Source organism: Letharia columbiana (genome assembly GCF_014066305.1).
Source record: "Letharia columbiana isolate WasteWater2 chromosome Unknown Sc0000037_s0, whole genome shotgun sequence".
In the NCBI taxonomy this organism is placed as follows: Eukaryota; Fungi; Ascomycota; class Lecanoromycetes; order Lecanorales; family Parmeliaceae; genus Letharia; species Letharia columbiana.
Window position 1 is genome coordinate 29,258 of NW_023501081.1, and position 260,327 is coordinate 289,584.

General features: G+C 44.3%; 70 protein-coding genes across 70 annotated transcripts; 31 read left to right on the top strand and 39 right to left on the bottom strand.

The window, feature by feature from the left end:
• Positions 1-33,499: 33,499 nt before the first annotated feature.
• HO173_009072 (uncharacterized protein) lies at positions 33,500-33,874 on the bottom strand (the record flags this gene model as incomplete). The annotated part of the gene is made up of 1 exon (XM_037310965.1): positions 33,500-33,874. One exon carries the CDS (start codon positions 33,872-33,874, stop codon positions 33,500-33,502), a length of 375 nt encoding a protein of 124 aa, XP_037162059.1.
• A 2,778-nt stretch (positions 33,875-36,652) lies between these two features.
• On the bottom strand, positions 36,653-37,377 carry HO173_009073 (uncharacterized protein; the record flags this gene model as incomplete). Its single annotated transcript, XM_037310966.1, has 2 exons — positions 36,653-37,271; positions 37,328-37,377. The coding sequence occupies 2 exons, from the start codon at positions 37,375-37,377 to the stop codon at positions 36,653-36,655; spliced, it is 669 nt and encodes a 222-aa protein (XP_037162060.1).
• A 459-nt stretch (positions 37,378-37,836) lies between these two features.
• HO173_009074 (uncharacterized protein) lies at positions 37,837-39,837 on the bottom strand (the record flags this gene model as incomplete). Its single annotated transcript, XM_037310967.1, has 1 exon — positions 37,837-39,837. One exon carries the CDS (start codon positions 39,835-39,837, stop codon positions 37,837-37,839), a length of 2,001 nt encoding a protein of 666 aa, XP_037162061.1.
• A 1,404-nt stretch (positions 39,838-41,241) lies between these two features.
• HO173_009075 (uncharacterized protein) lies at positions 41,242-41,714 on the bottom strand (the record flags this gene model as incomplete). The annotated part of the gene is made up of 2 exons (XM_037310968.1): positions 41,242-41,590; positions 41,647-41,714. The coding sequence occupies 2 exons, from the start codon at positions 41,712-41,714 to the stop codon at positions 41,242-41,244; spliced, it is 417 nt and encodes a 138-aa protein (XP_037162062.1).
• Positions 41,715-43,546: 1,832 nt separating this feature from the next.
• HO173_009076 (uncharacterized protein) lies at positions 43,547-44,450 on the top strand (the record flags this gene model as incomplete). Its single annotated transcript, XM_037310969.1, has 2 exons — positions 43,547-43,831; positions 43,896-44,450. 2 exons carry the CDS (start codon positions 43,547-43,549, stop codon positions 44,448-44,450), a joined length of 840 nt encoding a protein of 279 aa, XP_037162063.1.
• A 33-nt stretch (positions 44,451-44,483) lies between these two features.
• On the top strand, positions 44,484-45,041 carry HO173_009077 (uncharacterized protein; the record flags this gene model as incomplete). Its single annotated transcript, XM_037310970.1, has 2 exons — positions 44,484-44,525; positions 44,613-45,041. The coding sequence occupies 2 exons, from the start codon at positions 44,484-44,486 to the stop codon at positions 45,039-45,041; spliced, it is 471 nt and encodes a 156-aa protein (XP_037162064.1).
• Positions 45,042-45,515: 474 nt separating this feature from the next.
• HO173_009078 (uncharacterized protein) lies at positions 45,516-47,684 on the bottom strand (the record flags this gene model as incomplete). Its single annotated transcript, XM_037310971.1, has 3 exons — positions 45,516-45,884; positions 45,946-47,131; positions 47,263-47,684. 3 exons carry the CDS (start codon positions 47,682-47,684, stop codon positions 45,516-45,518), a joined length of 1,977 nt encoding a protein of 658 aa, XP_037162065.1.
• A 2,561-nt stretch (positions 47,685-50,245) lies between these two features.
• HO173_009079 (uncharacterized protein) lies at positions 50,246-51,608 on the bottom strand (the record flags this gene model as incomplete). Its single annotated transcript, XM_037310972.1, has 5 exons — positions 50,246-50,729; positions 50,785-51,161; positions 51,231-51,301; positions 51,348-51,384; positions 51,435-51,608. 5 exons carry the CDS (start codon positions 51,606-51,608, stop codon positions 50,246-50,248), a joined length of 1,143 nt encoding a protein of 380 aa, XP_037162066.1.
• Positions 51,609-54,195: 2,587 nt separating this feature from the next.
• Positions 54,196-54,828, top strand: HO173_009080 (uncharacterized protein; the record flags this gene model as incomplete). Its single annotated transcript, XM_037310973.1, has 2 exons — positions 54,196-54,390; positions 54,574-54,828. 2 exons carry the CDS (start codon positions 54,196-54,198, stop codon positions 54,826-54,828), a joined length of 450 nt encoding a protein of 149 aa, XP_037162067.1.
• Positions 54,829-56,240: 1,412 nt separating this feature from the next.
• On the bottom strand, positions 56,241-57,606 carry HO173_009081 (uncharacterized protein; the record flags this gene model as incomplete). The annotated part of the gene is made up of 4 exons (XM_037310974.1): positions 56,241-56,559; positions 56,613-56,643; positions 56,698-56,762; positions 56,837-57,606. The coding sequence occupies 4 exons, from the start codon at positions 57,604-57,606 to the stop codon at positions 56,241-56,243; spliced, it is 1,185 nt and encodes a 394-aa protein (XP_037162068.1).
• Positions 57,607-60,460: 2,854 nt separating this feature from the next.
• Positions 60,461-62,823, bottom strand: HO173_009082 (uncharacterized protein; the record flags this gene model as incomplete). The annotated part of the gene is made up of 4 exons (XM_037310975.1): positions 60,461-60,473; positions 60,548-61,029; positions 61,086-62,201; positions 62,632-62,823. The coding sequence occupies 4 exons, from the start codon at positions 62,821-62,823 to the stop codon at positions 60,461-60,463; spliced, it is 1,803 nt and encodes a 600-aa protein (XP_037162069.1).
• A 3,554-nt stretch (positions 62,824-66,377) lies between these two features.
• HO173_009083 (uncharacterized protein) lies at positions 66,378-68,963 on the top strand (the record flags this gene model as incomplete). The annotated part of the gene is made up of 10 exons (XM_037310976.1): positions 66,378-66,732; positions 66,799-67,034; positions 67,081-67,204; positions 67,257-67,435; positions 67,482-67,583; positions 67,638-67,744; positions 67,801-68,034; positions 68,092-68,274; positions 68,336-68,649; positions 68,788-68,963. The coding sequence occupies 10 exons, from the start codon at positions 66,378-66,380 to the stop codon at positions 68,961-68,963; spliced, it is 2,010 nt and encodes a 669-aa protein (XP_037162070.1).
• Positions 68,964-73,835: 4,872 nt separating this feature from the next.
• On the top strand, positions 73,836-75,358 carry HO173_009084 (uncharacterized protein; the record flags this gene model as incomplete). The annotated part of the gene is made up of 6 exons (XM_037310977.1): positions 73,836-73,849; positions 73,912-74,052; positions 74,107-74,211; positions 74,262-74,456; positions 74,577-74,929; positions 75,054-75,358. 6 exons carry the CDS (start codon positions 73,836-73,838, stop codon positions 75,356-75,358), a joined length of 1,113 nt encoding a protein of 370 aa, XP_037162071.1.
• A 7,114-nt stretch (positions 75,359-82,472) lies between these two features.
• On the bottom strand, positions 82,473-84,192 carry HO173_009085 (uncharacterized protein; the record flags this gene model as incomplete). Its single annotated transcript, XM_037310978.1, has 5 exons — positions 82,473-83,230; positions 83,286-83,344; positions 83,417-83,534; positions 83,590-83,971; positions 84,028-84,192. 5 exons carry the CDS (start codon positions 84,190-84,192, stop codon positions 82,473-82,475), a joined length of 1,482 nt encoding a protein of 493 aa, XP_037162072.1.
• Positions 84,193-94,462: 10,270 nt separating this feature from the next.
• Positions 94,463-95,362, top strand: HO173_009086 (uncharacterized protein; the record flags this gene model as incomplete). The annotated part of the gene is made up of 2 exons (XM_037310979.1): positions 94,463-94,628; positions 94,776-95,362. 2 exons carry the CDS (start codon positions 94,463-94,465, stop codon positions 95,360-95,362), a joined length of 753 nt encoding a protein of 250 aa, XP_037162073.1.
• Positions 95,363-97,964: 2,602 nt separating this feature from the next.
• On the bottom strand, positions 97,965-98,588 carry HO173_009087 (uncharacterized protein; the record flags this gene model as incomplete). Its single annotated transcript, XM_037310980.1, has 1 exon — positions 97,965-98,588. One exon carries the CDS (start codon positions 98,586-98,588, stop codon positions 97,965-97,967), a length of 624 nt encoding a protein of 207 aa, XP_037162074.1.
• A 1,901-nt stretch (positions 98,589-100,489) lies between these two features.
• Positions 100,490-101,965, top strand: HO173_009088 (uncharacterized protein; the record flags this gene model as incomplete). The annotated part of the gene is made up of 1 exon (XM_037310981.1): positions 100,490-101,965. One exon carries the CDS (start codon positions 100,490-100,492, stop codon positions 101,963-101,965), a length of 1,476 nt encoding a protein of 491 aa, XP_037162075.1.
• A 1,656-nt stretch (positions 101,966-103,621) lies between these two features.
• On the bottom strand, positions 103,622-104,351 carry HO173_009089 (uncharacterized protein; the record flags this gene model as incomplete). Its single annotated transcript, XM_037310982.1, has 3 exons — positions 103,622-103,915; positions 103,975-104,229; positions 104,277-104,351. The coding sequence occupies 3 exons, from the start codon at positions 104,349-104,351 to the stop codon at positions 103,622-103,624; spliced, it is 624 nt and encodes a 207-aa protein (XP_037162076.1).
• Positions 104,352-106,213: 1,862 nt separating this feature from the next.
• Positions 106,214-108,104, bottom strand: HO173_009090 (uncharacterized protein; the record flags this gene model as incomplete). Its single annotated transcript, XM_037310983.1, has 5 exons — positions 106,214-106,290; positions 106,351-106,513; positions 106,597-107,269; positions 107,354-107,426; positions 107,480-108,104. 5 exons carry the CDS (start codon positions 108,102-108,104, stop codon positions 106,214-106,216), a joined length of 1,611 nt encoding a protein of 536 aa, XP_037162077.1.
• Positions 108,105-108,687: 583 nt separating this feature from the next.
• On the bottom strand, positions 108,688-111,169 carry HO173_009091 (uncharacterized protein; the record flags this gene model as incomplete). The annotated part of the gene is made up of 3 exons (XM_037310984.1): positions 108,688-108,855; positions 109,869-111,096; positions 111,153-111,169. The coding sequence occupies 3 exons, from the start codon at positions 111,167-111,169 to the stop codon at positions 108,688-108,690; spliced, it is 1,413 nt and encodes a 470-aa protein (XP_037162078.1).
• Positions 111,170-111,460: 291 nt separating this feature from the next.
• Positions 111,461-112,174, top strand: HO173_009092 (uncharacterized protein; the record flags this gene model as incomplete). Its single annotated transcript, XM_037310985.1, has 1 exon — positions 111,461-112,174. One exon carries the CDS (start codon positions 111,461-111,463, stop codon positions 112,172-112,174), a length of 714 nt encoding a protein of 237 aa, XP_037162079.1.
• A 189-nt stretch (positions 112,175-112,363) lies between these two features.
• HO173_009093 (uncharacterized protein) lies at positions 112,364-113,704 on the bottom strand (the record flags this gene model as incomplete). The annotated part of the gene is made up of 1 exon (XM_037310986.1): positions 112,364-113,704. The coding sequence occupies one exon, from the start codon at positions 113,702-113,704 to the stop codon at positions 112,364-112,366; it is 1,341 nt and encodes a 446-aa protein (XP_037162080.1).
• A 484-nt stretch (positions 113,705-114,188) lies between these two features.
• HO173_009094 (uncharacterized protein) lies at positions 114,189-115,429 on the bottom strand (the record flags this gene model as incomplete). The annotated part of the gene is made up of 4 exons (XM_037310987.1): positions 114,189-114,860; positions 114,945-115,125; positions 115,204-115,308; positions 115,392-115,429. 4 exons carry the CDS (start codon positions 115,427-115,429, stop codon positions 114,189-114,191), a joined length of 996 nt encoding a protein of 331 aa, XP_037162081.1.
• Positions 115,430-116,239: 810 nt separating this feature from the next.
• On the top strand, positions 116,240-116,606 carry HO173_009095 (uncharacterized protein; the record flags this gene model as incomplete). The annotated part of the gene is made up of 2 exons (XM_037310988.1): positions 116,240-116,441; positions 116,494-116,606. 2 exons carry the CDS (start codon positions 116,240-116,242, stop codon positions 116,604-116,606), a joined length of 315 nt encoding a protein of 104 aa, XP_037162082.1.
• A 917-nt stretch (positions 116,607-117,523) lies between these two features.
• Positions 117,524-117,790, top strand: HO173_009096 (uncharacterized protein; the record flags this gene model as incomplete). The annotated part of the gene is made up of 1 exon (XM_037310989.1): positions 117,524-117,790. One exon carries the CDS (start codon positions 117,524-117,526, stop codon positions 117,788-117,790), a length of 267 nt encoding a protein of 88 aa, XP_037162083.1.
• A 1,066-nt stretch (positions 117,791-118,856) lies between these two features.
• On the top strand, positions 118,857-120,141 carry HO173_009097 (uncharacterized protein; the record flags this gene model as incomplete). The annotated part of the gene is made up of 2 exons (XM_037310990.1): positions 118,857-119,442; positions 119,540-120,141. 2 exons carry the CDS (start codon positions 118,857-118,859, stop codon positions 120,139-120,141), a joined length of 1,188 nt encoding a protein of 395 aa, XP_037162084.1.
• A 536-nt stretch (positions 120,142-120,677) lies between these two features.
• On the top strand, positions 120,678-122,051 carry HO173_009098 (uncharacterized protein; the record flags this gene model as incomplete). Its single annotated transcript, XM_037310991.1, has 3 exons — positions 120,678-120,938; positions 121,010-121,428; positions 122,021-122,051. The coding sequence occupies 3 exons, from the start codon at positions 120,678-120,680 to the stop codon at positions 122,049-122,051; spliced, it is 711 nt and encodes a 236-aa protein (XP_037162085.1).
• A 97-nt stretch (positions 122,052-122,148) lies between these two features.
• Positions 122,149-122,697, bottom strand: HO173_009099 (uncharacterized protein; the record flags this gene model as incomplete). The annotated part of the gene is made up of 1 exon (XM_037310992.1): positions 122,149-122,697. One exon carries the CDS (start codon positions 122,695-122,697, stop codon positions 122,149-122,151), a length of 549 nt encoding a protein of 182 aa, XP_037162086.1.
• A 747-nt stretch (positions 122,698-123,444) lies between these two features.
• HO173_009100 (uncharacterized protein) lies at positions 123,445-124,529 on the top strand (the record flags this gene model as incomplete). The annotated part of the gene is made up of 2 exons (XM_037310993.1): positions 123,445-123,591; positions 123,645-124,529. 2 exons carry the CDS (start codon positions 123,445-123,447, stop codon positions 124,527-124,529), a joined length of 1,032 nt encoding a protein of 343 aa, XP_037162087.1.
• Positions 124,530-132,067: 7,538 nt separating this feature from the next.
• HO173_009101 (uncharacterized protein) lies at positions 132,068-133,444 on the top strand (the record flags this gene model as incomplete). Its single annotated transcript, XM_037310994.1, has 4 exons — positions 132,068-132,386; positions 132,440-132,643; positions 132,690-132,761; positions 132,819-133,444. The coding sequence occupies 4 exons, from the start codon at positions 132,068-132,070 to the stop codon at positions 133,442-133,444; spliced, it is 1,221 nt and encodes a 406-aa protein (XP_037162088.1).
• Positions 133,445-133,748: 304 nt separating this feature from the next.
• HO173_009102 (uncharacterized protein) lies at positions 133,749-134,174 on the top strand (the record flags this gene model as incomplete). Its single annotated transcript, XM_037310995.1, has 1 exon — positions 133,749-134,174. One exon carries the CDS (start codon positions 133,749-133,751, stop codon positions 134,172-134,174), a length of 426 nt encoding a protein of 141 aa, XP_037162089.1.
• A 437-nt stretch (positions 134,175-134,611) lies between these two features.
• Positions 134,612-135,343, bottom strand: HO173_009103 (uncharacterized protein; the record flags this gene model as incomplete). The annotated part of the gene is made up of 1 exon (XM_037310996.1): positions 134,612-135,343. The coding sequence occupies one exon, from the start codon at positions 135,341-135,343 to the stop codon at positions 134,612-134,614; it is 732 nt and encodes a 243-aa protein (XP_037162090.1).
• A 1,912-nt stretch (positions 135,344-137,255) lies between these two features.
• Positions 137,256-137,707, bottom strand: HO173_009104 (uncharacterized protein; the record flags this gene model as incomplete). Its single annotated transcript, XM_037310997.1, has 2 exons — positions 137,256-137,566; positions 137,608-137,707. The coding sequence occupies 2 exons, from the start codon at positions 137,705-137,707 to the stop codon at positions 137,256-137,258; spliced, it is 411 nt and encodes a 136-aa protein (XP_037162091.1).
• A 101-nt stretch (positions 137,708-137,808) lies between these two features.
• Positions 137,809-138,646, bottom strand: HO173_009105 (uncharacterized protein; the record flags this gene model as incomplete). Its single annotated transcript, XM_037310998.1, has 2 exons — positions 137,809-138,104; positions 138,331-138,646. 2 exons carry the CDS (start codon positions 138,644-138,646, stop codon positions 137,809-137,811), a joined length of 612 nt encoding a protein of 203 aa, XP_037162092.1.
• Positions 138,647-139,057: 411 nt separating this feature from the next.
• On the bottom strand, positions 139,058-139,743 carry HO173_009106 (uncharacterized protein; the record flags this gene model as incomplete). Its single annotated transcript, XM_037310999.1, has 2 exons — positions 139,058-139,321; positions 139,492-139,743. The coding sequence occupies 2 exons, from the start codon at positions 139,741-139,743 to the stop codon at positions 139,058-139,060; spliced, it is 516 nt and encodes a 171-aa protein (XP_037162093.1).
• A 1,008-nt stretch (positions 139,744-140,751) lies between these two features.
• HO173_009107 (uncharacterized protein) lies at positions 140,752-142,403 on the top strand (the record flags this gene model as incomplete). Its single annotated transcript, XM_037311000.1, has 2 exons — positions 140,752-140,760; positions 141,315-142,403. The coding sequence occupies 2 exons, from the start codon at positions 140,752-140,754 to the stop codon at positions 142,401-142,403; spliced, it is 1,098 nt and encodes a 365-aa protein (XP_037162094.1).
• A 2,788-nt stretch (positions 142,404-145,191) lies between these two features.
• HO173_009108 (uncharacterized protein) lies at positions 145,192-147,948 on the bottom strand (the record flags this gene model as incomplete). Its single annotated transcript, XM_037311001.1, has 4 exons — positions 145,192-146,182; positions 146,232-146,600; positions 146,647-147,680; positions 147,751-147,948. 4 exons carry the CDS (start codon positions 147,946-147,948, stop codon positions 145,192-145,194), a joined length of 2,592 nt encoding a protein of 863 aa, XP_037162095.1.
• Positions 147,949-148,740: 792 nt separating this feature from the next.
• HO173_009109 (uncharacterized protein) lies at positions 148,741-152,602 on the top strand (the record flags this gene model as incomplete). The annotated part of the gene is made up of 4 exons (XM_037311002.1): positions 148,741-148,929; positions 148,993-151,567; positions 151,617-151,890; positions 151,942-152,602. 4 exons carry the CDS (start codon positions 148,741-148,743, stop codon positions 152,600-152,602), a joined length of 3,699 nt encoding a protein of 1,232 aa, XP_037162096.1.
• A 528-nt stretch (positions 152,603-153,130) lies between these two features.
• On the top strand, positions 153,131-153,874 carry HO173_009110 (uncharacterized protein; the record flags this gene model as incomplete). The annotated part of the gene is made up of 1 exon (XM_037311003.1): positions 153,131-153,874. One exon carries the CDS (start codon positions 153,131-153,133, stop codon positions 153,872-153,874), a length of 744 nt encoding a protein of 247 aa, XP_037162097.1.
• A 732-nt stretch (positions 153,875-154,606) lies between these two features.
• HO173_009111 (uncharacterized protein) lies at positions 154,607-158,254 on the top strand (the record flags this gene model as incomplete). The annotated part of the gene is made up of 3 exons (XM_037311004.1): positions 154,607-155,539; positions 155,598-155,670; positions 155,736-158,254. 3 exons carry the CDS (start codon positions 154,607-154,609, stop codon positions 158,252-158,254), a joined length of 3,525 nt encoding a protein of 1,174 aa, XP_037162098.1.
• A 1,417-nt stretch (positions 158,255-159,671) lies between these two features.
• HO173_009112 (uncharacterized protein) lies at positions 159,672-161,023 on the bottom strand (the record flags this gene model as incomplete). The annotated part of the gene is made up of 4 exons (XM_037311005.1): positions 159,672-159,913; positions 159,996-160,862; positions 160,916-160,924; positions 160,996-161,023. The coding sequence occupies 4 exons, from the start codon at positions 161,021-161,023 to the stop codon at positions 159,672-159,674; spliced, it is 1,146 nt and encodes a 381-aa protein (XP_037162099.1).
• A 917-nt stretch (positions 161,024-161,940) lies between these two features.
• On the top strand, positions 161,941-163,904 carry HO173_009113 (uncharacterized protein; the record flags this gene model as incomplete). Its single annotated transcript, XM_037311006.1, has 3 exons — positions 161,941-162,074; positions 162,369-163,539; positions 163,602-163,904. 3 exons carry the CDS (start codon positions 161,941-161,943, stop codon positions 163,902-163,904), a joined length of 1,608 nt encoding a protein of 535 aa, XP_037162100.1.
• Positions 163,905-165,159: 1,255 nt separating this feature from the next.
• Positions 165,160-166,386, bottom strand: HO173_009114 (uncharacterized protein; the record flags this gene model as incomplete). The annotated part of the gene is made up of 3 exons (XM_037311007.1): positions 165,160-165,230; positions 165,302-166,286; positions 166,348-166,386. The coding sequence occupies 3 exons, from the start codon at positions 166,384-166,386 to the stop codon at positions 165,160-165,162; spliced, it is 1,095 nt and encodes a 364-aa protein (XP_037162101.1).
• Positions 166,387-169,719: 3,333 nt separating this feature from the next.
• HO173_009115 (uncharacterized protein) lies at positions 169,720-170,502 on the bottom strand (the record flags this gene model as incomplete). The annotated part of the gene is made up of 1 exon (XM_037311008.1): positions 169,720-170,502. One exon carries the CDS (start codon positions 170,500-170,502, stop codon positions 169,720-169,722), a length of 783 nt encoding a protein of 260 aa, XP_037162102.1.
• A 1,063-nt stretch (positions 170,503-171,565) lies between these two features.
• HO173_009116 (uncharacterized protein) lies at positions 171,566-175,180 on the bottom strand (the record flags this gene model as incomplete). Its single annotated transcript, XM_037311009.1, has 1 exon — positions 171,566-175,180. One exon carries the CDS (start codon positions 175,178-175,180, stop codon positions 171,566-171,568), a length of 3,615 nt encoding a protein of 1,204 aa, XP_037162103.1.
• A 1,451-nt stretch (positions 175,181-176,631) lies between these two features.
• Positions 176,632-177,711, top strand: HO173_009117 (uncharacterized protein; the record flags this gene model as incomplete). Its single annotated transcript, XM_037311010.1, has 5 exons — positions 176,632-176,751; positions 176,831-176,938; positions 177,007-177,075; positions 177,138-177,368; positions 177,427-177,711. 5 exons carry the CDS (start codon positions 176,632-176,634, stop codon positions 177,709-177,711), a joined length of 813 nt encoding a protein of 270 aa, XP_037162104.1.
• A 923-nt stretch (positions 177,712-178,634) lies between these two features.
• On the bottom strand, positions 178,635-180,712 carry HO173_009118 (uncharacterized protein; the record flags this gene model as incomplete). Its single annotated transcript, XM_037311011.1, has 6 exons — positions 178,635-178,677; positions 178,728-178,781; positions 178,833-179,502; positions 179,562-179,815; positions 179,867-180,629; positions 180,709-180,712. The coding sequence occupies 6 exons, from the start codon at positions 180,710-180,712 to the stop codon at positions 178,635-178,637; spliced, it is 1,788 nt and encodes a 595-aa protein (XP_037162105.1).
• Positions 180,713-185,323: 4,611 nt separating this feature from the next.
• Positions 185,324-190,876, top strand: HO173_009119 (uncharacterized protein; the record flags this gene model as incomplete). The annotated part of the gene is made up of 1 exon (XM_037311012.1): positions 185,324-190,876. One exon carries the CDS (start codon positions 185,324-185,326, stop codon positions 190,874-190,876), a length of 5,553 nt encoding a protein of 1,850 aa, XP_037162106.1.
• Positions 190,877-192,934: 2,058 nt separating this feature from the next.
• On the top strand, positions 192,935-195,048 carry HO173_009120 (uncharacterized protein; the record flags this gene model as incomplete). Its single annotated transcript, XM_037311013.1, has 2 exons — positions 192,935-194,926; positions 194,986-195,048. The coding sequence occupies 2 exons, from the start codon at positions 192,935-192,937 to the stop codon at positions 195,046-195,048; spliced, it is 2,055 nt and encodes a 684-aa protein (XP_037162107.1).
• An 83-nt stretch (positions 195,049-195,131) lies between these two features.
• Positions 195,132-197,484, top strand: HO173_009121 (uncharacterized protein; the record flags this gene model as incomplete). Its single annotated transcript, XM_037311014.1, has 8 exons — positions 195,132-195,210; positions 195,263-195,383; positions 195,428-195,446; positions 195,497-195,626; positions 195,686-195,694; positions 195,745-196,135; positions 196,185-196,230; positions 196,282-197,484. The coding sequence occupies 8 exons, from the start codon at positions 195,132-195,134 to the stop codon at positions 197,482-197,484; spliced, it is 1,998 nt and encodes a 665-aa protein (XP_037162108.1).
• Positions 197,485-198,231: 747 nt separating this feature from the next.
• Positions 198,232-199,730, bottom strand: HO173_009122 (uncharacterized protein; the record flags this gene model as incomplete). Its single annotated transcript, XM_037311015.1, has 2 exons — positions 198,232-198,897; positions 198,951-199,730. The coding sequence occupies 2 exons, from the start codon at positions 199,728-199,730 to the stop codon at positions 198,232-198,234; spliced, it is 1,446 nt and encodes a 481-aa protein (XP_037162109.1).
• A 320-nt stretch (positions 199,731-200,050) lies between these two features.
• Positions 200,051-203,137, top strand: HO173_009123 (uncharacterized protein; the record flags this gene model as incomplete). Its single annotated transcript, XM_037311016.1, has 4 exons — positions 200,051-200,358; positions 200,405-201,745; positions 201,800-202,964; positions 203,021-203,137. The coding sequence occupies 4 exons, from the start codon at positions 200,051-200,053 to the stop codon at positions 203,135-203,137; spliced, it is 2,931 nt and encodes a 976-aa protein (XP_037162110.1).
• A 1,010-nt stretch (positions 203,138-204,147) lies between these two features.
• On the bottom strand, positions 204,148-204,414 carry HO173_009124 (uncharacterized protein; the record flags this gene model as incomplete). Its single annotated transcript, XM_037311017.1, has 1 exon — positions 204,148-204,414. The coding sequence occupies one exon, from the start codon at positions 204,412-204,414 to the stop codon at positions 204,148-204,150; it is 267 nt and encodes an 88-aa protein (XP_037162111.1).
• Positions 204,415-204,443: 29 nt separating this feature from the next.
• Positions 204,444-204,869, bottom strand: HO173_009125 (uncharacterized protein; the record flags this gene model as incomplete). The annotated part of the gene is made up of 1 exon (XM_037311018.1): positions 204,444-204,869. The coding sequence occupies one exon, from the start codon at positions 204,867-204,869 to the stop codon at positions 204,444-204,446; it is 426 nt and encodes a 141-aa protein (XP_037162112.1).
• Positions 204,870-205,305: 436 nt separating this feature from the next.
• Positions 205,306-208,162, bottom strand: HO173_009126 (uncharacterized protein; the record flags this gene model as incomplete). Its single annotated transcript, XM_037311019.1, has 4 exons — positions 205,306-206,111; positions 206,163-207,811; positions 207,874-208,046; positions 208,115-208,162. The coding sequence occupies 4 exons, from the start codon at positions 208,160-208,162 to the stop codon at positions 205,306-205,308; spliced, it is 2,676 nt and encodes an 891-aa protein (XP_037162113.1).
• Positions 208,163-210,860: 2,698 nt separating this feature from the next.
• Positions 210,861-212,099, top strand: HO173_009127 (uncharacterized protein; the record flags this gene model as incomplete). The annotated part of the gene is made up of 5 exons (XM_037311020.1): positions 210,861-210,926; positions 210,998-211,240; positions 211,293-211,350; positions 211,418-211,902; positions 211,965-212,099. 5 exons carry the CDS (start codon positions 210,861-210,863, stop codon positions 212,097-212,099), a joined length of 987 nt encoding a protein of 328 aa, XP_037162114.1.
• Positions 212,100-212,538: 439 nt separating this feature from the next.
• Positions 212,539-215,555, bottom strand: HO173_009128 (uncharacterized protein; the record flags this gene model as incomplete). Its single annotated transcript, XM_037311021.1, has 2 exons — positions 212,539-213,302; positions 213,614-215,555. 2 exons carry the CDS (start codon positions 215,553-215,555, stop codon positions 212,539-212,541), a joined length of 2,706 nt encoding a protein of 901 aa, XP_037162115.1.
• A 464-nt stretch (positions 215,556-216,019) lies between these two features.
• HO173_009129 (uncharacterized protein) lies at positions 216,020-216,936 on the bottom strand (the record flags this gene model as incomplete). Its single annotated transcript, XM_037311022.1, has 2 exons — positions 216,020-216,285; positions 216,351-216,936. 2 exons carry the CDS (start codon positions 216,934-216,936, stop codon positions 216,020-216,022), a joined length of 852 nt encoding a protein of 283 aa, XP_037162116.1.
• A 1,172-nt stretch (positions 216,937-218,108) lies between these two features.
• On the bottom strand, positions 218,109-218,701 carry HO173_009130 (uncharacterized protein; the record flags this gene model as incomplete). Its single annotated transcript, XM_037311023.1, has 2 exons — positions 218,109-218,224; positions 218,278-218,701. 2 exons carry the CDS (start codon positions 218,699-218,701, stop codon positions 218,109-218,111), a joined length of 540 nt encoding a protein of 179 aa, XP_037162117.1.
• Positions 218,702-219,449: 748 nt separating this feature from the next.
• HO173_009131 (uncharacterized protein) lies at positions 219,450-221,732 on the bottom strand (the record flags this gene model as incomplete). The annotated part of the gene is made up of 1 exon (XM_037311024.1): positions 219,450-221,732. One exon carries the CDS (start codon positions 221,730-221,732, stop codon positions 219,450-219,452), a length of 2,283 nt encoding a protein of 760 aa, XP_037162118.1.
• A 713-nt stretch (positions 221,733-222,445) lies between these two features.
• HO173_009132 (uncharacterized protein) lies at positions 222,446-223,660 on the bottom strand (the record flags this gene model as incomplete). Its single annotated transcript, XM_037311025.1, has 2 exons — positions 222,446-223,239; positions 223,300-223,660. The coding sequence occupies 2 exons, from the start codon at positions 223,658-223,660 to the stop codon at positions 222,446-222,448; spliced, it is 1,155 nt and encodes a 384-aa protein (XP_037162119.1).
• Positions 223,661-225,943: 2,283 nt separating this feature from the next.
• On the top strand, positions 225,944-226,518 carry HO173_009133 (uncharacterized protein; the record flags this gene model as incomplete). Its single annotated transcript, XM_037311026.1, has 2 exons — positions 225,944-226,155; positions 226,203-226,518. 2 exons carry the CDS (start codon positions 225,944-225,946, stop codon positions 226,516-226,518), a joined length of 528 nt encoding a protein of 175 aa, XP_037162120.1.
• A 194-nt stretch (positions 226,519-226,712) lies between these two features.
• On the top strand, positions 226,713-229,640 carry HO173_009134 (uncharacterized protein; the record flags this gene model as incomplete). Its single annotated transcript, XM_037311027.1, has 6 exons — positions 226,713-227,105; positions 227,153-227,366; positions 227,422-227,514; positions 227,564-228,136; positions 228,289-228,380; positions 228,435-229,640. 6 exons carry the CDS (start codon positions 226,713-226,715, stop codon positions 229,638-229,640), a joined length of 2,571 nt encoding a protein of 856 aa, XP_037162121.1.
• Positions 229,641-229,950: 310 nt separating this feature from the next.
• On the bottom strand, positions 229,951-231,087 carry HO173_009135 (uncharacterized protein; the record flags this gene model as incomplete). Its single annotated transcript, XM_037311028.1, has 1 exon — positions 229,951-231,087. The coding sequence occupies one exon, from the start codon at positions 231,085-231,087 to the stop codon at positions 229,951-229,953; it is 1,137 nt and encodes a 378-aa protein (XP_037162122.1).
• A 2,132-nt stretch (positions 231,088-233,219) lies between these two features.
• HO173_009136 (uncharacterized protein) lies at positions 233,220-234,239 on the top strand (the record flags this gene model as incomplete). The annotated part of the gene is made up of 1 exon (XM_037311029.1): positions 233,220-234,239. The coding sequence occupies one exon, from the start codon at positions 233,220-233,222 to the stop codon at positions 234,237-234,239; it is 1,020 nt and encodes a 339-aa protein (XP_037162123.1).
• An 895-nt stretch (positions 234,240-235,134) lies between these two features.
• HO173_009137 (uncharacterized protein) lies at positions 235,135-238,155 on the top strand (the record flags this gene model as incomplete). The annotated part of the gene is made up of 4 exons (XM_037311030.1): positions 235,135-235,164; positions 235,228-235,452; positions 235,529-236,502; positions 236,562-238,155. 4 exons carry the CDS (start codon positions 235,135-235,137, stop codon positions 238,153-238,155), a joined length of 2,823 nt encoding a protein of 940 aa, XP_037162124.1.
• An 888-nt stretch (positions 238,156-239,043) lies between these two features.
• Positions 239,044-239,880, bottom strand: HO173_009138 (uncharacterized protein; the record flags this gene model as incomplete). Its single annotated transcript, XM_037311031.1, has 4 exons — positions 239,044-239,186; positions 239,240-239,329; positions 239,383-239,597; positions 239,657-239,880. The coding sequence occupies 4 exons, from the start codon at positions 239,878-239,880 to the stop codon at positions 239,044-239,046; spliced, it is 672 nt and encodes a 223-aa protein (XP_037162125.1).
• Positions 239,881-243,600: 3,720 nt separating this feature from the next.
• Positions 243,601-244,197, top strand: HO173_009139 (uncharacterized protein; the record flags this gene model as incomplete). Its single annotated transcript, XM_037311032.1, has 1 exon — positions 243,601-244,197. One exon carries the CDS (start codon positions 243,601-243,603, stop codon positions 244,195-244,197), a length of 597 nt encoding a protein of 198 aa, XP_037162126.1.
• Positions 244,198-244,327: 130 nt separating this feature from the next.
• HO173_009140 (uncharacterized protein) lies at positions 244,328-245,659 on the bottom strand (the record flags this gene model as incomplete). Its single annotated transcript, XM_037311033.1, has 1 exon — positions 244,328-245,659. One exon carries the CDS (start codon positions 245,657-245,659, stop codon positions 244,328-244,330), a length of 1,332 nt encoding a protein of 443 aa, XP_037162127.1.
• A 1,559-nt stretch (positions 245,660-247,218) lies between these two features.
• On the bottom strand, positions 247,219-247,788 carry HO173_009141 (uncharacterized protein; the record flags this gene model as incomplete). The annotated part of the gene is made up of 1 exon (XM_037311034.1): positions 247,219-247,788. The coding sequence occupies one exon, from the start codon at positions 247,786-247,788 to the stop codon at positions 247,219-247,221; it is 570 nt and encodes a 189-aa protein (XP_037162128.1).
• Positions 247,789-260,327: the final 12,539 nt, after the last annotated feature.

The following is a 260,327-nucleotide window of genomic DNA, read 5'->3' on the forward strand; positions in this document are numbered from 1 at the left end:
AGACCTATCATAACAAGACCTATTATAACACACCCCTCATAATCAAAATCCGCTTAACTTTCATTATACTATACACTATCTAGTATCGACAGCGTCGTAAGGCGCTTCTTATTGCAAAGTACCGCGAGATATACGAGAATACGCTTTTTACATTAACGAATTCCGATTAACGAAACCAACTCTTTTACATATACCCAGGTTACTAAAACAAAGAAGAAAACCGCCTTGCGGATGATAGGAGCTTCGATACACGTTTAAAGTCTTCTTACTAAAATCCTACCAGCGACGGTACATCAGCCTTCTCCCCCTTCGACGACTCCCCTCCCCCTTCCTCCGCCGGCTCCTCTCCCCCTCTCTTATCCCGCTCCGCTCCCGTAGTCATTAAGCGTCAAAATCGCACCGCAGCTCTCTACTCTCGACTCTTCAGACTTCTTCCCTTCGGCTTCGCCTACTCCCTCGAGAGTAGAGATAAATAATCTATCCGCTAGCGGTAAGGCGATTAACTCTATATAAGAGATATGCACCGCTAATAAATGGTAGATAAGACCCTTCCTCCGCCGACTCCTCTCTCTCTCTCTTATCCCACTCCGCTCCCGCAGTTACTAAGCGTCGAAATCACACCGCAGCTCCCCACTCTCAACTCTTTAGACTTTCTCTCTTTAACTTCGCCTACTCTCTTAAGAGTAGAGATAAATAATCTATCCGCTAGCGGTAAGGCGATCAACTTATATAAGAGGTATGCATCGCTAATAAATGAGTAGATGAGACGAAAGACGGCGAATACCACTTCTATATTAAGAAGATAATTAACGATAAGAGGCCGTATATAATAATCCACTGTTTTGCGTGCAAGAAGCCTAGAGTGTTTTTTATATATCGAAAGATACTTGACTATAAGAGCTAATATCTCTTATCTATTCTATCATCTAGCGTGTATTAGAGTAGAGAAGATATAGGCTCTAGAAGAAGTTTAAGAGGTTAACGTTCTAGGATAAGTGATAGCACTATTATTAAGAGCCTAAGGTATCGGAGAAGGGACGGAGGAACGGAAGAAAGAAGGGATAAGAGATCTGAGATCCGAACGGAATCTAAGGGTAAGGCGGAATCACGCTTATACGCGGGCCCTAGATATAGGCATAAAACTTCGGCTTACTGAAGACAGACTATAAGTATAGACTACGTTTAAAATAATAGCTTAATAATTAGCGAGCTATTTCGCTTCCTATATATAGAGTGAGGCTAATTAAAACGTAATAATATGATATAACTAAGTATACTACTCCGCCTACTCCCTCGGGAGTAATGCAAAATATTCGATTTAAGTCTTTATATATATAATTAGTAAGGTTAGCTCTTAATTAATCAAGATCTAATTAAGATATATCGTTCTAGAAAGCTAACTATCGAGCTTTGAGAAATCTTCACCTACAAGATTTTAACGTATATAAAAGATTATAACGCTTAATAATATCTTATAATTAGGTTTGTAGGTATAGAGGCGCTAGCTTTCCTGATAATCGGGATTAGAAAACAGGTCTCGATAAATCAAGACCTGATTTTACCACAATTTAAAGAGAAGGGATTATCATAGTTGAAAGAGATAGGAGATCGTAAGACTACGATAGAAGGAAGCTTAAAGAAGAATAGTGGCTATAATCATACTATATATAGCTTCAGCGCGGAGAGCCTCGCGCTTTAACTAGCTCGCTCGAGTAGGGCTAATAATCATTATTTTTATCGTCGCGTCTTAACGCTTATTCTTTTCTTCCCAATAGACCCATCATAATAGACTCATTATATACCTCACACCCTCGCTGTCGCTTGCAATATACATCTTATAATCATTTTCGAATTATAAGACGATGCTTAAGTATTAAAGATAACGACTTAGACTACCAATATACCTCGAAAGCTAACTCTATTATAATAATTATTGTTATGGCTAAATAATAATCGAGTTATTACAGACCTTAATAAGAAGATAACTACGTGTTCTATTAGCTCGATAAGTCACAACTCGAGTATTATACGTGTTATCAGAAAATCTCTAACTATATAATCGTTATTCAAGGTTAGACCCTTACGAAGTTATATATCTATTATTACTCGCGGTAAGATGATATAGAAAGCTATAGACCCACCATAACACACCTATTATAATACACTTGTTATATACCTCTACTCGTAAAGCCAATATCAAAATCCGCTAAAATTCTATTATGTTATATACTATCCAATATCGACAGCGCTATAAAGACGCTTCTTAATACAAAGAGCCGCGAGATATATAAGAATACGCTTCTTATATTAACGAATTCAGATTAATAAAACCAACTCTTTTATATATACTCAGATTACTAAGATAAAGAAGGAAACCGCCTGGCGGATAGTAGGAGCTTCGATATATATTTGAAGTCTTCTTACTGAAATCCTATCAGTAACGATAGATCAGCCTTCTCCCTCTTCGACGACTCCCCTCCCCCTTCCTCCGCCGGCTCCTCTCCCCCTCTCTTATCCCACTCCCTCGAGAGCGGAGCTTTCTTCGCCCTAGCTATCAAGCGTCAAAACCGAACCGTAACTCCCCACTCTCGACTCTGCAGACGCCCTCCCTTCGACTTCGCTTACTCTCTCGAGAGTAGAGGTAAATAGTCTACCCGCTAGCGGTAAGGCGATTAACCTATATAAGAGATATATACCGCTAATAAATGATAGATAAGACGAAAGACGGCGAATACCACTTCTACGTTGAAAAGATAATCGACGATAAGAGATCGTATATAATAATTCACTGTTTTACGTATAAGAAGCCTAGGTGTTTTTCTTATATCGAAAGATACTTAAGTATAAAAGCCAACATCTCTTACCCGTTTTATCGTTTAGCGTATATTAGAGTAGAGAAGCTATAGGCTTAAAAGAAATTGAAGAGATTAAGGTTTCTAGAATAAGTGCTAATACTATCGCTAAGAGTCTTAGATACCGAAGAACGAACCGAAGAACGGACGGGAGGAGGGATAAGAGATCTGGGATTCTAACGAAATCTAGGGGTAGAGGTAGAATCACGAACCTAGGTTATTAAGACAAAGAAGAAAACCGCTTGGCGGATAATAGGAGCTTCGATATATGTTTAAAGTCTTCTTACTAAAATTCTATCAGTGACGATAGATCAGCCTTCTCCCTCTTCGACGACTCCCCTCCCCCTTCCTCCGCCGACTCCTCTTCCTCACTCTCATCTCGCTCTCTCAAGAGCGGAGCTTTCTTCGCCTTAGTCACTAAGCGTCAAAACCGAACCGTAGCTCCTCACGCTAGACTCTCTAGACGCCCTTTTTTTGACTTCATCTACTCCCTCGGGAGTAGAGATAAACGATCTACCCGCTAGCGATAAGGCGATTAACTCTATATAAGAGATATATATCGCTAATAAATGATAGATAAGATAGAAGACGGCGAATATTACTACTACGTCGAAAAGATAATCGATAATAAAAGATCATATATAATAGATTCACTGTTTTGCTTGCAAGAAGTCTAGGTATTTTTTTTATATCGAAAGATACTTAAGTATAAAAGCCAATATCTCTTATCTATTCTATCGTATATGCGTGTATTAGAGTAGAGAAGCCATAGGCTTAAAAGAATAAATTATCTCCGCTTCGCTCTCCGCTCTACTCTTCGCAAGTTTGATCGCTTATTTATTTATATGTATCGCCGCGGCGATACTCTACTTACTTGCTTGCTTATACGTATCGCCGCGACGACTTTTATAAGCCTAGTCGTCTAAAAAATAAGAGAAGACTACGACGTTTAATCGAAGTAATAAACTAACTAGCGAGGCTACGGCATTTTCCCTAATACGTTATATCGTTAATCCGGCGAGTACTATAGCGATTACCTCGAGGATTATATACTATAAGAGAATTCCTATATGGTGCTACGCGTCTATTAAGACGTATGATATTTTTAAGTATTAATACCGCTGCTATAACTAACTTAGCTAAATTTTTTAGTGAAATAGAATTAAAAGTCTACTTTTTAACTACTGTACTATAGCTTCTAATTTGACGAAGGTCTATTTAACTATTTATTCGACTTTTATTAAGAATTTCAAAAAGGCTATATCACGTAGATACGTATTTTTATTAAGGATTATATATACGCAGGGTATAAATATTACATATCGGGCGATATACCAAAAAATTAAGTATTGATAGGGTTTTCTACTTAGACTTACCTTAAGGCCGATAAGAGCTAAGCTGAGACTATATATAAAAGACTATAACGCTTAATAATATCATATACTAAATTAATACGACGCTGAGATTTAGTATATATGACTAGTAAATATAGAAGAAAGTATATTATAGCTTATATAAAGAAGGATAGATTTTAATATTAGTAATGTAAGATTCATATAACGCTAAATTTCGGCGTATACAAACGAACATATAACGCTAAATTTCGGCGTATACAAACGAACATATAACGCTAAATTCCGGCGTATATAAACGAATATGTAACGCTAAATTTCGGCGTATATAAACGAATATGTAACGCTAAATTCCGGCGTATATAAACGAATATATAACGCTAAATTCCGGCGTATATAAACGAGCATATAACGCTAAATTCTGGCGTATACAAACGAATATATAACGCTAAATTCCGGCGTATATAAACGAATATATAACGCTAAATTCCGGCGTATATAAACGAACATATAACGCTAAATTCTAGCGTATACAAACGAATATATAACGCTAAATTCTGGCGTATACAAACGAATATATAACGCTAAATTCCGGCGTATACAAACGAACATATAACGCTAAATTCTGGCGTATATAAACGAATATATAACGCTAAATTCTGGCGTATATAAACGAATATGTAACGCTAAATTCCGGCGTATATAAACGAACATATAACGCTAAATTCTGGCGTATACAAACGAACATGTAACGCTAAATTCTAGCGTATACAAACGAACATATAACGCTAAATTTCGGCGTATACAAACGAACATATAACGCTAAATTCCGGCGTATATAAACGAAAATATAGCGTTAGAGTAACCTTATTTTTTTTAGCGAAGACGAACCTCGAATTCGATTTCGAAGACCTCTAAATCTATATTTTATCTACTATTAAATATTTATATTAATAATTATACTATATAAGATATTTAAATAATATAAAATAGTTTAAATAATAGAAATTAAGTTAGATTTTATAAATTTTACAGAGAAAATTTAAACCAAAACTAGGTTTGGGGGGAAAAAAAATTTTTTAAAAATTTTTAAAAAAAATTAAACAAAAAAAAAATCTATTATATAAAGAATTATAAATCGCGATATATATTTTTATAGCGATAGAGAATTCTAATTATCTTTATAATTATCGTTATTTAAAGATAATTATAATAGCGAAAAATACTCGTATTCTTATCTCTAGTCTAGAATTAGAATTACGTAACTAGCTTATTAAGATTTTAGATCTAAATAATCTATACTCTTATAAAAGCGCTTAGATCGCTTAAGTATATTAGCGATATTCTTATATATTAATTTAATATTAATAAGCTTAAAAGCCTCTTATATCTCTTTACTCGTCTTATTAAATATAAATTTATATCTTACTATATTATAATTCTTAAGCTATTATCTAGCCGATTCTAATAGCGATATTTATTCTTTTTTATTCTTAAGCGTCTATACTATATAGTTTCTAAGAACTACGTATTTTATTCTAGTAAAAAATATATACGAAAGGGGAAAATAGTAAACTTTTTTAGACTTTATAATCGAAGGTAATTAATAAGTAAGTTCGATACGAATAAAACTAGTATATAAATAACGAGTTTATTTAAATATAAATTAGAATATTAAAATTAAAATTAATATAAAGAAAAACTTATATTAATAAATATTATTTTAGCGATTCTTTTTTAAGAAAATTTTTATAAATTATATAAGACTTCCACGCAATAAGAATAGATATTCTTTTAAGAGTTTACTATATCTTTAAAAATTCCTAGATATTTAATCTTCTTTCTAATAGATTTAATTATAGTTTACTATACTCGTTATTATAGTAAGAAGATATCGATAAATACTTTAATCTTTTATACTTATATTTTTTCTATTAACGTTATTTAAAAATTTATATTCTTTAAAAGAAGTTAAGAATTTTTAAATCGCTTAATCTTTTAATTAATAATATTTAACTATATATCGATAATTATATCTTTATCTTCTTTCTTTATATCGAGTTACTTATCGCGCTTTATATTAATATTCTTAGTAAAATCTAGAATTAAAATTATATCTAACGAATTTAATCGTTTATAAAATTTATTATCTTCGATATAATATACGAAATATTACGCGTAAATATTAGCTATAATATTAGAAAGATATTAGAATAATTATAATAATAATTAGAATTTATAGTAAGTATATCGATTATATATAATACGTTCGATAATTCTCTCTTTTATTTTCTTCTTTTTCTTAAAAGTAGCTTTTTAATATTTCGAGAAAATTAGAAGTCTTTTCTTAGCTATTTATTTCGCTATCGCATTCATATTATTTCATTTTCTTAAAGTTACTCTTAATAATTTATATATATTTAGACTTATTAAATACTAACGCGATTTTATTATATTCTTATTTTTAAAATATTTATCTACTATTTTTCGTATCTTACTATTACTTAAGTTTTTAAGATATTCTTATTTCTTTAGAGATAATATAATAGAGCGAATTAAAGTTATTATCTTTATTAATAATATTAGCTTTTATAATATTAAGAGATAATAAAAAGTACGTAAATTTACTTACTTAATTAAATTCTTATTTAAAATAATTATAACGATAATTTTCGTATAAGAAGCTTATTATAAGATATTAAAGAATATATTATAAAGAGTATATTAATATTATAATAGAAATAATAAGAAAATTTAAGTAGAATTATATTACTATAGAAGATAATATAATTAGAAAAAGTATTAGAAAAGGCTAGAATATAAGAAAATTTAAGAACGCGCTATTAAAAAAATAGGCTAGTTTACTAGCGCGTTTTCGCGTTTTTTCGAAATCTCATTTATATAAATATTCGATACTGATTTTTAATATTATAAAGTCGAATTTTAATCGAATTTTTTTAAATTTAATAATCTAATTAAAGTCTTTAAGAATTATTATCGATAATAGACTTTTCTTAGCTTTTATATAATAATAAATATCTATTTTAAGCTTCTAAGAATTTAGATCTAAGAATCTTATAAGGTAAGTTTATCTTTTTTTAGATTTTATTTTACACCTTCGATTTATTATACGCGTTTTCTCTTTTAAAGAATAATTAGAAAGATAATTAGAATATTAATTAGATCGCTTACTTTTAGAATACTATTTATTTTATACTTATATTTAAAAAGATATAGTAATAAATATAAATACTTCTATTTATAAATCTTTATTAATAAACTTTTAACTAGCTATTTAGTTTCTTAATTTTAAAAAAATATTAAACTAGCTAGAAGAATCTAAAAGCGATAAATTAGAAAGTTCTAGAGATAATTAATTAGAAAATTCTAGAGATAATTAGTTAGAAAGTTTTTAAAGTAGTTAATTAAAAAGTTCTAGAGATAATTAATTAAAAAGTTCTAGAAGTAATTAATTAGAAAGTTTTTAAAATAGTTAATTAGAAAGTTCTAGAAGTAATTAATTATAAAGTTTTAGAAGTAATTAAATAATAAATTTAAAGAGTAATTCGCTAGTAAATTTAATTATATTAGAAAAAGAAGAGGTAGACTTTATTATAAAAGAAGCTCGAGATTAAAAACTTCTAATATATAATAAGAATAATAATATTATAACTTAGCGATAAGTTTTATAACGAATCTATATAAGTTTATTAATTTTAATATATAAATAATTAGTACGACTAGAAGAAGAAGAAATAACTCTTATAATTTTAATTATTATAATAAAGAAGAGTTTAGATATAATCTTCTCTTTTCTAATTATTATTCTAATTATCTAACTTTCTAAATTAGATGAGTTTAAGAATATATTAATAAGAATAAAGAGTTAATATATATATTCGATAACGATATACTTAGCGATAATAACGTAATTTTATTTTAAAATTAAACTATCTCTTAAAATCGAGATATTATCTATAAAAATAGAAATTTTAGTAATATATATAGTAAAAATATAAAAATCGTAGTAGCTAAAGAACGTCTATCTATATATAAATTATTAAAAAAGAATAAATATAATAAGAAACTTAGAAAGAGAAGATTTAGTATACTTTTAGCGGCGGCCGCGATAGATAAAAGAGTATCTCGAGTATTATTAATAGTAAAAGTAGCTAGAAAGTCGAATAATAAGACTTCTAGAAAATCTACTATAAGTGGAAAGAGTATAAATAAAAGAAAAAGCGCCGCTAATTATATATTTAAAGTAAGAAAAATATAAAGATATTACTTAGATAGTAAATTTAGCTTTATATATACTTCTAATTATCTTTCTAATTATAATTTATTAATTATTACTCTTCGCGAAATTAAACGCTTTTAGAAGTTGACTAAGCTATTAATTTCAAAAGCTTTATTTTTAAAACTCGTTTAAGAAATTTTATTAGATATAATAGATGAAATTAAGAATAATATTAAGTATTATTAATAAAGTTCTACTATTAAAGCGATATAGAAGATAATAAAATCTTTTCTATCTAATAATTTTTCAAGTAAGACTTTTTATTATTTTTATATATAAATCGCTAATAATAGAATATAGATTCTTAACTTTTAATAATTTATAATAAACGCGTAATATTATAAATTAAGAATATATAGCTTTTATATAAACTTCTAAAATCGTTTAATATTAAGTTATATATAAGTATAATAATAAATTAAAAGCTTATAATTTAATTTAGATAGACTTTTAAACTACTATAAGTAATAGAATAAAAAACTTTATAATTAAATTATCGACTTTCTTAACTTATAATATAATCTTTAATTATTATATTACTTATAAAAGTATATTTTACTTCGAATTAATATTATATAATATATTTAATTTATAATTTAAAAAAATTATATTATATTAAAAAATTAATAGTTTTTATTATTATATAATTATTTATATTATAATTATAGTTTTAATATAAATATATATTATATTTTCTTATCTAATTATTAATAATTATATATTTTTATAAATTCTTATTATTATATTAAAAAATAAAAGATTTTATTAAAGTCTATATATATTTAATTATTATATTAATCCTCGACTTAGAATTCTAATTATCTTTATAATTAATATTATATAAAATCATTAAATTATAATTCTAAAAAATTATATTATATTAAAAAATTAAAATAAGTTATTATTATAAAATTATCTATATTATAATAATAGTTTTAATATAGAAGTATATTTATTATACTTACTTATTTAATTAATAAATACTATATTTATATAATAGATTCTTATTATTATCTTAGAAAATAAAAGATTTTAATTAAAATCTATTAGATATTTATTTATTATATTAATCTTAGATTCGTATTCGACTTAGAATTCTAATTATCTTTATAATTAATACTATATAAAGTATTTAATTTATACTTTTAGAAAATTATATTATATTAAAAATTATATTCTATTAAATTATAAAAAAAATCTATTATTATGAAATTATAAGTATTATAAGTATAATTTAAATATCTTATTTTCTTATTTAATTAATAAGTATTATATTTAATAATAGATTTCTATTATTATCTTAAAAAATAAAAGATTCTATTAAAATCTATAAGATATTATATTTTTTACGAGTAAAGGTCTACGAATTAAATTTATAATTATTTTTTTAATTAAGGCTATCGAGTAAATAAGTAAGTAATCTTTAATAAGCGAACTTTGATAAGCGGGCTGTTCGGCTATCGAGCGAACTTTAATAAGCGATATTTAAATTCAATGCCTTTAAAAAATTATTAGATTAAATTTAGAAATTCTTTTTTATTTAAAAGTTCTTATTTCGTTCTATAATTTTAGAAAGAAATCTTAAAATCTTAATAGAAAATAAAAAAGTTATTTTAAAATTAAATAATATATATCTATTTTTTAATTAGGACTATTCGGCTATATTTTTTTAATAATTATAAATACTAATTTATTTATTCGCGATAAGTTAGTCGATCTAATTAAAGAGCGTAATAAATTTAAATTTATAATTAATTATATATATAAATTTAAGATTTTTAAGCTTAGCTCTATCTTATTCTATTATATATATTAATAGAATTAATTACTAATTACTAATTAACTTATTAGCGTATAATTAAACTCGCGAACTTTTTTTTAAATTTAAACTTTAATTCTTCTTTAAATTTTTTATTATATCTATTTTATTCTTCTTTATCTAAAAATCTTATAATTTTATAATATTAATTATTATCTTAAGTTTTACGCGAGCGCTATAAATTAAAATAAGAATAATAAGCTTTTTATATACTACTTCTTTCTTTTTTTTTTTTTTTTTTATTTATTATAATATTATAATGATTAGAAAGATAATTAGAAAGATACTTAGAAGTTATATTTCATTTTCTTCTCGTAGAGTATCTTTTAAATATTATCGTTTATAGATCTAGTAAATATATATACTATAAAACTAACGTAATAATAATTTCATATAGCGAGAAGATAAATAATAATAGAATTATAAATAATCTATTATTAAAAGTAAAAGATAAAATTCTCTATTATTATAAAGTGAAATTAAATTTATAATTTTAATTATATATATAGAAGTGAACGATATAGATAATCTTTAGCGAATACTTCGCGATAATAGTCTTTTAATAGAATTCTTCTTATTTTCACCGCTATTAAGATCTCGTAATTATCTAATTAATATTAAAAATCGTAAGTATAAAGCGATAGAAGAGCTCTTATAGAATTCTTATATTATTAAATCTCGTCGATATACGATAGCTCTCGAAGTATATAATCTACTTAGAGCTCGCTTATAAAAGTTATCTATTATCGATCTTAATGTAATATTAATCGCGAGAGATAAAATTAAAAATATAGATAGATTTAAAAGTGTAAGTTTAGAGAAGTAGAAAAAGATATTATAAGAGGTTAAAGATATATACTTCTATAAATAATAAGATTAACTATATCGTAGTATTCTTAAATATTAATATATATAATTTTTTTATTTAATATTCTAAAGAAAAAGTATATATCTATATTAGCTATATAATTAAGTCTAAATAATTAAGAATAAAAAAGTATTATTAATAACGATAAGAGTATAAATTTATAATAAGAAGATTTAATAGAGAAGAAAATATTAAATAATCTTATCTATCTCGTAACTCTAAGATAAATAAAAAAAGAGAAAGAATAAGAGATAAGTATATTATTAGATAATAACTTAAAGCTATTAGTTAGATTATTTAATATAATTAAATAATCTTATAAGTAGAGATTACTTCTTATTTTTATAATAATTTAAAAGTTTTAATAAAAGACTTATTAGTCTCTATAAGCGAAAATAACGTATATCGACTCTTATAACTACGAACTTTATTATATAATTAAGAAATATAAGTATAGAGATTTTACGATATAGAACTATTCTTCTAAGATCGATTATAAGATATATTATTATTATTTCTCGCGTATATAAAATTATTAATTTATAATTTTTAGATTGGAAAAATATATAATTATATATAGACGGATTCTATAGTAAGTGCTTTTTTTATTTATTACTCTCTCTTTAATAAAAGTATACTAAAAATTATCTAGATTAATTAATTAAAATTCGATTTATTATCTTTATATATTTATTTTAATAAAGTCGAGCGCGTAGTATAAAGAAATTTGATAGTATAATAATTTAATATAAATAATAATAATTTTCTAGATTTATTAAGCTCGGCTAAATAATAATTAAAGAATTATAATTATACGCTAAATAAATAAAAGCTAGATAAAAATAACGATAAAGTAGAAGAGGCTTTTCAAATAATAGTTAATAATTATAATAATAAAATTTCGAATCGCTTTTTATTTTTATTATCGAGATATAAATACTTAAGTATAAGAGCTTAAAAGAAGAGATTATAATAGATTTCGCTATTTATTAATTAAAAAGATATTTAGAATTCTATATTATAAATTCTTTTCTCTTATATCGAACGCTAATTCTTAGAGTTTATAAATTTTTTTTAAGATAATTAAGAGGTAGTAGACTTATTAATATATTATCTAATAACTCTTTATCGTCGATCTCTTAATTCTTTATAAAAGTTATTTCTTATACTTAATAATAGCGAAGCGATAACTTTATATTATTAAGTTTTCAGCCGTTTACGCTATCTACCTTATAAGCCTTTTTAATATTTCTATTAAGAGTTATAGTCGATTTTAAGATATAATTCTTTTTAATTACGATATCTTTTTTACGCGGTAAGTACTTTCTATTTATAGATATATCTAGAAATAAATAATATTTCTCGATTAAGGTTTATATCTTAAATATTTATATTCATTAAATATACGTTTTTCTTCGAATCTTTCTTCTTATTAGCTTTAATATTTCTATTAGATTTACTCTTATCTTTCTTTTTTAACTTTTTAACTTTTTCTTTTTCGATCTTACGAATAATATCTTAAATTCTCGTTATTATATTAAATTCTTACTTCTAATTTAATTTATACTAAGTTTATTTACGATTATTATTTAACTTACGATACTTTAGAATTCGAGAATTTAAGATCTTATTTTATACTTTTAATATATATACGCAATTAGTATTATCGCTTAAAACTCTCTCTTAAAGTAATTATTATTACGCCTTAAGTATTTCTTTACTTACTTATCGCTAATATTTCTCTTTTATTTTATATATATAATAAATATAATTAATTCTATAATCTAAATCTTAAATCTTAGACTTCGCGTAGAGCTAAAATAATACTTTATAGTAATCAAATACGAATTTCTAATTTTCGATATTTAATTAGATTTTAAGCGTACTTTTACGAGTTAAAAAGAAATATTTATCGATCGAGTCTTTAATCGAATTCGATATTTTTATTTTATTAAATACTCTTATAGATAAAGCTATCGACGATATAAGAATATAGAGATAATAAAGATTTTATACTCTCGTAGATTATCTTAATAAGCTTTTATAGAAAAAATTCATATTTATAAATTATTTAAATTCTTATTCGATCTATAAGCGCGTTTTATAATTCGATTATATTTTATTTATATAGATCGACACTAAGTACTATCTCTTTTTTAGTAATCTTCTTATTAATAATAAAGATTATATTTAGATTCTTACTTCTAATCTAGTTTATATTAAAATTATTTATAACTATTATTTAACTTACGATACTTTAAAATTCGAGAATTCGAGATTTTATTTTCTATATTGAAATTATTAGCTACGCGTCTCTTCGAATAAGAAGTTCTTATTAATAAAGAAGATATAAAGAGATCGTTATTAAAATAATAAATTTATATATTTTTCGATAATTAGAAAGATAATTAGAATTCTATTTTATATTAAATATCTTAACCCTCTTCTATCTAAGTAAAGTACTTTTAATTATCTTATTCTTATTTTTTACGCACTCCCTTTTATTATATATTAATATATTATTTATATAAGCTTTATATCTTTAATTATTAATATAACTCTTTTATTATAAATAGCGTAGAGATTATTAATTATATAATTTATTAATAGAATAATAACTTAATAGAAAGCTAATATATAATAAAATTTCGATATTAGAGTCGCTTTAATAGCTTCTTATAACGTATTTAATATAAAAGCCTAAATTTATATAGTATAATGAGATAGCAATATCGTATTAATAATCTTCTATATTATATAAGCGAAAGATCTTTTTAAAAGAAGTAAATTAATTAATTTCTAATATCTTTTAATCTCTTATAAAGTAATAGCTAAATTATTATTAATTATATATATATATTACTTAATAAAATATTATATTACTATACTTACTTTCTTATTTCTAATATCGATTTTTAATCTTTATAAGTAAAGACTTTAGAATACTCTTTTTGACGGTCTTTATATCGAGAGCGCGAATAACTAAAGACTTATCTTATTCGATTTTTTTCGCGATTATCTTTTTGCGATTAGAAGACTTTAAGATTTTTTTTTAATTTAAAGCTTTAATATAAAGATTAAACGGGCGATTATTTGACTAATTATTTATATTATTAAGAAGATTATTAAGATTTATATTATCTTTTAAATAGATCGACGAAGTATATAAATCGATATTGCTATTCTTATATAATAATAGTATAATAGAATCGCTATCGAGATTAATAATTATCGATAATATATTATTATTAAATTAGATTAAGGCGAATGAGATAAAATAATTACAATATAAAATATTAATAAGAGAAAATATTTAAGATATTAAGAAAGAAAAAAAGAGAGAATTTTTACTTATAGCTTTAATATCTTAAAATTTATCTAGCGTTATACTAGCGAAGTCTATCGAATTTAATTTATTAAAATACGCTATATAATATAATAATTATACTTTTAATTATTATTATAATTATACTAGTTAACTCTAAAGAAATTAATCTTTTAACTAGAAGATTTATATCTAGATATTTAATAATTATATATTAGAATATACTTACTTCAAATTCTAGATATAAATATTTTTACTCTTAGATGAGATAAAGAAGCTATAGATTTAAGATCGAATATTACTAAGAATCGCCTACTATTTTCTATCGTATTTCAGCTATTTACGATTATTAATATACTCGCCAATAAGAAAGATATACTATTACTATATAAATTTAATCGCGATATTAATAATAACTATAAAAACTAAAGTTATTAAATATAAAAATACCCGCCAATAAGAAAGGCGTATTATTACTATACGAATTTGATTACGATATTAATAATAACTATAGAAACTAAAGCTATCGAATATAGAAATACTCATTAATAAGAAAGGCGTGCTATTACTATACGAATTTAATCGCGATATTAATAGTAACTATAGAAATTAAAGCTATCGAACGTAGGGATATAATCTTTAATTTAATATAGATTTTAGAATAAGAAGTCTCTTTTATTAAAGTAGTAATATTTTTATAAGCGTATATCTATATTTAAATTAATTTAAGAAGTTTTATTCTATAAATATAAAATATATAAAGTTATTAGATTAAGTATAATAGTTAAATATTATTAATTAAGCGTAATAAGTAGAATAATAATTAGAATATCTTATCCTCAACTTAGAATAGTTTTTCTTTTATTTATTATATATTTTCTTTTTATAAAAACTACGTCTAGACTTTAATAATACTATATTATTATTTATAAATTTATATCTTATCGTAATTATTTAAAAAGCTATATATCTTTTAATTATAAAGTAATTCTTTTTATATAAAATATATATAATTAAGTCGCTAGATATTAATTAGTAATTTTTTTTATTTATAATTATTAGAGAGTAAGTTATATTATTAAAATCGCTCGCTAATTTTATCTTTATAGCTTCTTAAAGTGCGTTTAATATAGAGAATTAAATTTAAAGTAAATTAATCGAATTTAAAGCTATATAAATTAAGATCTCCTTTATTACTCGAGCGAATACGATTTAAAAAATAATTAAGTTCGTTAATTTTTATAATTCGCGAATTTTCTTTAACGTATAAGCTTTAAAGTTTAATTAGTAATAATATAATTAGTATATATAATTAATTTATTATCTAATTTAAATATATATAATTAATATAACTACGTATTTTTCTTATTTATAATTATACTTCTTAAACTTCGCGTATAATCTTCTAATTTTTACCTTCGCGAAGTCTTATTTTTACTTCGCTTCGATAATTTAAATAAGTCTAAATTAGTAGTTAATAAATTATTAAGAATTTTCTAAACTTTCGCGATTATCGAGTTAATGACTTTAATAGATAATAATATTATATATTAATGAATTATATTTAATATTATAATTAATTATTATATTAAGAGATATAGCGCTATTAAGCGTATATTTACTTTATAAAAATAATATCATTAATTTAGTTTAATTATAGAGTATAAGGAAAATAATTTTATTTTTTTTAGATATAAATAGTATTATAATAAATGAGTATACTATAATATAAATACTATAATAATAAAAAGAATTTTTAAGAAAGAAGAGGGTGGATTAGAAAAGAATAATATTAAGTATTTATTATTAAGTTAATTAATATTATATAATTAAAATCTTATTAGAATAAAATACTATTTAAAGATAAATTAAGTTTAAATATTAATTAGAAAGCTAATTAGAAAAAGAAGTTAATTTTTTTTTATTAATATATATCGTAGAGCTATATATAAGCGCTTTTTTCTACATTTCAAATATACTTTAGATATTTATAACTATATATATACGCCCCCTCTTATATTTCGTATATATTTCGTATATTTCGATATTCTTTATATACGCGATATATCTATTAAAGATAATCTTATTAATCTAATTAATTTCTATTTAATCTTATATTTATTAATTATAAGAAAAGCTCTTTATTTTAATATTATAACTTTATTAATTCGTTATTCTTAGATATTAAATTATTTATAACTTACGATTAATTTATTTACTCTCTTCTCTTCTTCTATTCTAAAAATAAAAGAAGATATTATTTCTTTTTCGCCTTCGCCTATAATAAACTAATTATTATTTTTATAAAATTAAAGATATCGACTTAAAAACGAGGTCGTTTAATTAAAAGTAAAGAATACGATATTCTAATATTTTAACATCTAAGTAAAAGATATTATAATATTACTCGAATAAAAGAGAGTTATATTAATAAGAAAGATATTAATATTTAAGAATAGTTTTAACACGACGAAAGGTTTAATTTTTATATATAGAAGATTTAGATAATAATTAGTCTAGCTAATTAAATTATTAAAGTATCTAAATTAGATTTTAATTCTATATTAATATCTAATAAAATTTATTTAATAGTTTTAAAATATTAATATACGCTTTTATTAATATAGCTAGTAATTAGAATATTAATTAAAAAAATATAATCTTTAATTCTAATATTTAAAATAATATAGCGACGAATAAGTAGTATTAAAGCGAATTAAATATATATTATATTAAGTAGAAAAGCGTTAATAGCTAGGCTAATTAGAGTTTTAAATTAATTAAATTAAATATTAATTTTATATTAGCGTTATTATATACTTTTAAATATATAATTATTAATTATAATATTAATTAAAAAGAATTAATCTTTAATTTAAAATGTTAGAAATAATATAGCGATATATTATTAAAGCGATATAAGTTATTAAAGCGATATAAGTTTCTATTATAGTAAGAAGATAGAATTTATATATTAAATATTAATCTTATTTTATTTCTAATATTTTATTTATTTATATATCTCTTTTAATTTCTCTTTAAACGTCTTAATTTTATAATATTAACTAGATCTTTATCTAGCGTAAGCTCGATTTTCTTAATTAACGATACTTAGTATAAGATATTAATAAGTATATTTCGATATAAAGATAGTAATAAATCTTACTTTCTTTTTAATATTAATAATAAGAAATAATGAATATAGTAGTAAATAAAGATAGTATAGGCTATATAGAATTAGTTTAAATCTAGTAATAACTATTAATCTATTTATTAGAGCTTAGAAATTAGAAAATTCTAAAAGTAAATATAATTTAACAAATATACGCTTATCGATTTCGGAAAGCCATATATTATTTATCGTTACTGCGATGAGATTCTAGTTTATTTATTTATAGATTACGAAATAAGCGATATAATAGTATATATTAAGTTTAAAAGATATATTAAGAAATCTAATTTAAATAGTTTATAATAAACGAATCTAATTAATAATTATAAAAATTAGATATATTTCTAAATTAGATAATATAAATTATTAATAAATAAAACGATAAATAGAATACCTAGCTTACTATTTACTCTAGAAAAGATAATATTAAAATTCTCTTATAATATTAGAAGATCGAAAGCTTATACGCGAAGACTTCTTGAAATAATTTCGTCGCTAGATCGTAAATATTAATATTTTATTTATAGTCGCTAATAATTCTAAGATACTACGACTCTTATACTATCTTAACTTTAATATATAATTAAAATTAATATCTACTATAAAGAATTAACTAATAAGAAAAATTATAGAGCTAGAAATAAGATTATTAAAGAATTTATTAGTTAATAATATTAAAGTCTCTCTAACTCTAAATTATTAATTATTTTATAACTATTAATTATTTATAATAATTCTAATCTTTTTTATTAATATTAATTAATAATAGTATAAGATTTTTATAGACTTTAAGTATATCGAAGGTAAATATACTAGCTAGAAACTTATAAGTATTATTAATCTAATTCTTATAAAATATAAGATTTAAAATTATATATTTAAATTTATAACTAATAACGCTAGTAATAATAATATACTCTTCGAAGATTTAATTACTTATCTTTCTATTTCCGTAATAAAAAACCCGCTTAATATTAAAGAATTTAAGTTCTTAAATTATTTATAATATATTCTTTATATAGTATATATTATTTAATTAATCTTAAAAGAACTTCTAGATAATATTAGAATTATTTCGATAAATAAGAAATTTTAGAGAAGCTAAGATAATAAAGAAGATAAGAATTAAGTTTAAGTAAATATAATTAATTTATCGATAACCTTAATAAAGATATAATATTTCTTATTATTATTCTAATTATTATATTATTAATTATATTAAGATTTAAAAAATCGCTATATATATTAATACTAGCGACTAGCGTAAAGAGATCTTTTTTATATTATAAGCTAAACGACTTTAAGATAAAAACGTTTTAATATTAGATAAATATTAATCTTCTAAAAAGAAGTAATATTATTAAAAACGCTCTCTTAAGCTCTTTTAGAATATTAAGACTTATTAAAATTTAATTTATTAGATATTAATTCGCGTTTTACTTCTTTATATTAATATTATATACTTTTTAAAGAATAGATTAACTATCTACTTAAGATTAAGTAATAAAAAATAATTATAAATAGAAACTATAGTTTAGATATTTAAATAATTTTCGATTAATTTCTAATAGATTTAATATTTAATTTAGCTTATTAGATTTTTTTATAAATTTATAAAATTAATAAGTAGAGAAAAGAAGATTATAATTTACTACATCTTTAATATTTATAATTATCTATTTAATTATATAGATAAAAAGCTTAGAAAATTAAGAAGAAAGAGAATTTCTTAAAAAAAAGAACTTCTTAAAGCTTTTAAGGCGGCTCGCGAGAAATTAACTATCTATTATAATCGAACTTAATTAGATTTAAACTATCTATATAAATAAGCTATACTTTTATATTTAAGTTATAATAATATAAAGTTAAAGAAATTAAATTAAAAGATTAATACTAGAAAGAAATTATAAATGAAGATCTATTAAAAAGCGCTTAAAAAGATATTTTAAAATTATTAAAATATTAATATAAGTAGTTAATTATAAAGAGCTAAGCGAATAAGTTAATTAAATAAAAATACGCTTAATTAAGCGATAAAATTCGAGATTAAGAATTTAGATAATAAGAATAAATATAATTAGCTTTAGTAATATAAATGAAATAATAAGTCTTCTAATTATTATTCTAGTTATAATCTTATCTTTAATCTTTATAAAGCTTCTTTTAATAATTTAGCGAATCTTTTAATTCTAAAGTAATAAAAGAAATTAAAGTTTAAATACGCTATAGTCGCTCGAATAGCTTATAATATTCTTTATTTTTTTACGAGGGCTATTACGTATAAGCGATACTTTTTAATAACTAAAAGATATTATAATACTTAGAAGTATTATTTATTAGCGATATTTTATATTCTAATAATAATTCTTTATATAAAGTATTAAAAAAACGAGCTTAAATAGAACTAAACTTAATTTTAAAGAAGATCTTAGTATATTAAATTAGATTAAAAGAGCTAATAGTACTTTATATAAAAATTTAATTAATAATTATAATAATTATATTAGCGAAGATAATAAGCTTATAAAAAGTATTTCGATAAGTCTAATATTTATAAGTTTATTAAGATATATTATTAATACTTTATAATATATAGAGAAATAATTAATAGATTTATAATTAGAGAAGATTAGTAATAATAGATTTAGTCTTAACGAAGAGATTTAAAATAATTTGAAAAGCGAATTTATTTATAAATAGTTAATAAGTTTAATTAGATAAAGATAAACTTAGAATATTTAATAGAATTAAGATAAAGTAGAATAGAAGAGTAAGTTAGAGTTCGAGAGAAGAATAAATATAAAGTTTATTAAGCTTATTTAACGCGTTAAGACGAATATATAAATAGAGATAATTATAGAATTTTATTCTTATAATATTTAAAGATTTAAAATTTAGAATATTCTTTTATATTATAATTTTAAGAAGAAGAATAGAGACGCTTATAGTTCTAATTATTATTCTAATTATTACTATTAATAAGAAGATAAATAGCTATATTAGATTACTCTTTATATTCCCTCTCTCTTAATAAAGAAGAATAAATATATTCTATATATCTTAGTCGGATTATTCTATAAATATAGAAATCTTAGTAGAAATATTTTATATATATATTATTTCATAATATAATCTCATAGATATATTATATCGTGAAATATCCCGCTAAGATCTCGAATTCATATTAGAAAAATAAAATAATATTCGACTCTATTTATATTATACTCGGGTACGATATAATATTACTTAATATGAAATATTTTATAAGATATATTATATCTTTTCGGCTAGTATATTTAGAATTTAATACGCGTAAAGAGACTTTAAAATAAAATAATAAAGAATAAATAAAGAAGAAAGACGCGTTTTAGAAGATAGTATCGCTAAGTTAAAAGATATTATTACTAATTTAAAAGAAGTATATAAAGAAAAATATATTTATTCGAACTTTTTTTAAGAGTTTTTTAACGCGTTTATAAGTAGTAGTAGATAGCTATTAAGCTCGCTTATAATCTCGATTATTAATAATAATAAATTCGTTAAAAGATAGTTTAAGAATATTAATAAGAAATTTAAAAGATAGATAAAAAAAATATATATCTTAAATACTTAGTAGTATTTAGATAAGAGATATTAAGAATATATTTATAATTAATAGATTAATAGAATTATAAAAGAAATATAGTTATATTAATATATATAAAAGAATAAAATATAGCTAAGCTTGAAAATCTTAAATTTATATATATAGCTAATTATTAATTTAGAGTTACTACGCTCTTTAATTAAATCGACTAAGTTAATTTAATAATTCTTTCGCGTCTTCTTATTAAAAATTTATATATAGAAGTCTTATACTTTAACATCTGCAAATCTAAAAAGTTTCTATAAAATTTGAAATTGCTAATCGCGCGTATATCGCGGAAATTATAAAATTCGTCGAATTAGTAAATCTAATTAGAATTCGTCTAAATTCCATCGATTTAGTAAATCTAATTAGAATTCGCTTAAATTCTATCGAATTAGTAAATCTAATTAGAATTCGTCTAAATTCCGCCGATTTAGTAATTATCTTAATCTTTTCTACTAGTTCTATTAGTTTAATAGTAATACGTATAAAAAAGAAAAGTTCTAATAATCGACATTACGATAATAAGATTCTACGGCGATAAGTATTAACGCTAACTTAAATTTAGCTACGGAATTAGACGATTTAATAAAATTAATCGCGTAAATAATACTCTAATATAGTATATAATAATATATATATTAATAATAATATATATATAGAATAATACTTAGAGTATATTAGAGTATATTACGTAAAAATTTTAAAGTTACTAAAAATTTTTAAAGTTACTAAATTAATAGAATTAACGAAAAGAGTTAAAATAGTTATTAAACTAATAAAAAGAATTAAATATAGATAAAGTCTACTTAATAGACTAAATCGTATTAAATCGTACTTATAATACGAATCTAACGAAAATCGTATAAAAAGAAACTTTTTAGATTTGTAGATAAAGATATTCGACTTACGATATATATAGTTACTTTATAATTTCTTAAATTATAAAGCTCGCTTTACGCTTTCTAACGCTATAAAAATAATAAAGTTTAGTCTACTATTAATAGATTAAATTAATATTTAAATATTATAGTTATATTAAATATATCCGAGATCGAATAATAATTCTTCTATTTATTTACTATATTTCTTCTATAATTCTATTAATCTATTAATTATAAATATATTCGCTCTCGATACCCCTTATCTAAATATTACTAAGTATCTAAAATATATATCTCTTTTATTCGTCTTTTAAATCTCTTACTAACGCTTTTACTACTAGTAATTAAGACCGTAAGCGAGCTTAATAGCTATCTACTACTACTTATAAACGCGTTAAAAGATCTTTAAAAAGAGTCCGAATAAATTTATAGCTATCGTTCTCTTCTATATATTACTTAATTAGTCGCTTAGTTAATACTATCTACTCTATTAGCTTAATAATTTACTTAATTAAATCGTTAATTAATTACTTAGTTATTTACTTAATCTAATATTCTATAAGAGAAGAAGTAAGAGAAGAAACTATAATAGATAAATATAAAGAATATTACGAAGAAATTAAGTGATAATAAGACTCTTAGTACTAAGAATACGACTTAACTCTTTAAGATTTCACGTTATATACTCTCTACGATTCTATATTAAATTATTACTTAATAAGCGAAGAATACTACTATAACTTAGTCTATTATCTCTACTATATTAAGAAGTAAGAGAAGAAACTATAATAGATAAATATGAAGAATATTACGGAGAAATTAAGCGATAATAAGACTATTATCGTTAAGAATACGATTTAGCTCTTTAAGATCTTACGTTATATTAGTTATTTACTTAGTTAACTACTTAGCTAGTTACTTAATCTAATATTCTATAAGAGAAGAAGTAAGAGAAGAAACTATAATAGATAAATACGAAGAATATTATAAAGAAATTAAGCGATAATAAGGCTATTATCGTTAAGAATACGACTTAACTCTTTAAGATTCTACGTTATATTAATTATTTACTTAGTTAGTTATTTAACTAATTACTTAATTTAATACTCTATAAGAGAAGAAGTAAGAGAAGAAATTATAATAGATAAATACGAAGAATACTACGAAGAAATTAAGCGGTAATAAGACTCTTAATATTAAGAATACGACTTAGCTCTTTAAGATTCCACGTTATATACTCTCTATAATTTTATATTAAATTATTACTTAGTAAGCGAAGAATATTACTATAACTTAATCTATTATCTCTATTATATTAAGAAGTAAGAGAAGAAACTATAATAGATAAATACGAAGAATATTACGGAGAATACTATAAAGAATACTACGAAGAAATTAAGTAGTAATAAGATCTCTAGTATTAAGAATACGACTTAGCTCTCTAAGATCTCACGTTAAATTATTACTTAGTAAGTAAAGAATACTACTATAACTTAATCTATTATCTTTACTATATTAAGAAGTAAGAGAAGAAACTATAATAGATAAATACGAAGAATATTACGAAGAATACTATAAAGAATACTACGAAGAAACTAAGCGATAATAAGATTATTATCGTTAAGAATACGACTTAACTCTTTAAGATTTCACGTTATATACTCTCTACGATTTTATATTAAATTATTACTTAATAAGCGAAGAATACTATTATAACTTAATTTATTATTCTTATTATATTAATATAATATAAGTAAAGGCCTATGAATTAAATTCATAGAGTTGGATTTTTCATTTTTCTAAGTTAAATGGAATTTTAGCCCTAGCCCTAAGTTAAATCGAACTCTAATCGCTTGCTATGCGTTTTTAACCTACTTTCACTACTATAAAATTAATTTAATCTATATGATATATAGGCATATATATGCGGAGAGAGGCGCGCTAAGGCCTAATTAGGAAGGTGTATTAAGTGTGAAGGATTAATCCGTAATAATTACCCACAAAAAATAGAGAAAGGCCATGTTCTTATGGCAAGAAGTATCGAAATACCGGAAAGAAATGGAGACAGCGTGCTAATTAGTGGTGTGAATCTCACAATATCTCCTGCCGCAGTGAAATTTTTCGAATAATGAAATAGCTGTAGACATCGGATGGTTTTAATTCATTCAAATATGCATTGGAGAGCATATGACGTGGGATCTTGGAGAGCTGAGCCGTGTTCTTGGTGCTGGGGGCCTTGTTGCCGCTTGGTTTCTCCGCAGTGTTCTCCGCATTTGCCTGTTGTAGTTCCTTCTCTTGCTCCTTCTCTTGTAGAGTATCAGACTGAGTGGCTAGCTGAGTGGCTGACTGAGTGAATGACTGATATGACGTGGGATCTTGGAGAGCTGAGCCGTGTTCTTGACGATGATGGCCTTGTTGCCGCTTGGTTTCTCCGCAGTGTTCTCCGCATTTGCCTGTTGTAGTTCCTCCTCTTACTCCTTAATGCAGTGGGGATAACAGGCTAAGTTGCAGTGGTGTTCTCCGCTTGCTGAGTGATGATTTGATGTGGAACCGTGGAGAGCATATGATGTGGGATCTTGGAGAGCTGAGCCGTGTTCTTGGTGCTGGGGGCCTTGTTGCCGCTTGGTTTCTCCGCAGTATTCTCCGCATTTGCCTGTTATAGTTCCTCCTCTTACTCCTTAATGCAGTGGGGATAACAGGCTAAGTTGCAGTGGTGTTCTCCGCTTGCTGAGTGATGATTTGATATGGAACCGTGGAGAGCATATGATGTGGGATCTTGGAGAGCTGAGCCGTGTTCTTGGTGCTGGGGGCCTTGTTGCCGCTTGGTTTCTCCGCAGTGTTCTCCGCATTTGCCTGTTGTAGTTCCTCCTCTTACTCCCTTAATGCAGTGGGGATAACAGGCTAAGTTGCAGTGGTCTTCTCCGCTTGCTGAGTGATAATTTGATATGGAACCGTGGAGAGCATATGATGTGGGATCTTGGAGAGCTGAGCCGTGTTCTTGGTGCTGGGGGCCTTGTTGCCGCTTGGTTTCTCCGCAGTGTTCTCCGCATTTGCCTGTTGTAGTTCCTCCTCTTACTTCTTAATGCAGTGGGGATAACAGACTAAGTTGTAGTGGTGTTCTCCGCTTACTGAGTGATGATTTGATGTGGAACCGTGGAGAGCATATGACGTGGGATCTTGGAGAGCTGAGCCGTGTTCTTGACGATGGTGGCCTTGTTGCCGCTTGGTTTCTCCGCAGTGTTCTCCGTATTTGCCTATTCTAGTTCCTCCTCTTACTCCTCAATACAGTGGGGATGACAGGCCAAGTTACAATGGTGTTCTCCGCTTGCTGAGTGATGATTTGATGTGGAATCGTGGAGAGCATATGACGTGGGATCTTGGAGAGCTGAGCCTGTTCTTGGTGTTGGGGGCCTTGTTGTCGCTTGGTTTCTCCGTAGTGTTCTCCGTATTCGCCTGCTGTAGTAACTTCTCTTACACTGGCTGAGTGGATTGATGTAAGACCGTGGAGAGTAGGCCTATTGTGTCACTGCTGCTGATGATTGTCTCCGCAATGTTCTCCGCAGTGTTCTCCGCATTCGCCTGTTATAGATCCTCCTCTTATTCAACTGAGTGCGAGGGTACCGAGGGTAAATATATTCATATTAATAGAATTAATAGAATTAATAGAATTGATAGAATAATGGAAGAAGAATGGTTACACAAATAGGTGAAAGGATTATTATTCGATCCCAGACGCGTTTAATGTGACTACAATATTTAAATGTCAGTTTAACCCACCTATCGCTAGCTTAAGAGGAGTATATAGGGGAGGACGTATCCGTTCGGGCTCTTTTTAAGGGCCTTTCAACGCGTTTATAAGCAGTAGTAGATAGCTGTTAAGCTCGCTTACGGCCTCGATTGCCAGCAGTAGCGGATTCGCCGAGGGGTGGCCTGGGGGCGTCAGTAAGGGGCTCTAATTGGGCGAGGGGTACCGAAGACGATTGTATTCATATTGGTGGAATTGGTAGAATTGGTAGAATTGATAGAATGGTGGAAGAATAACAAACAGGTGGAAGGATTATTATCCGATCCCGGACGCGTCTGGTGTGACTACCATGACTATCATATTTGAATGTCCATTTAATCCACTAATAGTAGGCTAAACTTCATAATTTTTACAGCGTTAGAAAGCGCAAAGCGAGCTCTACAATTTGAGGAATTATAAAGTAACTATATATATCGCAAGCTGAGTACTTCAAAGTGTAAAACTTCTACATACAAATTTTTAATAAGGGAGGCGCGGAAGGGCTACCGGGCTGACTCAGCCGGTCTAACTAAAAAGCGTACAGGATCCGAATTTATAATTGGCTGCACATATAAATTCAAGGTTTCCAAGCTCAGCCCTATCTTATTCTTTTATATATACTAATAATATATTACTATAAGTAAAAATCTATAAATTAAATTCATAAAGTTAAATTTTTCATTTTTCTAAGTTAAATAAAGTTAAAATTTTAGCTCTAGTTCTAAGTTAAATCGAACTCTAATCGCTTACTATACGTTTTTAATCTACTTTTATTATTATAAAATTAAATTAATTTATATAATATATAGATATATATATATAAAGAGAGACGCGCTAAGATTTAATTAGAAAGGTATATTAAGTATAAAGAATTAATTCGTAATAATTATTTATAAAAAATAGAGAAAGATTATATTCTTATAATAAGAAGTATTAAAATATTAAAAAGAAATGAAGATAATATATTAATTAGTAGTATAAATTTCATATTATCTCTTATCGTAGTAAAATCACTCTTCTCTTATTCGTAATAATTATTTATAAAAAATAGAGAAAGACTATATTCTTATAATAAGAAGTATCGAAATATCGAAAAGAAATGGAGATAATATATTAATTAGTAGTATAAATCTCATATTATCTTCTATCGTAGTAAAATTATTCTCCTCTTATTCGTAATAACTATCTATAAAAAAAATAGAAAGACTATATTCTTATAGTAAGAAGTATTAAAATATCGAAAAGAAATAGAGATAATATGCTAATTAGTAGTGTATATTTTATATTATCTTCTATCGTAGTAAAATTATTCTTCTCTTATTTATAATAATTATCTATAAAAAATAGAGAAAGGCTATATTCTTATAATAAGAAGTATTAAAATATCGAAAAGAAATAGAGATAATATATTAATTAGTAATGTAAATCTCACATTATCTTCTATCGTAGTAAAATCTTTCGAATAATAAAATAGCTATTAGAGTAAGATATTAAACGATTTTAATTCGTTTAAATATATATTATCTAATATTTCTTCTATAGAGATTTAATTAACTATAATCGTTATAGTAAATTCTTCTCTTATAATATTATTATAGTAATATATTATATTAATATAATAGAGATAATAGATTAAGTTATAATAATATTCTCCGCTTACTAAGTAATAATTTAATATGAAATCGTAGAGAGTATATTATCTAATATTTCTTCTATAGAGATTTAATTAACTATAATCGTCGTAGTAAATTCTTCTCTTATAACGTTATTATAGTAATATATTATATTAATATAATAAAAATAATAGATTAAGTTATAGTAGTATTCTTCGCTTATTAAGTAATAATTTAATATGAAATTATAGAGAGTATATAACGTGAAATCTTAAAGAGCTAAGTCGTATTCTTAACGATAGTAATCTTATTACTACTTAATTTCTCCGTAATATTCTTCGTATTTACTTATTATAGTTTCTTCTCTTACTTTTTCTTTTATAAAGTATTAGATTAAGTAATTAGCTAAGTAATTAATTAAGTAGATAATTAATATAACGTAGAATCTTAAAGAGCTAAGTCGTATTCTTAATAATAATAATCTTATTACTACTTAATTTCTCTATAGTATTCTTTATAGTATTCTTCATAGTATTCTTTATATTTACCTATTATAGTTTCTTCTCTTACTTCTTAATAGAGTAAAGATAATAGATTAAGTTATAGTAATATTCTTTACTTACTAAGTAATAATTTAATATAAAATTATAAAAAGTATATAACGTGGAATCTTAAAGAGCTAAGCTATATTCTTAGTGCTAAGAGCTTTATTACCGCTTAATTTCTTCGTAGTATTCTTTATAGTATTCTCCGTAATATTCTTCGTATTTATTTATTATAGTTTCTTCTCTTACTTCTTAATATAATAGAAATAATAGATTAAATTATAATAATATTCTTCGCTTACTAAGTAATAATTTAATATAGAACTATAAAGAGTATATAACGTAGAATCTTAAAGAGCTAAGTCGTATTCTTAACGATAGTAGTTTTATTACTACTTAATTTCTTCGTAATATTCTCCGTAATATTCTTTATAATACTCTTCGCATTTATCTATTATATTTCTTCTCTTACTTCTTTTCTTATAGAGTATTAGACTAAGTAATTAGCTAAGTAGCTAATTAAGTAAATAACTAAGTAACTAACTAATAATTTAATTAAGTAAATTATTAAGCTAATAAAGTAGATAGTATTAATTAAGCGACTAATTAAGTAGTATATAGAGAAGAACGATAGCTATAAATTCGTTTAAACTCTTTTTAAGGATCTTCTAACGCGTTTATAAGTAGTAGTAGATAGTTATTAAGCTCGCTTATAGCCTTAATTACTAGTAGTAGCAAATTCGCGTTCATAGAGGCTCTAAGAGACGGGTAAAAGAGATATATATATTTAAAGCGTTTAATAACGTTTCCGCGAGAGATATCGAAGATAATTATATTTATATTAATGAAATTAATAGAATTAATAGAATAGTAAAAGAATAATAATTATATAAATAGATGAAAGGATTATTATTCGATTCCGAACGCGTTTCGTATATATTATATTTAAATGCTACTTCGCTTTATTAATAGTAGACTAAACTTTATAATTTTTATAGCATTAGAAAGCGTAAAGCGAGCTTTATAATTTAAGAAATTATAAAGTAACTATATATATCGTAAGCTAAGTACTTTAAAGTATAAGACTTCTATATATAAATTTTTAATAAGAGAGCTCGAAAGGGCTAGCGAGCTAACTTAGTCGATTTAATTAAAGAGCGTAGTAATCTTAAATTAATAATTAGTTATATATATAAATTCAAGATTTTCAAGCTTAGTCTTATCTTATTCTTTTATATATACTAATAATAATATTATAAGAGAAGAATCTACTACGACGCTTATAGTTAATTAGGCCTCTATAAGAGAAATATCGAATAATATATATTTAGATAAATTAAAATCGTTCGATATCTTACTCTAATAGCTATTTTATTATTCGAATAATTTTACTACGATAGAAGATAATATAAGATTTACATTACTAAATAGCATATTATCTTTATTTCTTTTCGATATTTTAATACTTCTTATTATAAGAATATAGTCTTTCTCTATTTTTTATAGATAATTATTACGAATTAATTCTTTATACTTAATATATCTTTCTAATTAAATCTTAATACGTCTCTTTTTATATATATATATATATATATTTTATAGATTAAATTAATTTTATAGTAATAGAAGTAGATTAAAAACGTATAATAAGCGATTAGAGTTTAATTTAACTTAGGGCTAAGACTAAAATTTTATTTAACTTAGAAAAATTTAACTTTATTTAACTTAGAAAAATGAAAAATTTAACTCTATAAATTTAATTTATAGACCTTTACTTATAAATAGATAAAAGAATTATTATTCGATTCTAAATACGTCTAATATAATTACTATAACTACTATATTTAAATATTAATTTAACTTATTAATAGTAAATTAAATTTTATAAATTTTATAACGTTAGAAAATATAAAGCGAGCTTTATAATTTAAAGAATTATAAAATAACTATATATATCGTAAACTAAGTACTTTAAAGTATAAAACTTTTATATATAAATTTTTAATAAGAGAGCTTAAAAGGATTATTAGGCTAATTTAATCGATTTAATTAAAAAGCGTAGCGAACTTAAATTTATAATTAATTATATATATAAATTTAAAATTTTTAAACTTAACTTTATCTTATTCTTTTATATATATTAATTATTACTATATAAGCTAAGACGATTAATTATAATAATATATATATATTAAAAGATATTATTATAAGATAAATTTAGATTTATAAATTAAATTTATAAAAAGTAATTAACTTTTAAATATAACTTCGAGATTAGATTCGACTCTCGAATATTAATTAAAAAGATATAATATAATATATTATATTAATCTATTATATTATACTCTAATAAGATATAAGATATTAATATTTATATAATCTTATATTTAATTAATATATATAAAAGAATAAGATAGAATTAAGCTTAAAAATTTTAAATTTATATATATAGCTAATTATTAATTCGAGTTCTCTACGCTTTTTAGCTAGACTATCTAAGTTAGCCCGCTAGCCCTCTCGCGCTTTCTTATTAAAAATTTATATATAAAAGGTTTATACTCTAAAATAACTATCTTTCTAAGAATATTATTATTTTATAATTTCGTAAATTATAGAGTTTAATATACGCTTTCTAACGCTATAAAAATAATAAAGTTTAATTTACTATTAATAAATTAAATTAATATTTAAATATCGTAGTTATATTAAACGCGTTCGAAATCGAATAATAATTCTTTTATCTATTTATATAATTATTATTCTTTTACTACTCTATTAATTCTATTAATTTTATTAATATAAATACAATTATTTTCGATATCTCTTATTTAAAGATTATTTAATATTTAAAATATATATATCTCTTTTATTCGTCTTTTAAAGTCTTTATTAATACTCTTAGATTATCTCTTAACGAATTTATTATTATTAATAATCGAGGCCGCAGTTTAATAGCTATTTATTATTACTTATAAACGCGTTAAAAGACTTTTAAAAAGAGCTTAAACGAATTTATAGCTATCGTTCTCTTCTATATACTTCTTTTAAATTAGCGATACTCGACTAGTCGCTTAATTAATACTATTTATTTTATTAGCTTAATAATTTACTTAGTTAAATCGTTAATTAATTACTTACTTATTTACTTAATTAATTACTTAACTAGCTACTTAGTCTAATACTCTATAAGAAAAGAAGTAAGAGAAGAAATTATAAAAGATAAATATGGAGAGTACTATAAAGAATACTATAAAGAATACTACGGAGAAATTAAGCGATAATAAGACTATTATTATTAAGAATACGACTTAGCTCTTTAAGATTCTACGTTATATACTCTCTACGATTTTATATTAAATTATTACTTAGTAAGCGAAGAATACTATTATAACTTAGTTTATTATCTTTATTATATTAAGAAGTAAGAGAAGAAATTATAATAGATAAATACGAAGAATATTACGAAGAAATTAAGCGATAATAAGATTATTATCGTTAAGAATATAACTTAGCTCTTTAAAATCTTACGTTATATACTCTTTACGATTTTATATTAAATTATTATTTAATAAGCGAAGAATACTACTATAATTTAACTTATTATCTCGATTATATTAATATAATATATTATTATAATAACGTTATAAGAGAAGAATCTATTACGACGCTTATAGTTAATTAAGTCTCTATAGAAGAAATATTAAATAATATATATTTAAACGAATTAAAGCTATTTTATTATTTAAAAGATTTTACTATAATAGAAGATATTATAAAATTTACATTACTAATTAATACGTTATCTTTATTTCTTTTCGATATTTTAATACTTCTTACTATAAGAATATAGTCTTTCTTTATTTTTTATAAATAATTATTACGAATTAATTCTTTATACTCGATATATCTTTCTAATTAAGTCTTAGCGCGTCTCTCTTTATATATATATATCTATAGATTATATAAATTAATAAAATAACTTTATACTATATTAATATTATATAATATTAAGAACTATTTCTTAATAAAAATTTTAATTAAAAAAATAGATTATAAATTTAATTTATAGATTTAAACTTATAAGATATAAAATCTTAGCGATATATATTATAAGATAATATATTTATAATATTATATTATAAATAATTAGAATTTCTATATTTAAAAGTATAAAGTAGTTATTCTAATTATTATTCTAATTAAAGATTAATCGTATTTATTCTTATTTAATAAATTCGATATAATAGCTATTACTATTATAGCTATTACTATTATAATTATTATAATTATTATTATTACTATTATAGCTTAGAATTAGAGTTAGAGTTAGTTTATTCTTCGTTAAACTCTAAAGTTAATTATATACTAATCTTTACTCTACGTTACTTATATATCGATATACGAGTTTAGAATATATAGATAAGTTATAGTTCTATGAAAATATGGTTAAGACATAAAAACTTCGGCTGGCACTCTTTTTCCCACCTGGTTTCTTTGTATTATAAGTGCGTCCTGGGAATATACGTGTAAGGACGTGGAAACTGGACGTTATATGGTAGAGAACTCAATAGGCTAAGGAAGTATAGTTACCCAGGCTCACTCTCGCTACTAATCCGGACGGTGGTCATGCTTCATTGGCCGTAAGCAAGAGCCAAGGACATACGTGGTGGCAACTATTCCTCCAGATCTTCCAGGTTCGGGCAACCGAGGTCCAAGTGCCCACGACGGCTCGTAAGCCTCCGGTAAAATCAGCGGCGAGATACAGGTGCTTCACCTATCGGAGACGGCCATTAGTAGTTAAGCACCTTCGCAAAAGCGGTTCGATATCAAAGTCTTCTAATCCCCATTCCTCGGCGACGTGAAGGGTGACCGCTTGATACGGTATAGGAATGGTGCAGTTTTAGATGTTCTTGGAGACTTCGCAGAGCCTTTTGAGGTCTCTGCTATCACGAATCTACTTTGCATAAAACGCAGAACTTATAATTATTCAAGGAAGTACACGTTCGAGAATCAGCTGGACAATCTCGGGCGGCAATTTATCCAGCATCTTTATCAAGTACGCAGCCGACCATCACGCACCCACAAACCACGTTCTCGAGCTTCCTCCAAAGCGTGTTGGTCTACAAGATTATCCGTTTCTTTCGGGTTGCCCTTCCTGTCTAATGTCGCGTCCGGGTCTAGCAATATCGATGGTGTAATTTCATACTGTATTTTAGTCTACAATAGCACTGTTTTCTTATCGACTCAGAAGCCCCAAATATCCATTTTGTTCTTGCCATTCACCTCCTTCAGATCGCCTCAACCCTTCCACTGTGTTAGTCATGAACAACAGTTGAAGTGCTTGACTCACAAGATCATCAGCCAGCCAACCAGGTTCCCATGGCACCAACAATGCAACCACCAATGATATGTGGCCAAGCTTCTTTCAGCCGCCCGTTATAACTCCAGACTGCCCAGGCATCCATGACTGGACCCCCAAGCGCCATCAAAGTCACCAAGCCCGCACTCTCCTGGTCCCCTCTGTACATGAACATGCCAATGGTGAGACCGAGAGAGAGATCTCTAGCACCCATAGGCTTGATGTAGGCCAGCGTGGCTCTATCGCCAGGACGAGCGGTGACACCGAAGTTTTTGGAGCGGAGGATGGGGTTTAGTATGGTGGTGAGACCGGCGGTGGTGAGGAAGGTGGCAACGAGGTAGCCAATGGCAGGCTTGAGCGCATTGATGTCCATGTTTCTTTGATGTTATTCTCTGTTTCAGATCCTAACGCTTTCCTAAAGCTTCAGCCAAGGCCGGGCTTGGCGTTGGAGGACCTACTCTAGACCTACTGACAGAAACGAGAGCTAGTCTAGGGAAGAGACGTAAGTCTAGGGCTTGTGCTTCGTCTCTGTGGTACTGATGTAGTAATTTTCTCGCTTCTTTGTGGGTTGAAGAAGGATGAAGGAAGAGTATCCGTAAGAGAATGAGAGGCGTGTCCGGGAATTCGGTGAAGTGCGCCCGGCCCGAGACCAAGGGAGCTAGCGTGCCAAGAGAATGGTATGTTCAATATCCCTCTCGCTGTGTTCGGGGTGTTACACGCTAGTAGGGGCCAGATGTAGGGGTTATCATTTGTCCAATCACTGCGGCTTAAGATTTTTTTTACTCATGGGCGCGGCAAGCCTGAGTTGATCAATCAAGATCCCTATATCTGACCCCTGCTAGCGTGTACACCCCGAACAAAGGGGAAGGGATACCTTACTGGGATCAAATTCTACTAATACTTTGTATACCCTATAGTCTTTCCCCCAGGAGTTGAAGAAGCGTTTCTCATACGTCGATGGTCAGCTCAATCTTTTCCTAAGCCGACGACCGTGCCTGGGCTCTTCGAGAGCCCACTGCGCGCTCCGCGGCAACATCCTGCACTGAAGCCAAGTCTTTTCAGACCCCTTAGGATCACACTTGCATTACACCCTCGGCAATATGTCACAGAGGCAGTAGAAAGTCGCACTTTGATATTTCCAGCGCCTCTTCAACACCAATTTCCATGGTATTTTGTGGTACTAGCCACATCTCGTCCATCTCGGTACGCCTAAGCGAGGTCTCAACATGCGAGATTGATTATGAGCGGCTCGAATTGACATAGTGATTCTGGTTCGCCGATCTTACATTTAACGTTGGCGCTACCACATAGTGATGCTGGTGCGCAAGATGCAGCCTTGAGCAGGTATAGCGCCTGCCAAGATAACAGTGGTTCAGCTTTTGTCCTTCAGAAGTAATCATACATTAATGGACTCCGCCGCATAGACACGGATGGCCGCTCTTTACGCATACTCATTAGCAAAGACAGCTGTACAACCCGCACAATTTCAGTCTCGTTCGATTCTTCACTTCGTCCGAGTCGCTGAACAAGAATCGCTATTATTCGATTGCGGGTCTGTTTTCGCCGCTAAATACAGCCTTTTAGCATTCCAGGGCATTAAAGGATACCTCATACTTTAGGAATGAACATTTGTAGTACTCAGCAACGCCACGAGAAGACCAATCATCGATACGTTAGGCCGTTTGGCTCTCGACGGTGGGGAGCACCTAATATATATCACTGCCAGCACACAAGCCATCAAGGCCACAGGGTCAACGTAAGCAAAGTCGCAAACAGACTCCTCGCAGAAGCCGGTACTACCACTCTACCCAGCGGCGACTACCCATCTTGCGAGCATGGTATCCTTGCTTCGTGGGATCAGTGCCCATCGCGCTCCAAGGCTTCGCAGCCGGAGTCGCCTGCGGGCTCTGGAAGAGAATCAGGCTGCGTAGTTGACAGCAAGGCCAACGGTCGCTAACAATCACAAGCAGAGAGGGCGACGACTATCTGGTCGATGCGAATACGAGCGACAAGGCGCGTCTGCTTTGGATTTGGATGAAGCTCGCAACTGAGACAGAACGGCGCAGATTTAATGAACGATGGTCTTGCGTTGTACTATTCCGCTCGGCGCTCTCACGGCCTCTGATACAAAGTTTTCGGCCACTACACATGGACATTTGTGAGCTGGTGTCTGGCAGGTCGTGGCCGGGTCGCATCCGAGGGTCCTGGGCGGGTAACGAAATTCTGGTAAACACTTGCCGAGATTGACAGCCAGCATTGCGGAAGTAATTTAGAAGGTTACTTACTGCTGTCTGCTAGACGTCGTTCGCGATGGGGCATACTTGCGACTACTTGCTTCTAGAACCGTGCCCGCTCTGGGATTTGAAAAGGGTTCGCTGCATTCCAGCCACTGTCTCAAAACATCTTGGTCATTGTGGAAGTACCTGGCTCGCAGCCTGGTCCCGGTCATGATTTGGTCGAGATCTGAAATTGAACGAAAGCGAAGTTGGATCTGACGACATAGAGTAATTAGTTGTACCATTTGTGAAAAACACGCGTTACAAGCACACATAAGGGCCCACACCGAGTGTAGATTGCTTGGGCCGTCTCACGCGGGGATAGCAGCCTAATAGAGGCTTGAACAGGCATATTTCTCGTACCCCAGCGCAATAGAACTCCTATGCCTATGGCATAGACCTGGAGTGAAATGATAGCTAGATATGTACAGGTGTGGGTGGGTGGGACAAAAGGTATGCAATGGCTCTGAAAGAGACAGAATCGAATGAAGAGCCATTGACAGGTGCAAAACAGGTGGCTATATAGCTCGTACTGGACACCTGTCTCCTACCCCTTGCAAGGGTACGGACAAGGCCATGAAACAGGAGCATATCAAATATCCCACTAACCCCCAGTCCCACGGTGGCGATCTCTATGTGGAGATAGGTGATCCAATGCCAATTGTCAATAGAGGCAACGCTCTTAAGCAAGCTGATAGGAGATTCAAATCAATCTGGCTCGTGGAAAAACATCTGTCTGGCATCTACAGACCGTCAAGAAGCACCAAGATTCAAAAACTCCATTCATTGCTCCGTTCCAAGGGAAACGACAAAACCTCTTTGTCGCCCGCTATTGGCCCTTCTTTTCCATTCCAATATCCTATCCATTGACCCACTCACTCTTTGTACGCCTCGGGCATCTCACCCTTGAATGGGTTTTTTATGCCCTCCCTCGAAGTGTGCCGAGCAAAACTCAAGATGATGTCGGTTGCGAATTCGGGGTACTTCTGAAGCAACGGCTTGGCTATTGGCGACTTGTACCAGTCAAAGTTGATGTTGCAGGCGTAAAGATCTGCCAACAATCTTCGGATGCCTGAAGTCTGGGGAACATTTTGGTATGCATAGGCGATTGTTTCAATGCTGGGTCCCGTCACGTTGCCGGGCTTCAAGGTCTTGAAGATGATATTGGCAATGCAACCCTTCAAGCTGGTCATGCCGTACTTGTCGGCAAGAACGTACAATCGCATAGGTTCCATAAACCTTGTTTCGTCCCTGATTTTATCCCCAGTTGGTTGCAGAATATCGTAGCGGTGACTATAAAGCCATTCAACCATGAGGTTGAAGATATCAGGGTCATCTTCCGGGAGGTTCATCTTGCGCTCCGAGCTTTCTCTAAAGTCCGAATTGAAAGCGGCCTTGAAGACTGGTGAAGCCTCAAATAGCTCTGCCTCATGGACCTGGAATGTAGTTTCGGCTTCGCCGACGACCAGAGTCACGGTGGCAATGTCACCCCAGCTAGCGACTGTCAGCAGACTACTCTTACCAGTCTCAGTAGGAAGGTGCTGACATACTGACGCTTCTTTGGCGTTGCAACGGGCGTAGAAGGAGTCGTGGTTGCCATTATCAGACTTGAGGGATTGATGTAACAGCGTGAGGTAGGAATAGTCGAAGAGAATGGAGGTAATCACTTCTCGAAAGTGATAACAGGTTGTGTTGAGCCGCTTCAACACATGCCGGCTCACCATCGCAGTATGGTTAGCTTCCCGAGGGTGCTGGCAGCTGAAGAATGCCAACACTTCGCCTGTCTTTTTTCCAAGTCGCTCGTCATTAATCGCCACAGTTGCTGTGATTTCACAGAAGAAGAAAACCACTTTAGACTTTGGCGCTGAAGGCAGAGCTCGCACTTGACAGGGTACACCGGCGTCTGCCCGCACCTAGGCTAGGCGATGAGATTCATTTCCGTCAAGGCATTAAAATGCGAGAATTCTCTCACCCTTATCAAAGGACACGCAGGCAGCAAGCGGAAAGCACAGATACGCGCCAGCTTTACACACGGAGCTAAAGGTGGCCAGCGGATCCCTCATTTGATCGAGATCCATTCTGGTGTCATCCGAGAGTATTCAGAACCACCTGGCATCATATCATCATTGCCAGCGTAACATTCCCCAACGAGTCGAAACTCGTTCCCATCTGGACGGAGTACCAGCGGTACTTCAAACCCTGGGAGAACGCATAGTTTGTCGTACATATGCGTGCTGTGAGGTGCAAGTCCCATACGACCGCCTTGGGTCACGAAGAAGGTTCGGCCAGGAATGTTCTGAATGGCTTGGAGATAATCCCAGGGTTGTAATTTGCGCTTCATCGTGCTGGCGAATCTTGGATGTTTAGCAAAACGTAGTGTTTTCAAGAGCTCTGGTCTCTGAATTTCTGGAGCTTGAAGCATTGATTCGTCAAAGAGAAGAGCTCGTCTGAAGAGTTCGGCGTCTGCACCTCCACCGTAGGAAGCTTCTATTCCGAGATCGGCCATGTCATCAGCTTCGAGAAGCCATTCCATCAGTGCCTTTTGTTGCTCTTCGTGTTCCAGTGGCTTCCCAATATCGACTTTTGCGAAACCACGCCTGCTGATTACATCACAGATGAGGCCTTTTATCTGGATAGTACCTGGCAAAGTTGCAGACCCTATCAATGTTCCACCCTCCGCTGACCATTGCATTTCAGCCAAGTTGGAACTGACGATGGTCGACCGCTCCAAGGTAAGGTTTGTTGGACGAGCACCGGGCCAATCAAAGGTATTGGCAGATGCTGGGATCCTATGACAGGTTTTCCGCGTCCATATTGGCGCAGGGAATGAATCAAAGGTCCAGTCTGGCACCCAAGAAGGCAAGGAAATTTGCTGATTAGCAATTCCTGCTGCACAAATCAATGCAACCATTCTCAGATGAGGCCCTTGTAAAATATCTGGATATGGGTGCCATTGCTGCTGTGACAGCTCTTCCGGGCGTCTGGCAATCTCTTGATAGACTTTATTGATAGTCTGGTGTGCCATCTCGTGAAAAGTAGTCTCTGCAGACTTCTCATAGTCTGCGGTCTGCGATGAATTGGAAATATTGAGCAATGCGTAGAGCTTGTCCTGCGGTTTTGCTGCGCCATAGGCCTTGTATGTCAGTGCCAGATTGAAGAGATCATGATGAGTGCCATCTTCTAGCGTCCGCATAGTTGCAGCAATGCGGTAGACTGAGTCTGCTGGCAATCCCCGGAAAAAGATGTCCGATCCTAGCAAGGTCCTCGGTAAGTGCTCGCGAACTAAGACCATGATGGATAACATTCCTTGCCAGGAGAGTGAATACTCCTTTCCCCACAGAATGTCCGTTTTAGTAGCAACTGCAGCTTCTTGTACGGTCCAGATTCGGGAGAACCATGGTCGCGAGAGCAAAGATCGTAACTCCAGCCAACCTGTGTCCTTAGGGCCAGGCAATCCGTGAGACTTAAGTTGGTCTAAGCCTATGCTACCTCTCGTCTGCTGGGACACATCATCGTTGCTGTATTTGTTACCAAGGCCCGCAATCTGGTCCAGCTTCAACAGACGGTCAATTATCTTATTGGCCTTGCGGGAGTCATCTTCGTCGTCGCCCAACCAAATTAGCAGCCTGCTCGAACGCCGATAAATACCAGCCATCAACCCCAGTTGCTGCTCCTTCTCTCGGAGGTTGTCTTGGTCTATGCACAGCTGATCAATCCAGAAATTTCGAGCTATATCCGGTGCTCGGAGACGTTTCAGCGCACACTCCAGATTCGGAGTAACGCTAAACGGTGCGTTATCACAAACAATAGGTCGAGTGCGATCCTTTGAGCCCCAGCAATAAGACAAGGCATCATATCTGCCTGCAGCCTCCGCCAAACTGATGACACTGGTAGTGCAAACAACAGGATCTGAAGCGCGGCCGGGGAGAATGCACAGAATACGGCAGTCTTTCTGTGGCTGCGGGAGAGGCTTATTTGATGGCGGAGAAGAGGCTTTGTCCTGTTCTTTCAGCGGTAGCTGGGATCCACGACGAATAAGCCGAGGGAGCTTCATTCTCATACGTGAGTGTTAGACCGTAGATGGCCGTAGGGAGTTGAGAAGCATAAACATCAGAGCTTTGGCGCCATCGAACGGTGAACTGGAAACTCCGATTCAAAGCTAATTGGTATCCTGGAAGAATTGGTAGACAGCCTGGAAGTTTTCAATGGAGCATTGCGGTCAAAGGCTTGTAGGAAATCGAGGATCCTTCTGGGTCAAGGCCGCGCCATCAGAGATTCAGTGACACGTCTATTTGCTATCTCCGCATCTTCCAGGGCCCTCAAGCGGGTTTTATGGATCAATTGATGGTCAAGAAGAGATTGAATCACTCATTGATGGGAAGGTGAGAAGGCGCAAGTGGTGAGATAGATAAAAGGAAGTGAAAAAGAAAAGGTCTGAGGCTGAGAAAGGATGGAAATTTTCACACATTTAAAGTTTAAGTCTTGGCGTTCTTGGCACTTCTGGCACTTCTCCTTTTGGACGTGGGGGGGAACCTCAAAATGTTCCTGAGGCAAGTTTGCCGGCCGAATTGTTGGGAGTAAGAAATTTACGATACTCCTCGTAGGAAGAGAAGGAATCTGTATGTTGAAAGCCTTTCCCCATCAAGTTCTTTCTCTGCGCTTCGAAATGGGAAAGTGGGCCGAGCCCGTACTCTACACACAATCCGGGTGAACTGGCGCCTCTCCCCTTAGTTTTCTCGTTCTCACAGTCCTACAAGTCTTTTTTACAGTCACACGCGTAAAGGAGGTTTAGTTGAGTGAAGGTCCAACAATCCGAATGTCAATCTTCTCCCTAGCCCCTACACACTGTCGATCTGACGGTATCCAATCTTGAATGGCGTGCGTGTGATGGAATTAAACCGTCAGAAACGCCTGGCTATCTCAGCTGGATGTTCTCCATCAAAGGTACGTCCAGAATATTTCAATCTGTCCTTCAAACAGTGAGGTTGATGAGAAATAATCAACAAAGCAATGACCGACGAAGAGACTGCACAGGTTCAAAATTGGCAAAAGAGTTTCGTCATCCTTACTGGTTGCGGGTATGCTCTGAATTCCCAGGTCGCACTCTATTTTCGTACCTGCTGAGTCGTGGCACCGAAGAACAAGCGAAACAAATTCGCCCTTAGATCAACGTTCTGCTCAAATCGGCTTCGTTGTTTAGAGCTAACCCCGGTTTGATTTCAAGAATTTCATGTCTCCTCCACATTCTATAGCTCAAGTCCCTCAGGATTCTTATATGTTGTGAAGCATGAAAAAGATGGGCTATCCCAAAGTGTAGGCCGCAAAATGTGATTGAGGGACTACTCCAGCCACGGAGTCACGCCTCTTTTCTTAACGCCGTACGGCGCGAACATCTTGATTTCGATGCCATCAGGGCGAGCAATCTTTTCGCTTGGCGGATCTTGTCAGGATTGACAGTTGCGTCCTAGTCACCGCAGCTTTGACTATTCGAGGGACGTTGAAGCATGGCGACATCTCTACCCTTGATTGAAAAATCTACGAGACGAGCGAAGACTCCGAGAATCCGCACTGCTTTTTCATTCCTGTTCGATGCGCCTTCTGCCAGCGTCAATCTGAACATCGCAGCGGCGGCTACTCTTGCCTTCGCGGTCGCTGTGGAAAGCTTGCCCAGTAACATCTCTACAATTTCACAGTCGGCCCTTATGCCCGCCAAGGCAAACACTTCAGCGCGAATCCATTCTGCTCCAACCTCAATCAGTGCCGACACACTTGCTCGGCTATTGCAAGCGATCTCGAAGTGTACCCATAGCAACCTGACAGCTTCAGTAATCGGCGTTTGGGCGGACCAAATCCATTGTCGGCTACATACACCCCTTGCGCTTTCTCTGCAAGCTTGGAAACAATCTCGTCTTTGCGGGCCTGGTTGCGAAGGGCCATGTTACCCGACAATAGACTCGATGCAATGGCATGGGTATGTAAGACCGAAATGATATATGTAATCCATGCGATACGTCTGAAGAATAGAAAAGGAAGAGCCTTCCGCTTGCCAAATAACGGTGGCAGGCTAGGGAAGATTGCTCGCAGAAGAACCTTTGGTCTCTCACGTACGATCTCAAGTCAGAAGGGGTCTTTTGAACATTACATACCTGCTGCTCATCGGTCGATTCCTCAACGAAGCGGCTCCGTTCTCGTTCCAAGCGTCTGCAGAGAAGAGGTTCTGAGCCGTCTCCGAGAAGTATGATCACACGAAAGTGGACAATGGGCTTCCGCTCGAGAGCTAGCCAAGTAGGAGGATAGTATTATGTAGCCTTACGGGGTCACATAACCTCAAGACCCCGATTCCTACTGCTGTATGCAGCATGAATCGTAACCTGTATCAAGGAGGAAGAGTGGTGATCGACGCGCCGATTATGCCTATTCAGCGCTTAGTATATCTGTATGTGATACAATGAATGGGCAGATGAAAGAACAAGGTTGAATTCAAGGAAGAGTAAGCGCTAAACTCAGTATAATCTAGACCAGCCTTGAAGCTACTACTCATCCGGCCTATTGTCCTGACTACTCAGTTCGACTCGCCGAAGTTCAGCTCTCATTTTCATCAATCATGGAAACCAATTTACACTCTGTCAGTCGCTATTAATCTTTGTGACCCTAGGATTGTGTAGGCGAGCTCGATAATCGACAGGTTTAGAGAAAGCATCGGCGCAATGGCCAGAATGAGAGGAACAATCCTGAATTCAATAGTCACGATGTCACTCACAAAAAAATAATGTGACAAGTTCGAAAAATGGCATTGTGTCATCATGCTGTCCGCGTCCTATCTTTCCAATGTGATCATGGTTGGATGAGAGGAAGATCCGCTGACTTCCGCATGCCTGGATAAAGCTTAAGAGATTATACCTAATCACAAGACATACCCCCGCAGATGAGGTACCGGTCTGCAGCGCAAATGTCATGATGAACAGAGCCTCGATCTTAGGGTCTTCAAGATGACACAGGCATCATTTCGCAACGGGTGTCGCTCTGCCAGTCTGTAAAGTATCGGATTCTGTCCGCAATACGAATGGTGTCGTAGCTGCTAAAGAACGCCGGTTCGCTTCGCTACTTCGAATCCCGAAGTTATATTGGAACTGTACCACGAGACCTTTTATTGAACTGGACCGGTACTCATTCGCCCTGCCAAAATATTCATCAAACCCCGCGGGCATCCGAAGGTTCCGAGACAAAGGCTCCACAATCAGTAATCAATCATGATGGTCATATGCTGCAGGGGCTGTTCGATCGCTAGATGTCTTCAGGTGCCGTATCCGGCGCTATCTCTGCAGGATTTGGGGCAAGCCTCGCTCATTTCGGCAGGCTATTACGCACCGAAGTACTTACTGGAGCATCGCTCATATCATTAGACCCCATGTACTCTATGAGCCGCTGCAGTTTACCATATATCAAGGGATTTCGTGCTGAGCTGTTAGAGCCGACTTTCAAGCTACGGGTGGCATTGGTATACTTGTCGGAGATAACTCGTCCACAGCGTGAACCAAAGCAGCCAAAAAATTGCTCAACAAGTATTCCAGTTGTGTGTTCTCGCAGTGAACTGCTGGGTATAAATACTCTGCCTTCGCCGTGGATATTCTTATTATTATTCAAGGTTCGCAACATCCCTGCCAGCAATTGCTTCGCAGGAAACACTCTTCAGACATTTATAGTCTACTCTCCTCCCCATTCTCTCTACTCTTACCTAGGTAGAAGTCTTGCACTCACTTCCTAACGACATGTCATCTACGACCACATCCCTCAAGCCTTTCAGTGTCGCGATCATCGGCGGAGGCATCGGTGGCCTCTGCACTGCCATCGCCTTGCTCAAATACCCTCACATCGACGTCCAAGTCTATGAAGCTGCTCCAAATTCTGGGGAAATCGGCGCTGGTGTCGGCATCGCACCTAATGCTCAACAAGCTTTGGAGCTCATAGCGCCAGAGGCTAGAGCTGCTTACGACAAACATGCGACCGGCAACATTTGGCCGAAGCATGCTAAGACGATGGCGAACTATGTTGTGGTTAGTCTATCACCTCCTCTTGAGTTGTTGGACACCCGACTAATTGGTGGACTTTCCTCTACAGGGCGAAGGCGAACATGAAGGTGAGCTCATCCACGCTCAACTCAATGCTTCCGGCCAGCAAAGCGTGCATCGTGCGCACTTCCTCAACGAGCTTGTCAAAATCGTTCCTTCCCAACGTGCGCACTTCAACAAACGCGTTGGTTTTCTCGAGGATAAGCAAAGCGGTCCCGTTATCTTTCATTTCAAAGATGGTACAACGGCTACCGCGAACGCGGTCATTGGTGCCGATGGTGTTCATAGCGCTGTCCGTGCACACTTGCTGGGCAAGGAAGCTGCGAAGCCTGTCTTCGCAGGGTCGGTTGCATACAGGGCTCTAGTACCAATGGACAAAGCGGTGGAAAAGCTAGGGGACGAGTTTGCGGGGAATGCCTTTTTTCTGTGCGGAAGAGGTAGGGTTCCGATCTTTCTTTCAATCTCAAGTTTCAGCGTGTTTGGAAGAGCAGTAGCCCATGAGAGTAAAGGCAAGGCTTCACTCAGCTATCCCATTGACGGCGGCTCCCTCCTGAACGTCGTTATCTTTGATTTTGAACAAGAAGCCTGGGAATACGAGAAGTGAGTTCTACACGCAGATCCGGAAGCCTTGAGAAGAATGTTCAGTGATTGGGGCGCTTCGTCTCGGGCTCTCGTCGAAGTAAGTGTTCCTCGAACCAAACCCACTGCTTTCTCATTTTTCCCACTGATGGCCGCATATTTTCTTCCAATGCTGACCTCTATACAGCTCCTTCTAGCCACCCACGAACTATCTGTCTGGGCTATGTGGGATCATGGCCCAGCATCGACCTACACGAAAGGCCGCATCGCAATAATGGGCGATGCAGCCCACGCGACCACGCCTTACCAAGGCCAAGGTGCGGGTCAAGCGATTGAAGATGCCCTCGTTCTAGCAACTTTGCTCGCCGAAGTCTCCGACCCAAACATGACTCAGAGCGCGTTTTTGGTTTACGATCAAGTGAAGAGGGTGAGAACGCAACGGGTAGTATCGACCAGCCGAGACTCGGGGCAGTTAGTCGGCATGAAGGCAGAGGGCGTTGGTAGTGACTTGGAGAAGATGAGGGAACTATTAAGCTTCAGGATGCACTGGATCTGGAATAGAGACATTCTGGCGCAGAATCGGGAGGCGCTGCAACTGTTCAAGGAGATTTTGTGAAAGTAGGTGAGGGGGGGGCCTTTTGGATGTTTATGTATTTGGTTAATTATTCTCATCCCCAGCCAGTGCGAAGGCTTGCACCAGTAGTCCTGGGCTCGAAGTTCTGTCCCCTTTACGACAGGGTGGGCATCAGCCCCGAATCATTTCTTATTCATGATCGAGCCCGTACCCGTTTCAACTGCCACTTTTCCTGATACCCAGACGCCGGTGTCTTCACCATTTTTTGGTATCTTCACCATCGTCCGATGTTCACATAAACAGGTCCTCATTCGGGACTGAAGATGAGTGGTGCTATAGATGCTCGATCACAGACATTTGCTTACAACACCGAAAGGAAGTGTACAATCTCTATGGTCGTCCATTTGAATATCCCTCAATTTCACCCCCACCTGATACACTGTCTCGTCTTTTTCGTCACCCAACATAAAATGAGCCCACTGGATGCCTCCAAACCGTAGGTGCCATGATGCAGCCTTAAAAGTGTCGGCTTTCCCTGTCCATTTCACCCTCCATTTCACCCTCCATTTCACCCTCCATTTCACCCTCCATTTCGCCCCCAATTTCCCTCAACCCAAGAGAGTTTCTCATCTCGATCGGCGCACTGCTTTGAAGGCTCCCGCTGCTCGCTGAAGCATCCTTATCAACCTCTTTCGTATCTTGATGATCTATCATTGATATAAGAACGGTCTTCTCCAAGACTGCGAGTTCGGGAAGGTTTGCTAGGAAGAGCCTTGTTAACTCCAACATCCTTTCATCCGATATTCCCGGTAGACGAAACAGACGACTGAGGACTGTGTCTCCGTTGTGGTCCTTTGCAAGAAGATCAATGTGTTCGAGCAGAAGCTGCAGAATCCTTTTGGTCAGTTGACTCGTCACGCGGAGCATTGGTATCGGATGCTAAGACGAGACTATGAAGACCAGTGACCCCATCACACCCGCAGCAGTTCGCATCTATTCCGCGCCTCAGCAGAGTTTCAACCGACAATGGTGACCCATGTATAATCGCTGTGTCAAGATCCGAACCACCTGCAAGAGCTCCCAGAGATAAAAGAGCTATGAGATTTCCAATGAGATCTTCTCTGCAAGCAAGGCGTACTGGCGTGATTTTATTCTGATGGGTACGTCCATTGACATTAGCTCCAGCCTCTGCAAGGTACTCTATAACATGAGGTAGATCTTGACATTCTGATATGTAATGGAGCGGCTGGCGTCCAAATTTATCCGCGCAATTAACATCAGCGCCTGCGGCAACTAAAGCTGCGAGAACAGCCATAGAGCCATTACTTGCAGCCAAATGAATTGCTTGTCGTCTGTACGCCCATCTCTCATTGACAGAAGCGCCATTTTCTAACAAAACCTGCACCATAGGAAGATCTCCCTTCATTACTGCCAGGTGAAGCGGTGGCCCTCTTACGCAGTACAGTGCGCGTCCCGGAACCCGGGCAACGTTAATTTTGGAGCCAGGTTGTTGAAGTATTGTCTCCATGACCTCGACATGTCCACCGGAGACTGTGGCATGAACTGGGCAGGGATGTAGCGAGTCACATCTGTGGGGGCTAGGTAGGGAACTGTGTTCCTCAGGATCCATTGTCATCAGGATTTTTACTCTATCCTTGTCACCTCTGTAGCAAGCTTCAATGAACTCCGTGTAATGGGCTGATGAGCTTGTTGATACGTGGAAAGTTCTGGTTACCAGGATACCATCATCTCTCGGCAAGGCACTGGCCAAGACTCTGGAAGGTGGCAGAGCCATCAGAGCATCTTTAAGCTTCGTACTCTGACGGTCTTCCTTTCGAGGAGTGACAGTTCCATGGTCAAGGTCGGGCTCTTTTTTCCGCAGGCGTAGCCAACGTGGATTTCTGTAATTTCTTTTGTAGACTCTGGCAGTGAATAATTCGTCTTCGAAACTCAGCCGGTGATAAACAATGCTCTCATAGCTCCTGAGACTGTCGTGGTCACCGCTTTCATTAGTGGACAGAGAAAGTCTTGAAGACAGTTCCGAAGGTACGATGGAAAATGCGCTCTCGTCTGACTTCATGAACTGCTTCTTCGATTGCTGAAGTAGGTCGGTTCTGTCTTGCGTGTTAGGACTTCGTCATGTTAGCGGTTCATACTCAGTTGTGGTCGCTGCATTCAAGAAGAGGCACTTCCAAACTTTGATCATAGGCTCTGGACAGCTCGAAGATATGCGGTCTCAATGCCGACAAAATTGAGAACTCACAGTTGAATTGCCTGTAGAAGAAGACTCATTGACTGTGCTTGATCTCTAATCCGATTTTGATGGCCCTGCAAGGTACCTTCGTTCCACACTAGCCGCGATCGCTGGGCAAAAGTCGTATGCGCTGCATCGTACGACTGCAAGTCTTGCTGCAGTGCGTCGAGAACCATGGATCCTGTGCCAAGGAAATTTTCTAGGCGATGTGTAAACCCACTGTTGTCTGTGGGCGTAAAGTCTTTAGACCACGCTCCAATTCGATCCCACGCGAGTTGCATAATGTCCAAGTTCTGCACCATGGTCGAGATGGTAAGCTTAGCATACTTGTATTGTCCGGCGAGGCTGTTCAGGCTTTTAGCAACACTGCCGCATTGCACAGCCAAACTGATGGAGCCCTCAACAAGTCCCACAACTGATACCGGATCCATGGCCGAAGAACGACAAATGTAAGTTATGATAACTCAAGTAGAAGATAACCCTGCATCTATGCAGGGAGTGACTTTCACTGCAATCGGGAATAGCAAAAGATATGTGCTAGAAGATTGGGCGTAAGGCGATCCCGGCCACAAGTCCAGGCTGTGCTGGGCCTTTCTATAGCTTCACTTCCTTCAAACCTCGCGTTTGACAGCTCGTCCAAAGGCTACGGACAGATGAGAGACTTTTCGGTATTCGGCGTTCGAGTCTATATAGATGTGAGACGTTGGCAGAGTTGATAAGAAAGTGGTCGAAGGAGTCGCAGCAGCGGGGCTGAGACAGACGAGGCTACAAGGCTGCATCAGACCTCTCGGTTGACAGGTCAAAATCGCCGTCATTTCTAGAACATTGGCTGTGACGCACAATGACATCAGATTTTCTTTCCGTTTCCTAGAATTCGCGAGACGCAAGATGAATGTAAGATCGCTGAAAATCGACAGGTGTTGAGACTACAGGCGCTGCTAACATAGTTTTCCCTGGTAAGGGCATGAAAATGTTTACTTTCTTCTTCTCTCCTCCTGTCTCTCTCTGTCTGCGTATCTCTCTTTCTTGGCACTACTGGGTGAGGGACTGTACTAAGATGATAAAATATGATTGATTGAAGCTGTACAAGCTCATCACTGATCTACCCCCTTGACAGTGTTGCCAACCCTGAAAAAGCTACTTTCCCACTCGGAGACGTTTCCAACACGCCACGCGGCAGTGGCTGCTCTTTGAGCTGATAAAGACGATGGGAAGCGTAGTGAGGATAAAGTCGCAGCTCCGAGGTCGTAGGAAGCGTGAACACCATAGACGATCTTCCCGCCAAAAGTCTGAAGCAGTCGATTTTACTGGAACCGCTTACCAAACCAACAAGACTGGATCCTGCAATTGGAGTGCTATCAATACGCATGCCTTCATACTTGTTGTCGAGTTTCAACCCTTTGACGTCGAAGTCTTATCTAACAAATGCTTAACAGCTACTAACCAAGTATGACTGAAGTACTGAGCACGACTTCGTTCGCTCCGTGATCACCAGCGTGGAGAGATCTCCGCCGCAGTCTCATGTACGCCCGTTCAGTACAACCTGGATGCTCATGGTGGCAACTCTAAAGATAACAATGTAACGAACGAGGCGGGCAACTACATTATCATCGCTGTCTCCTACTCATGTTCCCTATCGCGCGGAAGCTCTCAGGCTCGCTAGCTGATAAACCAACCACCGATCCACCCTACCTCGGCCATCCACTAGATTTAGAGACCCACGTTCGACTCGTTCGTTCTGTCGAGACCATAGTAGCAACAGAGCCGATAGCCGGGGTTCTGAAGTTCAAAAGCTAACGGAGCCTAGATCTCGGATTCAAGGATCGGATCTGGAAGCGACGAAGAAACGTCTCTGCCGAATTGTGATCTCTTGGTGGTTTCTTGTATATACATGCGTGATGACCTATGTACGAGTACCATACTAAGAGCACTACACAGACGGCTCCAAGCGGCAGCGTCGCTTCGAATTGTTCTAGCCTGGAAGCATGACACGGAGTGTGTCACCGGCTGTAATACTACCCAAACAGTGGGCAAGACGGCCTGCCTGGTATTGCTCGCTACAGTTCCCCAAAGGAGTGACAGATGTATGAACTGAGATGGGAGTCCGACGGATTCCGAATGCCTCGGCTTCCTTCAGAATGTTCAATCTACCAGATATGCGGGCAGGATCGTGTGGAAGAGTCCCGCTGCACGCAGTATATGCAGATCTCTAGACTGAAAGCACATACGGTACGAAAAACCCTCAGGTTCGTACAGACATGCGTCGTCGGTAGGCAAAAGGCGGCATTGGCTTCTTTCTGCAGGAGTTGCACGCAAACCCACGGAGCCGGGAATGTGCATGTGATTGTGGGGGTACAGCAGGCTAACCGGCCCAATGGGCTGATGACCAGACTGGCCTTACCCCATTTTCCAGGTACGCTTTGGACGCTTTCTTCATCACGATGTGCGGTGACGGTACACTTTGGTGTCGACAGCCTCCCGCTTGAAAGCTTAGCTTGCGCATGGTTATGTAGCAACCAATCCGTCCCAAAATGTGCGTCGCTTGGTGCAGAATAGTTTCGTATACCAACCCATTCACTCTGCCCACTACACCCGCAAAACTCGATTCTTCAGCTGTAGGGAGGTATGACAATGTTCGTTGATGGCAACGAAGCCGCTGCAGCGTCCTCAGCCATAGTTCTAGATAGACGCAATATTTGTACGAAGGTTGTTCAATACCTCGTGTCTTGCCTTCATATAGTAGTACACCATATATCATCACGAGAGCGGCAAGGCTGACAGGAGAACCTTGTCTGCTGGTGCTGATAGCACGATCGGATTTGCAAAAGAAAAGAAGAGTTCAGGATGCAGGTGGAGCGTAATAGAAGGCTCGGAGATATCTATGTGAAGTCTACGAGATCCGACGGGCTGAAAACTTGACCGTCTCGAACTTTCAAGAGATAGCCATCAACACGTGCCAGTCCTTCGGTCACTGGAGTGGCTTCAGAGTGCGTTATGTTGAGGTGCGCAGTTTTCCATCGAGATTTTTCGCCTCATCTGATCGAACCTCCCATTCCTGTTTCATGTGGATCGAAGAATGTGGCGGCGGAACTTCAACCGCAGCAAATGGACTGCGACCATCGACCAAAGAGTCCGGCTTACTGGTTGCATCACTTGCATCAATCTGAGTCTTGTTGTGTTCAAGGTCCGAGAGCAGGGAGGAGTCTTTGAACCTTTGAAAAGCTGAGTTTCTCGATCTCTTCAAGCGCAGCCGGGCCATGCTGCTCGAAAGGACATTGCGTGTTTCCGAGTTGGTCTCCTTACTATAGCCAGTAATCTTTTTGACGGTGGGCGGAAAAAGTGGCAAGCAAGCAATGATGATACCCAGCAGAGGTTCCAAAATCGTCACAATGGCAATCTTTGTAATACCATAGGTGAAATCGTCGAGGTTCATGTGAATAGATAGGATGAGACGGACAATGGTAACAATACATACGCTGTGAACATAGCGGTTAGCTCCACTGAGCAAGGAAGCACACGTCGGGCACATACAGGAAGCCAAGAGCGAATGTGATTGTGAGTTCAATCTTTCTCCGTGTGGTCATCTGTAGCCCCCAAACCATCGGCATTGGTAGGAGAACGATGGTCAAATCCATGGCTACGTTGCAACCGCTGAGAGCAATAAGAGATCCGAGGGGGCTTTCGCAAATTCCTGATTGAAGAGGGTCCCAGTATTTGGAAAGCGGGCGGCAAGTCAAGAAGTCACTGACGACTATCCCGATACCGAAGGCTACCACGAGAACCATTACTGCGTACGTGGCTATAAGAAATGCTCTGTTCGAGCGGAAGATGGTGATGTAGAAATGCACTATGGAGATCCTAATGGACGTGTTTGCTGCAGCCCACGCGACATCTGAGGCTAGATACGCCTTAGTGAGGATATATCAGCATTGTGAGGACCACAGGCGAAGAATGTCTCTCATTCGTTCTTAACATACCTTCAGAATGTCCGGTATTCTTGTTGGGTCTACGTATTGTATATGCTTATCACTTCCGTCGTGGATAATCACTTCTTCTGGTCAGAGAAGCAACCCATGACGAGAAGGAAAGCCAACCTGTGTTTGAGGTTATGACTAGGCTAGCTGCGAAAGACTGCAAAGTCAGCCTGGGGTCAAAGAAGGTTACTTGGCTTATGTTCATACCCATGAGAGCACCGATGCATAGTCATTCAAGAATAGACCATGGCGCTGAATCTTCCTAGACCATAACCGCATGCCAACAGCGACAGCGGCAAGACCAAGGAATACACTGTTTATGACAATCACTGTGATCCCCATGGCATCTCCATGGCTGGGACTGGCGCTTCTTTGATACATTGTTCGACAGCGCAATCCAGAACAACAGTCAATACACTCACTTTGCGGCCTGCAATGCGAGGAACGAGGTGTAGAGTACAGGAAAAGAAGCTGAGGGGCAAGATGACTCGGGGAAACGAGACCCTAAATGTATGCTTAGCGCTTTCGATCAATCTGATAGGCAAAGTAAAGCCGTCGCAATGTCAGCACTCGCTACCAAGGTGAGGCACATGATACATTGATACATTGATTAGAATACTACCTTTCAGCCGCTGAGGTGGGCACATAGTGGCAACAATGGATTATGTGGTGCGCTTCGGATCTCTCAACGGTACGGAATCTAGGCACTACCGTTTCGTAGGACTGACCTCCGGCGGTTCGCTGAATCCCGAGATGTTCAAACGCGGTCACACGGACAAAAGCGGCAGGTCCCAGTCCTGAAGTCCTACTCCTGATTCATTCGAGAGAAGTACATCAATGGTGCACAGTGAGTAAGGTTGGTACCATTTCGAGAACTAAGGAAACCGAAAGAAGAGGCAGAAAGTGTTTGCTCGAAGAGCAAAATTGAGGTGGTCATGCATGTAAGCGGGTTTCGATTTCAGTGGACCCGATGTGTACATTGTAGATGTAGATCTCATATCCTTCAATTGTTGCTGGTCGGTGCATGGTATGTGCAATGATGAGGATGACCGCATGGCTCAAGCAGTCTCCCAGAGCCGCGCCAATGGTCAGCAAAGCAGATCAGGATTGACAAAAGCTTCCCACGTGTCAGCCTCGCCCTTTTAATACTTCTTCAGGCTGTCAGAGTCTGGACCCGCACAGGCTTCTTAAAGATCGCGCTGAGCTTCCGGAAGTCTAGGGGATCCTGCAGGACCTAATGCACAACGACGACATACATTAGCGTCTTTGTCAAAGTCCTATTCCGCCATCCCTTGTTGCTGGAGTAAGTATGACTCTTTCGAGCAGCGTGCAACGGCGGACGAATATAATGGGACCTTTGAGGCACACAGGCCTCTGTTAGCAACGAATAATCTCCCAACCTCGACTGCGTATCCTCTTGCTCTCATTCGTTTCATGTCTTGTATGCGAAGAGAGAGCAATGACCTTTTATAGCCTTGCAGCCTTGGTGGCACAGCACAGCATCGCCTCGTGCTGGCGTGCTACTTTTCCGGATGGAATCAGTATAAAAGACCCTGCTTTGTTAATTGGTGTGGTCGTACTCATCGATATACGCCAGAAGCGTACGCGTCGAGATTTTGAAATTCGTTGGGGTTTAAAATATCTCCAAAGCAAGGGGATGAAAGAAAACCAGTGTATAGAGGCAATCTCAAGCTGGGTGTACAGCCAGAAAAAAGCGACAATTGCACCGGATTGAACTCTATGAAATCGCCTTCTTGAGTGAATGTAAAGTATTCTGTTTGAATCGACTTCTCTTGGCTATGGATTTGACGAGGTAGAAGGCCAACTTCTTTTGGTTGATACGCACAATCAGGCTATGCTGCGGTAAGTCATACGGCCAATCGGCAGAACCTCTGGGTTCAGGATTTGTTCAACTATCAAAGTTGTCTTGAAGAAGCAAAATTTAGTCCTCATGTTGTATGTTGCATTGAATGCTACCACAGTGGCAACAATCAACAGGCTGAAAGTATGTGGAGAGTCTTCTCAGACACATAGGTGTAGCCCCATTTCGTTCCGACGGATCTTGGCGTGATTGCCTATTGTGTTGCGGTACCCTTTTCTCCTTGACTCAAGCTCTTCGTATTGGCAACGTTCGGGTTCTCCTGAGGCTTTGGCAGTGAGGACTGTCTGTAGAAAGGACGAGTGCACGTCTATGATCGTGTTAGTCTGCACAATCAAAGCTCGTCTTTCTGAGGAGAGCCAGTGCAAGCGACCGTACCATTGTTACGACGTCTCCCCAGTCGGTACCCTCGCTGGTTTCCCGACTCCCATTTTACACGCAGCTTTTGCCCCAGGATCCCGGCTCGCCAGCCTCAATGCTCTTTCAGTGTTTCCCTCGCTCTTTATTCTGCTCTCCTTCCTTGTCCATGGGAGACCTCTCTGGCTTAATCCCAGGAATGGAGTCACTACTCCTTATAGCTTGAATCTCATAGGCATGCGATTTTACACATGTGAGGCCCATTCCTGAGGGCGAACGCGTGTCGGCAACAGTTCCAAAGTTGCACAAGATGATAAGGTGTGTAGGATACGGGACAGGGCGGCCTGAGGAACAGGTAGTCAGTCAACATGGATATCCTGCAACGACCACTTTTTGACACCCGTCTGCATCAATAGGGACGTTGTAGTAGAGAAGAATCGGAAGAGTTGGTGGAGTGACTGGTGATCCTGGGAAGAAAAGGTAGAGAAGCCGACGGAAGGTTTGCCGGAAGTCGCCGAAGTAGTTCCAACACTAGCGTGTTGCTCACCTGCTTACGTAATCGAATCTCTTTGCACTAGCTCAAAAACCCGGGGGTTTCTGTACCTATTCTAACATCTGGCAAGAGAAACAAATCCGTTGTTGCTTTTTCTCCATCTTCGGTCCTATCCTACACATTCAAGGAGTTCTATCATCAACACTCTTCTCCTGCCCAACAATTGACCAGAGCTCAGTATGGCACTCCTTCCAACCACATTCCTTACGCCTCTCCTGGCACTCTTGTCCCTCTACGCAGCCCAAAAGTCATACATTGCCATCACCAATCTCCAACAGTACGAAGAGCGCACGGAAAGGGCTGCAAAGCACCTTGACAAGGCAGCGCACGATCTGTACAAGACTCGAGTCACCCAAGCAAGTGGGGCCGCCGCAGTATGTATCCCAACGTCTCTTCCGCAGGTCCTACACGACCTTTATTCTTTCCTCTCTTTGGCTGAAAAGACTTGTGCTTGCCCATTGCCGAGACGTTTGTCCTTGTTGTCGTAATCGCAAGGCCGATCACGGTCTCAAATTTCTATGACTAGCACTAACGCCGAGATTGATAATCTTGTGTAGATAGCGCTCTCCCTCATAAGCTCCGTTGTGCTATTTTTCAATCCCAATGTCTCGCCAATCGTAGCGTTAGCCAACATCGCTACCACGGCGGCTGCGTACATGCACATCACGGGGTTCTGGAAGGCGAAGGCTCAGGTACCCTTTGTCACTGGCTTCAATGAGGGAATTAGGAAGAGCAATGATCTGAGGCGTTTACTTGTGTCATTGGGTGTCGGGTGGACATTTACCGGGGCGGTAGGGTATCTATGGGCATGAGCAGGGGTGACTGTCTCAGGGAATATAAGGTCTTTAAGTGAGAACCCAGAATATCAACATACTCTGGTTATCTCACCGCACTGCCCAGGGGTTACAACTGATCATGCTTGTATAGGGTTTGGAATGTTCCATGATATATCTTAGAGCTTATTGACACAGCCGGAATAGCCAGGACCGGCAATAGGCTGTTAAGCTACAAAACGCAAGAAAATCGAGCGGACAAATAGAGCAGCTAGCAATGAAGGATCCCCTCTTCGTCGATAGCGTGGTCATCTTCGTCACTATAGCCGTTCTCATCTTTCCTCACTTACATACACTTCTGCTTCCAAATCCTGATTCGCAGCTTGTTGAATCTCCGCCCGCTCGATCGCAGCTCCCTCCACCAGAACCTCCTCTGCGTTGCTCCAGAACTCGGCAGTAGAATTCCGTACATCGTGAAACGGTACAAATGCCTTGCCAAGCGGTAGGCATATCACGTGAGATCGAGACTAGCAGACGCTGTCGAAAGTCTCTTGAGCTCCAGCTACTCCTTCGCTCTAAGGTCAGAATAAATCTTCATCTCGTCTTCACTATTAGCATTCAGCCAGTATCATATTCCCCTTTACGGTTTGTAAAATACCGGCGAACATGACCAGGTTCTAATCTGATTACCGGTGACCTTTAATACCCTTCCTGGCTGAATATCAGTCATGATGTTGCCAGTATCCCAATCATAATATGTCAGGCAATAGGACTCGAAATCCAAATTAGTGTAACGCTTCCACCTGGTCTGCCGTTAACACAAGCGAGTCCATGACACTCTACCGTCCGGTCAAACGCGGGAAGAGATGCTTTCGGCGACCAATATGATACAGGGATATTCGATCCGAACTTTCATTGGACGAATCATCCGGTGGTTCCCAGTCGGCAGCCAAGGTCCTGATCTTCAAAAATAAGTTCCCCCACAAGGCATTTGCCCACGTATCTCCAACAGGAAAGTTTTGCTCCTCCTCCATAGACATGTTCTCTGCTCGTGAGTAAGGTCAAGATAGGCGTGAGCTTTCGATTCCGGGTTATGTTCTAGGATCCTACGCTGTACAACAAAGAGTTGTCCAAAAGGTCTATGGCTCGTAAAGTCATGGACTACGACATCTGATTGAAGCACCACAGCGTGCTTGATTACATCGTAGTATCTTGACATCATGACATGGTGGTCTCATGCTTCAACAGGGCACCCTCAATCCTTACGACCATCAGTCTGTTAGAAGATAGCCCTAAAGTACAGCGCATTGTACATTATAGATTTCAATACCAAGGCTACTTACTCACCGCATATCGCCCAGCTACCCTACGCCTCCTAGGAATCTGATCGCCGGGAAACATTTTCCCTCATGCGAATCAAGGTGAGATCCTTCGCAAAGACCACCCTCCTCTCAGACGCTCTCACTCGGAGCTTCTTCCTTTGATGGCTCTTGATATTCCCGCATGATATCAACATTTGCCCCTGACGGTCCTTCACACTTTCTCAATTGATCAACGTTTGTCGCTTGGGTAATACGCATAGGGCTCAGTGCGATGCTTTTCGGGATCCCACCAGCCCCTGGAACGTTCGAGTACCCCAAAAAGGGCCGATCGGAGGCATATGGCCCTGGGACCGTCTCGGAAGAAACTTGGACAATTGGTCCTAGATTCGCAAACAACGGTCGTACGGTAGCAATCGAGGCAGCGATGATTCCGAGATTCTGTTCGAGCCTGTCTTTCTTTCAGCCCCATGAGATTTCGTAGATAATCTTGCTAGGACTCACACGGCGAACACCATGTTGACTGCGTCTGCATCTGGAGTGACTGTCAGAGCTTGTGTGGGGGCTCTCGAGGTATGAAAGAACTTACGAGTGACATCCGCGGACGAATTCGTATGCAAAAAGGCAATGCGGAGGATCGAGAAAGATGCAGTACTTGAGTCGCGCTGATCAGCATCACAGACGCCGCCTGAGCACGCAAAGTCTTAGATGGAGTGCCATAGGCTTACACGACCCCGAGTCCCATGACTACTGAAAGTCCTATCTTTAACGATCTGTTTATCTGGAGTCTTCGTATAATCAAGGCAGGTAGGCCGGCGCACGTAAAGTCCGTGAATATATTGATAGCTGGAATAACGTCAGAAATATCACAAAGGGGCAGGGGGGAGTATTCACCGGCCTGCACGTATGCGATAGAGGTCGAGACGTTTTCCGAATAGCATTTTCCTTTGATGTCGAGGTCGTAAAGTGCCCTTAACGGTCTGCACTGAGCCAGCAAGGCAACGACCAGACCGAGGGTCGAGATGATCAAAAACCCCATAATGACATAGATGAAGTAGCGCACAAGATGTCGAGTTTTGCTGATGAAGCGTAGAATAGAGATACACACGGAGATCTTGACAAAGCAAGTGCCGATCACAAATTCGATTCCTTGAACAAAGGTCCACTTGATGAACTCAGACAATTGTACGGGCGTCAAGGTATCGATATGCCGGCCAGCGCCATTGGCAACTTGGTAAACGTTGGCGACCGTGCCTAAAAGAGATAGGGTCTGGGTCCAGTGAGCAAGACCGAGCTTCGTATTGTGTGAATCAGAGGGAAGAATCACCAAAGCAACGCAGATGGTATAGTCATCCCAGCCGGTGATACGGCGTTTCATGCGAACGTACATGCGAAGGAAGACAAGGTTTGCACCGGTAGCAAAGGTCACCAAGGAGATCGAGGACACAGTCATTCCTCGAAGATTACTGTCCTGCACCGGAGGCGATGGGGTTGCCATCCTTTACAGCGTGAATGATCAATCTCGAAGAGCAGCAATTTCACGATGCTACAATTTGAAGGGTCTGTTCGAGATCGAGGAACTCAACAATGTTTGACGACAACAGATATTTGCATTAGACGGCGCTTTTGATCTGAAAGCCGAGGGAGCCGACCATTTCAGCATCAAACGCCGCATTACGACATAGCTGGGAGTCTTCGACGGAACATTTCACAGTTTCAGCTCGAGATGACAGCCTCATCTGCAAAGTATCGACCATGGCCATCTGACCGCCCCATACGAATGCTCTGTCAGATCAGCAGTCGAATCCTCCGAGGGGGAACATTTCGGTTAGAGCTGCAGTTGGTAATACGCAATATCTTATCGTTGCCGTATCTGGAAAAAAGCCGACAGGGTCTAGAGCTTCAAGGAGTAGTGGGAAGCGTGCAGAAAGACAAAAACGTCCAACCGGCACGGCGCGGATTTTGCGATTGGTCACGTGGCGGCGCGCATACTTCATGTACTTTGTACTCTACTCTGATTCGTTATATTTCATAGATCGCGGCAGGTGCCGGTGGATTCCACCCTCCATTGTCCATGCCATCAGAAGTTCAAACGCACGCATCACTTATCTACCCTGCGGAAAGTGCCTCGGCATAAGCAAGTGAGTGGTCTGCCTTGCAAATGCAGCAGCAGCAACCGATACGGTGTATCATCGACAAGTGTCTTTGAAGTAAATGGTTTCCCCAGTCTGTCGAAATTATTGGCTTCGTTCTTTCCTGCCTGTTGGATGAACAGGAGCCTACTTTGTAGCATTTAATGGATCTAGATCATCGTATTACTTCCTTACTAGGAAAGGAAATTATCTCATTGATTCGAGTCCAACCAAAGCCTGCATTCCCTCCTTATGTCGCGTTCATCTTACATCATTTTATCTGCTGTCATCTTACAAAGTGCTTTTAGACGACCTTCCAGCCTTATAGGCGAAGCGAGAGCCGAAATGTCTATCCCGGATTGCGCCAGTACCGCTGTCATAAGCGTCAGACTGCTTCCCGGTTCCCGAAACACCGCCAATCAGCACACAGCCATCATTTGAGACGATACCAGCTTGAGCGTAGGGGGATGGAAGGTCAGCGCTAGTACTGGCGCCCAGGGGAGTCGCCGGTCTCGCAGAAGAGCCCAGCACGTTGTTTCGGTCATACCGTAAATGACTCTCACGACACTATAACGGCCGCAGAGAATCTTGACAGCGACGGGCGTCTGCCTGGAGACAATCTGCGACCCTGTATGGATCGCCTTGACGGGATGCAGGCGTTGGCTCGTCGAAGGTAAAGGTAGCATATATGCGAACCGTCGAGCGCTTGCTCGGTAGCGCAGACGACGTCGCTGCGACGCTTGGTTATACAGCCGAGCCTAGTTTGTAGGAGCGAGACGGGAAAATTAGTGGATCGTCATTTTGAGGTGCGCGCGTGAAGGGTATTCAGGAGCCAGAAGTGAGCGCCAATCAGCACGGTACTGAAGTCGTGGAAGGAGCGCTCCCGTCGGGTTTGAGAGGCTATGGAGGCAGAGGGGACGTCAGCTGTGCCTGCGTGGAGGAAGTTCTTGTGAGTCACTTCGACGTCTTTGGGGGAGGATTGGGCTGTCGAAGGGTAAGACCGGTGAATTCAAAGATGATGAAAGTATTTCGGTGAAAATATCTCAAGATGTAATCGATTGTGAGTGTGATATTCATATCTTCTTTCATTCCGTGCTCATTCCACTATGATCCAATCCTGGTCGCTCGTCCATCAACTCCGTCAAAGAAGCTGACTTGGAGCCAGACCGCATACCACCCTATTTCAGATCTTCACCGAAGTCGTCGACTTTCGCCTCCTCCATTCCAGACAACGTCGCCGCCGGAACCCCAATCTCTCCGAGGCCTTCATAAAACAGCATGGCTTTTTGCTCGGCTGCGAAGTACGGTGCTCTTCCAACCAACATCGCCCTCGCAGCTATTGTTCCATGCCGGATAATAGGTGCATGGATGTGTTGGGGCGAATTCACCAACACACGGTCTCTTGGATAAACCCCAAACGGTCGAAGTCCGTATGCGAATGCTTTGACAAGGCGCTTGACGTCAGCGTAGGTGTAAAAGTCGACTTCGAATGAAAAGGCGGAAACGATGCAGGGGATCGAGGTGGAAAACCAGTGCAGATTGGGGGAACGGGGAAATGAGATGATGTGGGCGAGGGCAGGCCGAGTAGAAAGGTTAGGAGGTTGATGGGTTGGGAAGGGACTGGAGATGAAGATGAATACATGTCGGCCTCTAATTAAGAAAGACGACAAGTGAGTATGTCCGGGGTAAATACAAAGTCAAGACGCATCTGAACACGGGGGGGAAGGAAAGAGAAAGGCAAAAAAGGTCGCGGGGGAGAGATTGGCCATGATACATATTGGCTTAATTGACGGAGCCGCGTTTTGACCATCGACATCCCGGGGTTTGTCACCCAGGCCGGCGGACTGCGCTTCGAATCTCACCTCTCTACCGGCCAAAGCCTCAGAACGGGTATCTTCATAGCTAATAAAGCATTTCATCGCATTATCTACTGCGAGGCCAGCAGCGTAACCCTCTTGATGAAAACATGCGTCCGTCTCGCATGACCTTCCTTGAATCGTCAGACATTTTTCGAGAGCCGACATGCGTCCATGAGCCCAGGTATTTTTTGCGCGAATAATAAGCACACTGTCAACTTTCTCCACATGGATTTCCCCACAAACGAAATCCGTTCCCACCGCCTCCACAATGAAACACACCTTCCGTGCAGGCTCAAATCTCTCCTTCGTACCCCTTTCGTCACTTGGATGCCCACGTGTCTCCCAAGCCTCCTCTTCACGCTCAAGCGTGTTTCCTGAGGCTTAGATTAGCGGACACAGATCTTTTTGGCAATATCTAGATCGAGCTCCAAAGGACATGATAACTTACGCAAAAAGAGGCGCCAAACCCTTCCCAGACCTCGAAAACAGCTTCATCTGCCCTCCAGCGCCGCTCGCGCCCAGGTTGTTCTCCGTCCTGACCGCGGATGAACCGGCTTTGAAATACATTTCATACCCATCACTGTTCTCGATTCCTGCTTTCTTGAACCAAATCTTCGCCTCCCCCATCTCCGCTTCCAGCAATACCCCCAATTCATTCACTTGGCCGTCTTCGCCAAGTCGGAATTCGGCTTTGGAGAGGCCATCGGTCGTAATTTCGTGATCGCCTGGCTCGATTCGTGTCTCAGTGCTGAAAGAGCGGATGTAGATCGCGAAGTACTCGCCGCTGACGTGCTGGAAAGACATGGAGATTGGGTATTGTTCATATTGGATCAAGCAATGGAGGGTTTCTTGGGGTTGAGAGGCTCTGTGGGAGGGGTTGGTGCCGTTGATGGTGAGGGTGAGGGCGGGATAGCCTTCGTTTATGTAGGTCTGTTCGCGCGTCAGCGGGTATTGAGTACGGAACGGGAGTCCAGATGGAGTCATACGCCTGCGTAGGAATGTAGAGGTAAAGAGAGAGGTATGGAGTCTTTGCCTTTAGGCGCACTCGGAAACAAGAGGTTTTTCGCGTTCTTCAATGTTTCCAACTCAAGTGACTCATTGAGTTCCAACAAGGGGGCCCAATCAAATCTTTCTCGCTCCGGAATTTCCAACATATCGTCGATCAACTTGAAGACCAAGTTCTGAATCGCACCGCCCGTTCCGCCATTGGCCATCATCGTAACACCCCATTGTAGGCGTGGGAAGTACATCATTACGCTGCTGAAGCCCGGTAAGCCTCCTGTATGCCACATCAACACTTCACCACGGTAGTTGCTGACATCCCAACCTAAGGCGTAAGCTTCGGACCCTCTAAAGCCAGTCGGTTCCTCTGCTACTGGACCGCTGATGATCCGAGGCGAGCGAAGGGCGCGATGTCCAGCCGGTGATAGCGGAGCGGACATCGTCATCATGCAGCGTATCCACTTGGTGTAGTCGAGTACGTTGGAAATGGTTGCGCCGCATCCAGACTCCTGTGGGGCATCGAGCCAAGGGATACTGTGATAGATTTTGGTCTTGTTGGTCCAGTAGTGTGGAGTGGCTAGGGACGGTCCACCAGAAGCTGCCGATTTTTGGGCGTCTGAAAGTGAGAAGAAAGTGCTGGACATGCGCAATGGCTCATAGATTCGTGTTCTGAGGAAATCGCCAAGCCACATGCCAGTCCATGTCTCAATGAAATGTGAGATTGCGATATACATCATATTGCAATACTGGAACCTCGTCCGAATTTCTGCAGTCATCGGTAACTGGCGAAGATTCCGAACGACGTCCCGCACTGTGACGTTAAGTCCGCCGTAGCTTAGATCATGGCGGGGCATCCCAGTGCGGTGGGAGAGAGCGTCTTCGATCGTGACGTGAGAGGTGGCATAATCGTCGGGTAGTACGAAGTCCTCGCGCACCACCTTTTCGAGTGGTACCTGCCAAAACAGGCTTTCGCTGGTGTTGACGGAGTCGTCAATGAGTAGGGAGACGGCGGCTGCAGTGAAAGACTTTGTAGTAGAGGCGGTATAGAAGAGGGTTTCTGGCGTGATAGGCTTGTCTGGGAATGTTGCAATGCCGTAGCCCTGTGATGGTCAGCTTGTCCACGTTTCTGTAGGCATAGGTTAAGTTCGCTGAAGTCCAAAAACACATGCAAGACTATGTACAAAGGAGGACTAGACAGATTGCAATATTGCGAAAGCGCCGCTAGATATCGGTCAAAGTCAAACGCGTAGAAGCATGAAATATGCCGGCAAGCGTGCGGGTGTTCGCTTCGAGCGCTCGAAGATCGATACTATACTTGCATGGACAAGGAGTAAAACCGCTCCAGATTGCACGTGAGATTATTTTGGGAGGACTGGTCTTGTGCTTAATACATTATGAGTTGTTCGAAATTTCAACTCCAAACCCGCCCAGACAAGTACTACGTGCTGCTAGGGATCCAGCTTCGAGGCACATTCATTCCTGTCTGGCTCGCATTGAGCCGCCAACAGCTTTTCACAGAGAAACTCATACTTTGCTGAAAGTGTCATCGCCCTGTATGACAGCCATGGCTAGTCCTGGAGTATGCCAACGGTCCAAATTCTCGCTAACCAGCTTATCGAAGCTTGCTGTGAATGGAGAAGATGTCGAGTCGGTCAAAGGGACTTGCCGAGCACCAAGTCCGATTGCGGGTAGAAGAGCGAGGCAGACCAAGTAGAAGAGCATCTTTGTTATGGCTTCTGATTGATCGTTTTGTACTACGAGCAGTATGAGGAGTCTAAGACGACTGACAATGCGAGAGCTGCCGCCTAAATCGACAATTCAACTTTGATAAGTTTGTTGGCATCTGATTCGATCCCTCCAATATGATATGTTTATACACTCACGCGAAGAGGACTGCACTGCGGTCTTTGCAGTGTGAGCATCATATGTCAAAGAGAAAAAGGCGGAGACAAATGTGAGACGGCGGGACATCGGACCGACGGAGGCGGCATAATTTCCTTGGCGCCAAGATCTCTTGTATACTTGTATGTTGATGTATTTCGAATCTATCTCCATGGAAAATGTGAGGTATTCAAAAGTTGGCTGTAAGCGAACCTACGATTAGTTTCCTCGAATTTCTGATGCTTGAGAGCTTTTGTCGAATGAAGTGGACTTGTAAAGTAGAGTAGAGTAGTATTTGAGGTTTGGCAGACGAAGATTTCGCCACACATACGTTAACCATTCGAGGTCTAGCTGATCTTTGCGACGACGCTAACTCAGGCAACATATCCGCACAGTCATTCATGCATCTTCCTCCTCTTTCTAGCTCTCTCTAACACAAAGACACAAGGACCCTCCATGACTATCGGCCTGCTGCAAGGACTACCTTACCATATGATTACCGCCGCTTTCGACTCGCGGACCCTTGCCAATATGCGAAATGATGCCATTGAAGGTCCCTGAGCAGAGGAGATAGATTAGCTGCACACCCTCAGATCATTGATATGACTTAGCCCGAGTTGGCGCTCCGATGACCTCGAACAACAAAGTACGGTATGTTACATTTATGTCTCAGCGGGTAAGATGATACCTCGCTCTCTTTTTTCGTCTCGTGCATCATATAGTGGCGACTCAACTCCCGGAGACAGCGGGGTAACTAATGGAGCCCTTCACTTTCGAGCTTGCAATGGTCGAGGAATTCGGGATTCCGAAGATGCCACACGCGAGCTAGCAATTCGCAATTCTGAACCTCGACAGCAATACCAGCCAGCCGCAAGATCCTTCGTTCCGGATTATAGTCCATCTATCACTGGCTACCAACGAAATCGTGGACAGATGGCTTGATTGGTGGAAATATCCGGAGCTACAACATAGAAAGAGGGTCAAAAGTACTTTTCCGGACTGTGATCGGGCACAGCTCATCATCTTCCCCCTCCGTTTGGTCATGGCCGTCTCGTACACATTAACTCCTCTTTGCCAATCAAATCTGCTCTACAGGATATCTTGGCGCTGACAAGTACTAGTACAAGGCAAGCACACAAAACAGATCTGATGCAAACACTGAGGCTATTGCTAGGGCAAATAAGCTAGCCGCCGTACGCTACGCAAATGCGAGACACTAGCGCCATCTTTTGCTACGTCATGGGAGCAAAAAGTGTCTAAGCGTTTGAATCAGTCTCTTCTAAGGTCGTGGTCATAATTTAGCCATCTGAATACAAGGACAACAATTTCGAAGAGGCGTTACCGAGACCTCAATCAATCTAATGAACGCATCAAAGACAGGGGATCTTTCAAGGGGATCCTTTCCAATTCCTACCTAGGAGCATATATAGGGAACGGTCAGAGCAGAATGTCCAGGAGACTCTTCATAATCGAGTAGAAGGACCAGTATCGAGAAGTCTCAGCACAGTCGCTTCCGAGACTGCGGCCATGTGGTCTAGGTTCGCTTTGAATACCGGGTACGGATGCTTAGCTGATCGCAACTGAGTCCGCATGCGCCATCTTTTTGCGGCACATGTGGCAGTTTCAGATCAAGTCCATACACTATGGGACTACCTTAACCTTACCGAACCTATCAATCTAACTCTACTCCAACCCCACCGTCAGTCCCTGACTGCATCTCCTTTTCCCTCCATGACTATGATTCGTCGCTTCTGCACCACGTGTGTAATCGGCCCCAGGCGAGGGTTATCCCATCGTCTGGCGCCTGGGGGTAAAATGTCTTGGCAGAACATCAAATATCTGTATGTTCATCACACAACGACTTTTGAACGACAAGAATCACAGACTTATTTTCTATTATAGAATCTTAGATCTACTTATAAAGATTAATCGCGACACTAAGTATTTTGTTGTGAAAGCAGGCGTTATTGAATTACACTAACATGCTATGGGGGTATTTTTTGATGTTCGGTCGGAACCCCTGAATTTTACCCCCTGCCAGACGATGGGATACTCCCTTACCAGCCAACCCGCCCAGCTTCCCCTGCGTATCAAGGGGTGACCTAAGCACGACCAACTCGCCACCTCAGATATCACATGCCGGTAATCGTCCCACGCACTGGGTTTTAGCAGATACCATTAAGGGGGGTGGGGTCGTCCCACGCACTGGGTTTTAGCAGATCAGTCACTTAATCGGACATTGCGCCGTGGGTTTGCCATCTGTAACGGTTGCAGCGAGGCCCAACTACCGTTCCTTAGCAGTCCAGAACAGTATTCATCCCACAGAGTTCGAGTCTGATGGACCTCAAGTCTGGTAGCGAAATTCACTGCCTTCATAAACTGTAAACGTGCCTTGCCCAGAGCATTCGTCTACAATACTAGAGTCTATTTTTTCTCATTCGCTTCATATCCTAACTTTTCCCGGCATTCCCCCACCTCGGTCACGACTAAGTACCGTGGTACAGCTTTCGCATGACTGCATCAGCCCCTCATCCTATAGGCTACGAATTAACCCAACTGTGGCATAGTGTGCCAGAATGACTACCTGATACCTCGTCGTTGGTCGTGCCACTTCGTGGCCGCCTTTATCTCCGTACGCCGCAAGGGTCCATCGGCTTCAATTACGACATCGCTGGCAGGATGGCTTCAGACCCGCTCCCTGGGCTCAAACGCCAGCACTTCTGCGTCACTTCTTGCAGTGCCTCTTTGTAAAAGTCAACACATCCTCCAATCGTCCATGTCGAGCCAGCATCGGGTTGCATTTGAAACCCATGACCTCTTTGCCTTGACTAACAGCACATGAAGCAAGCGTACATCAGGACCTTCTTGCACGTTTCATACACGAGTTAACGATACGCCGGTCTAGGAGCCTCAGTTTTAGCTGTTCAAATCTCGCTGTAATAGGATCTCGACTTCTCTTACTGATGCCAAAAGATGGCGACGAAATCGCTAGGCTCCGAATCTTCACAGATCCTGGCTGTAAAAGTAATGAATTGTAAACACCAACGGTTTCCGAATCCAATGGTAATGGAGAACCCCACCGGTACTGCTATGTTGACTGTTGCATTTTCTACCGAGATGACTCCAACGTGAGAGACTATATCACCCACAAGTTCCTCTGCTGGAACAAACACGTCCTCTCATCAAACTCCATTCCGCCTCCGGTCTTTCACCAGTATCTTGAAGAACGTGCCGCCGAACCCTCCAGACATCCTCATTCTGGCTACAACAAACGGTCCGGAGCTTCTTGCTTACTGAATCAGTTCGCCGCAATCTACTACTCTAGGCTGCGAAAAGAACCATAGCCTTCAATAGAAAGACGTTTGCAGAACCCTACGCACACGAGACCTAACGACATGAGGACTCCGTCACCTCAAACACTCGGCGGCTTCCTCCTCGTCCTCCGAGGTTACGCCGAAGCCCAAATAACACTCGCACCAATACCCACCAGTGCCTGCGTTGGCCAGGGTCTATCTGGTTCGGCAACATTCGCCAGCTCCATCAGCCTTGCCACAGGCGCACAGCGGATACCGGCCGGAGATTTCTGGAATCAGGTTGGGGCTGAATGGGTATTCGACACAGATACAAGTGGTGTTCTCTTCAGTGACCTAGCAGCAAACGATGGTCCAGACACACCTGCTATAGACTCAAAAGCTGTGAGTCTCGATGACAGCAGCACCAAATGGACATTCTCTGCTGCCAGTGGTGTTTGTAAGTACTCAGCATGACTACCACTGACCTAGTCTTTCTCAAGTCATCGAGCTGACAATGCTGTAGCCGAGGTTGACATCGTTTTCAACGCTGGACCCACCAGTGCCGCAAAATTCAGACGAGCTGCCTCATCCTTTGAATTGATCATCACCGCTAGCGTTCCCTGTTCCGACGACGCTGGGCAACCATCCCCAACTCCTACTGCAACTAACAGTCAGAATGCCGCGAACCCATCGCAAGCCTCTCTATGCAGCAACGCGGCCATCGAAACTACAGACACGGATGAATGGTCCAATTATGGGGTCAGCGGTGCAGTGTCCTCGCGATGAACAGAGCTGACAATCCTAGGTTGACACCTATGTCTCAAGCGTATTGGCGGCTGCTGCCACAAATTCTCTCTCACCTCAAGTCGACGCGGCGAAGGTTCTCCAAGAAGACGTCGGTGCGGCAGATGAATGCCAATATACCACACGTGACGCTCCATCTCGCCTATCACGCCTTTGCTTACGCTGACGGTTTGATAGCTTGTGATGATTATGCTTGTAAAGATATCAAAGACTCGGCCTCCGGATCCAACCTTGTGATACAACGCTACTTGGCATACAATGCCTTTGTCAACCTTAACAATTTCTTCGAGGTCATGATAAGCCAACTGCTTACCGCGTCGAACAACGGCTTGGGCATATCGACAGCAATCTCAACCGTAGGCGAATGTGTTTCTGGATAAGACTAGATCTAATTGCGAGCAGACTTTCTACACGGACCCGCCACCTGCAACCACGTGGAGCCAGATTATGGGGGCCATGACGCCCTTCCTCGGAATACTCAGTGCTGTCCTCGGACCTATCGGTGTAAGTAGAACTCCTGACCATGTGCGATAACAGTCGGTGTAACTCTCCATGCAGGCCGCTACCGAAAGTGCGGTTGTCGCATCCGTCCAGAGTATAATGGGCGCGGCGACTGGGATCCAAGCTACCAAAACATCCCCTGTCATTGATCAAAGATTCACAGAGTATGTGCTTGTCACGTCTCCAACAATAGCATTGGGCCAACTGACTGTGTCAAAAGGGCAGGTGATATTGATCAATGGACTCAAAACTACCTCCAAGCGACATATCCGTCGCTAGAAGCCGCGTACGAATTGACAATCGGCAACGCCTCTGCTGCCTCCTGGACGTCTACCGAGGGCGGTAACAAACCAGTAATGGCCGGTGGAGAATGGCTTACTAAACCCTATTCTTCAACCTTTGTCAATACCATGCTAGACAATTTCGACAAGATCGTGACGTATAAGATGATCAAGTAATGTTCAACCTACACTTCTACCATGACCATATCATCATGCTGACGTGGGGATAGCTACATATGGAACGCGTCCGACACATTCGTCGTCTACGTTCCGTACGGACCCGTGATGCTAAACAGCGACAAGATGGGTACCGTCAGCGCCTCGGACTGCAACGGCTGGAAGGGATCCGATCCCTTCCTCAATTGCAACGCCCCAGGGCCGGGAATGGCTCGGGTTTTCAATCCCAACAATGCGTAATCTCGTCCATCGCATCCACAGCTTTGAGCAGCACGTCGCTAATCTTGTACCCCGTAGAAAAATCCTGGACACCACCAATCCAATGGGCGCAACGAGCGGTTTCAAAGTCGGCATCGCGACCCCAGTCCCCATCGACATCACCCTCGTCACCGCCGGCGCCGTCAACTCCTGGCTCGCCGGCAATTACAACTACGACCTCTCAGATGCCTACCCGGACGTCAGCCAGGGCGAATTATCCGGCACCGACGCCGCTAGCCTCGCGAAGCTGTCCGTGACGCAGGATACGGCTGGCTTCTTCAACCTGCCCGTGTGCAAGGTGTTGGATCTGAGGAGTTTTCCGAACGCGGCGGCGGGGACGGGCTACGCGAACAGTAAGTGGGCGATTCCGAATCCGTTCCTTCTTTCGACCATCCCCATCGATGGACCTCTACCCGACGCCCTTAATTTCTCACCGTGATCGTGAATTCAACTCTTGGGAACACACAAGCTGACGCCATTTTTTTTAACAGCGCTCTGCGGCTGCGCTTCGGGCTCCGCGGTCGGCGGCGCCAGCAATGGCGGCAACATCAAGTTCTATGATAGCGTCTCCAGCAAAATCCAAAAATATGTGCTGCCCGCGCCCGTCAAGGGCCAGAACGGTAACTGCCCTGGTGACCTCAATCCGGCGTTGAACCAGATCGCTTGATCGAAGTTGGTATGCGGAATGCGGGAAGAGATTAGACTGGGTGGGGGGGAGGATAGTGGAGGGACAAAATCATCGTCAGCTGGCTGAGTGCTCGGGAGGATGTTTGTGGCTTGAAGTTTGTCGGGCTTGCTGGCGTGCGTTATTGCATCCTGTGTTTCCCCTTCGGAACCGGCCGTCGCCGCGGCAGCCGGTTCGTTCCAAATCTCAGCATCGTTTTTGCTTTGGCATCTCCGCTGCGAAGGATACGTATTGTACATACACCATGCATCTATCACTCGTTTCCTATACTCTTAGGTCTCGCGAGAACATCATCACGTTTCCGCGCTCGCGTCCATTCGATCAATGCAGACGCTCGAAGCTATGAAGCTTGAACCACTCGCGCTTTTTGGGGGTTTAAATTTGAGAAGCCCTGTGATGGTACTGATTATACAATACACTGTTTAAGCGTATTTATCTTTAGACGGCTCCCCAGCGCCTTTGGCTGCATCGCCCAGTCCCACTGTGGCGACTAAACTCCCACAGATCAAGAAATCTTCATGGCGGGGCATTCGGTCATCCAAAGAGGTCGCTGTTTGATGTGACTTGCTTGGAGCTAACCATGAGATACTTGAGGATCTCGAAGTTGACTTTGTTAATTGGGATTTAGTGGAAGGCGCTTGGAAAGACGAACTTCGGGTTGTAGGCAGCAACCTGTTTGCGAGATAGCTCTTACCTCGCACTCTATTCGGGCGTGCCTACAAACCTTTGCCAGCTCTTACACGCCTGTCTGTTTCCGCCGCTTACTTCCCTCTGGTCTTGAATGACATGAGCTGAACCGATGATGATATGGGCTTGCTTAACCATATCGAAAGACCTTCTAACTTTCTGGGTGCTTGTCCTGAAAATATTATCGTGTTCACGCAGAACAGTGAGTGAGATTGGCCTGGATGATACGTGGTTTCGGGAGGTAATCCCTAGAATGTCTGACGCCGCAAGGGCCTCTACTCACATGGGGACGTCGACTCTACATAGCTTGCCCATTGTTTGGGGGCCCTAAACTCAACGTAGTGGCTGAATACAGCGCTCAAATTTTACGGCTAACGATAGAGCGGAACAAGTCTTGGTTCTTAGCCTTGCAACTTTCTGACTTGGTGACGTGACCTTTGCCTCGTCACGACCTTATCAACAACCATCATGACGGTGAAGGAAGACATCAGGTTTCAATTATCGCATCCACCAGAATTCGCCCTACATGGAGCATCAGATGTCCACTACAACGGCGGAGGCTGCATCTTGAGCAACCCTGCCGCCTTCTCACAGCTTGGTTTCTGGACATTGGCGAGATTGCTCCTAGTGCCTCTGTGGGTTCAATCCTAAGAAAACACAGCTGCCCTATCCATGTCTAGATTCGCCCTTCTGCAGCAGACGCTGCACAAGAGCCATTAACAGGTGCATTATAGCTCGTAATGGGCACCTGTCCTACCCCTTGCAGGGGTCCTTGACAAGGGCCTGAAACAGAGGGATGTCAAGTGACCCACTAACCTCCAGTCCCAGTGTGATGACTACAGGCAGGATATGGGAACGCTCATGAGTCGACGCAAGATGCATCTGTACGGTGCAGGTTTCTTGGTCCGAATATTTCATGTTCATGATTTCGTTACAACGGCAAGGCCCAGAACATCAAGCAGAGCAAATGGTGGGATTGGGATTGATGGATCTTATCCGATAAGATAAGCTTGATTGAGCCTAGCGCCGTTAGATCGTGTTCTCGACCGAGTTTCTGACCCAGAAGTCTCCGGTACTAGTACAGTGTTTCGTTGACTCCCGGTTGACTCCCGGGATCACCTTGTTCCCCTTCCTTCCCTTTCAGCCGCCCGTCAAGCTCGCTAACAGCAGATCTTGAAAGTTGAGAAACAAACCAGCGAAACCAACTACCAGAGTCCCAGCTTCTGCTCTCTCAAACTGAATACCGACTGTGCTGTGTGTCTGCGATGGCCTTGAAAGCATGGTGTAGCTAATACATCTATCGTCTTAGACACCAACGCGAAGCCTTCCACGTCCGCTGGTGGAAGTGTGTGCTGCCATAATTCGTGCTGCTATGTCCTGAATTCCACCAGTACAGCATGGAATTAGCCAATGAAGAAGACAGAGCAAGTGACACGATGCTGGTCTCCGAAGCAGAGCGGTGCTGACTGCTAATTAGACGGGCCCAACTTTCCAAGGGCAAAAAGTCGCCGCTACCTTACTACAAGTGCGATAAAAGCGCCCATCCCAAACAATGTCTCATGACATTAATCCTCCAAGCAGCCTCTACAGTAAAAGGCCATAGCGAATACACAGGCAGCCTTCGCAGGCTCGAGGTCTTGACAAAGCTTGAAGCCGTATAATGCTCACCCGATCGACCGCATCTGGATGTAGGCTTGCCAGTAAGTTGCCAGCATCGATCAGGAGGTCTATTTACGCCATGAATATTACAGTCACTTCTTTCCTCACATACTCTCTGCCACTCATGATACCTTAGAGGACGAAGAATTCCATTTGCCTGACTGCAAAGAGCTTCATTTTCAAGCCCACAACTAGAGCGGCTCCGAGTCTTGTTCCCTGACGGAACAAAACATAGACGAGGATCCTCAATTGGACCCTGGAGTGAAGCTAGCAACCGACATGTGGGTAGCCGCCCTGTGGCCCTGGTGAAAAGATTCCTTCGGAAAAAGACATAATCTTGTCGCAGGCAGGGCGAAGGAAATCTGTACATCCGGACAGGAGCAGCGTGCAGTGAAGAATACTTGACGATCCCAGCATGGAAACACAGGCCTGCGACGCGATGTTGCAGTCCGAATCCTGATGACCACCACGCTCAATGTGAGGCTGCGAGGTACACCTCCTAATGCTCAGGAGCTACTTCACCCCCTGAGAACCCTGCTCTTCTGCTCTTTTGCCCCTCTGTCCCTCTGCCTCGAGGCCAAGGAGTTCAAGGCTTCCTCCCACGGTCTTTCTGTACCAAGCAATCCACAGCGCACTTCCGTCCCCATTGGCACTACTTCCTTAAACAAACTTGGAGTGGCATCATACCTTTCGGGTCGCAGGCGTACGACGTATATACAATCGTCGCAACTTGCATTCTTTTGTAGTGCGTCATGTCGACGTTCGCCCGAGTCAGCGGCGACTAAGTTGACCGAGATTCGAGAGAAGGTGATGCTTTGGGCGCTCATTTTGCTGTAGTCCATTTGGGGGGAGCGCGAGAGCTTTTATCGGAGCTGTGGATCCGCGGGATGCAGCATGTGGTGGCAATTGAGGCGCAAACAAGATGCATGCACCCAGATACAGTTTTCGGGATAATCCCGAGTCCTAGGTCAGGGGCTTCTGCAATTACGGGTTAACAGATCGGAGAGACCGTCGGCGTCTTCTGTGCACAAGCTGTAGATATCTGCTTTCAATGTCACGTGCAGGCGCATCTCCAGGCTTGACAACTTGGCGATTTGAAGGTCACGCTTGGTTGGTCTGCAAACGTCTTCAAATCTTGAACCGGCTACTTTTTCTTACACTTGCTCTCCATTCTCATTCATCACTTGAATCGTTAATGCGATCATCATTTGTGGTTGTACGTCCGACCCGATGAATTGCGGGCTTACCGGTCACACCACCAAACACACCTCACCCACAAGGTTCAAGATCGCCAACATCTCAAGGCATAAATTCAACGCGCGTTTGTTACCGTCACTGCGCGTTCGCTAGGTGACACCGAAAGCAACGTCGATATGATCGATGCATGACCAGACAACTCTGGTGGGAGGAACGAAGTAGTCCGAAGGTTTAGGGAAAAGGACTGGTGAATTCTCTGCATAGCACAGCCACGGCTCCACGAGGCGTTCTAGAATTCGAAGGAATACGCAGGGGTTGAGGGGAGTCGGCGGCTATTGCTGCCCTATAGCGACAGCCGCAACCCTTGGACCTACCCTTTACAGTTACCCCCGATCGTTAAACCTTTCCGATTGAGCCACACTTTCTGCAAAAGAAAACAAAGAATGAGGCTGTGCCTACCGCTATTCCCCTTTACAGTATTTTTATTCTCATTCGGAAGGAGGACATGTCTGGATTGTGTACGCGTCAGAAGCTTTTCCCAAAAGTTGGTTTCTTCAGCTGTGCGAAGACTGCAGAGAGATGTGAGCTGGGGAACGACCCGATTTAATAAGTCTCTCACACAATCGCTCGGCGCCTCAAATTACAAGATTTCATCGGCTTCCAGACCCAGAGAAGTCAATTGTGGAGCATGTGGAGTACAAGATTCACGACTAGCCAAATGGAGTGACATGCATCTGTCATCGTTTCAACGATATTGTGACTTGAAAGCTCGTTGCGGCCCTGCGCCACATGTGATGTGTCTCTTCATATGTGATGTGGCTCCTCTGGCTGCTCTTCTACACGCACTAACCGCTGGAAGAGGGTGTCGACGTTTCAACGGACCAAACTATCGCTAACCAACTTACTCGGATAGGTGTTTCCGTGGAGATTGACACGGTCTACTGTGACGATTGTCCGGGGTGCAAGTACTTGACGGAGCTGGATGGACCTGATTGTCTGCTTTCGCTTCCAACTTGTAGGATTTCTTCACTCAAAAGAGCAAGTCTATAGTGGATGCCGTGAGATCGGTACCGTAGATCCCAGCAGCAACCGGGGAAAGCAATGCCATGAGGTTCTACCATCACGGTCTCATCACAACTTGTGTACGTGTAATATCGTTTCTCATACGACATAGTAGTCCTCTGCAGATTGCTTGTTTTACTTAGGCTTCGAGAGCCTGCATCCGAAGCGATGTCAATGGATTATATGTCTCCGTTTGCAACGTTAAATAGTCCCGTCAACCGCATCACTTGCAAGACTCCAAAAGTCAAAATGTCTCAACGTCGGTAAGAGATTTCATATCATCCTCACAACCATCGCTGCTTCCATATCGGCTGACTCTTTCCAGTGCCAACGAAGGGACATCTGCAAGCGAAGTCCCTCAGCAACCCACCGCCAATCCCTGGAACAATCAACCTGTACCGATGTGGATGGGACCTCTCGCCTATTATAATGAGGACATGGAGGGTCAATTCCGAACAGGCTTATCGTAAACGTTCCAACAGATGAACTCAAGATCTTCTTATGCTGACCTATCTATAAGTCTTACTGGTGGTCCTGGTTTCGGTAACCAACCTCTGCATCAAGAGTCGACAGCCATGGAGGACACCTTGTTTGAGATAAATCAGACCGGCCTGTCGCCAATGTGGTATGATAATCATCATAAAACTTTGGCGGACAAATCTCATGCTGCTTTAGGAGAGACCCATCGCCGGCATACGTGGACCCAAGGGTGGGACGTTCTGTCATGCAAGCCAGAGCGCCGCTTCCTTTCCAATATGTATCACAGCCACCGTCCGCACCTACGCCTACTGACCCAAGTACGGCCCCGTGGGAGACCTCACCGGTCGAAATTCACTTACGAGGTCGAGGACCGGCTTCATCTACAGCGAGGTGCGTATACCAATGCAACAAGCCCCGCGACGTGCTCTTTTACAATTGATTGGGCTCAAATAAAACTTTCTACATATATCCTGCCCCGGGATCTCGAGCGGGATGCTGATATTTTCCAAGGCAAACGGCTCTCTACCAATCGCTCATGGGGCAACCAGCTCCGGGAGAGGTAGTCGGGACCGCAACCCCGGTTCCAGTCTCCCAAGGCTATCCCGCACCGCAGTATGCCCCATACCCACCTTACCCGGGTCCCTTGGCCCTCCCACCAGGACAATTGCCCGGCCCCACCGGCTATGAAATGATGCAGCAAGACCAAACCCCCCTCCATCCCGGCAGCCCAACCCCGATGCTCGTCCAGCTAGGCGCCTCGCAGAACTTCCTGGTCAACAACAGGCCTGCGCGATGGATCCAGGTCCTCGACGTCGACCCTTCCTACCAGCGCGCTCGAACGCCGTCTCCCAACAGGGCGCCGGGTAAGAAAGCCACCACTATCCTTGCCCCTTCCCCCCCCCCACCCCAGCACCGACCCCACCCCACCTCCCTTTTAAACAAGAATTCCACGTCGCTAACCCGCTCCGTGTTTTCCCCAACCCACAGCCCTGAGCGTCTACGTGCGCGCGCCCGAAACCGAAGTCCACTACTGGGCCGTCTTCCTGCGCGAGCTGACGGTGCAGGAGCTCATCAAGCGCGTGGTGCAGAAGTACGGCTTCAGCACCGACGAGCGGGACCGGGTCCGGATGGCGGTGCGGGTCACGGACGAGCACGACGGCGGCGGCGGCGGCCGCGTGCAGCACCTGACCGACGAGGACGTGAAGCACATGGAGAGCGAGGTCCCCATCGACGTCAAGGTCACCAGTTTGGACCCCGAGAGCGAGGACTGGCAGCTCGAGTTGAGGTACTAGGGTCCTTGTGGGCGCGGACGGTGGAAAAATGAGGTCCCTGGTCGTAACTTCGAGGTTCAGGCCACGACTTTGCAACCTTCGAGGGCGAGGACTACCAGTTGGAGTTGTGCTGGTCGCTAGATTGGAACGGAGTCTTGTCGAACATTCCTTACTTTTCTTTTCTCTTTCCTTTGGTCGGGCGAACCGTCTTTGGAACTGCGGTGATAGAGTGGAAACGGTATCTTGCCGAACATTCTTTTGTTTCCTTAGTGGGCGACTGGCAAATGAAAATTGTGGTAATAGAGCGGACAGGAGTCTTGTCGGGTATTCTCTCTCTCTCTCTCTTTCCTTCCCTTTTCCCATTCCTTGGCGGGCGTTTGATGGGGCCTTTCTTTCAACAAAAATTCGCTGTTATCGACGCTCGCTGCCATTCTTCACTAATACCCTTGTTCGTAACCGGTCCAGCGACGGACACTATTACTTAGATCTCCTGTATGGTTCTATGTCGTAGAAATCAAATCATGTTTTCCTACATCCTTTTTCGCCATCCGCAAGTGCATCTCACGCGTGTGGGATTTGATCCGCGGTCTCTTCCGGAGCTCCAGCACAGAAACCGCGCGAGTCGCGGTGTCCGCAGCCACGCATCAACGACAGACCCAGCTTTCGATGCTGCTTCGGACGACGACTACATCCCCCGTAAGTCCCCGCAGCGATAGCTCCTCCCGCGATGTGTGTGAAATGCACACCCCTCGATTGGCTCTGCGACACCAATCTCGAAGATCTGTTGGAGAACTCTCGAGCGAGGTTCGGGAGCGAAACTTTGTTGTCGACATGTGCGTTCGTTTCGTACGCTCTCGAATGCCAGTCGGTGAACAGGGGGCGAAGAGATCTAGCTTCATGAAAGGATCAAGAGGACATTGATAGGGTGCGGATAGAACGGTGTCCCGCTGAGCTCTGACAGAATCATTGCAATTTGGACCGAATTCATAAAGAAGGAAGGAGGTGATACATTTTAGATTTTGCCATGGACCCTTGCCATCGCCGGCGACCACTGAAGAAGAGCAAGACGACGGAGTCGGAGAGATTCTGCATTGATGAGAGAGTCAACCAATACATTCCACATCCCCTTCCGTCCAGAGCGAAGACTTCACGGTCGTGCTTCCGGTCCACACTCTTTCCGTCGCCTGTTGCGCGCGCGCATGCGGACCAGAATTTCTTCGACAGCTAGCCCCTCGCGTACGTACGGTTCCCGATGTCAACGTTCATAGTGTCCGAAATCTCCACCTCGACAGCGATCCCACAGCTGTCCACACCGCTGGCTTCTTTGACAAAATGCCGACGAAAGCCGGCCTGTTACTTGAAAGTCAAGGCTGTGTATGGAAATTTCCCAGTGATGTATATGAAACTATGAGGCATTGCTCCGCACTGCACCTCCACTACATCGGAACCTTGCGAAAAGCTCGCTGTGCGATCATCTCGTTCCTATCTACCACAGTCTCCTTACCGCAGACAAATAGCAGTGGTAGCGCACCCGTCCAGTCCGCCGCGACTGTATGGCTCCAAAAAAAAAGGAGAGAAAAGAATAAAAGGGGCCACAGGCTGAACAAATCACAGAAAAGGGTCACCCCGAGGCAGATCCGTAGGCTCAGCCGCACAAGTGGGAAGCCGGGCTGCACAGAACCATTCCAATGCCTAGCAGGGAATTTTTCGGCTGTCGGCCGAGCTCCAAGAGAATCCGAAGAAGAGAAACACAGACGTTGACGCCCGCGCCAACGCCGACGAATATGATGAAAAACTGGCGAACGCGAGTGTCAAACGCTCCGGCCAGAAGGACCATGTAGACGACTCGAAGATCGAGCAGAGCGCCCGGGAACGGAATTTAGGGTGGCGAGCTGAGCCAGCATGTCGGCGGCAGGTGGTGGTGAAACGGTTGGACTGTCGCGGCTGCAGATAGCGGGTTGATCGGGCAGTGTTTCTGGCAATGTGGGTGGATCCCTAGACAAGACGAGCAATACCGACATGAAAGCTCCTCGCGTACTCTACGTATAGCAATGCCACCTCGCTGGAAGTATCCTTCTTCATCAGACACCCATATCTCTTCACCTCCGAAACGCTAACGCTCACTGACTCCAGCGCTTGGCGAATGTCCTACCCACTCTACCCTTACCGCGACTACATCCACAGGATCAAGCGCTTCGTGCCCTTCTCCCCAAGCCGTGATGAGTCTGAAGAGACTTCGGTGAATATCTAGTCTCTCCGGCATGTGCAGCTCGGCACTGACCACCCAGGATAGTTCCACCAGCATGGATTCATCCTACGTCGCTCGCTGCTGCGTCGAAAGGGTAGCAGCCACCATTGAGTCGGCGGCGGAGAGTCGCGACCATCTTCCATACTTTGGCCGCTTTCCTCTAAGCTCAATGCAAGATTTTATGTCGAGTGTGACTGGCATCGGTAGCGAACACGAACGGATTCTCGGCGACCGTGCATGTAGGGTCAGACATGGATGTACGGTATTACCGCTTCTGAATAACTTCTCTATACAGGACAGATGCAGAGCTGTGGCATTGATTGGCAAGCACACACACACTCAGAGTGAACCATTCGCAAGTTCCAGTACACAACCTGCATCAATCATGCGTGGAACAACCTCGCTTTTCCCGAAGCAGTCTCCAGGAACGACACGAGACATTGACTACTGGAGCTTGAAGATTGGGCGGATACGGGATTCGCCTCGATAACGGTAGAGATATCGACCGAACGGGCGGAAGAAGTGTTCAGGCGACACCCTTTTTACTCCACAGCCCATGCCGCAAAGACACAATTATTGCAGATGAAAGACACGCCGTATCGACATGAATCGGACAGCTCCGGCAATTTCCCACATTCGCTGCTACCCGGACCCCCCTTTCTCGGTCTTTCTCGAGAATTACCAGGCACGTCCGAAATAATGACCACAACGAGCGCGGCAGTACGCGAGCTCGCCGGCTTCGATCTCAGCAGTGTTTTTTTTTTCTCACCGCAGCTTGCCATTGCCGCTCGTCAGTGTGCTGTTAGAGGAGCGTTCGGATCCATCCGATGCTGTGGGCAGTATAAATTCCCTTGGCATTGATGCAATGACTTATGGGATAGGTACGCGCCGTGTAGGGCTAGCCACCACTACTACATACGTAGTAGGCTCCACAGCCGTTCTACTTCATAGGAACAGAAGCACTTGCGGCCTCCTGTTACACCAAAGAATGTTGACGCAGCCCGTATGGGCTTCCCGTGATAATATGAGGTTGGGTTTTTTACTGATGTAGTAATGGGTAGCCCTACAACAAGGCTGGGGACATATTTCCACACTTTCCGGAAGATTTCAGGCGTGATAATGACCGGTTGCCAGGTATAGCGACGGAATTCCAGGCATTGGCCGCTGCTAAATGATTCCCAATGCAAGGCCACAATATTGTGCATTGGCAAAACCTTCTGTGAGATGATCTTAGACCATGAAATTTACTCTTGATCCTGGTTGTTTCCACAATGGACCACTTCAAGAAAATTTTCGCTTCTTACACCGCCCGCTATGCGCGGGCACACACGTCCCATCGCTTGGCGAGTCTCATATCTTCGAAGCTGAGAGTGTCGCCGTGTCGTCGAGATGGCGCAAGAGTGCCGGATTCTCGTCGCGAGCTATCATGTCACATCGTGACAACTTGGGTATTTGCTTCTGTCAGTACGTCTCGGATCTTGGACCCAAACCGTGAGGGGTAGGAAGGATAGTCATAGAAGAGGGCATTCCGCATCGGGGATGTAATGAGTGTCCTTGTCGCACCAGAGCGCAGCCAACACGCCGAAGATCTAACCTTGTTTCTTCCTCAACGCTTCAACTTGCTACAACAAAGGCCTCATTAGCCAGGAAATCATTCTGACCACAGACTTTCTTCGACGAACGGGGGTGGTAACAACCAACGAGACGCGTGCGACCCAAATACGCACATTCGGGCGCTAGTTCTTCTTATTTGGCAATGAAATTGAGTCGCAAGACATGTTTCGGGAGCAAAAATACCCTTCTATTCCCCAGACCTGGATTTCCTACCTCGAAACAGCAATTCTGACTCCGAAGTCTGCGTGGGTATCTTTCATCGGCAACAGAGACAACGACATTGCAGTAGTGACGGGCACAGCCTGATGTGTCCGCACTTCGCCGCCATGTTCAACGTTCCTTCTCATCTTATCATCCATGTAGCTGGAACATGTCTGTCTTCCTACCATAGTGCGCATGTCTACCAGCCTCACCTCTAAAACCAAGTGCTCCAGCAGGATAGGGAAAACAGGAGCTCCCGCCGTCGTCAGTAGCACCGCCTGTCCGATGAATAGGGCCCAGTATACACATTCTCGTTAGGACTCTATCCAGGCTCACTGCCGGTCTGATGACCAGGTTGGATTCTATCGGCACTAGACACCTTTGGGTGCAACCAATAGGTGCCCTCTTGATCGGCAAGATTTGGGTGCAATTCTGGACATGCGAGATGTAACGCCAAATTTTCCGAAAGAAGACTCGCAGATTGGATTTGCACAGCGGTGCGCGAGTTTTAAGAACTAATCGTATGGGAACACGCTACACTTAAAGCGTGTTCCCATACGACTAAAGTCTCCATGAAGTATGGGCAGGACTCGCAGCTCGCTCAGCCGCGTTGAATTTCACATAGGTAACAACATCTGCGAATATTAGTGCGACCATTACACTGCCCAGCGCAATTTATTATTCAGAGAGGAAGGCATCCATGATCATAAATAAGCAGATGACGAAGCACCAACAATTTAACAAACAACAAGTACATGCCGCCGGTCTCTTTAATTAATATGAATTGTTTTAGTCGTGAACTCAGTATACGCAAAGGACTAGTACCCATACAGCCACAATCGCGAGCAAAGAACTTTACCATTTAGGAAAATCCTCTTCCTCGGCTCCTCTTGTTCTTGTTCCATCGCCCCCAATTCCAAAACGACCTCTTCTCCTCTTCAGACTTGGCCCCCACAGCTAGAGGATCTTATTATCACCCTAGGCATGACTATACTATGGTGATCATTGGGGGCGAAATTGGCAAATGAAATGAAACAATCTCCTCTTCCATTTCATCGGATCTCGTCAATAAAAGATCAAGTACGGTACCTATCCGTCTCCAACCTCCTTCACCATGCCCGACAATCTCTCATCAGCGACAGGAAGAGGAAGATATAAAGTGCGCAGGACCACATTCACCTGTCCACATCGAGGTACCCTCCCCCCTTCTCCCAATAGGTCGCTCCGTCCCCCCCCCGTGATACATCTCTGCGTCCCTTGGACGCCGAACATTCCATCCATCCCACAACAGCCTCTTCCCAAACTGGATAGAATAAAGGTCAAGCCTCCCGAACAACACCCTCTCAATCCAGAGCTCGCCGCAAGCACCCATGAAACCCTGCCCTTCCAATCCCAAACCGCAACGCATCGCACAAGGCATTTCGATTCCGCAAACGCTGCGTAGTTATCCGTCTCCTTTTCAATCGACGTAAAGCAGATGGCTCAATCCTACGGATCTCACCTCTCCAGCGAAGCTCGTAGGCGGAAAGGTCGACAGACACGGTGGATGCATTCTGCAGGGCATCGCGGCGCAGCGATGGCATGCACAGATGCTGTGGACGGATAGATAGATTAGATCTCATACACACACACATACACACACACGGATATGCAAGCAACAGCTAGACATCGTCGTCATTATCGCAATGCGTACCTATAGATATACAAACACATACACATAGGTACAAAACTACGTGCACAATCTCCGAAATACGTCCGAATGTCCGCACGCACGCACCCACACACCCATCCCTCACACTCCCGACCGCATCCGCATGCGAAAAGCGCAGCTTGAGACCTCAGAAAACGGACGGCCAAAAACGTACCTCCACACGCGCACCATCTCCCATCCCTCGCGTAGAAACTTTCCCCCCGATTCCGAGAGCCCATCCCTTAAATCAAATCAAATCAAATCAAATCAAATCAAATCAAATCAAATCAAATCCAGAAAGGAAAAGGAAAAGAAGAAAAGGAAAACAAAAAAAAAAATCAAATCAAATCAAATCAAAACTGCAGCGCGGCCCCTGAAGCAATATCACCCCCCCCCATCTCCCCCCCTCGTCTGAAACACCAACGCCCCCTCAGCAGGAGAAGGGGATGTCGGGGGGAAGACCGGCGTTTGGGACTTTCGAAGAACTACCTCACAAACATACCTACGCTACGGGGACGAGGACGAGCACGACTACAAAAAGGGGGTCTCGAGCCGCGTATCCACCCGGCCTAATCTTACGTTCTGCTCTCCTTTGTCTCCGTCGCGGATGAAAATGTGGATGGTGGTCGGTTGGCGGGATTGGGATGGATGATTCAGGGTCGCGACGGGGTTGGCGTCGCTATTTCATTGAGCCTTGGGAGTGAGTGGGTGAGTGAGTGAGTGAGTGAGTGAGTGAGTGAGTGAGTGAGTGAGTGAGTGAGTGAGTGAGTGAGTGAGTGAGTGAGTGAGTTAATAGATAGGAGGAAGGAGAGGAGAGGAGAGAGGAGGGAGGAGGGAGGAGAGGAGAGGAGAGAGACAGAAGCGCGTTCGACGATGATGTTAGAATGGGTACGTCCGGAATCTGAAGGTATGTGAGTTGCGTCTAGTTACAAGATATGTATCTGCGTGAGCTCTGCTTTCCTTCCTTCCTTTCTTCCTTCCTTCCTTCCTTCCTTCCTCCAAAGCGAGCGGTATAGTCTCACGACTCTATGTACTCCTTGTCTCCGTACGCCGTATCGATTCCGGGTATCGAAGAGGATAAAACGAGTGTGAGGTGCGGCTTCCCCGACTCCGATGGCCATCTCGGCCGTGCGGTCAAGGCTGGCAGAGCACACCCATGCTTTTTCGCATCCCAGATCCTTTGCGCGGAATCCTTCCGGCTACCTCCATCATGGTGCCCCGGCACATGCGCAACCTCGATGTTAGCTCCTCGCGAGCATTCGCCGTAGCGATGAACATCTTCGCATGCCCTCCCATATGTGTATCTACCTTCTGCCATTCCTCCTTCATCAAGCGCAGTCTATTGTTTTCCCATTGTAAATATCCCAAAGTCATATCATTCGTCAAGGTCCATCACCCTCGTCATACCCCGGGTCATCGCCTGCCCTCCAGCTCCATCTTATCCACGAGGATGTCCGGGATATCCGGCTCCGAAAGCTTCTCCTGTCCGAACTCCCGGGCGATCTGTCGACGCTGGGCCCGCGAGAGTACATTCGGGAATTGGTTTTGCTGGACCTGGCAGTATTGGATTTGGGAGGAGTGGAAATCGGAGTGGTGGATTTGGGAGGAGTGGAAGTCGGCGTGGTTGATTCCGGGGAATTGCTTTTGGGGAAGGGCGATTTAGGAGGAGTTTCCTTCGAGGTGGTCGAGTGTTGTTTCTTGGGGTTCGGACTGCTCGATCGGCTACCCCACCGAGAGGTAGGTCTGCTGCCCCAACGAGAGCGAGTCTTGCTAGATTGTCGCGAGCTCCGCTTGCTTGGACAATACGCTTTCTGCGGTCGAGCGCACGCATCGAAGCTCAACCCTCCCATCTGTGAGTCCACGGCGTGCCAGAAGTTGGCATCCTCACTTGCCGCGTCACATTCAGGGTCAAATTGCCCGTCTGGGAAGCTGGGAACATTTTGCAGGTGAATGTCATCGCTTTGCGAATCCCCCCAGCAGGAGGGAAGCGGTGGGTTCGGCCAGAGATACCTGCCCAGGAAAGAAGTGCGGGTGTGATCTAGAAAGATGAGAAACGGATCGCCCAAGGTCGGTATTGAGGTAATGACGGTGCCGATGTTCTGTTCGACGCTCAAGCAAATCTCAACGCAAGCCAAACCCCCTAGGATTTTTAGATTAGCTTGATTATGTCACGAGACCCTAGCAAGATGACCTACAGCTTGGATCGTTACCGCCTGTCTCACAATACACTCTGCAAATAGAAGCGCCGGCAGTGCTACAAATTTGTCAGCGGCAAATTCAGATTTCTGGTCATTCAACCCCCCCCCCAGTGAATGGTTCCGCTTACCCATAGGCTAAAAAGGCGATCGTCAGGACTCCCCACTTCTCCCTCAAACGAGTTTGGAGGTTGAGTAAGAAGATCAAGGGGAGACTGGCAGTCAGGAAATTGATGACGATATCGAAGACTGTGTTTGGTGAGCAAAAACCCCGTAAAAGTATTTTCGACTCCCCATGACTTACTACCGAAGACTTTTTGAATCATGCCCCGTGTTTCCTTCGGGATGCAGCGAGCATGAAGAGATTCATCCCACAGACCCTGAATTGGCATGCACTGGAAGCACAAGACGAAAAATGAAGCGGTCGAGATGATAAGGAAGAAGGCCATGAGCATATAGATTGCTCGAGCGTGCGGCTGTTTCGTGTGTCCAACCGGTGGCATTCGGAGAACCAGGAGACACGAAGAAAGTCGAACAAGCAGTGTCCCGAGAATCTGAAGCATTCCGTTGATCGTCGTCCACATGATGGTTGCTGAGATTTGATGAGGAGTCAGAGTCGCTGCATGATGCCCAAACCGATTGTCAACTTGGATGACGCTGATGATGGCCTGTGCAACTCCAAAGACCTGGAATCGACATCAGTAAACACCTTTCCTTTACCCCATTTCTTGATGGGACCTACCGTGGCCGCCAGTATCGTATGGTCGTCCCACCCCGGAATATTCAGCGAGATACATCGGCCATGAAGTCTCAAGCCGACGGCAATAAGCGCCAAAGCCAGGGTAAGCCATTCAGCAATGAGTAAGCTGGGCCCACGGTTCTCATCTGTTGGCGATCCGGGAAACATTGCTTACTTCTTCGTATCCTCGGGGGAGGAGGGAATTGATATACGAAGAGAATTTATTAGATGGTGGACTGCGGTCGAATACGTAGATTGAATTGTATAGATTGTGGGGGCCGCTTGGGCAAATTTCTCAAGTGAGGCGAAGTCCCCGGTCCATGGCTTGCGCGGGTAACCTACGTATCTCCAGACGTTGGTTGATGGATGATTGGTGATTGATAGCTAGCCACTTCCGTCCTTGCACTCACAGTCACATATAAAGTCTTATGAAGCGGAGTCGGAGAGGAGAGAAGCAGGTGACGTTGAAGATTTAGACGCCTGGATGTGCTGTCAGGGATACTTTGCACGGAGTAGGAGCTGCCCACATGCTCAATGGGTCACTAACCACAATCGGACCAGGCTGTGTCCCTTTGGCCACTAGTCATACTTTTGGAAAGCAAGTGAGCCGCCCGTGTTGCCGCTAAATTCTGCGTTTGATTTGGGATGGACGGTAATAATGTTATAGGTTGTGTTTGTGCCACATTCGTGGACACTGCTGCGGTATTTGGGAGCTGACGATCGAGGTTAAAAGAAGCAAGTGAAGCGAGAAGTGTACATTTGAGTCATTGTTTGGGGCGGGGGGGGGGAAGAGAAATGAGAGTGCGAGGATGGCACAGTTGGCAAAAAACAAAGATGGGCAAAATAATAATCATGATGGGTGGGAGGTTTAGTGCGCGTTGAACCTTAAGGCCAACCCTTAAATTGAGAGGCGGCAGGCCTAGCTTCAGTCATTACAGGGGTTGCACAGACCACTCCCGGGCACGATGGTTGAAGAGGCCACGAGGTTCCTAGGGATCATGAGCCAAACAAATATGAGCCATGAGCCTTAAAAATGAGGGTGCATTAGCCGCAGCCCCCGGGTCTCCGGGGCTGCGAAACGTCCGTTTCGCCGATCGCCAGTGGGGTTGATCAATGTGCTTTTGGCTGTCCCCGGGGTGTCCTTCAAAAGGTTTAGGGGTTCACCGGACCCCCCGGCCTGGTCGCAATGCCCGAACGGACTTGACTCCCACATAGAATCATGACATACCGAACGCAAGTCCAGGATTTTCCCTCCTCCAAAGAAAGGAGAAGGATGGAATTCCTACCTATCGAATTGTGGCAAATTGGAAAAGAGCAAGTAAAGGCGACACAATGTAGCAACGGTGATGAAATAACAGAAGTAACGAACCTTAAAGATTGACATTGGTACTGTTGTATGGAGATCTACAGTCCAGTCGCAACTCAGAGACTCAGTCACAAACTTTAGCAAGTATCACGCAAACCCCTAATAACTATGGACTAAGTAGGTTAATATGGACCCCACTACTCCAACGCCTCTATCGATGACTGCATATATGTTTCGATTAACGATGATAGGGACCGTCCATTGTTGAACCTCGGCAGTACTCGGTGAGCCTCGTGAGGCTGAAACAGGCACCGTGAAACAAAACCTTTGAACCCAGAACATGATTTCTCGCTTAGTCTGACACGCTAGCATCGACCAGCTACGGCACAGCCAGAGGGGCATTCCTCTAGCCACCCGATTCCTCTCATCTGCGGCCTGAACACGAGATTGTGCGAACCTTCCGTCCCACTCCCAAGGGACAAGATTGCATTGGCCGCGTGTGCGGGTCTGTTGCAACGTTGATGAGTAGTGCGAACCAATCGATCTGGAGATACCGTCACATTCGCAAACACATCCATGCCACATCGCTGGCTTTCAGCCTATGATTGACGCTGGAGCAACCGTGAGACTTGAACCGCCGATCCCTCCGTGGGTAGACGCCTTCACATGACTCTGATTGAGTCTAGGAAATTTATGAAAATACTCGTGGATTCCAGAAGTGAGTCCTTTGATAGAGCGAGGACACCAATAGATCAAGCGACATGCCGCTAAGTGGAAATATCTATTGGTGTCCTCGCTCTATCAAATAACTCACTTCTGGATCCACGAGTACATGCTTTGGAATCATGAATCTTTCTCTCTCGTTCAATTCGCCACACTTTTGCACGGTATTGCGCGAGTTGACGTGCCCTGTATATTTTCGCTACAGTCGCTACAGCGATACGGAACAGCTGGCGTTGCCTGTCCCCGGGCACGGATTCCGCCCCCAAGATCACGGTAATGGTAGGAGGCTGTGGCCTCTATTCGCGAAGTAAAATACTCACTACACCTCTCCCTCAGCTCCGAAAGCCCGTGTGCTTTGGTGTAATAACATAGAAGTAATTTGCCTATTCCGTAAGGTGGTGGTGGCTTGTGCTGTGGAATCTTCGTGTTGCTTCTGTTTTGCCATTCCTTATTTTCTATTTTCTGCTTTATACTCAGGAAACTTGTGCCGATTTCCAAGCATCGCGTCGACCGAGTATGGAGTCGGGCGGACTTTCGCGGATTCGACACACCTCCACTGGTAGCGAAAGTGCCGTGCTAGACTTCAGCTTAACATGCAGGGCACGGTTAAGGTGCACGGCTACCGAGGGGAAATCCCTCAAGGCATCGTCATTTTCGCTTCTTTGCCACATGGTTGACCCCCCATCACGAGTATCTTATGGTCAAGGCCGCATGGAGGTCCTATCAGGGCTCTTTGTACAGTTGCCTGGGCCCGGAGGGTGCACGCCTTTTGCCAACTGGTAACGTTATTAGGCGGGCTCAAGTCTGCTGCTGCCTAAATGCCAGTCATTCCAACCAATGTGAGCAGCTTCTGCTGCCATTCACGAATGTGGCGATGCAATGCTATTCTGTCCTAGCCGAATGCTGAACAAATTGAAGGCCAATCTTCGGCCACTGCGACCTTCATCCAAGACATGGGTCGCCCTCTGTTTTACGTGACGGCCGAAAGTTTTGGCAATTGTGTGTCGTTGATAACGGAGGATCCGTAGAATGTCTTCCTTCTACTCGCTTCTTGCTCATCAGCTACGGACGGAAATTGCCGATGTTTCCCACCAATGTTGTAATCTAAAGATACAGCAAGAAACGGTCTCTCCGCTGCCCAGAACCATCTTAATGCTCGTCGAAAGTGACTCACCCTACTTCGGAATGAAGTCCACTTCCTCCGGGAACGTCTCTGCCTATTTCCAAACCCGTGTGAGCTGGTAAAATCCCAGAAAATCCAACAGGCACCGGGGTCAGACTCTACTTGTTTCCGAGAAGGAACCACCTGTCGATGACGGGTTCAAGCCCACCTTGACCGCAGCCTCTGTACGAAGAATTGCAAGGGATCCTGCCTCCATCTAACAATCGCATAGAATCGACCAAAGCATCACCCTCTTCGCCGAAGTTCTGGCTAGATTGCATTGGTTTATGCATCAACTATTCTTTATTGTAGCTGTAACACTAATACGCATACTCTTCCCTCCTCAATGTGTAGTTTAGCGAAATTGAGGACCATGAACGCCTTCAGATGTGCACAGCTGTCAAGACCACTTCTTGATCGACGAAGAAGCCCACCCTGAGGCAACGCACGATGCAGAATTTGGCGTCATGAAACCGCCACAGGCTGTCGTTGACTATTCACATCAATTATCTCTGATCCAGGGAAGTGACCTCTCAAGGCATGCAGCCGAACCTACCACGGCGTGTCCTTGACCTTCACGTCAAATGTCTCTCATCCAGAGAAGCAATGTCGCACGGCGTACCGCCGAATCAAGTTCGAGAAAGTGCATCTGTATCTCAGATAACCTGAAATCTGCTGCCATCTTGCAGAGTCGGACGGGACTTGGTGCATGTCCTGTATTGTATGTCATGCCTGTTAAAGCTGTCGTGCCAGTCACTGACCCGGTGCTTATCAACAGGGCAAGACTCCTCATCACCCACGTCGAGCACGACGGACGGATGACTTCGGCCTGCTGCCCTTCCACCCGTGGCAATTCGGCCACCACCAGAGACATCTATCTTCAAATACTTTGCCCTGTTGAGCGGCAATTGGACTGTCGGGCACTGAGGTAGCACAATATGTTGTACCCTGCATATTACACGGTCCTGTTGACACGCAATCCCTTGCCCCGCGATCTGAATTGAACCATGAGCATTCCGTGAGACTGTGGGTAAGATGAATACATCCTTGCCGGCAAGGTAGAGACACGCTTAGACTGCAAGTCAGAGCTGGGATAGCTTCTACTACAACTGAAGACGATCAAGGGGAACTCAATGGTGTGTTGATTGGATGACAGCCAGTGGTGCATCAGATACCAATCGACTCATCAGCTCCTTTATCTATATCTACAAGAAACAATGCTGGCCTGGCCGAACAGACCTCCCAGATTTTGGACATACATATTCATACGATTCCAATACATCCCTTTCCCCAAATTGCTCTCCACATCACAACTCTCTTCCGGATGCTCTATATCACTCCAAAGATTTAGCTTCCAGTAAAGCATTCACGTTGAAATAAATGCTTGCATCAGATCTCCTCTTTCGAATCCCTACCACAGTCAGACAGACCCTCCCGTACGTATTTATCCGCTACCTGGTATATAGAGACCCGCAACGCCAGCAACAGCGATAGACATGATTCGGAGCAGCCTCCCCGCGATGGCGCTTCGATGAGGCCTGCGACTGGTGGGTGTCAGATGGGGAGACGGACCGAGAGTGCCCTCATACTCTTTGGTAGCAGCTCCTCGACTGCGGATATCCCCGCCTGTCCCGCGCATTTCAGACACGCAAACATCCCCAGCCCCCTCCGTTCGCGTTGAAATATCAGCGAGTATCATCTCCGATGCAGTCTCTGCTGTGATGCTACAAGATGTTCTCCTTCGCAGGCAGCCATCCATCGCGGACTCGACGAGTGCAACAGCCAGCAAGGGTCGTTGCGCAAGCCGAGTACTAGCACAAAGCCAGTAATCCCCCCAGCCTGGTCGGGACTCCAGAACGCACTTCGAGTCGCCCGCAACCATCCAAGAAGACACATGCGGCAGACCAACCCCAGCGGCGCCTTCGCTCTCTCGCCGTACGTTGAGAACCCTCCAATCCGCTCCCGTGCGCCGTTGCCTGTGGATGAAACTGCCTCGAGAACCCGTACCACCGCGCTGAAGCTCAGACTTCAGTCCGCTGGACGGGTGCGATTTGCTTCGCTTGTTTCTCGTCGGTGCTAATTCCCAATCAACAACAATCCTGAAAGAAATACAGGTACAATACGATGCATTGCTAACCCCATTGTTGATAACACATATCTATCGAATCAATAAAGACGAGTCTTTCAAGATCAACACGAGTCTCATGCCAGCCTGAGGTCTCAGTAGTCGCCACGACTCTAAAAAAGCCAACCATCAGTACTCGATCTCGCAGGCCGGATCTCCACTATGTGTGAAAACGTCGACGTCAAAGTCGCAAGCGATTCCCGCCAGAGAAACTGGGCGCGATGAAAAGCGCATCGGAGCGACGATAGGAACAACCATGCTAGAGCAAACAACAGCAAACAGACGGCTTTAGAGCCATCGCATCAACCCACTCGTTCTGTACATGCAGTCTCCATTACCGACAGCGGGCCAGTGAAACTTCGTAGGCGCGGATAGGTCCACGGGTATCGCGAATAAATCTATTCGTCTTTATTGGGCCTACCCACTTCAAATACCTTATTTGTTTATCTGTGCCTGTTGGCATTTGCTCACGTGCCAACTCTCCTCCATGCTGAGACGTTGATTTTGCTTCTCAAACACTCGGATCGCTCAATCTGAACGAGACCCAAGGCACATCCAGCCGTAGTCCCATCCATGCCAGCGACATCTATAGGCTGATACGTGCCGCCGATGAAAGCGCACGGGCGAGATAGGAAACTGTACAGCAGTGCAGCAAACAGATTCTGAGTATCAGACTCGGAATCAAGGCATTCTTACAGGTCCCGGGAGTAGGCGAAAACGACGCGAATCGGAGTGCTCAATGACTGCTCATCACAGTGGGAACTGTGGGTCTGACGGTGATGCCGAATGGTCATGCCGTACGTGTCTTCAGCACGAGACACGTGTCTACTATCGCGAGCTATACAGCCTCTGCACCGTCTTCCGATCTCATCTCTTCCAGCGCCACAGCACTCTTTCGTCCCACCCTCCTCCCAATCACACCCGTACGCAGCCATCGTTCTCACTCGGTCCACGTCTAGAATACGCCGCGGAGGCATGGGAAAGTTTCTCAGCGCTGGGGTACGAGGATACGCCTGTTCAGGCCTCCGTGTGGCTGCTATCCGCGGCGTTAAGACGGGCCAATCGTTGTCTACATCCTCTATACGCACTACATGTGCGTTGATATACAATGTGCGTTTCTCGGATGGGAATGAGACAACTGACAGGTAAATTTTTCCGACACTTCGTTCACTGTTTTCCAACGCTAGACGCCAGACACGCGAAATAGCTGTAGGGGGGTTGCGATTGAGATCCCCACACGAGTTGGATTGTCGCTACGCAGTGTCCGATCCGAAGGAGTATCTCCAACCTTTCCTGAGACCCTTGATCGTATTTGAATGCTTCCACTGAGAGAGCACTCGCTTGCTTCTGTGTGAAAAAAAACACATCAAACCGGGAGCCAACCAATCCGTACTCGACCACCGATCCATTCCCAACGATGATTCCGTGCAAACCAGCCTTCGTCTCCAAAGACCACCCGCAGGCCCAACGTTCTCTTCACCACACAAATTCCCCCTATGTACGGCCGCTACTCTCTCGCAAAGCCCAAGTCGTCAGAGGCGGGCTTAGAGAAGGTCACCACCGAAATCACCGGATATCGAGGCAATGGTGTGCGAAGCCTTGCAGGACAAGCGACTGACCAAGATGAAAGGCTGGTTCCGTACAGCGCACGTCAACGTCAACCCACGCCACGCCTCCCGACGAGTCCGCTCCTCCACATCCGCAATCGGGCTGCCCGCCTGCACCTGACGAAGCACCAACATCCCGTAGCGCAAACAAACAGACCGAAGAGCGCATCTCCATCGCCGATCGAGCCCGCGAATGCCATCGACCTCGGCGCACGCACGCTGGTAGGACACGGTCGGCCGAATGCGACGACACAACCGCGAGCCATCTTCGACCCCGTCACCGCGTTCCCGTGCACCAGAACCCATGTTTCCACAAGGGAGAGGTTCCACGGTAGTTCCGGACGCCGCGGAGGCTTGGATCGATGGCAGAGGAGGAGGAGGAGGAGGAGGGAATTGGGGATTCGGATGAGCATCAACAAGTACCCGCGATTCCGTTACATGCAATCCCACGCAAGCTTCTGTGTTTGACAGGTCATTCGCCGGCCGAGGTCGAACGACTGTAAGATCAAGCTGGCCGACGGGCGTTCCACAACGCGGCGCTGCGTAGCTGGCGTTTCGAAAGCTCCTCTATTGCCAAGCACAGGTGCGTCGCGCCGGACTCACGTCAATGCTGTTATCAGAGAGAGAGAGAGAGAGAGAGAGAGAGAGAGAGATCCATGCATCTAGTGTGGCGAATGCTGCCATGGTCTTTGTCGATTCAAGACATTGACCACTCAAACATGGATTTATCCACTTCGCCATCTGCCCATCCGATCATAGCACCGATTCCCTCAGCGGCGACATGCAATATCATCTCCCAAAGCAAACATCTCCCTCGCTTCAAGGCACTGGCCGGCGGTACGCGGTCTCGGGTCGATGTCGGCAACTGTGCAAACAACATGGCGCATATCGGTACCTTTTATGCGAGCTGGATGGATAGTAAACGTCGCGCATATGGGCACACCGACGGGAGAGCAAGCGAGTTGGGGGACAGTGCAAGGGAAAGTACCGGATCGGGTGTTTGGTAGGCTTGCTGCAGCATGGATTGGGTAATTCAGGAATGATGCCCTATCCATTTCGACGTGCACGTTGAGAAACTTTCATGCACATGTCTTAGCTCGTCCGGTCTGGAAGGAAGCCCAGAGCGTGAAAATGCAGTGGGAAAGACTTATACCCCCGCTAAAGATTCCGGTCGATCCTTCATTTAAGACTACTTGCTAGTATCTGTATAAGCAAGCGACACACTCCGCGCGTCGTGGTTTCCTCCATCATCCTTTGAATCAAAGCATAGCGCAAGTCCCGATAGTGTGCCAAGCCCAGAAAGAAAAACGATCCCCACTGGTGCGCGCCCAGTTCAGGCTACTGATAGGCCATTCATGCTCAGGTAAAACTGTCTTTCGATTGAGTTCTCCTCGATTGAGTTCTCCTCGATTGAGTTCTCTGCGATAAGAATGGATCGATCGATCCTCCGCCCCAACGTAACAAGGCGTAATCAAGATGATCTTGCGGGCGCAAAACCTGGGAGATAACGCTGATCAATGCCCCGAGCGATGCAGCTGCGTGTACAACAGTAAAACGGCCCGTTCGCCAATATCTCCATGGTGCATATGCGGCAGCCAACGATGCGGGGTGCGTCATGCAGGCACGTTGTCTGAAAATCTGACACTTTTAAGCGCTGGCGCTATTTAGACCTCATACGTGCTCGGTACAAGTGTGGGTATCGAGCCGGAAGAAGTTGGGGTTGAATCGTAAAGGCAGTTCAGTCAGAGTACTCTGTGTCGCAGATTTCCGGTTTCTCTGACTTTCGTTGCCGAGCTTCGGAGGACTTCGAATCGCAACTGCCAGAACATTGGCGGCGCGCCTGCATGGTTGTCTCACCGAGCCACACATGCCAGCGAGACAGCAGCGAAACTGTATCTTTGTACACTTTACTGATGCGCATCCCTGGCCACCCAATGATGATCAGTAGGAGAGCACTAAATGCCTCAGAGTAAGGTAGACGTGCGTGTTCCTGTAGTCGCTGTCGCTCCACAGATTCGATGACAGAGCAGGGCGGCTATGTTGTGCGAGTCTAAGTGATGTCGTCGACAGAGTGGGGGGCCTCCCTGAGCGTTTGATGATATCAGCCGGGTACGTATGATGCTATTGGCCCTGTCTTTCCCTGAGAGTCTCAGATATTGGGTGCATAAAGCTGTATTAGGCATCTCGATCACACTTTTTCTGCTCACTTCTTCACTGACAAGTTTGGTTTGATTATTCGTTCCTTACGAAGCCAAGCTCCGTAATCAAACGGACATTTTAGTAAATGGAAAGCCTCTTTTCCGTTTCGCCCTCTTCACGAGAAGATAAACACCCATGTCTCGTAGCCCTGATCCTGGGTTACGTCATGGAGCACGAAAGCCGTGTCGATCTTGAAGGCTATCTATAGGAGCAAGTAGTATTGTGCACTCAAGGAGGGAGATGTACTTCACGAATTCAACAGTCTTCGGCATCCGAGACCCGCTACCATTTGAGGGGATACCCAACGCTCGGCGTCAGATGCCGGAGGCCCGATGCCATCCAATTGTGTTTGTCTCGGACTCGAATGAGACGGGGAGGGGAAGCCGAAAATGCAGCTTATGGAGTCGCCTGAGCCGAGTTTTCGGGAAACGCTTGAGCCACCCTGGAGGACATGAGATCTCCCTTGACCTGGGCATGTGCTGTAATAAACCTGTAAGGTGGCCATAATGATTCACGAGGCTGCGGCGCACACTGAATTGTGAGTTTGAAACCGCGCAGAGACTTGTACTCATCACGTAAGGCTGTTTGGGATCTTGGTATTGTCGCTCGATCAGTGCACTGAGCTGGATCAGACACACCCGTAACATGGTTCCTTCGGGCTTGTTAGCAATAAGTTGGGATGGTTCAAGGTTCAAATTCCCGTGCCAATATCCTTCCCACGCATTGAAATGCCCGATGAAGGATCAATTGTCCGTCATTCAAACTCTCCGTCTGCAAGCCACATAGCTTTGATCTCCATGCGGGCAAATGTTAGGGCAAGTCAGCCGAGAATTTGATTCCAAACCTGTACAACTTTGAGGCTAGATCCTCTACGCGCTTCCGATAATTGCGACACCATTGCAGCGGGTCGCATTTCGGGTGTTCCTAGATGCCTCATTTTCCTCCCATTCGGGATTTCCTCTCCACCAATGAATTCTCAGCAACGGTCAGACTCTTCCTCGAATTGACTGGTCCATGGTACTTGAAGCACACGGACCTGGGCGCTGAAGGCGATGCAATCTAGTGTCTGGAGTCGGGAATGACGCCTATATACTCTAGCCACTCAGCACAGCTAATGCAGCCAAGGCTCATGCTCGGCACATTTTCCAGGTCATCGAAAAATGAAGACGAATGCCATTCTAGGGATCGGAAGTAAGGCTGCAAGGTAGCAGCCCCTAATTCATGCCATTCAAACGTTTTCCCGGGTTTCTGACAGTCAGTGCGCTGCTCTATAAGGAAAAAGCACATGCGATGTGCATGACGGTACGATGCGAAAAATGTCTTCGCAAATATATGGCTCTGTTATGGACTCCTTCCAAAACCTGTTGATGAACAGGGCTGTGCTTGAAAGGAGGCTTGCTCATGTTGTCCTTCAAGTATCCACCGCAATCTTCATGGAACACAGTATCTTATATGAGACGGATTTTTTCAAATATCCGGATCGTTATTTCCATCTCGACAAAGACTGAAGTTGGTATGACGACCTTCCTATAAGCGTTAGTTGATCTTCTTATGATAAAGAGACGATGGACATTTTTCACAATACCTTAGCCCTCTTCTTATATTCACTCATTTGCCTTCTTCCCTTAGTCACACTCTCAACGGCAAGGCCAAAGGCCGAGCCACCCAGTGGATACTTTTCAATCCCTAAACCACCACAATTGCAAGACGTACGGGACCCTCGCAACCATGGACGGGATACACGAGCGCTCTTCTCAAGAGCCAGAGCAAGCCTATTCGAGAAGCGCACACCTCCTAGTTTCACCACTCCATTCAATATTAAGATGAGACTGATGACCTTCACAACCGTTGGTCTTATAACGCCAGTCGCCAGCGCCGCCAGAGCCCTCGAGGACTTTTACAGCTCCATCGCTATCAAAGCTGCCGGAGCTTGGCAAGCAGAACCTCGAACGGACAATTTCGCCATCCAAGAAGGAAATTTTTACTTGGGGTTCTCCTCCATTGGCGACTCAATCCCCTGGAGTTTCGTCCACAGCTTCGCGGAGAGGCTGTGGGAGTGCGCTTGCTTGGGAATGGCAGATTTGTTCGATGTGATTTACATGGATGATTCCAGACAGATTGCAGTGGTCATTTCATTGAGACTCGTAGACGGCGGTTCATCAAGTTCCAGCACAGATTTCAGAGAGGGTAGCGTGCCGAGCGTGACATCGCCGTAAGACTATGTTTGACTTGGGGCGCGGAGGTGTGACGGATGTCTTTCAGTGTGGCAGCTGTTTAGGCTAAAAAAGTGTATGAGAATCGAAGCTTTGCTTGAGGGTATCTCGGCGTTGCCTCCGCGATGACTGCGAAAGTTCTGTAATGAGGCGGGTTCTATTCTTCGTTCGCATTCATAGGAACTCTAATGATTGGACCTCAAGGTCTTGGGCTTTATCGTAGACGTTCGTGATGTGTAGTGAGAAAAATGACATCGATCTGCCAGCCAAGCCAAGCCTATCAGCTTATCGCAGTTCTCCGTTCCTGCATGCAGCGCTTTGACCACCTGCATGCCACAACGAAGCGGGAAAATTAGCCTGCCGAGGGTTTGAGCGGCCGTTTGTGATAATCTTCTTGCCTTCATCGGCCACCACTGAAACCGGGACCAAAAGTAGAACACGTAACTCTTAGCCGGTGAGTGGTGGGGCACGGCAAAAGAGCTGCATGGCCTGCATGTTTCAGTGGTCAGGGTCACGCCTCGCATGCTGCTAGCGCTGCAGGACCCGTGCCAGTGATTCTGCGATCTCCTCTTGTGAGACCTTGTAGATATGCCCAACAATCATCCACTGTCCCGCAAGACGCCAGCAAATGTTCCAGGACCACCTCTTACTCTTCATCATGACGCCCACACATTTGGTCCTATGGGTTCACATGTACTCCACAGTCTCCGTATCCCACCAGCCCTCTGTCAGTTTCATGAACGAGCTCGGATTGCATGTGAAAAGCAGTGTATAATCCGAAGGGAGGGTTGGATCTGAAAGTTCCGCGTCACCCCACGCGGTAACGATATCGGGATAGATGGTGGTGTCGAACTGATTGGTCAGCTGGAAAGTCCCCGATTTACTTCATTAATGGTCAGCGTCACTATTGGGGTCGAGTGATAAACGGAGGGCAACACTGACGGTGCGTTCAAAACCAAAGATCAGAATTGCGTGGGAGTAGTGGAGAAAGCACGAACGGATCAGAGCAGTCACTGCTTCGGTGTCCTCGCCACCTTCAGATAGAATCCCAGGGAATAGAATTGGAAGCAGGCCAAACCAACTTACCGTTCGACCATTTTGGCGGGACAAAGAGCGACGAGAACACCCGGCTGTTGGAATTATCGGAGTTAGCATTGGATCTGGATCGTGAGCCTAGAGACAGGAGACCACGTGCTCACTGTGAGACAAGACTTAGAGCATGCCTAACAGCATAGATGGCGTCTCCCAATGCCACGCTGATATCTTCCTCATATGGATCACAGGCGGGACTTAAGACGAACGCATAAAAGCAGCGTATCAGAGTCGTCATGGCCGCAACAATGATTGTCCATTGCCCTGGATACTTCATCATGGTAGTATAAATGTTGAGATATATGATTAAGACCTAGCTCAGAGGAAGATCAAGATTCAAGACCCACGAAGCCTTTTTTGTTGTTCTCTGACGTAGCTCTGGGTGTACCCGGTTGGCTTTTCCCACGCCAACAAATTCTCCAATTATCTCCTATACATGGAACATGGTGGAACTCTGAAACCTACTTTGAGGCTCCGCTTCACTGCCAAATGGTAAAGCAGAAGCAGCCGGTAGATAAACCAGAATAGGCGGTGTCGAATAGAATCGGTTCTTTTCACGTGCTAAGGGTACTGAAGAATATTGTCCAACGGCTATTGCTGTGATCATGGATTCCATTGGTGCACCAAATCTGTCTGTCCCTCTATCCTTCCCTAGTAGTGTACGTCTTTGGATGTAATATATTCCAGCCCCACAGAGCCATGTCATGCTCCAATTAATACCTTCCTGCTTGAGTGCAAGGACCTTTGCTCTCATTTGACCATAAGGTCAAGTATCTTAACGTCCAACACTGCTGTCTTTAGAGGGCATGACAGTAGGGGCATGCGTTCAATCTTGCTTCAATTCATCTGTGGTCTTGGGCCCGACGGAGGAGGAATAGGTGTCGAGATTATGGAAGCCCCGACACCGAAACCGCCCAAAGGGTCGTCGGAAGGTGAACCGGACCAGGATCAACACCCGAGTAACACAGCCTCAACCCCATCAAATCCGAATTGCCTTTCCGAATCTACAACCACTCACTCTCCATCGCGGACCTCCACTCTCTCATCGTCTCCGCAACAATGTCCGGCGCTTGTTGCACAAGTTCAACCGTCATCAAGATACCATCAATCGGAGCCAGCACAGTCTGCAACATGGTTCTCAATACTCTCGTTGACGAAATGAAGGCAATTGGGACCAGCTTCCCTACCCCACCACCCTCCGCAAGCCAGTTATCATTTCCCAAAAACCCACCACAATGGCAAACGCGTCTAGAGACAGCTTTTTCTCATCCGTCGCTACCCAGATATTCTCATATATCGACAACGTGCATCTTGCGGCTTCGTCCATGACTAGTCGGCCTAAACCGTCCGCTCCAATGAACTCGACGTGTGTCTTGACGAGGTAAGCTGCCGCCATTAGTGAAACGAGTACCATATAACCAAAGACCTCCACAGCTACAGCACCGAAATACTGCACCTGCGGCACACTGATAGCGGGTTTTTCAACGACCATACTCGCCCCAGGCACCACAAGCTACTGGTGTCCAACATTCGCAGCACCAATCACCCCCATTACCCCGGTCGTCGCCTCGCCAGCACATTCAACACCAACCAGCTCCTTATCAGCAACATCCACGCCATCCCCACCCTCCTGTACCCAAGTTTCTTCTCCGCCACCGACCCCAACTCCTTCGTCTGCTAATGTTCCGACAAAACCTGGAACCACCGCAAAGCTCAGAAATCCTACTCGGACTGCCCCAACCAGGTAGCCTCCACAACCCTCACCACCCTTCCCCCAAAAGCAACAGCACCCACAACCGACATAAAATGCACCCTCATCATCTTCACCCCGGGCTCCCCAACCTGGGGCCCACCATTCTGCGAATGCTCCCACAACCTGCTCTTCCTCGGCTCCTGCCCGGCGTCGCTGTCTGCAACCGCGACGGCAACCCTCACCCTCTCCGAGCCCGTCACCGTCGGAACCGCGACCCTTCCGACCTTCACCGCCGATCTCACCGCACCCATATACACCGAAGCGCCGAGTCTGAGCATCAAGTGCGTTGCGCCACCCGCGCCTCCAGTCCCGTCTCCCACAACGAGTGCATGCGTGCCTCAACGTATCCAGCTCCCCGGCGAGCTGTTGCCACAGATTGAGCATGGACCTCCACAATGCTACTGCAATCTAGCTTGTGGGGGAGATATACGCCCGGCTTCGAACAGTGATGGGATGTGCCCGAATCAAGTAGCTGTAACCTAGACTGTTGCCGGTATCGCTTGAGCGATAGATTACATTGACTACAGATTGACTTCAGCTGAAGCGCCCTGTCCTCTACCACCGCCTTTTTCTTCTCAAAGACGACAAAAGAAAAGGCTTTGAACTTTAAATTTCATTTGGCTATTATCTCGAGCGCGTTACATGTTCGCTCTTCATGTTCAGATTCTGTTAATCTTGAAATCTGCAACTATTCCGTGCTCTGAGAGAACAGGGAAGTATGAAAGTTCAACGATCAGGAAGACAGTGATGAGGACGTCGGCTGTTGCTGTCCCAGCGGATACAAACAGAGCCCGGGCCCGAGTACGCTTTTGAATCAAGCTTGATGACCCGCGTCTCTGTAGCTCCTGCTTCTCTTACTTATTGATGTCCCGGAACATCTGTTAGTTGCATGTCACGGGTAGCTATCTGACGTGGGAATTCAAACCAATCAAGTCTGCCTGTCTCACCCTCCCGTAGCAGTCTCGATTGCACCAATTTTCCTCCAACTTGAGACTGTTAATTCTTTACATATCTCTAAGAATGAATCAGATCAATATCGCCGTTGTATTAGCTCTCCCCCTCCTTGCGGTAATATCGATCAGCCGTGTTCCTATCCTGCTGCGTCCACAAAGAAAGTTCATTACCTACGCAACCATAGGGGCCACCGCAAAGGACTGCGGAGCCGTGATGAATAATTGTGAGGCGGCTCGACGCTTCGAAGAGCCTGCAATGCTTACACGGAGCCTTACAGTGTTCAACACCTCCTGGTTCGACCTTGTTCTTTTGAGCACGACCGGCACAGATGATATAGTCGGGGTGAGCCGAATGCAGTTCAGAGGAAGATGTGCGCTAGTGCTGAGTTGGTTGCCTTGATCATGAAGAGTACCGTGAGGTTTTAAGTCCTGTAATCCGATCTCGATTTCACTGATGCATTTATGAATATTTCTCGATTCGCCACGATGGGACTGGGGGTTAGTGGGTCACATGATATGCCCCTGTTTCAGGGCAATGGGTCGGAGACAGGTGTCCAGTACGAGCTAGGTAGCCACCTGTTTTGCACCTGTCAATTGCTCTTCATTCGATATCGTCTCTTTCAGAGCCATTACATATGTTTTGTCCCAACCGCCCACACCTGTACATAGCTAGCTATTCTTTCACTCCAGGTCTATGCCATAGATATGGGAGTTTTCTTGCGCTGGGGTATGAGAAATATGCCTGTTCGGGCCTCTATTTAGGCCTATTCAGGCTTACTATCCCCGGCGTGAAACGGCCCAACCACTATCTACACTCTATGTGGGCCCCTATGTGTGCATGTGATGCGTGTTTTTCATGAATGGGACAACTAACGAAGGAATAGAAGCGATGTTATGTAAAGTGAGACAACTGGTAGCCTAATGTGTCACCTCGTGAGGTAGTAATTCACACTTGCCCCCGGACTGCCCCGATAATGCACCCAGAGGGTATGTTTCAGGAAGGGGTATGAATTACTACCTCACGAGGTGATATCCGAGTTTTTAACGACCCTTGTAGGCTGAATTCATGATATATCTTGATACTTCTAGACAAAATGCAAGTTCCTAAGACTTCTGGGGTGTATAGTCTCGTGAAAACGACATCTCGAGAGTTAAAGAGTGTCTCATAGAGTGATTGGCTGTAATACGGAGATGTCAACAAAGCTGACTAAGCCAGCCGGGTAAAAGTCAGGTGTTAAACGCGATCCGCTAGCCGTACTGAGTGTTATTGAATTGATCTACTGTCCCACGTTCAAACTTTCATCGGTCTGAGTCAACCTTCGTTAAAACACCATGGAGTTCCAGGCATCAGGACATTTGGGCCCGTTCAATGAACCAGTCGGACACACTACCAGCCTCCTTTCACACACACGTACTATGAACGACCTTCCAATAGAGGTCAAGTGTATGATCGCGTTCAACCTCCGCAATTGCGACGCAAACCCTCATGGACCTCGCGACATCAAGCAGCTGCGTCTCATCAACAAAGCCTTTTCTGATGCAGGAGCCGAGCATCTCCTGCCAGAGATCCACCTCACGTTCCAGAGTCAAAGCTTCAAGCGACTGCGGACCATTTCCGAACACCCTATCTACAGCCAACACGTCAAGAGTCTCCAATATGATCCCAATACCTTTGGGGAGTACCATGAGAGCTACGAGGGATGCTACGAGGGATGGGTGAAAGGTACTGACGAGATGTCTTTCATAGGGGATTGCAGGCCATTTGGTGAAGTAGGGAAAGAAGATGAAGGCGACTGTCCACAGCTCGTCGGCGGCAGTGAGCTGGAGGGAATCAAAGCGGAAACGTTAGAGAGGTACAAATCCTACCAGGCAGTCTGTTCGGATCAAATGTCGATTCGTTCGCAGGAAGATAGGTACAACTTCGGCCTGGTGGTGCAAGCTGTGGCTCGGCTGCCGAAGCTGGCAGAAGTCACGTTGAACTTCGAACACGGAGCAGGCACGCGATCAAATGCCTTCAAGCGCGCGTATGCAGAGACTCTTTATATACCAAGAGGAGATGACGGCCACAGATGTCCTTATGGCTTGATGCAGCTTTGCTCAGTACTTGTCGGTGTCGCCTCCGCAGGAACCAAGCTCAAGTCCCTCGATTGTGGCAAGATAAGCTGGGAGTTCTTGGAACTACTAGAGGGGATATACATGAGGAGAATAGAACCCGCATTCAAGCACCTCGACTCCTTCCGCATCACACTCCACACGGGTCAGGGGTATCTCGATTACCGCGCTTTCCTATTTCAAGTTTATGACTGCTACCAAGTCTCACGAAAGCATCAGATGTGTGAGCTGCTCTCGGCTGCGAAGGATCTCAAGACCTTGAGTTTCTGTACGGAAGAAACCGACAGTATAGACCTTGACTTCATAGTTGGGACCACTACCTGGGCATCTCTGAGGATAGTTGAACTTGACACAATCACTACTGGCGAGGATCAATTGATCGAGTTCTTGAAGAGACATGGAGGGACACTGAAGGAGCTTGGACTGAACAACATTAAGCTCGCACCTGGCGACTGGACTTTGGCGCTGCCTCGGATACGGGACGCTGCGAAACTCGATGAGTTCCGCGCCGTTGGCTCTTGGTGGGCTGGCTCTTTCTTTTCAGCCCTTATTTATCAATGCTGGGCTGTCGACACGTCCTGGGATTCAGCGAGATCCAATGAAACGACATTGTCGCAAGCTCACAAACTGGGCATAGCCGTCAACAGATATGTACTCAAAGGAGGGGATTGCCCACTGCCGGACACTACCACCTAGCCATGACGTAACTTACCGTCGGGCGCGCTTCTCGGCCGGTCTTGTGATTGCGGTGCACAGAGAGCAATGCGAAAGGGATCGTTGGCGGGGAAGGCATCTGTGAACATCGGAGGCGCTTGAAATGCGACCACGTAAAGACCACACAGACAAGGACACATAAGATGCAGATGCACCGCCACTAAAGATATCTGGTCCTCCCTTTCGAATCTCAGCATCTACCATTGAGAAGCATTGCAACTTTGAAGCTGCGAGCGGCAGCTACACATAATGACCGAATGCTCTTTTTTTCTTGCTGAGGATAGCTCAATAGAAAGGGAGAAGACCAACCACCTGGGCCACAATGTGACCATACCAACCCCCCTGCCACCGCCACCCCGCCCACCGAGACACTTTTAAGCACCCGCACAACGATCCCCTCTTTCCCTCGCCACATGATACTCCTTTCCTGACTAACCTCAAGCTCCCAGTAGAACCAAAAGCTCTACCAATTCCTGACTTCGTCGATCCCTATGTACGCGTGCGGTCCCTCCAGCCCATCCTGTTCCCCATTGCCGCTCGACTAGCCCGCCTGGAGTTCCAAGCCGCCTTGCGCAACCACTCTCTTGCCGTCAGCGAACCGGTTCCTCACTGATCTAGCCATACCTTTCATGCTGAATGTCATAAGACTCACATCATCCACCCTGACCTTATCATCCTAATCGTCATGCCGTGTCTGATCGATTCACTTCAGGAGTGGAGAATGCGCATGCGCAGCATCCTTTGCTCGGAAAAAGGTGCAGAATGCGTCTAACATTAAAAGTCGCGACGTCGAAAGTGTTATTCTGACTCTTGAAATCTTGTTAGCAACTGGAATTCTCATAGGACCTATTCCGCGTACGTTGCGGTAATGGTAACAAAAAACCAATGATTTGGGCAGCAGTCGCATCGCAGTCCCCTGATTTATCATGTTTATTCAAACCTTGATCATTGTTACGTTCCTTCTAGCTCCCAATAAAGGATCGAGGAGTCCATAACAGCCATGTTTACAATCTTTCCCACTAATCGTATTGATTGCCAGGTCCTAATCTTCACAGACAACATCGGCATTGTTCTTTTCTTCGCGCCGAGTTCCCTTGTATACTGCGGGAACCTGGTTCTCCACGCGTGGTTCAATTGTAACGAGCGTCTCGGGGCTCAAAGGTCGCGACCTTGACGATGCAACTGATGATCGCCTTTGGTCTTTGAAAACGCCACATTTTTACAGCTTGTTATCGAGCTCAGGGTTCGAGGATGAGCGCAGGCTTCAGGATGAAAGTAATATATGGGGTTATTGCCTTGACAATGCTGGCGATTCTTGGCTTGTATCGCTGGATCATGCGAAATCTATTAATCTCGGGCTCTTCCCAAGTAAGAAGTGCAGGGTCATGAGTTTGAGACTCGTAATGGCATCAACTATGGGCTCTCGATTGAAAACCTGACCCTTCATGGGGGCAGCATTACTGTTACGGGTGGTTGTCGGTCAGGACTGGGGCCGAATCCTATGCATTTGATTGAGTGAGCCACATCAGTCTCCCATGATCGCGCACTTTATGAACAATCTCCCAACAAGTACCGCAGCACAGGGTCATGCATCCCCCAGCGATATTGCCGCGTTCCCGTACCACGAATCACACTGACCTACAAAAACCCACACGGAGCAACGCAGTCTTCGCACCAGTGGCTCGATCCGGGCGCAACATGCCAGGTTCGCTCGACGTTCAGCCGGAACCCAAGAAGCTTCTTCTGCTCGCCCCAGCTCGATACCAACACGACGGCCCAGACAGAAGGGCGGCTGAGCGTGTATTCATACTGTCGATAGGCGCTTTCGCCCAGTTCGTTGTCCGGAATCTGCATCTCAAACGTGGTTTCGGCTTCACGGTAGGTGAAAGCGAGCTCCATGATAGTCCCCCTTCTGTTTTCTCGAATTCCGTACTAAGTTGCACTTTCTTTAGCTCTGGTCAATACTCCGCTGCTGGGTGATAAACACTTACGACTAGGCATTGCGAGAGTTCTGGTTGTCCTGAGAAGGTGCTTACGGTGACTCCGTAGCAGTGGTTGAACCTGGCAGCGTATGGCATATCGTCAATGAGGCTGGCTCCTTCGATTATTGTGAGCCTCCCTGTGGAGCTAACGCCTGAAATTCTGCACGGTGAGCCCTCTAGGCATATGATGTCGCCTTTGAGAACTTCAGATAGGTCTTTGGAGCCGTTGGGGGCTGGGTTGGTGGCGCGGATGTACTCCTCGAGCTGGGCTCCGTCAGCGTTGACTTCCGTAAGATTTCTAACGAGAGTACTTTTGTGTACTTTGCCAACAGAGCAGGCGTCAAGCCTGGAAAGGCTGACGTTACGCTGACAGAGGGAACTCTCATTTTGAAGCTTTCGGCCGACAGCGTGGATCAGAGGGGGAGCAAGGGGACAGAGAGTAGAATAAGCCTTCAGGTTATAACTCGTGTAAAGACGAAAATGGCAAGGGGACGCTTGCCGGAGGTGATTGGATGCGACGATATTGTACGAAAAAGTATCCTTGTCTTTCCAATTTTAGCTCACCTGCGAGCGTTGCGAGCATCGGAATCATTTTGCTAAAAGACCCTGCCATTCGACAGATACAGAAATTCACCACACACAGCCGAGGCGTTCAGTACCGGAGTTCCATCCATGTGAGTCTTTCACACAAGCCCGCGCCTGCGTGTGAAGCTACAGCTATCGGTTCCAGAACTACATTTTGACACCTTTGAGGACTTGGAAGGAACCTGTCGAGAACCATTTAGAGACTTTGTAAAGATGGCACAGACCACCCTCCACATCGCCTCTCCACTCTCCATAATCGCAGTCCTCGCATCAGACCCTAACCAGCAAATCGAGAGTTCTGCCTAATGCCCAGTCAAAACGCGGTAAGCTTCTTCTCGACCCTTCAGCTTCATACCATTTACTTCTGTCACCTGACACCATCAGTCTCCTCAAACCCGCGAAATCAAAAACAGTCAGCGACCCACCAGCCGGATTCACCTCAGCGTTGAAATCCCACGCTTGAAGGTCCCCCTCACCATTTGTCTGGAATCCTCGTGTCGAAAGAATGGTTCCCCGCGACCCCGAGGTTGGCGCTCCTGACCTTCCGGGTTTTCGCCGCTTCTGGATGTAAGACACTGCTTAGCGTGAGTTCATGAATGGTTATGTTGAAGGGAGGGAGAGGAAGGACGAAAAACTTGCTACGAAAGATATATCACACTTCTGTACTCCCGTTGAAATCTTTGATCGATGTCTCATCTATGTGCGAAGAAGCTCTAACCACGGAGGACCTTGTCAGTAGTGCTTGTTTCCTTCACTCGAGTGAAGGGGCAAGAATCCCGAACCCTCTGGTATCGGGTGATTCATTCGGATATGTGACGTTACCGATAATCGTTGTGTTGAAATCATTCTGCGTCAGTGTAGATAGCCAAGACCTCTAGCGTTAAAGCTGAAATGACTGGAGGCGTTGTGCTGGTTTATGAAGCTGTCCTCATTTGTTCTCAATCAATAACAACGCAAGAGGCAGCTCCGATTTTGACGTCTAGTTATTGGAGGTATAATCACCAATCGCTTTTCCTAGCTCGTTACCATTCCGGGATCTTCGTGCTTTGCCAATGTATCCCCCAAGAAAGGCACATTGGCCACTACCCATCCCCGAAGCGTGTTATGGGGTATACGTTCAACAAGGGAATAAGACTAGGATGTCAATCAGCTTTATTTGAAGGTGTTGGATTAGTATTAAGACGGATTCGATGGTCCGAGATCCGTTCCTTGTCTTGCTAAAAGGCCACACATGCTTGCAGAACGCCGGGTCGAAGGACACCGGGGGGTTGAATCAGCAAGTACTGCCCCATACTTGCCAATGTCTGATACTGGTTCGATCCAGATGCTTTGCATATCGGCATTTGGACCATGATCTCAATCCTGATTTCTCGGCGGCGTTGCCGACTACGGATCTGGAATGGGGGACATTGGGGACGAAGATCTAGTTAAGGGGAGTGAATGGGCGGAGGGCGTGGTTTCTAGTATCTCTCGAGGCTGTGAGTGAACGAGATTGGAGGTTTCGAGTGTAGCTAGAGCAGAAAATAGACTCTGAATTGTTGAGCTGTCCTGATTCAACCCCACAGATTCAAAGACGTCCCACGAGTTAAATCCAAAACCAACAAAGCCACACGGCTGCTTCCGCCGGCCAGCGACGCTTGGTCAGGGAGAGGACCTGCCCCAGCTATGCCAACCGCTCCCAATCACCAATCCCGAACCCAATGACCTGAAACTTCCCCACAGCCTCCAGAATCAGCAGGGCTTCACCGCCCGTCAGCCATGTAGTTTGAAGTTGGACGAAGCAATAGATTCTCGACTTACTGATACCGATTCCAAGCCTGCCCTCATCGTCGTCGCACTGGGCGAAGAAAGCAGCCAGGTCCTCGCCGATTTTGCCTCCGGAGATATGGAACTCGGCCACGGTTCTCCGCGCGGGGCTGAGGTGCTGTTTCTGCAACGTCATAACCTCTCCGTCGAGACCGATCTGCGATTGATTGTCGAGAGGGTCAGTGAAGATGTCCTTCCCACCACGGCCCAGAGTCATCGGGGTTGAAAGAGGATGCCTACCACGGTATATCTCACGCGGGCGATGGGCACGAGCTTGAGCTTCTCGGTAGCTTTGACGACTAGCGGGTCCAATGCTCCTTTGTCGAACAACTCGATCATCTCGAGTGCGATTTTGTGTCGCGAGGCTAGGGGACCGGCTTGGGCCAAGCTGTCGGTTCTGCCTACGATCTCGCAGGGTTGGCCTCGGAAGAGGATGGCTTGGCCTACTGAGAGGTCCCTTGCGGCAGTCTCTGTTGGTGTGGTGGTGGGAGGTTGATTGTCCACGCGGGTCAAGTAGCCTCCTAGTTCCAATGGTTTGTCCATCTCTTCTTCCTCCGTATCTTCTTCCTCCGTAGCTTGTTCGCCCATATCGTGTTTGTCCCTTTCGAGAGAGACCGAGTGCTGAGACATCTGGGTGTGGGTTTCGAAGTGTGTTGTACAACCGCGGTTCTGAGCAACACCTGTTGATGTGAAGAGGTCGGAGAACGATGCAGGGTTTTGGGGGATGCGAAGGAGCAGAAAGAGAAGCCTAGGGTTATGGAAGTTCTTGCAGTCACACAGCGTTCCCTGGTCTACATATCGTGAAGCAGCAACGAAAAGCAGCGCCGGCGACAATAGCAAATGGAGGACGGGCACGCGGAACAGTGACGATGACAGCTGAATATTTAACCAGGAATCACCCGATTGGCCGCATCTCTATCATGCCACCAAGTAAGCTGAGAGGCAAAAGCTTGACCTATTCCTCCCTAGCACAGCATCTTCCCATCCCCCAACCTACCCAAGCGATTCCCAGTCCCCAACACCGAACGCAACGAGTTTAAATCTGCCCATGACCTCATATATCAACAGAGCTGTGACTCCCATTAGCTGAAAGGCATACGCTCTGCCACTTTGCAAAACCTACTAATGGGCATACGGCACAATTTTGCAGCGTTGAAGAAGTAAAGAAGCGAAGGGCCCAATCTGCCCCCAGGAAGCTTGAATACCCTCTCCGGATTGTCTCCGACCCAACCTTCCTGCTTCTGCAGGACCAGAGTGCCAGAGATGACCTCGGCGGGCGGAACATTTCGCTGCGGGGCCAGCTCGTTAGCATCAGACCAGCAGCCTTCCACGGCAGTCCACGCTGAGAGCGAAAATCGTACCACGGAGTATCTAGTTTGCCAGGTCGCGACTATCGTAATCTCTTCGGTGTCGTCTGTAATGCAATCGGTCACCTCATCGGCGAAGATATCATAGGCATGTATTGAAATCTCGCCGTCAGCATCTGGTAGACCCGGAGCGTTCAAGACTCTGTAGGGATTGCCATCATTGAGGATGACATCGCCCTCCTTGATGTCCTTTGCCCGTTTGGTCTTCGGCTCGAAGCAGAGTATGGCGGTCCGAGGAGGGCCATCTCCTTGGTAGAGAGTAAGCCAGGATCCGATGTCCAGTGGCTCTTCCTCCTCTTCGGCGAAGGACGGCTCAGCCTTGGTGAGAAAAATGGTCGAGGAGCAAGGATCCATACGTCCGATGACGAAGCGCTCGGACATGGTGAAGGTGCGGTCTACAGTGCAGATAATGGGTACTCAAACGGGCTAAGGGGTAGGCGCGATGGTACATCAGCGAGGCAGATCTCTCAACAGCTCAGCAGTGATGATAGGAGGCATAGTGATCTATGGAGGGCACCATGAAATATATAACTCCAAGCTAAACAAATGCCTAGACTCAAAACGGGTGTTTGCATAGGAAGAGAGCGAGAGAGAATGAGGTAGGATGGGTCAGGAAAAGCTGTCTCTCGGAGGAGCGAAGTTGCCTCGAAGCTTACCGACCTCCGCAGAACGCAGTACGAAAACGGTGCGGGCGGCGAAGGGATGCAACCGTCAATGGAAAACATGCGAAGATAGGGCTATCAGATCATGCAAGTGATGGCGCCTTCATATGCAACTTGTCAAATGATATTCAAACGGGAAAGTGCTGCGAGCGGTCATAACATGGCGTCCATTTCAATGCGAATATCACCAGTCGCCGACGGAGCAACCTACGATTTGATATTTACCCAGAGCCTCGAATATCTTTAGAACTAAAACTCATTTTCAGCGTTGATCTTAACCGCATTGGCACGTAGTCGTGGGGTCAAACAGGAGTACTTCGCCGGGCTAAGTACGTACTGATTGGGTACCCCTGTCTTTCCGCAAGTCCAAAGAATGGGCCGAGTGTAACGCCCATCCCGACTCCAATAACCTTGAACCTCACCTCCATACCGTCACTGGTAGTGCCTGAGGCGGTTCTATTTGTTTCGCGCTGCAGAACGCCGTGCTCAATATTAGCATGCAATCGATACCTAGTAGAACAGTTGACGAATTGAAGCGTACCACAAGATACTCCCAGTGCCTGGTCCCTACAAGGTCCACTATTTGTGCGGGCTCGAGGATCTTAAACTGTACAGTGGCGTTGCGCGAGATATCACGAGCGGTGACAGTGACCATGGGACTAGAGATATTGGTGCATCAGAATTCTAAAACCTTGTGAGGCCGCAATTCGTATACAATGACTTCGTCTTTTTCGATGCACAGTGCTAGTTTTCCACTTCGTGGATTTCTTGCCGTGCGTGGCGGACAGATTTCGTTGTCGAGTTCGATGAACCCTCCAAGTTCGAGGACCATAACGGAGTCCGAGATGGTGGTTAGATGGACAAGCAGGTAAAATATGGAGAAATGTACCAGGGAGTGTCAAGAGGCACCCAAACGAAGTAAAAAAAGATAGTCCAGGAATCAGTAACCGTCCCAGCTCTGGCCAATGAAGCAACAAAAAGGACTTGAGCGTGTGATGGTCTATGAAAAGGAACTTCTGGAGAATCATCCTTGGGATCTTGCATCGCTTGATTCCGCCCTTGATTGCTCCATTTCGGGCAAGTACCGGACAACAGCATCGACGAAAATCGCAACTGGTAATAGTGGTAGAACAAGGTAAACACGGAGAACGCGAATGAGACGAAAAGCAATTACCAGGAGCAATCTCAACCATGGCGTCTCAGTTGTGCACCTGAAATGATGCGGAGCTATGCCAACTCTTTGGTAATGCAATATCTAGCACTTCATAAGCCTACGGCCTTGGTAAAAGGTCATGCCATGTATCACAATCAGGCGCCTGCTTTGCATGAAGACGCGCGTCAAATGGGTATCTCAAGGCTTCAACAGGGAACCTGCTCAACTACGAATGTCGCCGGAGAAATATTTGTGTCAGCATGAGTGCGCTACGAATCTCACTGGAGGAAGGTCAGCAAGTGCGCAAGGCGACTGAGCCAAAGTACGCACCAGGAAGTAGTCAGCCACCGGCTTTTTTGCCGGCATTCCCCTTGGATCCTGCGGAGCAGCTTCGAAGACTCTATACCTTCTTCCAGGACCTGACCTAGGTGCTAGATTGGGCATGAACGCCTGAGCACTCCTTCCGGCGTCACCATTACTCCTCGCAATGACTCCGCCGTTGCTGGTATCCTCGCCCAGCTCCAGGATTGCCGCAACATTGCCACAACGATAGCAGTAATTTGGTGCTGACCAGACTGTAACTATACTTGAATCAAACATCTCTTTGAATCCTTCCATTACGAGTTGATGTGCTCTTGCTATCAAGGAGAGGTCGTTTAGATGGTTGAAGCGCTTGACGATTTCTGGTCCGAAGAGAAAGCCTGCCCCTCGTGGCGAGAGGCCCCAACTATCGATCTCATCCGGATCACTCCATAAAAGATCGCACATGGCACCTTCATGGGGGACTTCTTGCTTTCGATCCAAAAGCCTTATCTTGTCGACGCTATCGATCAATGGGCTGAGCCCCCCGTGCACGCAAAGCACTGCTCCTCCACTATGATGCGAGCCTCCACTGTCACTTGTAGCTCCAGTACCTGAAGGGCCAGTCTTCGAAGGCGTTCCAGGAGGAGAGGAGTTGAGACCGTCACTTTCGAACAAGCGTCGTCTGCTCCTGGGGAATCTTGCCGTCACCTCGTTCCTGGAGTTCATGATCTCAATCTCCACATCATCGTCCACCGGCTCAATTGCTTGTGACTTGTCCGTAAATGATGGCTCCAGTGTTGAACTCGTACCTAGTACCAGCGCCCCTAAAGCCAGATAATCGAACACCTCACAGCAATATCTCCATACATTCGCACTCCCATACTTCCGTAGACATTCATCATAGAATCCATATACAGTCGTGATCTGCCGTGATTCGTGATTCCCTCTTATCAGCGTTATCCGATCCGGATATCTGACCTTGAGACATAGTAATAGCAGAAAACTCTCGAGCGAGTAGAAGCCCCGGTCCACGAAGTCCCCCATGAAAAGGTAGTTGGTGTCTGGCACATCTCCTCCTACCCTGAACAGTTCCATCAGGTCATGAAACTGTCCGTGTATATCTCCGCATATCGTGACAGGTGCGTCGACCTGGACAACGTTGGCTTCTTCGATCAGCAGCTCGCGTGCTTTGTGGCAAATCTCGCGGACTTGGGGTTCGGGGATGATTTTGCAGGCGCGGAGTTCCGAAATGGCCCTGTATGCATCTATCAATAAGAGCGCCTGTGGACTAGTAGGATGGGTGATCAGTACTTGTCTAGGTCACTCATCGTCGCCCTTCTTGCCCGTGGCTAGTCGGGACTGCGAGGTCTCTCTCTCGTCAGCTGCTTAGATGGATGGAGGCGCTTTGCTGACAAATACTAAGACTGCTCCTCGGTTTGTATGACTAGTACACGGGATCCAGTCCAGACTCGCAAGGCGTTCGAGGTAGGGTAAGAGTGAGGAAATATCGACGGGGAAGAGTGGAGGGGGCTGGCACGCGGTGAGAGAGCTTGTTGATTCCGGCCGACCTTATCCAACTGTCAATTGGACATGATCGAAACAAAATAGATGTATAGGCAATGTTAGACCAGTCAAGAGGTCATTGGTGCAGGAAGCACAATAGATGGAGCAGAGGTCCGCTAGCGCAATATATTGCCACATCCCTGTCGGTCTTGGCTCCAACGGAAGTCAAGGAAGCTTTCATTCCCTCAATCTCCATCAACACCTCCAAACCTGTGACAACTGGATCACAGACAGAGCCTATGCAAATTTATCACTTCCTCCTTTGTAAAGATCTAGTGGCCGGCTTCTCACAATGGCAACAGCATGAGCTCTCAGTCTCCGCTTTGAAACCCTTTTCCACTCCCTTAGCCATGACACCCCACCTCCACCCTCGATCCCGCCTCACAACTTCCCTCTTCGGCACTACCCTCCTCATTTCCTTCCTAGTTGTCGGCATGCCACACATTATACCATGCCCGGCGCCCCGCGTCAAGTTTGCAGATTCGGAATTCGAGGTTATGGAAGATGGGAGGCGGAGAAGGCGGCGGCGGACTACAGATGCTCCAATCGACGGGAGCGCTGGGGCAGACAGAGAAAAGCAGATGCCTCTATACATTTCAGAAGAGGAGAAGGCCATAATGAGGAAGAAGGCACATGAATGTCCTGTTCCAAAGCCCCCTGGGATCATTGGAAGGGTTTTTGGCTATAACGGTGAAGATAGCGGAGAAGAACAGTCTAGGCCGCGAGTAGTGACGCAAAAGACATCTGAAGTGCGAGAGGACGAACCGTGAAACACTTCCAGAACAATCAAGCCGAGGGTACGCCAACGGCGATGGTCTGGGGGGTATGGACTAGGGTGTGCATTACGAATTCGCAAGGACCAGAAGTTCAAGTAAGGACTTTATGTTCTACAAGCCTGGGGACACCGTGTCCTTAGCTTATTCAATGCTACAATTACCCTCGCCGGCCCTATATCAGGGTCACCAGGTCCACGTCCATAAGCCTTTGCCTGAGAGTCCTTGCAGCAGACTCACCGGCACCGGATGATAGTGCCAGTAACCCAGCTCCCGGAATGGGACAGCCATAAGCGGTAGAGTCAGACACAGCCATGCAGCCGTCCAGGCTATCACTAGCGCCCTCGTCATTGACCAGTCCAATGCTTGCGGGATGAAGCGAGCAACGAGCTTCGACACCGCGAGCTCCAAGCCAAAGGCTGGTATCTGAGCCCAAAAGAAGCCCGCAATATGCAATCTCATCCAGCGCGGAGACACCAGACTCGTTTCCGGCTCTGGTGGAATCAGCCCCATATGCATGACACCGGAAAAGAAAAACGCCGATATCATTAACAGCGCAAACCCCGTTATCGACTTCGTTGGGATACCCAATGCCTGAGCCAACGATCGTCCTGGAGGCGCAGTAAACTGCCGATTTACACCATGCCACCAGTCACCCCATAAACCGCGAAGTCCCCTTTCCGGTATAGCTGAAAATCGGCCGAAGGGCAGTGGCCATGTGTGCGGACTCCACTCGTATGGCAGAATACCAACAGCATTCAGTCCTACCATTGGGATTAGGGGGACATAGAACATGCCGGTCACCATGGCATAGATTTGTCCTGCAAGAACACAGGATCTGAGAAACCGTGGAGGCAGCAGTCTTAACGTGACGAGCCAGGTTGCCATTTGCGCGTTTGGGGGAGGAAACGGCTGGTCGACTTCCATGCCAGACGTGGTGAAGTAAGGATCCGTCCAAGCGTAGAAAGCTGCGGCGTCTAGGATGAGATAGCTCTGGACAACGGTTTTTACTGCGTGCCTCAGAAAGGCTGATCTGCTGAGTCTTGCTGGTGGCTGGGTTTTATCATGAGAAGGATCACCAATCTTCCATCCCGTTAGTCGCAGAGATACTAGCAGTGTGAAGACCCAAGGAATCCGCTGTGCCATTTTTTCGGGATACGCTTCTTCGACAACGATATCTTCTACCGTTTCGCTCGGGCGTTTCTCATCGGAAACCGAAGGTGTGGAAATCCATATGCGCCGGTGTGTCTTGCGCGGATCTCGACATACCAGGAGGACGAAGCTCCAGAGGGCCAGGTCCACGGAGATGACATCGATGCCGGCGGCGTACCAGGAATGGATTTGGCAGGCAAATATGGCAGGCAGAAACAGGAAAGCCAGTTGACTCCGGGACAACACAGATGGCGGTGTGAGTAAAGCGAGTGGGAGAAGCAGGAAGGGAACGAAGTAGCTGTAGCTGTTGGGCCCTGGGACGATATGATGGGTTAGGTGCTCATAGAACTCGGCGACCTCCACGAAGGATTTCATGCTGGAACTCGAAGCAGGTGCCGCTGTTGGACAGGAAAATGCAAACCGAATCCCACGAACCCAACGATCCTCCAAGTATCTAGCTGATGGTCGAAGGAATAGATAAATGAATAAACAAATGAATAGACGGTGTCAGATGAGATCTCAAGAAACTATCCTGAGGCGTTCATTCATGCATAGTGATGTCATGATGTCAAAAGAACGTACAGTAGGATCGGTCAACCACGGTTCTTGCGCATGGCAGCATGCAGGCGTGACCTCCGGAGCATAAAGTAAAGTAAAGTAAAGTAGCCATGATAATGAGTCCTCCAGATTCTTCCTCGAGCGGGATGGTTTCGACGATTGTATTGTACGCCATCTAAGTTACTGCAATTCCTGTGCACAGATAGATCATGCCATGAGCGAAATATCATTCTAATGGTACTATAAGGTACCTAGGTCATTGCTCATCTCCTATCAACATCCTCAGCCGTGTTCTTCCGCCTCACTGGCCCCCCAACCCCGTCATCCCTCCCAACGCACCACCGGCGCTCTTCGCCCCGCTCCCCAGCGCCCCGACGCCCCCTTTGACCGTGTCGGTCCCCCCGCTCGCGACCCCCTTGGCCCCCTCCCCTACACTCCCTACGGTCCCCGTCACTCCATCCTTCACCCCCCCCGCCGCATCTGTCGCCCCCTCCGTATTCGCCTTTCCCACTCCTCCGACGACCTTGCCGCCGGTCTCGGACGCCGCGTCTTCCACCCCCCTCGCCGTCCCCTTCGTAGCGCCCACTGTGTCTTCAAGCCCTTTATTCGCATCTTCCGTTGCGTCCGTCGTGCCGGTGGCGTTTCGGACTTGGCCCACCGCGTCCTTGGCGCCGGATTCGACATTGTCTTCCACGCCTCTATGTCCTTCTTTGACCTTGTCGGTGGTATCTGAAGCGGTTTGGCCCAGGGATCCGGCGGTCTCCTTGGCGGTGGCCGCGGTGCCGTCGGCTGTTTCCGATGCTTTATCGGCGGTCTCCTGCGTCGCGCCCTCGGCTTTGTTCTTGGCGATGACTTCCTGGTCTTTTTGCCGGGCTTCGCCTTTGGCTGTGGGGTCGCCTTCTTCCCCCTCGGCTTTGGCGGCGTTTTCGGAGCCGTGCAGGTAGGTGCCGGCCTTCTCTTCCACGGTTCCAATCTGTGCGCCCAGAAATCAATCAACCTGTTTTGTTGAAAACCAAAGGGGGTGGGGGTGAGGGGGGTTGAGGACTGAAATGCGTACCACATTGCCTGCAGCATCATACACTGTCCTCAGCGCACTCCCCGCATAGTCATATGCCGAGCCCAAATATCCCTTTTCTTCTTCCTTCCCTCCTATTTTCTGAGCGACGGGTGTGTTGCCGACGCCTTCGACAACGCTGCCCACAACTGGGACGTAGCCGGTGACGTCTTTGGTTGCCGAGCTATCAGAGAATCAGGCATCAGCTTTTTTTATGAAGAGAGAGTTTGACGTGGTAGGAGGGTGGAGGATGGAGGCGTACCCTGCGGCACCAAGGCCTTCTTGGGCTTTCCCTGCCCCACCGGATGCAGCGTCGGAGACTTGGCCCATGCCGGGGATGTAGGATTTAGCGGATGCGAGATAGCCTCTGCGGGAAAGATGTTAGGAACTCGTGGTGAGCTTTGTCTGTAGAGCATAGAGGATGAGGGGGAAGTAAACAGAAATGCCTACCCCGCGGAGCTTGCTCCTTCTTGTTCTTTGTCGGCCATGTCTTGTGCTCTGTCTTGTAGAATGATCCCTTATACTATTTTCTGGCCGCTAAGGAGGAAGTGTTGATAGTAGGACGGCAAGTCGTTGATGGATGTGGTCGTTAAGAGTAGAGAATTCAGTAGGGTTGTTTACGAAAAACTTGATCCTATCTTCAGCGTTGGTGGGGTTGCTCGATGACGCTGTGCTGCAGGCGCCTAGACCTAAAGTAAGGAGCCGTTCCAGGGCGCTTTTCTAGGGGGCAGATCTCCCGCGCCGTTGCCCGTGGCGTCACCGGCGTTGTTTGGCTCTACTCTAAAGTACGTATTATTTTCATCATCTGCTTCTTTTTGTCAAAAGACAACATCACCCGGAGTTGGCCCATAAAATCACACGCGTACCAATGTCTTCTTTATTATCTATACGATATTGAGTACTGTGTTCGGCTACGATGGCCGATACTCCGTGCAGAGGACAGTTGACTACAACATACTAGAGCCCCGACCGCCATTCTGTAATTGATCGTGTCGGCGGTTCTTCGTCCAAAATGACATCATCTTACGATGTTGGCGATGTGTACCTGATTATTGAGCTGATTCTTGAGCGACACCCCTCGGGTGTATTTCATGAAAGACCGTTTCTGATCGTATACAGTATGATAGAAGGTTGCAGCAGGATATATTCGCCAGCAAATCCGTCCGAGAAGAACACATAATCGTGCAGGCGAAAACATAAGAGATTCCACATCGCTTTCCGCATCTTCTTGCCTTCTCAATTTTCACTTCTCCTTTGTACTAGCCCCACATCAGCTTAGGGCTTCTTCTACTCTCAACATGAAAAGCTCCATATTGATTGGCGTTGCTATAACAGGCTGGATGAGAGCCTTACCCTCCGTAGCGGCCCAATGTTCCACCATCGAGGACGTTAGCCTCACGTTCTACAGCTGGCCAGATAATGGTCCCCCTCCCGGACCGGACAATACGTTCGATTGCGGCCGCGGGAAAGGACTAGAAGATGGCAAACCTATCGCGGGAGGTAAGTCCGCTGTCATGTTAACCACATCTTCTGAACTCTAATCCATAATCAGTGGATTGGCACGTACGCAGATCCTATTACTTTCGCAACGGCCACCGACAACAAGAACCTCCTACAATGTGGCATTGTCTACGTTCCGCTTCTACGCAAGTACTTCCGCAATGAAGACGAGTGCGCAGATTGCAGTAAGTAATAATCATCCATCAATGGAACCCCCCAATCCTTTATCACTTACAGCCTCTGCGGCCATGGTACTTCTATAGAGTGCTGGTTACTATGTGGTACTTAGAGACGGATTGGGACAATCACAAACTCTATCATATAGATCTATGAACTAGCTTGAACCCAAAGTCCGGAGGAAATCATCAAATCAACTGTGAGAACAACCTTCCTGGAGGATCGCAGACCATCATCAAGAATCCTCCAGGCAACCTAGCCGTTGATAGTATGCTCTCGCCACCCGCGGAATACTCCATGCTCACTTACGCTGATCCGCTTCACTAGCAGCGACACCTGTGTACGATGTATCGTCTCATATTTGTCATACGACAGCATACTCCATGCGGATGCGTCCGATTTGTGTTCAGGAGGCGGTGGTGGTGGTGGTGGAGGGTCCCCACCTTCCTGCACATGGCCCGGGAATTGTCTTAGTATTCGTTCTACTCTTGAGTGCCTTGAGTACAAAGTGACTAATCTTGCTGTGTACGTGACCCCTGCCAGACGTTCAATGACTGCGACAGAACTAATATCTGTGGTATGAACGGCGTTTGCGTTCCGTCGTCATCAGCCGAAACGTTGGTGCGCTTTTTGCAGCAAGACTCAGCCCTATGATTGTCCTACTACAGACAAGACATCGATAAGGCGATGAGATGCACGGAGATGGCTTCCAAATCAGCGCCACGCCGTCATCGTGGTGTTCCGATCAAGGTATAGTCCGAAAAGATGAATATACCGGCGGTACAAAGCCCTGATGTGGATGGCAATGCTCATCTTGGGCTTGAAAGCCTTGACCGGCCTTAGCATTGTCATCTTTTAGCATTGCCGTTCGTCCGAGATGTGTGGGTGATCTAAGCATCTAGAACATGCAAGCTGACGAGATCCTGTCGCACTGGGAAACGGTCGTAGAGTCAAGTTCGAGTCCATCTGGCCTGAGGCGAACTGTCAATCTTGCAAGACCTTACGAGCCTTATGGCTATACCGTACAGCTAGCTGAGCTGTCGCTGGTGGGATTTCTGATTTTGTCCAAGCACGAGGTAAGGGTGAACGGCCGTTCTGCCAAAGCTATGATGTTGTGGCGATGCCAAACACCTATCCTCCGTGCGGGGAACTACACAGATAATCAGGGTTAGCGTGGTGATGACCTGCCAGGGGCGACCTGCTACTTCGCATGTCAAATCTAACGAATGCCATGATCCCTGCACCCAAAGTAGGTAATGTTGTACATATGTGGAAAAGGTAAATTTCGCAAAGATAAGGTAAAGGGGGGGCCGCCCTCCCGGGGTTTCACGAGAAGCAGGAACGCGATGCGGGCACACCCATCCAAAACAGAGTGGCAAAAAATCTCCGCAGACCGATAAAGATAGTTGACAGGCAGCCGTAACCCAATATGGAAGATCGGAGCGACTTTACTAAGAGGATGGGGCCCTTTTGGCGTTCCTTAGGCCATTCGCCTTATCTAAATAGGAAGGTCGCCGGCTCAATTGATCAAAAGTGGGAAGCGAAAACCCATCGCCGTTTGATATGGAGAGTGTGTGTGGGGGTGGGAAATGCAGCGGAGATGAATGCCGAACCTATCACGAACACGGGATTGGCAAAGGTACCGCGGCGCCTCCATGTTGCGATCGCCCCGATCCGAAGTTGATATTTGAACCTTCTCGAATGAGCCTTGGTGGTGAAAAATTAGCTGACTCCTTGAGGCATAGTGATCTATGCACATTCAGCGGTAGATGAGTCCTTACTCGGAATTAGTCTGTGTAGCGTGTTCGATATCAGTGCCGGCGACACCAGCCTATCTTTCACCCAGGATATCGATCGTATCAGACATGGAGGACTTGATATCCATCCGTCATTTCTCCTCGGGGTTGCAGCAAATGTCTTAAAGTTTTTTGAAGGAGGGATATTTTTATGTTCTCGGTTAGTAGTCAGAATATGTTGCGTTATCGCCTCGAGACCGTCAGCAAAAGAAAGAATGTCACAGGGAAAGGCATCAAGTCAGGAGCGATCCCTTCCAATTTGGTGCCTTCGATTTCTTCCAGCCATTCATGCGGGCCTCCTTCGTTGCTACGTCGGGATTTGCTTGGGCTGCCTATATAAGACGGTCGGTCTATCCCCAAGAATCCGTCCGTACGAAGGCCTCGCTTCATCGAAACACAAGTGGAGCTACCGACAATCAAAACCCATCCTGCTGCAGTCAGAATGTCTCCCTTCTATTCCATTCTGTCCGTCTGGAAGCCTCTCACCACCACCACCCTCCTCATCCTCTCTACCCTCCTCACTGCACCTCTTGTCACTGCAAACCCAACCTGCACCAACCTCCGCATTCCCCTCACCGCTACCGCCTCCAACGAAGTCTTCCCCATTCCCGTAGGCCTCAACTACAGCAACCCCGCCGCCGTCTCGGCCTTTGTTCAAACCGTCCTTGGCGACGCAGGCACAGCATACCCTCTCATCCCAACAACCTTCACCGGCATCGTTGCAGCGCGCTATTGCGAGCCCGAGGTCACGATTGCGAATCGCAGTGATGTGGTTCAGCTTTTCATGTCTGGCGTTACGGAAAACAATCTTTATTGGTTTGGATTAGGGTATCCGAACGGATACGATGGTAATGAGTACTCGACAGTGGATTATGCGTCGAAGCAGGGCTATCCGACGCTAGCGATTGATAGAATCGGGGTGGGAAACTCGACACATCCGGACCCGATTCTGCAGCAGCAGGTTAATCTCGAAGAAGCGGTCTCACACCAGCTCGTCACCATGCTGAAAGCCGGCACAGCGGTACCTGGTATGTGCCATCATCCTCTACTCCCTCATCCTACCTCTCAAATGCTACAAAATATCTTGTGGACGCGAATCGGACTGACTTCCAAACCTGTCACCAGGCAAGACATTCAACCGCATCATCTTCGTCGGCCACTCCTACGGCTCCATCCTCGGCAACGCCCAAGCCACCAACCACCCAGGCGACATCTCCGCCTTCATCCTCACGGGCTACGGCGTCTCCATCATCCCCGTCGCCGCCGACCTCCCGCAAACGGTCCCCTTCCCCGCCACCCTCTACGCCCCCCGCTTCGCCGGCTTCGCGCCCGGCTACCTCGTCACCTCGTCCGAAGCCGGCCGCCGCGCCTACCTGTGGGGCAAACCGGGCTCGTACGACGAGGGCATCTTCGAAATGGACTACGACGACGAAGACGTCGTGGGGCTGGGCGAGCTGCTGAGCATCGACGGCGGGCTGAAAGAAGCGCCCGCGTCGACGGCGCCGGTGTACATCATCACGGGCGACAGCGACGACGTCTTCTGCCTGGCCGCGACCTGCGGTGACGGGCCGAGCAGTCCGCAGGCGCAGGCTTGTGCTTTGTTCCCCAAGGCGGAGACCTGTGAGTATTTCATCCCCGTGGGCACGGGGCACATGATCAGTTTGCATTATTCGGCGCAAACGAGCTTTCAGAAGTATCATGCCTTTTTGGCGTCGGTGGGGTTTTGAGGTGAGACATTGGGGACGGGACAGGGGGATGATTCTACTGGTATAGCGGGTTGATGTGTTGGAAAGTTGTAAGATTTGATGTCAGTCAATTATGTAGTCATAGGGTTGGAGGCGAATAATATCGGTGGAATGCGTTTTGCATCATTACTTTCTGACATGGTTCAAGTCGTCATCATCGTCGAGCATGGAGTTGTAAAGTTACTTTACTTTGCTTTTCTGCTCGCGTGATCAATGATAACAGCAAGAGTCATAAGAGCGAATACGGCGAAAATGTGTAATCATACATTATACCTCGAAAGGGGATAGCGGCAAGTTGGCAGAGTTGGAGTTGGAGATGGAGAACCCTGTCGATCTGATGACGATGACGTGCATCGCATCATCGCATTTGCCTCGGCGATAAATTCCATCAGCTGATCTATGAATAGATTTCATCAGATTCGAGTCTGAAGACTATATAATATAAACCAGCGTTCATCCATCAGCTACATTATACATCTTTTCTCAATACTATAATCCTACCACTACAAATCTCCAACATGGCAGCAAACGACTACTACGCCGGAGCGCAGAACTTCCCACCCCACCCTCAAGGCAACCAAGCCCCACCACCTCCATACAATGCCAACTACGGGCAAGCTCAACAACCTCCGCCACGACCTTCCCCCCAGCCAGAGAGTAAGAGGGATTACTATCCACCAGTACCACCACAGCCCGGGGCGCCATGGCAGCAGGCGTACAACAGCCATCATCATCCAAGCCAGCATTACTATGGCAGTTCGCATTCGTACCCACCTCAGGTTTGTCTCCCGCTCCACTGCAAAGCCTACGAGTACGTACGCAAAGCTGACATGTGTCGCCTGACTGCCAGCAACAACAACAACCCCATTCCCAAAACTACCCCTACTCCCAACCACCTCCCCCACAATCCAACGGTTACCACCCTCAACAATCGAACGGCTACCCCCCACCACAAAACGGCTACCCACCCCAACAGCAACCACAAAGTTCCTACTCCGACGACCACCCCCACAAACACCACCACCACCACCGTCAACACGGGAAGAAAGCATCGCACGAGTCCCGCGACAGCTTCCTCGGCGCCGGCGCCGGCGGCATCATCGGCGACGTGTTGCTAGGGCCCGGCGTCGGGACGCTGGGCGGCGCGGTCATTGGCGCGCTGAGCGGGAATGCGCATGCGAAGAAGCAGAAGCAGAAGAGTCGGAGTCGGAGTCGGGATAGCAGGACGAGGAGGAGGAGGAGGAGTCGAAGCGGCAGTCGGGATGATGGGTACTGAGGGAGATTTCTGTATGGGTATGTGAGTTTGTCGGGAAGGGAGGGAGATTGGTGGGGAGGCGATGGGAGGAATTGACTCCTTGTGGCGCTGGTCGTGAGGGGAGGTGGTCTACGTGTGTACGACTGGTGTTGAGAGATCCTTTACGTGCGTGTTGGCTCATGCTCTCATGATCATGATCTTGTTCTTGCGTAACCAGTCTCGATACCCATTCATTCTCCTCTTCCCACGTACCAATTCATACAACGCATACACCAACTCCCCCCCCCTAATCCCACTCTCATCTACATCACCTACAACACACACACCACACACTCGCTTCAAACACCCCCACCTCAATACATTCCGCCAACCATCCATCCATCCATCCAACAATCCCTCCCCTTCCCAACTCCCGCCCTGGGCCACCCCATACAACCCCTCCCCGCTTCCCCCTTCCCACTCCCCACTCCCCCACTGATGGGAGGGGGGGGGGGTGTGGGAGGGAGGAGCGCTTGAAAAGAAAAAGGGGGGGGGGGGGGCCGCTTATTGGGGACCCACTCGTGGAAAGGGCCGCTCGTGGCACGATGACCCGTGCTTTGCTCCTAGTCTTGCCCTTCGTCACGAATTGGTCTCCTGATGCATCGCCACCGGTGCCTCCACCAGGACCCGCTACTGGATTCGGTATCCCTGGCCCCTCCACCAGCGGCTTCTTTATTATTATTATTATTTATTTCTCACCTGAAGATATCACTACCCGCCGGCATGGACCCCGACGACAGGTCCGATTTCATAATCCGTTGTCCGCAGTGTTTGCGAAGGCGGCGTCCGCCGCGCCGGCCGCTGGTGCCGAACAATGGGGCGGAGCCACCTGCCGCTCGCTGTGCCGCTCCTGCTCGCCCAGATCCGGAGGTGCTGTGTCGCTCGGCAAAGGTCCGTTTGGGATCATCTGCGGTAATGGCCAGCTGGTTACCTGCAGTGGTTGAAGGGTTCCAACTCCCTGCACCTGCCGCTGGGGCCGAACGAAGACGAGGGGGTCGGTACCGGCGACGAACTGCGCGCTTGTCGTTGTTCTGCTCTTGGGCGTCCTGGTTTGATGGTGGTGAGCCGGTTGGGGGAGGATGGTTCGGGTTATCCGTTGTGTTGATATCTCCTTCATTGTTTGACGCAGTTGATTCGGTGAAGCAACCATCTGCTGCCAGTTTAGCGCTTGTTGTTGACTGCTCTTGAGCAGCCTGATGCGATGGTGGTGAATCGGGTTGGCAAAGAGCGTTCGTTTGGATCATCGTGGAAGGCCCGACGCATCGACTGCTGCTCCTCCAGCATTCCCAATGGCTCTTTCGTCTCGGGAGAGGATACGGGTTATTAGAAGAGTGAAGACCATGAAGGCTACAATGCGGCACTTTAAATCTGAAGTCATTGCTGCTGTGGAGAAGCGTCAAGAGCTCTGGTGACTTCACGCTGGAGAGTGTAACATGGACTGCAGAGAAATGAGAGGTGGTTATGATTTTGAGCCATACGTAGTTCGCATCTTTTTTGGGTCCATAATGTAGTCTCGCCAGAATCCTGGAATGAACTGATGGCGTGGGTCTCGTAGTGACGCGTTATATGACAAGTTGACTCTGTGTGCGACATGATGATAGAACACCGTCTCGGTATGTTGAAAAGTGAGATATGAGACTTGGGATTTTTTTTCCAGGCCATCACTCATCCATAAAACCGGGTGCGGTTCTGTCACATAGCTATGACAGATATCGACTTCAACAATGGACTACGTAAACATCAACATTGGATCGGTAATCTCAATATTGTTGAAAGGCATGCTCGTCATTAACTGTTACCGCTGCCTACTTGAGGGGCCCCACCCCCATCCCAAACCCCCTTAAAATTTTCCAAATCATTTTGGGGACCAGTAGCACCAGCCTGTGTCGTCCATTTCTTGAATTATTCTCTCCTTTACTTTCAACTCCTTTTCTCCTTAGGCCACCTCGCGCCTCTCTTGATTCCTGGCTACACTAACCTTAACGATAATCATGGATGATCCCAAGGTTTCCCCATCGGAAATGATGGACAAAGTCGATGAGGCTGCGGCTGCCATGTCTTCTGCCGAAGGGGAGAAGTGTTCTCTTGGTGGTGAGGTTTTCGAGGGCGTCGATGCTGCCGGCAACTCCGGGCTTGTGGTATGGCTCCAACCTATCAATTTTCAGTCCGGCTGCATTGACGCGTCTGTTAGAAACATGCTTTCAAATTTAATGAGGTGCCCAGCCCGGTTTCCCAAGATCAAGGCTCGTCCTCCACTACGAAGTTCAAGGCCAAGGCCAAGGACAAGACCAATTCCAACGTCATTCCCAAGAAGAATAGGAGGCGGAGAGCGCACAGCACTGAGGACGAGGATACGGATTCTGAGATGCCGTCCGACAAAAACAAGACCAAGTCCAAGGCCAGCTCGAAGAAGGCTGGGAAGAAGAGAGCAGCCGACACTGAGGACGAGGATACGGATTCTGAGATGCCGTCCGACAAAAACAAGACCAAGTCCAAGGCCAGCTCGAAGAAGGCTGGGAAGAAGAGAGCACATACCCCTGTGGAGGAGGGGTTAGATACTGAGATGGCGTCCGGGATAGGCTCTGCGAAAAAGAAGCGCGAGGTAACGGTTGTTGCTGAATCGCCATCCTCTGGCATGATGAAGTACGATATGGCCAACTACCAACTGTACAACCCAGCAATGAAAAATCGCGGCATCCACGTGGACGAACCGCACTCCACTTTCGCGAAGTACGACTCCTATACCCTGTTCATGGTCCCTGGTAATAAATCCATCGACAAAATCCCTGCGAAAGGTGTACGCCTGGATGACCTGAATGTTGCTATTGTTATTGAATCTGGAGAGCTGGGCAGGAAGCAACGGAACGAGAATTGGAAGGCGGAATTCGATATAAAGGGGATGGTCCGTGGGTTACGTGTTCCTTTTGGACATGCTGCCAAAGAATTCAGAAGAAGGGAGACGTGGACATCGATGGAAAGGTGCTTAGGGATGCTGACGAACGCTGGTACTATCTATGGTACAGAGGCTTGCATCTCCTGTGTGGACAAGAGGGCTCGGTCGGCAAGATTTACTTGAAGCGTCCCTCCTTCGAAACGGACCACTGTAAGGGATTGACCTTCAAGAAATCCCATAAAGCAATTGTTCAGCTCCCTCGGACAACCCCACCTTCCCTAACCTACCTGCATTTACGAAACTACCTCGTGAGTTGACGGACTTGACTCAGGCTACATCTTCCAACCCCTCCTCCACTCCCGCCAAGGGCGACCCTGCCGCGTCAAGTCATGATAGGGACTACGGCCTCTACGTCGGCCTCCAAGCCCACGTCGAGCACCAGAAGTAGAAGATACGCTGACACGACTTGATCGTAGTGTCGTCTTGCACATCTGCGGGGATATGGTGGAGGTAGCTTTCCATAGCAGGCGGATGTGATGCATCTCAGTAGATAAATGCAATCATCATATCAGCCACAAAACTAATGCTTTTTAAGAAGAATTAAAGCGTGCTTTAAAGCTTTAAATCTTAGCGGATCTTGATTAGAATAGCCCACTCGTCTTATTCTCGCTATTCTTTACTAAAGAGATATTTAAAACTATTACGCGAAATATTAATGTATACGCTATATAGTAGCTTATTATATTACGAGAACGAGACTCTATTAAATCGAAGCTTCCAGAAAATAACATAAATTAGCGAGCTTGATGGGCTATTAATATAGTCGAAATTAAGATATTTATAGAGTATCTCGTTTATATAGATATTTATTAGAAAGGCGAGATCGTAGACTATTAAAATAAGGATATATTTTATAATACGTATTCTCTTATTATAGTAAGGTAGTTAATTATACTAATCTATCTCCTAGACTTCGTATATACCTTATAGTTATTTATGGCTTAAAATAGATTTACTTAATTATAGCGATTTTTTTATATTAGTTCTTTAAGCGATAATACGCCTACGGAGCTTATAGAAGAAGAGGTGAAAGTAATAATCGAGTAAGAATTAAAGTCTTAGAAGCTTTAGTAATAGCATAAAATAGAGCCTCTTTTAACTTCTTTTAGAAATTACTATTAGAAGTATTAAAGGCTTAATAGTAATATCGCTATCGATAAGATAATAATATAATTTTTCGAACGATTAAAGCATATCGTTAATATAAGAAATAAGCCTATCAAACGAGGGTATAAATTCTAGGCTCTCTATAAGGCTGAGTATATATATAACTTTATATACTACTTACGTATTTTGAAGACTAGCGAGCTAAAACCACGTGAAATGCTAATAGCTATCGAATCTATAGTATATTAGCTTACGCTTATACTATCTCCTCTATTCTTTAATAAGATATATACTCTTTATCTCGATAACCTCTTCATATCGATTTCATTATTTTACGAGTTATGTATTGTGGATATTGAAGTATATAAAACGACTCGTATAAATAATAGCGTCGATTTTCCAGTTATTCTATAGGTTATAAGGGAAAAATGAGATTATAAGCTACTCTAAAGAACGCTCGTAGCTATATCGATAGACGACGTATTATATCTAAGCTAAATTAATAATAATACGATACTCTCGCTATCTACGATATATATAGTAGATAAAGCGAGTAATATTATTAAGAAATGGCGAAAAAGACTAGATCTTATCTTTATTAATATAAAGGCTATAAGAGAGCTATTTAATAAATAGCCTCGGGCGATACTTGAGATTTTTATATTATATTAATGATTATAACTATAATATAGACTTCGTAAATATCGTCGATTAGTATCGCTAGGCGTATAAGACTTAGAGAAAGATTATGAGAAATTGGTAATTAATCTTCTATTAAGTACTAAATTATAGCATTATTAATAACTTTAAGATTAAGAGCTATATAGGCTTTTATTAAAAGAAGAGATAGTATAGAGACTTTAGAATTCGACTGTATAAAGAGTTATTCGCCTTTAAAGAGGATATAGAGATTAATAAGTATACTAATTATCTAGATACTAATCGATTTAATAAAATTATTAAATATACACTTATTAAGTTATAGTAGAATCTTATCGTTAAGATAAAGTAGTAAAAGAATTATATTTAATATAAGCATAAAAGTAATATGGCCATCGCTCGATCGCGTATATCGAGTCTAAAGAAGCGTATCTTTGATAATTCTTTAAGTTATAATATAAGATCTATTAATAGAAAGCGTATATATCGTATCTTATATAATTATATAAACTGTTAAGTCGCTCTATATATAGCGGAAGATAAGAATTATTAAAAGCGATAGTATAGATAAGTATAGCTATAAAGTAAGCTTATAGTCGTAGTAAGCATATATAATCATATAGAACCACTTATAAAATTAGTATACGGTCCGATTATTCTTCGAATATAGCTGTTTTCAAGCTTATTTAATAACTATATAATCGTACTTCTTTCATTATTCTTCTTTTATATTTCAACTACCTACCGCCTATTAAGCCATCTTCTTATCTTTATCTTCTTTCTATCAATTATCGACTATTTCTATCTACTTTCTCTTTCTCTAAAGTATTACTTAGAGTTATTATAGATAGTATAAACTAATAAGAGATAGTTCTAAAGCTATATGAACCTCCGCCTCATCGTATTTTATTATCTTATTATACTCTACTAAGTTAGTCTCGCGTGCTAAGATCTATCGATAAGTTATATAATAAGATATTTCTAATACGATTTAGCCCTTTACGTATATAATGTATAGAGAGTATAGTTATAGAGTACTATTTATCTTATCTTCGTTCTTTATATTTAATCTATTAAAGAGTTTTTTTAATAACTTAACATCTAGAGGTTCTACTTAATTTTTAATAACTTTTTAATAAGAAATATACTTATCGTAGATTATATTTAAGCTAGCATTATTAATCTTTAAAAGTTATTTTATTTCTTAGATTATTATAGCTATATAACTTAAGTCGTAATAATTTTTAATAGAATTAATAGCAATATAGTGATATTAGAATCCTACTAGCGTAATTCACCCGAACCCAAAAAAAAAAAAAAAAAAAGTCTATTTCCCCCTTTTAACAAAAAAAAAAAAATTAAAAAAAAAAACATAAAAAACCCAAAAAAAAAAAAAAAAAAAAAAAAAAAAAAACCAAAAAAAAGCAAAAAAAAAAATAAACCCCCAAACAAAAAAAAAAAAAAACAAAAAAAAAAAAAAAAAAAAAAAAAAAAAAAAAAAAAAAAAAAAAAAAAAAAAAAAAAAAAAAAAACTATTTTTTCTTTTATTTTAATTATAACTCAAAGACGCACTAGTCTCAAAGACGCGTTTTTTCGCGATTTGATACTCTATATTATAATTTACTATTATTCTATTATATTATATCTATATCTTATTCTAAATAAAAGAAACTCGTTTAAAAGATTATTAATAAATATAAGAATAATTATTTTCGCAGCGCTATAGCGGTTATAGAGTATTATAATCTTAAATCGCGATAAATATAAAGATAACTTCGAGAATAAGCTTTTAGAAGTACTTAAATACTTATCTATATACGTCTTATTACGACTTAAAAATAATCGCTATATAATTATATTAATTATTTAAATAATATTAAATATTTACTTTAACTAGATTACATTTAAAATATTTTTAAATATATTCTAAAAATTATTTTAAATTCGTATTATTCTCTTAAATTACTCGATAAAGATTAAACTATATAATTTATAAAACGATATTTTAAATATTATAAATAAAAGTAAAAATCTCTTAATGTCGAGTATAAGAATATATATAATATTAAAAGTATACGCGTAATATATAAGAAATTTCGATAGGGCTATAAAGAGAAAGATATATAATATTAAAATATTTAAAATATAGATAAGATTAACTTTCAAATTAACTATAAAATCGTTTATTATATTATTACTTTAAATAAAAATAAATCTCTATAATTTATAGATCTAGATAATTATAATTATATTATATTTATAAAATATATTAGCGTCGAAGACTAAAGTATATCTCTATTCGTAATTTTAAAAGATATTTATATTCTATATAAATAGAATAAAAACGACTTACCTTCGAATATTATATTAATTATTTTATTTATTAAATATTTAAATAATCGACTAATATATAACTAGCTATTATATTTTAATATATTTTTTTATTATTATTAAGTAAAAAATAAAGAATCTTAATTCTAAACGACTTCGAATCTTACTATATCTACGAATTTTATATATTTATCTAATAATTAAAAATCGACTTATTTATATTTCTCTTATATTCTATATATATTATATAACTATTAAATATAGAATACTTTTAATTATTTAAATACTATTATATAAAGACTATAGATTTAATTATATATTTTAGAAATAACGATTTTAATAAACTCGACTTTCTCGTAGTATTTAATTAAATAAGAATCTAAATCTTTACGTCTAGTACTATATATTCGATCTTTTAAAAAATTAATTTTATACTCTATAACTCTAAAGTAATACTCGAAAAATTAGAAATCTAATATCTGCGCTATAACTTTAGATAAGTTTATATCTTTTATACTTATTAGAACTCTTTATAAAGCTAAAAACGTTATTAAATATAATTAATAATTTAAAGAATTATTTACTACTTAGACTTTTATTATTTTAAAAATATATAATAGCTATTAATCTAATTTATAAAAGAATTTATTAGTATACGAGTAAAGGCCTATGAATTAAATTCATAATCATTTTTTTGATCAGGGCTATCGAGTAAATAGGTGAGCGATCTTTGGTGAGCGATCTTTGGTGAGCGGGCTGTCCGGCTGTCGAGCGAACTTTGGTGAGCGATATTTGAATTCCTTGCGCTTTAATAATTATAAGACCAAATTTCAAAATTCTTAAAAATTCGGAAAGCGCAAACAGCGCTTTAAAATTTTAAAAAAAAAAAAAAAATTTTAATAGAAAAAAAAAAGTTATTCTGAAATCAAACAATGTGTACCTGTTTTTTGATCAGGGCTGTCCGGCTGTCCTATTTTTTTGATGGTTGCGGACGCTAATTTATTTACCCGCGATGACTCAGCCGGTCTAACCAAAGAGCGTAGTGACCCTGAATTGATGATTGATTAGTATATATAATAGAATAAGATAGGGCTGAGCTTGAAAACCTTGAATTTGTATGTGCAGCCAATCATCAATTCGGGTCCTGTACGCTTTTTAGTTAGACCGGCTGAGTCAGCCCGGTAGCCCTCCCGTATCTCCCTCATCAAAAATCTATGTGTAGAAGTCTTACACTCTGAAATAACTACCTCCCTAAGGATGCTATTACTTCATAATTTCGTAAATTATAGAGCTCAGTGTGCGCTTTCTAACGCTGTAAAAATAATGAAGTTTGGCCTACTATTGGTGGATTAAATGGACATTCAAATATAGTAGTTATAATAGTTACACCAAACGCGTCCGGGATCGGATAATAATCCTTCCACCTGTTTATTATTCTTCCACCATTCTACCAATTCTACCAATTCTACCAATTCTACCAATTCTACCAATTCCACCAATATAAACATAATCGTCTTCGGTACCCCTCGCCCAATTAGAGCCCCTTACTGACGCCCCCAAGCCACCCCTCGACGAATCCGCTACTACTGACAATCGAGGCCGCAAGCGAGCCCAACAGCTACCTACTACTGCTCATAAACGCGTTGGAAGGCCCTCAAAAAGAGCCCGAACGGATACGTCCTCCCCTACATACTCCTCCCAAGCCAGCGGTAGGTGGGTTAAACTGACATTCAAATATTGTAGTCACACCAAACGCGTCCGGTTCAGGCACGTACACCCCTTTTACCCGCCTCTTAGAGGCCCTACTGACGCCCCCAGGCCACCCCTCGGCGAATCCGCTACTGCTGGCAATCGAGGCCGCAAGCGAGCCCAACACGTCCTCCCCTACATACTCCTCTCAAGCCAGCGATGATGCCTTCCAACCCAGCGATGCTACCTCCCAAGACGCGTCTTCCCCCCTACCCGTTCTTCATCACCCTATTTTGAAGCCTCTCAACGCGTGTTAGATCCTGAACATCGTTAAGAAGAAGCCTCTAAAAATATGATAATCACACCGGTGAGACGCGTCCGGGATGGATAATAATCCTTCCACCTATTTGTGTAACCATTCTTCTTCCACCATTCTACCAATTCTACCAATTCCACCAATATGAACACATTTACCCTCGATACCCTCGCACTCAGTTGAATAAGAGGAGGATCTACAACAGGCGAATGCGGAGAACACTGCGGAGAAACCAAGCGGCAACAAGGCCCCCAGCACCAAGAACACGGCTCAGCTCTCCAAGATCCCACGTCATATGCTCTCCACGGTTCCACATCAAATCATCACTCAGCAAGCGGAGAACACCACTGCAACTTAGCCTGTCATCCCCACTGCATTAAGGAGTAAGAGAAGGAACTACAACAGGCAAATGCGGAGAACACTGCGGAGAAACCAAGCGGCAACAAGGCCCCCAGCACCAAGAACACGGCTCAGCTCTCCAAGATCCCACGTCATATGCTCTCCACGGTTCCACATCAAATCATCACTCAGCAAGCGGAGAACACCACGCAACTTAGCCTGTCATCCCCACTACATTAAGGAGTAAGAGGAGGAACTACAACAGGCAAATGCGGAGAACACTGCGGAGAACACTATGGAGAACACTGCGGAGAAACCAAGCGGCAACAAGGCCACCATCGTCAAGAACACGGCTCAGCTCTCCAAGATCCCACGTCATATGCTCTCCACGGTTCCACATCAGATCATCACTCCGGAACGATGCATATTTAGACGAATTGAAACCGTCCGTCAATTTCTTTCCGAATTGTATTTTAATTACTTATGCTATTTCATTTATTCGTCAAAAATTTCACTAAGCGGCAAGAGATATTGTTGGGTTAAATTAATTCGATTTGACTTAGAAAAATCTAACTCTATGAATTTAATTTCAAAGGCCTTTTTGTTATTAATAATATTTAAGAAAAAATAAAAAAAAAAAAAATAAAAATATTAAAAAAAGAATATAATAAGGAATATATAAGATACTTTCTAAAATAATTATTTAGAAGAAGAATAAATATTAGTAGATTAAATATATAAATCTCTAATTATAATAAAAAAAAAAGCTAAAAAAAAAAAAAAAAAAAAAAAAAAAAATATTATTAAAAAAAAAAAAATAAAAAAAAAAAAAACGATAAGACTATTAAAACTTATATTTAAAAATTAAATTATAATCTATAAAAGCTAATATATATATATTAAGATATATTTATTAAGATTTAAGTTATAGAATAAAATTTATATAGAATTAGAAAAGAAATAATAGATTTTCGCGTCTTTAAGACTAATGCGTCTTTGAGTTAAGGACTACTATAAGCGAAGCGAATAGTCGGACTACGATTAAGCGATTTGATCTCAATCTTCCCAAAAAAAAATTAACTTGTTGGCTGCAGATCTCAGAGAAGCGTTGCATATATCAATCACTGAATCCCCCAAAGATATTCTACATCTCTTTCATTACTTCTGAGCCAGAATCCACTCCTCACCCTTATATACGGAAAATCATTTCAAAGACCCCATGGCATCAGCAACGCCCTTCACGGTAGCTGTGCCGAACGATCGACTGGAGAGATTACGCGCGAAGTTGGAATTGACAGAATTCCCGGATGAACTGGATGATGCCGGATGGGACTATGGAGCTCCGCTGGCTGATGTGAAGCGGCTGACTGCATACTGGAAGGATGGATTCGACTGGAAGCATCAGGAGGCGGAAATCAACAAACTGCCCCAGTTCCAGACCCAGATCAAAGTCGATGGATACGAGGCTCTGAGAATTCATTTCGTTCATCAGAAAAGCGAGAATTCCAAGGCTATACCACTGCTTTTCGTACACGGATGTATGTCTTTCAACGCGACTAGACTAAGACGCAGGATTATTGACACGGTGCAGGGCCTGGTAGTTTCTTGGAAGTCGTGAAGCTACTGCCACTACTCGCAAAGCAGGACGGAGGCAAAGGTCCAGCTTTTCATGTCGTTGCGCCATCTTTGCCCAACTTTGGCTTCTCCGATGGCGTCAAAAAGCGCGGCTTCGCTTTGAAGCAGTATGCTGAGACTTGCCACAAGCTGATGCTTCAACTTGGCTATGATCAATACGGTAATCTCGTTTGCAGTATGAGCGAAATTAGACTAACAATCCCTAGTAACTCAAGGAGGTGATTGGGGCAGTCACATTACTCGTGTAATTGGCTTCCGGTATCCGCAACACTGCAAAGGTCAGCATTCAAACACTCGATATCCGCGCCTTTGAGAGCACGCTGACAAAAATACAGCCAGCCATATCAATTATGTCAGACCCACACATGCTCCGACATTCACTAGCTCTCCAGCGCTGGCATTGCAACATGCTGTGACACCCTACAGCGACTATGAAAAGGCAGGCTGGGCACGCACACAGTGGTTCCAGAAAGAAGGATACGGTTACAATGAAATACAACGTACTAAACCTCAAACCCTTTGCTATGGTTTGGCCGACAGCCCAGTTGCATTACTTGCTTGGATCTACGAGAAACTCCATGACTGGACCGACCATTACCCTTGGACTGACGATGAGATCCTGACTTGGATCTCGATATACTGGTTCTCGACCGCTGGGCCAGCTGCTAGCACGAGGATCTACTATGAAGTGGGACATGCGACTGGATCTGATCGCTCTGCGATCGGGGAGTACATTCCGCACGTCAAACTCGGGCTGGCTTATTATCCGAAGGATCTCGATATCCCTCCGAAAAGCTGGGGTAGGATTCTTGGACCTGTTGTATTTGAGCGCCAACATCCAGACGGTGGACATTTTGCTGCTCATGAGCGGCCTGAGGCTATGGTGCATGATCTGAATGAGATGTTTGGCAAGGGTGGAGGAGCTTATGGGGTGATCAAGGGCAAAGAGGGCTACAATTGAACCGCTATTAGAATATAACCTGACGCAAGCATACCAAGTACTACGGGACATCTATATACCGCACAATGGCATAGATTACGCGTAGGCTTTGACTTCCAGACACCCAGGCCTAGACCAAATCTGAGGCCAGGTCTCTCGCTTATTACGTCGGGATTAAGGTAGCCAAAGTTGACGATCCTAGTAACTCCTCGGCCTTAACCTCGAATTCCATCCTTCCTCTTCAATCTCACTCACCCACCTATCATGATCTTGTCGTGCTGTGGCTTAGAAAAAGCAAAGGATGATTTCTTCCACGTAGAACGACATGGCAGACCCAGGGAACGGTGCGGAGCGCAGCCTTCTCGCACATATCCTTTCTGCATCCGCCTTTGTGGATTGTGGAGAAGAAGAAGAAGAAGAAGGAGAAGAAGAAGAAGAAGAAGAGGGAGAAGGAGAAGAAGAAGAAGAAGAAGAAGAAGAAGAAGGAGAAGAAGAAGAAGAAGAAGAAGAAGAAGAAGAAGAAGAAGAAGAAACCCCCCCTTCCCAGAACGGTGGCAAAACTGAGCGCTCTACTACAATATGCCCCACTACGCCTCACACAGCCCAAGCAACCAAACCCCCCCCTCCATCCGCAATCCGTCAGCTGGAGCGGACGTCCCTCCATCACGGACTGCAATGTGAATACCCGACGAACCGAATCGCACCCTCAAGACTGACCGACCGATCCAACCTCGAAGGACATGGCAAATGATCGCCCGACGCGAACTCGCCCTCGAGGATCCGGACCGGGATGAGCAACGCACGACACACCGTTCGGATTGCGCCTACCGTGTCCGCTGGATGCGGGTTTGCGAAAAAAGAAAAGAAGAAGCCGTTGGATGATCTCAGGCATTATTACACGGAATCACAAGTGCAATTGAAAGGATGCGGATCTCGCGCGGGAAATGCTTTTTCACTTTTTTTTATATTAATGATGGAGATCTACATAAGGTGAAGAGCCGGGTGTGAAACACCATGGAGAGAATGTTGTCGTTCCCGTGACCGGCAACGGAAAGCCGAAGATAAAAATACTGTATAATACAGGCATGGCCCGCGCACACCACACAGACCGCGCCCAGCTCCCGGCAACCCGTCCGCCGCAGATTCCCCAGCGCAGGCCGCACGCATGCATGCTTCGCCCACCGCTCCTCAGTAAAAGGTGATGATGAGACAATTGTTGGACGAGATGGCCTGATTCGTGCCGGTCCCGCCGAGGAGATACTCGTACGCCTGCGCGAGCTGCTGCTGCTCAAACGCCTGCACGGGGGCCTTTGACGAAATGTCCAGCACGTCCGTCGCGCTGGTCAACGCGCCGCCGATGTCCTCGTAGGTCCCCGGGACGTAGTACGCGTCGGCGGGGGCGCACTTGGGGCCGGTGCAGCGTTGGTTGACGTTGGTCGTGAAGCCCCAGACGGTCTGGTCGTCGCCGGCGCCGGTGGCTTGGACCGTGGCGGCGCCGTCGCATCCGATTTCGAGACTGACGTCCCCGTCGGATCCGCCCGGGACCATGTTGAGCTCGACCCAGGTGGCGGGGAGGACGGCGCCGCGTTGGACGTGCCCGACGAAACCGGGCGTGAGTGTGACGACCTGGGAGCCTTGGGCGCCGAGGGTGATGGTTTTGATGGGATCAGAGACGATGGACCATTTCCCATTGAAGACGGTGAAGGTTTGGGGGTAGGAGGCTTTGTTCTTGAGGACGAAGCCGGTGCCTCCGCATGGGTTCGTGTCTCGGGGTTCGAAGAGGGATTTGAGGGAGCGGGGCAGCCATGGACTGGAGTGCTCGGCCGGGGTTGGGACGGCGAGGGCTGGAGCAACGACGGAGGAAAGGGCGAAGCAGAGGGAGAGGAGTGATCGCAGCGTTCCAGACGCTTGGGGGAACATAATGACGGACGTTCTTTGGCAAGCAAAGATCCAAGAAAGAGCGGATTTTCAAAAAGAAAGACAGTACTAGTATGCAGCGAGTAATGCGAACGGAAAGACTTGGGGTAGAGACAGTGGTACTTATGAGCGACTGGGGGAGAGGAGCACGGCACGCGCGAACATGATTCTAGGGCCATCGCCCTTCTCAAATCCTTTGTTGGACACAAAGGGATTGTGGCACCTCGCAGCGATGCCATATAGGCTGAGTTTCAGAAATATGTTGGATGGGGCGCTAGATCATTTTTTCGAACGTCAAGGCAGCTGAAAGCAACAAAACGAACCTTGGAGATGCTCTGAAATGTTTGCTGCGCTGGAAATCCGTGATACAACTGTTCATGGCATTATCCTTGCGACACTCACGATGAGTCTGTAGATTCTGTTGACAGCTGCATCGCTGCAGATGCGGACTGAAGTGGTGCAGCTGCAGCCATGACTAGCTTACGGGCCCCTGAGGTGAGGGTTACAACGTCCTCGTGTTGTAAAAAAAATCAAAATCGATGAAGAGTGAAAAGCCAAAGGTCTCTGTGAGACGATGGAGTGTGTCAGGTCTGGTAGCCGAAACGCTCGGGAGTTGTCTCGCGCCGCGCGCTAAGCCAGCCAAGTCTGCTCATTGGACCAATCACGGAACACCATACCGAACGCGTGTGTTTGCTGATTTCGTTTGGAAGATTTTTCCTTTGGGCCACGAGCAGCGAAGCCACTTCCCGGCGTTGCAGCTCCTACTCATGGCGCGATACTACACTCAATCTAGTCGACCTTTTCTCGGAGACCAGTCCCATCTTGTACCAGCCTTGGTTGTCTGAGTGTTGCAAAAGTCGACGGCCAAGTACCCAACATTTAAAATTGTATTCCCACGGAAGAGGGCGAGTAGTCCGTCTACTGCCGTAATGTGAAATACCTTATGTGCTGGAGCGCGGGGCTACTCGTACCTAGTAGTGGAAAGCTTGTCGACGCCGTGGGAAGACCACTCACAACACTGCAGGTATTTGATTCACCCCCAAGATCACTCTGATCCTTCGGGGAATCCCCAAGAGCTCTCGAATAATTAGAGTGAGTTGAGTTACGTAGTAGTTACTGTGTTGGAGTGATCCGTAGAGGGAGATCCCTAACCCCCCTTCCTCCGGGGGCTCTCCGAGGGCCCTTCGGGAGCTTCCTGCCGGAGGGGCTCTTCTCGTAAACTCGACAGTGCACATATATCTAAGTCTTTGATATATATCTTTTCGAATACTTTATCAAATTTCATCTACGCTATATTATGTGAAAGCGTATAACTAACTCTATAACTTTATCGAATTTCTTTATTATTATATTATAGAAGAAAGAAAATAACTTAAAAAAAGTAGATCTCGAGGATTTGATATTCTTTTCACAGCTTCGTATTTAAATATAGGTAGTATTTTAATTAAAAAAAAAAAAAAATATTTTTTTAAAAAAAAAAAAATTTTAAAATTTTAATTGCCTATAAAAAACAGAGAAAGGCCATGTCCTTATGGCAAGAAGTATCGAAATATCGAAAAGAAATGGAGACAACGTGCCAATTAGTAGTGTGAATCCCACAATCTCTCCTACCGCAGTGAAATCTTTCGAATAATGAAATAGCTGTAGACATCGGACGGTTTCAATTCGTCCAAATATGTATCGTCCGATGTTCCTCCTGTAGAGGCCCAATTGACTGTGATAGTAGATCCTCCTCTTGTGACGTTATTGCAGTGATGTACCATATTAATGCAGTGGGGATGACAGGCCAAGTTGTAGTGGTGTTCTCCGCTTGCTGAGTGATGATTTGATGTGGAACCGTGGAGAGCATATGACGTGGGATCTTGGAGAGCTGAGCCGTGTTCTTGACGATGGTGGCCTTGTTGCCGCTTGGTTTCTAGTTTCTCCGCAGTGTTCTCCGCATTTGCCTGTTGTAGTTCCTCCTCTTGCTCCTCAATGTAGTGGGGATGACAGGCCAAGTTGCAGTGGTGTTCTCCGCTTGCTGAGTGATGATTTGATGTGGAACGGCCAGTTGAGTGGTGTTCTCCGCTTGCTGAGTGATGATTTGATGTGGAACCGTGGAGAGCATATGACGTGGGATCTTGGAGAGCTGAGCCGTGTTCTTGACGATGGTGGCCTTGTTGCCGCTTGGTTTCTCCGCAGTGTTCTCCGCATTTGCCTGTTGTAGTTCCTCCTCTTGCTCCTCCTCTTGTAGAGTATCAGACTGAGTGGCTAGCTGAGTGGCTGACTGAGTGGATAACTGATATGACGTGGGATCTTGGAGAGCTGAGCCGTGTTCTTGACGAAGGTGGCCTTGTTGTCGCTTGGTTTCTCCGCAGTATTCTCCATAGTGTTCTCCGCAGTGTTCTCCGCAGTGTTCTCCGCAGTGTTCTCCGCATTTGCCTGTTGTAGTTCCTCCTCTTACTCCTTAATGTAGTGGGGATGACAGGCTAAGTTGCAGTGGTGTTCTCCGCTTGCTGAGTGATGATTTGATGTGGAACCGTGGAGAGCATATGACGTGGGATCTTGGAGAGCTGAGCCGTGTTCTTGGTGCTGGGGGCCTTGTTGCCGCTTGGTTTCTCCGCAGTGTTCTCCGCATTCGCCTGCTGTATTGACTTCTCTTGCACTGGCTGAGTGGATTGATGTGAGACCGTGGAGAGTAGGCCTGTTGTGTCACTGCTGCTGATGACTGTCTCCGCAATGTTCTCCGCAGTGTTCTCCGCATTCGCCTGTTGTAGATCCTCCTCTTATTCAACTGAGTGCGAGGGTACCGAGGGTAAATGTGTTCATATTGGTGGAATTGGTAGAATTGGTAGAATGATGGAAGAAGAATGGTTATATAAATAGGTGGAAGGATTATTATCCGATCCCGGACGCGTCTGGTGTGATTATCATATTTTCAGGAGCTTCTTCTTGACGATGTTCAGGATCTAACACGCGTTGAGAGGCTTTAAAATAGGGTGATAAAGAACGGGTAGGGGAGGAAGACGCGTCTTGGGGGTATCTCTTGGGAGGTAGCATCGCTGGGTGCACCACCGCTGGCTTGGGAGGAATCTGTAGGGGAGGACGTATCCGTTCGGGCTCTTTTTGAGGGCCTTCCAACGCGTTTATGAGCAGTAGTAGGTAGCTGTTGGGCTCGCTTGCGGCCTCGATTGCCAGCAGTAGCGGATTCGCCGAGGGGTGGCCTGGGGGCGTCAGTAGGGGCTCTAAGAGGCGGGCAGAAGGGGTGTACGTGCCTGAAACGTTGAGTAACCTTTGGCGAGGGGTACCGAAGACGATTGTGTTCATATTGATGGAATTGGTAGAATTGGTAGAATGGTGGAAGGAAGAAGAATGGTTACACAAACAGGTGGAAGGATTATTATCCGATCCCGGACGCGTCTGGTGTGGCTACCATGACTACCATATTTGAATGTTCATTTAATCCACCAATAGTAGGCCAAACTTCATTATTTTTACAGCGTTAGAAAGCGCACACTGAGCTTTATAATTTACGAAATTATGAAGTAACAGCATCCGTAGGGAGCTGGTTATTTCAGAGGGGAAGACTTCTGCACATAGATTTTTGTAGATTTCTAATGGTTACGGACGCTAATTTATTTACCCGCGGTGTCTAACCAAAAAGCGTAGACCTGACGAATTGATAATTGGCTGCACATACAAATTCAAGGTTTTCTAGTTCAGCCCTACCTTATTCTGTTATATATACTGATATAAAGGAAGAAGGTAAATTGTAGCGTCAGGAAGAAAATATATAAAGATCTGATTGGTCGCTAAGGCTTTAGCGTAGCACCCATTCTCTGAGTTGGTAATGTTTGCATCTACACTCGTGATGCTCAAGCTGTCTTGATCGAACGACCATAGATAGGGCTGCTTGTCACTGAGCTTCCCGGTGATGATAGAAGAGATGATGTTCTCCATGATGGACGAGGTTATGAGTGCATCCAGGTTTTGGGGAGTCACCTGGAACCCGAGGAACGTCACTATCATTGCATCTTGCGCGCTTGATACAAAAAAATTTTTGGGGGCCAAAAAAAAGGGGTAGAATATTGGAAAAAAAAAAACCCCCAAAAAAAAAATTTTCCCGACCGGAAAAAAAAAAAAAGGGCCCCCCCCTTAAAAAATAACACTACCCCCAATTTTAGGATACCGTGGTCTACGGGACCCGTTTGGTCTCCGTCAAGCTCATAGAGATGCCCAGTCTTTGACGACTTGACAAAGCACACATAGCGGAAGTCCACTTCATCTTTGGCGTTTTCCGGCACGTCAGATTCTCCTTGTAATGCCGCAGTGCGATAGGCTAATTCAGTCTTTTCCGAATTCTTGATTACCCTTGCTTGGTCGGCCGGTGCGAGAGGTACGCGGGAAGATAGAATCCGTGACATCGTGAGTTAGAAGTTGTAGGCGTTTAACTTAGTCGCGTTTATTAAATCGGCGTGTTTTTTATGCTAACACCCATAAATTCCCCTTTCCCCCCTTTTATTTTATGTTTTTTAAAAAAAACAAAAAATTTTTTTTTTTTTTTTTTAAATATAATTTATTTTTTATCTCCCCCCCCCTTTTTTTTTTTTTTTTTTTTTTTTTTTTTTTTTTAGCCGTCCCAGGTGGGAAAGCCAAGAATCAAAGCCAGTACAGGGTGTGGAAGAAACGCTTACATGTCAGGGTCGAGTGAGAAGACGTCTTGAAAGTTGAGGATAGGGATGAGCTGAGTAAAGAGATCAGGATTGCATTCGAGTGGTATGTAGTGCTTGGTGTAGCCAATGATGGTATCGATTGGACCATCTTATTGACGGCTACGAAGGCAGAGAGGTCCAGTTCTGGTTCCTCCAGGCCTCTTCTACCAAATCTCGCTTGAATGGTAGATTTGAAGGGTACACCAGATCACAGAACTGTGTGTTGAGGATGATCTGTCGTTTTGCAACCTGATATTAGCTACATACTGAACTCCGCATTTGCGACTGTTCTATATTTATGACAACAAGTGAGTCACGAGTAAATATCCTCTATTGATCTTCCCCTAGCGTTCGTTTAGAAGAACTCCGTCTGGTGTTTTCTGTTCCACAGATTCGGAGAGAGTCGCGCTTATAATTGCTCCAACACCCAAGGAATTGCTTTGCCATGTTGTCATTTGCACCAGCCAATTTCTCGCTCACATGCCATGTCACCTCGGGTGTTTTGTATATGGCAATGGCTCTCAAAACAAATCTATCGATCCAATTATCCGCTCGCTGCTTCTCCCATTGACTCTCCAAGAAGTTTGACTAGACAGGATAGCTAATGGTATTCGACCTATCAGTAATTATATTGCGTTTCCAGTACCCGTCTTTCAGCAAGCTCTTTTAAGTGTGCAGACAGTCAAGGCCAGGACAGTATCTCTGTAGCCTGTATCTGGGATGACTCTGGTAAGGAGCCGTGCGCGGCCTTTTGCATAATAGGTCCACACACGAATTTTCCCCTTCCCACCAGCCGACCGACTCTGCGAATCTTGGTTGTCAGCAAGCGACAATCACAAGCTCGCCTCAATAATGCCCCTCAATACTTTACCATTCGCCAGGATTTACTGCAAGATATGTCTGATTTAGGTAGTACTGACCGGCTGGAGAAGGCCACGATCCTTAACAACACAAACCCCAAAAATCCGCTGGCCCACATATGTGCTTTGTTCCTGCGCAAAAAATGTTACAAAGATGATGTCTCAAAGTCGTGTTATCGAAAAGTTGAAGTTTCGCAAGTTATTGGTGAACACATCTTGCTCGACACTGAATTTCGGTGACACCACGTTCGTGCATAAGTACCAGAAATATCGACTCTGACTTTCTTCTACCCTCCTCACCATCACTGCAATCTTCCAACTTCTCAGCCTTCGAAATTATCCACCTGACGACCATACCTCGAATCAATCAACGTCAGGCTTTCGAACATGTCAGACCGACTGAAAGTCTTTTCCCCACAACAGGTTCCTCAGCCATCAACGTCAGAGGCAGCGAAGTCTGACTCAGAAAGGTCGTCTCTCGATGAAGCAGTGTACGGATGCACCTGCGGTACGCCTGACGCATCTGTAAACTGGATCTGTTGTGACAATGACGACTGCCCGGTGAGATGGTACCACTGGGAATGTGCTGGGGTGACGGAAGAACCTTCTGGTGATTGGCTTTGTTCAATGTGCGGCCTCAGGTCGACCAAAGGCGCGGAACTGGGGAAACAACGACGGGGAGCAAAGACGCCAATGTTCCCAAAGCTTGGAAAGACGGCGGCGACAGCTTTCAACGGCACTTTGAATCGTGAAAACAAGAGTGGACGCGGAGTGGCGGATAAGACGCATGTGGGCGCGAAGAAAGGTGTCGCTGTCAGAAAGGCGCCGCCAAAGAAGAAAAAATCCAAGTGGATAGGGTGGGTCGAGATGACTTCCGAAGGCGAAGAGGAACACAAGGAAAGCGTGTTTGCAGCTCAGGGAGCGGTTAATGTTGCCGACGGGAGGCGGACGAAGGCTCGTGCGACTCAGTCGATGGAGAGGCCGACAAGGTCGCGAACGCTCGGAGGGACCTCAAAGCAAGCAGCTAAGGGGGAAAAGGGGGCGAGGAGAGAGTCAGAAGAGGGAAAACCGGACGAGGAGGACCGCACGCAGACAGCCGAACCCCGAAATCAATACGAATACCTGGAGCCAGTCCCTCGCCTACCGAAACGAACACCCACGAATGCCGTCGGCGCGTCAATCCCCCCTCCCGACGTCTTTGCTGAAGCAACGAACCCGACCACACCAGCACTCAGCACTCCGGCCACGCACTCTCCGGCAAGTGCGCTACCGGATTCAAGCGAGGACAGCACGTTCGCAATCACCGTGCGCCATCCCAGCGAGGTACCTCCGGCGCCTCCTGCGAGCGGGGCGGCCATGGTCATCGACACGGAGGAGCAAGGATGGACGCCCCTTATCACGTCAGTGGCTCCCGACGGCGGCAGCTCCGTGGACTACTGGTCCTACCGCACGAACACGTGGTGCACGATCCCGCTCTCTGCGATTCGGAGCACGCTTCCGCGCCTTCTCTGAGAGGGGTGGTCGGAGGCGAATTTTCTGGAGCGATGTGCTTTTTGGTAGGCAGGGTGAGTTGAAACGGTCGGTCATTGGGAGGGGGGTGATCGATGGAGCTAGGGATCGAGTCGTTGTGATTCTTTTTCTCCAGGCTACATAGTCTTGGAAATAGCTACTGATATCTCTTCAAGCAAATACGTTGAATTCTTGGACATGTTGGGTAACGAAAAGTGCAAGCTGTGACATTTGAGGGCTTTGAAAACAAGTCCACGGCGCAATGAATTTTTACCTTGCTGGGCTGTTGCCTCATTTGAGGACTAAATTTCTTCTCTTATACCATCGTCTTCAACCAGCAAGACGCACAGCCTTCCCAGAAGTATTGGGTAAGAGAAATAGTCCGATACCTCCATCGGCAGCTCTGGTGGCAGATGTCAAACTCTGTTCGGCAAAATGCTTTGGCGGGACGTGTGACGCTTGTGTGGGTCCTCTTTCGAAACTCGGAGCTTTGAGATATCTGCAATTGATGTTTGTGATCAAGCGATGATGGCTCTCTGCCTGAGATTGACCCGCTGGACGCGTTCATCTATTCCTGGTACTCTTGATAAATCGTACATTACAGCTCTATTCAAATTCCGTCGAGCGCTATGTAGCGGAAAGGCCAACCAAGCTAGTCTTATTAATGTTTTGTTTGCAGCCTTTAGCTTCTACCTTAGACCTGGTCAGCGACAACTTGCTCGTCTGGACTATACATGCTCCGAGCACAAGATAGCCGAGACTGATCCTCCTCATTCGTTGCTGGGAGAACCTCAGCTGGTCCCATTGACATCATCTCCATCTTCTATAGGAGCATTGCTAAGTTCACTTGCGGCGGTTGAAGATTTAATATCGCCTGAAGCCTTGAATACATTTTCCACGAATAACCGAAAGGCGCTCTCGATGGGATAAGAATCAGGCGTCCGATGTGAAGGGTTCAAGTGGTGCTTCGCATTCTGTCGCAGGGTGTACCAACTTCTCTGTGGTTTGCCGTTCCACCTCTGTGTACTGAAGCAGAAAAGAGGTTTCAGCATGGGGATGCGAGGGGCAATAATTCCTAACGTTTCCTCCATCCTAGCAGACAAAATAGTTAGAATTAGTGAATACTATCGGTGGAACACAGCCCTTACAAAGAACAGATAGTCAAAATCACACTGCCATCTCAAAAGACTCAATCATTGATCCTTCCAAGCTTCATCGTGGGGTCCAGATAAAAGAACATACAGGTAAAATCTTGGTCTGCTAGAAATTCAAGCAAGACGGTCCGTAGGAGGGCGCAGACGGCAGTGCTGCGGTGAATGATCAGCGAAAGCTGAAGGGTTGCTGCCAAAAGAGAGCCTTACAATATGCCCATTCCCTTGATTATACAGATTCCAACTTTGATCCGGAGTCTGACCTGCGCATTCCATAAGAAGACAATAGGCAGAAGAGCGAGCGTCAAATCGCAAAACACCGAAGTAGCTGAACCAAAATCAGCCCGGCTATGGTGGTAGACGAGCAAGCTTGAAGTTGTACCACTTACCACCTTGCCAGTAGCCAATATGAACGAATGTCTGAGGCGGCCAGCATTCGCCGGAGATTGAAGGGTTCCAGACCTTGTCAAGAGGCCGACAAAGGAACAGAATACCAACGACTAAGGGTAGGTTTGATATCCAAATAAATGTTATCATGAAATAGAAAAACAGTCCCCAAGTCTTGTCAATCGCAAAAAAACGTCTCAGAAAGAAGCAGATAGAGATTCTCGTAAACACAGCCGACAGAACGATTGGAAGCACGTCAAGATGGTTCCATTTCGAAATATGCTCCACCTGCTCAGGCGATACAAACTCCTCGTGCATTCCAACGCCTTCATGTACCTCGAAGACGTAACACGTGAACAAGAGTATAGCCAATATCTGGAAACGTTATTTCCTCTGTGTGAGTAAAGAGTCCGGATCGTATGCAGCCCTTACATTGGCAGCGGCTATGCACATATCATCCCAGCCTAGGTTTTTGACGGTTCTTACCCGGACAAAGATTGGAACGAAGGTGAAAATGAGGGCGATGCCAGTTGCGATTGCTGAGACAGCCAGAAGTGCTGGACCTCTGTTGCCTTGAACCTTGAACAGAGATGAGGTATCCGGCTGGTCATTATCTCCTGTTTGGTGTTCACACCAGAACTAGAGAATTCCGTTACTGTATGTCAATTCGATGATTGACGATGACGTAACAGTCTTTAGATATCTTGAAAGATTGCAAAAAGCATAGAAGAAGTAGAAGGGAAGTGGAGGGCCATCATTGCAGTGATAAAGGCGGAACATTACTGATGATTCAGCGTTGTGCAGGAACAAGTGTGCACAGAAGTATCTCATATATCTATCATCGTTGGCGCCAACCACTTTCAATGATGATTATTAGTAAGTCTTATATAGGAACAAGATTTTGAATCTGCCTAGCCAACACCGCATCATGAAGCGCCGCGGCTTTAGTCTCCTTTTCCAACAATGAATCTAGAATGATAAGCCTAGATCAGTGCGAAATCATGAGAATCCGAAGTGTATTCATACCTGCTCGATGTCGTTCGAAGCCTAGCATAGGGTCTGAAGAGAGCAAGGGAAGCGATATATAGTACAAGACTTATTCCTCCTGATGTATAGACGTCTAATCGAGAACGTGCGAAGCTTCTTTTCCGAGATAACAATCATGAAGCTTTAGCATCGCGGGCTTATATATAGCCAACCGTGATCGCATTCCAGCGTTAGTCATGATTGACATCATAGAGCAAATTCTAGAGCTAGTTGTTCACTTGCCCACCGTACCCGTTCATTCCGCTCCCATCCATGCCGTAGATACTGTTCCCATATCCCATATTTCCAGTGCCATTGTTGAAGCCAGTGTTGCCTTGCATGGCTGCTTCCTGCTCTACCTCATTCCAACTGGCAAACATTTGATTCGAATCCCTCAGCCACCATTCCTGATCCTGCATCAGTGAATCTACACCACCGAACAGCCTTGTAGGAGATGTCTGCTGAACCGACGGCGCTTGCGAAGCTTGACTGTGATTCCATATCTCTTGTTGCGTTTGAGGCATGATGTAGCTGTGCTGCCTTGACTTGTTGAAATCGTTGGTTGATTGAGGTGGCATGGTAAGGATGCCGTCAAGACGCGGCATGTCTGGCGTAGGCATTGGACTTGCCAGGGGAGCAGTAATCGGGAAGAAGCCATTAGAGACACCGTTCGCGGGGTTGAGACGGTGGTTCACACTCGGTTCGGTCTTAGGTTTCGCTATAGGTGGAGGCAATGGCTGCATCGGCGTTGGCGGTGGCATTTGATTATCCGCCTTAGGCGTAACATCACGGTCGGGTGAGTTCAAAAACCCAAACCTCTCCTGCGCACGCTGGAGAGTCTTCTCCGCTTCCTCAGGCAGCTCGATATTCCAACGCCCCGCCACCGTACGTAATATCCCCAATGTCCTGCGGGCGCACAGCCAGCTTTCTCCAATTTCTTCTAGATGCTTTAGACCGTGAACAAGGTCCCGTGCGGCATTTTTGTCTGGGAGGTTGAGAAGGTGTACCGTACATGCTGAGTGAGATATGTAGACGGCAATGTTGCAGATTTGACGGAGGCCGTGGGTTCGTTTGTAAAGGCGGAGGAGTTTCGAGATCATGGAGGCGGCATGGGTCAAGAACTTCCGTGGGGAAACGTGGGAAGGTAGCGGAGAGGTCGCTTGTTTGTATTTGAGAAACGGGCGGAACAGGTGAATGAATAGAAGTTGGAAAAACATGCTATGGCCATGTCAGTTTGTTTCCTTTGCAAGGCGGCATTCGGGCTTACTGCATGACAAGGACATGCGGCAGCTGGCCCTCTTTTGGCTCCATCTCCTTCGGTAGGGTTTTCCGCCATGCTTCAAGTCTTGTGTGCAGCTCACTCAATTTCTTGAGCTCTGCCTGCTTGCCCAGTGGCTTCTCCAGCTGATGAGGATGGTAGAAGTATAGCAGTAGATCGCTACTGATCTCACATAGTTGAGATGTCTGAAGAGCGACAGCGCGTGTTCGGGACGGTTGGGCATGCGTTTTGCCGATCCCAGTGTCCAGGTAAGGTGACCACTCGTCAGCATCCTCCATTGGGAAGACATCGAATTTCGGGGCCGCGATGCTAGATAGTGGCAGCTGAGGTTGCCGGCCGAGGTAGTTCGACCAACATCTGGCATGTCAGAATCAACGGAATACAGCGAGGAAGGTAATCTCACTTGTCAAATAAGAAACAGCCCCATATTGTTATCCTGCGAGCATCAATCTCCGACTCATCAAGGTTGTTAGAGCCGGAGTCAATATTCAGTCCTAGGTCGTAAGCCATTCGAAAGCTCATCCCACTGTACACCCATCCCCGAGCCTCGCGCCCACATCCAGCTTCACGTACAGACATGAGAGCGAGTGCTTGGACTGTTGCAAGCCTCGGATTTTCATGCTCATCATTCTCCAATATGAGTCTCTTGGCTTCCCTGAAGAAGTGATCGCCAGCGGTCGCGGAATCTTTGGGATCGGCTCTAGCTTGAGGCCAAGATGTAAAGTGACAACCCAATGCGAGCATCGCATTGACCAACAGCGGCGTGCAGTATTCAGTCTTTCGTTTGATGTCGCGGGGAGTTCTGCCCCGCTGAAAGTCACGGTAGAAGAGGCTTTTCGAAAGTGTGGTGAAGTAGGTGTAGTGCCATGCAAAATACATGTTGAGCAGATGGACAACTAAGTCCGGATCGGAGGTGACCTCTGTCCACGAGGTAATGGCATATTCCTGCTCTTCATATTGCTCGGAATCATCGGTTGAGTTGCTTCCATCTTCCCCATCCGTCCCAGACCCTACGAAGATCAGGTTTGAAGTTCCTCCAATGATGCTCACGGAGCCATTGTCCAGCCGCAGCTTGCCCATCTTTCCCGACAGCTCCTTTTCAAATTTGGGGACAACCGAGGGCGTGCCATTGTCGTTCGCGAGCGCTTCGTCAACTCTATCATCCTCTCCGACGCCGTTGTCTCTAGCTAGTATTGATTCGGCCACATCGTCCAAGCTCTCACATGTCCTTATCTGTTTGACCAAGCCCGGTACCTCGTTCTCCGGGTAGTTGAGGATGGCCTGGATGAGTGTTTGTAAAGTGGAATTGCGCGTCTTGAGGTTATCGATATCTTTCTTGTAGACGCCCTTGCGGCGATGGTCTGAGTTGGGGTCGTAGACACATTCGGTTCCGTAAACGGAGGAGCAAGCAGCACAGCTTGGTGTGTTACCATCACACTGATCGTTCCAATCCTTGGTCAGCCATCCACTGACCCCACAGCGTACGGATTGTAGAGCAGGAAGCTACCTTGGATTTCCTCCTACGACAAGCTATGCAGGCGGTGCTGACGCATCGTCTCTTTGCAGATGCAGAGGCTGGAGAGCCTTTATCTTTGCTGTGCGACTTGGACTTGCCTGGTTTTGGGCTGGATTCGGCAGCGGTGGGAAAGTCATTCGTAGGTGTTTGGTGGTCAGATTGGTCCTCAATCTTGGTTTCCCCCGCCATGTCTTCTCCTCGGAGATGCAGTCGGATCCCTGGATGGATCAGCCGCGAAGGAACGTGCGAGGGTGCCTTGGAGGCCCTTTTTCAAGTATTGATTAAGTAATGGAAATGCCCGATGGGTTGGTACTGGCAAGTGGATGGTTGGAAAGGATGCATCCTCTCCTCATGCTGCTGATATTGAATGCAGTACGACGCAGTAGAAGCTGCACACGGGAATCCAGGATGGATCATTCGAAGATCCGCGATGGCCTGATAAGCAATGGCATTCCATTCGACCTTTTTCTGTCCTGTCACTATCGGTCCATCGGATGAAGGACCAGGATCATGCACCAGGTGGACGCGCTAGAGGTGCTATTGGCGGGAATTCTCGGTGGTTGCATTTGAGCCGCACCTCTGGGCCCAAGATTTTCCCCGAACACCACCATTCCACCACAGGTCCACACTTTCAGGTTGATGGCCTATAGGTACTCTGCTACACTATCATCCTCCTCTGTCATTGACACATTGCCAGGCATAGCAATTAGCAATACTTACGAGTACCGCGGCAAAGGTCTTGGCTTCGACGTGAATATTGCTTGTACGGGTACCATAGCGAAAGGGTCCCACCCTACAGGCTGCAGCTTGCAGGTACTCTACAGGATGGAACACGCCGTTTGATTGGGCCCAACGCGCTTCAAAACACGCGCCTACACGCTTGACGGGAAACTTGTCCAAAGCCCCTTTTCAGTCAGAAAGCTACTTTCGCGTTGATGTCTATGCTTCCGTGGCCACACCTCTGACCTTTCTCCCATCTTCATGGATACTACCGGCGATGAGGACCTCAAGCTACAACGAGCCTCCGCAGATCTCATTGCTGAGCTACACCGTTCTCTTCCTCATTTCCTGTACAATGGCATACCCGCCGAATCTGGACATCCGCCTGCAGCCAGTGGCGGTGTTCGAGGCCTGGTCCGAGGGACCAAGACCGACCAGCTCATCAAGCTGGTACGCTCATCTCATGACCACATGTGAGTATGTATTGCTAATCTTTATCCTTCCTCCCTTCAGTTAGAGCCGTTTCAGGAATGGCCGCAGTTGCTAGATCCCCACCTAAGTGGTCTTCTCCAACCTCTGGTTTCTGCTTTCATTGATTATGCATCCAAGTATGCTGCCATTTACCACCAAGAAGGAAAGCCCTGCCCTGGCGTAATCCCACTGCCGAGGGCAATCTCCAAAATTCTTTACGTATTCTGCAAAATTCGAGGAACAAAGGTGATTTCTCAATTCCTGAACAACGAGCCAAGATATCTCGAAGCGATGCTTGACGCACTTGAGTCATGGGCTGGGAATACGTACTCTAGTAAAGAGAACGCTACCTCAAAATATGGTTTTATGGTTTGGGAGGAAAGCTTCATCATGTTGCTATGGCTATCTCATCTCTTATTGGCACCTTTTGATCTCAGCTCCATGTCCTCTGATAATGCTGGTATACAGCTTCGTGGCTCTCTGTTGTATATTGACTTATCTGCAACCATTCCACCCATAGCAAAGCGTCTCGTCCACGTTTCTACTCACCACCTCAGCCTACCCAGCAAAGCGAGAGAGGCAGCTGGAACATTGCTGGTACGCCTTGCTGTGCGGACAGACATGCGAAAGATTGGCCTTCAGAAGATACTTATTGACTGGGCTCTCTCATCCGTCCGCGCGGAATCCGATGCCGCTGCCCCTACGTCAATCTATGGCTTTATTGGCATTCTATCTTTCCTCGCTGGATTCATCATCTCTGCCGAGAGTGGAGTCCTCAAGCCGCTCCTCTCGCGGACATACAATTCTGTCCAGCACGCCAAATCCGACCAATCTCCTTCCTCCGCTGGGACAAATTCCTCAGCTTCTGCACGCAAACTAGTCATCAAGGTTGAACGGGCACTGGCTGTAGCCGGGATGAAAATAGACTCCAAGGCCCCCCATGGTCTCAGTCCAAGTCTTGGTGAAGGTGCGCTTGAAGACATTATTGATCATTTACTGACGGCGCTGGAGGACAAAGACACATCTGTGAGGCTCGCAGCAAGCAAAGCTCTAAGTGTCATTGCCGTCGAGCTAGAGCCCGACATGGTAGAACAGATCATCGAAATGATTGACGAGAGGTTGTATGAGGATACGTTGTGGGAAGACGCGCACACTGGGGCCGATGCATCTGGAAGTTTTGAGTTGAATCTGGGAACCGTGAGCGCTTTAAGCTGGCACGGTTTAATCCTTGCACTATCCCAGCTGATATTCCGTGGCTCGATGCCACCGAAGTCTGTCATTGGTAAGGTCATGTTTTCACTCATTGTCGCTCTTCGCTTCGAACAAAGATCGTCATTGGGAAACTCTGTTGGGACCAGCGTCAGAGATGCAGCATGCTTTGGCCTATGGGCGCTTGCCAGACGATATTCTACAGCGCAAATCAAAAGTTACAAGCCGGTTAGAAAGGAAAATTGTGACGGCGTCATGGAATCAAAGGGCCAGGTTTCAGAAAAACCCACTCTCTCTGCTTCGGGTATCACGACTGCAGGCGCCACAGGCTCGAAGTCCACCGAGAATCCCGAATCGACGCTTCAGGTCCTCGCAAATGAATTAGTCATCGCAGCTACATTGGATGCAGCTGGAAATATCCGTCGTGGCGCTTCCGCCGCTTTGCAGGAAATGATTGGCAGACATCCCGAAGAAATTGAAAACGGCATAGATCTAGTCCAGGTGATAGATTACCATGGGATTGCCTTAAGATCGAGGGCAATGACCAAGATCGCCATCAGCGTCTCGCAGATCGAGCCTACTTATTGGCATTCTACCCTCCGTGGACTCCTAGATTGGAGGGGTGTATGCTCAGGTGACGTGGAATGTCGGCGCAATGCCGCCCATGCAATCGGGCTACTAGCCCATAGTCGAGGTCCTGAAATGATTGCGTTAACCATCAGCACTTTGCGGCGTCGGTTGCACGCCTGCGAGGTCCCAAAGATCGAGGAGAGACATGGCCTACTACTTGCTTTGTCAGAGGTTGTAAGCCGTTGGTCTGATGTGGATCTTAGCAACAGACCACGTCTTCAGGCCAAAATAGAGGGCGAAATAGCCAAACTATGGCATATTTTCTACCGTGGTAGTGGCCCCAAGACACGGTCATACGAGGGGGAGGTAGCCATGGATACGAAGCTTCTTCGTTCCGCTCTCGCATGTGAAGCCATATGTTCGTTGGTTGCAGCCCTCGCCACCTCCTTGATCCACGGGAAATTGCACCATCCGTCTCCTACAGAGTTGCATGAATGCCTTGAAGCACTTGAGATGAGCCTACATCAATCAGATGGAATTGTCCTCGCTGCGAGCACAAGCGCCGCGAAGGCCTTGTTCCGGATCCTAGACCTTGACACTCAGGGGAAACTTGTAACCCAATGGGCTCAAATTCTCCGTGATCCGACTTCCGGTTCTTCAGAAGATAGTGTGGTGGGAGTCGCAGCCGCATTCGGCGCGGTTTTCCAACATGTTCAAGCTTCGCAATCGCGAAATCTCATCATCGATACATTGACAAGCCTGGTCAACAACGAACATGGCATAAGCCTTAGATGCACTGCGCTGAGAAGTCTGACTTCAGGCGTGCTCGAATCGAATGGTAGGAGATCCTTGCATTGGTTCAGTGGCAAGCAGGCTGACTTTCGTAGTAATCTCTGAGAAATCATCTCAGGCGCTGCATGCCTGCTTGAATGACTACACCACCGATCAACGAGGTGACGTTGGCTCTTTGATCCGCTTGGAAGCCATTGATGCCACTGCTGTTGTCTTGAAGAAGGAACTCCTAAGTATGAGCGAGAGACAAGACATAGCAGCGAGGATCTGTGGCCTTGCCGTGGAGAAGCTGGACAAGGTTCGATTCCGAGCTTGGGATTGCTTGCAAGCCAACTGGGAAGTCTTTAGCTTGGACTCTAAACCACAGACGTACGTAAAGTATTGTCTTGCTACGTAACGTCGTACTAATTGTTGTAAAAGCTTAATATCTGACATCTCGCAAACATCGACAAGCGAGTACTTTCTGCAACTTTTGTTCTTATGCTCTCACCACTTGACACAAGGTTGGATCAGGAAGCCACTTCTAGAAGGCTATGTCACATCAGGAGGAGCAGGCTCTGAGTCACTTCTGGGAGCGTCAAGAGCAGCTTTTGTATTCTATACCGAGTCTTCGGATCTGGCAACATTAACTGTGCTCTGCACATATCTGACTGACATCATCCGAGAAAACATCTTCAACGACAGACTTGCTATGTCTACTTTGGAGTTCGTTGCCTTCCTCTTTGAAGCAGGCGTGCTGCAGCGGCTACGAGATCGAGATTTCGCATGGAGAAGACTCTTTACCGAGGTGCGAAAGGCGCATTTCAAATCCGGCAATGTCCAGAAGATCGAAGCAGCTGTTAAGATATATGCGGGCATGATGGCAGTGCCCAGGGTGAGGACAGAGGTTCAAGAAAAGCTATGCAGTATGCTTTTGCACCCATATCCCAAGGTCCGCAATGCGGCTGCTGATGCGCTGCTTATTGTGACTGAGGATGAGAGCTTGATGGGAGTCAATTGGTCGAAACCGCAGGCGGGAATGAAGGTAGTCGTCCGTTCTTTCCAGGCCAAAGTTGGTGTTCAACCCGCTTTTGCTTCATAGAGAAAGGCATCACTGCGTATCTGTTGGAGTCTTTCGAGGGGTACAAGCCTTAACAGGCCGGCCATTCGATTCAGAGAATTGAAGATAGTCGTCCGTTCTTTCCAGGCCAAAGTTGGTGTTCAACCCGCTTTTGCTTCATAGAGAAAGGCATCACTGCGTATCTGTTGGAGTCTTTCGAGGGGTACAAGCCTTAACAGGCCGGCCATTCGATTCAGAGAAGAGCTCACGGCCCTAGAATTATGTATCTGTATGAGCTTGATGCCATTGACAACCGCACTCGTAGTGGGATGAAACCCTCCAATATCGTTACTTCACCTTCATTGCCTTACCAAATCAAGAACCATCTGCTCTGGATTCATGACAATGGCTGACGAGAGGCAAGCGCCAAGACTGCCACCTTTCAAAAATTAGTGAAATCATTTGCCGAAGTTTTGGCCGATACAACATACAACATACAGCATACAAGAAAGGACTGCGGATGCTCTAGCCGATTCAAGCTTCCACGAATCCCACTCGCCTGCCAACACCATGGCTCCCACCCCCTCATCCTCCATGGATCAACATCATCCCTTAACAATTGCCTCTGCCTCCAACCCCACCTCCAACCCCGCCCCCTCCGCTGCCCGCATCCGCGAGAACCAACGCCGTTCCCGAGCCCGCCGGAAAGAATATCTGCAAGAATTGGAGCATAAGCTTACAAAGTGTGAACAGGCGGGAGTCAGAGCTAGTGTGGATATACAGCTTGCAGCTAGAGGGGTGGCGGAGGATAATAAGAGGCTCAAGGAGGAGAACAGGAGATTGAAGGAAGAAGGGGAGAAATTGAGGAGGGAGAATGAGAGGATGAGGGCGAATCTGGATGGGAACCAGCAAGAACGTGCGGGAGCTTCAAAAGGGGGAAAATCCGTGGCTGGAGCATCATCTCATGGAATCCAAGATGCAGAAGCCGAGGCTCCTTCTCAGTTGCGAGATTCCACAGACCGTCAGCAGCCGACCACTAGGACCGAGGGCGAAGAGATCTACACACAGCTTACTCCAATCCCGACAGAATCATCATCGGAAGTCTCGTGCATCCGCCAAAACGATCAGATGGTACTGGGTGACGATACTTCATCCTGCGAATACGCAGCGCACATCATCACCAGCATGAGAGCGGATATCAGCACTGATGATGTACGAGCTGATCTAGGTTGTGGTGGCGATATCAGAGAATGGCGAAAGTGCAAGGTGGATAATTCGAAGCTTTTCGTTGCTGTGGATCGGTATACTGGATGAGTAGGGGACAAAACAATGTTGCAATCCTCGGCTTCGACGTGCGTGCTGTGCTCGGCGGTACATTGTGATGATTGGAATCATTCGCGGCCTGCCCTTGAACGAATTTTATCTCCGACAGACCCCTTCAGCAGGTACGTAATGATAAGACTTGAGGCTGTCTTCTGCAAAATCCTTAGCAATGGTCCGATCACGCGGTAATCTGAATGACAGTACATGCAAGCTTTCGGACAGTGATAGCGGAGTCATCGAACGGAGCGGAGCAACTTCAGTAAACAACCACGGATGTTCCAATGCTATAAATTGGCCTATTGCTGCTGTTTTTAGAAGTTCCCGATGACCTACATTGGGGCTTGCATTCCTCACATGCCTAAATGCGGAATCTCTTGGCACACACAGAGAGTTTTCTTCAAGGAGCTCGCGCCAAATATTTGGCATTGTCTTCCAAGATCTTACCATGGCCCTAGCCACGAGAGAAAGAAAACTTACGACCACGATGGGTGCACAAAGGACAATATCTGTGTGCGGCCGCGTAGCGCCCGTGATTGCATGGCTGTTTGCGGCGGATGAAATGGGGGGCAAAAGACAATCTTCTTTCAAAGGGGGCTCTCCGACCACGCGGCTACTATCAAACCCGATCCACTTCTCTCCTCTACGAAGTTCTGTTCAGCTTCAGAAGTACTGTTGTTCGTGCGACACTGGAAGGGGGAAGAGAACAAGCAATATTTGGCAAAAATGACACGTAGTAAAGCAGGGCAGAATCCTCCCACACGAGACTCAGCAGACGTACCCGTCCATGAAGCCACACCAGTGATTAGGGATGGGCCAGAAGGATATTCCGAGGACGGGTCAATCAGACGGTCTGAGAAAGACAAAATCAAGGAACCGTCTGCAGACTCTGCAAATACGTCGGGCAAAAGTAAAGCTAAGAGTTACAGGGGACAAGACACTGTGACGGGCAGATTTGGATCGGGCAAAAGGACCAGCCCGGACTCGCCCAGAACGATCAAAGACAATCTCGCCCTCAGCTCATCGCGATTTGGCTCTCCGTTCGCATATCCATCTTACCAGAACCAGCATGATTTTTTCAAGGGGCTTCTCCCCGAAAGCACGTGTATTGTATTCGACCAAGTCGTTGCCGAAGCGTCAACCCTAAGAGAGCGCCTATTGGCAGGTGGTGCTCTCACGAATGATGGTAGCAACGGCCAATTTTGCGTCCTCAAGGAACGCGAGTTCCCTAGCATAAATTCCGACTCTAGCAAAGAAAGCAAACACGACGACTCGAAGTTGCAATTCTACTGCTTTGGACCTAGTGGTGATGACGAATTGGAGCTTCCTCTGTTTGTTGACCCTTCAGCTGCAGCCAATCGTCGGACTTACGTTGTTGGGGATAATTTTGTCGACTCCATCGACTCGAGCGATCCTTCATCCACGACAAGCGAAAGTTCCAAAGCTGGCAAGAGTCTCGAGGCTCGCCGCGTCAGGAACTCCAAAACCGGCGAGGTTGAATACTTCGTTGTGAACAATGGCTTGGATATTTTCTCCATTAACGGCATAGATGTGGGCCCTACCACGAGAGCTGGACCTCTTCCAGACTTTGCGGTACTCGAACATGGACACTTTTCTATCTTTTGGTGGCGCACGGCTGCTGCCTTGGACTATATACCAGTAAGAGGATCCATGCTATGTCCCCTGGGCGCTTGAAGAAAGCTAATGATTTCTGCAGAGTCACAAACGCAAACGCCAGTCTGAGCACAGCGACGGAGAATCATTTAGAAAGGCCTTCAAAGGCGCTACCGGTAAGCCCTGCGACATCAGAAGCCTGCGTAGGCTAGTATAGGATCTGTAAGCTCATAGATGCCAGACCCTTCGCACAATTCGCAAGTGTTTCCAGAGTCGAAAAGTTGGCTCGATGAATATCGTCGCCGCGTAGAGTTATGTGAAGAAAGGCCTATTAAGTACACATCTTCAATAACAGATCTCCATCCACCGCACCAGCAAAGAGACGACGAAATGCGCGACATCGACGTCATACTTGCCATTGGCGCCGTTTGGCTCGGCCTGATGAATGCGAATATTGATTTTGCATATGCTAATTCAGATCTATTTTCCTTCGCGCGGAGCATGCGAATGGTCGGGATGCATGCTATCAAAGGGACTAATCCTTTCCTCATGCCCTTGATCTTCAGCAAGGAGTTAGAAGCCCTGTCCCCTGAATTAGGCGAAGATACAGCAGAGCCCCTAGAGCCCGTATTCAGCGTGTTTCAACGAGGCGAAGAGCAGAAGAACCAAGAGAACGTTGTTGCAGCCAAAAAAGCACAGCAGAAAGATCCTGGCAACAAGAATAAGCCCCCGCTCTCACTCGAGGATCAAAATATGGAGAATAAAAGGTACAAGGGTGACATCGGCCACTTCGTACTAGCCATTGCCGAGAAGGTCAATAGGGATGGGCCCAATACCATCAAGGATATTCAGATGAAGAAAGCTCTCGTGCGATTGAGATTTATGGATAGCGCCGAAGGACTTTTAGACAAAGGATTGATTCGACGTGTCGCAAGAAATATTGTCAGAAATGCAGGGTGGCTTGGCGACATCTGGCCTTCCTTCGATCCGAATGAGGAAGACTGGGTGGACGTACTTGGACAGTCAGTGAACAGGTGCGGGGAGCATACCGTTTTGAATGCATGGGCTTACATGCTTGAAATTCCACTGGCTACGACGCGAAAAGGAGCATTAGCAAAAGCGTCTTATGAAGACATAAGACGAATGATTGGCCTAGCGCTTCGAGGGCAGCTTGACAGCTTGACTATCCGAGCCTGGATGCAGCATTACAAGTTTGCAATCGGTGAGCCTTTGTCTCGGCTTCAGCAAACCCAGAAACAGAACCCGGATTTGCCGAACAAACTTCGGTACATGCAGACTGTAGCATTGAATGAAAAGGCTTTCAATGAGATCGTTGATGATATGCACACGCAGGAACAGGCTGCTAATCGAGATCATGCAAGGATTTGGGGCGCTGTATCCGTACCACCAGGATGCGCCACGACCCAGCAATCAGGGCATGCTCCTGAGGTCGCGACCGGACTCACATTGCCACTTCCTGGTCAAGGTTCAGCTGCAGGTTCTTCAGACATCTGCGGTGGTTCAGATAGTTCCTCAGGTTCTTCAGACGCTTCCGGTGATTCAGGTAGTTCCTCGGGTTCTGCGGACACACCTCCACCACCACCGGCTTCTCTTCAAACCCCAGGAACCTGGAAGGAAAGCTTGGTCCGAGGTCTCGCTAGTCACAAAGCCTTGAGAGCGAAGAACCCCCGGACTACCAAAGGCGCGCTGAAAGACGCTACAATCATAAGGGACCCCTCAAACATGGCCGATTACGAGGTAATACTTGGCATAGCGCCCATTTGGGAAAGTCTCAAGCGTCTCAGGCGTGCAGACTTCGATTTCACTTATGCTGGGATGGACATTTTCTCGCCTGGGGGTAAACAGGAAGAAGTTGGCGCAGTTGGAGGGTGGAGCAGATTCATCATGCCGTTGTTCTTTTCTTCCACAACATCTGAAGCGCTTGAGGATCAAGTCAAGGGCCAAGAGAGAATCCACCCTGCTGGCCATCTTCTGCTCTGTGTGGCTGAGTTGGTTGACGCCCGTCCGATGACAGTTCAATTACGAATATTTGACAGTAGAAGGGGAACGGTAACAGAGGAACAGATTGCGCTAAGCGCTGAAGAAATCATCAATCATTCTCGCTGGCTTGGTTCGGCTGGACCTGGGATTCAGGTCTTATACAGACCCTGCATCTGGAACCGAGTCCCTCAACAGGTGGGTATCAATACCTGTGGACTGCATGTCATCTTCAATGCTTGGGCAACCATGCTTGGGATCCCCATACATCCGGAAATTTTGCGCCGGGGGCGATCCCGCGAAGAAGAGAACGATGCCACCGACCAAAATTTTTTAGCACAAGGTCTCGAAATCGTCAATCTTGCCCTCGAGGGCTTCATGGATTCGACCACCATACAAGCCTTCTTCAACGTCTACGGCTACTGCGTCGAGCAACGCTTTCGCGATCCTGCACGTTCCGTCATATCAGTCGATGCAATCGGAATGAACCAGGACAAGTTCGGCCGCACCCTGCGGAAAAGAGTCTGGAGCAGCAAACTTGAGTACGCGGGGGCTATAAAGGAGACGTTTCCGGATGCAACTATGGCGGGATTGATGGCGCAAGGGTTGAGTAGGGACCAAGCGTGGACGGCTCTGGCGATCGCTGGTGGGAACTCGGATGGGGCTTTCCACTGGCACTATGCACAGGATGTTGCTGGAGAGCTGCCGAAGCCTGAGGAAGCGTTGTCGCCGAAGACGCCGGATTGGGGGCGAGAATCTTGACATTGTAACCGGACCACGGCGGGCCGATAGATCACGGACTCTTTTGGCATGGACAAGGAGTGCCACTCATGTACCGTTTATTTAGACGCAGATGTTTCGCAACTCTTCAGTTTCTCGGCACTGTGTCAATTCATCCTTCAATCAATCATTCATCCATCCATCCATCCATCCATCCATCCATCCATCCATCCATCCATCCATCCATCCATCCATCCATCCATCCATCCATCCATCCATCCATCCATCCATCCATCCATCCATCCATCCATTCGTACCCCCCTTCATGCTCCGCCTTAATACTCTTCACGGTGCAAGTATTCCAAACCCCCCAAAATCCAGCCCATCTACTCACCCAGAGCACTCTAAGGTAACCCTAATGTGTTTTTCCTTTTTCTTTCCATCTTTGCTTCTCATCATCACAGTCCCCAGCTCCTCCATCCATATACCTACCTACCTACCTAAACCACGACTCATCATCGCGCAGCCTCTCCACGCCACGCCACGACAGAGAAGAGAGCCGCGTTGGATGGATACTCCCTCCCTCCCTCCAGTCTACTCCGAGCACTCGTACATATGGCGCGCGGATTGATGGACCGCGGGGTACGGATACCTTCCGGGGCGATCAGGATTGTTGATGTCGGGTTTATAGTCCCGACCGAGTATTCGTCTTGGACGCTGTGCGTGGGCGGCTGACTATGTGGGAGTTCGGGATGGTTGTTCCGCATTGGTGGGTGTGTGTGGCAGGGGCAGCTTCTTTTGGAAAGCCCGAAGGACATATGTATCTAGATGAGTGGAGTATGAGATACATTATCTGATCTATCTATCTCTCTCATCATCGCGTCTGTGATGTCTGGCCCCTCTCTCTCTCTCTCATGTTCACAATCTCGCGTCCACTACGATAATCGATCCAAGAACAGCCCACCGTAGCTCCCTCTCACCGACACCATGATTGTACGAGGCTTTCACCCTTAGCTCATCAAACAAGGCTATAGTCTGGATCCATGAACCCGACCACCAGGGTACCCTCTCCAGTCGCGTGATCACAATCCTCCCCGTCTGGACCACCTTATAGCTGAATATGCCGGAGCACAAAAAGACGATGCAGCAATGGTTGCGCAAGATCAAGAGGTTGTTTCTGGGTCTGTTGGGGCGCCGGAGGTGGATGGTGTATGTTGCGTGGTGCCAGCGGCAGGAAGGGGAGAGGCTGTTAGAGGATGTGATGGAGCATTTGGGACAGAAGAGGCCAGGGGAGCTTTTGAGGATATGAGTTTCGGCGGGGTGTATACCGCATGCCAATCAAATGGGTTGTTGATCGACTTCTGCCGGGGGAAAACAGTTCCAATCCCAGGTGAACTCTTAGTAAACTCACCGAACGTAATGATAGCCTGTTACCAACCGTCGTTCAAGGGACAGCTCCCTAATGAGCCTTGTTGAAAATGACATATCTGTCGGTGTGCAGCCTTTCCTCGGTCGTTCTGTATACTCTCGGGAGCCCAGTCTGCTCAAACGTCTTGTCGTTTCTGATCATCTCCGCAACGCCCTTGGCGGCGAGGAAGATGATGGGCATGCCGTGGCCATTGAAGCCGGCCACGATGTATTGATTTGGCTTTGCGGGGATTGGACCGACATGCGGTTGGAGGTCGGAGGTGTAGCCCATTACTGCAATAAACATTCGATTCAGCACAAGATAGGGATCCATCAAAACAATTATTCAATCAGGGAAGGCTTTAGATTGACTTACTCCCAGTCCACACTTTGTCCACATAGGCTCCACTTTCTTCCCACCCGACAAATCGTCGTTGCATGTATTCATCGAAGTATTCCTTTGCAGGCTCAATCAGCTCATTATCATTAGTGTTGTCATACCACACGCTTTTGTCGTTCGACATCGTGGCTTTGGCGCCGCCAACTATAATACTCCCGTCCACCCGCGGAATCAGATAGTCGTACATGTCATGGCCAGTCCGCAAGCTATACGTATTGTTCAGATAAGGCGCCTTGTTTGGATCAGGCGTCACAATACGGCTGCATATTCCTCGACAAGGCACGATCTTCTGCAAGTACTCGGGAAGAATGCCGGCCGTGAAGCCATTCGAGGCAAAGACTACCTTCTTAGCTGTGATGATTCCTCTGGGAGTGGTGACGGCGTAGCGCTCGCCGTCGTCCGGCGTCGAAGTTACATGCGTTACAGGCGTATGGGTCTGCAAATTGAGCCCTTTGGCAATTGCGAGGCCGAGAAGATGCATGATGAACTTGTAAGGCCAGAGATGCGCCGCAGTGAAGCTGAAGCAGCCTTTGGCGTCTTTGACTCCGGATACTCGTTCCGCATACTTTGCTGGTGTAAAGTGCGCGTCTTGAATAGAAGTCAAGCCTCTCTTTACCATGCTATCGTACGCTTCTTTGGACTGGTTGGCGAGTTCTTCGTCCAGGAAAACGTCAAAGGTCCGGGTCAGAGTAAAGTCGCAGTCAATGTGCTCTTTTTCGATCAGCTTCTTGATTGCTTGGATGTGAGCAACTTCGTGGTTGGAGATCTCAGCAGCAGCTTCCAGGCCGTACTTTTCGATGTTGTCGGACATAGCGAAGTAGACTTCTGGTCTTAGATGGCCGCCTTAATGCTCGTCTTCATCAGCTGCTCATCGCTAGTGGACCAACACAACCTACCATTCCTCGCTGTGGCTCCTGAACATGCTTGACGGGCTTCTAACAGCACGATTGATGGAGGCGATGGGTTGCCATCATACAGATGATAAGCAGTGGCTGTGCCAGCATATCCTGCTCCAATGATCACGAGGTCACATTCGGTTGGCAGATTTTCGCTAGGTAACTGTCCAACTCATGAGGTTCTATTCTCCAGAAAGGAAGGGTTGAGTCGGGGTTTGGGTAGGAGGGCTTGTTGTTCAAATTCATGGTTGGCACAGCCAGATGGAACATTCACAAGACAGGAGGAAGCTGATTTAAATTGCCGTGACAGAAGGCACCTGCAAAAGAAGAGATCAATAGACTGGACCACGAACAGTCGTTCTATCAAATCAGACGAGAATATACCGACTGACAATCTGATACCGGTTGAGTACGCCAGACGAGATCTAACGATTTCCGGCCTAGCGCAAACCGGGAGACGCCGCTGTCAGAAAAGTCACCTCTCGGAGAGATGGAAACCAAATCAATTCTCTGTGTTGAGAGAAAAAAAAAACCCCCTAAAAAAAAAAAAAAAAAAAAAAAAAATTTTTTTTTTTTTTTTTTTTGGGAAAAAAAAGGGGGGCAAACCGTTACTTTTTTGGAGGCCCCACAATTGACCCACGGATCCAAAGTCCGCTCCACCAAAAATCACAGAATCACTGGAGCCACAGACTGGAGAAGGCACAGCTATTCTTGCTCGAGCGCATGTAGGCCCGAGACTTGCATGTGTAACGGTTTTTCGCGTGGGTTCCGAGGCTGCTTCGGCCACCTCCAGCACTGCTCCAAGATGCGTGCAGCCCTAGGAGAGAGAACGCTTTACCGCAAAACGTAATCCGACTGCCACTCAGCGGGACAGAATCGGTCTCGTGCATAGGAATTGAAGCACGATGAGAACACTGGGAGATTTCCCCACTTCAAGCTGATAGTGGCAACTGGAATATAAAATCTGGCGTCTCGGATGGAGAATGGGTACCCAACTCTCGACTCTCGTTCGAGGCAAGTACACAATGCTGCCAGCCAAAGACAACGACACTGAGACATACGCATCTCCCATCGATCAATCTGCGGAAGAAGTTGCCAAGGACAAGTCAGCTTTTCAGAGGCTGAAAACATTTCATGGCCGCTATCTAAGTAGAGAAACGTGAGTTCGATTTATTTACCTCTGATGCAATTCCAAGCATGTTGCCCGAAGATTCCGTATTGACAGCGGCGCAAACCCATAAACAACTATTGATTTCAGCAATGAAACCCAGATCCTCTTTATGCCAAGTACTTGGCCTGAGCTGTCCCCGCACGTCAATGTCAGCTTTGAGCGGTTTTGACCATGATTTGTTGAATAAAGATATGCCCATCACGACCGCCACTCTCTGTAACAGCTTGCCTGATGCACGCATGTGGTTTTCCAATGTTATCGATCTCTAACTTGTCTTTCCAGATATCAAGGCTCGTTGATTTTCAATCTATGCGCCTTCCTCCTCCCAGCATTATACAGCACGCTCAGCAAGCTATGGATCGCAAACATCGACCCAACCCAAGTGGTCACCACCGATGTCTACACCTACATCGGCACCGTGGCAAACGTCCTCAACGACGGCCTTCCAAGAGCCGCTTGGCTCGTCATCGGAGACAAGGCCACCAGGACCATGTCCTCTCGACTCGGCCTATCATACACCCTCATTCTCTTCCAGACCGTGCTAGGAGCCATCATGACCATAGTATTCATCGCGGCTTCCAATCAGCTTGCCGCCGCCTTCGTCCCAGCGCAAGTCAGAGAGGCATCCATAACATACGTTCGCATCTCTTCGGTCTCGGCACTGTCTTCTGCCATGCAAGTCGCTGTATCGGACTGCACACGGGCTTTGGATAATCCGGATGTACCGTTGTTGATCAGCTCGACGAGTTTCGTCATCAACATCATGCTCGACCTGCTGATCATCTCCAAGTTCCATGTGGGATCATGGACGCCAACGATCATTGATCAAGCCCTCATCAGGCTCGCTTGTGACATGAGCTCCGCCGTTGCTGGGCTTGTGTACTTTATCTACATTGCGACAAAGATGCACCGAAAGTCCAGTGAAGACTCCGATGAAACGATAAGGCCCGGTGTCAGAGCCTTCAAAGTCCTCGCCCGTCCATCAGTCTACACTTTCACGGAGTCCGCAATCCGAAACTCGCTGTACCTGTGGCTCGTCAGCAGGATCATTTCCCTCGGCGAGAACTATGGCACTGCGTGGGGTGTGTTCAACACGATCCGCTGGGGGCTGGTCATGGTGCCAGTCCAAGCTTTGGAAGCATCGACGCTAGCATTCGTTGGCCACAACTGGGGCCAATGGCGAGCACGCGTGGGGGTTGGGTTGCGAAAGCCCAAAGCCTCCAGACGGGACCTTTTGGGTATGGTTTTCCCATCTTTCGTCGTGGCTTTTGGTCCCCTGCTAACCCTCCGCTCGGCGACAGACATCATGCACCCAGCATTCATCTCTTGCGTCATTGCCCTCGTCGTCGAAGTCCCGGTCTGTATCTGCCTTTCACTATGGGGCATGGAATCCTTCGCGTACTATCTCTCCGACTCCACCGAAGTCGCAGCGATAACCAAGAAAATGTGGAAGGTCGGCTCCCTCCCTCCCTCTCACCCTCTCCCAACCCCTCCACTAAACATCCATCCATCCAGAACATCGACTGGTGCTACATCTTCTACGCGGTCCAATACCAACTCGCCGCCATCCTCCTCGCCACCAGTCCCCGCTGGTACCTCTACCAAGCCCTCGGGTCCAACTTCCTCTGGATCCTCCCCTGGGCCATCGTCGTCACCAAGGTCCGGCTGTCGGAAGAGCGCGCGTGGACCTTCTACGCCATCATCTTCGGCGGAGCGCTGGTCTTCGATCTCTTCGACGTGGGCATCACGCTGGGACTTTGGGCCTGGCGGTTAGCGAAGGGGAAGGTCTCGCTGGGGAGGGTCCACAGTACGCTCTAGGCTGGGATGGGCATGAGGGGCGGAGAAATGGCCGGGTCGATCCCGTAGAAGGGTCGAGGTCATTTCGGCTAGAATCTCCCACCTCCCTCCCTACCCATCCACGTCCCCTGAATCCAGACTCCCAACACCGCAAGCGGAGAAAATGTCACCCACCGGCACTAGCGTAGGAAGCAACGTCGTCGTCGCAGCTGGGGAGGTGATCGAGGTTGAAATTCAAAGCGGGGCATTCGGCGGTGAAGGAAGGTAAAAGGTATTCCATTCGTAACAGGTTCGATTCCTACTAGCGCTGATACAATGGTATTGCGATGTTTCTGATTTCCCGGCAGCGCCAATACTGCAGCGTTGCCGTTGCATCTTCCCCCAGGGTCGTGGGTTCGAATCCCGATTATATCTGATTTGGCTTAAGTGCAGCAGCAGCAGCAGGAGTGGTTATCTTTTGTCGTGCGGGGGGTACGTATCTGTGGTTACGGTCGAGGTTAGAGGGTATTCAATTCGTAACAGGTTCGATTCCTATTGGCGCTGGTACGATGGTGTTGGGGTGGTTCTTATTTTCTATGGAGGCGGAGGGGAAATGTGCGGAGGTCAGTGCTGAGTGGTTTGGGAGATGGTTGAAAGGATGGGAAGGAGGAAGAGGAGATGATACGGGAGAGGGGTAGCAGGAAGAGCGAGTGGAGGGTGAGGAGTGGAAGGAGTTGATGAAGGAGGATCCAAGGAGTGTAAGGCCGATGAGGGAGGAAATATAGAACAATATTGGAAGATGTGTCGGGGCAGAATAGCAAACGTAGAAAAGAAAATCTCGTGTTAGGAACATCTGGAATCGATTGGGATGGAGTCACATCTGCGCCGCCCCACCGGAGACGATACCAAGAGCAAGGTAGATTTGGGCTGATATACCCGATCCTGTTTTAAACGATATAATGCTTAGAGGGTGAACCCTTACAACTTGCTCGCTGGTACGAGACAAGGCGATTAGAAAAGCATAGGTGATGAGTTGCTGGAATTCCATATCGATGAGGCATGATGAGTTCATCGACGTAAAACAAAGAGCACTGTACTGTCACATCCTCAGAGCATGGTCATCATTTACCAGGAGGGCTAATGTCGGCGTCTTGAATGGTTTTGCGCTGGACTCGACTCCTGGGATGGATATTCATGCGTGAGACGCTCGCTTGCTGGGATGAAAATAATTACAGTCGAATGAATATACCGCCCTGAAACTCATGCTGTTGAATTCTAACCATCCGACGAATTTCTTCTAGCCTCCTGAGCCTTGTGAGCCGGCTCCGGCTATGTCAACAAGGTACTGGGCAACAGTGTTGATATCACCTAAGGAGAAGAAGACTACTTAGCGCCCATCCTTTCCACTTTTGTCTCTGCTCATACAGATGTCCGCATACTTTTTCGTTTAGGAGGCCTTCCACCTTTGTTCTTCCCCGGTGCCTTTTCACCCCGTTTCCGCTTATACCCGGCAGGTCTCGCGGTACCGTTCGGTAATTCATCATCTTCCATCGACATGGGTGTGCGTTCGGGTCCGCTGCCCTTCTTCCTACGCTGGGATAGTGGTGGTATTTCGAGTGCTTCGGCCGTCGCGACTTCGCCTCTCTTCCGCCGAGCGGGCGGCGGTGACATTCCGGCTGAGGAGGGATCGAATGATGGTTGGAGGTTAGTATCGGGATGGGAAGCTGAGCGCCATGCTTGGTTCAAGGCTTGCTGCATTCCGTTTGTCGCATTAGCTACTTGCTTGTCGACGTTGTTTCTCATTGTGACCAGCTTTGCGTGTATCTTTACCGAAGCCTCGATATGCCGTTGGAGCTGTTTGTTCAGACTATCCGCGCTCTGACCGATGACCTCTTCGTCGGAGTTTTCCGGCTCGAATGTGCCATCGTCCCAGACAGCGTATCCTAGTCTCAGCTTCTCATTTTTCGTCAATCCCAGCTGATGTACGCCCGTCTCGTCCGTTCTCTTCGCCACGAATTCTATATTCACCATGTCGTCATCCGGGTTATGCTCGTTGGTAGAGAAACTGAAGCGGAGGTACGGATAGCCAGACTCGTCGCGCACTTCACTAAAAGTGATCATGGCTTCATTCTCCACAGAGCCTTCGCCAGGTGCTTTGTTTGTAGCCAGGTCGAGACGGTTGACGATCTTATCTTGGTAATCCATAATGTATTCGAGCTCGAGGCTGCCGAAATTGAGAGAGACATTGAAGTGCCTACCAACGCCTCCTTCCTCGGCTGGTAATTTTTGAAATTTCAGCTCCCAGTTTGAGAGGTCTATTTGTGAGCTCCAATCCAGCGTTCGCCTCTTTCCTTTGCAGTATGTCCAGACAACGTGGTAATCGCCTTCAACGTGTTCCACGGGAAAATGTTTAGGCGTGAGTTGCTATGAAGGAGACTTATGGTTAGCGAAGAATCCCATAGCATTGTATCATAGAACATCATACTAGGCCATCCGTTAGATCCCCGTCATCGAAATACCTCATGATGGCAGCCGCTAGGTCCGCTGGGTCCGCTTCCAGTTGTCCAGTCACCAGTGCGCTCTATGTTAAAGAGAGAAGATATGTAGCAGATCCACGCACACGGGCAAGAAAAGGAAATACAGAGTAGGGAATGGGTACGGGATGGAGAAAGATTGCGCTCGAAGAGGAAGAGGAAGAGATGCGGTGGCACGGTGGCTGGGGAAAAGGCTAGCGCTGGGCAGCGCTTACCTTAAACTTCTTCGTACTTTTGAAGGTTTCCGCGCCAGCAGAACCGACTGGCGGCCATCTCGACGGGTCTCTTACAAGTTTACGAGTTTCACAACCTAGAAGCACACAAAGAACAGCAAGATTCCTCGTCGTGTATAGTACTCATTCCTGAAAGTTGTCTGAGTTGGAACGTTGTATGAGTTGGGCACAAACAAATCAATCATATATGTGCAGGCTAGCGGTTCGACACCACCGACACCCGTACGGCCAAAGCTTCCAGTATGGCAGTACTCACGGGCATATGGTGTCATCTCCCTTCATGATGGCTTTCGTATGGAGGATTGGCCCTGCTTCTGTTGACCTCGGAGCCCAATTCCCCAGCTTTTTACACCATGGCGATGGGTTTGAGTCGTATCGCAGGTCTCGGTCGGCTTGCTTTTGTTTGCCTTTCGTGTTTAGTCCTGCCTTACTCAAAAGGTCGAGCTGACTAGAAGCAATCTTACCGACATGTGTCAAGTTTTCCCCGGTCTCAAACGTGGGCCTTCAGCCAGCTGGGTGTCATGCATCATGATGAGATTGTAGTACTCTTCCCATTCGGAACCTTACATCGCTTTGAACAATTACTCTCCCAATTGGTGTAGGACTAAGGCCTAATGTTGGTAAATACCTGGGTATGCAGTTACTGCTATAATGAGACCTATCATTAGATGTGGTAGTCTTAATGATGTCTAAGGAAGAAGAATCCTATGTACAGAGAAGGCCTTCATATACCAATGACTAGGCCGAATGAGTACTAGTGGTAGCGAGTGTTGAGTTACCGACACTGGCAAAAACCGAAAAAGATGAGGCTATTCGCATGCTATCAAAACATTACTTCTTCGAATCCTTCTCCGCAATGCTCTCCATGGCTGCAATTGCTCCCTTTGCTGCAGTGGGCGTAGATCCGGTCATGCTAGGCGTATTTCTAATAGCAATGAGAGAAAGATGGACCCTTATAATCAAATCCCTAGACAGCTACATCAAGAATACACCGTCCATATACTTTATGCACCTATCCTTGGCCTATAGCCTTCCGCTTCTCCGTATCACGAATATAGCCGAGCGAAGAGGCGAGCCAAGAGGCGCGAAAATGACCATGCTGGGAGGCGAAAAGTGGAGCGAGAAAATAACCATGCTGGGAGGCGAAAGGTGGAGCGAGATTTGAAGTATACTGAATTCGAGCGGTGCTGAGCGAGAAAGTAGGCTCTTTGAGGGTCGATATAGTACGCGGATGTAAAACCGCAGAGAGTTGGCTCGTGTTAACAGGGCTATTACTTGTAATACTCTTCTTCGTAATACTCTTCAAGAATCCTCTGCAACGGCCTGTTCCTTAATCTCGAAGTCTTAAATGACTTAGTAGGGCGAGGGTAGTAGGTGTGGGACTCGGTAATCTGGGCCATAGTTTGGGGTTGGGGGGAGAATCGGAGTAGGATTCTCTGGTTGATAAGGCGGTTGCGGGGGGAGAGGAATAGTGTTCTCCGGTCGATAAGGCTGTTGTTCCTGTATTGACTGCATTAGCTGTTGTTGAGGCTGACGTGGAGGGCCGTCGCTTGGGGTGGGGGAGGGTGGACTGGAGTGGTATCCTCGATAATTGGTTGGTAGGGCTGCTGTGGCTGAACTGGCTGTTGCTGAGGAGGGTAATGTTGTTGCTGAATTGGCTGCATTGGCTGTTTCTGAGGATGATGTGGAGGGCCGTCGCTTGGGGTGGGGGAGGGTGGACTGGAGTGGTATCCTCGATAATTGGTTGGTAGTTTGGGCCATAGTTCTGGACTGGGGAGGGAGAATCTGAGCGGTATTCTCCGTTTGTAAAGGTAGTTGAGGAGGGAGGGAAGTGGTTGTCCCAGAGGTTGCTGTTGCTGAGGATAGTAATGGATGGTTTTGGTGTTTTCTGGGTGTTTTCTCTGCTGGGTAGAAGTTATAGGAATTGTAGAAATTGTAGTTCTTTCAATCGAATCGTTATAATGAGCGGAATCGATTGAGTAACATAGAACCGTGTGAAGTACCGCGGCGATATCGGGACGGATTTCCTTCAGAGTATGGCCTTGCTAATCTGTGTACTAGTATTGAAGTACACTGATCAGTGTTGGTAAGTACTTGGTACTGCAGTTACTTGCTATGAGACTAATCACTAGTATTTGTATTCTATGTGATGTCTGTTGTGTCTGAATTGGCTGCTGCTGAGCAGGGTAATATTGTTGGTGCTTTGGTGGAGGACGATCTTCGTCGTCTGGTGGCTATGGGATCTCTTCCTTAATTATATCCGCTAATTCTTTAGCCATCGAGAGTTCTCTTCCTTTCTTAATATAGACTTTATTAACCCATAGGCAATCTCGTAGGCTGGTAATAACGTCCTTGCTAAGAACCTCGAAGTCCTCTCTAACGTATTAAGAAGTCGTCGCAAAGACGTTGAGAGTGTTCTAAATTTGTATATTGTGTATTGTTATATCCTCCAACGGATGAATTCCTCGAGCTCCTCTTGGGTATCTAGTGGCTTGGCTCCTTATAGTTCCTCTAACTCACGCTTAGTTATAATGCCTGGCGGTGTCTCTGAAGAATCAGGTTTCTTGTCCTTGGAGTCCATTTTGGGTGTGTGTTATATGTTAATGTGATGTGAAGCTTGGTGGTATTTGGTATTTTCTGAGTGTTTTCTCTGCTGGGTAGGAGTTATAGGAATTATAGAAATTGTAGTTTTATTTAATCGAATCGTTATAATGAGCGGAATCGATTGAGTAACATAGAATCGTGTGAAGTACCGCGGCGATATCGGGACGACTTCCTTCAGAGTATGGCCTTGCTAATCTGTGTACTAGTATTGAAGTACACTGATCATGTTGGTAAATACCTGGGTATGCAGTTACTGCTATAATGAGACCTATCATTAGATGTGATAGTCTTAATGATGTCTAAGGAAGAAGGATATCTATGTACGAGAAGGCCTTCTATACCAATGACTAGGCCGAATGAGTACTAGTGGTAGCGTGTGTTGGTTACGACGCCTAAAGCGGTTCTCCTTATTCGCTTCTATATACAAATCCTATCATTCTTCGAAGGTTGGTTGGCCGTTTCCAATTGCTATTTTATGAATCTCCTTCATGAGACCAACAGCTGCCTCTCCACGAGTCCCCAAGTCGGCACCCGAAGTGTCAGATTCCTCTCATCCAACCTCCCCTGCCTCTCCTGCGCCGTGACGAACTCCATCACCGTCTTTTGCACCGCCTCCCAACCTACCGGCTCCGGCCTCAGCCCTCCTACGCCAAGCACATCTCCAGCTTCTGCCAGTGCAGTCCCCGCAACTCCCATCCACATGACAGGGTTCCAGTCAACCCCTCTGGTTCCATCAGATCCAAGAAATGCGTCTTTGATGAGAGCTTCGAACGACTCTACGTCCGGGACCCGCGGCAGCTGTATCCTGACGCGTGCCTCTCCGGATGATTGCACGCAGACGTCCTGGATCTCGAATTCCCATGCAGCCGTCTCCTGGGCATGGTCTGGATCTTCGGACGGGGTGGACGCGAGGAACCTTTCGACGCGCCTGCGTTGCTGCTCCAGGCCTGGCTCTTCGAACCCTCGGCCTGGTATTCCGAGCCCTTTGCTACTTCCAGGCCCATCACGAGGATCGATCTTCGGGCTCATCTCGCGGATGAGATACTGTCTTCCGTGAGTTTCTGGCTTGTCGTCAGGTGCCAGGAGACAAGTCCAGCGATAATTCAGCACTCCACAACGACGCTTGGCAGGTGGCAGTGCGTACAGCGCGATGTAAAGAACGGAGCCATTGGGCGGTAATGGTGGCGGTAGCAGGTCAAGCTGGTCATACTTTCTCTTCTTGGCTGATGGATTCCTCGATGGTGGATTGGGCGTTGCTGAGGTTGACATTGCCGCTGCATAGTACAAAAAACATTTGCGAACGAGCATTTTATTCCCGAATGCAATGATTGTCATGCACAGTCAGATACATAAGCACAAAGACACCTGATTCATCAAAAATCATTCGCAGATGCTTGCCTACCCGGTCACCATCTCCATCCCAAGAAGTGCACGGAATCAAAGCACAAAGTTTGCCGTCCACAATAAATAGCAATCGTCCCAGAAACCAACCCTTTCCCATTAGCACAACATCTCACTTGAACAATTTCCCACCGCAACAACTACTCTACAGACAGAAACGCCAAGCGTCGCTTCGAATCGCATCGCATCGAATCAAAGCGAGCCGTTCTCGACCTGATCTTTGCCGGCCACAAGGGCTCGTTCCCATCCGATACGTTCGTTCAGAAAGAGCGACCGATCAAAGAAAAGGGAAAAAGGGGCCGGGGCCGGGGCTGGGGGGGTCCAATTCCTCCAATGTCTCAACATGTTGCGAAAGCACAAGGGTGACATGCTGTTCCAACGAAGATTATTCCGGAGACGAAGTGAATACATCTAAGGAACAAATCCAGGCACCCGCACATCCCACCGTCTTTTCCGGAATGGGCACGGAGGAGGTGTTGGTGGCGCTCTTCCCCGGTAGCGAGGCCGTGTTCTTTCGCCGACACGTTTCCCGTAGGCCGTTGTGCTGTTGATTGGTCCGGGGTCGGTACAGTCAGGGGGTGTGGGTACTCCCTTCTGTATTGGGCAAAATTCAAAGGTCTAAGGAAAAGAGGACATCATCAAACATCGGGCAGAACTGCTGATTAAAAAGCACCAAATGGTCCCAGCGTGGTGTCTTCATTTGCAAAATGCATGCTGTGTTGTTGTCCGTATCGTTTCTATGAAGCTTCCCTGCCCTGGGGTATCTAACAAAAGAAAAGGAAAATCGTCAAAGGGGTATCACTTCCAATGACCCGCTAAATCGCAGCATAAAAGAGCAGCCACCATGCCATAAGTGATGCAATGTTGAAATAAAGTATGTCCCATACGCTCACTCGCATAGGCCGCCACATTGAAAATAGAAGCTCTCAAGTCATGCCCCTTCCCTTCCCACCTCATTCAGCCACTTTCGCACTCCCTCTCTCAGAGTACTGTCCGCGGGCAAATTCTCTCTTCCTCTGTGCGATCCCCCAACATTCTTCTCAACGCGGGATCGGGTAGACAGCTCGGCACTGACGCTTTTGGCCACTTGCTCTAGGGCACCCAAAACCATCTTCTTGCATTCGCTTCGATGAATCTCCAATCCAGGGATATCTTCGTTGGGAGTATGGCGGGACGGCGATGGAGGTCGAGACGCAGCGCGGGACGACTGACCGCTTTGAGCAAGAACACGCTCGACGGCGTCAATGAGGGTAGGGTCCATGTCCATGATTGGCTCTTCTACAATTTCTTCCTCTGAGGCATCGCCGATGGTGCTACTCTCCAGCAACGCATTGGCTTGATGATGAGGTGATGTTGCATTCTTTCGTCGGAGACAAAGCCGAGTGACGGTGAAATTGGTCGTGTCTGCAATTAGCGTTGTGCAAATCTCCGTCCATTCACTAGCCGCATCACCAGCTTCACTCATTGGGGGAGTGGCAATAGCGGGCGTCGGCTCGGTTCTCATTGAACGCTTCACGTCCTCCTTGAGGGTGTCATAAGGACGGACTGCTTGAAGTGCAAAGTCCTGGTGGTACCTCCGCAACCAGCCAGCAACATCGACGGCTGATTCCGCGCCTCTGTGTGAAGAATCGTGAGCAGAGGTTCGCCCATGCAATGACTGACGGTCGTTGAAGCTGCTGGCGGCGGTAGGGGCACCCGGAGGAGAGCTCATGATAGATGGGAAAGAAGAAGAGTACGGGAAATTTGGGGGCAAGTCCACGTCAACCACGCCATCGTCTTGATCGATCGAAAGCTTGAGAGGAAAGCGATCAAGGCTTCGTTTTTCCGGTATGTTCTTCGGGGGCGAAGCCTTATCGACTATCCCGCTCGTAAAGTACAAACGCCTTGCGCTAGCAGGGCTTGGAGGTGTTGCGGTGTTGCTTTCTAATGGACGCTGAGCTTTGCCATTCGTATCGATCTCCTCCACCATCTGAGCCAGCTTGCTCATTGAACCTTGACTGTGTAGCTCATTGGGCACCCCTGAGATCCCAAGACCCTCCTGGGATGAAGCCAAGAGATCACTGTCCTCGGTAGATGAAGCACGCCGACCACTCCAGAATCCACTGATCACACTGCCCCATCGACTTCCTGACTGAGAATCAGAGCTTGCGTTGCCATGCTCATTGCTTTCCGACCGGGATAGAGTACGCTTCAACGACAGGGAGGCACAGGTTCCACTGCTTTCTGGTCTTGGCTCTGCTGTAGTGCCAATTCGAGGGTCTGTTGAATAACTTGAAAAGTGAGTGGCGGGGATGACGGTAGGATCGATTACAGCTTCGGGTGTCACGGTCGCAGTCGTGGTTGTGCTGCTTTTCCGTGTCGCTGAGGCATTGGACGATATAGGTAGAGCGCTCCTGATCGACCGCGCATCCGACGTTCTTCGGCTTCGATGTTGGATACTCAGGCCCTCAGCCACGGCATCATCACCTGGTGTCACATCTGATCCAGAGAAACTGACAGATCTTGCATGGGACGTGGCGCTGACGGCGGGAGGGTTTTCCCCATTCCTTCTGTTCATCGTCCTACGCAAGGACTGTCTTCGTTGCATCAGTACGCCTGAAGGGGGAGACTGAGAGTATCCAGCGTTTGACCAGCTCGCATCGGACTGATTAGACTGATTCTGCCCATCGGCAGTGAGCCTCCTGTGAATGCCGGGCAGGAACGCAGACAGCAAGAATATCAGTCGGCGGGCGGTCATTTTGTCTTGCGACACTATGACGGTACGATGTTGTATCGCGCTGACTTCACCGTTGACGTCATTCGAATGCTTTGCGTGTCGACGTCTGTATCGACTCGGGCCCAGAGACTCCAACCACTCGGTGTGAGATCCAAGGAAGGCGGTGAGCAAGTTGAAGAGAAAGAAGTTCTGATCTCGCCCTCCAACGCAGGCCCCGACCAAACGACCCTCCTCTCTCCAGATACCCCATCTGGGCTGGCCTGCAACAACTCTGCGAGTCTTCAAAGCAAGACCTATCCGTTTCCCAATCAAATCAGTGAAATTCTGGACTATTGAGCATTGTTGCAATGCCCCAGCAGGAAGCTGCAACGTTCGCTGCGTTGGCGGCTTCAGCATACTCGGCTTGATGCCTGGTCCTGGCTCGGAAGCCTTTGACTTCTCAGTGAACAGCATTTCCAAGTACGGGAGTTCCTGCCTCACTAATGCATCGCTGATTTTGCAACGAGCGACAATTTCCAGAGAAGACAGAGCTCGAATCAAAATAGTCCAGTGGGCAATGACATATTCAATGTCGCGGTTGGAGTCGAAGGCGATGCCAGTGACCTGAGCGCCATCCCGTGGCCACGAATGAGTATTGATCGCAGCGAAGCCCATGGGACTCGACCTTTGTGGGGAGAGGTATTGCATAGACGGGGTAGGTGGCCGTTGCCTATGTATTGGCATTTGAAGAAGGACAGCTACCGCATATGTTGGAGTCTTCAGCTGCTTCGCTTTGGTTCTACGGTGAGCTGCGACGTCATCGCTTTCATGACGTGGCTGACCGCGGACTGATTTCGCTGGCTCGTCAGGTCCTTGAGTGTGATGGGCGGATTCCTTAGGGTCGATAGAGAAAAGTCGAGTGATCAGTATTGAAGAGCTGGTAGGACGCGGAGGCTGTGGATCTGCATCTCGAGACTCGGCCGTGGTCGATAACGATTGAAGGTCTGCAGCTGTCGTTGATCGAGTCAGAGGAGTCCTCCTTTTTGGGAACGCACCCGAAAATGACACGTCTCTTGCCGCTAGATTTGTATTCTTATCACTCTCGACGTCCAGTGCTTTGGGTGGTCCGACATGGAGCTTCGTGCTGGAAATAGACGGGAACCCTGTAGCGCCAAACATGCAATCCAGCAAAGCATCCGTCTCTTCTCGGACTTTTCTCGCAATCTTGCTCTGCGCAGTCTCGCCATCACTGGTCGCAGGCCGCTGAGTATGATTGCGTCTTCCAGCGTTGCTGAACAGGCTACCAAGCTCACTCACGGGGGAGAGGGGCGATGTTGGTGACGTGAATATAGACTGCGCTGTTTGGGAGAAAGAAGACTGTCGAGTATGTGGAGCGGTGTGTGACTCTTTCACGTTCTCATTGCTTCTCTCTCCTCCTGTGAAAGAGCCACCCTTTCGAGGGCCATTTTTAGACGCTTCTGGAAATGTAGCATTGCGCGCTTGAGGTATTGGTGGTGGAGGGTGGGAGTCGTAGAGGACCCGAGGCTGTGATGAGAGAGCGTTTGCATCCTGAGCTATAATGATTCGGACGTCTCGAGGACTCTGTATATCCAAACCACCTCGATCATCTGAGCTATTTGCTACGGCGGCAGAGGTTGAAGGATCCCCTTGCCTGAGAGGATAGGCATAGTGTTGTCCTTGCCGTAATGCCTCGCCTTCGGGGTAGAGTAGGTCGTAGGTATGCGCTTCTTCAGTGACCGACTCCAACTGACGTTGGCCTCTCGGGGTGTGGGGTGAGGGCGCGGTGGAGAAGAGCTGTCTGAGACCGGAGACAGAAGACTGCAAGAACATGATTTTTCGGTATTAATGTGTTATCCCGGGTTGTTATGAATAATGTGACCACACTGGCAAGTCTCGCATCCCCGCGCAGGCCATGTCATGAAGCTCGATATTATCCGCCGAGGTCCGCTCTTTGCGATGCATTGACTGAACGCTCGAGCTTGCAGAGGTGTGCTGAATGCTTCGAATTAATGAAGTCGCTGTGATAGTACGGAAGGAGATGAAGAGGGTAGACAGTAAGGACAGAATGGCTGCTGAGAATGAATTGTGGTGCAGTCGCACAGAAATAAGCGGTGAAGGATTGTCGGAGTAGTTGCTGCAACCTGACGCCCTGATGACCCGATTCTCGGCAGCTGTTACTCCCCTCGCTCCTAGCGTTTGGAAGTCTTGGCATTGAGAAAATCCCGCCCCTTTTTACCGTACTCTACCCCGGGAGGAGCGGTAAGGAACAACTTATCTCCGCTCACCCCTACGGTGTTTCGTTATGGTCCAAGGGCTCTGATTTGTGATTTGTACGCTCAAGGAATTTCGTATGTGCCAGTTTTCCAGTGTCGCTACTGCTCGCAGATGATTCAACTGATAACATTACGATCGTATCCTGTTCTGTTCTGTTCCTTGCGCACAGGCTCGTCGTCCGTCTTTCCAATTTTCTATTCGAGACCAATTGCTCCCGGTATTCAGTAATGGCACAACGACAGTCTTTCTTGACGAAATGGAGGGATGGCGGCTAACGTCAGGCAGTCAAAATGAGTTGTGAGAACATCATTGGCTCTTGTCGTCGTGCACATACCGTGCTGTCCGAAGTGAGTTTTTGATAGAGCGAGGACACCAATAAATCCTTCACTTAGCCGAATATCGGTTAATCTATTGGTGTCCTCGCTCTATCAAAGAACTCACTTGTGTAAGGGCAGATTAGCCTTAAAAGTACGTTTTTCGAATATGAACATTCAAATATTATGCAAAAACGTGAAAATAAGAGAGGTCTTAAATTTGCCACTTTTCCTAACAGTTCGCCTTGCGGATTTACAGGTAGAATCATGAGCTTCTCTCAATTATACACGACTTTTGCGACAACTTTCTTATTAAACGATGGCAACATTCTAGCATTCAGCTTTTACAACCCTCAACAAATGACAGCTTCCGCACTACCCAATCCGATTCAGTGATTTGAAAACATTTCACGATCCAAGTTTCGGATCATCATCAAAACATGCATCTCTTATATTGCTTTACTCGTACTCTGCCTTGTATAAAAACGGGTGCGCCATGTTCTTCTCAATGCCAAGAAATATAGAGTTTTCCGTCCTGCACGGCTCACGCTAACGAGCGGTGAGGATTGGAGGAATGACTCACTTCAGGCTCCAGCGATTCGCTTGATTATTAATATAAGGGTTGCATCAACGTATTCTTGACAGAATAAATCATATAGCAAAAGCCGTGGACGCAGAGAACAGATTCCAAACATGGCAGAACAGGGACTTGAGACCTATCATGGCAATTGTCACTGCGGCGCTTTCAAGTTCTCCGTCCGGCTCCCCGAGCTGAAACAGGTCTTGGCGTGCAATTGTAGCATTTGTTCAAAGGTCTTTTCATTTTTCCATGTTCCATTTTTTTGGCTTGTCGTGAATGGTAGAATGGCGTGCTGATTGAAGGCCGGTACAGAAAGGCTACCTCTGGGCCTTGCCCTCGTCCAATGATCTGTTCGTAGTGGAAAAGGGTGACGGTACATTGAAGGACTATCAGTTTGGAAAGAAGACCATGTCCCACAAGGTGCGGCTGCAGTGCTCACGCTCCACATCGAATTTGGATTCTTGATATCAAACGCTAATGCAATCAAGTTCTGTCCGAATTGTGGAACGCCAGTGATGGGCCAGAGACACGTCGAAGGTCCATCCATTGCTGTCAATGTGAGAAGGGACCATTTCCATCGGATAAAAATTTCGAACCCGAGGATTGACAAAGACGGCAGGTCCGCACATTCCGAGACTTTGATGAAGAAAAACTGGAAATCAAGCCGTACGACGGTGCCGGTCTCGAGCCACACTATACACCTCCGAACGGTCCGGAGGAATCGGATCTCAACGGATCCACCAAGTGCTACCGAGGGAGTTGCCACTGCGGCAAGGTCTCGTACGATCTCCGGAGCGAAGCGCTCGAGGACATCGGAGTGCTGTCGTGCAACTGCAGCATTTGCTCCCGGGTACGTCCCCTCATTCCCCAACCGTCGTGATCATGAACGGGTCCATAACGGCGAACAGAACGCCGACCTCTGGGTCTACCCCTCCGAAAAAGACGTCGAGCTCCGGGGCGGAGACCATCTCACCGTCTACCGATTCGGGCGTAAAGTGGGCGGGCACGCTTTCTGTTCGACATGTGGTGTCCCGATCATGAACCAGTTCGAGCATCCCGGAGGGAAAGAGTTGGAGTCTATGGTGGGGAAACTGCCGGTCAACGCGCGCGTCATCGACGGGATCGATTTGAAGGCGCTCAAGGTCACGAAAGGGGATGGGAAGAACATGATGGGACCTAAGTACGAAGTGTAAGGCCACGTGAGCACATGGCCGCTGCCAAGGATTGTGGCCCGGGTCCCGCTCCACCGTTACGACATGGAATGATAGAATGAGAATGGGCTTTGGGATTGGTGTGTGGAAATGGACTGGGCCTTTCGGACCGTGGGCAGGTTGCAGACTCTTCCATTTCTGTCCCAATTTTCCGGCTCAACAGATTTCGAGAACTCTTCCCGTGGGATGTTAGGGCAGGTTGGACTCACATACTAGTACAAGTCTACCCACAGTGGATTAATCCTAGAATCAACTCTCGTTCTCTTGTTTCACCCTTTCCATGATCTTCGCAAGTTGTATCTATCTTCTAATTCCGAAAAGTCCCATCCCATAACTTGTAGGGATATATTTTATACAAGACCGGCAGACACGCCTCGTTTATCGACCACAATCGTCTCGCCAAAGAGCTAACCATGATGATCTGCGCCGTACGCCACGCGCCGTAAGGCCTTCTTGTGTGTTAAAGGCCGCAGAGAAGCTCGCCGCCCCATGGATTACTTTGCGGCTTTGTTACCACCCCTTGCGAATCTGCGTGCAGCACATGGGGTGAGTGTGCGATGGTGTCAAGAATAGAAGAACCACTCGAAAGGCTCGCACAAGTCCTGGCCTGGAGCACGTTGAGTGGTGCATCAAAGGTGCTCAAATGGAAACCATTTGACCGAGGAGAGGAGAGAGAGGCTGTCAGAGAAGTTTGCTTCTCAAGACTATTGAGCTGCGGCGATGTGGCAACATCAGAGCAGGTGATTTCGCGTCCAACACGCCTCGAAGCGACCGCGCGGTCAGGATTGTGCTAGCTGGCCTTATATCAACAGAAACGCCCCAAGTCTGAGCAGCCGCAACTACAATATGATGCCATCCCAGTGCATTGTGTCGTTGTAGTGCACACCTTCTCGTCCAAGCTGATCTCATCTGGTATTGAGAGTGTTTGGGTCGTCGGCAGGATAAAACCTTGTTGACTTTAGTGAATATTGCAAGGCAGAGGAAGTGAAAAGGCTTACCAGGCTGCTAGAGCAATGATCATATACAACACCTGGAGAAGGACGCCCTCGAGCCTATGACCTTGTCAGAAGACTGAATTGGACAGATCAAACTCGAAGACTGACCAATGTGATTTTCCATCCTGAATGAGGTAGTTGACCAGCAAAACAGCAACAAAAAGCACGGCAATCTGGAAGCCATCGAAGGCAAGGTTCATGTTTGCATTACCCATGATCCAGCCCAAAACCACGGTGAAAGGAATGACAAGTAGAGCGATCTGCATGCTTGATCCGATCGCGACTCCGATGGCTAGGTCCATCTTATCTTTGCAAGCTACCGTCACTGCTGTTGCGTGCTCCGCTGCGTTCCCCACGATGGGAAGGAGGATCAGCCCCACAAAGGTTCTGGAGACCTGCCCACCCTGAGTGATGGCATTGATGCTATCAACCATGAATTCGGCGCAGATGGCGACAAGCGCAGTCGAAGCGGCAAGGGTGAAAAGAGCCACCCATTTGCTCAATTGAGGAAGTTCTTTCTCTTCTGGTTCTCGCATTGGCGTCTCCTGGGTGGCTGACCCGCCCATAGAAGCCGAGATACCCGCGCCTATGTTGGCCAATCCTCTAATGGAGTCCCCTTCCTCTACTCTGGTCCGCCGCTTTTCGACCTTTGTGCTGGGTGCGTTATACATTGACGCGTGAGTCTTCAGCTGGAAGAAGAGATAGGCTGCGTAAACCAGTAGGAGTAGGATGGCGGTTCCGCGCGAAAGCTGGGTAATTCTCTCTGATTTCAGAGACTCTTTGATTGGAAACAGGGTGTTAGCAAATAGACGGACCAGCTCCGTGATGGGAACTTACGAAGCCCATCCGCCCACGCCTGAAAAGCCGCAGGAATGATCAAGCTCCCAACAGCTAGAGATAGCAAGCTTGAAGCTGTCTGCGCAACTGTGATGTTGAAATGCTGCTCGACACGATTGATGCCTCCGAAGAAAAAGCACATTCCCATGACGAGGAGAAGATTCGACAACATGCTGCCGATCAGGGATTCCTGCACAATATCCACTTCGCCCTTGATTAACGCAATAATGGACACAATCAATTCGACAGCATTGCTATTGTTCAATCAGTGACGGCTGTGTATGACCGATTGTGTAATTTCTTACCCGAATGTTGCATTCAACAAACCCCCAATCGTCTCCCCAGTCCGTAGAGCGATCTCCTCCGTTGCATAGCTCAGCATAGCGGCAAGAGGGATGATGGCAATAAAGTTGATCACGAAGACTCCGACCTTGGGAACGTTTGCGAAATTGACGGCGATGCCGATGGGAACGAAAACCAACAAGACATTGATCCAGGAGTTGAATAGAGTAGCCTTCAGTTGAGATGCAACTGTGAAAGTCTGCGTTTCTTTCGCCCACATCCCCGAGCGTGTTCGCGTCTTCTTCACTTCCTCAGCTTTCTCCCCGTCCTCCTCTTCCTTGGGTCTGCTCACGAACGGAAATCTCTTTGTGAATCTCCGTCTTGGCTTTCCATCTTTCTCATCGGACTTGGCTTCTGAATCGACCACGGTAGAACTCTCTGTTGTCCCAGAATCCTGACTCGGCTCGTGGTCTCGACTAAAATCTTTCACTGCAGATGCACCTCCCACAGGCGACTTTCCAGAAGAAGACTGGAAAGAAGAGGGCATTGTTTCTGCATGTTTGGGCGGCTGAAGTGCGTTTACATTCTGTGATCTTCGCTGGAGCTCGATGGAAGGAGTGAGCTGGCTCTCCGAGCGATTTGTAGGAGGAGGTCGCAATGTGTTCTCCTCGTCCGCTTGATTTGGATCCTTGGTTCGTGTTCTGGTTTTGCCAAAGGGGTTGTAATTTGTAGGACCATCTTCCTCGCTATACCAGGCTGCTTGTTTGGCAGCTGCGCGATATTTGTCTGGGTTGTGAAGCATCAGTATAGATCAGACATTGCCAGCCATTGTTCAGCGAGTCTGGGGCTTGGCAGTGGCACTTACGCATAACCTGGAGTGGACGGTGGGAGTCAATGTGCTGAAGCGCGAGAGAGCGTTGGGAAGGTTGTTATGATTCTGGTGGGGCGCAAGATCAGTATTGACAAGTATGAGGTGAGGGGATTTTGGTAGCCTTACGTTTCTCTAGACGGGTGGTCGTCAGCTGGGCCGCAGGCACACAGCCTTGAGATGGGGAATATGTGGCTGCGAAGACAACAAGGTTCCGGATCCGTCGGTCTCTGGCAGCTGGGGTTTAGGGCTGATATTGAAGCGAGATGTAAGAAGTAAGAAGTTGCGCTTGGTAAGAAGAATGCTTCAGCACCGGAAGCGCAAAAGAAGACTGGGCTGGTGAGAGAGAGTGATGAAGTTGATGAAGCGTGAAAGGAAAGGAAAGGGGAAGGCTTTGCCTCGCCAGCAAGGCAATAGGAATCGCCAAGAGCCAAGGGTGCCAAGAAGGCCTTACTTCGTTACAGGCTGCCTTGATTGTTTGATTTGTTTGTGAGCGAGTGGCAAATAATGTTGTCGGGAATCAGGGTCGTCACAGCGCAGATTTAAGGCTCAAGCTTAGGCTCTCAGGCACTTCTCCGTACTACTGTACTTTACTATACTTTACTGTACTTTACTGTACTTTACTAGTACCTTACTGAAGAGTGAATTCCCGGACACGAGTCGGCTAGAGTAAAGTAAGGTAAAGTAAAGTAAGCTTTCCCGAAAATAAGATTACTCGTCACCTATACGGAGGTCGGCATCAAAAGTCCTGGACAGCGCTAAAATACTTGGCACTCTTGGCATTCTTGGACTTTCTATATAGTTACATTTATTTAACGATAATGCTTTATATAATTGCGTATATACTTATTAACTCGCTCGGAGTCGTATAATCGTATATTATCTTCTACGATCTTTCTATACTTATTATTATCTTTAAGACGTATTATCTCCGTAATATATCTCGATATTTACTCTACATCTGCAAATCTGAAAGTTCCTACTAAATTTCAATTGCTGATCTTGCGAATAGGGCTGAAATTAAGAATTCCGCCGGTTCAGTAACTATCTCAAAATCAGCCAAAATTCCGCCGGTTTAGCAATTATCTTAAAAATCAACCAAAATTCCGCCGGTTTAGTAACTATCCTAATCTTTTCCGCCAGTTCTATCAGTTTAGTAGCAATACGCACGAAAAAGAAAGTTTTAATGATCGACGTTGCGACGGCAAGGTTCTATAACGACAGTATCAATATTAACTCAAATTTGGCTACGGAATTAAATGATTTAATAAAATTAGTCGCGTGGATAATGCTTTAATATAGCGTATAATAATATATATATTAATAATGATATATATTAATACTATATATATATAGAATAATACTTACTAGTAGAGTATATTAGAGTATATTACGTAAAATTTTGAAGTTGCAAATTTTTTTGAAGTTACTAAATTGATAGAATTGACGAAAGAGTTAAGATAGTTATTAAACTAGCGAAAGAGTTAAATATAGATAAAGTCTACTTAATAGACTAAATCGTACTAAATCGTACTTATAATGCGAACCCGGCGGAATTATGGGAAGAAACTTTTTAGATTTACAGATATATTTACTTCTAAATTCTCTTTAAATAGCTTATAATTTTAATAGTATAGTTATTATCTTTCGACTTTCTTATAAGTTCTTAATATATCTTTTCGAGTAATATAACGTTTTAATTATAATTATAGTTAATAAGACTTAGTAAATACTTAGATTCGAGTTTTATTATATAATTAATACTTTAAATATTAAATATATTAATAAAATATAATTAAAATAGGAATAGTAAGAGATTTCTATTTATTATATTATATAAAAAGACTTATATATTAAAAGTCTTTATACTCTTTTTATTTCTTTACGCTATAATTAATACTTTAATATTATTACTATTATTACTATTATATATTTATTAATATCGCTATTATATATATACTTGATATTTATACTTCGTATATATATACTTTATATATATATACTACGTCGCTATTATATAGAGTACTAATACTTATTAAAATAAAGAATAATAATGCTATTTATGAAATTTGAAGTATATCAGACTTAGCCTTACCTAAACCCTTTTTGACATATTTAGACTTTTAGTGTCGACCTCCGTACGGAGTAATATTAAAGTTCTATACATACGTAAATCTCTTAGCATGCTTAATATTTTAATAAATCTAATCTTTTTTAAATAGCTTTATTTTTCTAGTAACGATGCTTTATATAGCTATATATATACTTATTTACTCGCTCTATAGGTTATAGAGCTATATATTATCTCTTTTATAATCTTTCTATACTTATTATCGCTTTTAAGATAAATAACCTTCGTAATATATCTCGATATTCGCTTTATTTACTTCTAAATCCTCTTTTATATAAGCTTATAATTTTAGCAATATAGTATTATTTCTCGATATCTTTACGAGTTCTTAATATATCTTTTTAGTAATTTAACGCTTTATCTATAATTAATAAAGCTCGATTATATTAAGATTCGAAGAGTTATCGTATTAGATTATTTAAATAATATTTATTAATATATAAATTACTTTCTAATACTTTAATATATAGATTAGATCTTATCTTTTATAACTATTATATTAAGTCGCTTTTATTTATACTTTTAAGCGAATTTTAGAAGCTTTAAAATAAGAATTTATATCTAATAAGAAGGAGAAGTATAAGAAATATAAACGTATATCCTTTTTCTAATAGCGATATTATTAATTCTCTTCTTCTTTTCTTAATAATAACTTTCTTAATCTTAGTAGTAAACTTTTACTCGAGTTTCTTATCAGAAAGATTCTGTAAATCTATTCGTCGTATATCGGTCTTAAATTCCTAAGCTTCTTTAATCTCAGCTTTTGAGTATTATTAATTTAAGCGGATTCGCGGTATATTCTTTCTTTTTAGCTATAGTTTCGACTTTTTAAATATAATACGACCTCTTCTTATTATATAAGAAATAATTTTAAAATATAAACTTTATAATATCTACGAAACGATATCGCATAGTAGATTTAATAAAGATTTTTTGGTTACCGTTATACGCCTTTTTTTCAATTTAGATTATACTATTTTTTACTTTAATTATCTTTTTATCCTCTTAGTCTGTCTTAATATTATAAAGAATTAATTCGGTTTTATTATAGCTTTCGTAGGTTTTTGTAATCTTTGGGTCAAATTTTTTTTTAAGTATCGTGATTTTTTAATAAAGTTCTTTTTAATAGCTAATATAAATGTTTTCTTATAATTTAGCATCTCTTTTATAGCGTTATAATAATACTCTTAACCTCGGTAATAATTAAGGTTTTTAAATTTTATATATTACTTATATATAATGTGTATTTCTAAGACTTTTAAAATTAAATTCTTTAATATAGCTTATTTCTATAGATAATTAATAGTAAAGCAGAGATCTTAGTAATAATAGTAATAATTAGTTATAATATTGCTTCGTTAAAATAGTATTTAAGTCTATATCGTTATTATATTAATGCTTAGCTTTTTTATAAATATTTTAATATAGAGAATATGAGAGGATTACTCTTATAGCTATATTAAGAACTTTATATATATATAAGTCTTAGATTCTTTTTTTATAGATTAATCGTTTGTATTAACGTCGTATTCGTAAATATACTCTTTATATATAGCTGTATGTCCTTACGCGTATATATCGTTATATATACTTTTATATATATACCTCGTTTATAGCATTGACGTGCTTTAGTAAAATAGTGATATTAGGATATTCAAATATTTGATATTTATCAGATGCCGATTTGGCTTGCGGTTTTTCCCTCCGTACGTAGTGCTGAATACTGTAAGGATGAATAAGAGTAGAGTACTGTACTTGTAAGAGAGCGAGAAGGTGAGCTTGGAAAATGCATCAAATGTCTATGATGGTTGATGAAATATGCAGCGTCATGGGATTCACTGAAGTACTCTAAGGATCTTCATCACCTACCACTTCTCAAACTTCTACAAGTCTCCCTGATACCTGGTATTCTCGCACAGTCCCTTGGGGGTCTCCGTGCGCTGCCGCCCGCCAATACCGTATGCTTCCGAGGAAGCATAGGTATTCTTCCATAACAATCTGCCGACGATCGGGACTCTATGAGGTTACACAGACGACCTTCTCCTGATATCACCACCATCACTGTTGTCGCGCAGCTTACTGCGGCACAGACTCACGACATATCCCTCACACCATCACGATTTTCTTTTCCGCGCGTTTGCTGGCATGTTGCCGCAGCAATGCCGGGTTGTTGTTGATGAGCCTATCAAGGACAGCGTGACATTCGGATGTGACTCTCCCATGCAAGGCGATAATGCAGGGTCCAACGGCTATCCTATCTACCTAGGTGATCTTGCGACGTGCGAGGCAAACGGGGTACGCGGTTGCCCTACAAAACGGTCTCGTTTCGGTTTGAAGTGGCATGGGTCTAGTTGCCCAAGTTGCACACTCCTGTAACTACTGTGAAACGAGGTCGCCTGACCATGAGACATTTCATCTTGCTAGAGCAGCCGCCGTGATAAGGGAATCATCAAACCCATTTTCATTCAACGGTTACAGAATATGGCAAACCAGGATCTTTCTCGTCCGCTCCGTGCCTCACATCTTCGACACATGAGCACGGGTAGCTCCACCACATTTCATGGCGCAGGCCATGCAGATGATACTGCGCCTGGAGCACATATAGGATCCACAGCCCCGAAAGCGGAATCTGGAGTCTCAGTGCGGCTGTTGTGTAGCCTATCAGTACACGATGAGAATTTGTCCACGGAAGACGTCGTCATAAATTCGGCGCTTTTCCACGGTAACGAGGTGAAGGCCGGGACTTTGATGCAGCTGACAGCTTTGAAGGGGAATGTTGAGACCATCATCCATGGTGGGAAGCCACAGAATACCATGCAAAAGCCTACTGCTGCTGCGGATGTCCAACCAGAGAATGTGGACTTGGGTCGGCATCACATTTTCAGTGTAAAACCTATCAGTGAGGAGATGCTCTTGAAACAGCCAAATGTGCAGATTTCGATTTCGCGTCGAATCGGACATGCATCCGGCTTTGAGAAAGGGAGCCAGGTGTTAGTGTCAACAGCGGATGAGGCATCCTGCTACGCTTCCCATGTGGAGATCGTCTTTCGAGATCAATACCTTGCCCGTGGGGACATGTGGCGCCTGGTCTCCGCCGAGTTGGCTAACCGCTGCATCTTCAGAGGTCAAAGGATCGTTTTCATGGAGAGCATCAAAGCTAGCATTAAAACGATATTTGTGAAGGGCCGGAAAGTGCCGTCTGCTTTTTTCCATGCATCCACCAAACCCATCTTCCGCAGCGAGTCTGCTCGATATGTTTTATTCGTCCAGATGTCGAAAGAAATGTGGGATTTTGATGCCGATGGTACTGGAGAGATTATGTTCGACAAAGTCATCAATGGCTTCCTTCCTGAGCTCTTTGGGAGATGGCAACAACTGAAAGTCAAGCATCTCGTGAGCATAGTACTATTCACGAGGATGATATACGAAGATAGGCCGGCTATCAACTCAACCAACGCAGACCTCAGCCAAGAAAGACTACACAAACGAGATAATGGAGATAATAGTGACGCGAAAGACTTCTACCGAGTCGTAGCCAGTGATATGGCAAGCGGAGAATGGGCTGACATCCTTAATCAATTAAAAAGAGAGTACAAGGTATTCCTTCGAGACATTTCCATCCGGAAGCCTGATGCGGGAGATCACTTACCACTCGGGGCGGACATCTCTTCGGCATTGGCTAATCTACCTAGTCATGTAATCGCTGGCCGTCCGTCTGCGGCGACGCACGGGAATGTTCTTGAAGCAATAAATCTAGCATCATCCCAATTCTCCTCCGATTACATTGACCGTGATCTTGTAAGGACTGGGGTCTCTATTGTAGTGTTGACCCCGAGCGCGGGTCTGTTCGAAGTGGACTACGGCCTCTTGGTTGCCACCAGCGAAAGCCTAATTGATAATGGTATTGGTATCGATCTGGTCTGCTTGTCGAAGATGCCACTACATTCTGTGCCTTTGTTCAAGTATCGACCGCCTCGTTCCGAGTTGAGTGATTTAACTGCTGGACGGACACCTCACGTCACCGAAGACCAAGATACACCAACAGGAAGTTTTTCAGGCGGCGCGGGTCAAGTGACAACACTGACGTCGTCAGTGACGCATGAGCGGCCACATCAGATAAAGGAAACACTGGGCGGATCATCCGGGCACCCGTGGAGCTATGGCATCCCACACTGGGTCGACATTTCATTCTGGACCGCACCATTGGACGAGGACCTCAGGGCAATCGCCGCTCCGATTAAAGCGAAGAACAAGTCAAGTTTCGATGCACCGAGGCATAAGACTTTCGTACCGAGAGTGAAAATGTACGAATTGCAAATGATGGGCGTCATGGAAAACGCCATTAGCGACATCTCGATCCCAACCCTATCTCAGAGTTTCAGCTCCTCTGTCAGTCAATCCAGAATTCTATCCTCTACAAGCGTTTTTGGATCCCCAAGACCGGCGAGCGTACATCCAACCTCCGAAGTCTTTGGTTCGCAGAGTGATAGATCGGGCGGTCGTACACCGAAGCTCTCCTCTTCCATTGTGTCTGGTCGATCCGGCAATCAAAAAAGTATCAGTCCCATGTTCCAGTGGATGAATGAATATGATGACTTGCTCTTTCGCCATCCTCTGGTGGCGAGAAAAAGAGCTCGAAAGGCAATATCTACACGGAACATATCCATGAGTCACCATTACAGTCCGTCTTTGCTTGGCACTTCCGCTGGCACCCGTCAGGGTTCTATTGGCAGGCCCAAGCATAGCTCTGATGAAGAAAGCCTCCCCAGTGGAGCAACGCTGGAGCGCCGTGCATTGCGGAAGAAAGCGGGCGGGAAAGGAAACGATGCTAACTCTGGAAGCAGCAAACAAAAAGCTCGTCCTACTCTGAATACGAAACCGCGTCAGATCAATTTTGGGCCTCAAGGGTTCGATTTCGCCAGAGCAAAGGCGATTGCAACTACGAGCACTGAACAATCTGCCGGCTACAACGTTCCCACGTCTCTCATAAGTCAAGGCTTCAAGTCACCATTCCCGATCAAGCATAACCCCCCCTCAATGAAGCTGCCAAGAAAGGCGCACATCAGCACGACCTCGGGCAGTAGCTCTAATCCTCCCGAAGCCACTCCAAAAGATCAAGACTTGCCACAATCCTCCGACTCTGAGCCGCAGCAGACTTCAAGACCAATCCCAATCAGAAAGCCGACCGCCATACGTGTGAGCAACGAAGGCGGATACAAGAGCACAGGTGCCCGAAATATTCATGAGCATAAGGCAGCCGGTCAACCAACTGACAGACTTAAAGCATTGCAAGACCTTCGGGAAGAGGACTCCACGAGATCTACGTCAGACTATGAGCGCATCGACGATTCTCCCACGCTACCAGCAATCCTGTCGCCTGGTACCACACTGGCCCCTTGGTTAACGATGTTGAACCCCTCCAATCCTTCGAAGACAAAGACAGCAGTGGCAAGTCGGCTTGGGAGATGGCAGCACATTTTCCCACGTCCTCTACCAACCTCACAGATCAAGTGGAAATCTCTGTGCTCTCCTGCTGCGGTCCCACTCACCACGGAGGAGTTCCCTTCCGCCGAGCAGCTTACGGGGGAGTATCAAAAGAGCGATTACAAAGTCGAAATCCCAGAGAATGCGGATCTATCAGAGATGCCTCGATCGCTGATCACCGAAATGCTCGGCTTCCGCATTTCACGCGGCTTCCAAATTGTTGTGGGTCCACGCGTTGCGGAGAGTACGGAGGTGCCTGCCTCGCAGTCTCTCAACATCTTCGATGGGCAAGTGCTGGCTGAGATTGGCGCTGTGATTTTTCTGTCACGAGGTAGCAGTATTCAGAAGCTGAAACGGTCCGGCGAAAACGAGGTCGAAGTCACCCAGCTCATTCGTCACGGTGCTGTTGCAAGCAAAAACGCCGAGGCTGAGTCTATGCTGTATAGACCTGCCATTTGTTCTATGCTGGCCAAAACTTATGACGTCCAGGATATATCCATGGGTCCACAGCGCGGGAACTTTGACTGGAAGATGATTGACAACTTCATCTTTGGCCATGAGAGACCTCAAGCGAAAGATTTTGTGGAGATCCTACGGCCGTGGCGCGCTCGATTCGTACTGATCCCGGTAGATCCTCCTTCGAACACGCGCCGTCCGCTGCGCATCATGAATGAGGATAACGAAGAAGAGATTAGGCTAGAGGGAATCAGGAAGCTTAGCCAAGTATGGCAGAAGTTTCGATACATTCCTCCAGAGGAGCGCCGCTTCCACATGCATTTGCGAAACCGCAAAGATACAAACCCTTTGGACATCTTGTACCAAACAAGGAATTCTTCCGCCATCGTTGCTGCCGAGCTAGAGAATGTTGCGGAAGGGGATGCCACCGGGAGACCAGTGCAATTGCTGCCCGAGTCTGACCTGTACCAGCGTTCAAACCTCAACATTGCGTCTCTTGCCGAAACGATACAGACTGAGAAAGGGGTTCGCATGCTGGATCGAAGATGGCATTTGAGGCTCCATTACAACTGTTTCATTGGCTTCGAATTGACCACATGGCTGCTTCAGAACTTCAGAGATGTGGATACCCGAGATGAAGCTGTTGAGCTTGGTAATGAGCTCATGAAGAGCGGCATGTTCCAGCATGTTGAACAACGCCATAACTTTCGCGACGGGAACTACTTCTATCAAATTGCGGATCAGTATCGTGCGCCTCGACCAGAGTCTCGAGGTTGGTTCGGACGAGGCAAAGTATCTGTGCCCTCCACTCCGATGTCGGAAGACGCTCCTAAAGAGCTCCCTACGACGAGCCGCTCTCGCGCAAGCTCAACGAGTATTTCAAACTCAGATGCAGACCCAGTCGCGCCCACCGGAAAGAAGAAACATCTAGGTGTCGCACTCAGCAAATCGTTACTATATGATGTGGACCATCGTAAGCGATCATACAGACCGGAATTGATCAACCTGCACTACGATAGACTGCACAATCCCGACAATTGCTATCATATTCGAGTCGAGTGGATGAATACAACGCCAAAGCTCATCCAAGATGCCGTCATCTCTTGGGCGACATCCGTCGACAGATTCGGTCTACGTCTCGTAGAAGTACCACTCGGAGAAGCTTGTTCAATCAGCAGCATGCATCCATTTCGAGCACCTTATCTAGTGAAACTCGCACAACAACCACCCTCAAGACAGCCACAAAGCTTCTTCGCCGACACCACCACCTTCTTTCCTCAACCTCGACCTGAGAAGCACCTCTACCAAATAGCGATCTTGAAACGATTCAGCTTTGTACTTGACTTCGAGGCCGCCTCTGACTTTCCAGCAGACGTCAATGTCACATATTCGTGGGGCAAGCCTGATTATCGCTACCCGCAATACATTCATCGCTCAGGCACGATCATTGCACAGATCACGGACGACGGCGACTTCTTGCTCCTAGCGAATAGGTTGTACAACAATCGTAATGCATCCGACTCATCCTATCAGGATGCAGCCAAATCGGAAATTCCGGGAGACGCTGGACAAGATCGTAGCATGGGCATCTTCCGCTCCAGCCCCCACCGTAACAAACATCCGCCTTCTCCACATTCCTCCCCATACAATTCTCCTTCTGTCCATCCCACATTGAACATACCGCCCGCCACGGTAGGGGCTAGCAAAGCTCCGAAAACGATTGCTGCCGCAACAAGTTCAACTGGCTTCACGCGGTCTGGAGCTGCGACGGCATTTACAACACCTGAAGCCATCCAGAAGGACTTTGAGACTTTTTGCACGGATGTAGAGGCATTGGAGACGTTTTACACAGAGGTTCTGCGTAAAGTTTCGACATCGGTCCCCAGTACGCCGTTTATGGGCGCAAAGACGCCGTGGAAAGGGCCAGAAACGCCATTCAATGAGAGTAGCATACCAACGTTGGCGCTACCGGGAAGCTTGATGTCGAAGGATAAGAAGGTGGAAAGGGGGGAGAAAAAGCCGCAGATGAAGACGAAAATTATTGAAGAGGAAGGTAACCAGGATGGTGGAACAGCAAGCGGTGCTTCTGGTTGAAACCCTTGGTTCAGTCTCTCTCTCAACGGAGGTGTTACTATACTACGTGGTTGATGGAAGAATTGCCGAAGGAGTCCTGAGGTGGAAATTGACGCTGGCTATCTCGAATCCCGAGATCTCGCAGTTGTATAGCTTTTCCTAGTTTGATGATGCCCCCAAAAGAAATTTTTGCAATCCGCGGGAGCAAATGGGAGGATTGTTCCAGCGGACGCCAACACAACCGTGGTAAAATCTAGGCTAATACCAAAGCCAAAGCTCATCCCTTGATACAGCCATAGAAGATCGAACAATGCTATCCACGAGTCAAAAAGTCGCATAGAAATTAGCCTCAGTACTCAGACTCTACATTTTTGGGGGGCCGGAACATTATATTGCCGAGCCGATTCCGTCATACCCCCTATGTTTAGGGCTAGGATTAGGGCTGAGCTGTGCTCATCTTCCGATCGACCCTTCCCATCCTCGGTGTTTACCTTTGAGGAAAGATTAGCCAACCGGCATCAACCTCGAATATATGGTCGGCATCGGTGCTGCCGTAGGATCATCGCCCCTAGAGTCCTCTTACTCTACCAGCGACAGAAAGAATGGTGATCGGGTCTACTTGCCGAGAAGGTCCTAAGATAGAGGTATCGCTGCAACGCCGGACTGAGTATTTCGAATGGCCAACAGCGGGACCATGGCATCGTGCTCGACCTCGCCTTCAGCCATGGCTGAATTACGCTGCCTCAACTTCGAAGGTGTGTCCGCCAGAGTATACAAACCCAAGCTACCGTGCTATTTGACAGCCACAAGGTCAATGTCGACGGTGGGAAGTCCAGTCCGCGGTTCTCATTGCATAGCTCTTGGTGCCTGCATTGTGGCCTGCAGCATCCACCTCGTCCAGTAGCAGGTACACCTCCTAGCCAGTACAGTCACTTGAGGACCTGCTGCCCCTTCAACCTACCCATTGGAGCGGACTGAGAATCTTCATCTTCTCTTGCACTCATTGCGAAGGCTTATCTTCTTCGACGCTGCAACTCATCCCTTCATCTGGGCTCCCAACTTGTCGCGGCATCGAACCACTTCCTCTTGTCCGCTCAGGTCTTCCTCCTCCATCAGACCTCCCACTTCCTCCTCTCGGACATCCAATCACTTCCTCCTTCAGAATCTTTCCTTCCCGCCTTCGTTTATAAGTTTTCAGCAATCTCTCGAGCGACCCTCCTGTACACCTCTCGACCTTCACCTTTTCTACAACTCTCCTAAATCCTACGTTTATCTTTCGAGTACCGCTCAGTCACACTCTTACACATATTCAGAACAATCTATTCGCGTTTCTTCAGCCTTTTTCCTCAATCTACCTGTTACCGTTCACGGTTGTCTTTCCGAGAGACTGCCGTTCCATAGCCTTACTCCAGTCTGTCTTCATTAATCATCTACCGAAGCTTGGAAGTCCTCCGATTTTTCTGCAGACACATCACACACTCTCATCTTACTTACTTCTTGCACGAAGCTCCCAAGCCTTCTAAGTTATCAAGAATTGGAAGTCCTCATCTTCTACAGCACATATATTACACACTCTCAACTCGTTCATTTCTTGCACGAAGCTTCCAGGCGTTCTACGTCTACCAAGACTTGTAAGTACTCGAAACCTTCTTCCACCTAGATATCTCACTTCCACATTACGTCTCATCATCATTCCTGCACCTCCTACCAACGCCTTCTCTGTTTTTCAGAACATTTCACGGGTGCACGCATTTCAAACTCACCTGAACCATCACCGGTTTTCGTGCCATCCGCTTGCTGCAACTTTGCTGCTGCTTCGACAATTGCCCGCTTCCCAGTTTCATCGCCTTTCTACTCTCACTTTGCTTTGCATATATCGACCTTACCCTTGTCACTCTTCTAGGCACGACTTCATATTAAATCAATTCACGATTCGATCTTAGAGCATTGTACTGCTTTGCCTGAGCTCACTTGTCTTGGTATGTGTATCTCACTTCTGAGCACGACAACCACTCTATCACCCTATTCAATGTCTTCTCCGCTGACTCTGCTCTACAGTCGTCCGACCTTTGATCCACCATGATCTCTGAAAATGGCGACCCATTTGATGGGGCTTCCCCAAACGTATCTCACCTGCAAGAAGCTGACAGTTACGATGATCTGCTCGGTGTCCAAGTTCACATTGAAGATCTCGATCTACCAATGCCGGAATCCCAGGAAGAACTCGTCCAATCTACACCAGGACTTGACAACGAAGCCGTGTCAGATATTTTCACGGAAAATTCCAAGATAGAAGCACTAGCCCAGAGCAAAGATACTGCCGCGGACATTCTGCCTGGTTTGACGCCACAGCCATGCAAGGTCTTTGCCTCAGAGCCCCGTGACGTGGTGACTGTCAAGCCTGCAGTCAAAGAGAACGATACGGCGGAGCCAGAGAAGTCGAAGCGCAGCAGTGTGCTAGTCAAGTGCGAGAAGGGCACACCAAACCCCATGCTCGCACAGCATGTATCTGCGAAGAAAATCCCCCCGGACGAACTTTCGTCGCCGAACGGCTTCATCTGCAATCGCGTCCTTGAGCTCTCTGATACGGGTGATGAAACCCTCATCAAAAAGGAGGACAACGAAGATCCTTTAACTTGGACCAGCATGCCAGATGATATCATCTCCATCTCCGATAGTGATGAGGATCACGACACTCTGATGCTGCATTCAGATGGAAGCTCAGTGCCCATCAAAAAGGAGGACAACGAAGATCCTTTAACTTGGACCAGCATACCAGATGATATCATCTCCATCTCCGATAGTGATGAGGATCACGACACTCTGATGCTGCATTCAGATGGAAGTTCAGTGCCCATCAAGAAGGAGGACGATGAGGTCGAGTTTCTTTGGGCGAATATGGGTGATCGTGTGATTGAGCTTGATTCCGACAGTGAGCCAAGTGCTACTTCGAAGCTTAATCTCGGGAAGTCATTCCTGAAAGGAATAAACCCGAAAGGCAGGCGTCCACCCATCGACCTTTTAGGAGCCAGGCGAGCACAGGAAGCCTATCTCCGGGCTCATCGACATAACCATGATATCCCCGAACCCTCGGCGTATCAAGGAGTGCTTAATGGACTTGGGCTTCAAGTATCGAAGCGGTCAGATCTTTCTGTTGACGACAACGGGTCCGCCTGGATGAACACTGAATATATCTCGGACGAAGACACTGGCAGAAACTTTCGAGCTCTCAGAAAGAGCTACAATTCCAAAGTCCGAAAGAACATCAATACACTGGATGATGACATCAAATTTGTAAAAGCCGAAAAGGCGGAGAATCTCCGACTCGCGAGGCTCAAGGCTGAATATGAAGATGCTCGCGGCTACAGCGACGACGACAATTCTGACGACGGTCTCTTTGTATCGCCTTCATCAGCGAGAACTTCTCGTCCGAAGAGACGCGCAGCTGATGATCCCAATGCGGAAAATGAGATCTCGGATTCTCGGACCCCAAAGCACCACAAGCCAAACAACAGCCGTAAACGAACTCAGCACGAACTAGATCAGGAGCAAGAATTCAACATGATGGCGGGAGTTCAAGGCGTTATCCGCAAGATCGAAGAAGAAAAAGCTAAAAAGTCGGGAAAGAAAGGCAAGGGCAAATCTGGTAGAAATGCCAAAGCTGGTAAGAAGGAAGGTTCGAAGAGAATAAGACGCACGCCTAACGAACGTGGATACCTGAACGATTCGAATAGTCTTCTAAACAGCAATGTCTACGAAGACGCAGATGCGAACCTCAATCGAGAAGCACTGCCTGTTTCTGGGCACACCCACAAGCAGAAAGCACTCGCCGCGCTTGTTGCCAGTGTCCCTCTTGGAACGACGAAAAAAGATGCCGTGGCCGAAAAGAACCATATCTTGAAATCGACTGTGACCCTTGGTAGAAATATCAAAGGGGCTTGCAAGGCAGATGGCGCAAACGGCTGGAAACTTAAGGGCATGAAGTCATCGCTCCACCATCATCAAGTACAAGGAGTAGCTTTTATGAAGAATCGAGAGACCGGCGGCGAGGAGCCATTGGGTGGCATATTAGTAAGTCTACTGCCTCTTAATTATCTCAAGGAAGATTCACTGACTCTGAAACTCCGAAGGCGGACGCTATGGGTCTTGGTAAGACTATTATTACGATTGCCAATTTAATAGGTAATAAATAGCCCTCGTTGCTATCATTTGGATATTTCTCCTCGTCCCCTGCTAGTTCCGCCTGCGAGGAGCGTTAATTAATACCTCTTCAACAATGCTAGCCAACCCGCCACCTCCCGGCGAGAAACACAGAGCTACTTTGATAGTATGCACTCCAGCGTTGTTGGTACAGTGTAAGTTCTAGCTTGAATTTGTTCCAGTTGATAATGATCTTACTTGAGGTAGGGGAGCGAGAATTAGAGACGCACACTGAAGACGGTCATTTGGACCTTGTGTTGAAGCATTACTCAGCGACCAAAATTTCCGGCAAGGCTACAGTTCGTGTCATGCAGGAACAAGAAGTCATGTAAGTGTCTGCCCGGGATGTATGAAAATTGCTAACCTATCTAGTCTTACGACGTACCAAGAGGTAGAGCCGTGATTTCTGTTTATTCGATGAGCAAGCTGACTTTTGCAAAGGTAGTGAAATCATACCCAAAACTTGATGTACCTGAAGACATCCGCGACGAGGAGGAGTTGAAAGCCTGGTGGGAGAAGCAATGGAACAAAGAGAGAGATGTACTCCACCAAGTCCATTTTCACAGAGTTGGTAAGCTTCTCCAATATCGCTCTTGCATCTCGGGTTGACGAAGCTGATTTCATCAATAGTACTCGATGGTCAGTATCGCGTTCCAAGATCAACTTCACATATTAATAAAAATGACCAGAATCTCAAGCTATCAAAAATCACGAGACCCAGACCTCAATTGCATGCAGAGCTTTGATGGCAAAGCATCGCTGGGCTCTAAGTGCAACCCCAATCATGAACAGAGTAGATGAGCTCTATCCGTACTTCAAGTTCTTGCGCGTCCCATACACCGGCTCTTTCGGCGACTTTCAGGAAAATTACTGTAAGCCGGGCAGCGATGATTGCAACTCCCGATTGCATTGTCTTCTGGATCAGATTATGTGCAGAAGGACACTCAAAGACACCATACTCGGAGCGCCAATTGTGAAGTTGCCAAAGCACAATCAGAGGACGATCAACATCGAGTTCAGCCCAGTGGAGAAAGCCATCTATCGATGCGTTTTCAAAAAATTCGTCCGTGTCTTGAACAAGTAAGCATTCCTTATCTCCTATTGATGATCTGCTATCTAACAACAATAGAGCCTCCTTAGACGGAAAGCTCGAGAAGCATCCAGGCCTTGGTTTGGTATGATTTCAAAACCTCGCTGTTGATTCTCTGATATTGATAACTTGCCAGGTTGCTTTCCTCCGATTACGACAACTGTGTGCTCACACGTTCCTCGTCCAGGAGGTTTTAGAAGAGATTTTGGACCTTGAAAGCATCGACAACATGGAACAAGCACTCATTTGCGGCGCGACTATAGAGAACAAGAACGATCGAAACTTGCTAGAAGCCCTGAGACGTATGATCAAGGCCAAGCCGGAAGTGGTAGAACAGCCTGAAGAGTCTGAACAAGAGCACCCTGGCAAGCTTGCAGCCAAGTTCGGCAGCTACCTCAAGACTTTGAGAGCGAATTCCAATTGGGTTGAACTTAGGACTCGTACTCATTGCCATTCGTGTGGGGAACCACCTGAGAGCGCCATTGTTACAAGCTGCCTGCACGTCTATTGCAAAGAATGTCTTCAAGGCATAGCCAACACAGCATCCACGAAAGACCAAGATGAGACGGCTTGTCTGGAGTGCGGTGTGGTCTTCACTGGAGCCGAATCTTGCGCCGGCCTCAAAGAATTGGAATATGACGACCATTGGCTGCTCAATGAAATGGCTGGCTGCAAGAGAAGACCTAAGAAAGTCAACATGGAGTGGGTTACCTATGAGAACAAGCTTGTGATGTCAGCTAAAATCACCGCCGCGCGAACGCAAGTCGAGAAGTGGTTGGAAGAAGAGCCGGATAAAAAGATTATTATCTTCAGTCAGTTCCACATGATCATGCAGATCCTGGAGCAAGTCTGTCAGAAAAAGAAGTGGAAATACTGCACCTACCATGGAAAGATGTCACACAAAGCCCGCGACAAGGTGATCACGAAATTCGCAAAGGACGATGATATGAAGATCATGATTGCCTCTCTTAAGTGCGGTGGCATTGGCTTGAACTTGACGATGGCTTCGAAGGTTGTCTGCATTGATCTTTGGTTCAACAGCTGCATGGAGCAGCAAGCCTTCTGTCGCGTGTTCCGCATCGGCCAAGAGTCAGAGACTTTCATCTCGAGAATAGTCGTCGACGATTCAGCGGACGGCAAGCTCATGGAGATGCAGTTGAAGAAGAGCGCACTGATAGGTCAGGCAATGGACGACAAGTCTGTCATGTCAAAGCTCACCACCTACGATATTCTGCGCTTGTTCGGGGAGGTCAAGCTCGATAAGAATCAGAGGCCGTTCATTCATCTGGATGATGACGAAAAGCTCGACAGCCTCTTTGAGAAACGTGGCGAGACTTGATGGCGTGCCCCTTATCCTTGCGGCCTGGCGAGGATTTTGACGCCTGGCGAGATGGGCGAATCTGTTTTCTTTCCAGCTTCTTACCACAACATAGCATGCTTTTCCGGCGCCTTCTCCCCCAGCGTTCGCACTTTCTGCCGCGCTTTCGCAGCACCATCCCCCATTCCGTCGCGTTCGCCGCACCGACTCAACGACGTTGCAAGCTTTGTTGCGGCCCTCGTGGCCACATACTCAGCTTCATGGCGGTAGTCAACCGTGGCGACGCCTGGCTTGCTCCGTACTTTCATCTGCCGCTACGACACTTACGACCTTGAGCTTTCCATAACTTCGATAGAATTCATTCGGCGAAATCGGTCCAATGCATATGTGACTTGTTTAAGAGTGTGAACTAATAGCTAACATTGCGAAGATTCTGCGTTGACATGATCTTACGGCTCTTCAGGTCACCGAGCGATAGTACCAAGGGGACAGGCCATCTGGATGGATATTGACCGATACTCTCCTGCACGGCTGACCTGTTTTGACGGCCGAAAGCTGCGATGGCTGGGGGGCTGTGGATCTCTCCAGATAGATCAGAGACTAATTTGGATGTTGGAAGCGCGCTGCTCGGACTGTTTCTGCACATCGAATGCCTGATTCTTGCGAAAGGTCTTAGCTGAGAAAGCAGTATGTGAGGTCAACGTCCCCTCGGTCATCTCGAATACTAGAAGTGTAAATGCCATTCGTCGTCGTATCATGCAAACATGCTCAGTTATACAAAAACTTATACACCCTCCCAATCCTCTTGCACACATGCGTCTTGTTCACCCAAGCACTGAAAGCATGCTCCAGATGACACCCCGTGTAGAGTGTTTCTGCCCAAACTTGCTTTTCCACGTCCCGTCCGAACTTCCCGATCATCCCTTTCGTTTCGCCCCACATCCTCTGGCTCCTGAGTTCGCTATTGAAGATGTCGTGCATTTCCGACGCATCCAGTCTGTATGTGTTGGCGTGCAAGAATGACGGCCTGACCTCTTTGATTTCCTTGTTGTGGAGGATGTTTTTGCTGTAGTCGTCTTCGGAATTATGCTGGACCATTCCGGCACCCTTGAATCGATTGTCGTGGACTTGCGTGTATCCCAGTGTTTCGATGTTTGTAGTGACAGTGTGGAAAGACGCATTTAGACTCATGGCTGCTGCTAGATATGTCTCCTTGTCTGTTTCTCTGTCTCGTTCGCCGGCTGGGCTTTGGGAGAGGAGTTTGTAGTAGTGATTGGGTCCGTAGTAGTTGTAGTAGAGTATCAGGAGTAAGAGCGATGCGTGCTTGCCTTTTGATAGGAGCAGCTGACCGGCTTCGGAAGCTGCCCGTTCCGAGGTTGGAGGTACGGGCTGCATGGAGATCTCGTAGAATTTGGGGGAGGCGGTGTTGGCCCACTTGAACATGGTCAGCTTGGGAAGAAGATACTGGGTAGGCCACGTATACGTACGTAGTCAGGCCAGCTGACGAAGCCTTTCGACAAGTAGGGCTCGGAGTTCAGAAGATTCTCGGGCTGCTCAACGGGCAGGTTGTCGGCATCGAGCAAGAGCACGTCGTCAAATGAAGAAAAACCCAGCGCCAAAGCCTTCAATTGGTATCTCGACATCTTGAGCCTGTGGGGCACAGCTTCCAGAATCTCAGAAAAGATCATGCACGTTGCGTTCATGGGTGGTAGCACTATCTCGCAGATCTCCTTCTCATAATTGTTCTTCGACTCCATGAAGACCTCAACGGGCAAAGTTGATCCTGTACGCCGCAGCATTTTCAAAGATACCAGAAACACCGGCAGCAGAGCGCCGGACGCGGCAACGACAATACCTTGTGTGCCCGTTGCGTATGGTAGCTTTTGCGCAAGCTCCGGGATTTGAGCCACGAAGCGCGCATGGGCGGCTCGCATTTTGTCGACATCTTGTTGCGATATCTTCAGCAGGTCCGGGCGAAAGTCGAAACCTTTCTTGAGGCTGGCGAATTCGTTGAGAGGTGCTTCGATTGGGTCAGTTGGAAGGGAGCAGTCGGGCTTCGCTTCGACTAGGGCGCGGGAGGCGGTGTCCCAGAAATCGATGAGACCTGACTGGAAGGGCGAGGGAGGGACTTGATCAGCCGATGTGCCGTTGATAGCTGTCGTGAAAGGGTGGTGTAGCCATCTGAGATGGCCTCTGAAGACGAGCCATATCAGGCTAAATAGTAGGATCGGGAGCACGATTGTCCTGCTCCTGCGAATGCTGATCATGCTGCCTTGGAGTTGAAATGTTCATGATGGTAGTCTAGAAGGTTGTAGCATGCCCTGAGAGTCCAATGCCGTGGAGGCATGGAGTTCTGTAGTAGTACTAATCGGGCTCATTGCTTTCTCCAGAAGCGCCAAGACCAGATAAGTCTTTCAGCCTTATAGAGTACGATAAAGGCTTATCTTGAGCACGCTAATCCGAGAAAGGAGAACCACTTTAGATACGCGTGAGCGCGTTAGGAACGCGTCCTACCGCGCATTGTTCACTTAATTGTAAAAAACACCGTCAAACCCTACGTTTTCCCAGCACTGCAACCCTCGCAAATATGTCTTCAATTGTCGACGGTCTTCTAACTTCTGACAATCCAGATCTCGACCTCGCAGCAGGCTCCCGTAAGAATGGTGCCCCAAAAGTGTCCAACGGTCGAAGCCGAAGCGCCCAGCGGTCGTCAATACCACCATCAGAGAGCAATGGAGCGCTCAGCGATGTTGAAGGTTTCCCAGACGATGAGATTGTCGGTGTGCGAGGCACGGATCGGAATAGGCCTCGAGATCCTATGGCACGAGCTGTGCCCAAGGTAGTGGACAGAGTGGGCGAGAAAGTCGCTGAGGAATTTGAGAGCTTCCTTGACCAGTACGTCTCGACAGCCGAATAGACATAGCACAGCTAATATTTCCAGGTTCATCGAGGATATCACATTATCCGGCGCTCCACCATCAAGCGCGGTCACAAGCGATAAATACTACGTTGCCCAAATTCACGGTCTCCGAATCTATAACCTTTCCACCCTCTACGTTGATTTCCAACATCTCCTGTCTTTGCAGAATCAGACTCTGGCAAATGCCATCGCAAACGACTACTACCGATACCTTCCCTTCCTCACCCGGGCTTTGCACAATCTGATCGCGAAGTACGAGTCACGGTACTTTAAGGAACACAGACAGCCCACAAGCGCTTCGTCGCAGACTGGAACATCCGTTGCCGGCAATGGGGTCAGTCAGGCCGAGACCCAAGGTTCAAGGACCACGAATCAGCAGACGGATAAGCTGTTTACATTGGCGTTCTACAATCTACCTCTGATCTCAAGGATACGGCAGCTACGAACTGCCTCCGTCGGCAAGCTGCTATCCATCTCAGGGACCGTGACGAGGACCTCAGAAGTACGGCCGGAGCTCTACCTTGCCACTTTCATCTGTGAGGGGTGCAGAACAGTGATCTCCAACGTCGAGCAGACTTTCAGATACACCGAGCCCACACAATGCCCCAACTTGACATGTGGCAACCGCCAAGGATGGCGTCTAGACATTCGACAAAGCACATTCGTGGATTGGCAGAAGGTCAGAATACAAGAAAACAGTTCGGAAATACCCACAGGAAGCATGCCTCGAACGATGGATGTCATTTTACGAGGAGAGATCGTGGACAGAGCGAAAGCGGGAGAAAAGTGCGTCTTTACTGGGACGCTGATCGTGGTGCCTGATGTGAGCCAGCTTGGACTTCCCGGTGTTCGGCCAGAGGCCACAAGAGACAACCGAAACGCACCGAGAGGAGGCGACGCAGGGGGAAGTGGAGTCACAGGTCTCAAAGCCCTGGGAGTCCGCGATCTAACGTATAGAATGGCATTCCTATCATGCATGGTAACACCAGATACTTCGACACCTGGACAGGCAGCCAACCAACAACTCAACGGGCAAGCTGGGAACATTCTAGCCTCCTTGAACCAAACTGCCAGCATCGACCCTCAGGACTCGGGCGATCACGCCCAGGATGCGTATCTCCAATCATTGACATCCTCCGAAATCGAGGATCTGAAGCACATGGTGCATAGCGATCACATCTACTCGAGGCTGGTAAACTCCCTGGCGCCGATGGTCTACGGTCATGAGATAGTCAAGAAAGGTCTGCTACTTCAGCTCATGGGCGGTGTCAGCAAAGTCACTCCCGAGGGCATGCAATTGAGAGGAGACTTGAACATCTGTATTGTTGGAGACCCTAGTACTAGCAAGAGTCAATTCCTCAAGTAAGTCCTGCGAACATCCTGGATCCCTGAAGCTTGAGGCTGATCGGGCTCTAGATACATCTGCTCTTTCCTTCCTCGCGCAGTTTACACATCTGGTAAGGCCTCCTCCGCAGCTGGTCTCACAGCAGCGGTGGTCAAGGATGAGGAGACTGGCGAGTTCACCATTGAAGCTGGTGCTCTCATGCTTGCGGACAACGGCATTTGCGCTATCGATGAATTTGACAAGATGGACATTGGCGACCAAGTAGCTATCCACGAAGCTATGGAACAACAGACGATCTCGATTGCCAAAGCTGGCATCCAAGCGACCTTAAACGCGAGGACGAGTATTCTCGCTGCTGCAAATCCAGTGGGAGGACGGTACAATCGGAAGACCACGCTGAGGGCGAACATCAATATGAGCGCACCAATCATGAGTCGTTTCGACTTATTCTTCGTGATCCTAGACGAGTGCAACGAGAGCGTCGATCGGCATCTTGCAGAACACATCGTTAATATTCACATGTTGCGAGATGACGCCGTGCAGCCCGAATTCACTACCGAGCAGCTGCAGCGCTACATCCGCTTCGCGAGGACGTTCAAGCCAGAATTTACTCCTGAAGCCAAATCGCTGCTGGTGGAAAAGTATAAAGAGCTTCGAGCTGATGACGCCCAAGGCGGTATCGGAAGGAACAGCTACCGCATCACTGTGAGGCAATTAGAGAGTATGATTCGTCTGAGCGAAGCCATTGCAAAAGCCAATTGCGTGGATGATGTGTCGCCCAACTTTGTCAGAGAGGCTTTCAACCTCCTCCGCCAGAGCATCATCAGCGTTGAGAAGGATGATGTAGAGGTTGAGGATGACGAAGTCGAAGTTCTCAACAATGGCACCGCCAACGGGCATGCCGACGGCCCTGACCGAGACGGCGACTCTCCAATGGCAGACGGCGACGAAGACGACCAAGACGGTGACGACCGGCCGGACGGCGCAGCTGGGCGAGCATCGCAGACGCCTGCCCCGCAAAGCCGAAGAACGAGAATCACCTATGACAAGTACATGGCCATACTCAACCTGCTGGTGCGGAGGGTGAACGAGGATGAAATGACGACGGGCGAGGGTGTAGAGCACGAAGAGCTCGTAACCTGGTATCTCGAGCAGAAAGAAGACGAGCTCAACAGCGTGGAGGAGGCGGAAGAGGAGAAAGAGTTGGCACGAAAAGTCATCAAGCGGATGGTGAAGGTATGTCCATCGACTTCTGATAATCCCAAGGAGTCCAATGCTGATCAACAAAACAGGACAACATCTTCATGCAGATACGCGGGGAGGGTCTCGACGGTGATGAAGGAAGCTCTAGGGATGCAGAGAAGGTAGTCTATGTCCTGCATCCTAATTGCGCGGTCGAGGAAATGTAACGGACTGATGGCATATATTGGCGTTTGGAGGGTCAACGCTCGGGTCTAGGCATTTGAACGGGATAACGCGTCGATACCAGGCGAGACCATGGACTCTGTTCTGTCTAGTACTGTAAACTATGTTGCTTGGGCGATAAACCTCGGCCTCCGTTCAAAGGGTTCTCCACCATTACAACTCGGCAGCGTACCTGCCCGACCGCAGTCTTTAGTGAACCAACCTCCCCCTCCCTCCTCTCTTCCGGGGGGGATTTCCCCCTCCCCTCTGCCCCGAGATCTGTGGCCCGGGGTGTGCCTTTCCGAACAGAATTCTAGCGGCGCGACCACTCAGGACAACCAGCGACCGTGTTGATCCCACAGGATCTGCGCCAATGGCGACACGATGGCGCAGCCATTCCGACGATCCCATCCGACCCGAGGCTCATCGAGGACGGCCAGACTCACTTTTGCCCAAATCCCTTGTCCCCAGAATGAGTCGACGATGGACTGGTACTGTCGAACGGCTTCTCCTCTCCGCGGGATGGAAAGGAGCAACTGACTGGGCATCTGCCGTTGTGCCCCTTGCAACGTGCCGTCCGTGTGAATTAAGCGCGGTGTACATCTCGGTCCCATCGCACTCTTCGTCGGGGTGAGTCTCCGGGCTCCGGAATCGTGAACGCTGTAGATGTGTTCACTTTAGGTGAGCGGCGCCGTGGTCGCGGAAGCTTTCGACGGAATCGACCCGGGTACATACAAGGGAATGCCTTCTCTCTGCTGCGCGTCTCAACGTTCGCGGGGGGGGTGCATTGTTTCTCGTCTCCTTGAGTTCCGTCCCAGCGGACGCTCTCAAAGGAGCAAGCTTTAGTGTTGGAATATTGATGACGGCTTGTTGTTTTTCTATGGAGGAGTACTGGTACTGCTACTTATAGTCCATGCCAAGCATAACAGGGCTGAGTTGCTGAATTCCAACCTTCCTTGGTGCAATGTGGTGCGCTACTCCCTTGAACTCATTCAAGGTATCAGGCATTCCAGCGCTAGCCTGGTGGATGCGGTCCACGATCTCCCGCTGTGAGTTTCTTCCTGAAGGCGTGGCAAACGGCTGCATCGTTCCCAGACAGATCCGGAACGACTGTTACGAAACGAGTGATGAAGTCCTGTACGGATCCGTTGCTCCTCATTCGGATACGTTCCATCTTAAGTCCTGCGTCGAGGCCAACGTCCCCTACAGGGTAGTTTTCGAGCGGCCAGGCTTGTAATCTGTCCCGATCCGCAAAGATGTCCCGGTTCCCCTGGAGCCTCATCGACTGCGTTCGAGTCTTGATCTTTGAACCTAGGTGAGTGCAGGCCATAAATGCTTGCGTATGGGAGCCATCAATAAGTTGTAGGTTGAAAAAGACGCACGTCCATGGCGAAATACAAAGGGAGTTGGTCGATCTCTGTTGTTGCCTCTTGGGGCATCAACACTGTCAACTTCGCCTGCTCCCATCTGGCGCCAGGCACGAGCGAAGTTGTCGTTGGCTATCACATTAATCTGGGGGTATTCCGTGATGGAGCTGGTGCTACAGGTATCTGTTTCCTGATTATAGAGCACGCTTTGAACGGCAGCTTCCTCGAGGCTCTCTTCTCTATCTTTTCTATTTTCTTCAAGAAAGACAGCAGAACTGAGAGCGTTAACATCAGCTTCATCCACAATACCCTGAGTGTCTTCGTCCAGCAGGCGGGGACCGATCTCTAACGAAGCCAAAAGATCGCGCATCTCCAGTTCCTTCACACACTTATATTTTTCTATGTTTTCATATATTATTTTTCTTCGAACTTGTGATAGCAGGACACGTATGCAGGGGAAACAAATAGATGAGAGATCACTGCGTCGACCATGACCGGCTCACGGCACAGATGAAGGCAAGTGATAAGAACAAATATCTTGAGAACCGATGTAAGTATTGAGAGCTTGAGCGGCTGAAGAAATAATGGATTGATTAATTCTGGCTGCTCATGGATTAAACCCGGTGAGTCAAGAACCCTGCTGTCGTTAAGGCTGCTGAAGAAGAAACAAAACAAGGTGGTATCAAGTGCTGTCCGCTGTTCGTGTATCTCACATTCCAACCGCACGAACTGCTCAATAACCAACGAAAGGGTATCATGCTCAAATGAGCGTGCCAGTGTCAGGATCCTCAAAGCACAAACAATATTCAGTAGTAAACCTTCTCCTGATAGATGGGAGGTCTTGCAGTCTCATGATCCCACACCATCTTGCCCTTCTCGTCGAAGCCAGCGCAGTCATCAGTCATGGGAATGACCTTGCTTGAATGGCGGCATTCCTGCCGACTAACGCCCATCTCATCTCTTGGAATCCATAGGACAGGTGTTGGGCTCGAGATAGCAGGATGATAGAAAGCATCGCGCTCGACCTCGGGAGCATACTCGATTTCCGCAAAACCTCGAGGTACAAGACGGCGTAGAGTATGGTAGTCCGTGTATATGTGGGGGGAAAGGAACTTGGTAATGAAGTTGGGCTTCTTGTGGGGTGCAGCCGGGAGTTCTTTGTCGTCGGTATCGGTACTGTTACCAGCGTGTCTGTCGTTGGTAGTAGCTGAGAGGCCTTTCTTATCCGTCATAGCACCGCCGTTGGTGTTGCCGTTTTCAAGCGAGAGAAGAGACTCTTCCTCCACCTGGAGTGATTTTGGCAGATACATGAGTAGCGGGTCAATGGCCGAGTTGAGGGAGAAATGGAACAGGGCGATGAAAATGAGGTAAATGATCATCAAGATAAGGGGGCCGATGGCGGTTTTGATAGCAAACAGTCCGATCAGACAAACGATGGAGAGGTAGACTCCAGTTGTTGTCTGTTGCAGAGCGCGTGGGTAGACGAGACCTTGAGTGTCGACGGTGGCATTAAAAACATACAACAGGTTGTAACGATAAGCCAAGTAGATCAGATAAAGACCGAGGGTAGCAAATCCCAAGACCAATGGTGCAATTATCGAGTAGGTGATTGCTGTCACGGCGTTAGCTGTGAAACACGTGTGATGATGATGTCGTGACTCACCAATAACAGTCAGGAGCGTATAAAGCGGGAAGACAGTGCCCCAACCAAGTCCAGAGAGAGTAGTAAATCTCTTGTACATCTTCCTTGGCGTGCTATCGAGGAACATGCCCAAGACCTTGTACAAAATCACCCCAACCAACTGCAGCACAGCACCCGAACTGATGAACAGACCCTGGAGAATGAAGTAGGAGATGTAGAAGTTGGAGGCGGTGGGAAGGTCTTGACCGAGGAGACTGGTGGCCGAAGAAGGGTCTTCGATGATGGAGGTGACTGCGGCCGAAGCGGACGAGCTTATAGTTGTCACCAAAAACACTTGAATAACCTGGAACACGAAATAAGTGTTTTGCACACGGAGCTCGACGCTCGAAAGCGATGGTTTCCCAGCCAATTTCGCCATCTTTCTTAGGATGATGGGCAATAAAGCCATCAATACCGCAAGGAGGACAGAAGGAAGAAGACCCTGAACGACTCCAAGAATGACAGATGGAATCTTGTTAATGAAGCTGAGCCATGGAAGCAACGCCGGTTTGCCTGGCGTGCCTTGCGAGAGAGCTGAAATGTTGGAAAGAGCACCCACGAAAGCCACGGGGATTGCCCAAAATATGATGAGCGCGAAAACGAAAGCGGAGGTAGCGATATTCCTGACCACTCTCGACGCCCAATTGATCGGTAGGCTGCTCCAGATGACTTCCTCCGGGTTGATGCCAATAAAGCGTGGTGACATGTGTAGGGGCTGATGATGGGCGAGGCTCTGATACGCTGCTTGTGCCTCAGTCTGGGTATAAAATTCGACGAAAACAGCGCAGATGAATGTGCCTTCCCCTGCACGGTAAGACGCCTGCTTGGCATCAATCATGGGAATCAAGCGCTCGAGTTCGGATCTGCACCAGTTGATCGTGTCGACCTTTTTGCCGACCAGAAACTTGAGGCGGTGAGTCGGTCGCTTTTTCGGCTGGACCCAACGAGCGGCTACGGAGCCAGATTCACCGTCAACCCCGTTGTTGGTGAGTTCAACCCCATCGTCATGGTGGCTACCCTTCTTGGCCTCCTCCAGACGAGCCTTGTTCGACATGGTGACCAGCTTAGTTTCAGCAGCTTCGAGCTTCATGGCGACTTTGTCGCGTTGGGTGACTAGATCTTCAATCTCTTCGCAGTCGTTGGCAATCCAGAGGTTCTTTACTTGCTTCCCAAACATACGGCGTAGCTTTCCCTCATCAAGGTAATCTTTAGGCACCGAGGTGAACAGGACCGTCCTGGCAGACATGCGGTTTGCGTATAGCGGCGAGAGAAGGTAGGCTTGACGCAAATTGATGTAATAAATGCTCTCGCGCATGACGACGTAGAATACGAAGGTGAAAAAGATCCAGGCGACGAAGGTGTGAGCGTAGAAACGATTCTTGGTGTTGGTGACATTGCTGAAACTGATGACATTCAACTGCTTTTGGCCTCCGCCGCCTGTCGCATTGACCGGGAAGAGGACTGGCCAAGTCATGAGACAGCCGACGAAGCAGATGGCCACAGAAATCTTGAGGTACCGCAGCAGGAGGAAACCATCGAGAGAGTGGTGATTGAGGACATAGCTGTCTGGGATCTTGTTGAAAGTGCTCATCCAGTTGAACATGCCATTGGGAAGATCTGGAGACCGCTCCCTGTACAGAGAGTGTCAAGCTCATGCATTTCGGGGTGGGGGACAAGAATGGTTACGGCTTACTGTGGACGAAGTGAGCCAACATAGCTTCTGGGCGAGTAGTTGCGCTTGAGCCTGGGTCGCAGACAGAAGAATATCGAGGTGTAGATGACGGCGACAAGCAAGACCGGTACGAGGGTGGCAAACAGTTGAGAAAGGGAGGCAGCATTCTTCTTGCTATCAGATGAGGATCCTGCCTAGAATTGTGGGTCAGCAGTGAGTCAGGGATTGATTGTAGGATGCTGGTCATGTGTATTTGACTTACGCTCGCTCGTGGCAGGATGGCATGGAGTAGGGGACTGGCTTGGTCCATTGTTGACGGACTCTCTCCAGGAGAGAGAGGAGAACAGGATTGGCAATGAGATAGGAGTGAAGTGTGCAAGAGGCAATGAATGGTAGATGGGGTATATAATTGATGAAAGGGTGGAGAGGAAGATAGTTGTTGATTTTGGCAGAGATTGACGATCCGGTTGGCAAGGAAGATGGGCGGGAATGTTAATGTTAGTGGGGTCTTTCCCTGTTTTGGATTGGCTATTCTTGGCGCATGCAGCAGCAAATGCCAGCAATCTCTTTTTTTCAATTCTTTTTTTCTTTCGTTATTGATTATCATCCAATGGAATTGATTCGTGTGGGGCGGAATGCTACTTTTCAACCGGGGAAGGGAATTACAATAACAGATTTGAGATTGGGTTGATTCGATGCGAACTTTCTTTCCTTCTTTCTTTTATTCTCATCTCGCACACGAGCAGCGCTCCCCTTTTATTATCCTTTCACTAACTATCGGAAGGATTGAGGCCCCGCAATCGAGCACATGCACGATGATGATGTTGTTTGTTGTTCTTAAAGACCCTTCAGCCACAGCTCGACGAATACTTACGTCTTACATGTATCTTGGCGGGAGAAATAGCCAAAGCATCCTTGGCCCAAAGTCTGGATCGGACAAGTTCGCCTGTTCACGAGGTCTGAGAGACTGAGAGCGAGATAAAGAGAGCGCGCGCGTCGGGAACTTGCATGGCAGCATGGATAAAGCTAGGTGCTTAATAAAGCCTCATATGGTACTTTACTGCAGGTTTCAACCCTTCTAATTATGCGGACCCTTGCAAAGCTGATGAAAAAGCCGAATACCTCACATGAGCCTCTACTTTCATTTGACACCCTTAGTCTGGAACACTTCCCTCCCCTTAACCTCAGCGGTTCAGCGGTCCAGACTCTTCCCGCTCGAGAGTAAAGTGGCACTGTGGCTGTACTGCTGTGGCTGTGCTGCCTGGACCCTTGGACCCTTGGACCCCTGGACCCTTGGTCCCTTAGTTGGTCTCTTGGTGGCCTCTGTGGCACTCTGCGTAACATACCCTAATCTTTATTCTGCCCTTCTCCTTTTCTCTTTTTCTCCTTGTCTCTTGTTTCCTTTTTAATCCCATGAATACTTTATGAACTGTGATCCGATTTGATACCCGTGCCTCTCCAGTCTGGTCTATCTTTCTCTGGATACTGACTTGGTAGCTGCGCCGGCATTAGATGTGCAGAATACTCGCGCGCCACACGCATGAAGTAAACGGGCACACCGTTGCGCAGTTTGCGCTTCTTTCTTTGATCCTTTGACCGAGGGAGCAAATGTTGGAAAAGTCAATTCCGAATGCTGACTGCCTTGCCACAACTACCTACGTCTCCGTACATGTACCTATATGTACATACATGATCATGCGAGCTGTCTCTGCAGCTCTTACAGTAGGTATCTCACTCTTCTGTCAATCTTAACTTTCCCCCTTTCTGCAAAGACACCTTTCCCCATTGACACTCGCCTTCTTCCAACTTTCCCTCAGCCGCGCTTTTGGTTCTGATTGCACTCTCGCTCTAAGGTGTAACAACAGTAACATGCACGCACGCACCTACCTTCCGTTCGGGGAATTAGCCATGCCAGCGCTATGAGCCTATGACCTCCCCGGCCCGCGCACCGACCAAACTTCGTACAGAATTACGTCTCCGGGCACGCCTCCACTCGTGGAGACGGCAGGTTGATGGCAGAGCATGCGCTGACTGTGAACTCTCTGATTTCCGACTCTCTCGAAATCTTGATGCTGATTTGCAGAAATGTGAGATATCGGCTCCTCACTGCTTCCGATAGCGTCGTCCTTTTGCTCCATCACTTGCGTATAATTTCGAGGCCTCCCCTTCTGCCTTAGCTTGCTCTTTTAACGCTCGCCTCATTGAAAGTGTTTTGAAAACATTGTTTTCAGTGCAAACCTCCATGGCTCTGTCTTGAATGACTCAACACTGAGTTCAGTGGTTGCAGTTGCCAGCTGAGAACGTCCTTAGACGACAGAAAATTTTCCCTCCTTCTATCGGAGATCCGATAACGATGTATGAGCTAGATGGGTGACCTTTTCCTCCGTGGTCATTATCGAACCTGGCAGCGCCGCCGAAATTGCGACACGAGAAGTCCCACCCAATCCTACGAAGCCACTCCCGGAGTGCGATGGAGAATGAAGGATTCATCCGTTGGCTGCTCGTTAGATTGGCCATTTCCGCCCGCGGTGGAGTTTCGTCTTCTTTTGGATTGACTTCTGTCATTCTCACTTCCTTTCTGCGAGGCGAGTACGATTCTCAGAAAGCATCCGGTCCCAATATCCGTACAACAATATCTTGTTGAGGCCCGAAATCTTCTCATGCGGAAGTTCCAGTTAGGACTTGTGACATTGTGGAAGTGACCATTCATGAGCCTAGCGTGATGATTCGGCGCGGTCATCAAAGCATTTCAGTCCAATAATGAGTTTGGCGTAGATGACAGATTGTTTCGCACTTCCCGATGCTGCTCTGTTGCGAAACCGTTTATGTGATCCACGGTTCATGGCTCACGGAGTCGATGACATCATGAGCAATCGTCATGACTTGACACGTCTTCTCGACCGCTTACCTTGCGATCTTGCAATGCATCATTTGTTGAAGAGACAAATTTACACCACCGTTCAGCTCTCTCATCTGCACCTCTCATCAAATCAATCAAAAGATACAAAATGGCGCACCTAATCACCGGAAACAAATTCGAGCCTAACAAGGACATTCCAGACCTCAGTGGGAAAGTAAGTCAACTGGTCAAAGCGACGTTTCGTCACAATAGCCAAAGGACAGCGCTGACTGCCTTGACACCCAGGTCTACATCGTTACCGGTGGCACAGCAGGAATTGGGTTTGGTATTACCGCCCATTTACTTCAGCACAATGCCTCCAAGATCCTGCTGCTATCGCAAAAAGAGGAGCACGCCGATGAAGCAATAGAAGAGCTTAAGAAGTACGGTGATGCTAGCAAGGTGCATTGGGTCCAGTGTGATTTGAAGGACCTGAAGAAGACGGATGAAGTTGCAAAAAAGTTGACGAGCGAGAAGCAGATTGATGCTGTAAGGCAATCGCCCTGCACCTATCATCACAAAGCGTTGACACGCGACTTAGCTCATCTGCAATGCTGGCCAAGGTGTCGGAAAGTACAACGAAACAGTCGATGGAATAGGTGCGAGCTCCCCCCAGTGGTCCGGGCAACTTACCAGCCAATACTTACCTCTCGTCATCGAACGCAGACTCCCACTTCCAAGTCAATCACCTTTCGCAAATGCTTCTCGCTCTCACCCTCCTTCCCAATCTTCAGTCGACGCCAGATTCCCGCCTTGTCCTCCAATCCTCCGACCTTCACCGTTCTCCTCTCTCCTCCACCAAATTTGCAACCCTCGACGAGATCAACACCGATCTGGGACCAAACTCACTGTACTCACGCACCAAACTCGCCCAGATACTGTTCGTACGCGCCCTCGTACGGCGCATGCTCAACAACGAGCCTGGGTTCCAGAGCCCGAAGTATAATGGGCCGTGGATAAATGCCACACATCCAGGTGGGGTCGCGACGGATCAGCTAAAGCAGGCCGTGGACGCGTACGGAACGATGGGGAAGGTTGGGGTGAAGGCCATCAAACCGATCATGAAGGATCCCGTGGATGAAGGGTGCAGACCAGCGTTGTTTGCAGCAACGAGCGAGGACATCACGAAGGAGGGAATCCAAGGGCAATACGTAAGTCTCTCTACATGAGCTCCTTTCTCAGGACCGGCGGACTGACTTTTGAATCCCTCAAGATCGTACCCGACCGCAAAGTCACCGAACCGTCGAAACAAGCACGAGATGAGGAATTGGGCGAGAATCTATGGCGTCTGAGCGAGCAGATTTTGCAGGAGAAGCTGGGGAGTATCCCATACAAGCAGGAGCTATAAAGCCAAGAGGAAGGAAATTTAGCATGCAACAGCAATGTATGATAATAAGGATAAGTACTCTCACGAAAGATCTTTCGCGCTTCGTTCCCTTACAATCCAGTTGAAAGAGCGCCATGCGGGCCTTTTCGCCTCTCTCAAGGTCTGCACGCCAGACACCGCGCACATGCTCCGAGCACTGGCAAGAGTCGACGTCAAGATAATGGACAGTCTGGCAAAAAGATCGGTTTTTTCTCCATCGTTCCCTGCGTACTTTGCAATTTGAGGGGGGAAAGACCTTTGGCGCTGCCTGAACTTACAACGGCAAGACTTAGGCTGGGATGCCAACAAGGTTGATGTCACATTGAAAATCGAAGAGACAAGGTATCCTTGTAGATTGTCACAACACGGTTTTTCTATGTTGACCAGGTCGAGCTATGCAAGCTCAATCCTGGAGCCTCCGTCAATCCACCGCCACACTCCCTGCCGACGGGTCAGTCCAAGGGGGAATCCCCTCGTCATCCCAGGTACCTTCATCGGATGCGTGCCAGAACAAGTCGTCAGGAAATGGGTATAGAACCCATGCGTCATTGAACAACACATGGCCTCGGTCCCCGTCTTGATCACTGAAATGTCTGTCTGGCGTGATCGAGCTTGCGAAGGCCCACGGCCTGAAAAGAAGGGTTTCCCGAAGCGAAGGTAGACCAGTTTTCATGTTGACAGAGGAGTGGTCTGACACTTCAGGAAGAACTATGCGGCGTCTGAACGATCGGGCAAGGTGCCATCTGCACGCTGATCTGTCGGTACGAATCCTCGTGGTGCCACCAGTGCCCATCATACCATCCGTGGCCGAGACTTGGTTGAACCAGTGGAAAAGCGACCACATCAGCTCGGCTATCTCGTCTAAAACTCGATGTTGCTGCGCCCACATGCTCTCGTTGGTAATAACCCAATACCTGAGATTCCCACTCTCGGAGGCAGTTTCCTGCAAAGATGGAAGGATCGCGGTAGATGGATCGTATTTGGAGGCGTCGTGGACGGGTATGAGTGGCTTGAAGTCGGTAAAATGTAGGGGGATATCCCCATACTGTTGTGGCAATGTCGAGAGGAGATAGTCTTCCAGCGCCCAAGGCACCATGACTGGAATCGTAATTTGCTTCTCCTGAACGGTTGCGAGATCGCGAGAGCAAACTTGACGCCGGATCCGCCGAGTAGAATAGTCACGATCTGCTCGCTAACAGTAAGCATTGAAGACTATGGTTCTGGCTTCGAGCCGCATTGACTGAATGATCACGGGCTTGAAACCCGTTCTGATGCCTTGGGCCGCGCCCGGATCTTTCCAGCTACCACTGTGTGGGGGCTGTCCACCTTCAAACAAGGATGCAGCCAACCGTAACTCGTTATGAGTGTATTGGAGATTTCGCCCCAATGAGTGCAGGAAATTCAAAAACCAACGATCACGTGTAGCGTGTACTCTACTGTGAAAAGCTCGGGTACTCTGCCGTGATATGACAGATCTGAAGAAAAATGAGACTCACATCCATTTCTTCTAGTGGGAATACCCAGCTTTCCGCAAATGGCCGTTTGGACATTAGCCCAAAGAGAATCATTATAGGACTCAATCGTGCTCTCAAAGTCGTCAATCCTGAAAGTCTCATCCCACACATAAGAGGGAATATCATCGTACGTTTCCGGATCGTATGCCATACTGGTTTGAGAATTTCGGGCATCTAGAGTAGCCTCCCCACGAACATGCAATCTCCAGGCCTCACAGTGTCTCATAAAGATCTCGAAGTTCCCAAGCCCTCTTCGGCCGTCCGGTAATCCTCGATGCATTTCCTGTGTGTCAAGATCGATTAGTCTTATAAGAGGCCCCTCCGACGGCTCGCCGAGTGCCTTTCGACGGTCATTGGCCTCTCTAACGACCCGATTATCAAGATCGGTCTGATTGAACGCCTCAAGCCACTCGTCTTCTCTGTCTTGGTTGATGACATGCTCAGCGCCTGCCTTGTTTGGATCACCTAAATCCCTCTGTCTATCATAGCGTTCCTGGGAGATGGCAAGAGGCGTTGCTCCAAAGTAGAACCGATGAATGAAATCTTGTCCCAAATATGCGATTCGCTTCAAGGTTTTCAGTCCAGGTTCGAAACGTCCATGAGGTTTTCGATCCCGTTGAGACCAAGGCCATGTCCCTTGAGTCCATGCTTCATCGTCTTCATCATCAATCTTTTTGTGGGCAGAGGCTGGCGCCCGACATTTCTTGAAGACGGCAGCCTCTAGATTGTCCTCCTCTAATGATCGAGCATAGGAAGGCAATATTCGCAGTCCAAATCCACGATCAGCGTACTTGAAGATACGACTGTCCTGTGACGCCCTGCGATGGCTAAGGTGGTGTCCCCAGACAAGGTCCATAGTGAACACCGAGTAGCCGGTTTCAATCGCTCGTGCACACCGTGGCAGCATCAAGACACGGGATCCATCGAACCCGACGGCGCAGGCATCCAAGTCAAAGTTTAGAAGGACATCTGTAATAGAAGGTAGTAGTTTCAAAATGATTTGGATACGGCGATGGGGATAGCTCGATAGGAGATTGATGGTTCTAGCGTTCTTCACGACGAGCCTCGCCTGCGCAGTTGCCGGAAGGCTGCGGACCCATGTGTCGTGGATCTCTCCAACCTTTCGATTGGCATCTTGAGGACCGAGCCCGTAGATATAAAGATCTATATCAGGATCTCTTACTGCTCTGTCATCGTCCTTGGTTGGATCGGTGTGCAGCAAAGTTGTAAGGGCCATGCCACCTGCAACAAGAACATTGCTCCAATCAAGTCCACGTAAGATACCATGAGTAATTCGCTCAAACACCTTGCAGAAAGATGCGCTGCTGGGTTGAATGGTCAACTCTCTCTTACGCAGCTCGTCCAAGATTTCTAGGCCACCTTTGGGAGGATCTTTGCGTGCGAATGAAAGAGGACGACTGTTCTGAGAGTCTTTGGAGAGTATTTTAGAAAGATCTTCCAGAGAGACAAGATACCTGCCATCTTCATTGTTGTCTCGAGACCTCATGTAATGCTCGTTTCGAAGGACAGCTTCATCAACATCCACAAATCGTCGATCTTTTGCTGCCAGTGTCTGAGCCAAAGTGAGAAAGGTTCTCAGTAACTGGTAGGGAGTCCTAGGGTCATTGAGCAGCTGGCGTAAAGTGGTTGAGCTCAAGCTCTCCGTAATGGTCTTCACATCGGTTGCAAGATCACCGGAGTTCTCGAGGGCCTCTAGTACCTTTGCCACGGCAATAGATGCCAGGGATGGAGCGGAGACGCTTCGATCTGGATTGGCAAAGTGCTTGTCAAGCTGGAAGGTCATGAAGGTCTCGGCCAGCGACGAGGTGGTGAATTCCTTGAGTTGTTCAGCGGCCTTGGCTCGTCCTTCTTCTCCATGTTGGAGACGCCAGCCATTGAGGATGAACGGAGGAAGAGATGCCATATGGTCTGCTGTGTGTCGAGTAACGAAGCCGAAACAAGATTGAATGCATTAACGGCGCCAATAATAGGGTAATGTTGGGGAATGTTAAAGTACTGATTAGTCGCAAGCTAGACGCAATGGGAACAATATGAACGTTAACACGAAAGGGTCGGTTGTGAGCCTGACGAATGCTTAAGACAAACTGCTTCCAGGTAGAAGAAGTATTGGAAGCAAGAAAGATATCTGCCCAATCGTGAGAGTATATTACAAGAGTACTGATGTTGCTTGAATCGGATCGTTGCGCAGGCAGTTGCTAGCGCGTTAAAGGCAGGCAGCCGTGCCGCTAGCAAGACCTTTTGGCGTGGCTCATGCCTCTACCTTCGGTTCATAATTTGAGAGGGAATTTCAATGCTTTGGCATGTCTGCTCCTTTGGTGGCAATCGATTCTGGGGTTGAAGTCCCTTACTAGAGCCACGAACACGGTTTCATGGCCACAATTCCTCGGTCTTCCACTCGCCCTTCCCCTCTGCTCCTTGGCCCTTCTCCACCACGAATGTATACTTCCATCTCCTAGCCGTAGCCGGATCACTGATGTCCAATTGCTCCACCTCTTCCGGCTTGATTACCACCACCCTGAAGTTCTCCCTCGCGATGGGATCATGTAGATCCTCCACTTTCTGTCCAAGTTGATGGTCTTTGTCCGGCTCCTGTCCATTCGTAGGTCTGCCAGGTGGCGGGTTCTTCCAGGATCCTATGTAATCAGTCAGCCCCTCAAGTCCTTTCGTGTGCCTTCCGTCCCTAGAACGTAGAGCATACCTCTCATCCCTGGCGAGCAATTTCCAAAGTGTGCCGTAAGCTCCTTCGCCCAGCTCCAATCTCCTTCAATGCCCTCTGCCTCGGTTCTCCTCATCCGCCCTCCAACCTCACTCTTTACAGTCCTGACTCCACTGCCCTCCCCTTCATCAATGTCTCCCCCCACGACGAATGCCTCGCCTTTCATCCTCCACTGCGTCCCCGTCTCCTTGACCCACCATACTGCCTCGACTGGTCCACCTCCCCCGCTCCCTTGCACCTGATCATCCGAGGATGCATGGCCGGATGAAGACGCGAAGAACTGCCCGACCTTCTGCATACGTACATCAGTGGTGAATGTCGGCATATCTGACGTATAGGTTGGAGCATTGCGAGGTGCGTCATTGTGCTTGTTCTCGGGCAACGAGCCCCACATGCCACGGTAGATGCAGTATCTCAGTCGGGGCAAGTATGGGACTGGAGAGCCTTTTGGTGCGGGTTGGAGAGAGGTGAGGACGAATTCGGGAGAGGGAAGCTTAGAGAGATGGGATTCAAAGCTAGGGGTCCAGGGGGCCGCAGGCGTCGTGAGGTGCTGGGTTGTGGTAGACATCGTGCGGAGGAGGGTGCGAAGGCGAAGAACTGGTGGAGAAGCTATGATGAGTTTGTTGGCTATTCAACGAGGGGAATTGAGTAGACGAAGTTTGAGCAAGGTTTATGCGAGTATTGTAATTTTCGTTGCAACGAAGAGAGTCAGAACTGGAGGTAGGAGTAAGTGACGAGACATCGTCGAGTAAAGAGTACTCCGAAGCAGCCACGAGCATGATGACGTTGAGACTCTCAAGGAAGCCAAGGGTCCAAAGTCATCAAAATGCCAATTTGCCTTCTTGGATATCATCTTTCCACTGCACAAATGCAATACTGACCAATCTAATTGTACAACTGGGCTGATATGTAGAGCTGATACTGCTGAAAGGGTAGTCACGCTCTCTCAAGCCAAACCCGTAATCTGAGATCGAACACCACTGTTGTACGTACAACCACGAAATCCGCGCAATTCAAGCGTATCGCTCGGGGAAGACAGAGTTGTCTAGCGAACGAGCATTCTATTACGTGCTTCCATCATCGGAAGACATGGTTCTAACGGCTCTTCTATTGGACGCTCAGGAAACGCAATGTAATGCTTCTTGAGCCTCTACAACGGGGGGTGTCAAATTCCACATTCATCTCTTAGAAGACTTCTCAACGTCCAGTGCCTCCTTCTCATCTTTCGCTGCAGCGAGGATACCTAGCACCCAACGCTCGTTGATCTTTCAAGTCCCGCAACCCACAGAAGATCTTGTACGACGCAAAACTCGAGCACAATGCAGGACTGTTCGGGCGTTTGAGTCAGAGACTGAGACCAAATATGAGCTACGAGCCTCGAAACTGACTGCAGTCTTGGGATTAAATCTTTCAGGACCCATTTGCCCCCGAGCTTGACCCCCCAAAATTGTGGGTCTATAGGAAGGCGGCTCTTTTCCAAGCTAGGCTCCTGATAATTGGATGTGTACCATGAGCAAGTCGGGTGGGAAGATGAGATGCTTCGGCTAGCTGCGGTGGCATAATTGGTTCAGGCAGTCAGGGGGAGCGTCAGAAGGTTGTAAGGTTATGGCATAGCGTCGCAGGACATTAGAAGCAGGTCTAAAGTAAAACAATACATCACCAGACTCTGGAAATCATGACACGTTTTTTAGATAATCAACACGGTCACAAACAAGCCCACAGCCTCTCAGGAGCAACCGTCTATTCGACACACTCAACCACCAGTTCTACATCCGAGCAAGCCGTCGGCGTGTTGATGACCTTAGGCTTGTAAAAGAGCTGCACCGCTGGTCCATATTCAAGCGTGTTGTTGCAAGCTAGAACGGTCAGCCTATACCGTCTACTTCCTCCGCAGGGGGTGTCTACTTACCACAGAACCCCCCAGAGATGGGATTATGGTACTTGATGATACCCTGATCGATGAAGATGCCTGTGGTCCCCTTCCCCGCATTGATCAGGATAGGATTGTACGTAGCATTGACCGAATCAATAATGAATCCGTAGGGGGCAGGATTGCCATTGAACAATAAATCCGTGTTTTCGTCTGCAAAATCTGCGGCGGTGCCGTTCAGGTAGCCGATGACGCCAGGATCAGTAGCGCTTTTGGGCGAAAGGACAGCGTAATTGGCGCCTGGGTAGATGTGATAGGGTTCGAGGTAGAGGTTGTTGAAGGATGAATTGGGAGGGGAGAGGACAAGAAATTTGAGCTTGAAGGTCTTTGAAGTCTTGTCGGGCAAAATTGGGGAGGCGATAGCGCAGGTGAGGACAGCAAGAAGGCAGAGAAGGAGCTTCATCTTTGGTGGGTTTGAATTGAAAAGGAAGCGAAGACACTCTGTGTGGAGCTAGGAATTGTCCTTGTACGCGAAGATGAGGGATGGTGCTGAGAACATAATTGGGGATTTGGGAGACGTATTTATGACTTCAGAAATTCAAAAATGTACAGTAGACTGCGCTATTCTGGGAATTCTGAAACCCATTTTTTATACGAGAGTGAAGCCAGGGGCATGATGGGTTTTAGGAAGAGATACGAGTCTTGGCATAAGACGACGATGGCGAACACATGTAAGGTAAAGACTGCATGAAATCGGTCAAACATCATGAGGGAGGAAATGGCGGCTGATTCAAAGTATCCTATGACCAGTATTTGCTACTTTAGCGTCCTTACCATGCCTTGGCTCGGGTCTGCCATTCTCGCCGCCCTCGCCTATCTGCTGCACCTTCCTACTATGTCATTAGATCTTTCTTCCGCAGCGCCTACTTTATGCAAAATGGAAATGAGCCTCTCACCTGAACGACGCCTCATCGCTTCCCCGTAAAGTAGGCATTGACGAAGCGATGTAGAGGAAATCGAAAAGAATAGGAAAGAGAAAGGAAATAAGCAACAACTCCTCATACTTGAGTCTCATCGCTGCTCTGATTTGAGCTCCAGCTCTATATTCTAATTGTAATCGCATGGTAGAGTGACGGTTGGATGATGGACGGATAGAGTTAAAGAAAACAGGATTCGGTTAACGTGGCTGCTCATTAGGCACCAACCAATTCTCATGCCAGGTTTTGCACGTTGCCGTAATCCAATTTCAAAAGCAAGCGATCAACGTCGCCGCCAGTCCATGGGACAAATCCATCATGTTGCATAAGCCCCTGGTCGCCACGGTAGTTCCGTTCGGCACTTCTTGCGACATCGATGGCCCGCAACGCCTCTATCAAAGCCTGTACGCCGCTAGCGACCTTAGCACGAGAAGCCTTCAAGTCAAGCACTAGTCTCTCTTCTTCCGCGGCGAAGTAGTTCGTCGCAATCGAGACTTCGTTCTGCGTGTCTGAGTCCATGTTCCGCTGGATGGTATCGAGACGCTGCATCAAGGCCGACATATGATCTATGGATGTCATGAATCTACGCAACGCCGTGGTAAAGGTTGGGTCATGGAGTAGGAGTGCTTTTTCAAGGGATGCTAGATAGCGTTTGTGTGCTTGCGTCAGAGTCTCGGGATCCTGGAAGGACCTCGCTGCTGGTTCTGGAACCGGTTGTGAAGAAGTTGGCCTCGGGCTACGGGACCGTCCACTCGAGCCAATTGAGGACATGAAACTGTCATTTACAGATCGCAGGTCGTGAGGCAAAGTTGGCATCAGCCATCGATGGAATGTTGACCAAGAACTCCTCACAACTTCTCCTTGAAAGAATTCTCCGAGTTCCGCAAGGAAAAAGGCTGCGGAGGCAATTGTGGCCCAGATAGGGCGCAGAATCCTCCCACGGTAACCTGCTCGGGTTCTCATCCGGGCAATTACGTCAAAAGCATGGTGGTGTTCCAGAGATTCTGGCGCCTTCGGACATGGATGGTCTCTCCGAAGGACCGACAGCAAGAATAGCTTACTGAGGCGAAGATGTGCTCTTCGGATCGATAAAAGATAGGCATGAATGTGAGAATAAGTATCGACATCAGATGCAGAAAGGAAAAGGTCTAATGGAGACGGCACACGAAGGGTTAGTATTGTTGGTGCAGGCAGCAAAAGATCATTGAAAGAAGCCAACGAAGGCTTAGAAGTATGGTCTGCATCCACTGTTCTGATAGACAGGCGGATGAGTTCCCGAGCCTGATCAAGCTCCTCATCCACATCTTCGTCGTCAAGACTCTGGTACGACGCTAAAGCGGTCCAAGCTCGAGCCAGCACGGCAGATACTTCTCCCTCCTTGATGGTCATGCTGGCCAGCTCATTGACTAGGTTCTGCTTAGATCTTACGGCTTGATTTCTAGATGTAAGACGCTCGTCGGCGGCAGTGAGGAGGGCCACGGCGAATTCCCCCCGTTCAAGAAGGAAGAATTCTTTCAGTATTTGTAGCATCTCCAAAACCTTAGTCAATGGTAGTAATTTTTGCAGTGCGTTTTGGGACAGTGAAAGCCGAATTGCTCCAATGGCGGTCGAAAAGCTGGAAGAACTGAGGGGAAATTCCAGTGACGAGAGATGCGCGAGGTGGTTGGAAAGCAGCGCGAGCTCTGGAGCAGCCGCCTTAGAGGAGCCATCTGAGAAGGATGACTGTCGTTCTCGAATATGATTAAGAGACCTGCCGATGAAGAGGATTGAGTGCGCTGTGTGTGGAGTGACGAAGCAAGGGACCAGGCTGTCTTGGACGCAATACTCCCATGGTAATTCAGTCTGGCTCATGCTAGCTGCATGACGAGCAATGAAGAAGTCCCCAGCCCCGTAGGCTGGATGTCGACCGTAGAGAACCCATGCAGAAGTTTGCTTGAGCCACGCAGTCTCTGCCACTCTCACTAGATCAAGAGAGATCGCCTCGATGTCAGGGTATCCGGTGTGTGTAGATTCTCTGAGATGGCCAATGAGCTCAGCCGCCGTGCGGCTTTCATGCTTCGATCGCGTATGCTGTGCTTCTCCTGGCGCAGGTGCCTGGATGTATTGTACGAGCTTCCAGAGCCATTCAAGCTTTCGACTCCATCCATCAAATGCCCCAACAATGGCGGACAGTGGTACAATATTGTGGGCACCGACGATGCGTGCATCTTCTCTCAGTATTTCTTGTTCCACCTCCAAGATTTTTTGTTGAAAATTCGCAAGGTATATGGAGATGATAGCTGTCGATACGGCGCGGCAGACTGTCGATGGGTGAATTGAGGATATGGCTGAGGCATTGTCCCGGATATTCCTATTCCTGTCACCAAGATTGTGAGCTAAGGACTGCAGCAAGGCCTGCTCTGCAGGAGAGAGGAAGCTCTGCAGGAGCCCGTGACCCGCGCCAGCCTTGTGAGACTGGGGATATAAAAGCGGTGATGGACTACCCGAACCCAACGCCAAGAGGATTTCGTGGAGCATTTCGTGGAGGCGTCATGCTGGTGTTGCAATGAGACCAAGACGTATCAGGAGCACAAACATCAAAGACGCGCCAAGAAATAACACGTGACATGTAGAGCAGCATGTACACCGGATGGTCGAAACTATAATGGACCAGGCTGAACGGCTATTGAAACATTGGGATATCGCGTTTCAGCAAGGTAAGGCTTCAGCGACGTTCAGAAGCCAATGACGAGCGTACTTCCATGCTATGAGGTTACGAAATACATACATTTCACTTGCATCGATAGGAAAGATTGAGTGCAGACTAGAATGTACCTATGTGGAGTCTGACACTACTAGTGACATTGTTTCGCAAGTCGACTGTCCCCATCCCCAACATACTCCACGAGTACTGACGCCAAATGATTATGTTCTACCTGAAGACCATGGACTACAAGAGATGCTTGGATACTCATTTTATGAAAAGCGACCCATTCTGTCTGGTTGATGAGACTCCACAACCTTAGAAGAAAAGACCAGAATGACCGACGAAACGTTCAGACAATTCCATGCATCCTCAATCCCTCCATGACCAATCCCTGATCCAGACCTTCGTATTTGCCATGATCATCTGTACGTAGGACAACAGCGAACCCTCCAGTCCTTTCCATGCATGCTTAACCCCTCCGTAACCAATCTTTGATCAAGCCAAACCATATGTTTGCCAAGATCATCTATCGGTTTCGCCCAGATCATATGTACGTGGGACGGTAGCGATCTCCGTAAACGTGACCACTAAAGGGTTTTCGCTCCGCATGCGGCTTGTGGCGATGTCCGAACACACGACGTACAGACTGGCCAGCAGAGGCAGGATAGAGCTGATGAGGTAGATCTGAGCGTCTACGCTCGGCCAGGTTCGTATTTTGCTGGCGGTAGTCGGGTTTTCGTGATACCTGATGTTCCTGAATACGAGAAGTGATAGGTCTCGGCTTTGTATCTGAAGCTCGGCCTCTGGGGACAGGGTCAGAATTGCCCAATGGCGGAGCCACAGATGGACGGGGACCTCGCATCTTAGCAGGCTCTTGGGGAACATTCTCCCAATTCTCATCGAAACGGCGCTTCTTGCCTCCAGACCCTTGCTCTGCTATTGCTATAGTCTCCTCAAGGGTAGCTCTCAACTCATCCAGCATCTTTCCTCCGGGTCGGGTCTGCTTCGCCGCGATGTATGCGAGGCAATTTTCCGTTGTGTCGCGCAAGAATTTGGCTGACTTTGTGCGCTCTAGGGTCTTCGCTGGCGTGGCATCGTAATCTTTCCTTGCTTTATGGTACACGATGAACAGCCTTTTGAGCTTCTCGTCCCCATAGTTCTCGTCTTGCTCGCCAGCGATATGAGGCATTTCAGAGATTCGGGACTCTTCGCTACCGTCGGAGATGAACCATGCCTCACTGACTGGCTTGTCGTCACTCAATGCTGAATGGCTACATGATGGCAGAGCGCAACTTCCTGCTTTAGGTAACTGATTAGGCTTGCTGCCGTAGGCTTCTACTGTTGATGAGCATTAGCGGCGGGGCTCACTGGTCGACCAGGTGGGGCCTATGAACATACGGCTCAGGATAGAGTGCCTTGTCTGAATCATTGTGTCCAAAGTTGTAGCTCTGTCGGATTCTGACACGAACTTGAGACCTAGGATCTCATCCACGTAGAGTTCGACTGCAGGGATGAGATCTTCTTTCTTCTCCATGAGAACACCGAAGGCTTTTTGGATAACCGTGATTTCACCATGGGCAAGTACTTGGGAGCGCTGGCAAATCACATGTAGGTCTTGGTTCAAGCTACTCAAAAAGAAGTGCTTGAATTCAGAGGACCCGCACAACTCAGATACAACCGGGTGGAGTCTATTGACAGAGCGGCAGTTGTTGACAATGGCGCGCATCTTTGTGTCAAGGTTCAAGTACGACGCAGACATGGCGAAGTTTTTCCCTGTAGTAGTCTTGATTGCGATTGAACGCGTTCGGCCTGGAGTGTTGCAACGCTTTGGAAGTATCTGGGTATTCGTCGAAAGGTCAAGCAAAAGCTAGAGAGTTGAGCTGTAGCTGTGATGTTCGCAGCGAATTTAAGATTGCCAAGAGTCGAAAGATCGTGACGCTCAGCTTGGTCGAGCTCGCTAGCTGTTGTGTTGACGAAATATAGCGTGTCGCTAGGTCGCGACAGGTCTTCATCGCGCCGTGATAGCAAGCAAATCTGCCATGCTCCACTTCGAAGCTCACAACCCAGCCTCTTGATCCAACAGTTGACATCTGACGCAACTTTTTTGTGGAAAGCAGCTATTCTGAATAGCACCATGGTCGCTCCTGTGGCCAACCTCTATAACACTCAATGGAAGCGCAGCAGGGCACTCAAATAAGACGACCGATCTATTCCCACGTCATCCGGCTCAGGTTTGGACTCAAGTTGCACACTTCTGGCCTCAAAGACTCTATGCTTGACTTCCATAGACATAAACCACGCACTCGTCTAGCCCAAAAATATCTACATTCATCACCCGCATACAACATGGCGTGGCTCCCTTGACTTGCGAGGCGCCAAGTCGCCTTATACTGGGGACTCTAGGATGGCAGCAGGAGTGACGATGGCTGCGCTCACAGGAGATCTTAAACCAACGGCCATAAAGCCATACAGTAAGCATATGGTGTAAGGACCAACGGCCAACCCAGGGATAAAAAGGGGCCATTTGGCTATCATTCTCAATGTTTGAAGAGCTTGGGATCAGGCAAAAGGGGAGAAAAGCTGGGTGAGAAGCCGAAGCCCATATGACGACGGGCTGCTAAACATCTAAGGGGTAATGACAATCAGACTTGCAAAGTCTCATTGCAACCATTCACGAATATCCAATCTTCTAAGAGGCTCAGGTCGTCATGGTCTAAATGACAGCGGGTGGGTACGTCAATATTGAGAAAGCGAGGAGAGCGCGCAGAAAACGATGCCCAGCCAGTCACTCTGATGATCACAGGGCAAACAGAGACATGGAGAGGCGAGACAGACTCAAATGCTGAGAGCATGGCTCTTCTCAATCTCCATTGAATGTTCTAGCCTTGTCCGAAGCGCCGAAAGAGCGATATTACTCAGCGCCGACGCTCACTGGTATTTGCAGGCAATATTCGAAGACTCTTCCAAATTGTTTCTCCACATTGAAGCATCCCAGGAAAAGGCGGTGGTCCAGTAAATGGAAGTTGAAGGATGACATGTCGTTCGCTCTTTAAAGGATATTAGGTAAGCGCGCTTGACTCTCTATCCGCAGATCCTTCGGTCGACCACTCTTTAACCATCATTGAGCAACAGACCCAGATACGACGATGGAGTGATTCATTGGCATACGCACTCATGCGACCCTTTCACTGTGGATGATGCACCCTTCTAGATTCTCACTCGTCCACACATTTGTTTCCTGGCACGCCACCAGCAAATGACCGATCATCAATCCACTGCCTTCATTTCGACAATTCAGTCGAAAGGCCAGCGAGCTCTGGGATATCTGACGTTTACCAGAGATGGAAATATACAGGCCCGTTGTACACCAAAAAGGAGATTGACTGCCCGCTATAGGAGTGAGGCGTGTAGATGTCTTCTCCAGCGAGCTACACGGTTCGTGGGAGGCTTTATCGGATGCAGGGAAGGGAATGAGGGACACAATCGGTCGAGTAAAGGAAGGACAGAAGTGCATCAAATTCTTGAATCAAGTGTTGCGGTCTTGTGGCATTGCTCTCTCATCACCGGGGTGACTCGTCTCTTCGGTAAGCTACGCCCAACATTGTGGCTCGAGTGGGGAGATCTATCTGTATAGACCGTCTTCTCAAGATCAATGCTGAGATACTAAAGTTGCACGATCTTAGTGTACGTGACGTAGACTTGGTTTGAGACTCTTACTGCATTCAGGGCGTCGCGAAAAAACATAAAATCGAATACCTGACGTTAAAAGTATTCGGTCCGAGTACGAGATTCAAAGTTGAAGTAGAAGGAGCATTCGCGTTGTTCATGGAGATATGCAAATTAGAGTTGTTGGCCGCCTGGTCAACGAAATATGGTCATGACGACTTCCGTTCAACACTTCCCATCCACCTTCTTCTTCATATCCAATCAACATCCCACCCCTCAAATCAATCATTTTTGAGAGCGTATACACTCCTTCATCGTCTGTTCCCCCTTGGGCAATCACAAAGCAGTCTCTGCTACACATTCATTGCTGCCCGTCATGGTGAGGTTCACGTCGGCCGTGCTGGCTGTTTTCTTATACTTGATACCTGCAGCTCTTGGAGTCCATCTTCACGGAAGAGACATCAATGAGCCACTCCTTGAGTCTTATGATTACATCGTTGTTGGCTGTGGCATCAGCGGGCTTGTCGTCAGTAATCGACTCTCGGAAATTGCATCTCGGACTGTCCTTTGCATCGAAGCCGGTGACGCGTGAGTACTATCCTCCTTGAGTCAAGTGCTATTGCTTACTTTAACAGGGATCATTATGAGGCCGTTGTTCAGGACCCAGTCTATGTGGGAGCAGACATTGGTGGTATCTACGACTGGGACCTTGAAACTGTACCACAGACTCAACTCGACGGCAACACTCGGCCAATGCCGCAGGGCAAAGTCCTCGGTGGCGGCAGCATCTTGAATGCTATGTGCTGGAATCGAGGTGGATCCGATGACTTTGATGCCTGGGAAGCCTTTGGCAATCCTGGATGGGGCTGGGCTAGCATCCTACCGTATTTCATGAAGGCAAGTTACTCCGATGGCTCACTGCATTGGTATCTGACATATACCCTAGAGTGAGACATATACCCCTGTATATTCCGACGAGATTGCAGACGAATATTCGATCCACTACAACCCTGCTGTTCATGGAACATCTGGTCCTGTGCAGGTCAGCTATCCCAAGTATTTCTATCCTCAATCCAGTACGTACTCCTTCCGGTCTGCACTGGGTCACGTTACATCTAATTGCACTAGTCAATCTCTTCGCTGGGATGAATCTCCTTGGTCTACCGACGCAATTTGACCCCAACGATGGTACTTCTGCAGGACCTGCTTTCGTGCCCACAGACCTTGACCCAAACAACCAAACACGTTCCGATGCTCGTCGGACCTACTTCGATCCCTACGTCACCAGAAGCAATTTCCATGTCATCACTGGACAGCATGTGACACGAGTGCTGATCGAAGGTACTGGTGGCAATGGCGAAGTGGACAACCCAACCTCTGGTGGCAACGACAATGGCAACGGGCCTGCCTCAGGCAACAATGACGGCTTTGGATTTGGTCCAGGTGGAAGCACTCCTCCTCTATCAGGGCAAATGCCTCCTCGCTTTGTCCGTAGACAGGACCCTGGCAATTCTAACTTAAGAGTTTCAGGAGTTGAAGTAGGTGACCGTCCTTCCCTTTGATGCACTCAGCTAAATATTTTAAGTTCGCACCCAATGCTTCTGCTCCACGTCAAACAGTCTACGCTACTAGGGAAGTCATAGTTGCTGCTGGTGCATTGCACTCCGCCCAGCTTCTACAATTATCTGGCATTGGACCAGAGTTATTGCTCAATCAGTACAACATAACTGTAGCGCTCAGTCTGCCAGGTGTAGGCAATAACCTTCAAGATCACCCTCTCGTCGGAACTTTCTATCCTTGTATGTTTTTGCTGATCCATAAATCCCCGTTGCTGGACGCTGACCATAGGGGTAGATAATAACGCCAGCTATCCCTCGCCAACTGAGCTAACGACCAACGCTACCTATAATCTGGAAGCTGAACAAGAATATGACACGGACAAGACTGGTAAGCAAATGTCTATGCTTCTAACTTTGGATTGTGGCTGAAGGCTTAGGTCCTTGGACGGCTGGATCCCCAAATGCATTGGCGTTTAATCCTCTGCCATTGATCAGCAACAATTCAGCCAGCATTCTTAGCAACGCTAGCAGCCAGAACCCAACGGACTACCTGGTTGCTGGGCTAGATCCCACGATTATCGCTGGTTATACTGCTCAGAAACAATCTTTGGTGACACGATTGGCGCAAAACACCGTAGCTGCATATGAGATCATCAACAACAATGCTGGAAGCTTGACAGTATCTGTCATGCATCCTTTCTCTCGCGGTACCTGCTACATTCAGTCTGCTGACCCGTTCCAGCCACCTGCTATCGATCCTCGATGGCTCACCAACCCTGTGGATAGACAAGTCCTGATTGAGGCACTGTTATTCAACCGACAGATCCTTGCCACTCCTCCTATGGTCGAGTTGCAAGCGGCACAATTTGTACCGCCTGTTGACGCTGATGAAGACGCAATTAATCAAGTGATCAACAACGGAATACGCACCGAATTCCACCCTAGTGGCACATTGGCAATGCTCCCACTTGAGCAGGGCGGTGTTGTGGATTCGCACTTACGGGTTTGGGGTATGTTTCGCAGTGTATTCTTCCTTGTTGTTACCGAACTGGGTTGGAAGACATATTTCAGGGAATACAATGCTCTTTTTTGTTCCCTTTAGCCATCTCAAGACTTCATCCCCTGCCCTAAAGAAGCTCTGCTGACTCCGCAATTTGTGTAGGTACGCAGAACTTGAGAGTGGTCGACGCAGGGATCTTCCCGGTAATCCCAGCTGCACATTTGCAGGCCGTAGTATACGGAGTAGCAGAGAAGGTATGAAAACCTGATTCTACTTTCGATGAGTACGGATCTAATGTTATTGCAAAGGCTGCCGACATCATCAAGGCGGACAATCTCTCTTCGAGCGCAGTGCCAGCACCGTCTTCAATGGCTACAGCCTTGTCGACAGCCCTAGCCACGTCTTCGGAGGTTGCTGTCCCAACGAGCGCTGTCCCGACATCATCCCCAACGATTGCAACCTTGTCGACAATGGCAGACTCTACAATTCTGGCCACCTCCTCAGTGCCAGTCATACCGTCCACGACCTCGACAGTGCAATCTGTGGCTATTTCAATCCCAGATTCTTCTACGACTTCTTCATCAATCCCGACAATGCACTCTACCGCTTCCTCAACTATGAATACATCTGCAACCTATTTAGCTAACTCAGCTGTCTTCTCTGTCGCCACGTCAACGGCTCTGTTGTCTGCAAGCGCTTCACCAAATTCAACATTACAACCTGTGTTGTCATCGACAACGACTTTGCCTGCAAGATTGTCTGCGTCTTCACCGGCAAGCATCCCACAAAGTTCAGCCGAATTGAGCAGTCACTCGTCCCAGTCGATCTTCTCATTTCCTTCGACGAGCATATTGTCGGCAAGCTTCTCTGCATTTTCGTCGTCAACCGTGCTACATAGTCCAGCGGAATTAAGCAGTCTCAACTCGCAACCGAGCTCCTCGCAGACTTCATCGGTAGTCGCGTTGACCGCGGAGATCAGCTCTATCCACATCACGACATCTTCTAGCGCAGCCAGTGAGCCTTCATTCTCGAGCTTAGCCATGACATCTGCGACGCAAGTAAGCTCAAGTACCACTTCATCCGGGACTTCCATGAGTCTATCTCTTTCTAGTCCAGCACAGTTATCCACGTCCTCGACGCTGCCAAGTTCTCACGAATCAGTCCAGGAGTTCACCACAACGCTAGTCTCGAGCCTACCAAACTCCATATCCTTGCCTTCTATCACCAGAACGGCAACATCTCCATCTACGACAGATCATTCTACACCGGCCTTTTCACCTACTACCTTGCCAGGACCTGAGGAGCTTACTTCATCCATCATTGGGGTGTTGACCTCTGCAGGCGTCCCGTCATCTGTTGCGTCTTCATTAGCACCCATCATCGTAGGAAGTCCTCCTGAAACCACAGGCATTCCATCGGCTTCCTCGACAGCAACGGAGACGGAACAGCAGCAAGAAAAGGCGGCTCTTGTTGCATTCATCCAGTGGTTTCTCAGCTTTTTCCACTTGGACTGACGAGGTCCGAGAGAGGAATTGAGTGTTGGAGGAGTGTTTCTTCTTTCCATCTCCGCTCGATCTCGCGTAATGCCTTAGCTACAGCTCTGCTTTGGGTCGCGGAGAAATTGCTTGGGTTAATGTCAAACTTGCTTACTTTCTTGTAACGCTGTAGATTAGGTTGCTAGATTACGATAGGTGCTAATATAATAATATGATGTCATGCTATCGGCGATACCAACCGGGTGATGAAAGACTGCCTATTCAGTGCAATTTCCGGGTATGCAATAGTGGTTTCAGTTCTACGGATGGTCGCGCTACAGACGAAGCACTATATATTGAAACCGTCATGACGAACAGGATCACAGAACCTCCATATGCCGGCATTCTCAGCAGCCCTGCGGACGCTCGAAATCTCCTGTCCTGTAACAGTCCGATTGATCTCGCTATACCGTGCAGACGTAATCGACGAAGGTCCACCACCAGGCTCACTTGTTGAAAGCTCTTCCGATGATTCAAGACTCGAAGGAGCTGGCGAGGACCTCGAGGACTTACCAACATGAGCATCAGGATGATACTGTTCCATGATATTGACGAAAATGTCTCTTGAAACGTTATCACCAAGCCATCGCATGATCTCTTGTCCTTCCTCTTCTTTCCCTGGCATGACAAGATGTCTCAATAGGAGTCCCTTTTTGGCAATTCCGTCGGTGGTAAAGCATAGATCGCCGACTTGAGCGTGCATAGCTTTAATACTCTCCATCGCTGCACTTGCGTAATCTTCTGCCTTGAGCAACCGCTTCGACGAGGCTTTTGTCCAGACCTTGAAGTCCGGCAGGTATATATCTACCAAACCATCAAGCAATTCCAGTGACTCCGGCGAATCAAACGCAGATGTATTGTAGACTATCGGCAAGCGTAGCCCCAAGTCCTTCGCGCGCAGTATGGACAGCACAACTTGCGGAACCACATGCTCCGGCGTGATCAGGTTGATATTGTGCACCTTTCCCACATTTTGCAGTTTCATATACCATTCAGCCAGCTCTTCCGGTGTGGCGTCGAAGCCATTGCGTTGGTGCGCGATGTCGTGGTTCTGGCAGAAGACGCAGCGGAGGTTGCACCCGGAGAAGAAGACGGAGCCTGAGCCGTTGTGGCCTTGTATACATGGCTCTTCGCCGAAATGGGGAGCTATGACATTGACTTTGGCGGTCTCGGCGCCGATGAGGCAGACGCCTGTTTTTTCCCAGCGATTTATTCCGCAGCGTCTCGGGCAGAGGTTGCAGTCCTTGAGGTGGGCATAGGCCCCCGACCTCTTCTTTGATGCTTCGACCGACGATAGAAGCTGATGTCGGGGGATGTAGTCATCGAGGAGGAAAGGAGGTGCGAGGTGGAGACGTCTCCGCAATGGCGGTGTGCACCTGAACAACGGTCTGGATGTCGGCCAGGCTTTGTTCGCCAACCAAGGCATCGAAGTAGAAAACACACATCATCTACCGTACCTATCTGCCTTTCCCTAGGAAGAAATAGCTCGAGGCCAATGCTGTGTGACAGAAAGTGACATCTCGCGTAAACAACAACTTCGAGCTCTCAGCCCTACAGTATGACGCAGGTGGCAGAGAAAAACCTGTATGAATTTTAGTGCGCTTATTAAGTCAATTCTCCCTTTACTTTTCCCAAGTGCCGCTGGTCTGTCCCCGCTTACAGCTGCTATTACTACGATCATTGAGGAAGTATGTTTGGAATAATGAGCCATCCAAGCCCAGAGCTTTCGCGGTCCACTCGATGCAAGGACTTCAATTCTAGTTGATCATTCAGCACGACTGTCTTGCCACGTTCTGAGCTGAGGGAAGCGAGCTCTCACCATCATTATTATTATTATATGTTGAATTTCCCTTTTTTTCCTATTTTCTTTTACGGTGATTGCTCCTTCGCTCATTCCTATATAAGTACGGGGGGTGCAAAGGCAGTTGTTGGTTGCATATGTATGCGACTCCTGAGGTGCAACCCAACCCCCTCACTCTGCAGGCGTTGGCACTGACTTGGCAATCCTTCGCTGAAGCGCACCGCTCTTCTGCTGTCATGCAACATAATCATACTCTATGCAAGGCGAAATCGATAGGGTCCTATCTGCGGTACGAGCAAGTGCGACAAGCGTAGCTAGCGCGCAACATTGTGATTGATGTTATCAATTCATAGTTCCTAGCGAAGATGGACTGGAATTGAAACCCTACGGTACTTTACCGGTACTTCATTTGCGGCAGGTCAAAGCGGCAAAGGGAAAATCAGAAGCCTCAAGCCTTTCCCGTCCGCCTCGCGGGCCGGGTTGCTTTGGAGCGTGGCATGAATTTGACGAGTGATGACGCTGAGTCGGTGACGTTGCAGCTTTTTGACTTTTGGAGCAAGTGAAGGAGTGATGAAGAAAAAAGAATCGCTTTGCTACGTTGAGGTGCATGATAGTTGAAAGATGAAAAGAAAAGTGAAGCATTCAATAACAACATGGCGAAGTACCTAGCAGCTACTCATAATCTTCCATCCTTGGTGAAGTGGCATTATTGCTTGTTACTTGTATGCACGTATTAGCAATCACCTAAAATTGGCTACGGCAAGAGAATTGGCAGTTTAGCACCGGTAGTTGCTCCGCACAGCGCTCCCACCCAATTCCCGAACATTGTCTTTGCAACCAAGTCATCTCGTTTCGAGTATTTCTTCATTGAAATCATCATAATCATGCATACATACATACATACATACATACATACATACATACATACATTTCTATGTAGACAACAATGAATGGGATGTAGTATCCTGTCCCATCTCTGCTCTGCTCTGCTCCGCTCCGCTCCACCCTTTTCCACGTATTGGATGACATAGCATGCATGTGAATGTCTCTGTAGAGTAGGGAAGAAGGTTTTCCTTAGCTGGTTCCGACTTCGGTATGATGATGGCAAGGGTAGAGGCAAGACACGTGGAAGATCAGCCGGCTAAGCTGTCACTAAGGTATATTCTACTCTAGGTAGGCATTATAGGCATTATAAAAAAGGGATCAAATATTTACTTTATTACTTTATTGTGATCGGCAGAAGGGCCAGCGAACAAACGAGGAACAATGTAGGGAAAAAAGATGCCACTTAACTACTTCGGGAACGCCTCTGTCGATCCCATCGATCCTGCCCGTCCACTGTCCACTCTCCTCTGTCCACCCACCTCCGCTTCCACAGTCTTGTCTGCAACACCCAGTCCCTAAAGTACTTTCTGCTCGGCCTCTCCTCACCTATCTCCCTATCCTCATCATCCCTCTCTTCGCATACAACTGAATCCTTCATTCCATTCAATTGGCACAGAAGAACGCTGCAAACAAATACATTCCTTCCTCTCTAAACCCGTCCGCCTAAGACATCCACCTGCATCCTCTCGCTTCCCCCGCTTACCGACACTTGCCTTCCCTCCGAGAGAAACGATTTCCCACGACAGCAACGGTGATGATGAGAAACGAATTTGCAATCATGAAATAACGATATGTGACGAATGGCATGACAACATTTCCTCTCCTCTAGCGCAATCCTTTTGTACTCCAATCGTACCCGGATGGCTTCAACAATGGACGCGCTACAGAGCTTCGTCCTTCTCAACGACAATGTGCCCTCATGGCTCACAAAGCTTGATGACCTCACTGTCAGTGTTGCAGCGCACAATGCTCGCTTCTTAGAAATGGCCCGTTACGGCAGCAGACTGCTGAAGAAAAAGAACCTTTCCACCGAATCCCTCCGCGAAGGTCCAGTCCATTGCTACACCATTGAAGGAGAGACTGCCGCCAAAGCTACAGACATCTACGTGCCGCCAAATCCTTCACACCAATGCCTCTCCCATGCATCTCGTGCCAGAAATGTCCCCAACAATAGCGTCCTCGTGCGAAAGCGGAAAGGTTCCAACGCATCAGTTCTTTCAGGCCAACCCCGATACCGCACGAAAAGCATGGTGGTCGTTTATTATGACTCGGCCGTTCAAGAATCCTTCGAATTCCTCTTCCGCAGCATTGCCGGCGCGCGCAACAACCTTCGCAAAGGCAAGACGTCTGCCAGCTTTAAAGCGCGCATGGCGTCACTAGTCACGGAGGAGAGTGCATACCCTGCCGTTGGAGAATTTTACAGGCCAAATCCCAAGATGATGAAAGCCGGCCTCGGACGTAGGACCCTTGGCCCAGACTTCGGTGCCGACGACAAGCTGTCAACCTTTGACGAAGCAGACAAATATCTCGAGATCACTCAAAGTTTGTGTGAAGTGGCTGCACATCAGTTCCTACGGGACGGAGATTGTCGACTCGAGATTGAGGGCATGAGGAAGAAGTTTGAGAACTGTCGAGCAATAGCGGAAAAAGAAGTGGAGAGGTTGAAAGAGGAGGAAGCACGAGAACAAGAAGAGAAGGAGGTTGTAGCCGAGCTAATCCAGGAAGAGCAGCTGCCAGTGGTGAAATATGTCGAGGCCAAAGTGAACCCTCCACCACCGCTGAAGGGGATCACCTTCACAGGGACAGGTGTGATTGAAATCGACGATGGATCCGATGCGGAGTCTATGCACATCGATTTATCCGCTTTCAGGACGCGGACAAGAAGGCTATAATATCTCCAGCTTTACAGCTTCTGCGACTTGATGTTGCGTTCCAACTTTTGTGGCTCGGTATCTGGAATATCTGGACACTTTTGATTTGCTTCGTATTCTTTGAGCGATGACGACCATGGTATCTTCCGGCGAGCGTATCTGCAGCGGTCAATATGTATGGCTTGCCATTTAGCGTTGGCGTTTGCGCTGCTCCTCATGGGCAACCGTTTATTAATGACACAAGCACAGTCTCCATTATAGGCAGTACAGCATTGTGAACTTGAGCCTCGGTCCACCCGTGACGTGAAGTCTTTGTTGATGAATGAGCCTGCCACCATTTTTTTCGTGACGGACCTCTAGATAGAGACTTTGTCCGGATCAACTGCCGCTTTCCAAAGTATCCAGGTCTTGCTAGCTCTAGCTCTACGATTCAGCACTACGTGAGATTTCGGTAGGTACGTGTCCCGTGGATGTGCATGTTTGATGTGAGGTCCTGAATCGCTAGCGAATCTTGGCAAAGGTGACTTCACTCTCGAGACGGCAAGATGGTCCCACGACCTCACAGTCTCTCCCTCCCTCTCATCCAATTTACATTTCTCCATCCCATCTCCGACCGAATGTTAATATGACACTCTCATGGTCCTCCATAATGTTCGTTATGCTCCTAGACATTCAATGGCTTTGACTTCAAGGTGACAAAGATCTCGGTCTGAGTGAAGATTACTTTGGCGTTTGAGGGGTTTACAACCTCAGAACGACGCAAAGGTTGGTGCAGGACGTCGTTCCCATGTTTAGAGGCATTGATCAACACCTCCCTGGCGCGGAGTGTCGATAGGTTCTAAGAGGTATTTGCAGACAGAAGAGTGTTCGCTCCAGCAGGTTGCAAAGCTTGAAGAAAACAGTAGCGGCCATCACGATGAGGCGTCCAAGAAATGTCAGTGGCCATGTAGTGAACTCCCGTACACCGTGCTGGAGATGTTATCAACTGCTGACTACTGGTGCTTTACAGAACAGACGCGTTGTCCTTTCAGAGTCGGAGTCTGAGTCTCATCTCGATAATGACTCCGATAAGTCCATTGATAACGCCAATGCCACTAAGCGAAGCTCAAGTTATTTATGCTTAAACACCAAGTCCAGCATTGATGACGCCTCTAAGAATTCCCTTGAAGATGATCCAGATGATGCCACCAAGAACTTCAATAGCGACGACGTCAAGAAGGGACGTCTAAGAAATGTCAGTGGCTATATGATGAAGTCTCGTTAATTATGCATGATATATTTACTGGCCGCTGACTACTTGTGCTTTATAGAATAGACGCGTTGTTTTTTTAGAGTCTGAACCTGATCTCGATGATGACTCTGATAAATTTACTGATAACGCCCATGTCACTAAGCGGAGCCCAAGTTATTTACGCTCAAATACTAAGCCTAACATTGATCATACCTCCAAGAAGTCCATTGATGACGACGCTTGGGATGCCTCTAAGAACTCCAGTGACGGCGACCTTGGTGATGCCTCTGGCAAGTCTGATGATGCCACACCCAGCGCCACCTCCATCAAGAGAGACCCAAGCCATCGCAATACAACCATTTGGACAGACAATGATACATCAAGTCCGATAGGAGGGCCGAAGACGGTCAAACGAAAGGCAGACACGGTGGGCATTGACCCTTACAATATAATATCTTCTTCGCCTCGAGCGTCCAACGAGTCGGATGCGTCACAATATGACGATGAGCGCCCGGGAAAACGCCATCGACTCACGCGTGGACATGGACGAAGTACCGTGAGCTACGATATGAAGCACCATCCAATGGATGATGTCCTCCGACCCAAATATTCAGCAGAGAGGCGAGCGAAAGCGAGACAAGTTCCCGAAGAGTCCAGTGACAGTGGCTCTGAGATCGACGAAGCACCAAGCCGGAATACTACCTCTTTGGATCCTCATCGCCGCCGGTCCTCTCGCAATACTCATCGAGGTGAGAAACCAATGTACAGCGCAAAATGGCATCCCTTAGATCAGATGCTGAAAGGCAATGCTTCCCCAATGAGTGTCCCAAACCCCGATGGCCGTAGCGGAAAGAGTCCCCAAAAGTCCAACGACTCCTCTTCTACGCTTAAGGACGGAGAAGACCCTATGATCGTAAGTTCTGATCTTCATCCCTATCGACTTGCCGGCAGAGCTTCCGAATTAGGGGGTGGGACCGCACCAATCAGTTCAGATCGACGTCGATCCGCACGAGTATTGTCTTCCAAAGATACACCGCCGAACTACGACATGAAGTATGGTGGCCTGACCCAATTCGTAAAAAGTCCGCATTAAGGCTAATTAGCCCTTCCAGATATCATGTAATGGATTCTACCCTTCGTCCAAACGCTGCTGCAAAGCGATTGAAGTCCAAATTACATTCAGCCACTCCAAGCGATTCCCTCCGCGAGTCAGCATCCTCTGCAAAGGCTCACACGGAACAGCCTGCAAAAGCTTCACCAAAGTCCTTCGCAAGGCGTTCGGTGAGCTCCGAGTCCGAGCTGGACGGCCCCAACGTCTCGCCTGCCTCGTCTGAACTGCAGAATCCATATCTGAATCGAACCTCACTAGAGTGGGCTGAAGTTCAAGATATGGATCGATGCGTTTATCTGCTTCAGAGAGGTGCGCCTCTTTGTGGTAACACTTTACCCCAGGACTGGACCCATGATGTCGTCAAGAAAGTGCTTTCTGATGAGGGCGTAATCACTTTTGATGAGCTCAGCAGCCAGGGAGCTACCGAACTATTGAAAAGTCGCTATGAGAGCGTTCGACTTGGTCTTCAAAATTTCTTTGGCAGCGGGCCCGAGCCGGTCAACAAGAAAGATTGGACGTTATCAAAAGCCGAGGGGTTCGATGTTTACGATTTGAAGCGGGGCTTAAAATACTGGAAACATCTAAAGGACAGTGTTGTCGGTGGCACCAAGACCAGCAGCAGTTCCAACAGCCTGGGGTTTGCAGCCAAAAAGGCAAAATCTATGCCAGGAAATGATGACCAGGAAGCGACAGACAGTGTTTTGGAAGAACGAGATAGAAACGAAGCAATAATGGCTACAAGGATGCAACATGTCAAGAATGAAGGAACAAATCCCAACAAGTCCTGTTTGAAACGGCCACCAATTTCGGAAGTCGACACCGAGCGAACTATGATCGTCGACCTCGAGGATGATGGCGAGCTAGGTGTGATTATCGAGACTGAGGACACTCTGGTAAAGAGCATGCGAGGTGGAAACATCCCTTCGTCGATCATGAGCGATGCAGCACTCGAGGAGCTGTTATTTCCCATCGAGCAGCACCTGATGGAGGAATGTAACCAGGAAATCACGGCTGATCCAGTCTCGAGCGATTCGAGAAGTTCTGAACCTGCTGGACTAGTCCTCGACCATCCGGACAAGACTCTCGGTGAACTCAACTCCGTTGCTTCCGAAGCTGAGGCAGCGGATCTGAATACCTCATTTAATCGTGGACTGACCGGACCTGTCCCACTCGGCAAGGACGAAAGGACGTCGAGTGTTAATGTCGGCCCTCGCGATGGATCTGGTAAATCACAGACTGCTAAGGCGGAGGTCAAGACGAAAAAGCGCAAATCGAAGGTAGACGTTGCGATCGCTGTACACGAAGATCTCCCCGGCAGGACTCCGCTAGTCAAGAAGATCGTCAGCATGAATCCTGCCTCTCCTGGCACAGACATACCAAAGGAGAACCTCGAAGACGATGGCTCGGTGGAACATTCAAGCCAGGTCGAGATACGAACGCCTCGGATTCGCCGACACCACGAAGCTATCGGCACGCCTAGCATTAGAAGAGTCGGTCGTCTCGGAAGTGCAACAACCACGACACCAGCTTTTCGCTCTCTCTTTGGTGGACCCCATGGCTCTTCATCTCCAGGCAGCTCGCCGACGACGCGATAAATAAAATGACCCACTTTGAGCTGTTGTTCACTGAGTGTCTGGTCAAAATGCACGCAGTGTGCTTTAGTTTTCAATTTTACGATTCCACATGTTTCTGCTTGCAGTGTCGATCACGCTCTGGAGGAAACAGGATTGGGGTGTGGAAGGAGTGCAAATGGCGAAGCACAGGAGGGAGCCAAAAGCGGAATTATGAGGCTACGTTTGCTCTGGAGAAGCTTTGCTTGCTTGGCACGAAACTGCTGGCTTTCCTTCCTGGTACTTGCTTCAGCCAAGACTTGACATGAGAGCATCTCGCATTCCGAAGCCGGCGATAGATCCAGACATCATGTCCAGCCGCCATAGCTACGTCAGCTTTTAGAAACATAGAAGCATCACCATCAAAAGATTCTAAGAGACTGATTGCTTGTGAGTAAAGTGCTGCACGTGCAACAACAGGACAACGGCCAGCAAAAGCCATCGCGTTCCCCTAGGACTGCAAAGAGATCAACATTGAAGGCAAGACTTCTGGTACGCCTGTCTGGGTATCAAACAACGTTCTTTTAAACATTGGAGATATCAGCTTTCACCAAAAGATCTTGGTGTGCATGTCGATTCTCAACCATGCTGCTTACACGAACACACCGCGACTGATAGACCCACACAGTGAAACCACAGCCCAGTGGAAAGAAAGGAAAGGATATCACCGGCGGAATTGGTGCATGAGGAGCTGGACGCGGAGAAGGAGAAGTGGGAGAATATGCAGCGGGTTTTTGAGGCTTCTGGGTTGGAGCAATCCCTTGGGTCTGAGAATGACCTTGATCAAGCTTCGGTTTAGAACGTTCCGACAGCAGGGGAGCAGGTCAAAGGATATCCGCAGAGATAAGCTGTATGCCGTTTATTCTACCTAGATCAAGCATCCTCCACAGTGATCGGAGCATCCCAGATCGCTGCAGTTCCCACCAAATCCGCTTTCTCGTCCGCTATGTTGCAATAACAGCCAAAAGGAAGCGGGCCAGTATTCGGTGCACCATGGTACATGATATCGAAGAATCCTGTGCAGAGACAGTTCAACAACCAGATAGAAGGGCATAGGGAAAGCTCTCACCCTTTAGCGCATCGTTCATGATCCCGTAAGTAAGATGAGGTACCCCTTCCAGCGGAGGCAGAGGCGTACTCTTCGCTATGAAGTAGAAACCTTCCACACACCGATAAGCCATGAGATTGTATTGAGCAGTCCAGAAGACGAACCGGGCCAATCTCGTCTATAAGGGTCGTCTTCGGGCAAAAGCCAGCCATCCCCTGATGCATTGATATGCGCTTGAACCTGGTCTTGCATGATGAGGAGATAGCCCCCAAGAGACTTCCTGTGGAGCGGCCTATCCTGGCGGAAGCTAATATGGAGCGTCGTCTGCGTCCCAGGCACGAGGTACTCAACGTCTTCGATCTCTCCTACGGTTGTGTTTCTGCAGTAGACATCAGCATGACGGATGGGACTAAGTTGATTTTGATGGTGACTGCGTGCCTTGGCGGACTGAGGACAGAGACATGGGGAGGAGGAATGCTGTGTGCACCTGCCAGGGATAGTGCCTGAGCTGATGCTTCTCTCAGAGCAGTGGAATTGAGAGGAGAAGCGCCAATATTGACACTGCTCGCGACCAAAGTAGGATTGATTGTTTCAAGCAGAGGAGGGGCAGCTAATGCTGCCAACATTTGGACTGGGAGGAGAAGAAGAGGTGTGGAAAACATGACGATAGAATGTTTGTCATATTCCTAGGGTTAAGAAGAGGAAGAAGAAAGACGTTTGATTCGCATATTTTCCATGGGACTAGGTACTTATGCTCTCTCACCTTTAAGCGCATAGACGATAGTGTTCCAAGCTGGAAGCGACTCATGGAACACGGGAGCTTCTACGGAAACCCACTGATCAGTACTGGCTTCTTTTGAAGAATAGACCCGACAGGTGGTTTGGATTTTGGTGCGAATCGCCGTTGCCATTCTCTCTTTTGCGACGCCACCACGCCTTGGTCCTTACCATCCATACATGCGCAGGGCGAGAAAGCGACAAACATGCTGTCACAAGTGGATTGCAACATTACCCCTATATTCTTAATCATTGGGAAACTAGAAAATTAGCATTCGGGCTAGCACCCCCCCACCAAAAATCGTACTGTAGATATGCCCATCATATTATCGTTCCCACAACCATCTATATCGTTAAGTTGAGGCTGGAATTACTCGTATATATAGAATACTTAATATTTCTTTTTTCGGGTCTCTCACTAACGTATAGAAGGTCTTAAAATATTATTTCCTTTACTATTCGATGTCTATAAGGATCGCATTTAATAGCATATCCTTAATAGGCTTGCTGTCGCCTTTATTATTTCCGTTGAGGGCGTTAAAAAGAGTATTATATATCGTATTATCGATAATCTCCTCGCGTTTAATATTTATATTACGCCTTGTATAATTAAGAGAGAGCGATCGTTCGCGATTTTTTTTGACTATAAGAATTAAATTAAGGGTTTTTATTAAGAGTAAGTTATAGATATATTAGAATAAAATATAGTATAATCTATTTAATCGATTTAATCTACTTATTAGTTAATTTATAATCTTAAAAACTCTATATTTTATAAAGATTAATAAAAAAAGCCTTCGCCGCGAGATCTTAAAACGCTTATAGATTTATTATAACGTATACTTTTTAAAGATTAGCAAGTTTATATATAATATACTTATCTTTTTAAATAAAAGTATAATTAATAAGTATATAATATAAAGAAAGCGAGACTATACAATCTTTGAAATTCGGCTAACGATATAGATTTCTATTAAATATTCTAAGCGATATAGCGTTTTATCGATGTATTACTTAGATAATATTTTTTATTATTATATTTATTAAAATAATATCGATAATACTTAATTCGAGTAGTTTCTTAAAAATAAAGTCTTTTCTCGCTATAATTTATTCTCTAATCTAAAGTTAGTTCTTATTATAAATAATTACTTTATATATTATATCGTTAACGTTAAAAAACTCTATAAGAAGTAAGACGTTATAATCTTATATTTACCCTTATATTCGTCGGATTTTAACTTTATTAAAAAGTTCTTTTCGGTTCTTAAGGTCTGGCTAAAGAGGTATTTTAAGCTAGCGAAGAGTATATTATTTAGATAATACTTAAAGCTAGCTATATAGACTTATAGTATAAAAATTTATATTAAGATCTACTTCGTATATATCGATATATTAATAAACGATTATAAAGAGAAAGAAGAGAAGTTATATAAGAAAGATAAAGACTATTATTCGAGTAGCGAGAAAGTCTAAAGATAGAGTTTTAAGTCTTATCTTAGCGTAATATAAAGAAAAAACTCTTATATCTAACATTTTTACACCAAAATATAATCGTTTCTCGAGATTTTTTTTTTATATTTTAGCCCACATTTAACTCGTATTTTATACTATTTAGATTATTTAAATAGATAATTATTAATTAATTTTAAATATATTAAATATTCGAGATTTATGTAACGACGACAGATCCGGCGCTAATTATCGATTATCGAACCTTATTTTCTAAACTCCGATATATAGCTATTTAGGCCTTCTCCTCCCCCTTCTTTCCCTCCTTATCGCTATTCTTATTAATAATCTTATTTTTTAATAGAGTAGCGGCGGCGAGAGCGTTTAAAGTAGTATATAGCCGACGACTAGCGAATCTAGTAATAGAGGTAATAGTACGAAGCCGTAGTACCTTTATAAAGTTCTTTATCTTATTCTTTAATCGTATAATTATTTCTCTTAAAACCTCTATCTCTTTTTAATTAGAAGGCGATATTCGATATATTTACTTTAGTATATATAACTCTACTTTAATCTTTTCTAAAGCGTCTATAAAAGCCGCTTTCTTACTTAAATTCCTCTAGATTTATTAGATAAAATAGCCCTTCGTAATTTATCTATATTACCCTCTACTCAAATTAAATTACTTAATAATTAAGACGCTTTAAAGAGCGATTAATTAACTATATCTAAATAAGATAATAGCTTAATTAAATTAGATAGATAAGGCTAAATAGACTAAGTCTAAGTATGCGCGTACTACTATAAAAAGAAAATATTAAGACTGTTAAAGTATTGATTAATAGGGCGAATAGCCTTAAACTTACTATTATTAATATAAATTATACTACTATTAATACGCATTATACTACTATTACTAAAAAGTCTTATATCGTAAGAGTAAGATATCTAATCTATTAAGTAATATATTAATTAATACTAGAGTAGTAGTAGAAGTAGAAATAGAAGGGTTAATAATCGTATGAATTTTCTTCTTAATTAACTTAATCTCTTTATTAATAGTCTTTATCTTTATAGTTCGATCTTATTAAGACTTTATTCGCTTTTGCATTCGTATAAACGAGTTTTCGATATTAATATTATATTTCTACTTCGCTATAGCCTTATTTTATTTAATAATTTAATCGCCGTCGAGTAGATAATAAATATTATCGAGACCGTCTAATTATTAGTAATAATATATTCTTTCTCGATAATCGAGCTTTAAATATAGCTATAGCTTTATAATCTTATAGCCTTCAAATTTAAGCTTTCTTTTTAATTTCTTCGCCTTCTTTATATATAGTATTTACTTAATAATAGCGCTATTAAACCTAGGCGTCTTAATCTTCTTCTTCTATTTCTTCTTCTTATTAAATTTAAATAATTTAGAATTATCTAATATAGTAGCGGAGTTATCTAAAGAAGAGTTATCATCGATAATCCTATTAATCTTCTTTTACTTCTTCGAGAAAGACTCTTTTATAATAAAGAATTCCGATTTAAAAAAGTCTTTTTTAAGATTATAGATATATATAATTCTTATAATAACCCCTTTTCTCTTTTCCTTAACTAGCTATTATCTCGCTAGATTATTAATATTCTCTTACTTAATAATATCGCCGTATTAACTATTTATAGCCTTAATGTTTCTTAAAAATAAGAGCGTAATAATAGCGTTCTGAAGGATTATTCTATAGTCTTTCTTTTTTATCTTCTATTTAACCTCTTAAATAATAATTAAATTAAACTCGTAGAAATTAAATCGTTTAAAGATAATAAAATAGGTCTATATCTTCTTTTCTTTTCATAAAACACTTATACTAATAAAATAGGTTGATAATTTTATAAAAGGATTAATAGACTGAAATAGAACGATAGAAGAAGGGCTTTATTCGATTTTATCAGGCTTACCGATAAGAAGAAAGGGTTTCTTCGTCGACTTAGATTTTAGGATAGATTTCTTCGGTTTACGCCTCTCTTTAATGGCGTCGACGACGATTTAGACGGCCTCCTTATTAAATCTATTAGGGGGCCGCTTATTCCGTATACTAATAGCCATATTTAGCGACAGCGAGGTATGGGAGATTGGTGGGAGCGATAATATAGTGGGCATGTCTAAACAAATCACAGCAGGTCTCACACCTACTGCAGGATTGGGCCAAGCAGCCGCAGTATTATCGACAATGGGCGATGTACCCCAACCCTCCAGCTTGCTCCAACCCGACTTCAAACGTGATAACTCCACATCCACCAAACCCAAGCCTCTGGCCCCAAACACCTTCACCGGCATGGTCGACACTAGCGACGCCGCCGTCGAACGCCGCTATAAAGGGACCTTCAACGCGCTCGGAGGCACAGCCTTATACAATCGCCGCCTCGAAGCCAACCTCGCGCTCAACAGAGAGAAAAGCGGTGGATACGCCGAGTGGAACCGCAGGCGTCAGGATGCTATTGATAGGGGCGAGGATCCGAATGCGGATTTGATTGCCAAAATGGACGCGAGACGGCCGGATAGCTATCTTGAAAGGGCGTGGAGAAAGCTGAGTGGGAAGAAGAAGACGAAGGCGGAAGAGAAAGAGGCCAAGGAGGCCAAGGAAAAGAAGGTGGTGGAGGCGAAGGCCAGGGCTGGGAATGAAGGAGACTTGGGGACAGTGGATGTATATCAGGGTTTGGCTGGTGGAAGGGAAGATGATGGGATCATCAGATAAGGAGATGAGGAAAGGACTGCTTGCACTCCAACGGGCGGAATACAATTACATATACGACGTGAAGACACAGGAGTCCTGAGAGCTTCGGGCAGCTTTATGGGTATTTGTAACGTTTAATGGCTTTATGACTCTATCGCACCACCGCTCCTTTCAAGCTCTTCACAGTACACCGCCCTCCACTCTTCGTCACCAACCGCTTTACTCCCTTCCCCTTATCCCCATCTGTATCCTTCAAGGCTTCCACTCCACTCGCCTCGAAACCCACTTCTAGGCCCTCGGTCGTAGTAAACCCGGGTTGCAAGCTCTCCCAGACTTTCTTTTTTGGATTCAGTACCCCTTCTGGCTCCCCTTCCCACCCATCAAAGCACACCCTCTCGCCAGCAGCCGCTACTTCCGGGGGGGTGACCAATTCCACTGGACCTTTGTGATTGTCCTCTTCGCCTTCCTTTGACCTCGGTGACGCGGCTAGAACCATAGCAGCAGACTTCACACCTCTCATCGTCACAGGCTTGAGGTTGCAAACAGCTATGATCTTCCTCCCCTGCATTTCCTCCAGCGGTACCAAACCGTTGAGCCCAGAGCATACAGTACGTACGACCTTGCCTTCATGTTCCGAGGTGTTTTCAGTACCGGGAGGGTCTCCGCAGGCGATGGTAGAGACGTAGAGAGAATCGGCGTTGGGGTGCGGGACGGCTTTGAGAATGTGGCCGACGCGGAGATCAATGAGGTGTGGGGAGAGGGGCGTCTCTTTCGGCGGTTGCTTGGCTGGTTTAGGAGCTTTTTCTTTCTTTTCCTTCTTGCTGGGTTGGGGCGTGGCGCCATCAGCTATTGCTGTTTTGGATTGCGCTTCTTCTTGTGCCTTGCCCTTGCCCTCCTTGCCTCTGCCAACCACTAATGGCGCCTGCCCTTCTGCAGCTGCGGCTAGAGCTTTCTCTTTCTTCTTGCGCTCTTTCTCCTCCTTGGGATCTAGAGGCTTGTGTATAAATTTGAGGTCGCTAGCATCGATGTTGACCTTGTCGTCTGCTGAGAGTGACAGCCCAAATAACGGGGCATTTTGCACAAAATCGATGTATCGTACGATGTGATGGTAGCCATGTTCGCCGGTCCGTTCCTCGGCACTCCATGATCTCACTGCTGGGGCTAATCTGTGAAACATGGCTGCGTCTGCTATTGAAGGCTTGCTGCCGAGTAGAGTTGTGCGAGTAGAGAGGTGGATGTTGAGTGAGCCCAGACGTTCGGCATGTTTTGCCTCGTCCTCATCAGAGGCAGCAAGATGAGATGATGCAGTCAGCCATTGTGATGTTTCGACCTTCTCGTTGTCCGTGTAGACAGTGTCAGGGTAAAGCTGGTGGGAGGTGTTGCTAGATAGATCTGCTACCGAGGTAGTGACTGGTACTGCAGAATGGAAGGAGGAATGTAGAAAGGTGACGAGGTCTTTTGGGGAGGATGTTGAGGTCGACATGGAGTAGGAAATGGATGAGAACGCTGGTTTCCGGGGGCGAATTGACCAGGACTGGAAGACTCGTGGAGTCCAGCATCGATTCTGGCGTGGGAAAAGCCTCAGCAGTGCCAGCTTCGTGTATTTTCTGGAAAATTACGTGCGGCTACTGCTCCTGCGGATTAATGGAATAATATAATAGATTTATTCTCTACGATCTTATATTAAATAACTTAATTAATATAAAAGAAGTTAATATAGTAAACGAATATAAAGAATATTATAAAGAAATTAAGCGATAATAAGATTTTAAGTACTAAGAATACGACTTAGCTCTTTAAGATCTTACGTTATATACTCTCTATAATTTTATATTAAATTATTATTTAATAAGCGAAGAATACTATTATAATTTAATTTATTATTTCTACTATATTAAGAAGTAAGAGAAGAAACTATAATAGATAAATACGAAGAATATTACGGAGAAATTAAGCGATAATAAGATTATTATTATTAAGAATACGACTTAGCTCTTTAAGATCCCACGTTATATACTCTCTATAATTTTATATTAAATTATTACTTAGTAAGCGAAGAATATTACTATAACTTAGTTATTTTATATTAAATTATTACTTAATAAGCGAAGAATATTACTATAACTTAATCTATTATTTTTACTATATTAAGAAGTAAGAGAAGAAATTATAATAGATAAATACGAAGAATATTACGAAGAAACTAAGCGGTAATAAGATTACTATCGTTAAGAATACGACTTAGCTCTTTAAGATTTTACGTTATATTAGTTATTTACTTAATTAATTACTTAGCTAGTTACTTAATCTAATACTCTATAAAAGAAGAAGTAAGAGAAGAAATTATAATAGATAAATACGAAGAATACTACGAAGAAATTAAGCGATAATAAGATTATTATTATTAGAAATATAGCTTAACTCTTTAAGATTCCACGTTATATACTCTCTACGATTTTATATTAAATTATTACTTAGTAAGCGAAGAATATTACTATAATTTAATTTATTATCTTTACTATATTAAGAAGTAAGAGAAGAAACTATAATAGATAAATACGGCGAATATTACGAAGAAACTAAGCGGTAATAAGACTATTATTATTAGAAATACGACTTAGCTCTTTAAGATCCCACGTTATATACTCTTTACGATTTTATATTAAATTATTACTTAGTAAGCGAAGAATATTACTATAACTTAGTCTATTATCTTTACTATATTAAAAAGTAAGAGAAGAAACTATAATAGATAAATACGAAGAATATTACGGAGAAACTAAGCGATAATAAAACTATTGTCAAGGAAATGGATGACTGGGTCATGAATTCATGGTGGTGTAAAAGATGTTGATTATTCTATGTGCCTGCAGGGCAGATATGTGCGGTGCCAAGCCACGCTAGGCCCAATCGGGTGGTAGCTCTGAAGGAGGCCTTGGCGTACCGTAACAACATGCCCGCAAAGAATAAAAAAAGACACGTCCTCGTGGCTGCATCCCTGGATAGCTACATCAAGCGTGCGCCGTCCATATATCCATGCACCTATCCTTGGCCTATAGCCTCCATATCCTTCGCGAATCGAATGTAGCCGGGCGGAGAGGCGAGAGCGAGAAGAGAGGTGAGAAGAGAGGCGAGAGGGGTGGCGAAAACTGGTGTATTGCTGAGGCGAGAGGAAGGTTCTCCGCAATTATGCATAGTGGCCTGGTGTGCAATTGTGGAGAGTGTGCCCGCTTGAATAGGACTGCCGATGCCCGTGCTCTTGTTCTTCTCCATAGTCTTCTCCGTAAATTTCTCCACATTTACCTGTTGCAGATCGAAATATCCCACATCCTCTGCTCGTAAGTGGCCTGAATTTGTATGGTAGGACGAGTCGTTCGTGTGAGAGAGTTCCTGCTGTGGTATTTCAATGTTGGGAAGCGGAGTCGCATTGGGAGGCGGAATAGGATTGGGAGATGAAGTAGGATTTTGGTATAGTGCGGGGCCCAAAAACTGTTCGATTCTCTCTAATCTCTGCTCAAATCTCTGCTCAAATCTCTGCATTTCTTGACGCATCATACCACCAAATGCAGTCATTAGGCCATTGATCGTATCTTGTGAGAGGCCGGGGACCATTGACTGTGGATTTGGTGTGTTGACGGCTTGATGGGAGGTGCTTGGCACGAGTTCTCCGCTTGTTTCTCCGCTGTTTTCTTTGACTTCGTGGCTGTGGGCGATACGACTGAGTGCGTATGTTATAAGGTCAAATAGCGTAGAGACGGAGGGGCGCTTTAATAAGCCCCAAAAGAATTTTATTAAAGCCTTTATTGAAAAGATTTTTTTAATTGGGTTTTTTTAAAAAAAAAAAAATTACCTGCTAAGAAGAAACGGGGGGGCGATCTTTCAATTTATATTATTTCCGTGTTTAGGTAATATAAAAAAAAAAAAAAAAGAACCTGGTTTTGTTTTTTTAAAAAATTGTCAAGGAAATGGATGACTGGGTCATGAATTCATGGTGGTGTAAAAGATGTTGATTATTCTATGTGCCTGCAGGGCAGATATGTGCGGTGCCAAGCCACGCTAGGCCCAATCGGGTGGTAGCTCTGAAGGAGGCCTTGGCGTACCGTAACAACAAAGTAAAAGAAGAAATTATAATAGATTAATGTGGAGAATACTATAGAGAATACTATGAAGAACATTACGAAGAAATCTAGCGGCGATAAGATTATTATCGTTAAGAATATAGCTTAACTCTCTTATTATATACTCTTTATGATTTTATATTAAATTATTACTTAGTAAGCGAAGAATACTACTATAATTTAACTTATTATTTTTACTATATTAAGAAGTAAGAGAAGGAATTATAATAGATAAATACGAAGAATATTACGAAGAAATTAAGCGGTAATAAGGCTACTATTATTAAGAATACGGCTTAGCTCTCTAAGATCTTATATTATATACTCTCTATAGTTTTATATTAAATTATTACTTAGTAAGTAGAGAATACTATTATAACTTAGTTTATTACTATAATAACGTTATAAGAGAAGAATCTACTATAACGCTTATAGTTAATTAAGCCTCTATAGAAGAAATATCGAATAATATATATTTAAATGAATTAAAGCTATCTTATTTCTCGAAAGATTTTACTATAATAGAAGATATTATAGAATTTATACTACTAATTAACACGTTATCTTTATTTCTTTTTAGTATTTTAATACTTCTTACTATAAGAATATAGTCTTTCTCTATTTTTTATAGGTAATTATTACGGATTAATCTTTTATACTTAATATATCTTTCTAATTAGACTTTAGCGCGCCTTTCTTTATATATATATATATTTATAGATTATATAGATTAATAGAATAACTTTATATTATATTTATATTATATAATATTAAGAACTATTTCTTAATAATAGTTTTAATTAAAAAAATAGATTATAAATTTAATTTATGGGCCTATACTTATAGATTATAATAAAATATTACTATATTAATATTATTAATTATTTAAATAATAGATTATTATATTAATAATTAAATATCTAATTAATAAAGAGTATAATTATTACATAAAATTGAGAATATAAAGAGCTTTTAAGTTTTCTATTTAATATAAATTTTATATTTATTTAATTATCTTTAAATTTAATTATATTTTAAAAAAATCTTTTATCTAATTATATTAGTTAAGATAATATTATATATTCTAAATATAAATAAATTTTAGATATAAATATATATTAATACTTTCTCTTAGTTAAGATAATATTAAATATTTTAAATATAGTTATCTATTAATACTTCTTATAATTTAAAATAAATCTAAAAACTATTATAAATTATATACACTTATTATATCTCTAGATATTTTTTAAAAATAATTCTATATATTATATAATAAAGTATAAATAAAGGCCTATGAATTAAATTCATAAAGTTGAATTTTTCTAAGTTAAATAAAGTTGGATTTTTCTAAGTTAAATGAAATTTTAGCCCTAGCTCTAAGTCAAATCGAACTCTAATCGCTTACTATACGTTTTTAATTTATTTCTATTATTACGAAATTAATAAAGAAGATAAAAGCTCTAATTCTAAATTAATTAGATTTTACTTATTTTCTATATAATACTTAGTCTATTTAACTTACTTCTATTATTATAGACGAATAAAGGCCTATAAATTAAATTTATACTTAGTTTTTTTTAAATTAGAGTTATCGAGTAAATTTTGATAAGTAATCTTTGATAAGCGATATTTGAATTCCTTGCTTTTAAATATCTATAAGACTAAATTTAGTAATTCTTTTCTTATCTGAAAGCCTATTATCCGTTCTATAATTTAAATAAAAAATCGCAAAAATTGAATAGAAAATAAAAAAGTTATCTTAAAATTAAATAATGTATACCTATTTTTTAATTAGGACTGTCGAGCGGACTTTAATAAGCGAACTTTGATAAACGATATTTGAGCTCCTTATTCTTTAATAGTTATAAGATCGAATTTTATAATTCTTTAAGTATTAAATAGCGCAAACTACCCTCTATAATTTAAAAAAGAAATTTCAAAATTTTAATAAAAAATAAAAAAGTTATTCTATATATAAATAATATATATCTATTTTTTTAATAAAGGTAACGCGGGAGGTCGAGATTTTAATTTACTCGCGATAATTTAGCTAATCTCATAAAAGAGCGTAGTAAATTATATTTATAATTAAAATATATAAAATTTAAGATTTTTAATTTAAAATAAATTTATTTATTATAAAAAAAAAATAAAAAAAAAATAAATATAAAAAAAAAAAAAAAAAAAAATATAAAAATATTATTTTTAAAAAAAAAAAAAAAAAAAAAAAAAAAATTTTTAAAAAAAAAAAAAAAAAAAAAAAAAAAAAAAAAAAAAAAAAAAAAAAAAAAAAAAAAAAAAAAAAAAAAAAAAAAAAAAAAAAAAAAAAAAAAAAAAAAAAAAAAAAAAAAAAAAAAAAAAAAAAAAAAAAAAAAAAAAAAAAGTAATACGCCTTAGCGTATTTATATCTAGTCGCTCTTTTCTTTATAGTAACTCTATAGTTAATAACTAAGTATCTTATCTTATATTTTTATAGATTATAAGTCTAAGCTTTATCTAATAATTATTATATTATATCTATTATTTATCTCTATAATTATAACTATCTTTAGACTTTTAATATTTATCTTATAATATTTAAAGTCTATTATATAAAGATAGTAATAGCTATAAAGATATTCTTTTAATCTTCTTAATAAGAATATTTCTCTTTCTTAAAATAATTATAAGTTTAAATAAGTATAATTTATTAATAATATAAGAGGCTAAAAGTCGTTATCGCTTTTATTCTAAGCGAGCTAAGATATATTATCTTTAATCGAAATATCAAACTCGCTAAGTATATTAAGTATATAATTATATTATTATATAATTAAGTTATATTATTAAGATCTCTTTAAATCTTATTAACTTTCGCTAAATTAGAATACTTAATTTTATTAAAAATAAAATTATTTTATATTAATATTAACTTTAAAATTATATATTAATTATTAAATTAATAACTATTAATTAAAAATAATTAAATATTAATATTAATAGTCTAATTATAATTTAAAATAATTTAGAGCTAATATTACTATCTCTTAATATACTTATAAATTTATTAAGATTAAAATAATAAGAATATCTTATTAATATTAGCTTTTAGATCTTTAGAAGTCTCTTAAAAAAGAGAGTTAAGATTTTATTATTAAATTCTTTCTTTATAATTATTTATATTTTATTATTATAACTATAAAGTTAGAATAATTTTTAAAGTTTTATAATAGTAATTAGCGATATAAATATTCTAGATCTAAATCTTTAAATAAATAATATAAAAAGAATATTAATTTCTCTTTAAGAAGAAGGTTTATATATTTATAATAATTATACTTTATATAATTCTATTAGAAATTAATCTTTATTTATAAATTATTTTTATTATTAAGTATCTTTTATTTTAATTATATTATCTATATCTATTATAGCTCTATATATAAATACTTTTTATTTTTTATATAAAAACTTAAAGTTTAAAAGCGATAATTAATTAATATTAATAAGATCTTTAAAAACTCTAATAATAATTAGAGTATTTATTCTACTTTCGCTATTTTATTAAATAATAATTTTATTAATCTTAAATTCGAAGTTAGCGAAGATATTCTTAGCCCTTTAAGCGATATTAAGCTATTTAATCTTTATATTAAAGAATCTATTATATTTACTTTAAAATTATTTTTAAAATCTTTCTCTAAATTTATTATCTTATTTAAAATAATAATTAAATTATTATTATTATTATTATTATCGCTCTCTCTATTAATATTTTATATATTTTTATTTAAACTATCTTTTAATAATAATAAATTTAAATAATTAATTATAGCGTTTTATAATTAATATTTTTAATTAATTTTAATTTAATAAAAATAATTTCTCTCTAATCTTTATTATTATTCTAAAATTTAATATAAAATATATTAGATAAAGATAAGATATTAAGAGCTAATTAATATTTAATAATCTTTTATTTTTTATTAAAATTATAAAGCTTAAAACTTATATAATTATTTTTTAATATTTTAAATATAATAATTATTAACTTATTAAGATTAATTATAATAATAAAAATTTTTAAATAATATTAAACGCTATTATTAAATATTATAAATCTAAAAACTTTAAACTTTATATAAAGCTAATTTACTAATTACTCGATATTACTCTTATTTTTAAAAAAAAGAATTAATATAAAAAGAATTTTTATAAGATTATTATTAAAATCGCTAGTTTATATAAATCGCTTATTTTACTAGAACTCTTTCTAATTTAACTCTTTTTTATAAAACTTAAAAACTCTTTTAATATCTTTATAATTATTTATATTTAGATCTATAAGCTATATAATAATAAGATTATTAAATTTAATAAGATTATCTATATCGCGATAAATAAAGAGATTTATCTATTATTATTTAAAGATAATAATATTATTATATACGCTATTTATAATAATAATAATAAGAATAAAAATAAGTAGTTCGTTAGATATTATAAAATCGATAATTTAGAAATTAATCGCGAAATTTATTTTTTATATAAAATCGTTAAATATAAATTTAGATATTCTTTTATTAAATATTAAATTAAGTTCTCTTATCTAAAATTTAAAAAGTTTATATTAAATAAAAAAAAGAAGAAGAAGATTTAAATTATTACGATTAATTTTAATAATATAAAGAAGAGTCTTAGTATTAAGCGTAAGCGTATTAAAGAGATATTCTTTAATATCTTTATTTTAGAGAAAAATAAATATCTTAATATTAACTATATCTTTCTAAAAGAATTAAATTTAATTATATATTATATAAATTTTAATTTTAATAATTTTAATATTCTTAATATAATTAATAATAAGAAAGTTATTAATTTAATAATTATTAATTTTAATTTAAAGTATAACTTAATAGCTAACTTTATTAATCTATATTCTTATATAATAATAAACTCTAATTACTCTTACTATTTCTTTATTAATTATTTAATATTTATTATTTATAAAAAGATCTACTTTTACTTTATTCGCGATATTAAAAATAATTAAATTTAATTTCTTAATCGCGATATTATTAGTTTAAATTATTTTATTTAAGATAAATATATAAATATTATTTTATTTAATATCTTATATATATTTAATATAAATATTAATCTTCTTTTTATTAATAAACTCTTAAATTTTAGTATTATAATTATTTTTTATAAAACTAACTACGCTCTAATTAAAGATAATTTAAAACTTATAAATACTTATAATTAAGATTTATTCTTTTTTAATCTTTAAAATAATTTAAATAATATCTTAGCGATATATAATATTTCTTTAAATTTAATTTATTAACTTTAATATATTTATATAAATTATTTAAATTAATAAAATTTAAATAAACTCTTCGCTATAGCGATAGATATAGATTTTATTAAGAATATCGCGAATAAATATATTTATAAGTATTATATTATAGAGCGTTAAAAGATTATTTTCTATATTAATTTTATTACGCTTAGTATATAATTAAATAAATTTATTTATAGCGATTTTATAGAGTCTTTATTCTCTATTAATTTTAATAATTATAAATACTTTATAATATTTAAAAATAATTTTATCTTTTATTCTAAAGTCTACTATATTTATTATAAAAGTAAAATCTTCGCTATATTTTTATAATTTAAGATTTATCTTAAATTATATAATTATAAAATCTCTTATATTTATCTTAATAATAGAGATAAATATATATTTAAAGTCTTTCTTAATTATCTCGCTCTATTAAATATTAAATAAAAATTTATTATTTTTAATAATTTTTAGATAAATAATACGATTAAGCGTTTTAAATAAATCTTATTATATAAGATATATCTTATTCTATTAAGCTTTAATCTTAATAAATTCTTTTAATTTAAAATTATTATTATCGCTAATTATTTAATATTAAAATTATTATAATTTCTTTTAAAATCTTCTATTAATAAAAGTTTATTCTTTTTTATTTATATATAATTAATTTTATTATTTATATAATAAAATAAATTTAAACAAAAGCTTATAAATTAAAGTAAAAAGTATATATTATTAGAATATAAAGGGGAGTATATCTTTTAATTATATAATCTTATTAAAAAGATAATTATTCGCGCTAATAGCGTATACTTTATAAAAAAATAATCTCTAATTATAAATTTAAAAGAAGAAATTAAGATTTATAAATTTTTAAATAAGTAATAATATTTAATAATATTAATATTCGCTATAGAGAAGATATTAAATAAATAATATATTATTAATATTTTAAAAGATATTAAATCTAAAAAAGTATTAGAAGATATTATATTTATAATTAAAATAGTTATTAAATCTTTAATAATTTTAAAATCTTTAATATTTATAAAATTAAGATTAAATTTTCTCTAATTAATTAATAAGTAAGCGCTTTCGCGAAGATCTATATAAGAGTCTTTAATATAGCGAATTTAATTAATTACGCGAGAGCTTTTAGCTTAAATATCTTTAATATAAACTATTTAATCTACTTAATTAAATATTATATTTATATCTATATTAATAATTTAATCTATATTATCTATATAAGAAATTTCTTTAAATTTAAATTTAATATTCTTAAATTTAGATTTATTATTTATTATTATTAAAGTTATATAAACTATTCGCGAAGATTATAAGTTAAACGCTATTTAAAGAATATTATATAATTATTTAAATCTTATAATTTTAAATCTATAAAATCTATCCTCTAACCCTCTTTTAAAAATCTTTATAATATTTATTTTATTTATAAATTATATTAATAAATTAAATATTTTTAAATTTATTATTTATAAGTAGACTATATCTAATTAGCTATTTTAAATAAATTAAAAACTTTTTATAAAGAATAAATATAAATCTCTTATAAATAATAATACTTAATATCTTATTTAGACGTCTTTTAAAGCTTATATTCTAAAAAATAAATAAATTTATATCTTAAAATAAGATCTTAATAAAAAAATTACTCGCTATAAGATATACTAAATTATTTAAAAATTTAAATAATAAAAAAATTATAATTATTATAATACTTTTATATTAATAATAAAGTCTATAAATTATAAGATAATCTTTATATTTATAATTATTTTAAATTAAAATCTAAAGTAAATAAATATTAAAATTATCTTTTTATATAATAATATAAAAAAAGAGATTTATATATATTAATTCGATAGCTTTAATAAAGATAATATTAAGATTTATAAGCTAAATAAGATATTTTATAATTTAAAATAATTCTCTTAAATTTAATATTAATATTTCTTAAAGTATATAAAGAAGCTAGGTTTTCTCTCTATTAAATTAAATAATAGCGTATTTATAAACCTTAAAGAGAGTATTATTATAGCGCTCTATATTAATAATATCTTAATTATTAATTCTAATAAAGTCGAGATTTAGCGAATTAAGAAGAGTTTTAACGCGAAGTTTTATATATTAAATTTAGAATTATATATCTATTATTTAAATATAATTATTAAAAAAAATTATTATAGCGATATTCTTTATCTAAAATAAGAAGCTTATATTACTTAATTCTTAAATTATTTTAATTATTAAAATCTTATCTTAATATTAATATCTCTTAAAATTAATTATAAATTAACTTTTATTAAAGAGAGCTATATCGCTTTAAGAAAATTATAAGAAAACTATTAATTCGCGATAAAATCTCTTATATATATTATACTTGATATTTATTCTAATATCGCTTATATAATATTATTAATAAATCGCTATTTAATTAATTTAACTTTAGTATATTAAAATATAATTATTTAAATCTTTCGATATTTAAAAGATATAGTATATTATAAACTTATATATAAAGATTTTTTTAAGAGCTTATTAATTATATTAATTCTAATTAAATTAATAATATAATTTAAAGATCTATATCTAATTATCTCTTTAATATAAAAAGTAATATAATTAATTAATTATCTAAGCGTTAAATTATTATAATATTATTTATTTATAAAATAGAGTATATTAATTAGATATAGATTATTAAAGAAATAATCTAATTAAAAAATCTATTTAATTAACTTCTTTATCTTAATAATATAAATTTTAAAATTATTATTATTTTCGATAATAATTAAAATATAATTACTCTTATAAAGAATACTTAATTTTATACTTATATTAAATATATTAATATTATCTATTATTTTATATAAGAAAAGATTAATAATAATATTATAAATATATAATATATTTTTACTAATAAATAAATAGCTAATAAACTTATTAAAGCTCTTTATCTAGATAAATTTATTACTTTTTAAGACATCTTTAAGATAAAAGCTATATTTACTTACCTCTTAAATAATTACTAATCTTACTACTATCTTAATATAGTCTTATTTTAATAATATCTAATAGAAAAGCTATTCTACTATATCTATATCTAAATCTAAAGAAGTTATCTACTATCGTCTACTTTAGAAAAGTTATTTTATTAATTTTTATATTATAAATAATTAATTTAAGTCGTTTATCGAGTCGCTATATTAGACTTAATACTCTATAAACTCGCTATTTTATATCAAAATAGCTATTTCTTTAGCGCTATTACTACTATCGTTATTAAACTCTTAAAAACTCTTTTAAAGAATTTATATCTATTTATTATTAATATCTTAAATATTATATCTTTAAATTATCGTTATTAGCTACTATTATTAAGAATTAATTATCTAAAATAATTCCCGCGAAGGTCTTATAGTCGGCGATATATAGCTAGAAGAATTTCTTTTAATTATTTTATTTAATTATTCTTATAAATATCCTTCGATCTTAAATTAATCGATTTTTAATATATACTAGATAGCCTAAAAATAAAATTTTCGAAAAACCGCTTTTTAATAAAAAGTGGAATTTAAATCGAATTTTAATAGGGGCCTAGTCTAATATAGTCGTTTTTAGATTTCGACTTTTTACTTTATCTACTCTATTTTAAACGTTATAAACTTTAAATCTTATATTTTTTAATTTCGTTTATATAAGAGGATAGAGGTATAGAGAATATAGAGGGGTATATTTTTACGCTAGCTACTCGGCACTAACTTATCTTAATTATTCGATATTAATTTTACTTTAATTATTTCTATTATTCGAAAGAATACTATTTAGAGTACTTATAGTCTTTATAATAACTTAATTAATTAAGAAACGAGTGCTATAGACCTCCGCGAAGAAATAATATATTTCGACTCTTAATATAGAGATCTACTATTCTTCTTAACTCGTATACGCCTTTATAGTATTAGAACTTTAGAGATCTTCTCATATCTATATTTAATATATTATAAATTCTTTAAATTTTTACTTAATTCCATCTTATTTAATATATAAATTAATTAATTCTAGAAACGAATAATTACGCTAATAGTATTAAATAATTCTTATTCTCGATCGATTAAAATTAAATAGCGAATATATCGATATATATATAATTAACGATCTTATCTATTATAAGATAGTAGAGGTTAATAAGAAAGACGATTATTATATAAAAATTCGTAACGATATCGTCGAAGATAAGAATAAGTTTTAAGGAATTACTCTTAATAAGTACTTTATATAAGATAGAAGTACTTTATTATAAGAATCGTTTATAAGTATTCGATAATATATATATCGATATTATTCGAGAGATATATAATTAATTATTCTACGATTATTTCGAGATAGTATATATCTATAAACTACTTAAAAGAAAATATTATTAGCGAGGAATAAGAACGATAATAGTTACTTATATTTAGAATTACTATATCTATTAAAAAATTAAGATATCTCGCGATTAAGAATATAATTTATTTTAGTTTATACTAAATTCACCTATATTAATATTAAGATATCGTTTTTTATATCGTTAATATAAGAATACTTTCTTTAGATTACGATCTTCTATATATTATAGCTAGCTTTATCTTATTTACGAAGATCTATATACGAGATATTCGCCTTTAAATTCGCTATAACTTTATATATTACGTATATAGCGATCTCTATCTACTAAGAACTTATATTAGCGATATTACGAAGTATCGAATAAGATATAAAACTAAAACTCGCCTAATATCTCTACTCCGCCTTCGCCCTCTTTCTTATTTTATATTAGTTAAAAGAAAACGTAAGATTAAAACTCGATTAATATCTCTACTCCTCTTACCCGTTCTTATTATTATCCTTATACTATAAGATTTTCAAGATATTTAGAGATAAATCGATATCGATTAATAGTTCTTTATCGTTAGTTAGATAATTACTTAATCTAAGATTATTAAATTTATCTATCTTTATAAATATTAATTTAATATTATTTAATAATTAGAAAATAAGAATTTAAGATAAGCTTATTTATAATAATAATTATTTTCTTATTAATATCTTTAAAATTATTTACGTTATAGTAAGACTTAAAGAAAAAGTTAGTTAATATATATCTATTAGACGACGATATCGCTTATACTCTATAGTCGATAATCTTTTAAATTATTTAAATAACGTATATAAGATATCCTTATTTATTCTTAGAAGAATCTATTAATATACTTACGATAAAATAAGTTAAGAAAGTTAACTATTTCTTAAATTCTACGATAATCTTATTAAGTATATTAAATATAATTTTAGAAATAATAGTCTTAACGATCTTAGAAATAATAGTCTAATAAACGATATATAAAAGAAATCGAAACTTCGTTTTTATAACTTAATTTATCTAATAATAAAAAATTAAACTACGCTTAAGTTAAAGAAATATATTATAAAAATATAGCTTTAATATTAATAATCTATTAAGAAATTTATTAAAAAAAAGGCTAAAAGATTCGCGGTATAATATATAAAAGTAAAAGTCGAGACTAACGTAAAGAAGGATATCTCGATTATAACTTATTTTACTTTTAATATAGAGAGTTTAAGTCTTACTAAGATAGAGAATCTTATAGATAAAAATTAAGCTTATATATAAAAGTATAATAAATACTTTATCGATATTCGATATAAATTTCGAGAGAAGTATATGAGCTTAGTTGTTAGAACTATCTATGATCGAGAATAGATAATAAGAATTTAAAAGGGAAAGAGTCTTATAGATATAAGATAAGAAGATCTACGAACGTATTAAATCTATAAAGATATAGTTATAAGAACGTAGTAGGCGAATATAATTAAGATTAATATGCGGTTCGATAATACTTCGAATATCGTATTTTTAAACGAATTAAAATCATTCGATATTAGAATAGTCTTATTCTTTTATATTCGTAAAATTAATTCTTTAGATCTATATTACTTAATAACTATCTTATATTAAATTTATTAAGCGAGCTTCTCTTATTATTATATACGTAAAGATCTTCTAAAGCTATTATACGTTATCTATAGATTTTATTATCGCCGTCGATAGCCTTTATCGATATCGTCTATATAATATTCTATAAAGAAACTTACTTAATATTAGATTAGAGTTTTTAGCGTCTATAGCTTAATTTAATTCGAGAGCCTTCGATTAATTACGTCGTATTATTCTATATATATTTTATTCGCTTAGATATAAATTTAAAAATTACTACTATTTATCTCTATATTAATAAATATTATTTTTACTATACTATATCGATTTTCTCTCGACTAGATTTTCTATATACATTTATATCTTAATTAATAACGTCGCTATAGCGTAAGTATAAAGAGCTATTATCGTTCTTAATATTACTTATAAAGAAAAATACGATACTAGAGTTTTCGAATACGATTATTTCTTTACTACTTTTATAATTTTTTAGACGTTAAGCGTATATATATATCTATTTTTCTATCTTTTTACTTATTAATTATAGAATATAATTTTATAAAGAAGAAGGATAGTATTATAAGCGTATTCTTAATATATTTCTTAGCTCTATAGCTAGCGAGCCTTAACGAAGATATTCTCTATTATATTATATCTTCTTTCTATATATATA